General features: G+C 40.7%; 4 protein-coding genes and 6 long non-coding RNA genes across 14 annotated transcripts; 6 read left to right on the top strand and 4 right to left on the bottom strand.

The window, feature by feature from the left end:
• Positions 1 to 14,371: 14,371 nt before the first annotated feature.
• LOC121681872 lies at positions 14,372 to 15,668 on the bottom strand. 2 transcript variants are annotated; one of them, XR_006022332.1, is made up of 4 exons: positions 15,471 to 15,668; positions 15,331 to 15,399; positions 15,240 to 15,249; positions 14,372 to 15,107 (listed from the first exon to the last, which is right to left on the bottom strand). It is a non-coding gene; the product is annotated as an uncharacterized LOC121681872 (long non-coding RNA). The 2 variants fall into 2 exon arrangements; XR_006022331.1 differs by having other exon boundaries at positions 15,331 to 15,668.
• Positions 15,669 to 16,966: 1,298 nt separating this feature from the next.
• Positions 16,967 to 18,189, top strand: LOC121681490. Its single transcript, XM_042061247.1, has 7 exons — positions 16,967 to 17,170; positions 17,251 to 17,356; positions 17,489 to 17,583; positions 17,685 to 17,753; positions 17,866 to 17,910; positions 18,016 to 18,045; positions 18,128 to 18,189. Exons 1-7 carry the CDS (start codon positions 16,972 to 16,974, stop codon positions 18,187 to 18,189), a joined length of 606 nt encoding a protein of 201 aa, XP_041917181.1. The 5' UTR covers positions 16,967 to 16,971.
• A 6,675-nt stretch (positions 18,190 to 24,864) lies between these two features.
• On the bottom strand, positions 24,865 to 26,142 carry LOC121682107. Its single transcript, XR_006022430.1, has 3 exons — positions 26,069 to 26,142; positions 25,422 to 25,511; positions 24,865 to 25,164 (listed from the first exon to the last, which is right to left on the bottom strand). It is a non-coding gene; the product is annotated as an uncharacterized LOC121682107 (long non-coding RNA).
• A 33,634-nt stretch (positions 26,143 to 59,776) lies between these two features.
• Positions 59,777 to 285,612, bottom strand: LOC121681596 (two pore calcium channel protein 2-like). 4 transcript variants are annotated; one of them, XR_006022199.1, is made up of 27 exons: positions 285,364 to 285,610; positions 285,090 to 285,284; positions 253,224 to 253,288; positions 253,043 to 253,119; positions 238,747 to 238,924; positions 218,707 to 218,823; positions 217,771 to 217,877; positions 217,539 to 217,611; positions 190,552 to 190,651; positions 190,395 to 190,460; positions 184,767 to 184,831; positions 158,819 to 158,922; positions 157,537 to 157,618; positions 157,362 to 157,442; positions 148,091 to 148,210; positions 147,584 to 147,640; positions 147,367 to 147,495; positions 143,967 to 144,016; positions 143,780 to 143,876; positions 133,017 to 133,088; positions 116,253 to 116,326; positions 89,679 to 89,781; positions 89,431 to 89,513; positions 89,256 to 89,337; positions 83,080 to 83,171; positions 60,808 to 60,946; positions 59,777 to 60,670 (listed from the first exon to the last, which is right to left on the bottom strand). XR_006022199.1 is itself a non-coding variant. In XM_042061417.1 (26 exons), exons 2-26 carry the CDS (start codon positions 285,181 to 285,183, stop codon positions 60,868 to 60,870), a joined length of 2,247 nt encoding a protein of 748 aa, XP_041917351.1. In that variant the 5' UTR covers positions 285,184 to 285,256; positions 285,364 to 285,610; the 3' UTR covers positions 59,777 to 60,867. The 4 variants fall into 4 exon arrangements, 3 of the variants coding, with proteins under 3 accessions (XP_041917351.1, XP_041917350.1, XP_041917352.1); XM_042061417.1 differs by having other exon boundaries at positions 59,777 to 60,946; positions 285,090 to 285,256; XM_042061416.1 differs by having other exon boundaries at positions 59,777 to 60,946; positions 285,364 to 285,609.
• On the top strand, positions 77,050 to 79,825 carry LOC121681598. Its single transcript, XM_042061419.1, has 4 exons — positions 77,050 to 77,415; positions 77,640 to 77,834; positions 77,945 to 78,058; positions 78,493 to 79,825. The coding sequence occupies exons 1-4, from the start codon at positions 77,061 to 77,063 to the stop codon at positions 79,638 to 79,640; spliced, it is 1,812 nt and encodes a 603-aa protein (XP_041917353.1). The 5' UTR covers positions 77,050 to 77,060; the 3' UTR covers positions 79,641 to 79,825.
• LOC121681600 lies at positions 80,082 to 82,828 on the bottom strand. Its single transcript, XM_042061423.1, has 3 exons — positions 82,345 to 82,828; positions 81,265 to 81,826; positions 80,082 to 81,007 (listed from the first exon to the last, which is right to left on the bottom strand). The coding sequence occupies exons 1-3, from the start codon at positions 82,666 to 82,668 to the stop codon at positions 80,910 to 80,912; spliced, it is 984 nt and encodes a 327-aa protein (XP_041917357.1). The 5' UTR covers positions 82,669 to 82,828; the 3' UTR covers positions 80,082 to 80,909.
• On the top strand, positions 90,047 to 91,041 carry LOC121681607. Its single transcript, XR_006022208.1, has 2 exons — positions 90,047 to 90,499; positions 90,596 to 91,041. It is a non-coding gene; the product is annotated as an uncharacterized LOC121681607 (long non-coding RNA).
• On the top strand, positions 94,988 to 105,375 carry LOC121681609. The gene is made up of 3 exons (XR_006022210.1): positions 94,988 to 94,998; positions 98,600 to 98,601; positions 105,256 to 105,375. It is a non-coding gene; the product is annotated as an uncharacterized LOC121681609 (long non-coding RNA).
• Positions 108,691 to 125,795, top strand: LOC121681612. Its single transcript, XR_006022214.1, has 3 exons — positions 108,691 to 108,812; positions 124,736 to 124,740; positions 125,784 to 125,795. It is a non-coding gene; the product is annotated as an uncharacterized LOC121681612 (long non-coding RNA).
• LOC121681610 lies at positions 259,574 to 266,857 on the top strand. The gene is made up of 3 exons (XR_006022212.1): positions 259,574 to 259,584; positions 260,051 to 260,053; positions 266,773 to 266,857. It is a non-coding gene; the product is annotated as an uncharacterized LOC121681610 (long non-coding RNA).
• Positions 285,613 to 288,358: the final 2,746 nt, after the last annotated feature.

Here is a 288,358-nt window from a genome sequence, read left to right as displayed (position 1 = left end):
CTCGTAAAAAATGATTTTTATTTCTCTGGCTTTTGCAATTGATATCAGTGGTTAATATGAGTGCCCTCAGTAAACAGCGCAACAAAAAGACTGCAAACAGTTAGAAACAGTCACGCAATTGGCTTCTTAAGAGATCGCACGCACGCACGCACGTTCTCGCGATCAGCGATTGCACTGATACAGGTGACCGGACACCGGTAAAATTAACGGGAGACCGCGGTGGTCACGTCACGAAGCAGGATTAGAAACTGTGACGCTGGCACAGTGCTTCAAGTGCTTTACACAGCGACAACTCCATTGTGCTATGTGATGGCTGTTTAATGTAGTGCTCGGTGTTCTATCAATTATGACAGTCTCGTGACGCTGGCCGTAGCGTTTGTAAACCAAAGGCCCTCCTTCTGGTAAAAAAATATTTTTATTTCTCTGGCTGTTGCAATTGATATCAGTGGTTAATATGAGTGCCCGGTGTTCTATCAATTATGACAGTCTCGTGACGCTGGCCGTAGCGTTTGTAAACCAAAGGCCCTCCTTCTGGTAAAAAAATATTTTTATTTCTCTGGCTGTTGCAATTGATATCAGTGGTTAATATGAGTGCCCTCAGTAAACAGCGCAACAAAAAGACAGCAAACAGTTAGAAACAGTCACGCAATTGGCTTCTTAAGATATCGCACGCACGCACGCACGCACGTTCTAGCGATCAGCGATTGCACTGACACAGGCTACTGGACACCGGTCAAAATAACGGGAGACCGCGGTGGTCACGTCACGAAGCAGGATTGGAACCTGTGACTCTGGCACAATGCTTCAAGTGCTTTGCAAAGCGACTACTCCATTGTGCTATGGGATCGCTGTTTAATGTAGTGCTCGGTGTTCTATCAATTATGACAGTCTCGTGACGCTGGACGTAGCGTTTGTAAACCAAAGGCCCTCCTTCTCGTAAAAAATGATTTTTATTTCTCTGGCTTTTGCAATTGATATCAGTGGTTAATATGAGTGCCCTCATTAAACAGCGCAACAAAAAGACTGCAAACAGTTAGAAACAGTCACGCAATTGGCTTCTTAAGAGATCGCACGCACGCACGCACGCATGTTCTCGCGATCAGCGATTGCACTGACACAGACTACTGGACACCGTAAAATTAACGGGAAACCGCGGTGGTCACGTCACGAATCAGGATGAGAACCTGTGACGCTGGCACAATGCTTCAAGTGCTTTACACAGCGACTACTCCATTGTGCTATGTGATCGCTGTTTAATGTTGTGCTAGGTGTTCTATCAATTATGACAGTCTCGTGACGCTGGCCGTAGCATTTGTAAACCAAAGGCCCTCCTTCTCGTCAAAAATGATTTTTATTTCTCCTGCTGTTGCAATTGATATCAGTGGTTAATATGAGTGCCCTCAGTAAACAGCGCAACAAAAAGACAGCAAACAGTTAGAAACAGTCACGCAATTGGCTTCTTAAGAGATCGCACGCACGCACGCACGTTCTCGCGATCAGCGATTGCACTGATACAGGTGACCGGACACCGGTAAAATTAACGGGAGACCGCGGTGGTCACGTCACGAAGCAGGATTAGAAACTGTGACGCTGGCACAGTGCTTCAAGTGCTTTACACAGCGACAACTCCATTGTGCTATGTGATCGCTGTTTAATGTAGTGCTCGGTGTTCTATCAATTATGACAGTCTCGTGACGCTGGCCGTAGCGTTTGTAAACCAAAGGCCCTCCTTCTGGTAAACAAATATTTTTATTTCTCTGGCTGTTGCAATTGATATCAGTGGTTAATATGAGTGCCCTCAGTAAACAGCGCAACAAAAAGACAGCAAACAGTTAGAAACAGTCACGCAATTGGCTTCTTAAGAGATCGCACGCTCGCACGCACGCACGCACGCACGTTCTCGCGATCAGCGATTGCACTGACAAAGGCTACTGGACACCGGTCAAAATAACGGGAGACCGCGGTGGTCACGTCATGAAGCAGGATTAGAACCTGTGACGCTGGCACAATGCTTCAAGTGCTTTGCACAGCAACTACTCCATTGTGCTATGGGATCGCTGTTTAATGTAGTGCTCGGTGTTCTATGAATTATGACAGTCTCGTGACGCTGGACGTAGCGTTTGTAAACCAAAGGCCCTCCTTCTCGTAAAAAATGATTTTTATTTCTCTGGCTTTTGCAATTGATATCAGTGGTTAATATGAGAGCCCTCAGTAAACAGCGCAAAAAAAAGACAGCAAACAGTTAGAAACAGTCACGCAATTGGCTTCTTAAGAGATCGCACGCACGCACGCACGCACATTCTCGCGATCAGCGATTGCACTGATACAGGTGACCGGACACCGGTAAAATTAACGGGAGACCGCGGTGGTCACTCCACGAAGCAGGATTAGAAACTGTGACGCTGGCACAGTGCTTTAAGTGCTTTACACAGCGACTACTCCATTGTGCTATGTGATCGCTGTTTAATGTAGTGCTCGGTGTTCTATCAATTATGACAGTCTCCTGACGCTGGCCGTAGCATTTGTAAACCAAAGGCCCTCCTTCTCGTAAAAAATGATTTTTATTTCTCCTGCTGTTGCAATTGATATCAGTGGTTAATATGAGTGCCCTCAGTAAACAGCGCAACAAAAATACAGCAAACAGTTAGAAACAGTCACGCAATTGGCTTCTTAAGAGATCGCACGCAGGCACGTTCTCGCGATCAGCGATTGCACTGATACAGGTGACCGGACACCGGTAAAATTAACGGGAGACCGCGGTGGTCACTTCACGAAGCAGGATTAGAAACTGTGACGCTGGCACAGTGCTTCAAGTGCTTTACACAGCGACTACTCCATTGTGCTATGTGATCGCTGTTTAATGTAGTGCTCGGTGTTCTATCAATTATGACAGTCTCGTGACGCTGGCCGTAGCATTTGTAAACCAAAGGCCCTCCTTCTCGTAAAAAATGATTTTTATTTCTCCTGCTGTTGCAATTGATATCAGTGGTTAATATGAGTGCCCTCAGTAAACAGCGCAACAAAAAGACAGCAAACAGTTAGAAACAGTCACGCAATTGGCTTCTTAAGAGATCGCACGCACGCACGCACGTTCTCGCGATCAGCGATTGCACTGATACAGGTGACCGGACACCGGTAAAATTAACGGGAGACCGCGGTGGTCACTTCACGAAGCAGGATTAGAAACTGTGACGCTGGCACAGTGCTTCAAGTGCTTTACACAGCGACTACTCCATTGTGCTATGTGATCGCTGTTTAATGTAGTGCTCGGTGTTCTATCAATTATGACAGTCTCGTGACGCTGGCCGTAGCGTTTGTAAACCAAAGGCCCTCTTTCTCGTAAAAAATGATTTTTTTTTCTCTGGCTGCTGCAATTGATATCAGTGGTTAATATGAGTGCCCTCAGTAAACAGCGCAACAAAAAGACAGCAAACAGTTAGAAACAGTCACGCAATTGGCTTCTTAAGAGATCGCACGCTCGCACGCACGCACGCACGCACGTTCTCGCGATCAGCGATTGCACTGACAAAGGCTACTGGACACCGGTCAAAATAACGGGAGACCGCGGTGGTCACGTCATGAAGCAGGATTAGAAACTGTGACGCTGGCACAGTGCTTCAAGTGCTTTACACAGCGACAACTCCATTGTGCTATGTGATCGCTGTTTAATGTAGTGCTCTGTGTTCTATCAATTATGACAGTCTCGTGACGCTTGCCGTAGCATTTGTAAACCAAAGGCCCTCCTTCTGGTAAAAAAATATTTTTATTTCTCTGGCTGTTGCAATTGATATCAGTGGTTAATATGAGTGCCCGGTGTTCTATCAATTATGACAGTCTCGTGACGCTGGCCGTAGCGTTTGTAAACCAAAGGCCCTCCTTCTGGTAAAAAAATATTTTTATTTCTCTGGCTGTTGCAATTGATATCAGTGGTTAATATGAGTGCCCTCAGTAAACAGCGCAACAAAAAGACAGCAAACAGTTAGAAACAGTCACGCAATTGGCTTCTTAAGATATCGCACGCACGCACGCACGTTCTCGCGATCAGCGATTGCACTGACACAGGCTACTGGACACCGGTCAAAATAACGGGAAACCGCGGTGGTCACGTCACGAATCAGGATGAGAACCTGTGACGCTGGCACAATGCTTCAAGTGCTTTGCACAGCGACTACTCCATTGTGCTATGTGATCGCTGTTTAATGTAGTGCTCGGTGTTCTATCAATTATGACAGTCTCGTGACGCTGGCCGTAGCGTTTGTAAACCAAAGGCCCTCTTTCTCGTAAAAAATGATTTTTATTTCTCTGGCTGTTGCAATTGATATCAGTGGTTAATATGAGTGCCCTCAGTAAACAGCGCAAAAAAAAGACAGCAAACAGTTAGAAACAGTCACGCAATTGGCTTCTTAAGAGATCGCACGCACGCACGCACGCACATTCTCGCGATCAGCGATTGCACTGATACAGGTGACCGGACACCGGTAAAATTAACGGGAGACCGCGGTGGTCACTCCACGAAGCAGGATTAGAAACTGTGACGCTGGCACAGTGCTTTAAGTGCTTTACACAGCGACTACTCCATTGTGCTATGTGATCGCTGTTTAATGTAGTGCTCGGTGTTCTATCAATTATGACAGTCTCGTGACGCTGGCCGTAGCATTTGTAAACCAAAGGCCCTCCTTCTCGTAAAAAATGATTTTTATTTCTCTGGCTTTTGCAATTGATATCAGTGGTTAATATGAGTGCCCTCAGTAAACAGCGCAACAAAAAGACTGCAAACAGTTAGAAACAGTCACGCAATTGGCTTCTTAAGAGATCGCACGCACGCACGCACGTTCTCGCGATCAGCGATTGCACTGATACAGGTGACCGGACACCGGTAAAATTAACGGGAGACCGCGGTGGTCACGTCACGAAGCAGGATTAGAAACTGTGACGCTGGCACAGTGCTTCAAGTGCTTTACACAGCGACTACTCCATTGTGCTATGTGATCGCTGTTTAATGTAGTGCTCGGTGTTCTATCAATTATGACAGTCTCGTGACGCTGGCCGTAGCGTTTGTAAACCAAAGGCCCTCCTTCTGGTAAAAAAATATTTTTATTTCTCTGGCTGTTGCAATTGATATCAGTGGTTAATATGAGTGCCCGGTGTTCTATCAATTATGACAGTCTCGTGACGCTGGCCGTAGCGTTTGTAAACCAAAGGCCCTCCTTCTGGTAAAAAAATATTTTTATTTCTCTGGCTGTTGCAATTGATATCAGTGGTTAATATGAGTGCCCTCAGTAAACAGCGCAACAAAAAGACAGCAAACAGTTAGAAACAGTCACGCAATTGGCTTCTTAAGATATCGCACGCACGCACGCACGCACGTTCTAGCGATCAGCGATTGCACTGACACAGGCTACTGGACACCGGTCAAAATAACGGGAGACCGCGGTGGTCACGTCACGAAGCAGGATTGGAACCTGTGACTCTGGCACAATGCTTCAAGTGCTTTGCAAAGCGACTACTCCATTGTGCTATGGGATCGCTGTTTAATGTAGTGCTCGGTGTTCTATCAATTATGACAGTCTCGTGACGCTGGACGTAGCGTTTGTAAACCAAAGGCCCTCCTTCTCGTAAAAAATGATTTTTATTTCTCTGGCTTTTGCAATTGATATCAGTGGTTAATATGAGTGCCCTCAGTAAACAGCGCAACAAAAAGACTGCAAACAGTTAGAAACAGTCACGCAATTGGCTTCTTAAGAGATCGCACGCACGCACGCACGCATGTTCTCGCGATCAGCGATTGCACTGACACAGACTACTGGACACCGTAAAATTAACGGGAAACCGCGGTGGTCACGTCACGAATCAGGATGAGAACCTGTGACGCTGGCACAATGCTTCAAGTGCTTTACACAGCGACTACTCCATTGTGCTATGTGATCGCTGTTTAATGTTGTGCTAGGTGTTCTATCAATTATGACAGTCTCGTGACGCTGGCCGTAGCATTTGTAAACCAAAGGCCCTCCTTCTCGTCAAAAATGATTTTTATTTCTCCTGCTGTTGCAATTGATATCAGTGGTTAATATGAGTGCCCTCAGTAAACAGCGCAACAAAAAGACAGCAAACAGTTAGAAACAGTCACGCAATTGGCTTCTTAAGAGATCGCACGCACGCACGCACGTTCTCGCGATCAGCGATTGCACTGATACAGGTGACCGGACACCGGTAAAATTAACGGGAGACCGCGGTGGTCACGTCACGAAGCAGGATTAGAAACTGTGACGCTGGCACAGTGCTTCAAGTGCTTTACACAGCGACAACTCCATTGTGCTATGTGATCGCTGTTTAATGTAGTGCTCTGTGTTCTATCAATTATGACAGTCTCGTGACGCTGGCCGTAGCGTTTGTAAACCAAAGGCCCTCCTTCTGGTAAAAAAATATTTTTATTTCTCTGGCTGTTGCAATTGATATCAGTGGTTAATATGAGTGCCCGGTGTTCTATCAATTATGACAGTCTCGTGACGCTGGCCGTAGCGTTTGTAAACCAAAGGCCCTCCTTCTGGTAAAAAAATATTTTTATTTCTCTGGCTGTTGCAATTGATATCAGTGGTTAATATGAGTGCCCTCAGTAAACAGCGCAACAAAAAGACAGCAAACAGTTAGAAACAGTCACGCAATTGGCTTCTTAAGAGATCGCACGCACGCACGCACGCACATTCTCGCGATCAGCGATTGCACTGATACAGGTGACCGGACACCGGTAAAATTAACGGGAGACCGCGGTGGTCACTCCACGAAGCAGGATTAGAAACTGTGACGCTGGCACAGTGCTTTAAGTGCTTTACACAGCGACTACTCCATTGTGCTATGTGATCGCTGTTTAATGTAGTGCTCGGTGTTCTATCAATTATGACAGTCTCCTGACGCTGGCCGTAGCATTTGTAAACCAAAGGCCCTCCTTCTCGTAAAAAATGATTTTTATTTCTCCTGCTGTTGCAATTGATATCAGTGGTTAATATGAGTGCCCTCAGTAAACAGCGCAACAAAAATACAGCAAACAGTTAGAAACAGTCACGCAATTGGCTTCTTAAGAGATCGCACGCAGGCACGTTCTCGCGATCAGCGATTGCACTGATACAGGTGACCGGACACCGGTAAAATTAACGGGAGACCGCGGTGGTCACTTCACGAAGCAGGATTAGAAACTGTGACGCTGGCACAGTGCTTCAAGTGCTTTACACAGCGACTACTCCATTGTGCTATGTGATCGCTGTTTAATGTAGTGCTCGGTGTTCTATCAATTATGACAGTCTCGTGACGCTGGCCGTAGCATTTGTAAACCAAAGGCCCTCCTTCTCGTAAAAAATGATTTTTATTTCTCCTGCTGTTGCAATTGATATCAGTGGTTAATATGAGTGCCCTCAGTAAACAGCGCAACAAAAAGACAGCAAACAGTTAGAAACAGTCACGCAATTGGCTTCTTAAGAGATCGCACGCACGCACGCACGTTCTCGCGATCAGCGATTGCACTGATACAGGTGACCGGACACCGGTAAAATTAACGGGAGACCGCGGTGGTCACTTCACGAAGCAGGATTAGAAACTGTGACGCTGGCACAGTGCTTCAAGTGCTTTACACAGCGACTACTCCATTGTGCTATGTGATCGCTGTTTAATGTAGTGCTCGGTGTTCTATCAATTATGACAGTCTCGTGACGCTGGCCGTAGCGTTTGTAAACCAAAGGCCCTCTTTCTCGTAAAAAATGATTTTTTTTTCTCTGGCTGCTGCAATTGATATCAGTGGTTAATATGAGTGCCCTCAGTAAACAGCGCAACAAAAAGACAGCAAACAGTTAGAAACAGTCACGCAATTGGCTTCTTAAGAGATCGCACGCTCGCACGCACGCACGCACGCACGTTCTCGCGATCAGCGATTGCACTGACAAAGGCTACTGGACACCGGTCAAAATAACGGGAGACCGCGGTGGTCACGTCATGAAGCAGGATTAGAAACTGTGACGCTGGCACAGTGCTTCAAGTGCTTTACACAGCGACAACTCCATTGTGCTATGTGATCGCTGTTTAATGTAGTGCTCTGTGTTCTATCAATTATGACAGTCTCGTGACGCTTGCCGTAGCATTTGTAAACCAAAGGCCCTCCTTCTGGTAAAAAAATATTTTTATTTCTCTGGCTGTTGCAATTGATATCAGTGGTTAATATGAGTGCCCGGTGTTCTATCAATTATGACAGTCTCGTGACGCTGGCCGTAGCGTTTGTAAACCAAAGGCCCTCCTTCTGGTAAAAAAATATTTTTATTTCTCTGGCTGTTGCAATTGATATCAGTGGTTAATATGAGTGCCCTCAGTAAACAGCGCAACAAAAAGACAGCAAACAGTTAGAAACAGTCACGCAATTGGCTTCTTAAGATATCGCACGCACGCACGCACGTTCTCGCGATCAGCGATTGCACTGACACAGGCTACTGGACACCGGTCAAAATAACGGGAAACCGCGGTGGTCACGTCACGAATCAGGATGAGAACCTGTGACGCTGGCACAATGCTTCAAGTGCTTTGCACAGCGACTACTCCATTGTGCTATGTGATCGCTGTTTAATGTAGTGCTCGGTGTTCTATCAATTATGACAGTCTCGTGACGCTGGCCGTAGCGTTTGTAAACCAAAGGCCCTCTTTCTCGTAAAAAATGATTTTTATTTCTCTGGCTGTTGCAATTGATATCAGTGGTTAATATGAGTGCCCTCAGTAAACAGCGCAAAAAAAAGACAGCAAACAGTTAGAAACAGTCACGCAATTGGCTTCTTAAGAGATCGCACGCACGCACGCACGCACATTCTCGCGATCAGCGATTGCACTGATACAGGTGACCGGACACCGGTAAAATTAACGGGAGACCGCGGTGGTCACTCCACGAAGCAGGATTAGAAACTGTGACGCTGGCACAGTGCTTTAAGTGCTTTACACAGCGACTACTCCATTGTGCTATGTGATCGCTGTTTAATGTAGTGCTCGGTGTTCTATCAATTATGACAGTCTCGTGACGCTGGCCGTAGCATTTGTAAACCAAAGGCCCTCCTTCTCGTAAAAAATGATTTTTATTTCTCTGGCTTTTGCAATTGATATCAGTGGTTAATATGAGTGCCCTCAGTAAACAGCGCAACAAAAAGACTGCAAACAGTTAGAAACAGTCACGCAATTGGCTTCTTAAGAGATCGCACGCACGCACGCACGTTCTCGCGATCAGCGATTGCACTGATACAGGTGACCGGACACCGGTAAAATTAACGGGAGACCGCGGTGGTCACGTCACGAAGCAGGATTAGAAACTGTGACGCTGGCACAGTGCTTCAAGTGCTTTACACAGCGACAACTCCATTGTGCTATGTGATGGCTGTTTAATGTAGTGCTCGGTGTTCTATCAATTATGACAGTCTCGTGACGCTGGCCGTAGCGTTTGTAAACCAAAGGCCCTCCTTCTGGTAAAAAATATTTTTATTTCTCTGGCTGTTGCAATTGATATCAGTGGTTAATATGAGTGCCCGGTGTTCTATCAATTATGACAGTCTCGTGACGCTGGCCGTAGCGTTTGTAAACCAAAGGCCCTCCTTCTGGTAAAAAAATATTTTTATTTCTCTGGCTGTTGCAATTGATATCAGTGGTTAATATGAGTGCCCTCAGTAAACAGCGCAACAAAAAGACAGCAAACAGTTAGAAACAGTCACGCAATTGGCTTCTTAAGATATCGCACGCACGCACGCACGCACGTTCTAGCGATCAGCGATTGCACTGACACAGGCTACTGGACACCGGTCAAAATAACGGGAGACCGCGGTGGTCACGTCACGAAGCAGGATTGGAACCTGTGACTCTGGCACAATGCTTCAAGTGCTTTGCAAAGCGACTACTCCATTGTGCTATGGGATCGCTGTTTAATGTAGTGCTCGGTGTTCTATCAATTATGACAGTCTCGTGACGCTGGACGTAGCGTTTGTAAACCAAAGGCCCTCCTTCTCGTAAAAAATGATTTTTATTTCTCTGGCTTTTGCAATTGATATCAGTGGTTAATATGAGTGCCCTCAGTAAACAGCGCAACAAAAAGACTGCAAACAGTTAGAAACAGTCACGCAATTGGCTTCTTAAGAGATCGCACGCACGCACGCACGCATGTTCTCGCGATCAGCGATTGCACTGACACAGACTACTGGACACCGTAAAATTAACGGGAAACCGCGGTGGTCACGTCACGAATCAGGATGAGAACCTGTGACGCTGGCACAATGCTTCAAGTGCTTTACACAGCGACTACTCCATTGTGCTATGTGATCGCTGTTTAATGTTGTGCTAGGTGTTCTATCAATTATGACAGTCTCGTGACGCTGGCCGTAGCATTTGTAAACCAAAGGCCCTCCTTCTCGTCAAAAATGATTTTTATTTCTCCTGCTGTTGCAATTGATATCAGTGGTTAATATGAGTGCCCTCAGTAAACAGCGCAACAAAAAGACAGCAAACAGTTAGAAACAGTCACGCAATTGGCTTCTTAAGAGATCGCACGCACGCACGCACGTTCTCGCGATCAGCGATTGCACTGATACAGGTGACCGGACACCGGTAAAATTAACGGGAGACCGCGGTGGTCACGTCACGAAGCAGGATTAGAAACTGTGACGCTGGCACAGTGCTTCAAGTGCTTTACACAGCGACAACTCCATTGTGCTATGTGATCGCTGTTTAATGTAGTGCTCTGTGTTCTATCAATTATGACAGTCTCGTGACGCTGGCCGTAGCGTTTGTAAACCAAAGGCCCTCCTTCTGGTAAAAAAATATTTTTATTTCTCTGGCTGTTGCAATTGATATCAGTGGTTAATATGAGTGCCCGGTGTTCTATCAATTATGACAGTCTCGTGACGCTGGCCGTAGCGTTTGTAAACCAAAGGCCCTCCTTCTGGTAAAAAAATATTTTTATTTCTCTGGCTGTTGCAATTGATATCAGTGGTTAATATGAGTGCCCTCAGTAAACAGCGCAACAAAAAGACAGCAAACAGTTAGAAACAGTCACGCAATTGGCTTCTTAAGATATCGCACGCACGCACGCACGTTCTCGCGATCAGCGATTGCACTGACACAGGCTACTGGACACCGGTCAAAATAACGGGAAACCGCGGTGGTCACGTCACGAATCAGGATGAGAACCTGTGACGCTGGCACAATGCTTCAAGTGCTTTGCACAGCGACTACTCCATTGTGCTATGTGATCGCTGTTTAATGTAGTGCTCGGTGTTCTATCAATTATGACAGTCTCGTGACGCTGGCCGTAGCGTTTGTAAACCAAAGGCCCTCTTTCTCGTAAAAAATGATTTTTATTTCTCTGGCTGTTGCAATTGATATCAGTGGTTAATATGAGTGCCCTCAGTAAACAGCGCAAAAAAAAGACAGCAAACAGTTAGAAACAGTCACGCAATTGGCTTCTTAAGAGATCGCACGCACGCACGCACGCACATTCTCGCGATCAGCGATTGCACTGATACAGGTGACCGGACACCGGTAAAATTAACGGGAGACCGCGGTGGTCACTCCACGAAGCAGGATTAGAAACTGTGACGCTGGCACAGTGCTTTAAGTGCTTTACACAGCGACTACTCCATTGTGCTATGTGATCGCTGTTTAATGTAGTGCTCGGTGTTCTATCAATTATGACAGTCTCGTGACGCTGGCCGTAGCATTTGTAAACCAAAGGCCCTCCTTCTCGTAAAAAATGATTTTTATTTCTCCTGCTGTTGCAATTGATATCAGTGGTTAATATGAGTGCCCTCAGTAAACAGCGCAACAAAAAGACAGCAAACAGTTAGAAACAGTCACGCAATTGGCTTCTTAAGAGATCGCACGCACGCAAGCACGCACGTTCTCGCGATCAGCGATTGCACTGACACAGACTACTGGACACCGTAAAATTAACGGGAAACCGCGGTGGTCACGTCACGAATCAGGATGAGAACCTGTGACGCTGGCACAATGCTTCAAGTGCTTTGCACAGCGACTACTCCATTGTGCTATGTGATCGCTGTTTAATGTAGTGCTCGGTGTTCTATCAATTATGACAGTCTCGTGACGCTGGCCGTAGCGTTTGTAAACCAAAGGCCCTCCTTCTCGTAAAAAATGATTTTTATTTCTCCTGCTGTTGCAATTGATATCAGTGGTTAATATGAGTGCCCTCAGTAAACAGCGCAACAAAAAGACAGCAAACAGTTAGAAACAGTCACGCAATTGGCTTCTTAAGAGATCGCACGCACGCACGCACGCACGTTCTCGCGATCAGCGATAGCACTGACACAGACTACTGGACACCGTAAAATTAACGGGAAACCGCGGTGGTCACGTCACGAATCAGGATGAGAACCTGTGACGCTGGCACAATGCTTCAAGTGCTTTGCACAGCGACTACTCCATTGTGCTATGTGATCGCTGTTTAATGTAGTGCTCGGTGTTCTATCAATTATGACAGTCTCGTGACGCTGGCCGTAGCGTTTGTAAACCAAAGGCCCTCTTTCTCGTAAAAAATGATTTTTATTTCTCTGGCTGTTGCAATTGATATCAGTGGTTAATATGAGTGCCCTCAGTAAACAGCGCAAAAAAAAGACAGCAAACAGTTAGAAACAGTCACGCAATTGGCTTCTTAAGAGATCGCACGCACGCACGCACGCACATTCTCACGATCAGCGATTGCACTGATACAGGTGACCGGACACCGGTAAAATTAACGGGAGACCGCGGTGGTCACTCCACGAAGCAGGATTAGAAACTGTGACGCTGGCACAGTGCTTTAAGTGCTTTACACAGCGACTACTCCATTGTGCTATGTGATCGCTGTTTAATGTAGTGCTCGGTGTTCTATCAATTATGACAGTCTCGTGACGCTGGCCGTAGCATTTGTAAACCAAAGGCCCTCCTTCTCGTAAAAAATGATTTTTATTTCTCCTGCTGTTGCAATTGATATCAGTGGTTAATATGAGTGCCCTCAGTAAACAGCGCAACAAAAAGACAGCAAACAGTTAGAAACAGTCACGCAATTGGCTTCTTAAGAGATCGCACGCACGCACGTTCTCGCGATCAGCGATTGCACTGATACAGGTGACCGGACACCGGTAAAATTAACGGGAGACCGCGGTGGTCACGTCACGAAGCAGGATTAGAAACTGTGACGCTGGCACAGTGCTTCAAGTGCTTTACACAGCGACAACTCCATTGTGCTATGTGATCGCTGTTTAATGTAGTGCTCTGTGTTCTATCAATTATGACAGTCTCGTGACGCTGGCCGTAGCGTTTGTAAACCAAAGGCCCTCCTTCTGGTAAAAAAATATTTTTATTTCTCTGGCTGTTGCAATTGATATCAGTGGTTAATATGAGTGCCCGGTGTTCTATCAATTATGACAGTCTCGTGACGCTGGCCGTAGCGTTTGTAAACCAAAGGCCCTCCTTTTGGTAAAAAAATATTTTTATTTCTCTGGCTGTTGCAATTGATATCAGTGGTTAATATGAGTGCCCTCAGTAAACAGCGCAACAAAAAGACAGCAAACAGTTAGAAACAGTCACGCAATTGGCTTCTTAAGATATCGCACGCACGCACGCACGTTCTCGCGATCAGCGATTGCACTGACACAGGCTACTGGACACCGGTCAAAATAACGGGAAACCGCGGTGGTCACGTCACGAATCAGGATGAGAACCTGTGACGCTGGCACAATGCTTCAAGTGCTTTGCACAGCGACTACTCCATTGTGCTATGTGATCGCTGTTTAATGTAGTGCTCGGTGTTCTATCAATTATGACAGTCTCGTGACGCTGGCCGTAGCGTTTGTAAACCAAAGGCCCTCTTTCTCGTAAAAAATGATTTTTATTTCTCTGGCTGTTGCAATTGATATCAGTGGTTAATATGAGTGCCCTCAGTAAACAGCGCAACAAAAAGACAGCAAACAGTTAGAAACAGTCACGCAATTGGCTTCTTAAGATATCGCACGCACGCACATTCTCGCGATCAGCGATTGCACTGATACAGGTGACCGGACACCGGTAAAATTAACGGGAGACCGCGGTGGTCACTCCACGAAGCAGGATTAGAAACTGTGACGCTGGCACAGTGCTTCAAGTGCGATTGTGACCAGAGCAGTAAGGAGGGAAAGAGAGAGGCTATAAGCCACTCCCAGTAGCCCGACTACGCCACCCTGAGCTTAGTACCCTGGGACTTCTTTAAGAGAATTTGCTAAGGAAGGTTTGACACAGGTCCAAAAGCACCAAGCAGACAACGTGAATTCCAGTCAAATCATAAGTTTATTAAATAACCAAAGGGGGGGGGGGGGGGAGGAGTGTCCTGCAATAATACCTGAAACGAGTCAGAGGTTATGAAAGTACAAAAATATTTATTATTGTTCTTTTATTATGATACAATATGAACAGGTGATTTCTAAAGTGGGGCCAGGCTCCACTGGAGCTAAAAAGATACAGCAGATGGGGGCTTACCTGAGGGAGACAGACTAACTGGAGGTGTGTTCTAAGTTCCAGCCATCACACGTGCATACACACTGCAAGAAAGTGACTTACCAGTGACACAGCAGCCCACCGCAAGCAACAATGACACCACAAATGTGCAGCTACAGGGTCCCACCACCAGGTGACTAGCCTCCCTCAAAGAGGGCCCCACATCTGCCAAACAAACAAATAAAACAGCACCACAAGGGGGGGCAAAAATACAGTCAGCCAATACAGACGTTATGGTAGATAATGCAGGCACACCAGGACAAAAGAAATACAAACACACGCAAATGACAGCCAGCACCAGACAGAACCTAAGCAGTTACCAGGATGAAGCATATGCCACTTATGCCCCGTTCCTCTCTACTAATGCGGCAAGCAACATGCAGGCTGACATAAACGCCAAATAAACCCAAACACAGGCAGACGTAGACACTAAATTAATGCCCACAAAAAGAAAAACACAGAACGTACTTGAAAAACCGCACACAATTAGGCTACACCAAAATAAAATAACTACAGACAAGACAGCAGCACGACCCACGCTATGCACCCCGCGTAGATGGAAAAGGCCGCGCTACCTGGACAGGACAGAAAAGACATTGAACATAAAGCCTTCTACTGCCGCCTAAAAAGTTACCCATCAAAGCAAGCATCGTACATACCTATGTTCGTAACTACGATTAGTGCACAAAGCGCCGGGGAGCACTCACCCACGTTCAGCTACAGGCATACAAGAGAAAATGTTACGACTCAAAACAGAAAATAAACTACGAGAGATTTAAGACAAACATAGGTGCATACCTGTAGAATGAATAAGGGATGGTGTCTAACACACGGGCAGCAGGAGCAGACTAGCCGGTGACCACGAAGCTACAGGTGAAGACAAACATTGATTAAACCATGTTATTAGTCTGGCAGCAAACGGGAGTATTGCAACATACCTGATGACTAAATCCGACACGCTAGGGGGTTAAACAGGCAGAGCTTACAACGCTTCTTCGTACCTGGGTGGTTTTATACTGTCCGGCCAGTAATCAGTGCGAACGAACTCCGGTGTGTAACTAATCACCACGCCCCCTTAGTTAGCGGGAGCAGGCCAGTGTGGGACATGTAGGGAAAACAGGGAGACATGGGGAAAAGACAGAAACAAGGTGAACTGGCTACACTTTACACAGCGACAACTCCATTGTGCTATGTGATCGCTGTTTAATGTAGTGCTCTGTGTTCTATCAATTATGACAGTCTCGTGACGCTGGCCGTAGCGTTTGTAAACCAAAGGCCCTCCTTCTGGTAAAAAAATATTTTTATTTCTCTGGCTGTTGCAATTGATATCAGTGGTTAATATGAGTGCCCGGTGTTCTATCAATTATGACAGTCTCGTGACGCTGGCCGTAGCGTTTGTAAACCAAAGGCCCTCCTTCTGGTAAAAAAATATTTTTATTTCTCTGGCTGTTGCAATTGATATCAGTGGTTAATATGAGTGCCCTCAGTAAACAGCGCAACAAAAAGACAGCAAACAGTTAGAAACAGTCACGCAATTGGCTTCTTAAGAGATCGCACGCACGCACGCACGTTCTCGCGATCAGCGATTGCACTGATACAGGTGACCGGACACCGGTAAAATTAACGGGAGACCGCGGTGGTCACGTCACGAAGCAGGATTAGAAACTGTGACACTATAAAATAATTTATGTGTACATTTAGTGACCGTACACCAACAAAGATTCCCGGGACACTGAAAGACCGGGGTACACGAAACTTGGTGGGCATGTAACCCCACATGGATAGCATGGAACCATAGTTTTTCGTTTTGATCTGTAGCCCCCCGCTGTACTGGACCCCCCGAAAGGAGGGTAGGGCAGACACAGTTTTCTGTGAATATCTTGAGAACCGTAGGGCCTAGGATGAGTTATTGTTTCTGTATGTTTGCCTCCAGGGATCATGTTAACCCATTCCATGTGCACACATGTGCATAAACAGATACACACGCACACACATACATTCACAGTAATCATACGTATGACACATACTCACACAGTAGACATATGTACGCATGCATGCACATGCACAAACACACATACGCAGGCAAACACACAAGCACGCACACACACACACAGACACACACCCACACACATAAACATAAACGTGTACATGCACACATGCACACAATTCAAGAATTTCTCAGAATTATGAACAGGCAAGATGGGGGTGGGGTTGTATAAAATGAATTTTACATGTGAAATCTATGAACTAATCATGTTTTGGTACTTGTTGTCTAGCAGATACCAGTGAGAATTGAGTGTGGATAATGCAATTTAGTGAGACAGTTAGAATCATATAGGCCTTTCAGCGTGATTTATTTTTGTGAAAAAAATGTGCTGGACTGGACGGCGGTCATATTTTGTACCGCTCTGCGGTACATCTAGTTATCAGATGGCACAGATGTGGAAGGTGGTCGAGTTCACGGACAAAGGCGCTGCCGTAGTGCCATCCAGCTGGCTCGAGGAGGCTGGGGAAAGCTGGAGGTGTTACTGGCCTGGCTCCTATGACCACTGGCGGCTCCAAAAATCCGTTTTAAACCACCTTCCACCAGGTCAAAACTGGGATGTTTTTGATGACATGAGGGTCTTGGTAGGCTGTGGTAAGGAAACATATTGCATTAAAACATTTCTTTAAGATTCAACTTGTTACATTGCACTAACACATGTCATTCACTTTCAGCAACATATGGTAAGGCCAAAGACTATTTAGATAAGTGTTTGCAACCTGACTGTGCAACTACAGACATCCAGTCAGAGGCTGAGATTCCGGACAAGAGGAAAAGAAGGTAAAAAAAAAATCTGTCCTGTCTAAGCAAAACCGAAAAAAGCTCACAAAATATATACAAAAAAAAAGTTTGTTCAGTGTGTTCTGTTTATATTTCTGGTGTTGCTGACCCACTACCATGACTGTTCCAAAGGGCAAACCCACACTACAAGCAAGGTAGCAATCTTGAAAGAGCGGGCTCATCAGCTAGAGCCAGGAGTTGGAGCTTGCCACGAGAGGCTATTGGAGGTGCGGGTCTACAGCAATAACACATATTTCAGAATCAAACAAATATCTGATTGTCCATTTAGGCCAGTCTGAAATTCAACTGCCATTTCCTATGCTTCAAGGTGAGGACACTGATGAGGATGAGCCAACCCCTAGAAAAACGGCAAGGCCAACTATTGACTTTGGGCCAGGTAGGATAGGCTAAACATTTGTGTGTTTACGGTTTAATGCCATTTCCAGTAACACTCAAATGCTAACTATACCAATATCTTATTCTGTATTAAAGTGTTTTTTCCTTTGCAGACATCAATAGTGAGTGGCTATTTGGGTCATCAACCACCCAAAGAGGTAATTTAGGCCTAACCCTTCCTACCTGTCCACTACTGAAACATTGACACCCTACTTTGCCCTCTAACACTCTACTCTTTTTCTTTTCTCTCAAACACCATGCTGACTCACATCAAGAAGGGCATTTTACACAAGGTAAATATTACACAAACTCTTCCTTAGATACACCAATTTTGAAAAACATCTAATCGATGCATCTTGTGATTTTCAAATATAGATGCACGTCAGCCACACCAACAGCTGTTGCGTGGTATGTTAAGGAGACACAAACATTCATAGTCATATACAGACAAAACAGACAAATGAAAGAGGAAATCAGCAAGCTGGGGAGTGACAACCCCTGAAGCAGGCAACCCCTGAAGCTTCCCCGTCAAACATCAAACTGCCTCTCAACACAATGGAGGAGTTTGAACAGGCAGAAGCTCTCATCAAGGAAAACCCGCTTGAGAAGCAAAAAATAGTACTTAAATGAGCACTACCAAAAAACTTTAACTTACATTACATTACATCAATTTCAATTATTATGAACATACCTCTTCTTTCCAGCCATCCACTACACCACTCACAGTAATTGTAGGAATAATCCTTGAAAACAAAAGGAACACATTACTCATTATGTGACACAGATGAGTTCGCTAATATGGTACATAATTATTCATGCAATGTTTCTTTTCATCTGTTTGTTTGTTGGTTCATTATGTCTTGTCAGATCTCTACATTTACTCTTGTTGGTGGGCACACTGCTGAAGTGACCGTAAGGCAGATGCTGCAGAATGGCCTCACCAACAACCTGGCTAGCCTTTTCAACTGGGCAGGAAAAGGCCACAAGAAACCTTTTAAAGAAACGATGCTCAGTGATGTACTGTATGGTATGTTTGTCAAAAAATGTAATGTGTTGCTATTACAAGTTACCCTATCTAAAATGTAATAGTAGTGTAACTATTTCAATTACTTTAACAAAGTAAGGTAACTAAAAAGAAGTTGGGACAAGTCAAAATGTATACATCAAGAGATCATAGGCTTTCAGAAAATATGTAGTTTATAAGTATGTATTCTTGGTTCATTCTTGATTCAAAAGTCTTTAATATAGGGGACAGATTATGTGTTTTTGACTTTTAGCCTTGAGGGAAAACAGCAAAACTCTAAAGACTAGACCCAGGAAGAACCGGAGCACGGGATACTTTGCTTTATTTGGTGCAAATAACTGACGGTTTGGTGCACAGCGTCTTCCTCAGCGTCAAAAGCTCAGTACCCGGTGTGCCCCGGTTCTTCCTGGGTCTTTACAAGAAGCTCAACCTGTTGCAGCCGTCCTGCAACGAGAAGTCTAAATGCAAATTGTTGCTACAAGAAGGCCTATCTTTTCGTTATTGTTCCAAGGAACAAGCAGCGCATTGGCACCGCTGCATCACGTAAAGTAGGCTACTGTACACCGAGATACTTTGTATGAGATGGGGCCTTTTACATCAGAGTATCACTGGACGATTGTTGAAAAAAAAAATAAAGTTTATCATTTTGTGGTGTTGATCAAACTGTGTTTTTGCAATATGCTGAACCAATAATGAATGTGTATTGGTAAATATTTTATTTATATACTGTAACTACTAACACTTGTATCAGATTGTCCTCACCTTTCCATTCCTCTGAATCTCAAACGGCCATGGTCAGCTCTGTAAATATTCATTGCATTTTGCAAAGAATATAGAGGCACAACGGATCGAGGCCATGATGGTCATTCAGGTCAGCTCCTCAGGAACCTGGGTCATTCTTTTAATAACAAACATAATTTCCCTGCTGTTATTTCTTAATTTTGAATGAGCAGGTAGCACAAAGTAGCAAATGTCTCCAGTTTTATTTACCAGAGTTGTAAGATCACATATTAGGCTACATGGAAAGAAGGTAATAATCTCAATCAGATGTTAGCAGGATAGTTACAAGATTACATTAGACCTACTGACTGTACCTACTGTATTTTAAACAGTGATGTTTATAGGATTTTTGATTATTGTACTCTACTCCATTGTACTATGTAAATAAAATGATAAGTGTTTTTGAATTGACACAAATTGGCCTAGTAATATTTTCGTTGACCTCGTTTCACTTCAGCCATAGGCTACAAACTGCACAGAGCTCCTGCCCAGCTAACTGGACGTCCCATTGTAAGATCATACATTACTACATGGAAAGAAGGTAAAAATCTCGATAATCAGATGACTTAATCAGCAGGATAGTAGTTACACGAGTACATTAGACCTACTGACACAAACATATTTTCATTTACGCGAGCAGTAGGCTACTCATTTCACTTCAGCCATAACGTTATAGCCTACGAACTGCACAGAGCTCCTGTCCAGCTAACTGGACGTCCTGTTGTAAGATCATATATTACCACTACAATAATGTATGTAACTCCTAATCAGATGACCTTTTCAGCAGGAGAATATACTTACTGACTAAAATGAGTACTTTCCTTGCAAGCAGCACTCCTTTCACTACAGCATAGCCTGAACTGCCCACGACTGGCTACGAACTTTTCAGCTAGCTTCTAACTGGACATCTTGACAAAAATTGCATAAGAGTACAAGTTGTAAAACATTTGTTTGTGTGCAAATTAATAACTTCTGTTGCTTACAATGCTAAAAACGAACCTAATACAATGTTTAGCTTAGTCTACGACACTAACGTGCGAGTATTACAGCTAGCTAACTGGGCTACGTGTGGCAAACTCAAGTAAATGACAAAACTTACCACTCTGAAGTAGTCATTTCCAATCTATGGGCGACTGGTTGCTCGTCTATTTCAGATTCTTCCTCTGATTCAGGCTCAAATATGCTGTTCAACACCTATGTCTCCATAGCATTTCCACCTTGGCTGTTTCAGTGAGTGCTGTCGGCCATGTCTGCGTCTTTGCTCCGGAGCTTCGCTCGTTGTAAACCAACCAATCAGCACGCAGGTGATCTAAATATTCATGAGCATACCATAAAAGGAAGAAAACCTCTCGTTTCATTCTAAGGCTTTTAACCAGGCTTGCATTAGGGCGCATAGAACAGCACATATGCCATTTTCAGCCCAACCAATGTTACACACCCTATATTCAGAGACCTTAAGGACCAGCACAAAATACCCTATATCATCATTCTATCACCCCTTTAAGCATACAAACTGGCCCTATTAAGACTACACATCCTGTTCAACTGCTTCCTCTGCCAAAAACTGTTTCAAAATAAAAGTCCTCACTACAATATTTCACTGTTAAACAATTTAACCCTTTAAACTACTGAACTTTTTAACTGTTCAGCCATTGTAACTGTTACTTATCATCAACTATGACTCCTACCCACTGTAGCTAGTTAGCATGGTTAACATAGTTAGCATGTTAGCATTGCTAATAGTGTTAGCATTGTTAGCATTTTAAACAAAACTACTAAAAATGATTAGCTAAGTTAGCTAAGTAATATGGTTAGCATAGTTAGCATGCTAGCATGTTAGCAAGCTAGTTAGCATTTTTAACAAAACTGCTAAAAATGATTAGCTAAGTAACATAATTAGCATGCTAGCATGTTAGCATGCTAGTTAGAATTTTTAGCAAAACTGCTAAAAATGATTAGCTAAGTTAGCTAAGTAACATGGTTAACATGTTAGCATTCTAGTTAGCATTTTTAGCAAAAGTGCTAAAAATGATTAGCTAAGTTAGCTAAGTCACATGGTTAGCATACTTAACATTTTAACATTGTTAGCATGTTAGTTAGCATAGTAACTTGGTTAACATTATTATCTTTGTTAACATAGTTAGCATAACTGCTAGCAAACATTAGAGCCATTCCAAGTGTCAGTTATCGTCAACTATCTACCTAAATAATTTAACCATTTAAACTATCCACTTATTTAACTGTTCAGTCATTCCAACTATATTAAACCTCATCTACCTAGCAACCAATATAGTTTGTTTTTACTCTGTATGATATTTGACATCATATTTTTGCATTTTCATGCACTGTATTTCCTTCAGGAAATGCTTTTCTAGTTACAGTGCATGAAAATGCACTGTACTGTTCTTCCTAGGCTTCTTCTTATTAACTATTTGTTAAAAACTACTCAAAATTTCCCCATAGACTTAACATTAGGCTGATGACATCACAATGGACTAATTAACTTGATTTGCACCTGTATAAGTATAGTATACGTATATATACTTTTTTGATCGCGTGAGGGAAATTCGGTCTCTGCATTTAACCCAATCGGTGAATTAGTGAAACACAAACAGCACACAGTGTACACACAGTGAGGTGAAGCACACACTAATCCCGGCGCAGTGAGCTGCCTGCTACAATGGCGGCGCTCGGGGAGCAGTGAGGGGTTAGGTGCCTTGCTCAAGGGCACTTCAGCCGCAGCCCACTGGTCGGGGCTCGAACCAGCAACCCTCCGGTTACAAGTCCAGAGTGCTTACCAGTGGGCCACGGCGGCCCCCAAATCAACTTCCAGCTGCTCATCTAGGCCCCATCAAAGAATCAGTTCAACTGATTGCACCTGTATCAACTGCTTTCTGCTGAACTAGACCAACTCTCTCTGTGTTTCTCCATTCTACAAGGATATAAGACACATTTCATCCAACTTTCTATCCATTCATCCTCTTCAAACCATTCACTCATCCACCCATTAAACTATCCATCAACAGCCATTAAACAATCTGCCTATCAACATCCATTCAACTTTCTGTCTATCAACATCCATTACACTATCTACATTTTTTAAACTATATACTCTGTCTCAGGCTTTAAGCATACAATATGGCTCTGTTAAGACTGCCTTTAAGCAATTAGAATCCTAGGCCAGGTGGCCAGGCTATATTAAACCTCATCTATCTAGTTCAGTCATTCCAACTATTAAACCTCATCTACCTAGCATATAATTTAACCTTTTAAACTATCCACCTATTTAACTGTTCAGTCATTCCAACTATATTAAACCTTATCTACCTAGTTCAGTAATTCCAACTATATTAAACCTCATCTCCCAAATAGCAAAGGGGCGTTGAATCAACGTTGAATCAACCTCCACCGCTTCAACCAAACCGCGTTGAATCAACGTTGAAGCCGGTCGTCGATTCGACGGCAATTTGCTCATACTGTTCCACGTCGAATCAACGTTGAAAAGGGGGTGACTGGTGACAGCGAATCAACCCCCCTTCAACCTTTATTCAACTAGCGATTATGGTCGAATTTTGGTCGATTGATTCATTCAGTTTCACTTCCTGTTTTATCTACAACAGGACATCATGAAATTACTCTTCCAATAGGATAACAAAGACATTTTACTTAATCTCCTTAAAGGCAGAGTGCCAGATCTAGGCTACTAATGAACACACAGAACATCTTATCAAACACATTTTCGTTTATTTATGTTCCATCGGATCCATGTAGGTTTATTTTTGTTCCATGTCTTGTCATGAAGGCGCCTGAAAAGAAATAGAGGAATATTAACATTTGGTAGGCTACAAAATATGTCCCGCAATACGCCTAAATGAGATTTCTAAAAAGCTCGACTAGCTGATCTACCTGATCTTGCGCTGGCCTGCTTCACCTCCCTACGCCTCCATCTCTCTCCGGAGCGTACTTCAACCACTTCTTCACCGTGCCTTCATAAATCATTATAGTGCTCCCAGGCAGCTGTTTTTGGAGTGCAGCTGAAAGAAAGAAACAAGACAAGACAAACGTTAAAAGAAAGGAGGACATTCTGATATAAAACAATTTTGAACGACAAAACATGAACAGGAAATTATACGACTCGTTTTTGGATGGTCAACCCCGTCAAGAGTGATCAACGTGGTGCAGGTAAGCTGTAACATTTTAACCTCTACACATGTCAATCATTTAGTTTACAAAGAAACTTAATTTAATTAATTTAACTTAGAATAAAACCATACTAAAATGGGCACAATATCAGACTGCCTGGTGCAGCATTAGATGGCCGTGCCGATCAAGAAACTAATCCCTGAGCCAGGATTGGTCAGTACCCTAGCCATGAAGGCAGAAGGTTGAAGGAGTTTTGTAATAACACTCTAAAGGTAATACAATATATTATTGTTGGATGTAGTGGAGGTAGCAGTTTGGGATTAGACTATCTAGCCTAGAAGGAAGGTATTAACCATTTTCTGAAATAGCACCAAAATTTATCGTTATTTATTAATTTTAAGAATAGGCCTAGCCTACAGAAGGAGAATTGTTAGTTTTCTGGTCAAATTTGCTCGTAGGTGCGCAATCCGCCAAGTTCAACAGGTGTCAGAATGCTGTGTAGAGTCTAGTCAAATTTGGTTTTACTCATTTTGAGTAGGCCTAAACTGTTCGCCTAAGGCCATCATCTTGATAAAAACAAAAGTAGGCTCTTATTTAGCCTAGTCTACTGTGTGACTTCAACGAGGTGATCTTTAGTTTCGTTCTGCTTACAGTATCTCAATGCCACTTGCAGCCTTTGAATGCAGTCCGCTGCTCTGTTTACCGGCAATGCTACAGTGGACTTAAACTGCCACCTTGTGGCGATAAGTTGTAAGACATTTCATGCAGCTGCGTGTATCACGGAAAGCGCGAATGTGCTATGTGGCCGTTTCTAAATGGGACCCACTGTAGGCTATGTGGTAACACAGCCAATATATTTTTTCAAATGTGCTTCATAAACATACAATACTGCACTACAAAAACGCAAACATCTGAATTATACTTCTCCCTTCACCCAAATAATGAAGGTGAAAGGAAGTTATTAAGCCTTGGCTGTATATATTTAGCTATATTGGCTGTGTGGGATATTTATTTATATGTATTTATATTAGAATGTATATATTATATGTAGAAATGCACATTTGCAAAGGTGAGTTAGTATGTAGTCGTAAAAGTGGCTCTCTTTTTGATTTTGCACTGCCAATGTGGCTCTTGTGTATATTATAAAATAAATAGTACCAAAAAAATTGCTTTTCCACCCTGTTCTCGTTGCAGGCAATGAAGTGACTTGGCCTACAGGTCTTTTGTGAGCAGGAGCTGGGGTTTCCTTAGAAGAAGCGTTCGTGTCATGATCCCCTCGTGTGTGGTGCTACGCATATGGAGGGAGCTTCCGGATACTTCAGGGCAGTACGTTGGATTCAGACCCCTTTTCGACTGAACCGTGACGCATGTTCAGCAACAGCATCCTCCATGGAAGGTCTGTCAAGCTGAGCACACAAGTCCTGGGGCACAGGACGGCATCCCAATAAGGAAGAGGGTCTTTGATCTCGAAGAGGACAAGAAAGAGGACTTATATTGGATAATGTAATACAGTGCATTGTAGGCTGTACACTGTACAATAAACAAATTGTATGGCCCTGAACATTGTGCTTTGTTTACAGTACTGATGATGATTTCGACACCAGTAGCATCAGGTCTAAGACAGCCTTTTGTGTGTGAATCGATAAGTTCTTTTTAGTGCCTATACTGTTGCACATTTTGATTTGTTGTTTGTAATAAAAATATATATTTTATTAAACTTACAAATTGTTTGGCAAGTCTGTACATAGTTTCTCCTTGGCTGTCTTCCGTTGTGGGGCATTCTCATTGAAGTGCATGGCTGCAAGATAAAACCTAAACCAAACAACAGAAATGTTGTAACAAGTGAAAGTCACTTTTGCATGCACACACCAAGCTGTTAACTCACAGCAAAAGCATTTGCTAATATTCTAAGCCCCTCAAGATGCCACACTTGGAGCATGGCATGGCATGCTGCGTCTGTCATGTTGCCGTTCTTGTAATGTTATAAAATAAGAACGTGCAAATAAAGCCATTGTATCTAGACAACACGGTTTTCAACATATCGACTAGATATCATTTGAATTGATAACGTGAAGTTGTTTCCACTTCTGACGTCAAAAACGTATGTGTTATATGGGTATGGGTTATATTACAGCTAGCAAGCGAACTATCGTACTCAGCTTCAGTTAGCTATCTTGCTGAGAACATAACCTGTCAGAGATCTCGACAAACATGCATAGTAAAATGTAGGTTAACATGACAACACAGGTTTTATCCAAATGACACACAGGAAAATTAAATAGCCTTGCCAATGAACTAAATCACACATTCTACTTGCTAGATACACGTTAGCATGGCTAATAACCGCTTAGCGACAAAATAATACTTACAGCATGCGGTTGTGATGATGACCTTACGGTCGGAACAGCCCCTCGTTTCAGTAACAGCAGCTTAGCAAATCCTGCCTAACTCTCCAAGGTTTTGAAAACTGACTTCGGTGAAATGTGTTGCAAATTAATAACGGAGTGTCAAACTTTGCAGGGATCTTCTGGTAGAAAAACATTATCCATGCCCCTCGAACTTTTGAATCCTTGGGAAGACTATGGAAAGTCTCAGCTTTCTTTGTAGCCTAAGTTTCAGCCTGGAACACTGCATTTACGACCGTGGCTCATTTTCGATGTCCTTGAAGAACTGTCTGCTTTATAATTCCTGTGGAAGTAAACGAGCAGGCAGCTAACTAGTGTTTGTCTCATCTTCGCTCTCCATTCACGTTCCTGGGCTCAGAGCACCAGTGGGCTGGTCGGTATGTAAATTTTGAGGCGTGACAAATGTACAGGCCAGAGCCAAATAAGGTACCACCTGCGAGTTTGCGTAAACTCGCAGCTTCGTTTGGATTCGCCCGTTTTATGGCGGGAGTTTAGAATTGTGAGATTTGCATAGGAAGGAGGTGTCGGTGGGGTTTTGAAGTTCTCTGCATCTCCATTTCACCCACTGAACTATCGCTATTCATCTATGACAAAGTAAACTCGGTTTTGCATTCTATGACCCCTTTAAAGCCTGAGACTGGCAGTTGATCCAGCCCAGCAAACACATAACCTTTAGGGAACGTTCCCTAAAGGTAAAATATTTTGAACCTTTAAAGAACCTTTAGGGAACGTTCTCTAAAGGTTCTTTTTTACCTTCAGCTAACTATGAACGTTCCCTAAAGGTTCTCTTTGAGGATGCATAGGTAAATAGGGGATGTCTTAATTATAAGACTCTGAATAAGCAAAATCGATTGTGTGGAGGGAAGAGAAAAGCTATACATGTAATACAGACTACAGTATGCTTTTCTGTGTGCTTCTAGTGAGCTTGTTGCTCTGAGTGTGTGTCATGAGCTCTCTCTCTGCCTGGTAACACGTGCTGATTGAAGTCTGATGACCTCCACCTGTTCCTGCTCTGCTCTGCCTCACCCTCGTTAACCTACCAGCTGCACTGCATTCACCACTCATCATGTCCTGTATATAAAGCCTTGCTTTTCAGTCCACACTTGTCAGATCGTCTGCAACCAGCACCAGTTACCTGCCTGTTTTGGAAAACGCCTCTGACTCTTTGCCTGTGATCCCAGACCCGCTCGACTACTTCTGTGTTCTCCAGCCCCGGTAATCTTGACCTGCCTTCCGTCCCTCTTCTACGAATACCGCCTAGTCCTTGACTGTACTGCTGCTTCGTTTCAATTGCTGTTGTGTGTGTGCTTCCCCCAGGACTTCCCGGATCATCCAGCTCCTGCCATCGCTGTTCGGCTACTGGGGGAACACACACACGCAGACTCTTGGAACTCCTGTACCCCCCCCGGAACCCCCTTAACCCCCAACCCTTAAATAAACTTTTGAACGTGACGCTTTTGTGGTCCTCGTCCTGTTTGGTGTCTGACAGTGTGTGTGCCCCTGGATGGATAAAATGCAGAGATCTCCTACAGTCTAACTTAACTTAACAACCATGTTGGTCCAGTTTAGATGGCAGTCCAACACAAACGCATGCCAACACAATGCTAAAAACCATGTTGGCCTAGTTTAGATGGCACTCCTACACAAACATAAGCTAACAACACAATAACATTCTACTATGAAAAAAAGAATAAAGAGACACTGACACAAGTGTTAGGTTTACAAAAGGATTTTATTTGTATTTTCTATTTAGAACTGTCTTAACATGGTTAACAAAACTTCAATTTATTAAAAGCTTCAATTATATAACACAATTAAACTATACAAGACATTCAATGCATTTTACAACTATATTGACACCAGATCTGTGGTGTGTGCATTCCATCACAACTGTATCTAAGCTGACTAATGTTACCTGTAAATGGTTTACCTAATTGTTTTAATGCTGCGGCTGATCTTCTAGGTAAACATGGTATGGGATCACATCCGCGCATCTTCTAGGAGTCCTTGACAGAACTTACCCCACAGGCCTTCCTCCTCATGAAGACCTGTGAAGAAAACAGATCATACACACAATTAACTGGTTACCCCACCCCACACACACTCACTTCCACTCAATTTGTTTCACAGATATGGGCCAAACACCACTTGCCACTTTATTTTTTCTCTTCTATGTCCAAGGCTACTCATTCTTACTGTTGTTGAGTTATTGACAAACATTTCATTTAATTTCTAATGTTAACAAATACTGTATGTGCCTACATTATTATTATTACAGTATGTAGCCGATCCATATTACTATTTGTCTATGTGTACACTAGTGCTGTCAAAATAACACATTCATGTCAATGTATTAATTACAGAAACTAAATGTCTTCAAAAGTTTGTTGAAGGTGTTTACATTTATTTCAATTCCAATAGCATTACTTTTCTTTGTCTCGTTTTCCTACTGTTTAGTTTAATATTTTCTTGAACGGCTCTATTTCTTATCCTGGACTGCCACCTACTGGATAGTAAAGGCAACAGCCTAGTAATTATGTGAATAAAAATCTACAAGAGTATAATTAATTAGATTATTTGTTTAATCGATTGGCAGCCCTAGTGTATTATATTAGTACATGTTTATTTGTTGACTGTAGTATATCTAGTATAAATCTAGTGTTGTGAACATATAGCCTGTCTTATAAGGTGGCTAGAAGAATAAGTCGCCAATATTACATCTGGAAGTTAAGTATTACTATTATTATTATTATTATTATTATTATCATCGCCTATTATTATTATTATTACTAGTAGTAGTAGCCTAGTGCCCAATATTTGGTTCGCTAAAGGTTCCGGGAAGGTTCGCTGAAGGAACTGCAAACCTGCACTGACGGTTCGCTGAACGTTCGCGGAACTTTTAGGGAAGGTTCGGCGAACGTTCAGAAAACTTTCCTGCGCTACTGTGAGCGAACCTTCCGCGAACCTGCAGCGAACCTTCCCGGAACCTTCAGCGAACCTTCCCGGAACCTTTAGCGAACCAAAAATTGTTATGTGGGAGGTGGCCTGAACACCTGCCATAGGATTCTAATTGCTTAACGGCCGTATTGTGATGTCATAATCATAATGTTAAGTCTATGGGGAAATTTTGAGTAGTTTTTAATTAATAGTTTAAAAAGTATAAAAGTTACAAAGCTGAAAAATTCCTAGCACCCATTTCCTAAGTAAGACCTACGTAACATAGTTTGAATGAAGTTTCTACGTTAAACGGTTGAAGCTGCATTAAGTGCGTTAGAAGAAGAATAAGAACTAGAAATGCAATTCCAAGGAATTACCAGTGCATGAAAATGCTAAAGTTGTGATGTAAAATATCATGTATAGTTAAAACAGATAATACAGAGATGGTTACTACGGTGATGCTAGGATAGACATGGTGGTTGCATAGCTTAATAAAAGTTGATAGTTTAAAAGTAGACTGTTTAAAAGCTGAATGTAGATAGTTTAAAAGTTGTTGATAGACAGTAGATAGTTTAAACGTTGTTGATAGACAGCTAGTTTAATAGATAGTTTAATGATAGTTTAAATGTAGACCGTTTAAAAGTTGAAGGTAAATAGTTTAAAAGTTGTTGACAGACTGGAAGTTGAATGAATGTTGATATTCAAATAGTTTAATGGCTGTGTATAGGTAGATATTTGACGATAACTGAAAGTTGGAATGGCTCTAATGTTTGCTAGCAGTTATGCTAAGATTTGTAATTCTGCTAACCATGCCACTTAGCTAATGTTTTATAGTAGTGCTAGCAATGCTAACATGCTAACCATGCTACTTAGCTAACTTAACTAACATTTTCTAGCAGTTTTGCTAAACATGCTAACTATGCTAGCAATGTTAACATGCTAACTATGTTAACCATGTGACTTAATTAACCAAGCTTATCATTTTTAATAGTTATGCTAACTATGCTAACTAGCATGCTAACTATGTTAACCATGTTACTTAGCTAACCGAGCTAATCATTTTTAGCAGTTTTGCTAAAAATGTTAACTAGCATGTTAGCATGCTAACCATGTTACTTAGCTAACTTAGCTAATCATTTTTAGCAGTTATGCTAACTATGCTAACCATGTTACTTTAGCTAACCTAGCGAATCATTTTTAGCAGTTTTGCTAAAAATGCTAACTAGCATGGTAACATGCTAACTATGCTAACCATGCTAACTAGCTGCAGTGGGTAGGAGTCATAGTTGATGAAAAGTGTTGACATAGTTGATGACAAGTTAAAAGTTGTTGATAGACAGCTAGTGAATGTATGTAGTTTAAAAGTTTAAAAGTTGAATGTAGATAGTTTAAAAGTTGTTGATAGACAGCTAGTTTAATAGATAGATAGTTTTATGATAGTTTAAAAGTAGACCGTTTAAAAGTTGAATGTAAAAAGTTCAGTAGTTTAATGAGTTACATTGTTTAACAGTGGATTATTGTAGTGAGGACTTTTATTTTGAAACAGTTTTGGGCAGAGGAAACAGTTGAATAGGATGTGTAGTCTTAATTGACCCAGATTGTATGCTTAAAGCCTGAGGCTGCAGGTGGCCTGAACACCTGCCATAGGATTCTAATTGCTTAACGGCCGTATTATGATGTCACAATTTTAAAAAGTTTTTCTTTAATAGTTTAAAAAGTATAAAAGTTTCAAAGTTGAAAAGTCATACCAACCCGATCTGTTTGAAGACCTACGTTACAAAGTTTGAATGAAGTTTCTAAGTTAAACTGTTCAAGAGAAATAGCGTACGGAAAAAGTGGTAAGCGGAATAATAATAATAAGAAGAAGTTGCCTAGGAAGAACAGTACAGTGCATTTTCATGCACTGTAATAAGAAGAAGTTGCCTAGGAAGAACAGTACCGTGCATTTTCATGCACTGTAATAAGAAGAAGAAGTTGCCTAGGAAGAACAGTACAGTGCATTTTCATGCACTGTAATAAGCATAAGAAGCCTAGGAAGAACAGTACAGTGCATTTTCATGCACTGTAATTAGAAAACGCAATTCCAGGGAATTACCAGTGCATGAAAATGAAAAACATATGGTGTGAAATATATTGTTAAAACAGATGATGTGCTAATTGGCAACCAACATGATGAGGTTTAATATAGTTCACATGACTGAACTAGGTAGATGAGGTTTAATATAGTTGGAATGACTGAACTAGGTAGATGAGGTTTAATATAGTTGGAATGACTGAACGGTTAAATAGGTGGATAGTGTAAAAGGTTAAATTATTTGCTAGGTAGAAGAGGTTTAATATAGTTGGAATGACTGAACTAGGTAGATGAGGTTTAATATAGTGGGACTGACTGAACAGTCAAATAGGTGGATAGTTTAAAAGGCTAGCCTGAGAAACTGATAGGGTGCAGGTGGCCTGGCCACCTGGCCTAGGATTCTAATTGCTTAACGGCAGTCTTAATAGAGCCATATTGTATGCTTAAAGCCTGAGACAGAGTATATAGTTTAAAAGTTAAATGTAGATAGTGTAATGGATGTTGATAGACAGAAAGTTGAATGGATGTTGATAGGCAGATTGTTTAATGGATGTTGATGGATAGTTTAATGGGTGGATGAGTGAATGGTTTGAAGAGGATGAATGGATAGAAAGTTGGATGAAATGTGTCTTATATCCTTGTAGAATGGAGAAACACAGAGAGAGTTGGTCTAGTTCAGTAGAAAGCAGTTGATACAGGTGCAATCAGTTGAACTGATTCTTTGATGGGGCCTAGATGAGCAGCTGGAAGATGATACAGGTGCAAATCAAGTTAATTAGTCCATTGTGATGTCATCAGCCCATGTTAAGTCTATGGGGAAATTTTGAGTAGTTTTTAATTAATAGTTTAAAAAGTATAAAAGTTACAAAGCTGAAAAATACAAAGCCTACATGTCCTAAGTAAGACCTACGCAACATAGTTTGAATGAAGTTTCTACGTTAAACGGTTGAAGCTGCATTAACTGCGTTAGAAGAAGAAAAATAAGAAGAAGAAGAAGAAGAAGCCTAGGAAGAACAGTACAGTGCATTTTCATGCACTGTAATAAAATGCCTAGGAAGAACAGTACAGTGCATTTTCATGCACTGTAATAATAATAATAATAAGAAGCCTAGGAAGAACAGTACAGTGCATTTTCATGCACTGTAACTAGAAAAGCATTTCCTGAAGGAAATACAGTGCATGCAAAGTTGTTGCTGGGTTGGTTGCTAGGGTAATTATAGTGGTTGCTATGCTATAAAGTGGTTGCTAGGCTATTGCTAGGGTACTTAAGTGGTTGCTAGGTTGTTGCTAGGGTACTTAAGTGGTTGCTACACTGTTGCTAGGGTACTTAAGTGGTTGCTAGGTTGTTGCTATGCTATTTAAGGTGGTTGCTAGGCTGTTGTTAGGATAATGATAGTGGTTGCTATGCTATAAAAGTGGTTGCTACACTGTTGCTAGGGTAATTATAGTGGTTGCTATGCTATAAAAGTGGTTGCTAGGTTGTTGCTAGGGTACTTAAGGTGGTTGCTAGGCTGTTGCTACAGTGGGTCCCAGTTAAAAATTGACACTTCATTCACGATCATGGTGAATGGTGAAATGTAAGTACAACTGCAGCCGCTTGGGGGCAGCATAGTCCGCTGTGGAGTTCCACGGTCGAACCAGACGGCGCATTCGACAGCAAGGGCTGTGATTGGCCGAGTTTTCAGTGCGTTTCTCTGTGTTTTTAGCAGCCCCTGCAACATGCTAGTCCACTGTAGCCTAAGCCTTGTACATAATGTTAAACATAGTTTTGGATTCAGTGGCACAATTTCTTGATTGTACAGTGTCTGTCTCTCAGTAATGTTTTAAAATGAGAGCTTCGTCAGCTGGCAGTAGGCTACTTTGTCGGTAGTCATGAGAAGTTCGCTTGCTAACAGAACATAAATATGCTGCCCAGAAACCTTGTGAATAGTTCTGATTTTTTTTACTACACTAACGAGGTTGAAATATAGACTTTGCCTACAGCATCTCCTTAACAGTAATGTTAACAAAATGACAGCATTCATATGACAAAGAAAAACGAATTCGGTCACTCAAGACTGTGCCACAGCAACCAGTGTAGGCTACAGTCCTACCCAATAGGCCTACTCGAAGCAGATAGCGTTGTCTGATGGTCGAGTGGGTTAATGCACGTATTTCCAGAACAGGTCTGCAACTTTCAGGTAGTTCTGAGTTCAAATCTAGGCAGGAGCAGAGCCATATAAAGGCCTAGGCCTATTGTTATCATTTTTTGCAAGGTGTTGCTCCTGGCAATACTTGTTTATAAGACGTTTGGTGATTAATTGATAGCTGTTTTTGGGACACGTTAAACGTTCTTTATAATGAGCGCATCCAGGGAGTAAAACGACTGTTACGCGCTGTTACAACTGTAGGCTACAATGATTGCAATACAAAAATATGCGCGTGTTAGTTTAGTTAGTTTTGTGATGTTTTGCACTTTTGCCTCATGTGTTTTCAGGTTTGAGGGCTTTTTTGGCAAGATTGACCTTGGTTAGACTCTGCATATGTTATTTCTCCGTATGAAAAATAAAGTCAATTTTCGACACACGTCTGTTATTAGTTCAATAACAAGTGTTGCTTGTTAAAACATGTGACTAGTGAAACTCAAATGATTTTAGAAATATTTAGCCAAAGCCAAAAAGTGTTAGAGAGAAGGAGAGACGCCGGTGCAGCTCAGATGTCTTCTTAATTTTCTTTATTCTTTAGTAAAAGGTGCAGAACATTATTAAACTTTGACTAACGTTTCGATGTTCGTTAGTCAAAAACATCGACACATCGAAATGTTAGTCAAAGTTTAATAATGTTCTGCACCTTTTACTGAAGAATAAAGAAAATTAAGAAGACATCTGAGCTGCACCGGCGTCTCTCCTCTCTAAAATATCTGTCCTGGCCTGGTTGCAACGGATTGTGGCCAAACGACAGAAGCGCGGAGAACCCTCCTTTGTCTACCAAAAAGTGTTACTTTGTGCCCCACGCTCCCCCACTGCTTGTGAAAGAAGGGGATGGGGGAGGGGGGCTTAACGTGAAAAAGCTTAATGTCACAAAACGGCAACGAGTCGTTTTAGGCTACAGGCCTTCATAATGGTAGGCTACAGGAAGTGGGGGGAGGGTATGGGATGACCAGAGCCGTCATCTATCGTCTTTCCAGGCACACAGCTCGTTATATAGCCTATCGACTGCCTTAACAGATAGGCTTTGCTCTTGGGTTTGGCCTTACAGCGAACTCAATGCTCTTGTTGCTTGCAGTTTGTTAAATAAAGCGATGCAGATTACATCAAAGTCAAAGTCAGCTTTATTGTCAATTTCTTCACATGTTCCAGACATACAAAGAGATCGAAATTACGTTTCTCACTATCCCACGGTGAAGACAAGACATATTTTACCAATTTAAGTCCACAGACAAACATAACATTCAAGTAAACAAAAAAGTAAGTAAATAAGTAAATAAGAGGGCACATATAATAATGAAAAAATAAGAGCAGCAAAATTTGGTTGAAATTGTGCATGGACAGTCAATAAAATACTAGTGCAAAGTAAGGCCAATAAAAGGCTTGGGTAGTTCTGTTTGACCTAAGTAATAAAGAAAGTGGCATAGTGGTGCAAGTTATGTAAGAGCAGCAGAAGTGTTGTGTTTTCAGGACAACAACACCAAGTTGTAAAGTGTACAAGTGTGCAAGTGTGCAAGTGGAGTAGTGCAGGCGGCCATTGTGGGTCCAATGTCCAGGATGTTATGTAGCTGAGGGTGGAGGGGGGAGAGGAGGGAGAGAGTTCAGCATCCTTACAGCTTGGTGTATGAAGCTGTTGGTGAGTCTGGTAGTGCGGGAGCGCAGGCTTCTGTACCTCTTCCCAGAGGGCAGTAGATCAAACAGATTGTGAGCGGGGTGACTTGCATCACTCACAATGATTTATTTCTGATTAATTGCGTCTTTTGATGTATTTTGCAACATTTTCTTGTTAGGCTGGGCTACTGTCAATGTCCTGTACAGGTCAATGTTCAACAATTGCTGGTGTAGGCCTAGGCTATTAATCAATTAGGGACTGTTCGTTATTTATTTAATTAAGGGGCTACCGGAGGAGTTTTGGGAGCGTTAGTCAAAAAAGACGTGACCCTCCCTCGCCAGCAAGAATTTTTTCTATGACCCTCCAAAGTGATTGAGAAAAATCGCATGACCCTCCCCAGTCCCAACAATTTATTGATGCCTTAGGCTACTGGGTCAATTTGGGAGCTTGCATGCTACGACTCCTTCCTTGAAAGGAGTTTGCACAATTTCACAAATAATCACCGGGACCGAAACAAACCTGTCAACTTTTCCCGGGTTTATCGCGTATTTTAACTTTTTCCTCGCTGTCTTAGGAGGAGCTGCAGGGCCGTCGCAAGGGGATGCGAGGCCCTGTGCGAACTTGAGAGATGCAAGGCCCTTTTCACTTACGTGCATGAAATCATGCGATAGCTTACTTTACACATAGCCAAGACTACCGTCGGTGTATTTTAATAGTAGCCTAGTCTAATAAGCTACACCAGCTTGCCTTTAAGAGGGGAAATTCAATTGCATAGCCTATAACATTAGCTGAGTCACATATTTGGCCATATGGTGTTTATCATAGGCTACATCACGAAACCAAATAGTGTAACAAAGGCGAACACTTTAACAGGGGGAATTAATTGGGCATGAATCATTGTGCTGAACGGTATTTGTGAATGAGCAGAAACACACACGACATTCAAACTATTGATAAGATGTACTGGTCTGTATCTATAGGCTAACATTGGACAAATAAATTACACTGACTCGCCATATCCTGACTCAGGAAAAAAAACATTTTCTTGCTTTGCCGCAAACTCAGCAATGAAATCATAGGCCAGTTTGCAGGTAACCTAACGTCTTTTTCATAGAAGGGAGAGCCCAGTCTCTCCTGTGACATGGAGGTGCGCAAATAGTTTTTAATAGCCTGTTCAACTTCGAAAAGCTTCGTTCACCCGATGCCAGTCACTGATCGCAATTTCAAAGTTCGGAAAGCTTCATCTTTTTAAGTTTTAAGTGCAGTGGCCCATATCTGCCCCCTTTGGAATTATATCTCGAGCCTATTATAAGGTCCAGTGCGTTATGTCCTGGGATTCGGATGTGCTCAAAAAGAAAAGAAAAAACACTTTTTTATAGATGGTTATGAGGAGCAATGTGAGAGAGAAATTTGATGATCATTGATCGTTGTTTTGGGACGTTAAGCCTTTTCCATAGGCGTCAGTGAAGGAGATTGAAGAATGACCATTTTTTTATACGAAAATATTTCTGAACTACAAAAACTCAGTGTCATTCAGACTCAACCCTCTTGTTGTTTTATTAGCTTTTTCGTTGTCGTTTGAACGTTGGCAAGCAGGCATGTTGCGGTTGCAATTTAAGTGAAATTTCTACAGTAGGCCTACAACATGTTGTTAGGCTGGGCTACTGTCAATGTACTTGTACAGGTAAATGTTCAACAATTGCTGGTGTACAGGTTATATAATCAATTAGCTAAATCATTTGTCCAGCTGTTTAAACATTTTTTCGTGCTACATTCAAACGCAAAAGGTGCTTTGATATATTTTTCGTTTGAACGTCGGCAAGCAGGCATGCTTTGGTTGCAATGAATGAGGATAATTGCTTTTTTTTGCATTATTTTGAATATGACTCGCTCCAGTCTCAACAGCACGTACTTTTTCCACACGCTAAGTTCTAACACACATAGGCCTATCCCCTCTCGCTTTCTCTCTCTCCATCCCTGCACACGGTGCTTTCTTAAAGGAGCTGCACCATTTTACAACAATTCTGCCCTACAAAGGCAAAAGACCTTAACTCGCCAGAGTGTGAAACTGAGAAAAATGACTTTAAAGTTTTTTTGTTGTCCAGCCAATTGTATGATAGGTAGGACACTGAAAATTTGCCAAGTAATTGTCATAATGAATACATGTATCTACATGAAAAAAAAATCAGCTCAAACTTGACCTTTGACCCTTATTTGGAAGTTACTGTATTCTGCCTTTGCATTATCTGCAAAACAATAATGGGTCATACAAAGGCAAAATACCTTAACTTCTAATTTATTGACCATTTGGACTTTTATCACTCTATAGAAACATTTATATGATAACAATGATAGCCTTAAGATAACATTTAGTGAGTTTTGTCTAGTAAGGCTTAATATTAGGCCTCCATCAACAGAATATTACAAAATACAAAATAATGAGAAGGCTACACTGGAACATTTTAAAACTTTATCGTTGTACTTAATTTAAGTAAAATAACACTTTAAGAGCCAGAAAACCAAAAAACAGCCACAACATGATCCAAGCCAATGCCATTGGAAACATATGCAATTACAGGAATTTTGCTACTCATGGACACATAATAATTTACTGTCTGTGTCGTGCGGGCGGCGGAGGAGTCACACATTGATTGGATTTCTTTCTTGACAAATTAAAGGGACATCGACTTAAGGACATGCTGTGTAGTTTTGTTCGTATGGGAGTCAAATATTTTGCAACCAACACTGTCTAGCTTTAGCTAATAGCTTACTCATAGCGACACTTAAAATTGAATGACAACATCCGAACAACGTTGCACTTTGATAGATTTTAGGCTAGCTAGCCTGCACATAATTATATTGCGAATGGGCTTGCTGAAAACTTGTGATGGATTTAAACAATGGATTTGTCTTCTCAGTGGATGTTGTTTTCCATGGATTTTTTTAAAGGTAAGCTGCGATCTAAGTTCTATCTGCTGGGTTAGTTTGTGTGCGACATGTTCTCCTCGCCGGGGAGGGACGGGGAGGTGTATCGTGAGGCGTCCCCAACCCACTCGCTTTGTTTTCTGCCAGTGAGTGGACTTGCAGATTGGCAGGCAGCTTGCCACCCTGTATGGCACGAGAAAACGTGTACTAGGCTACTAGTTAATAGTATCCAGGCTTTGAGACATTTATGGTGTCTTACAGTTGCCTGGCACAACATCTATCATGTAGGCTATTTGTGGATCAGGAACAGTTAACTAGCTAACTAGGCTACATCCTAGCTGAATTTCATAGTTAATGCTAGATAGTAAAACAACCACTGCAACATTTTCTTTTCACTTTATTGAAGTGTGGCTGAAGTGCTTCAATTAGGCCTACATACAATACATAGGCATAAGACACTCTGCCTTTGTTTTACCCACCACCAATGTTAATATGGTTTGCTGCGCTGAAATTACGGTGCACTGTAACTTAATTCCAGCGTTCTATAGAGCCGCGAAACAAAGCTAAAGAACCACAACTGATGTTACGGGCTATGCCTTGGCTTACCCTCTGCTTTTTGAAGTTACGGCAAAAACAGCATCTTATTTTGATAAGAAAACAACAAAATTGACTCAAGATATTTGTCCACATGATAAAATTGATGCCCATTGTTCCAAAAATGACAAAAACTCATTTTTGATAAAATTGAAGTTACGGCCTTTTGCCTTTGCACGGCAGAATTGCATCTACATTTTCATATTAGAATGTTTTGTCAAGTGTAAGCTTAAACTACCGTGATCAATTTAAGTTCCCGTGCCCCCGCTGCGTCATGGAAGCAGTAAGTCAGTCGCATCAAAAATAGTAGTGGCACCCAAGTGACACCTTGTGGTTGTTTGTGTCAACTGCACTTTGTGCCATTTCTGCTGAGAAAATGGGGTGTGTGATTCATGAAGGAACCCGTCCAAACTTAACAGGGACCCACTGTAGGTACGAAAAAAATCAGACCAATGTTTTTTTTTCACTTTTTTTTCCATGGTTCATGCATTTCACATGTCTAGAAGTGAAATAAAAAATAATTTGGACAATATCTGACAGATTTTGAAATTTGTCAAAAAATCTGTCTCGTCCTGACTTCAAAAACTGAGAAAATCTGAAAATTACGAAAACAATCAGACCAATTTTTTTTCACTTTTTTTTCCATGGTTCATGCATTTCACATGTCTAGAAGTGAAATAAAAAATAATTTTGACAATATCTGACAGATTTTGAAATTTGTCAAAAAATCTGTGCCGGACCTTATGTGAAAACTAAGAAAATCTGAAAAGTACGAAAAAAATCAGACCAATCTTTTTCACTTTTTTTCCATGGTTCATGCATTTCACATGTCTAGAAGTGAAATAAAAAATAATTTGGACAATATCTGACAGATTTTGAAATTTGCCAAAAAATCTGTCTCTCGTCCCGACCGCGAAAACTGAGAAAATCTGAAAGGTACGAAAAAAATCAGACCACTTTTTTTTCCATGGTTCATGCATTTCACATGTCTAGAAGTGAAATAAAAAATAATATGGACAATATCTGACAGATTTTGAAATTTGTCAAAAAATCTGTGCCGGACCTTATGTGAAAACTAAGAAAAATCTGAAAAGTACGAAAAAATCAGACCAATTTTTTTCACTTTTTTTCCATGGTTCATGCATTTCACATGTCTAGAAGTGAAATAAAAAATAATTTGGACAATATCTGACAGATTTTGAAATTTGCCAAAAAATCAGTCTCTCGTCCTGACCGCGAAAACTGAGAAAATCTGAAAGGTACGAAAAAAATCAGACCACTTTTTTTTCCATGGTTCATGCATTTCACATGTCTAGAAGTGAAATAAAAAATAATATGGACAATATCTGACAGATTTTGAAATTTGTCAAAAAATCTGTGCCGGACCTTATGTGAAAAATAAGAAAATCTGAAAAGTACATAAAAATCAGACCAATTTTTTTTTAACTTTTTTTGCCATTGTTCATGCATTTCACATGTCTAGACGTGAAATAAAAAATAATTCGGACAATATCTGACAGATTTTGAAATTTGTCAAAAAATCTGTGCCGGACCTTATGTGAAAAATAAGAAAATCTGAAAAGTACGAAAAAATCAGACCAATTTCTTTTTCACTTTTTTTGCCATAGTTCATGCATTTCACATGTCTAGACGTGAAATAAAAATAATTTGGACAATATCTGACATATTTTGAAATTTGTCAAAAATCTGTCTTTTGTTCTGACCCCGGACCTTATGTGAAAACTAAGAAAATCTGAAAAGTACATAAAAATCAGACCAATTTTTTTTTACTTTTTTTGCCATTGTTCATGCATTTCACATGTCTAGACGTGAAATAAAAAATAATTCGGACAATATCTGACAGATTTTGAAATTTGTCAAAAAATCTTTCTCTCGTCCTGACCGCGAAAACTAAGAAAATCTGAAAAGTACGAAAAAATTAAGACAATTTTTTTTCACTTTCATTGCCATAGTTCATGCATTTCACATGTCTAGATATGAAATAAAAAATAATTTGGACAATAATTGAAAGATTTTGAAATTTGTCAAATATCTGTCTTTTTTCCTGACCCTATGTGAAAACTACGAAAATCTGAAAAGTACGAAAAAAATAAGACCAATTTTTTTTTCACTTTTTTTGCCATAGTTCATGCATTTCACATGTCTAGATGTGAAATAAAAATAATTTGGACAATATCTGACAGATTTTGAAATTTGTCAAAAATCTGTCTTTTTTCCTGACCCTGGACCTTATGTGAAAACAACAAAAATCTGAAAAGTACAAAAATTTCCCTTTTTTGCTATAGTTCATGCATTTCACATGTCTAGATGTGAAATAAAAATAATTTGGACAATATCTGACAGATTTTGAAATTTGTCAAAAATCTGTCTTTTTTCCTGACCCTGGACCTTATGTGAAAACAACGAAAATCTGAAAAGTAAAACAATTTCCCTTTTTTTGCTATAGTTCATGCATTTCACATGTCTAGATGTGACATAAAAATAATTTGGACAATATCTGACAGATTTTGAAATTTGTCAAAAATCTGTCTTTTTTCCTGACCTTATGTAAAAACTACGAAAATCTGAAAAGTAGAAAAAAAATCAGACCAATTTTTTTTCACTTTTTTTGCCCTAGTTCATGCATTTCACATGTCTAGATATGAAATAAAAAATTATTTGGACAATAATTGAAAGATTTTGAAATTTATCAAAAATCTGTCTTTTTTCCTGACCTTATGTGAAAACTAAGAAAATCTGAAAAGTACGAAAAAATTAAGACAATTTTTTTTCACTTTTATTGCCATAGTTCATGCATTTCACATGTCTAGATATGAAATGAAAAATAATTTGGACAATAATTGACAGATTTTGAAATTTGTCAAATATCTGTCTTTTTTCCTGACCCTATGTGAAAACTACGAAAATCTGAAAAGTACGAAAAAAATAAGACCAATTTTTTTTTTCACTTTTTTTGCCATAGTTCATGCATTTCACATGTCTAGATGTGAAATAAAAATAATTTGGACAATATCTGACAGATTTTGAAATTTGTCAAAAATCTGTCTTTTTTCCTGACCCTGGACCTTATGTGAAAACAACGAAAATCTGAAAAGTAAAACAATTTCCCTTTTTTTGCTATAGTTCATGCATTTCACATGTCTAGATGTGACATAAAAATAATTTGGACAATATCTGACAGATTTTGAAATTTGTCAAAAATCTGTCTTTTTTCCTGACCTTATGTAAAAACTACGAAAATCTGAAAAGTAGAAAAAAAATCAGACCAATTTTTTTTCACTTTTTTTGCCCTAGTTCATGCATTTCACATGTCTAGATATGAAATAAAAAATTATTTGGACAATAATTGAAAGATTTTGAAATTTATCAAAAATCTGTCTTTTTTCCTGACCTTATGTGAAAACTAAGAAAATCTGAAAAGTACGAAAAAATTAAGACAATTTTTTTTTCACTTTTATTGCCATAGTTCATGCATTTCACATGTCTAGATATGAAATGAAAAATAATTTGGACAATAATTGACAGATTTTGAAATTTGTCAAATATCTGTCTTTTTACCTGACCCTGGACCTTATGTGAAAACTACGAAAATCTGAAAAGTACAACAATTTCCCTTTTTTTGCTATAGTTCATGCATTTCACATGTCTAGATGTGAAATAAAAATAATTTGGACAATATCTGACAGATTTTGAAATTTGTCAAAAATCTGTCTTTTTACATGACCCTGGACCTTATGTGAAAACTACGAAAATCTGAAAAGTACAAAAATGTCCCTTTTTTTGCTATACTTCATGCATTTCACATGTCTAGATGTGAAATAAAAATAATTTGGACAATATCTGACAGATTTTGAAATTTGTCAAAAATCTGTCTTTTTTCCTGACCCTGGACCTTATGTGAAAACTAAGAAAATCTGAAAAGTACGAAAAAATTAAGACAATTTTTTTTCACTTTCGTTGCCACAGTTCATGCATTTCACATGTCTAGATATGAAATAAAAAATAATTTGGACAATAATTGACAGATTTTGAAATTTGTCAAAAATCTGTCTTTTTTCCTGACCCTATGTGAAAACTACGAAAATCTGAAAAGTACGAAAAAAATAAGACCAATTCTTTTTCACTTTTTTTGCCATAGTTCATGCATTTCACATGTCTACATATGAAATAAAAAATAATTTGGACAATATCTGACAGATTTTGAAATTTGTCAAAAATCTGTCTTTTTTCCTGACCCTGGACCTTATGTGAAAACCATGAAAATATGAAAAGTACAACAATTTCCCTTTTTTTTGCTATAGTTCATGCATTTCACATGTCTAGATGTGAAATAAAATTAATTTGGACAATATCTGACAGATTTTGAAATTTGTCAAAAATCTGTCTTTTTACATGACCCTGGACCTTATGTGAAAACTACGAAAATCTGAAAAGTACAAAAATTTCCCTTTTTTTGCTATACTTCATGCATTTCACATGTCTAGATGTGAAATAAAAAGAATTTGGACAATATCTGACAGATTTTGAAATTTGTCAAAAATCTGTATTTTTTCCTGACCCTGGACCTGATGTGAAAACAACGAAAATCTGAAAAGTACAACAATTTCCCTTTTTTTTTGCTATAGTTCATGCATTTCACATGTCTAGATGTGAAATAAAAATAATTTGGACAATATCTGACAGATTTTGAAATTTGTCAAAAATCTGTCTTTTTTCCTGACCCTGGACCTTATGTGAAAACTACGAAAATCTGAAAAGTACGAAAAAATTAAGACAATTTTTTTTCACTTTTATTGCCATAGTTCATGCATTTCACATGTCTACATATGAAATAAAAAATAATTTGGACAATATCTGACAGATTTTGAAATTTGTCAAAAATCTGTCTTTTTTCCTGACCCTGGACCTTATGTGAAAACTACGAAAATCTGAAAAGTACAAATAAATTAAGACAAATTTTTTTCACTTTTATTGCCCTAGTTCATGCATTTCACATGTCTAGATGTGAAATAAAAATAATTTGGACAATAATTGACAGATTTTGAAATTTGTCAAAAATCTGTCTTTTTTCCTGACCCTGGACCTTATGTGAAAACTATGAAAACTAAGAAAGTACAAAAAAAATCAGACCATTTTTTTTTTTCAAATGTTTTGCCCTAGGCATTTCACATATCTAGACATGAAATAAAAAATAATTTGGACAATATCTGACAGATTTTTAAATTTGTCAAAAAATCTGTCTTTCATCCTGACTGCGAAAACTATGAAAATCTGAAAAGTACTAAAAAATCAGACTAATTTTTTTTTTTTTTTCAATTTTTTTGCCCTATTTCATGCATTTCATGTCTAGACGTGAAATAAAAAAAATAATTCGGAAAATATCTGACAGATTTTGAAATTCGTCAAGAAAAGTACGAAAAAAATCTGAAAAGTACGAAAAAAATCAGACCAATTTTTTTTTCACATTTTTGCCCTAGTTCATGCATTTCAAATGTCTAGACGTCAAACAAAAATAATTTGGACAATATCTGACAGATTTTAAAATTTGTCAAAAATCTGTCATTGTCACGGACCTTATGTGAAAATTAAGAAACTGGCCTAATACTGGCACACATCTTGGATTGATGAGAATTAAACATATTTCCTGAACTAGGATTTCTTAGGACTTTTAGTATGTTGTTCTGGACACCTCATAGAAATGATCTATGCTGAAATTTTTTTTTTTACAATTAGATCCATTTTTTGCTCCAAAATGAGTTACTCTACCTGGACTACAACGGTTTCCTCTCATTGCAAATCTTTGGTGTGAATTGTGCTTCACACAGTGCTGCTTTAACCCTTAGAACCCGATTGATGCAAAGTGCGTCAAAAAACACACTCTTTCTTCTCTGTGACATTGCTCCAGAACTCTTCATCGAGATGAAACCTTTATTGCATGACAGAGCAGAAGTGGGGCTTTCCAACGAGACTACACACTTGTCTGTACGATCAAGTATGAAAATTTAAAAAAAATCATGAAATTAAATCAAATTGCATCATATTTACAGTCTATACGTCTCTGCGTTCACCTGCTCACCCATTACTCTCGTTTGAATTACTCGCGAACCCGTGATCGCATCGATATGGCAAGCATATCAGAGGGGACAGAGGGCTATCCATTGGTACAATGTTTATCGATCTTTCTCGCTTATAAAAACAGACGAAGTGACTGCAAAATAATAACGTCATGTACACAAACCAACGCTGCACACCCATTACTCTCGTTTGAATTACTCGCAGACCCGTGATCGGATAGATATGCCACGCATGTCAGATGAAAGAGGACACTCAGAGCTATCATTTGATATCAAGTACATCCTTCTGGGTTATAAAGTAGACGAAGTGACAGCAAAATAATAACTTCATATAGCTGGACTTACCCCTCATTTTTGTCTGTTCTTGTGGCATGTTTATAATCCAACGCTATCATGTGTTTCTCTATGGCAAACCATGTTCATAATCCGGTTTTGAGATCCTAGCAAATTCCTGCATGGCATCCAATTGGAGGCTCACATCCCAATTTGTTCAACAAAGAAACACCTTTTTGCCTTTACGTTGTTCATGGCAATGCAGTAAAAAGTTGAGAATCATTATGAGTGCATACACCTAGGCACGCACTGGCTAACGCAAACTTGGGTCAAGTCAGGTCAGATCAGTTCGTGTCACAGATATGGAGTGCAGAAAGGTCATTTTTCATTACTAAATAAAAAATTGCATTTATTTCCGTAAATCACACACCACACATTTCTGTAAATTGCTCAGCCCCAGAGTATCCCTCCAACATGGCAATTATATTGCCAGATTCAGGACAGTCTGCCCTACACACACATGAAATGCATGTAGAGCTATGAGCTTGATGTGGTGAGATACATGTCAAAATATAAGAATTTTTATAATACACTTTTTATATTTTAATTCTTTAAAAATCAAAATAAAATCAATGCTAGTACTAATACATGAAATGATGGCAGATCTGGATAGCCTAGACAATGGGTGTGTTCCAAACGGGAGACAGCTGCCTACTGCCTCCCTCCCTACATAGAGAGCTGTCTCACTAGACATGACTTTGGATTAAATGCATCTTTTAAAAATGAGCGTAGCAATCTAGAATCTTTGGTTAACACTACGGTATGACGTTAGCAAAGGCCTGACGTTAAACTAAATTATCTTACGTAAGCTAGCAGGCTAACGGTATAAATTAGTTTTACGGCTGGCAGATATATCAGACCAGACGCTATTAATGGTTACAACAATGGCATAATCAGATAGTAAATTGTTTATTTCTAATCTGTAATCTGCAAATCTAAGCAAAATAAGATCACACAAATTACATTTTAAACAGATTCAGCAGCCATTACCGATGTCATCTGCCATGTTTGTTTACCTTTCACAGCTGTTTCAGACGTTGCCGCAAGGGATTATGGGTAGGAGGCAGCATGAAGTGTGCATCGATGCTGCCTTCAAAAATGACCGTTATTTGGGAATTCTAAGATATCTTAAAAGGATTTAGACAAGAATTTGTTTTTTCGGTTTCGAACCGCACTTGCTGCCTTGCTCCCCAGTTAGATATCTTAAAAGGCAGCAACTTTACCCGTTTCGAACACACCCAATATATAATATGTGTGTGTGGCACTTACAATGACCAGAATAAATCCTTATGAATAAAGGCAGTGAAAATGCCCTAAAAACAGCTTAGGGTTCTAAGGGTTAAACAGATGATCTGACGGGTTTCAGAAAATGAAATACAACCTGAAATTTAAAAACAGACCAGGCCTCTTTTTGAGACCGGCCTTTAACCCAAACCTGTAGCCACGCCAGGAGTTTAAAAGAGCATCTATTTGGGACTCAGCTATTATTTGAAGTTTTATGGTAAGTTTGGTTTAGATGCATGAAAGAGTTCTTGAGATATGAGCTAACTTCCTGTTTGGTGGTTTCACCACCGATTTTAATTAGCCATCATAGACGAACGTTTTTGTCAATAGCTCCAGAAAGTAAAGTTTGGTAAGGCATGGTCTGAAGTGTCATCAAAGTGGGTCATTAGTCCATGTATTAACTTTGGTTATGATGCACGTAGGTGCTCCTATTGGTCAAAGGTCATCAAATGTATTGTTCTGCCTAAGGATAGGGACCAGACTCAAGTTTGGTTTCAATTGGTGAAAGTGTTGCTAAGTATAGCGCCCCCAGTGTTGAAAGGACACCATATTTATTGTGCATCCTCAGGATGTGGCCACAAGTCCACGTACAAAGTTTGGTTTCAATATGTAAAAGTGTCGCTAATTATAGGCCCCCTGGTCAAAGAACACCAAACGTATTATGCCTCATCAGAATTGGGTCCTGAGTCCATAGATATATAATAAAGGCTAGATGTCTTGTCCGCGCTGCTGTCCAATGGGGGTCGACGTCCGCACCTTGCGGCCATCTTGCCACAGTCAGCTCGCTAACTCATAACATTGTGTTTCAATGGTGCATACTTTTTAAATAGCCATAACTTGCTCAATTTTGTACCGATTTTGTAACGGTTTGGTTTGTTATAAACGTCAGAGATGCAGTTATGACACTGCATACTTATGAAAAATTATAACTTAAAAATGTTCAAGCATCCAGATTATAGCTATGTTAATAAAGTTTGTAAGGAACCAAACTATTTGTAAATCCGTCAAGATTTCAGCGAGATAAGAGTATTTGTGTTCGTGCAGATCACTCAGCTTACATCACCTTCTCGTCCTCTCAGGTCCCAGGTGAAAAACCTGTTAGTAAAACCTACTGTTAGAACTAAACATGGTGAAGCAGCTTTTAGCTGCTATGCGGCTCAGCTCTGGAACCAACTTTCGGATGACATCAAAAAGGTCCCAACTGTAGCGAGTTTTAAATCTAGACTTAATACCAAACTGTTCTCAGATGCTTTCTGCTAACTGCGCCGAGTTACAAATTCTAAATCTGCCTTGATAACTTTACCTTGTCTTTTATAACTTTTTTACTACTTTTGCCTTTGTGTTTTTGCTTACTAATTATTCTTTATTTTTAAATGATTTTACCTTGTGTTTTATGGTTTCTTTTTATTATGATTTTTACCTTTTGAACTATTCTTTGACTATATTGCCCTTTTATGCTTTTATTTGTTATTATTGTTTGTTTTTGTTTATGTAAAGCACATTGAATGACCTTTGTGTATGAAATGTGCTATATAAATAAACTTGACTTGACTTGACTATATCTATCTCTGAGTCCATGTACCGACTTTGATACGTGAAAGCCTTGCTGAGATATGAGTTCACTTCCTGTTTTGTGGCTTTTTTTTTACCCGTGACACCAAGACATACAAGACAGACAACAAACAAATTAATAAATAAAATAAATACAAATTAAAAATAAAATTAGTCCAATTTCCAACCGGCTGAAAATGTCCAAGGGCAATGATGACTCGCGTGAAACTGCGCACAGCTGTGTCTCCACAACCGATGCATGCAACGCCAACAAAGTTCTTTACACTCACTGACAGTCTGGAAGCATAACAGTCCGAAGTCACTGGAAGCATAACAGTCCGAAGTCATGGGCGATCTTGTAGATCAGCAACTCGGTGGACGTTTAACAGCGACCGTTTGTTGGTCCGTAATGCAGAGTTCTTCAACGTTAACGTTAACGTAGTCTGCTCAATCCAGACTCCAGGCAGTTGGCATGGCAGCTCACTGGTCAGAAACAGCTCGGCGGCCTCAGCAGATCTTTCTCAGAATTACGAATGTCTGAGAAACTCCATCGCTACCTTGTTCTAGCCGGTGCCTGGCATGTATGTGTATTTAAATGCATTAAAGCAATTCGTTACACTCGTTATACTTCCTGACACTGAGGCCACCTTGCCAAAAGTTGAAAGGGTGGTTTTTCCGCTCACCGGTGCTAGGGGGAAGCGAGACGGCCACCATTCAACCCGAAATAAGTCATATAACCATTTCAATGACTCCGAAGCTGCAAAAACCTGCATATTAACCCTTAGAATCCGATTGACGCAAAGTGCGTCAAAAAACACACCCTTTCTTCTCTGTTAAATTGCTCCGGATCTGTTCATCGCAGCGAGATGAAACCTTTATTGCATGACAGAGCAGAAGTGGGGCTTTCCAAAGAGACTACACCCTTGTCTGTACGATCAAGTATAAAAATAAAAAAAAAATCATGAAATTAAATCAAATTGCAACATATTTACAGTCTATACTTCTCTGCGTTCACCTGTGCACCCATTACTCTCGTTTGTATTACTCGCGAACCCGTGATCGCATAGATATGGCAAGCATATCAGATGAAAGAGGAGACACAGGGCTATCCATTGGTACCATGTATATCGATCCTTCTGGCTTATGAAAACAGACGAAGTGACTGCAAAATAATAATGCAATAATAACACAAACCAACGCTGCACACCCATTAAACGTCCCACATACTCGACGCACCCGACCAGTAGCGCGACAATGTGACGTCACAGAAGCGCCGTAACCATTTATACTCGCGCGTGGTGGTCGCAACACTAGTTGCAATATTCTCCTGAACAGAGGTGTCGCTGTTGTGAAAAGACTAACATTAACTACTTACACAGCAGAAGAAGCTGCAGTAAGAAACACCAGTAGCTAGCCTCTGTGATGGTACTTCAGACTTTGGTTGCTACTATTCACAACTACCATCATCATTATCATGTAGTTTCCAAGGTGTGTGCACAGGTAGATAGATAGATATATAGATGGATATATAGATAGGTACTTTAGTCATCCCGAGGGAAATTTTAATAATTTAAACAGTTTAGTTAGCTAGCTAGCTAGCTAGCAGCTGGCTGAGTTTGTGTAATTTCCTGAAGTGGAAAGAGATTTTGTTCAGGCCTTAATAGATATCCTTTGTTTGAAAATAAGTCGTTTCTATTCTTTCCTCTTAATTTCATGTGTTGCAACTCTCACTGGTAACTTTGTTAACTTATCCAGCAAACTATTAAAAATTCACGACTGTAACAAAACACTGCAACTCGCTTGCCCTCGAACTATTCCATCTTCCTGTTTCCGCCTTGTCGCGCTCGTCTGAAAAAAAATGAGTGGTGCGCTACCTCGCGCTACACGGCCAAAACCCTGGCGCGCCAGAGAGATCTACGTCATTTTGACGTCACATTGTCGCGCTACCGGTCGGGTGCGTCAGGTATGTAGAAGCCTTTACTCTCGTTTGAATTACTCGCGGACCCGTGATCGGATAGATATGGCACGCATGTCAGATGAAAGAGGAGACTCAGAGCTATCATTTGTACCAAGTACATCCTTCTGGGTTATAAAACAAACGAAGTGACAGCAAAATAATAACTTCATATTGCTGGACTTACCCCACGTTTTTGTCTGTTTTTGTGGCAAAGCATAATCCAACGCTATCTGTGTTTCTCTATAGCAAAGCATGTTCATAATCCGGTTTTGAGATCCTAGCAAATTCCTGCATGGCATCCAATTCAAGGCTCACATTGCATCCCAATTTGTTTAACAAAGAAACAGCTTTTTTTGCCTTTACTTTGTTCATGGCAATCCAGTAAAAGGTTGAGAATCATTATGAGTGCATACACTATAGACACACTGGCTAACACGCAACCTCGGGTCAAATCAGGTCAGACCAGTTTGTGTCACATATATGGAGCGCAGAAAGGTCATTTAAATCACTAAATAAAAAAATGGCATTTATTTCTGTAAATCACACACCACATATTTCTGTAAATTGCTCAGCCCCAGAGTATCCCTCCAACATGGCAATTATATTGCCCGTTTCAGGACAGTCTGCCCTACACACACATGAAATGCATGTAGAGCTATGAGCTTGCTGTGGTGAGATACATGTCGAAATATAAGAATTTTTATAATAAGCTTTTTATGTTTTAATTCTTTAAAAATCAAAATAAAATCAATGCTAGTACTAATACATGAAATGATTAGAGATCTGTATAGCCTAGACTCTGCTGAAAAAAACAATATATAATATGTGTGTGTGGCACTTACAATGACCAGAATAAATCCTTATGAATAAAGGTAGTGAAAATGCCCTAAAAACAGCTTAGGGTTCTAAGGGTTAAGCAAAAAAACCTGCCTTTAAATCCAATGTGGCGGAAAATCCAAAATGGTGGAAATTGACGTCATAAGGTGCGTTGAACTTTGAGCTCTTTTTGAGCATCTGTGTCTGTCTGTCTGTCTGTCTATCTAAGTGTCTGTTTGTCGGTCTGTCTGAGTGTCTGTCTGTCTGTCTGAGTGTCATTAAATGTATTGTGCTGCCCAAAGGATGGGGTCCCGATTCCACATGTCAAGTCTGGTTTCAATCGGTGAAAGTGTTGCTAAGTATAGCGCCCTATAGACACCAAATTTATTTTGCGCCATCAGGATGTTGTCACAAGTCCACATATCAAGTTTGGTTTCGATATGTGAAAGTGTTACTAATTACAGTGGGTATCAATTAAGTTTGGACGGTTTCCTGCATGAATCATAAACGAATCACGCACGAATCGCGTACCATACAAACTGCAGTTGACCCAAACAACCACCAGGTGGCTCTTAATAATAATAATAATAATAATAATAATAAAGCTTTATTTGTATAGCACCTTTCATACACAGAATGCAGCTCAAAGTGCTTTACATTTGAAGCATGTAACACAATAATAGTCAGTCAGTCATTATCAATCACTTTTCTTTGCTGTTTATGATCTACTCAGCAACATATCAAAAATATAGAAAATGACGTCATAAGACTGGCAGCCTTAACCCTCTTACCCCCCACAAGCACGCCATATGGCAACTGTGGCAAGGAAAAACTCCCATATTCCAGGAAGAAACCTTGAGCAGAACCTGACTTAATAGGGGGAGCCCATCTGCTTCTGGCTGGCTGCGCCCTCCAATAGTAGCAGATGTAGAATAATCTGAAAATGTAGTCTACAGGATAAGATGAGTTAACTAAAAGCTTTCCTGTACAGGTATGTTTTCAGATCTTTTTAAAAAATATTTACTGAACTCGCCTGCTTGATGTACAGAGGCAGGGTGTTCCATAGTTTGGGGGCATAATGGATAAACGCAGCTTCTCCACTTTGTTTGTGGAGCACTTTGGGTACGATTAAAAGATTAGAATTGGATGATCTAAGTTTCCTTTGTGGTTGATAAGATATTAAAAGCTCAGAGATATATGAAGGTGCTATGCCATTCAGAGCTTTGTAAGTAATTAACATAACCTTAAAATCAATTCTATAGGAAATAGGGAGCCAGTGCAGTTCAGCCAACACAGGGGTGATGTGTTCTCTCTTCTTAGTCTTAGTTAAAAGTCTAGCCGCAGAGTTCTGTATGAGTGCCAATTTCTTTAGATGTTTTTTGGGAAGACCAGTGAAAAGTGCATTGCAGTAGTCTAACCTGCTAGTGATAAAGGCGTGAATTAGTTTTTCTGCATCTTGTTGAGTTAAAAAGGGCCGCACTTTGGCAATGTTTCTCAAGTGGAAATAGGCTGTCTGAGTAACTTTACTGATATGGGGCTTAAAACTTAACTCTGCATCTAAGATGACACCGAGGCTTGTTACTTTTGGTTTGACCTGGTGTGCCAAGTTCCCCAGATTACTAAGAATAATATCTCGCTTTAGTTTTGGTCCAACCAGAAGTACCTCTGTTTTGTCATCATTTAGTTTCAAAAAGTTTTTGCTCATCCACTGATTAATGGAGGTTAGGCATGCAGTGAGGGAGCAAAGGCCATCTGGGTTAGTTGGCTCCACAGAAAGATACAATTGGGTATCATCTGCGTAGCTGTGGAAGTTTACATTATGCTGACTTATGACGTTTCCCAATGGAAGCATATATAGAGAAAATAGCAGGGGACCAAGGCAGCTCCCCTGGGCCACACCAAAAGGCAAGTCATGTTTTTCAGATACATGATCTCCTAGACTGATATAAAAATCTCTGCCAGTAATGTAGGTTTGAAACCAGTTTAGAGCATTATCAGAGAGACCCACCCACTTCGCAAGGCGGTGAATTAGGATGATATGATCAATGGTGTCAAATGCCGCACTCAAATCCAGAAGAATAAGGATTGAGACTTTGTTTGAGTCGGTAGCTAGTCTGAGATCATTGACTATCTTTACTAGAGCCGTTTCTGTGCTGTGATTTGATCTAAAACCTGATTGGAATTTTCCAAGGATACTGTTTTCGTTGAGGAAGGTATTTAACTGATTGCAAACAACTTTTTCAAGTACTTTGCTCAAAAACGATAGATTTGATATAGGCCTGTAGTTGCTCAGATTGGTATGGTCAAGATTTGACTTTTTAAGTAAAGGTTTCACAACAGCGGTTTTAAAAGCAGTTGGAAATATACCTGTTTCTAATGAGGTATTTATTACCTTGAGAAAAAAGGGAGCTAAGCCATCATATACTTTTTTGAGGAATGTAGTAGGGATTGGATCTAAAACACATGTTGAGGAGCCGGTTTGAGTTATAATTTTACCAAGCTCAGATTGAGTAATAGTGCTAAAGGACCTTAATTTTGGGGGGCTGTTTTTGGGTGTACTATCAAACATATTACTTGTGTTACCAATAGCCTCCCTTATAGAAATGACTTTGTTTTTGAAGAAGTCTGCAAATTCTTCGCATCTTAGAGAGGATGCCTGACTGAGTGTATCAAAAGGTGTTTGATGCAATAGCCTATCAATGGTAGAGAACAACACCCTAGAGTTTCCACTGTTTTCAGCAATTACCTTAGAGAAGTGGTTCCTCCTCTCATTCCGAATAGCTCTATTATAATTTGCAATTTTTTCTTTTAGAATGGCACGGTGAACCTGTAACTTAGTTTTTCTCCATGTTCTCTCAGCTTTCCTACATGATCTTTTTAGATCATGGATATTTTCGTTCATCCAAGGTGTCAGTTTGCTACAGGGCCTTTTTTTAGTCTTTAAGGGTGCCACTCTGTCAAGCAGAGCGCCTAATTCACGATTAAGAGCCTCTACCATTTGATCAATGGGATGATGTAAAATATCTAAATTTATGGAGTCTATAAGAGCTATGAACTGCTGTTCTGCTCTAATGTCCAAGAGTCGCGATTTGATTGCAATTTCGGGATGAATTTTTGGAGTATGTAGTACAATATTAAAAGATACACAATGATGATCAGACATATTTATATCATTTACTGATAAGTCTGTGACTTCTATCCCTCTGGAAATGACTAGATCGAGGGTGTTGCCAAGGTTGTGGGTGGGTCCTGTAACATGCTGCTTTAGCTCTAAACTGTCCAACACATTAAGGAACTTACTGGCTTTAGCATCAGTTGTCTTATTGACATGAATATTGAAGTCGCCATTTACAATTATCCGATCATAGCTAGTGATGATGAGCGACATAAGTTCAGAAAACTGGTCGAGAAAGCCAGTCCATAGTTTAGGAGGGCGGTATAAGGTTAATAGAAGTACAGCTGGGTCAGCTTTCAGAGTGAGGGCAATATACTCAAAGGAAGCGAATTCGCCAAAGTTGACTTGTGTGCAACTATATTTGTTTGAGAGAATGGAGGCAATTCCACCACCTCGTTTGCCTTGTCTAATTGAGAGGAAGAAATTATAATTTGGGGGACAAGTCTCAACAAGAACAGCTTCGCTGTCTGTGGTCAGCCAGGTTTCAACAAGAAACAGAAAATCCAATTTTTTTTCACTAATAAAATCATTGATTGCAAAGGTTTTGGTAGTAAGTGCACCTATATTTAGTAAACCCATGTTAGCTGAAAATGCCTCTGGCTTTTGAGGAATATGCTGAGGTATGGAAAGAATATTTGTTAGGTTTCTAGTTTTAAATTTGTCTTTTCTTTTTACTATACGTTGGGTAGAAATCAACGTTGGAATAGAACTATAAGCATAAGTCATGCTATTGCATGACACAGCTTGATCTATGGTAGTAGTATTGTATGTTACCCTGCAGAAAACATTCTCAGACTCATCCACATGTATAATGCCATTCGAATCAATACCTGGGGGGCGTGAATCTGTAATATTTTCTACAGAATGTCAATGTCTCAGTGTGGACGCTATGTTGTCAGAGAGTAGCCTGGCTCCATGTTGGTTTGGGTGGAGACCATCACGCTTCAGCATACTGGGCCTCTCCCAGAACAAGCCCCAGTTGTTGACATACAGTAGGGGATGCTTAGGGAAGCGCAGTAGCGTTTGAGCCAGGTGTGGAGATCGAACAGTCTGGACCATCTCTCAGCACCTTTTCTGTAGGTAGGGAGAGGCCCAGAGATGACAAAGCGTTTTTCTGTGCCCATCAGAGTGGTGATGAGAGTTTTGTAGTTTTCCTGCAGTGCTACTGACTGCTTATCTCTGATGTCATTCGTGCCCACGTGTACGATGATGTTGTTGACCTTGGTGTGGCGGGCCAGGATGCTTGGGAGTTTCTGCTGGATGTCAAGGACCTTGGCACCAGGGAAGCAGTAGACCTTGGAGGGACCGCTACATGATGGGGGAATGCAGAGGTCTCTAACCATGGAACTGCCGATGACCAGGGTGGAGGTTGATGAGGTCCGGGGAGGAGGGGGTCGGGGGGGCGCCGACTTTGAGGAGGGACCAGGATGGTTGTCTCGGGGCTGGAGGGGCTCCTCATCCTCGGTCAGAATGGCATAGCGATTTTCCAGTCGTATAGGTTGGACTGGGCCTGAGTGCCGTCCGGACCGTCTGCCGTGCTTGTGATGCTTGCTTCTACGCCATGGCTCAGGCTGGTGTGGAGTGGAGCTGGCCAGCAGAGCAGGCTTGGTTCTCAGCAGAGGCCGGGGAGAGGCAACAGGGACAGAAGTTGCATTAGTGCATGGCATGGTTAAAGTATTGGAGGACAGAGTGAAATCAGGGCATCTGGCATTTGTGTGTAAGAGAGGTAACGTTACTTACGGAGAGAATGGTGTCGAGGAACTGTTCATCCTTCTCAATCTGATGGAGGGTCGCTATTCTGGCTTCGAGTTCCACTATCTTTTCGCTGAGAAGGACGCATGAGTCGCAGCCTGGTGCACAGCTGAGGGGAGGCATCGTGTCGCGGCGAGGGCTCGCCGGTGTCAACTGTTTTTTAAACGTTTGTTTGCTAGTTGGCTAGCAACAGCGATATCGTGCAGTTCCTTGATAACTCGAACACAGGTAGCGGGTAAGTAATCTGAGAAGATCTCACTTTTATATTGAGTCACTAGTTTTGAGAGACGTTAGAAGGAATTTGATGCTTTCTTCTTCCAGATATCGTTTCCTTGGCCCGGTATTATTTGCAGCCCTTGATACTGGCTTAACGTTTAACGTTAACGTTTGACTTAACTTTTATCTTTTATCTCTTGGGATTTCTGCCACTACTATTTTTGTTGTGACTTGACTTACTGCTTCCATGACGCATCCAGATATACATCTTATCAGGGGCATTGCCAGCCGATTTTGCCGGGGCTTCAGCCCTGAATGTTTCGAGTGTAGCCCCGAATGTATTTTGCAAAGTTGACTAACAAATATGAAACCATTATTCGGATCATGCATTGGAACTGTGAGGTGAGATGGACCTATTTATCAAATATAAAAGCAGGACACAGGTTTCCTCTCACTCTCCTTCATGCAGCAGATCTAACTTGAACGTTACCTTACCTACCTTACCGTAATTTGGAACGTAGGGTGAGCGAGCGCGCGCACGGACGAGAGAGAGAGAGAGACAGAGAGTCAGTCAGTTCCAGGGTTGGGCATGTCATTGGATTTCCTATTTAGTATAAGAAAGTTATAAAGAAATCATAAAGGCAACAAGCCAAAAAAATATCAGGGTGTTAGCTATAGGCTACAAGCTAGGACTGCCACTGTTTTCAGTGTGAAGAAGAGCATCTAGTATAACTAATTACAGAAGGAACGCAACTCGCAAGCGCACTTCACTCAAAGCAGTTCAATATTTTGCAAGTTGTGTGGGCAGCAGCGCTTCCATAAAGATCTCTTTCAAAATGTCCTGTTACAATTGCAGCTGCTTCCGATTGTTGAATATTTAGAAAATAGTGTGTCAGATTTTTGGCTTCTGGTAGTAACTTGCTAATTAACTAAAGCAAGACTTGAGTGATATCACAAATTTGAAAGGAAAAATATGAAGGCAACAAGTGGCGGGCGAGGCTAGAGTTGGAGGGATATTGTGTCCTATTGTGTCCTGTTGCTGTAAAGGACGAGCCCAATCACCTATTTCTCAGTTGTGTAATAAAAGCAGTATCATCATGCAGTGGTCGAAGTTTGCCAGGGCGGATAAGTATATAGTTGTAAAGGGCATGAATAAAAAAGGCAAAAAATGTCCTTTGCCAAACCCAAAATTTAAATAAGAATGTTATCTTAACGAAACAACTCTAAATATCAGAGTGGGATAGGTTGGAATTAGGGCTGTCAATCGATTAAAAAAAATTATCGAATTAATTACATACTCTGTGATTTATTAATCTAAATTAATCGCATATATAATTTTTGCTGTGAAAGTATTTTAAATATTTAAATTCAAATTAATCATTGAATAATCAGCATTAGTGACATTAAAGTTCAAAAACTCTTTTATTATTATTTTCACTGTTCAAATAATGGCCATAATAATATACAATATGACCTAATATGCTGAGGAAATAAATTCAAAAGTGCTTCGGGAAGAAGTTTTTTTTTCACATACATTGCATTTCAGGCCACACAATGAAAATAAATTAACACTCCCCTCAATGTCAACACTATTTGCATTGATGTGCGACTTTAGAGTTGACAAAATCCGGTGATATGCAAATTCCTTGCTACAGACATTGCAGAGGACTTTATTTTCATCAACTCTTTATTTTTATCAACACCATCAGGCTTTTACGTTTTAAAAAAAATAAATGTTCCAATCAATGATCTAGGCAGTACATTTTCTTCTCTCTCCTTCATTTTACAGTCTAATGGTTACTGACTAAAACGGCTTAGGGTCAAAGGTCATACGGAATCGATTAATCTGCGCTATTTTTTTTAATCAGTTATTTTTTCTCAAATTAATTAATCGAAATGAATCAGTTATTTTGACAGCCCTAGTTGGAATATTGTAGAAATTTCACTTAAATTGCAACCGCAACATGCCTGCTTGCCGACGTTCAAACAACAACGAAAAAGATATCAAAGCACTTTTTGCGTTTGAAGGTAGCATGAAAAAATGTTTAAACAGTTGGACAAATGATTTAGCTAACTGATTATAACCTGTACACCAGCAATTGTTGAACATTTACCTGTGACATTGACAGTAGCCCAGCCTAACAAGCAGATGTTGCAAAAGACATCGAAAGACGCAATTAATCAGAAATAAATAATGTAATCTGCAGCGCTTTATTTAACAAACTGTAAGCAACAAGAGGGTTGAGTTCGCTGCGAGGCCAAACCCAGGAGCAGAGACAAACTGATCTCTGCAATAGTCATTTTGGAGGTACGAAATCTCGTTGCTCCTGCTTCCATTTTCCGTTGACTTGACATTTTTTTAATTGAATTTTTGCGACGTTATCTTAATGTGCCTTTTGCACGAAAAAGTAGGTACTCACCTGTTCTGCTACTAGGCCACTGAAAGGAACAACAGAAAATCTGTTTATGCAGGTGATGAGCTGTGCGTGCCTGGAAAGACGATAGAAGATATGCTTTCTGAATAGCAGAAATGTTCTTCCCAATCGTTTCCATAAAATAGGCAAAATACAGTCAAAGACAGAAAAGTAAGTCTTATAATGACATAATGGTATAGTCTGTTTTCCATTTAGGATGCACGGGTGAGGGATAAGGCTTTCGTGATGGACCACACACTTTTTCTTGTGTCAGGAACTCTGCACATAGGCTTAGTCCATAGGCCAGCTTAATGTCCCAAAACGGTCGTTTTACTTCCCGTATGCACTCAATATAAAGAAAGTTTAACGTGTCCCAAAAACAGCTATCAATTAATCACCAAACGTCTTATAAACAAGTCTTGCCAGGAGCAACACCTTGCAAAAAAAAGATAAAAATAGGCCTAGGCCTAATAATGGCTGGAATGGAAAGATGCAAGATATGTTTTAAAGGGACACCAGGCAACGTTTTCGTGTTAATTACTCATCTTCGTAAGTCGGTATATGGTTAAATGACTCGTTACAGGGCGAATGAAGACTCTCTCGCCCGCCCCTACTGCCTGTAGGAAGAATATCCCGCTTGCAAGTTCAGTGTATCCTACCCGCCGACCGAAGCAGGCAGGCTAACGACACGGGCCGGCGAAGAAGCAACGAAAACCCTTGACAGAAGATGCAAAGAAAAGGAAAAGAGCTTCAGACCGAGCGAGGGGGAGTTTCGTAGAGAAAAAGCATCAGGCTTGCCTGGTGTCCCTTTAAAAACAAATGCTCCTGTTACCCCGCAGAAGTTTCAAAGTAGCCTACACCCAGCCTAAACCTACTTCAGAACACCTCATCGACTGTCTGTAGTAGGCTACAACTTTGATTCAATAAAAAGATTTCTAAAGAAAAACGTCCCATCATTACTCCTGCCTGGATTCGAACTCAAGACTGCCTGAAAGAACAGATCTGTTATGGAAACGTGCATTAACCCAGTGTTTCTCAAACTTTTTCAGACCAAGGACCACTTAATCAGTAAAAAAAAGCCTCACGGACCACCTAGCTAAAAAAAAAAAAAAAGTCGACCTACTTCAACAGTAAATTACACAATAGGCCTACTCACTGAACCACCTTGATTGTCTTTGCACCTTTGCTTATTGTATCAGAGAATATATATGTTTTAAACTAGCATGGCTTACATAGGCACTAGGCAGTGTTGCAGAAATGTTTGGATTTATATACAAGTTGGTTCAATATTGCAAACAACTCATCTATATTATATTTTACCACGTCTGCTCACGGACCACTTGGGCTAGCTTGCGGACCACCAGTGGTCCCCGGACCACACTTTGAGAAACACTGCATTAACCCACTCAACCGTCAGACAACACTAGCTGCATTGAGGTAGCTAGCTAGCTGCATTGGGTACGACTGTACACTGGTTGCTGTGGCACAGCCTTGAGTGACCGAATTCATTTTCCTTTGTCAGATTAATGCTATTATTTTGCTAACATTACTGTTAAGGAGATGCTGTAGGCAAAGTCTATATTTTAACCTCGTTAGTGTAGTAAAAAAAAAACTGAACTATTCACAAGGTTTCTGGGCAGCATATTTATGTTCTGTTTTGATACTTGAAAGCTTTTACTTGGATTTTGCCTTTCCTTCAAAAATTGGGTTCCCGACATCAAAATAATTGAAAACATCACAAGAAGAGATAATTTGCAAAAAACAAATATTTAATGTATATTCCAGGTAATATCAGTCAAACTGAATTTGGTTGGTTTAAATTAAAGGTGCTCTAAGCGATGCTGGGACTTTCAAACAAAACAGAGAGCTAGCTTGCTACTTCCTCCCCCTCCCTCCCGTACTGCTCCCGTGCGATTGAAACTCTCCTAAACGCGCATCTCATCTGTCATTTGCTGGAACCGTTTGTTATGTTCTTATGGGCTAGGTTTGCCCAGGTTGTTTTTGTTGCCGTTTTTGGAGCCTGGGCTGTCCACAGAGATCGCGTTTTTTTTACAGTGTATTCAGGACACAGACAGCTAGCGGTTGGTTAGGTGATGTTTGCAGTAAGTGACATGTTTTAGCCTAAAAAACGTGTGGCATCGCTTAGAGCACCTTTAAGTACACATAAATCTAATCAAAAAACTTCAGTTTGATTGATATTACTTAAAATTCATAATTAAACAATTATTTATGAAATTACATTTAAATGGCACATATTTTGCAGATATCAGGTATCATTGGCCCTTTCTTTTTTATTTAAATAAGCTGTGTACATCACCTGCAACAACATTTTCAAGTTTATCCAATGGTCTACTCTCTCTGCTGAAGTAACAATAGTTCCATGATATCAGTAAAGCAAAATAATGAAGCATAATGAAAAAAATATGCATTTGGTTATATGAAATGCAATTCAGTTTATTTGGTACATGAACGTTGATTTTTAAAATAAATGTATGACATGCTCCCACCCTCAGCAAAACAAAAGACATTTAAAACTTTGTTTAAAACTTCCTAAAGAGTAAATATCATGTCAATCATGTCAATTCATATCACCAGACTCATAAGATTCATAAGGGTCTATACAAAGCACCCATTAATACAAATGCCCCAATGTCACACACATAACTCAAACTGTTTTGTATCAGACTATTGGGTTGTGGGTTGTGTTATCTGATATGCATATCCAATATCCAGATTCAGATTTTGCACTGGCACCTCTACCCTGAGTAGCTCCACAAAGCTAATTGATAGGGACCAGTTGAAATAACTTCAGAATGCCAATCACCATGAATAGTATGTTATATCACAAAGTAAGATGTAAATGAGGGTGCTGCTGAAGCGTGGCCATCAGCTGGTCCTCTGTGGGTTCCTGGACATGCTCTCTGTGGGATTGAGGAGAGACAAAAGACTTCACATTTAATCCATAACACATATTTATTTAAATACACAACCATGCAAAATGCATACTACACATTCAGCACCCTGTACAATTATTGGCATGGTAAAGTTGAGTAAAAAGAGGTATAAAAATCAGGCTTTGGTGATTTATCTTAGGACGCACTCACACTATGCCATCCATACCATGCCCAATTACGTTTGACCCCTAAAGTCCAGTTCATGTGACTAGTGTGTTCGCTCCTTACTGTACTCGTCCCGCTTGAAGAGGTGGACTCGGTTCATTTGGGCTCGGTATGCATCTAGTAAGTGAATTATGACGTAATAAATATAACTGCTTTGTTAACTGCTCACATGCAAGGTTGCATGGTAATAAAATACACTCTCAAGTAAAGACTCTAAAGTGCTTCGTCTCAACTGTGCTCTGGCACAGATTGATAAGTGCAGTGTGAGTGTAGGTCAGTGGGGGAGAGGAGAAGAAGGACAATCGTGCTCTGGCACAGTACAAGTGAACCATATGTAAGATTTCCTCCTTTGAATTCCATCCTGAAATTCCTTTGAGTGATATGATGCACAATCGTGTACCAAATGGTGTGTTCTTATTGTTCCTACTCTGGAATTCAGACAACCTGGGGCCAGGAAGAAATCGAGGTGTGAGAAACACTAAAATCGGTATGGGGAAAGCCTCTGATAACTATCTCATTCAATGTGTTATCTAATTATCATACAGAACCTTCAGGATGGACTTTCCAGGTGACTTTCCAGGTCCACTCTACAAGATCGATGCCTGGAAGTACATCCCACATGTTTTTTATTGGAATAAGGATTGAAGCTGCATTTATACCTAAAGACTGCAACGATTATGGCAGAAGCTTGATTTTGTGTTCAGTAAAACATTGTTTGTGTTGATTTTGACATTTCTTTTGGATCACTGACCACTGCCCACCTTGCCAAAAACCTCAATTTTCATTTTATCTATCCGTGGAGCATGAAATGAGTATCTCAATATATTACTGTAGAATAAAGTTATAATACAGAAATGTCAGTTTTCTGAGCCTTTAAACTCTTAGTCTGGTTCAGTAAACACAACCACAATCATCGGAAAGACTGCAGACTTGATAGTTGTCCAGAAGACACTTATGATGGCCGCCAGGCCTTGTCTGTAATGGTCTGCATGTGTCTCCGCAATTAGGACTGATGAAGTGGGCGGGGTCTAGATCGCGGCCTACTTCTGGGTCTCGGCTACACTGTTCGGTCGCTTTGCGCCTTGCTGCTTGCTTGCTTTACTTTATATTTCCTTTGATGTAACATGCAACATGCATATGCTACATCTCCTACACCCCACACACCTCCGCACCACACTACTGAAAACTGATTACTTCCTGCTTATACATTAGTCTAGTGTTTGTTATCGTCTATTTTCGTTGTGGTTTATAAAATAAACCGGTAACACTCCATAATTAGGTGCCATAATAAATAGCAAACTAGTAATTACCTAACCCTTTGTTAATATTTATTAATTGTTACTAAATTATCTATTTGCCACAAGTTAATCATTTTTTCATCATTAATTAAATATTAGTTGTTTGCATAAAATCTGGATGTTAATGTTTTAACAAATCTATTAAATAATATTGTATTAATATTTGTTAATAGTTAACTAAATGTATTTTTGGCACTAATTAACAGTTACATAATTTACTTACATAATTTAAATGTTAAATGTTTATTTACAAACTAAATGTTAACCCTTAGAACCCTAAGCTGTTTTTAGGGCATTTTCACTACCTTTATTCATAAGGATTTATTCTGGTCATTGTAAGTGCCACACACACATATTATATATTGTTTTTTTCAGCAGAGTCTAGGCTATCCAGATCATTTCATGTATAAGTACTAGCATTGATTTTATTTTGATTTTTAAAGAATTAAAATATAAAAAGTGTATTATAAAAATTCTTGTATTTCGACATGTATCTCACCACAGCAAGCTCATAGCTCTACATTTCATGTGTGTGTAGGGCAATACAATTGCCATGTTGGAGGGATACTATGGGGCTGAGCAATTTACAGAAATATGTGGTGAGTGATTTATAGAAATAAATGCCATTTTTTATTTAGTGATGAAAAATGACCTTTCTGCGCTCCATATCTGTGACACGAACTGATCTGACCTGACTTGACCCGAGGTTGCGTGTTAGCCTGCATGCCTATGGTGTATGCACTCATAATGATTCTCAACTTTTTACTGCATTGCCATGAACAAAGTAAAGGCAAAAAAGGTGTATTTTTGTTGAACAAATTGGGATGCAATGTGAGCCTGGGATTGGATGCCATGCAGGAATTTGCTAGGATCTCAAAACCAGATTATGAACATGCTTTGCCATAGAGAAACACACGATATTGGATTATAAACATGCTTTGCCACAAAAACAGACAAAAACGTGGGGTAAGTCTATATGAAGTTATTATTATGCTGTCACTTCGTCTGTTTTATAACCCAGGATGTACTTGGAATCAAATAATAGCTCTGAGTCTCCTCTTTCATCTGACATGTGTGGCATATCTATCCGATCACGGGTCCGCGAGTAATTCAAACAAGAGTAATGGGTGTGCAGTGTTGGTTTGTGTACATGATGTTATTATTTTGCAGTCACTTCGTCTGTTTTTATAAGCCAGAAGGATCGATATACATGGTATCATTGTATAGCCCTGTGTCTCCTCTTTCATCTGATATGCTTGCCATATCTATGTGATCACGGGTTCACGAGTAATTCAAACGAGAGTAATGGGTGCGCAGGTGAACGCAGAAAAGTATAGACTGTAAATATGATGCAATTTGATTTAATTTCATATTTTTTTTTAATTTTCATACTTGATCGTACAGACAAGTGTGTAGTCTCGTTGGAAAGCCCCACTTCTGCTCTGTCACGCAATAAAGGTCATCTCGCTGCGATGAAGAGTTCTGGAGCAATGTAACAGAGAAGAAAGGGTGTGTTTTTTGATGCACTTTGCGTCAATCCCTTATTGGTTCTAAGGGTCTAAAAGTTAATATTATTATTTATCTATTTGTTATTAAACTGTGCTTCTGCCTATCCCATTATGAACCACTCCTCATAGGACCCTTACAATAAAGTTGGTTGCTTAATTAATATATTAGTAATATATAGCTATCAGTGTGGGGCCCCTTATAATAAAGTTGGTTAAGCTTAATTAATATATTAGTAATATAGTAATATACACAGACAGATTATAATATTATATCTACACAGATTAGTAATATTGTGATGTCACGAGAGGCTGCGTCCTGGAGGGGCGCTACATTCCCCTGAGATGGCTGCAGTCACGGACAGCTTTGGCTCCATCTGCTGGTGGAGTTGGAAACTCCACCCCTCAACACACGAGATCCCAACACACCTGAGACCGATCAGGGCCTGATGAGCCGAAAGGCTTTTTAAGGCGCAGAGACACAGTTGGTGTCAGAGTGGGGTTTGGGAGACAAGCTCCAAGTTGTGCTCTCAGAGAAGCTACAGACTGTCGAAGTAGCACTTTCCACGTGAAGTACTTGAAGACTGGAATACTTACCGCTGGATTGGCCACGGGCTGCGGCGCTAACTAAAGTAAGGCTGAAGACCGGTTTCCAAGAAGATATTTTCCTTAGGGAATGGGACTATGATTTCATGTTTGAAGAGACATTAACCCTTTAGGCGCCAGAGGTTTTTTTCCGAAACGATCAATTTTGACATCTTCATCTCAAAAGGCTATATCTTAAAAGTGATAAGAGATAGAGACTTTCTGTAAATTAGAGAAATATTAAGGATGACCTAATACTAATACTAAGGTGTATGTAGAGATTAAATGTTTATATCTAATTTGCATATTATGATGTCATATGGTGGTGGCCATCTTGGATTATAGAATTTTCATGAAAAGTTGCATGTTTGAATGATAAAATGCACCACTTCTTTCCCCCCAAAATGTCCCTCACCTTCTGTATGCTATATTGCACAATACTGAATGCTCAGGTAAATAGTAAGTAGTGAACAAACTGTGTATATCATTACTAATAAATGGCAGAAACCAACCAAATGCATGTAGTGGTAGACTGGCCTTTTGCTGTAGAGATTTTCCATTTACTACATACTGTAGGCACTCTGATTCCATGTATGGGGCACATATATATTATTCAGATGACACACAAACACAAGTAGACAAGACCTGTTTAGTTCAAAAGCTCATTTGCCACAGCAAGGCACAGATCAGGAGTGAGATGACGAGACAAGACAAGAGGCAATGTTAGTATTTTTTTTCTTTTTGTTGTTTTTGTTGATGTTTTTTTGTTTTTTTTCTTAGCTGACAAAGACACACATCACAAGGACATGAACACACAAAAAGGAACACATAGTGTACTGTATGTCCTAAATGATCAGGGAAGTAGATAGCAAATCAACAGTGTAAATCATTACTAAATGGCTGACTTTTTTTTTTTTTTATGTAGCAGGCCTTTTGCTGTAGAGATAATGACTCCCTATCCCTATCCATACAGGGCCGGCATTCCCATCATCTTGTGATAGACTATGCATGACCTAATGTGTGTGTGTGTGTGTGTGTGTGTGTGTGTGTGTGGGAGAGGCAGAGAGCGTGTCACCACCTCCACCATGCGAGCAGCATGGCCAGATCTGCCTCGCGCGCGCCGAGTGGAGAGAATTTGCGCAGCTCGGACTAGGCCTACTGTCATTCTCATTGCGACTCCCCACACTGCCACTACGTTCCCCCCTAACTGTCCTATGAGCACTTCGACCTCGTCTAACATACCCAGTGGCATTAGACAAAGGCTCCACCACGTTACTGTCGCCGCGATTGTGGAGAGGCACACGTTCAGAAGACAGAAGCTAGCGCTATGGATATTAGGCTACCTCCAGCCTCGTTCGCCACACCACTAACACCCTGCTAACTTCCCGATGAACACTCCGAACCCGTGAAACATTATTCCCACCAGTGACATTGGGCAAACGATTCAACGTTTGTGCTTGGTGTAAGCTAAACTATGGAGTAAACTCTCACTTTGTCCAGCTGCATCATTGTAAGGCAGGGACGCATCTGAAGCCTCACTAAACGAATCACCGTCATTTTCTGAAGGCAGATATTCCCCTTCAGAATCAGGGTCCGCGAATAGAAGACCCAACACTTAATTTCAGGTAAACCTTTTTGATGCCATTAGACGATAATCTAATGCAAATACTCGCTGACGTTGACAATATCGCTCTGACAAAGTGGCTCACACGCACACTAGCTCCGGTATTTCATGCACTGATTCAATGCGCTGTAGCTAGAAACTTTTGTTTAAAGCGTGTCCTTTTTTCGACTCGGGGATGACGTATGACATGTCTGCCATCTAGTGGAGTGGAAGTCGAACGAAATATGACACCCTATTTGACTAAATCGGCCGTTTTATTCAGTACCGCATCTTGTCGACTATAGTCGCCTGTGGCGCCTAGAGGGTTAAGTTTTGACTGTTGAAAGATCAACCTTATCCTTAGTTACCCTTTTGAACTTGGCATACCTTTTTGTTAATTCCCAAGAACTTTATTAAAAACCTTCGTTGTGTTATAACCTTGTGTCCTTGCACTGCTGAACTGTCCCGCTGAGAGCCGTGTAGCCTCTCATGGTATCACATATGGTGGAGAATGTGGGCAGAGTTCAAGCGCTAATAGTGCATGTCAGAGGAGGACACTGAACAGTTGATATCCCAATTTTCCAAATTGGCCGTAGACCGCCCACAAAACAAAATGGAGGCCATTTTGAAAGTCCTGGTGGCTGGCCAGCAAGCCCAGACGCAAGTGAACGTGGCTCTCTTGGAGGAGCAAAAGAGAAACTGAACTGCAATTGCAGAGACAGTTGGCCATTCGTAATGTCCGCCCAATAAGGGCGAGTGATTTTATATCTAAGATGGGGGCCACAGATGACGTTGAGGCGTACCTGCACGCCTTTGAAGCTACAGCCACTAGGGAAGCGTGGCCCAAGGTACAGTGGGTTGGACTGTTAGCCCCCTTTCTGTCGGGGGAATCGCTGAATGCTGTCCGGGACCTGGCCTCTGACAGGGCGACTGACTATGATGCACTGAAGGCGGAGATCCTCAGCAGAAGTGGGCTTACCAAGTTTGGCATGGCCCAGCGTTTCCACAGCTGGACCTTTCAACCAGACCAGCCTCCTCGTGCTCAAATGCACGAACTTGTCTGGATCACGCGGAAATGGCTGGACCCGGAGAAGAGTACGGCAGCTGCAGTAGTGGAGGCCGTTGTGGTGGACAAGTATTTACGGGCCCTGCCTTATGAGGCGAAACGGCTCATCAGTCAACAGGCCTTGACGACAGCGGACCTAACCGTGGAAGCTGTGGAAAGGTACCAGGCCACAGCAGAGCTGCTTCGGGCTTCCAGAAAGGAGCCCCAGAGTGCGTCCCCGCCACAGACGGGAGGAGCCCATCCAAAGAACCCCAAGGTTTCCAACCCAGCCACTTAAGGAGCTGTCCAGGCTCCAGGGGGAGCCAGAGACCAGCCGGCACCAGGAAGAGGACACCGGGAGAGTGAAACCCGACAGTGTTACCGGTGTGGGGAGATGGGACACATCTCCTGGCAGTGTGGGAAACCGGCAGATGAGCCTATGCCCACTGCTGAGTCCTCCAGCTCACCACCCGCGCACCTTGGGAGTCGTAGATGGCGCCCAAGAACGACCCCCTACCTGCCCGGTGACTGTGAATCACCATGATGTGGAAGCTCTGCTAGATTCCGGTAGCCGGGTCACCCTGCTACGTAAGGATCTGGTGGATTCATCGTGTCTGACCCCAGGGAAAGTCCTCACGGTTTCCTGTGTCCATGGAGACACCAGAGACTACCCCACCACTGAACTCGCAATGACCACCACCAGGGAAACCATCCTCACGACGGCGGGGGTGGTTGATTCCCTACCTGTTCCTGTCCTAATTGGACGAGACTGCCCAGCCTTTCACCCACTGTGGAGGGAGACTCAGGAGAGGCTGACCCGAGTACCTCGGAAGCGGAGAGGTAAGACATATCCTGAGAATACGCAAGTACAACCCTCAGAACCACTCACTCCAGCCTATGCTCTTGCAGGGATGGCAGGTGCCCAGGCTGATTCAGAGACTGGTCCAGACACGGGGGAAGAGAACATGGTCCCAGGAAGTGCTCCAATCTCCTGCGAGGAAGACGTCCAAGGCACCAAAGAGCTTCCCCCTCTCACAGGCCAGTATGGTACAGCCCAGTTACAAGATCCCACTCTTACAAATGCTTTGAAAAATGTGCAGGTGATAGAAGGAGTGGTGCTAGGGGATAGGACAAGCCCTACCTACCCCCATTTTGCAGTAAACCGGGGGTTAGTGTATCAGGTGGTACGGAAAAATGGTGAGGTGCATGAACAGCTCCTCGTACCACAGCCCCACCGGGCCACCGTACTCAACCTAGCACACACCCACCCGCTAGGGGCTCACCTAGGGGTAGAAAAGACAAAAGAAAGAATCTTGCGACACTTCTTTTGGCCAGGAGATCGAGAACTACTGTCGTGGTTGCCCTGAGTGTCAGCGGGTGGCGCCAAAGCCCACATATAGAAACCCGCTCATTCCCTTGCCCATTATCGAGACCCCGTTTGAGAGGATTGGACTGGACATCGTTGGGCCCTTACCGAAGAGTTCCAGGGGACATCAGTACATTCTGGTCATCCTGGACTATGCAACCCGATATCCTGAGGCCATCCCGCTGAGGAAGGCTACATCCAAACAAATCGCCAAGGAGTTGTTCCTTCTGTCAACTAGTCTGGGGCTCCCGAAGGAGATATTGACAGACCAAGGGAGTCCATTGTTGTCCAAGGTGATGAAAGAACTCTGTGCTCTGCTGAAGATCAAACAGCTGAGAACGTCAGTCTACCACTCCCAGACAGACGGGCTAGTCGAACGTTTTAACAAAACCCTAAAATCCATGCTGCGGAAGGCGATCGGGGAAGATGGGCGCAACTGGGATCAGCTGCTACCGTACCTACTGTTTGTGGTGAGAGAAGTACCTCAGTCGTCTACGGGTTTTTCACCCTTTGAGCTCTTGCTTTCTTACAGACCCCGAGGACTGCTGGACATCGCCAAGGAGGCCTGGGAGGAGCAACCGTGCCGACAGCGGACCCTGATCGAGCATGTCGGGGCCATGAGCGAGAGAATGAAGGCTGTCTATCCCATGATGCGTGAACACATGGAGACTGCTCAACGGCAACAGCAAGCCTCCTACAATAGATCTGCTCAACCCAGAGAGTTTAAGCCCGGGGACCGAGTGCTGGTCCTGGTGCCAACCGTGGAGTGCAAATTCCTGGCAACCTGGCAAGGGCCATATGAGGTCATTGAACGTGTGGGAGAGGTAAACTACAAGGTGAGGCAACCTGATAAAAGAAAGCCTGAGCAGATTTACCATGTTAACCTTTTAAAAAAGTGGCACGCCAGGGAGGCGTTGTTCAGCTGTCTACCCCCCACAGAGACCAAGGAACCAGGGAGAGAAGAGGTCCAGGTGGGTCCAAGCCTGTCCCCACATCAACGGCAGATGGCCCTGGAGTTGGTGGATCGCAACCGAGATGTCTTCTCCTCCCTACCTGGGCACACGGAGGTGGTCCAACACGAGATCCGCACCATGCCTGGCAAAACAGTAAACCAGCGCCCTTACTGCGTGCCGGAGGCTCGTAAAGTGGTTATTCAGGAGGAGGTAAGATGCTGGAGCTGGGGGTGATCGAAGAGTCCCAAAGTGCCTGGGCAAGTCCCATTGTACTGGTCCCCAAACCAGACGGGTCAGCACGATTTTGTAATGACTATCGGAAGTTAAATGAAGTGTCTGAGTTTGATGCATACCCCATGCCTTGTGTTGATGACTTGATAGACTCCTTGGGGCATGCTCGCTTCCTAACCACTCTTGACCTCACCAAAGGCTACTGGCAGGTGCCCCTGACCCCGGTGTCGAAGGAGAAGACGGCCTTTGCCACACCAGGGGGGCTCTACAAGTATACCCGGCTCCCGTTTGATCTCCACGGAGCGCCTGCCACGTTCCAGCGCTTGATGGATCGCGTCCTCGCACCCCACAAGAGGTACGCAGCAGCATATTTGGACGATGTAGTCATACAAAGTCCCGATTGGGCCAGCCACTTACCCCGAGTACAGGCTGTGATTGATTCACTCGGGGAAGCAGGGCTCACGGCAAACCCAAAGAAGTGTAGGCTGGCCTTCAGCGAGACGAACTACCTGGGGTACACCATTGGGCGGGGGTTGGTCAAGCCCACATATAGAATCCCGCTCATTCCCTTGCCCATTATCGAGACCCCGTTTGAGAGGATTGGACTGGACCTCGTTGGGCCCTTACCGAAGAGTTCCAGGGGACATATACCATATATATATATATATATATATATATATATATATATATATATATATATATATATATATATATATATATAGACAGACTATACCAAGCCTCAGGAAGCCAAGTTGCGGGCCATACAGGACTGGCCATGGCCCATCACCAAAAAACAGGTGAGGTTGTTTTTGGGCCTAGCCGGCTACTACAGACGGTTTATTACGGATTTTGCTACCATTGCTGCACCTCTAACAGAGCTGACAACCAAACGCCACTCACAAATGGTGAGGTGGAATCCCGAGGCGGAGGCAGCCTTCGTCGACCTGAAGCAAGTCCTGTGTTCCAGTCCGATCCTGGTGGCGCCGGACTTCAAGAAGGACTTCATTGACCAGGCAGATGCTTCGGAGGTGGGTCTGGGTGCTGTACTCGCCCAGGCACATGACGGTGAGGAACATCCCGTTCTCTAAGCTACTTCCAAGGGAGAAGAACTATTCCACTGTGGAAAAGGAATGCCTCGCTGTAACCTGGGCCCTGGAATCCCTGCGGTTCTACCTCCTGGGACGACGGTTTACGGTAGTGTCTGATCATGCCCCTCTACAGTGGCTGGCCAGGAACCGGGAGACTGAGGGTTACCAGATGGGTTTTGAGCTTGCAAGCGTTTAACTTTTCTGTTGTTCACAGGGCTGGCAAGCGCCACGGCAATGCGGATGCCCTCTCCCGGCGCGACGCCTTTTTCGCCTCCTTCACCCCGACGAGGACGTCGGTCTTGGGGGGGATGTGTGATGTCACGAGAGGCTGCGTCCTGGAGGGGCGCTACATTCCCCTGAGATGGCTGCAGTCACGGACAGCTTTGGCTCCATCTGCTGGTGGAGTTGGAAACTCCACCCCTCAACACACGAGATCCCAACACACCTGAGACCGATCAGGGCCTGATGAGCCGAAGGGCTTTTTAAGGTGCAGAGATACAGTTGGTGTCAGAGTGGGGTTTGGGAGACAAGCTCCAAGTTGTGCTCTCAGAGAAGCTACAGACCGTCGAAGTAGCACTTTCCACGTGAAGTACTTGAAGACTGGAATACTTACCTGAAGACTGGAATACTTACCGCTGGATTGGCCACGGGCTGCGGCGCTGACTAAAGTAAGGCCGGTTTCCAAGAAGATATTTTCCTGAGGGAATGGGACTATGATGGGACGTTTGAAGAGACATTAAGTTTTGACTGTTGAAAGATCAACCTTATCCTTAGTTACCCTTTTGAACTTGGCATACCTTTTTGTTAATTCCCAAGAACTTTATTAAAAACCTTCGTTGTGTTATAACCTTGTGTCCTTGCACTGCTGAACTGTCCCGCTGAGAGCCGTGCAGCCTCTCATGGTATCACAATATACACACAGACAAAGCTAATGACGTGAACAATGTTGATACAGTAGCTTATGTCTCACAGTCTGAAAATCCTAGTACATCCGCATTCCGCACAGATGAGGTCTAGATTTGGTCGCATTCTCAAGCCAGTTGACCGACTGATTCAAACTATGTTACTACAACAAGATATTGTTCACACACATCCATCTATGCAGGCTATCTGCAGGTCAGTGTTTCAGGTGTTTCATGATTAGACATAGTTAGAGTTGAGGTCATACACACATTTGGTAACATGGTTATGTGGTCCAAGCTTTTCTGATTAGCTTTATGGAGAATTTATGGAATTTATTGTTTATGGTCTTGTGGGGGTACAAGGGACCCTACTGCCAGTGGTTGGTTGTGTGAGTTTGCGCACCTCTTCTTCCACTTCATCCTATTTGGATACCTTTGTGGTTGGCTGTCCTGTAATTGGTGACCCTCTGTCTAGTGTTTGAAAGTAGTGTACTTTTTGCCTTTGGAAGTATTATTTGGTTGCTGCTCAAATTTGGTGAAATTCAGGGGAGGTGGGTGTAACAGAGTTAGAAATGTAGTTTAGTGTTTGTATGTGATTTTTGCCGTAATTAAGCAGCTTTATTTAGATTGGTGTTTTGGAGCCCCCTTTGGAGAAACGGTATACTGCAACTCTGCTGCATTTTGTCCTTGTATTGTTGCCGTACCCGATCAGAAGCGGTATGCTTTGCATTGGGTAGGTTCACTGTACTAAGCACTCCCCGCTTTGTTTTAATTTTGTAACTGTAAAATGTTGTTTAAGTTAAACTTTGATATATCACCTGTATTATATTACTTTACATGTATTGTTACTATGATAAACTTACAGAAAGTTTATCAATGTTTTTTTTTTATCATGACCACGAGTCCATGCATTCAGTTCAGGGTAGTTTCCATGCATTCAGTGTAGGCTAGTTTAGTTTAGTGTGCATGGAAAGTGCAATTCAGTCTAGTAGGTAATGAATGTACATTTAGTTTAGCATTATGTTTATGCATTACCTCTGTATGGTCTACGTCTGTGAATGTTTAGTGAGTCAGAATATTGATTAACTGTCGTTCTGTGCACCTGAACATTCCATGTCGCATGTCTCCCTTGCTAGTAGGGCTGACAGTGATGGTATAGGAATAGCCACATGACTTGCGTATGGCACATGGGTCACATGCTATGTCCAAGAAGTGTCCATGTATTGTTGTGTTTCTGCATGTTTGGGGATTTTTGTGAAAGAACCTTGTGCTCATGTGATTTGTATTACTACGATGTAACTAACGTGTGTAAGATGGGGCCTCACCCTAGAGAACTTCGAGTAGGGTTACTGGAACATGCTGTTGCCAGTGACGTTGCTCCTGGTCTCGTGAATAAACCTGCAGTGGTTCCTCACACCGGAGTGTTGCCTGGATATTCCAATATATTATTAGCATACTAGCCATTTAGATAGATAGATATAATGAGGATCAATTCTAAGTCACTAATTCTGCAAGACCTTATTCTACCCTTACTAGACCCTTTATTAAGAATTTCCCCTATGTAAGCTCCTAATTACCCCCATAGTTATTAAATAAGTTGTTGCATATGAATTGTGACCTAAATATGCATGGCTCAGTATGGGGCTTGTAAGGTGGTAGTACCACAAGAACAGTTATTCACCCCTAATAATACTTATCAAAGATGGTCTATTAAAATGGAACTAGACACTAAACCACAAGTGCTAATAGTGTACAAATAACTCATATTTGTTGTTGAATTCAACTCAACTTTTGCTTTTGCATGACTCCCTTATTTTTAGTACAAGGCAGAGTACAGTATCTGACAAATAAGGGTTAAAGGTCAACTTTGAGCACAAGATTTTTTATATACGGGTCAGTGACAGATAAGGGTTGGTAAGATGAGAAAATTAAAAATATGTTTAAACCTTTAAAACAAAACATGCCTGAGGTTTGCTAAAGTGTATACTTTGTATTTCTGTTGTATTCATATTATTTAATATGACGTGTATGCTATTTTTTAACAAAAAATAGAACTAACAGCCTGTTAAATTGTCAAATGGTGTAACCACAAAAATGACAAATCTAATATTTCACACCTCCTAGAGTTCATGCAATTGCTCTCATGAAATTATTAGTTTATTTTGTAATATCCTATGAGAATATGTTTTATTATATTTATTTCTAAATTTAAATTATATGGGTTTTTCATTGTACTGAGCAAGGCCATATGCTGTAAACATCTTGTTTTCTGTCTATTCTTTGACCATTTGAGTAAAAATTGTTTAAACAACCATTATTACAGTAAAGTAGAGTATTAAATCATTATCCATATTCATTTTTTTGTACATTATTAGTATTTTAGACAAAATACTGGTTACACCAATTGACATAAATCGGTTACACCAATTGACCATGAAACATTTATAGCAATAGAACAAGAAATTGCCACAGAAAATAGGCATCAAGGTAAACTGAATTGGATATTTTGATATGTATTCATGTCATTCATCATATTCCATATCAAATATCATTTCATAACATCAATGAAGAAACTTGTGTTCTATTTGATTTCAATTCAGTTCTCATACAATTTCAGTCTATACCCATTATTTTCAAAGAGAGTGAGATAAAGGGCCCTATTTTCGCGATGCAAAACCTGGCGCAAAGCATATTATTATTCTGACGCAAAGTTTTTTCCTATCTTAGACTTCACTTTTATTAAATAATGCGCCCAGGGGTGAGGCAATTACCGATATAAGGTGTGATCTGGCACATGATCTAAAAATCGCTATCTTATACTGACTAAAAGCATTACGCCACTGACCAAGAAAAGCCTGGTCTATAGCGAAAGGCGCATATGAAACACAGCTGAAGACGCACTGTCACGAGATGTAAGCAGCAATTCCTCTGCAAAATAAATGTCCTTAGGTTGTTTATTCAGTCATTCGAACATTATAGGGGGAAGTTTTGCTTTTTTCAGGCTATGGTTTTGCTGGTAACCCATTGTCAGTCAATATTGAAAGTAATTAACTGTGTATAACTGTTTTGTCATTGACTATGACACCACAGTGAAGATAGTTTCACTTTGCCTATATGTTCAATTAATAGACAAGTGCAGATTTGTGTAGCCTATACTCTACTCGGTTTTAGTAAAGAATGGCTTAGTGGAATACCTGTTCCATACGGTCTTGCGTACAAGCAGATTCCTTCAAATACACTGCTGACTATCAAAATACTGATGCGCTGTTTGAAGTTGCTCTGCTTGCTGTTAAAGGGAATGACATATGTCCTCCTCATTGGTTTAAAGGATGTTAAGCCCAAAACACACCCATGACTGATTAAGAAACATAAGAGCCACCTTTTCGCCAGGCAACTGACGTTTGATAACAAAACCACCCCGAATGTGGACTGGACAAATTCCTAAATGAATTTACGCTATTTGCTAGTGACCATGCATTTTATATTGCTAAATTAGGGCCCAAAGTGTGTGTGAGAGAGAATAAGAGTGAGTGAAAGAGTGGGTATGATAATTTCTTAACAACCAACCAACAGCAGGGTCTGCGTTCACATGCACTCGGTGGCGAGACAAGTTTTTCTTGCTTGTAAGTGGCATCCATTGGGGGACAAGAGGTACATTTTATATATAATAAATGTATTTATTTATAATTTGAACATACTGTTTACATACATCATAATAAAATATAAAAAAATAATTATGGAAGTTTAAATTTAAAACGAAATGCTAAACAGTTAGTCACTATTTAAATTATAAAAATAACATAATTGGCACCTAAAATTACATACTCTTGGCCCTGAATCTGATCAAACTGGTCTCAAACAGAAAAGAGTCAAATGGTGTAACCGGTTACACCATTTGACATTTCTATTTAAAAGCAAAATTTGCAGGCATTATTATGGACAATTATGTACACACTTCACCTTTTATGTGAATATTCAAACACAGTTTTTACATTAAATTGAATATTTTATGATTATTATGATTTATCAACATTTTTAATAGGTCATACCATTTGACATGTAACCTAAGCTTGCCTGGCCATGGACTAAAAACACTATTATGTTACTTTAAGAGAGTTGCTAACCTTGACTCATAGCATTTGGGGTCTTGAAGGGTCCTTCTCTATGACATAATTTCCTGTCACATGATTCTCTGACATAATACATACAAAATTGCTCCTTAAATGGTGGTTACACCACTTGACATTTTAAGTGGTTGATGTGACAGACACGATTCCCCATATTAATTCAAACATTCAGAACAATGGGGTTTCATTACTTGTATTAAATATTGAAAAGTTCTTGTGCAAGATCATGCCAGATTATTTTAGAAGGGATTTTGGAGAGTATTTTACATTTTTTTCAGCAAGTGTAATTATTTGGTTCATGTTTTTGTGGTTACACCGTGTTGACAATTTTACCCAAATTCAGTTAATACTCTTTCAAAATTAAATAAATCCAAAACTTTAAGATTAGGGTTTGATGAAAATGATATTTGAAAATAATTTGTCAAATTATTTTCACATTTTAACAATTTTAAATGTATGTAACCCATATGTACACAAAAAAATGAGCGTCACGTCATTGACCCATACACACATTTCTTCATCAGGACAACAAGTCACCAGATTTTCATTGCTCTACCTATAATACAGTACATTTGTGTAGACAAAACAAAAAACTTTGAGGTCATTTTTCTCAGTTTGACAATCTGGTCAGTTACCACCTTTTGCCTTTGTAGGGCAGTATGGTTTTGGGAGTTACTGTGAACACAACCCTCTATTTTTTCGGAAAAAAACAGTCAAATTGAGTATAGATATTTATCCACATGATAAAGGAAGTCTTTAATATCCCAAAAATGACAATAACTCATTTTCGACCAAAAATGCAGTTACTGCCTTTTGCCTTTGTAGGGCAGAGTTTCTGAAGGAAGTGTGGAATATAGATAGTTCATCCTGTCAACCGTTATCAAAAACAATGGTTATGCAACTAAATATAAGTTCGATCATTTAAAGTGAAGTTAAATCTATATTTAAAGTTAAATCTAAATTTAAATCTGAATTTTTTTTTTTCTGTGTTTATAGGCCTTTATCACGGCAGCCCACAGGCAGCTGAAGCAGGGCTGTTCACTTTCCTGTTAGCAGGCAAACTACAGGTGTTCCTAAAAACATTAACGAGGCCTCTGGTTGAAGTAACTGTGGCCAAATCTGACACTTAATTAGAAACACCTGTGCTCACACAGGAACAGGGCTGTTCACTTCCTACTTCGGCTGCCGTGATAAAGGCCTATAAAGATCGCTAATGTGTCGTCATCATGACGTATTCCCAGTGGTGAACGCAAAGCATTTTGGGAATCCGCGGCACAAACAACAAGTAGGAAAACGCGCCAGACTTGATTGCTGGGAAGTGTTCAAGATGCCGTCTACCTGCTGTGTTATAAACTGTAATAGTCGTTCTCATGATAGAAGTGGAGTAAAGCTTAAGAACGGAATTTCCTATTATCGTTTTCCAGCGTGGAAAAATAATAGTACAAGCCATGTTTCAGAGGTGACAAAAAGGCGACGAATGGCATGGATAGCAGCAGTAAGGAGGCCCAAGATTACCTTCGATAACAGTCCGCCACACATGATGGTGTGTTCAAAGCATTTTCACAAAGGTAAGTTACTTATTCTCTGTAAATGTTATGTTGTGGGCAAATAACCAGCGTTTTTTTTTACTTAACCAGACCATTAGATTTGACATTAGGCCAATGTTAACTAGCATGAAATGGCTAGAAAATTAGCTTTCCAATGTGCTAGCGTAAAACGTAACCTTAACCTTAATCAGTTTTAAATGTTGTACATGTAGGTACATAGCAATTTATTTGGTGACTGTTTGCAGGCAAACCTGCTTATGAAATGATTGAGTGTGATCCTGACTGGGCCCCTTCCCTGTACCTCGGCCATACTGAGGTCAAAGTTACTAACACAGACCGGTTCAAGCGGCTTAGGAGAAGAGCGACGAGGTCACAACAACCGCAACCCCCCCACACTGGTCCTGAGGCTGAGTTCGATATTGCTGCACCTTTATACCCAGGTAAATCTTAAAATAATACAATATATGTTGTCCCCTGTGTATAGCTAATCTGGATTCCTTTGGAATAGTGGTTGTGATATGACAACATTTATTTTTATTGTTACTGTCAGACAACACTACATCTGCAACTGAGATGGAAGGTCTCGTGAATCCACCCCCATCTCTGGGCACTGTCCACACCGGTCCTGAGACTGAGCTGAATGAACCAGCACATTTGTTCCCAGGTAAATATTGGTAACAGACGCAAGTAGATTCAATATATTTTATGTCCAATGGTGTTTCTATCTAGACAACGGATTGAACCTAAGTGTAAGTACATTTCACACAGAGTTGTAGCTTTTCTGACTCAAAGGCCAATCATTCTAGGAGGTCATTAGGCATTTGGCATGCTAATGTAACAGTCTTGAAATACTCAGCAGCTATCAGTAACAAAAGTATGGTGTGAAAGTCACACCCCTGGGCCGTTCTTCAAAACTGTCATTTGGATCAAAGTAATCCAGATTCATAAATCCCATGTCTTGATGTGTGGAATCAATGATTTCTTTTAAACTGGTCCCTGATCACAGATGCAGAAACATGGAATTTTCAAATCGGGGCCCTGGGCATCAGGCAAGTACAGAGATTGACAATTTATTTTTCTTATTGTTATTACAATCAGACTACTCTGCACCTGTGGCTGAGATAGAAGGACAAGAGACTCAGCCCCTACCACCAGCCCCAGACAATGCATGCAGAGAGGAAGATATGGAGACTGAAACATCAGGGGATGCTGGTGCTCCAATGGGGAATGCAGATGAACAGCAAAAGTGCACCAAGTGTGCCCTTAGAACCAAAGAAATAATCCGTTTGCAGGAGGAGAATCGAAAACTGAAGGGAGAGCTCTCCAAAAAGGCCCTGGATGAGAATTTTCTCAAAAACAATGATTTAAAGGTGAAGTACTACACTGGCCTTCCATCTTTCAGTCTGTTGATGGGTGTGCTGATGCAAATCATTCCCAGTCTACCAAAAACAAAAGAAAGAAAACTCTCCCATTTTCAAATGCTCCTCCTGACCCTTATGCGCTTAAGACTTGATCTGCCTGTCGAACATGTTGCACACCTCTTCGACATTAGCCGACATACCGCATACAATCTGTTCTTTGAGACCATCAATGTACTGCATGCACACCTCAGTCCTTTGGTGTACTGGCCAAAGCGACATTGTATACAGGCAAGCATGCCACATCAGTATGTAGAAATGTTTGGGAATCGTGTTACTGTCATTATTGACTGCTTTGAGCTTTTCATTGAAAGGGCACAAAATTTACGTGCAAAGGCACAGACATATTCAAACTACAAAAGCAGGTACACAATGAAATATCTCATCGGCATAACACCACAAGGTACTATCTCTTTCATTTCCAAAGGGTGGGGGGGGCGTGCCAGTGATAAGCAGATCACCGAGAACAGTGGCTTTCTTCAGAAGCCCTCGTCTGGAGACCTTGTGTTAGCGGACCGTGGATTTGATATTAAAGAAAGTGTTGCCCTTGTGGGCGCTACACTGAAAATACCTGCCTTCACCAGGGGCCACAGCCAACTTAATGCAAAAGATGTGGAAGAGACCAGGAAGTTAGCTCATGTTAGGATCCACGTGGAGCGAGTGATAGGGTGTATGCGCTCTAAGTTCAACATATTAAATGACACAATACGCCTTGGATTTGTGGTGCCTTGTGAGGGGGAGGATAAGACTTTGTTGGATAAAATTGTGGTTGTGTGCTGTGCTTTGACCAATATGTGTCCAAGTATTGTTGTGAAGCCGTCATGTTAGAATTATACACCATGCTCACATCTTATGTAAATATGCACATGTAAATATGTACACATGTAAATATATATATATATATATATACATATATAAATATGTTTTGTTTTCCAAAAGATTTTGTAATGTCACTAAACATGTAATGATTTTTAGCCATCTCTGTAAATAAAATGCACAAAGACTGAATTGAATTCTGCCTCCTTTATCTGTATTAAGAAAGAATTGTGCTCAGTGTTCTTTGGTTGCAAACACAATTGCATAACTTAAAGTAGTAACAACCAACCAACTTGTGCAAGCATCGCATTGCCATGACTCTTCTCTGGCTGGTGCGCTGCTGAGTCCTACGCAACCTAAATTGAACCACTGTATAGGACAGTTCTGATTATCACAAGCAACCATGTCATCAAACTCTTCAGGCTGTCTGCAAAAGCACCACAAGATTCAAGATTCAATAATTTATTGGCATGAAACTCGAACACACAGGATCACCGTTGACATAGGCAGATTAAAAGGGGGACACTGCTCACAACATACCTGGATGACAGGTCAGGTTACCACAACACAGTCTTTTCACATGCCCTTCTTTTGGGCTGGGGGGTGTTACCTGGCTGCAGTGTGGCCAATGGTGTTTTGATTGTCTTTTTTCGTGCTCGTTTTTTGTTTTTGTCTGTGGGCTGTGAATCAACTAATGGCACAGGTAGGTCAGCTGAAGGCACAGGTAGGTCAGCTGAAGGGGGGGTGCTGGTAGGGGCTGGTGGGACAACCTTGTGCTTGGGTGTTTTACCTGGCTGTAATGTGGCCAATGTTTTTCTGACTGTGCTCTTCTGTGCTCGTTTTTTGGGTTTGTCTGTGGGCTGGGAATCGGCTGGAGGCACAGGTAGCTCAGCTGAAGGCACAGGGGGTGGGGGTTGAGTGTAGTGACGGGCTACAAGCTCAGGTAGGACAACCTTGTAAAAAAAAGTCTGTGCTGTTGGCAAAAGTGTCTCCCATAGTTCTACGTCAGGCATGACACGCACAGTTGCAAGGCTTTTGGTCGTCCAAACAACAAAGTCACAGAACTGTGACTCGGTGACAAAGATCTGAGTTTGTACCTGTTTGTAGTACTTGTGGGTCTGCTTCAACTCCATCCTTCCTTCTGTGAACTGCAGACAAAACTCCTTGTCAGTACATGCCTGTAGAATGTTATGGTCCTTGTGCTTAAAAGGGCATTTAATCTCCACACATCCTTTCCCGCAACATGCACAATGCACAAGTGCGTCAGGAGTTGCGCCTATTTCAGGGAAAGAAGGGTTGATTATAAATCCACAGTCTTCCACTTTCATGTCCCTGTGCCGCAGCTCCGTCTGTGTGATGTAGGAGACCCTTGCCGTAGCCTCTTTTTCTCTCCCCCATTTAATGGCCTCTGGGCCATTGTCAGTCTGTCTCAGTGAAGGTTTCTGTGGATAGCACACCTTTTGCACAGTTGACTTTGCTGGTCTGGTTATGGAGGTGGAGACAACAGCGTGTATGATGGAGGCGGTTATCCTTCCAGCCCGTGTGCTGTGCCATATGTCAGACTTGTGCTGCTGTCTTGTGTTCTTTTCCAGTGCAGCTGCCTCTGTGGCTGTCACTGCCACAAGGTGTGTCAGGCCCTCACAGTGTTGAAGCAGGACCGACAAGTCACAGCCATCCATTTGTGGGTCGCGAAGACGCAGCAGTGACTTGGGCAGGACACATGGCTGAATGGGGTCAACATAGAGGTGGCAGAATTCCTCCATTACAGAGCACAGTCCGGACCTGTGTGCATGCATGAGTTCTGTGAGGGGTTTTAAATCAGCAAGTGTCTTCTGCGGTAAACATGTGCCACCTGAGCGGGTCCGGATCTTGGGTGCTGTGCTGGTGTCTCCACACACTGACCGATCAAGTGCCTTTTTTCGGGCAGAGCTTGTTGTAAAGTCAATAGTATGGCCAGGCACTCCCTGCACTTTGGTTATATTGGAGGGCATCACCCAGTACGCTTCAACATCTGTTGGAGTCACATTTCCCCGCAGACGCACAGTTGTATCGATCTTGTACAGGAGGGCTGCCACATGTGCGCACTTCTCTGCCACACCAGCCATACAAGTGCAGTGAGCGCTCTCCACTTCCCCACATGCTGTAAGTATGACCCATGGCTGTAGGGGCTTCTGGCTGAGTCGCATGGAGTGATTCACCTAAGACCATAACATCATTATTAATAGCTTGTAGAGAAATACAAAGCAGTACTAGCAAGACACAAGAGCTAATTGATGCATGCAGCCAATCAGGGTACAATGTGGTTGAAAGTGGGCTGGGGATGGATGGGCTTACCTGCATACTACACTGTTTTGTCCACAACACCAGTAAACTCACTCCCTTCAACACACTGCCCCCAGCCCCCACATGTAAACCATTCATCACCTTTACATTATTCATCCCTCCCCTCTATCTTAATGCAGCCCATAATCATAATATCATAATCATACAGTCAGACACCCGCCAAAAGGCTCATGCACCAGTAGCTCCAACAACAGTGTTTTACTAGAAATCGCTTTTATTAAGAGCAGTAAACATTTTTTTCACAATTTACCATTTAACATATGCATGATGTGTTTGTCTTAGTAAGTTACGTTGGTTTGTTGAATTCTGACTGCATGCAGTTAGATGAGTGAGAACGAGGAGTGTGGTGCTTAAAACATTAGCATAAGCTTACCTTTGAACGGACGACAGTTTTCTGCCCCACTTTTACCATCTCCAGGTCCTGGACCCACCCATCTGTAAAAAAGACCTGGGCCTGCTGCAGCGACTTGAAGTTACTGAAAACTTTGTGCGTGTACGCACTAACACTTAATATCATGTAGTTGTATATATATGGGTGCTGGAAGTTGGGCAGCAGGTTGACGTTCCCTGACCAGTCGCTATGCTCATAAGGATCCAGTCCTTTGATTCCCTTTATTTTTTCGTCATACCTCGTCTTTGCATTATGATTTAGTTTAAGGCGGTATGGTCCGACAATGTTTTCTTTAGCCCGCTGCATTTTGTAGGATTGTATTCTGTTATCACGCTATTTTTTTTAAATTATTTTCATGCTACAACACTGGTCTGTTATGCTAGCCCATGTAAACGAGCCAAACATTCCCATAATTCTTTGCGTTCTGATGACGTTGCCGTCCATTTGGTCACATGTCTTAGCGATCTCTATTGTATGTCTATTTTTGGAACAGATTAATATTCCTTTTATTTGCTTTCTGTAAAAAATAACACTTGTTATTTGATAAAAAATATGTTTAATAATTTGATTTGAAATCAAATGTGTAATTACTTTCTATTACATTAGAAACATGGAAATAAATGCCATTAAAGATATCTGCACTTTATTTACTTTTTTAACACACTGCTATTCATTTGAACACAACTGTAGCTAGAAAACACATATGGCATGGCTAACCTGAACATGAGTTGGACTGAGGTCTGGTAGGCTGTTCGCTCTACATCCACAACAGTGAAGGCATGGCTGTGGTCCCAGCGGTAGGTGAAATTCTGTGTAACACAACGAAAGCAGTCAGTATTCATACATAATGACACATTTGATGGATCATCAGATTTGGCTGAACTTGCAAGGCACTCAGGCCCTCAGCAAAAGTATGTGAAATATGTCAGTCTATGTTGATTACTTCAATTACTAAATCCTAAAATGTATATATTACTTAGGATAAATGCAATTTCTATGTCTCAAGAACCACTGGTGCTACAGTTTTGAGGGATAGGGGGTGATTACCAGGAGCTGGGGGGGGGGAGGATGGGGTTGGCACCCATATAGATAAAATTACAGGGAAACCTACCACATCTGAAGTAAGTGTATCCTTTTAGGCACTGCTGCCTGACCATGCACATTCTATCGTAGCCTAGCCTAATGAAGATCCAAACCAACGTTGCCTCACAAGTCTCAGAAGTCTCCCTCTATACTAGGTCATCATTAAGAGTTTCCAGATAAAATCTAAAATCTTTTCATCTCTGATCTTGTCTTTTCTATTGGGTACAGGGCTGTAACAATGCATTATGTAATAACACCGCATTATGTAATAATCTGCCGCATTATGTATTAAACTGCTTAAACGCAATATGTAATACATTTTGCTGCATTATGTAAGTTATTACATATTGCGGTTATTATTACAAAATACGGGTGCAGCAAAAAAAAATGGACGAAAATGTAATAGTATGGTGCAGAAACATGAAAGACACATGAAAGAAAGCAGAGTGAACATTATCTTAAACCTCTTTTCAGCATTTGGCATTTCTCATTTTTCCGACAACATTTAAGCCCATTGCTCCAAAGCCTAATTAATCCGACCATTGCATTTTTGACAAGTGTCGGGAAGACTTAAAAGCCTAGCCAAAATTCCGTCTGTGCACACAAGGCTTAAAGCAACACCAAAGAGTTTTTTGCGCCTTAAAATAATGTTTCCAAAATCGTTTCAATGGTTCATCAGGGACTGCGTCCCTCTATCGGCTATAACCGCATATAGCACTGTCATGATGCCAACTTACAATTGTTTATTTTTATGACTGCGTCAGCAAGCTCGCTTTTAACTTAAGTTGCTAATAGGCCTAAACTGCTCGCTGGTTTGTTGAGAGACCACACCTTTCCATTAATATTATTTGCATAGTTACTTAAAGGGCAATCCATGTCAAAAGAAAATGCGCATCTGCGTGCGTTCCACTGTTGCGTTCGTCGTCAGGGCATCATTATTGCGAATTTGGGAACAGACCATTTCTATTTCTATTCCATATCCGAACCCACAACATAGCGTACCCAAACTTCAACCTCAACTGCTGCCTATATGGACGGGAATCCCAATGTCGCGTAGCCTACACAGTAGTCCTAGCCTACATGCATGTACAGAAAAATAACATATCTACATATAAGCAGCTTGAAAAATTCCAGTACAAGCACACCTATGTTAAATAAATGTATTACACGGCTCTTCACAATGCTAGTAGAATACTCCATCGACTTGAATGGGATTTCCCAAAGTTCTACGGTAAGATATATAGGCGGGTCAATATATGGAAAAAAAACACCTAACCTCAAAAAAATTGATACAAAAGGTTTTTCAACTGATTATGATACCTTTAGATGTACTTAATAACGTTATTAAAAATCTAGTAAAATCTGACCCCAGTAAAGGGGTCATTTTCAAGAAGGCCACCAGAAGCTAATTTGGGATATCTGAAGCATTAATCAGCCTAGGAAAGTGTTTTTCGTGTTTAATCAGATTTAGAGGTCACTGATTCATATATGTCACACTAAAGTATCAGTTCATAATGTTCAAAGACTTGTCATTTTCAAGATGGCATCCAAGATGGCCACCAGAAGCTAATTTTGGCTATGAAGCATTATTCAGCCTAGGAAAGTGTTTTTCGTGTTTAATCAGATTTAGCGGTCACTGAATCATATATGTCACACTAAAGTATCAGATCATCATTTTCAAAGACTTAGAATTTTCAAGATGGCGTCCAAGATGGCCACCAGAAGCTAATTTTGGCTATATCTGACGCATTATTCAGCCTAGGAAAGTGTTTTTCGTGTTTAATCAGATTTAGAGGTCACTGATTCATATACGTCAGACTAAAGTATCAGTTCATAATTTTCAAAGACTTGTCATTTTCAAGATGGCATCCAAGATGGCCACCAGAAGCTAATTTTGGCTATGAAGCATTATTCAGCCTAGGAAAGTGTTTTTCGTGTTTAATCAGATTTAGCGGTCACTGAATCATATATGTCACACTAAAGTATCAGATCATCATTTTCAAAGACTTAGAATTTTCAAGATGGCGTCCAAGATGGCCACCGGAAGCTAATTTTGGCTATATCTGATGCATTATTCAGCCTAGGAAAGTGTTTGTCGTGTTTAATCAGATTTAAAGGTCACTGATTCATATATGTCAGACTAAAGTATCAGTTCATCATTTTCAAAGACTTGTCATTTTCAAGATGGCGTCCAAGATGGCCACCAGAGGCTAATTTTGGCTATATCTGAAGCATTATTAAGCCTAGGAAAGTGTTTTTCATGTTTTATCAGATTAAGAGGTCACAGATGACTCTTCATCTCCACCTTTTTTAGTGTTCTTATAGTAGGACCTGAGGATGCATGATGTTTTCTCTCTCAGTGTCACCATGCCTTCAAAACCTTTCCCTTCTGTGAAACATATGTCATTCCCGTACCGCTCCCTCAGTTTAGCTTTCAGATACTGATTACAGAATGGAATGGAATCAACCTCAATCAAATACTCTTTCATGTTAGATCCAAGTACAGAGACAGTCAACTGTTCTTAATTGTGTGCATTTCTGCAAGACACGCTGTTCGTGTAGAAGATATGGATTACCTTGCACTGCTGCCTGTGGAACGTGTCAAAATGAACAATGTGATAATCCACACAAGTTCCTTTCAGAGGAGTCAGAGGATGATGATGAATAAATGATATAATAATTATTTCTGATCTACTTATGCATATAGTTTAAGATTCAGTTTAATTAGCTCCCCCCTAATGATAGATGCCAACAATTATTGATCTACACAAATATACAACGCATGCCTATACAGTACATGGGTCATGGTTCATTAAAGGCATAAAACAGCCACATACTCGCAAACTCTACTCTACATATTGTAGAAGCATATACCCTGTTCATGAAATATAACATTAATCAACAAAATAACATGTCCATCTTCTTCCTATTCATTCATATTCTGTATAGGCAAATATAGTGTAAAGCCGATACATTTTGGCATATACAGTCCAGGGAAAACAAATGAAACACCCTAAAATGCATATTTTCTGAAAGCATATAATCTGTAGGTAAGATATAGCGCCATTTAAAACATGTCTCATCTTCCTCCATGCCATGAACAATGCATTGCCCTCTATTCTGTACAGGCGAACGACGAGAAACGATCTACATAGCGCACCAGACCGCGATGTCTTCAAGGGTTGAATGAAGGGAGTTTGCAAAAATTAGTGTATTTTTCAAGTCAATAAACATTCTTAATTTTCGAATGTCTTTGTCAGGGAACATCTGACTTTTAAAAACCATAGGCCTGGTAGTCGCTCAGACAAGGAGTTATAAGTTAAAGGCAATACCATTTGTGTCACCTAATGCAGTTCAGTGAATTAGCAAGATACCATCAGAAGAACAATCATAAAGCACAGTGCGCGCGCACGCGCACTCTCTCCCCTGCGCATAAAGCTGTCTGGGTGTTGTAGGCTAGATTTGCGTGAGTTCTTTCTATCTGCTTACTTTTGTGAGTTGCGACCACCTAGGCTATGTTATAGACGTTCTATGAGGTACCAGTGTTTAGCTGTGTCACAAAACAATAAGCTTTGTCAGACTACTTTTAAAATGATATTCAGGGCTATATACATTTTAAACATTCGGGGCTGAAGACCCGACAAAGCCTTGCGTTAATTCTTCAGGTGGGAAGTGTCAGGAATTTTCATACGAGAGACGCTCTCATTGGTGGTTAGTATATGAAGTAGGGAATTGACAGCAACATATCCAATCACATTATGAGAGATGCTGAATTTAACATAAACTGCGATGTTTGATTTTAAATTAATGTAAATTTAGCCGGGACTGTAAGCTGTCACACGTGGGTGCTCGATGTTTTCAGTGGGTGCCAGAGAGACGGAGCATCCACGGTATCGGCGCCTATGACAAGCGTATCTCGCGGTTGCATCCATTACAAACAAACATGCAATGTGAACGTCTGGGATTGGGAAGAGCACTAAATGCTCTACTGAATAAGCACGAAGTCAAACCTTTAAATGAAAAACACTCTTTAATAATCAAAAAAATAAACCGCTAATGAAGTAAACTTGTGACCATCAAAAATCGTTTATTGCCTGTAACTCCGTGATAACAGGACGTAACAGGAAGGCATTTGGCTGAGCAACGGAGGTTAATATGCTCTATATTTTGTCCAAATGATGTCTGTCTATCATCGTTGCACTCGGAGAAAACCAGAATGTTTAATTTGTCCTGCGTTTCTTCTACGGCTGCAAACGGGATTCACTCGCAGTTAACCAAATATTTATTTATTAGGGCAGGGCAGGCATATTTCTGGCTATTAATTTATTTCTAAACCAGTCTGCTAAAGTTTGTAGTGAAGTCTGTGTAGGGTTTTCCAGGCTCCATTTCTTTTTACGAGACACCCTGCTCACTTGAGCCATCTACCGGTTGTTTGGGTTGTTGCAGCGTCACACTGGGAAAATACAAATTAAAGTCGCGTGATACCTCGTGATCCCACGCGCAGACCGCGAGTGAAGCTGGCCAAGTCGAAGCACTGCCCACTGTATATTGACGTTGAACTTTATATTGACCTGCCTAATATTCATGTAATTTCATGCGCATGCGTAATTCAAATTCATGCGCTTACGATACGTCTTTCATATCATTCCGCAAGTAGTGCCGTTCACTTATCCTAACGGAAAAGTTGAATGCCTTTGACGGCTCAGAGTCGTTTTAAAAACTAACGTTAAGGGTTGTTTTAGGACATGTTTGAGTAGCCTACTACAGTATGCCTGTTGGCAACCACTCTGAGTAGTCAAAGGCGATTCAAAACGAGCCAGAAAGGTCGAGACAGGACCAATCGTCAAAATTTCGGTGTCCACCACTCTAGTTCATCCAAAACAAACCAGAAAAGGGACTCAAAGTGCTAAATACCGGAATTTTCCTTTAAATCAGCAGAATCTACTCTGGAGACTATACTTTTTCATTTGTCTCACTTAGATTAATTTTGTACTGCACATACACACACACTCAAGTCAGAGTCCAGTCTCTAGTCCCTAGTGTTCAAGTCTGAGACCATTTTTAAAAAATCCAAGTCAAGTCCGTGTCAAGTCCTTACTGATCCCAAGTTGAGTCCAAGTCGAGTCCATCACAAAAAAGCTTTAAGCTGATACATTATGCAAAATACATTATGCAATCACACACAACCCCACAACCCACTCTCCATTTCACCCATAAGCGTACAGTGTATCACTGTAGCTACCTGGCAGCTCTGTTGGCTGCAGCAACTTGAGCTAGGTAGAACAGATTGCTTTCATTTGTTTTCGCACCAACAGTACTTGGTCACCTGAAGTATGTAAGAATGTAACCCATTCTAAGGTAGAAGGCATGAAAAGAGGATTCAATCAGTTTGGAACAGCACTTGTTGCCTCGTTCCCCTGTTAGATATCTTAAAATGCAGCAGTTTTTCCTATCTGGAACAGGGCCATTGTGTGAGAGCAGTAGCAATATCTTAAAAGCGGTGGTCACAGTCTGAGCAATGTGCACAGATGACATGGTCATCACCTGACAGGTTGACTGTTAAGTAATTACCAGTTAGTAGTCTGAAAATGTCTGCATATGGTCTCGTGGTGCTTGGCCTATATCTGTCATCATAACACTACTACAAGGTATTTATGCTTAGTGGCTGTAAAGCTTTTTGTCAACCCCCTTGGACTATGATGGTAGCCTTTTGAGACTGCAAACTTTGTGCCATTGTTGGCTTTGGGCTGATAACTCAAAGAATTAATAAGCAGGGCGGAAATCTAATTTTCTCCTTTTTTATCTCTTACCTCCAGTATTAGGGCGATAAACAGGTTAACCCACATTACAGAGGAGATCAACCACCAAGAGACAAAATAAACCTTTGACCATCTGAAAAGAAGAGATAAGACACATGCAGCTATTATATACAAAGTGGATGTTTGGACTTAATATGTTGGGAAAGTACAGTAACTGTTGGCTTACTCTGTGGTATATCGAGTGTAGGCATCTGTGAACACGTGCCAGTTATTCACTACCATGATATTGTACAGCAGGACCAGAGACGACTGACAAAAATTAAAACAAAACCTTTTGGTCAGATACATTTTGTGTTATAATAGCAGTAGGTCATATCTGACAGTTGACAGATGTCTGGATTTTAGGGAAATGCACTTACCAAACGTATACCAAAAAAGTAATTGTAGTAGCTGAGCAAAACTCAAAGAACTTACTGCAAAGTCATCAAAGTTGTTGGGCCAGTATTCCAGTTGTTCATATGTACCACATTCCATGCTGTAGTTTGCTGACACGATTTCCATGGTTGAATTGAAGATGCTAGAATGAAAGCATAATATCATCCCTTGCTCAAAACAAATGTTGACAGGTTTGTAAACAGTTTTAATCCCTAAGGTCATGAGGTAAATGATAATGGGGTATTTTGTGATGACTTAATGGGACTGTAGTAGTGTGGTAGCCAGCATGAAAAATCCGAATGCTTAATGATGAATCTTGGTGTGTGGCTAAGGCATACTGTCGGGCCATTGTCATTGGGATCGGGGTAGTTTATTGAAAGGGTGGCTGGGAGTGACATAAGGGGTGCTTAAGTTGTGTTTCATCATGATTGCTGTGTTGACAATATTATGTGCTTGATAGGACACCAGTAGTCTGTATTTGCTTGTGGGAGTGGATTTTGTGCTTGATGCCATTCACTTGTGTGATTACTATGTGCACTTGAAGTAATTGATTGCCCTATTGTCCTGACGCCCACTACAATGGTCTAGCCTATCCTATGTGAGAATCCCTTCAGTCTCAGCTGAACTGCATTGCCTGTCTCAGACCCTACCTCCCTGGACTAATTGAATAGACTATTTAAGACTGATGATATGAGGGTAAGGGAGTTCGGCGTGGAAGCATCGTTTGCAGCCCCGGGTCCCACGTCTGCAGAACAGAGGAGGAATTTACGCCAACTGGCCGATCCAGAGACGAACGCGCCGCCGGGGGTACAGCCTGACTGAATCGGATACGACGCGCGCTATCCTCCTTCTAAAGGAACGTGAGAATACCTGTATGTGTGTGTATACATGTGTGCTTATCCCGAGCTGATGGTGATGCTTCTGATCACCTCGTTGCCTGCTTCTCTACCCTTCAGCTGCAGCTGGATTCCCCCTTCCGCTTCGGGGCCGATCGCGAGTGAGCCCAGGTCTGGATGGAACGATTGAATACAGTTCAACGCTCTCTAAGTATAAACCTAAGGAACGTGAGCATTTGGGCCACATGTGTGGGAAGCATATTCTTGTCTTTTGTGTGCTCTGATCGCTGATTGTCTGCCTCTCTATTCCTCAGTCATCTCGCCCACTCGACGCGGCTTACTTCCGGTTTATTTGGGAGAGCGACAACAAAGGCGCGTTCGGGTGCCTCTGGAGCTGCGTCTTTGCGCCTTTGGCCGCGTTCCCTATCATCTGGACTGTTGCCCTACTGCATCTACGAACTATACAATGTGGTCTGATTGGACTGTTTAAACGTGATGTTTTATTGTAGTTTTAAACTTAATCTGTGCAAATTTTGATAAAAATAAAAGGTAATTTATTAAAATTAGTGACTGGTTGTTCTGTGTCCCTGGCATCCGAACCAAGGGGAAAATAGGTGTGCAAGGGTGGGGGCTCATTGCACTGGTTGTGCTACCCTTGACAATACCTCTCAACCCTCATGTATTTTAACTCCTTGAATGCCAAGCTGTTTTCGGGAGCTTTGTCCTAGAGTGCCAGCAATCTAGACCATTGTTGATTTTTGTACAGCCACAGCATATTCTGTGTTATAGCTATGAACACATACAATGGCTCGATTAAAAGGTGAGACTTTAAGCTCTCGGTGGGTGCAAACCGTGTATTTCTACACGCCTCTGTTCCTGAGAAATCCCAAGCTAAACAGTGGCTAGTTTTCATCAAAATCGCAGTTTTTTTTTTTTTTTTTTTTTTTTTCTCTAGAAATGGAGATATAACGTCTTTCATGAAATATGAAGTGTTGCCTGTTACTTGTGTAAACTTTCCGGGAAGTGATCAGCGAGACCTGGCGAGACTGCCACCTAGTGATAGACCCACGAAAATGGCCTGGTTTTGACCTGACGTGCATGTGTCACTGATTTGACCCAAAGCGGCAACCGAGTTATGATAAAATGTCCAGATTATGCGTTTTCATGAGTTTTCGATCGTCATATATTTCATTTCTATTCATCACAGAGTTCCCAAAATCACATGTAAGGTGTGTTGGAGTGTCTAGTTTCGAATAAAAAAAAAAAGCTGAAAACCTAATATTACGTTTTTGGCACTCAACGCATGGGAAGGAAAAACGTAATATTGGGTTTTTGGCACTCAATGAGTTAACTTTTGTCCCACTGACTTTAATATTTTTCTGTAAAATATCCTGTATTTTAATACCGTAAAACTTCAAATAATAGCCGAGTCCCAAATAGACTCCTGTCTTTTTTAAACGCCTGGTGTGGCTACAGGTTTGGGTTAAAGGCCGGTCTCAAATAGAGGCCTGGTCAGTTTTTTAGTTTCGGGTTGTATTTAATCTCCTAAAACCCGTCAGATCGTCTGTTTGAAGCCCAATTCACACCAGTATAAGTATATATACTCTTTTGATCCCGTGAGGGAAATTTAGTCTCTGCATTTATCCCAATCCGTGAATTAGTGAAACACACTCAGCACACACTAATGTGAAGCTGAGGTGAAGCACACACTAACCCTGGCACAGTGAGCTGCCTGCTACAGCGGCGCTCGGGGAGCAGTGAGGGGTTAGGTGCCTTGCTGTCTAGTCACAGTGCAAGGTTTTAGAATGTTGCATGAAGTGGCTGGTTTATAGAATGTTGCAGCTCATCTCGTTGCGAATCTTTGGTGTGAATTGGGCTTAAACTAATGTTATGATTAGATGGCATTAAAAGACTGCGGTGGGGAAAAGCTAGAGTTCCAAATTGTATAACTTTATTCAACATGAACTATGCCTATATGTCCAACTTCGAAATTGTTCAATTCATCCCTTTTGTTTAAAATTTGGGGATAGGCCGATGGTAAGCTTGCTGGCAACAAAACAAAAGGTTCGCAAAGTAGGCTATGATTGGAAATGTAAGCTGACTGTTGTCAAATTTGGCAAATAAAATACGGGAGAAATTATATGGTTCATGCTCTCTCATGCTGTTTCATTCGTGCCGAAAAGGACGGAGAATGAAACATTACGGACGTTCCACTTGTGCATAAATAATTTCTGAACAGTTTTGGTCAGGGCTGATAATGCAACCGTATTTGACAAAGGACCGATATAGGCTAGGCTGCTAGTGACAAATTATGAGCTTTCAGTGTGATACGATCTCGAACACTAAATGAATGATGATCCGTAATTGGCATCAGATAGCCTAGTCATATGGGTAGACATTCAGTGTGTTTGAAATAATTGATTTGATAATATTTTCCATCTTTGCAGAGGAAAAGTTTTGTGTAAAGGGAATTAAAGGCCTGTCTCATATAGACGCCTGTCTCTTATATTAGCCGGTGCAGTTTGGCGATTTGGGAAAATAAATGCCTGGGCTATTATTTTGAGTTTTACGGTACTCTCATAACATTAGTCCTACCACTGAACCTGTCAGTCTCTGTACTGTTGTCTTGTTGCTACCTCCTTGCGCCTCCAGCGAAACAGATGTTTTCAAATTGTTTTGCTTGCTTGAAGGCAACCTTAGAGTTATATTAGCCTATTTAAGATAACGCCGTGGTTGTTGTGAGAGCATGGTTTTAATAGCAATCTGTAAGCAAAGTCATGTTAGACCTAGCTCATCACACCACTGTGTGTGGCTGTGCAGTCACGAGTCCCTGGGGGCACTAGTATTGAGTGTTAGTGTGGAGGAGGTGACATTACCAATCTGGACTCCCTGTGGTCTACCTGTGAAAAAGTCCGGAACTGATTTTTAGGTCACAAATTCTCATGACAAGGCTGGATAATATCAATGGTGTTAATGAGCTGTAGTGAACAGCATGCACACATAGACATTTTTCTGGTCCAGATTGGAAAACACAGTGTGCAGTTGGAATGCTATTACATCATCTGTGGACCTATTTAACCTGCAAGCACTAGAGTGGGTCAAATGAGTTGAGTAGCCCCGGGAATGTGGACCCGCGAGTTACTGGGCAGGCATGGTATGTGATGGGGATGCACGATTCTGGATAAAATGATAATCAGAATTTTTTGCTTAGAATTGAGATCACAATTCTCTCACAATGTTATATTAGGGATTCAAGATTGCAAAATTCTGGGGAAATAACGATGTTTGACCAATAACTGATATCAATATCTTCTATTTTGGGGCAGTCGTGGCCCACTGGTTAGCACTCCGGACCTGTAACCGGAGGGTTCCCGGTTCAAGCCCCGACCAGTGGGAACAGCTGAAGTGCCCTTGAGCAAGGCACCTAACCCCTCACTGCTCCCCGATTGTAGCTGTTGTAGCAGGCAGCTCACTGCGCCAGGATTAGTGTGTGCTTCACCTCACTGTGTGTTCACTGTGTGCTGAGTGTGTTTCACTAATTCACGGATTGGGATAAATGCAGAGACCAAATTTCCCTCACGGGATCAAAAGAGTATATATACTTATACTTATATTTGTTTGTTTACTTGGTTTTTATAGTTAATTATACCAGTGGCAGGTAAACAAAAATATTAATTAAAAAAAGAACATAACCATTTGTCTACCCATAACATTTACTGATGTGACATAACACATAATGATTAGTAAATGTCAATACCAGTAAAAGTCCTATTTTTGTGCCTGTTTGGGTCCCATCCCTAATAATCACACTCATTTTACCTGATAGCATACAGAAAGAAATACAAGATGATGCCACTGGATATCTATAAGTACATAAACTTGCTTATGCAACAGCTTCACGAATCTGATACTGATCATAAAACAATATTTTTTCTCTGCATTTTCTATGCAAGATCATGACAGCGGTAGGTATACCTCTGTATGAGCCAAATCTGACATTTGAATTGATAGCAACTAGTGCTATGTTGACATGAGCAACATGAGCAAAAGGGGAAGCTTTTGGGAGAAGCCTGGGAGTTTTTTGTCTCAATTTTCTCTAAATCCTGAAATGAATTATCAGGGGAGCTACATGTAGGCTAGGGAGCATCCTACTGCAACAACACGTTAGAAATTGAGTGCATCAGACCAGCAGCTTTTCAATAACAATGCCGCTTGTTAAACCATGCGTTGCCATGCAGAGCTAGTGAGTGGAGCAGAGCGCGAGCGAGGAGCAGATGGAATTTTGTTGGAGCGCAGAGCGCTTTTTAATTCAGAGGCCAGAGCAACCGCTCTGGGGGTCGTTTCTAGAAAAGTTAGCAACAACGTTGCTCAACCACCATGGTACGACGCAACTTGCGACCAAACAACGACACTGATGACCTGTTTCCAGAAAGCATTGTACCTGTGTCGCAATTCGCTACCTCCAACGTTCGAACACCGTAGTTCCAACAACGTTGTTGATGATGCAGCGATACATATCATTGGTGGAAAGAGTGGCAACGTGTAATACCCCACCCCCTAGAAATGTTCTGTCACGGCCTATGTTGACATTTTTCTAATCTAAACCGAGTGATTAATGCTGGCATTGTCATTGCCATCAGCCAAAACCTAAACCTATTGCAAGTTAAAACAGTTAACTTAAGCAGACCAATATGAGTCATTATTTGTGTTAAATATCTATGTTGGAAAAAATATATAGCCTGGACAAATTTCTGGGTATCCCATAGCTTGTCAACTGTCTCGTGGCTCAACGGGAGCGCATCGGTGCACTGCGCGCTCGGCCAGAGTTCGCATCCTATCTCTTCTTTTCATCGCTGAGTAAGAGTAGGTCTACGAGACACAACAATAGGTTTTGACAATACATATTTATGTATATAGTTACTCTACATCGAGAGACCATAGGTACAATACATCAGTCAAAAACAATTGAATCTACGTGTCACACTAGTTCACCTGCAGGTAGCGAGAAGCAAGAGGACAATCTCACATCATAAGAAAATCGAACCGTTGGGATAATAAGTCATCTGCTTTAGCCACTACACCATTTAGCACTGCTGATGTAAGGGTCTGTGAAGATTATAATACTAAAAGCAAGGCAATACTTAAATTAACATAAATAGCAAGAATGACCCAAGTAGGGGAGTCAGTGTCTTAATCAAAATTAAGCTACAGGATAGATCAATCATTGAGTCACGAGATAAACATCCACTTCACAAATTTTGGTTAGGCGGTTGTGATTTTTGGTTAGGCGCTCCGGACACCAACAGGAACTACCAAGGAACGACACAAGTGCGACTGCCTAGGGGTAGTAGTTCAAACGACCAAACTTTGCGTCCTTGTTTGCGATTGAGAGTTCGAACTACCCTTTCTAGAAACACCAAATCCAAGAACGATGGAGCGAACTACCAAGGTTGCGACGCAAGTTAGCAAACGATGCTTTCTAGAAACGACCCCCTGTTCCGCTCCAATTTCACTCCGATACCACTCACACCACGACTCTGAGGCATGCCCAAATCCACCCAGAATTAATTTCTTCCTAATAAAGATGATACACAACTATACCTTTCTATAAAACCTGATGAATTAACCCCGCTAACCAAACTTGACACATGTATTCAGGTTGCCTAGTAACGGGGACGCTGGCCAGATGCGCCGCTCCGTTTGGCCTATTTTTGTTTGATTATTTTCTAATATTTACATAACTTGATTTACATATTTTTTTGATTTGTATATTTTATTCGTTAACATATTGACTCGTTCGTAGTTTTTGTTGTTTTTGTTGCGTTTTTTTCCCTTTCCGTGGTGTTTTTTTGTCTGTTTTTGCCTAAGAGACGGCATTCCATTGAAAGACCGTTATCTCCGTAACATTTGCTATCCAACTCATCAGCATACGGACTCAGTGGCTGTTTCAGTCGGTTGACTGTCAGTTGGGAGTAAGACTCCGTCTTCATTCATTCTATGAACTTCAATGGCTGATGTAGTCGGTTGACTCACAGCTGTGACATCGGTGGCTGATCTAGTCGGTGGACTGTCAGCTGGCCTAACGCAGGAGAAGGACACAGCTTGTGTATAGCTCTCTTTGGACTGTGTCAGTGTGAGCATGCCTTGCTGATGTTGGCCCTGCGATACACTGCCCTACAACTTTTGCAGTTGTCATCTTTCAACGCGGCTATCAGCGAAAATGAGCTACGGGGATATTATGCAGGAAACACTACATCCATCGAGGATCCGGTCGCACTGTCATCAAGCGGAAAACAGAGGATGGTATCCTCCTGTATCCCTGTGTCCCTTCACTCAGGTACAACTCCTCAACTCATCTTCCTGGTGCCTGTCAACAGCGATGGTCTGATGAGCGCGACTCACCAGAGCGTAGGCCAACTGGCTCTGTCGTGTCAACTACAAGTCATCTCATCTACATCTAAGTTCTGCCCCAGCGATTACACAGCGAAGTGCAAAGAAAAAGGAATCATCTGCGAAAATGGACATAAACAACAAAAAGGCACTTTTAAACATGCCAACTGACAGCGCACAAACTCTTGCTGGTGAGCGCTCATCTGATATTGGAGATCGTCTTTTGGGTATGCCTATATCGGACTTGTCACGACATTTTAAAACACGTAAAGGACTTGGTTTTGTTCACATAAATGCTAGGAGCCTTTTGCCAAAGATGGACATTTTAAAGTTGTGGGTTAATGACTCCAACCCTGACGTCATTGTCATTTCAGAAACTTGGTTGAATACCAATGTTAATGACTCAGATATTTCCCTTTATGGTTACAATATTTGCAGAGCTGATAGAGTTAAACGGGGTGGTGGTGTAGCTATTTATGTTGGAAACAGTTTGAGCTTCTCTATACGTGTATCCACCTCTGTCCCGGGTCAGTTTGATTTATTAGCCATTAACGTAAAACTCGGTGGCTGTTCTCTGGTTATTGTGGGTGTTTACCGTCCACCATCTGCCAATCCTGATGCTCTACATAGTCTCTCAGAGCAATTTACTTCTCTAGTTAATTCTGAAGCTGTCATTTTAGGGGACCTTAACCTAGATTGGATGTCTCCAGCAGCTGATGACTTAAAACATGTGTGTAATGAGTTAAATCTTACCCAAATAGTCACAGGACCCACACGACCTAATAAGAAAATTCCCAGTCGTTCATCCCTGTTAGATCTCATTCTTACAAATAAGCCTCATAATTATATGCATAGCTGTGTATTCCCAATGGATTTCAGTGATCATTGTCCCGTGGGCTGCATTAGAGATGGCAGAAGACAAAGGTCAGGGCCTTTGTATATAAATAAGAGATCTTTTAAAAAATTTGATGAGCAGGCATTTTTACAAGATCTACATGCCAGTGACCTTACTTCTTTAAATCTTATTCCAGATGCTGAACTTACATTGGAATACTTCCAAACTATTTTTAACACCTTAGCAGATAAACATGCCCCTTTTAAGAGATTTAGGATAAAAAAATAGATGTAACCCTTGGTTTAGTCATGATCTAGGTGAGATTATTTCCCAAAGAAACAAAGCTTGGGCATTGGCAAGATCCACTGGTAGTGATGGAGATTGGCAAACATTCAGACATCTTAGAAATACATGTACTTACCTTGTGAAAAGGGCTAAATGTACCTATTATTTGAACAATCTGTCTGACTGTGGTAGCAATCCAGCGAAATTCTGGAAAGTGATTAAGTCACTTATAAAGGTGTTTCTTCTACCACTATTCTAAAGTGGTAAATGAGAAAATGGAGATTTGTAATGCTTTTAATGATCACTTTATCAAATGTGGTACTCTATTTGATCAATTGAATAATGTGGATATGGCACCAGAGACACAAGTCCATTTCAGTGTCACTAGGCCTGAAGAAGAGAGGTTTTTATTTTCAAATAGGCCTAATGACTCTTCCTTCTCATTTAGACCAGTAAACCAATCTGAGGTTCTCTACTGTCTAATTCCAAGTGTATGAAAAGCTCTCTGGGTGCAGATCAGTTAGACCCACATCTCTTAAAGATTGCAGCCCCTGTCATTGCTGAACCTTTAACTCACATTTTTAATTTAACATTCTGCTCTGGTTCTATTCCAGAAGTCTGGAAATCAGCCCTAGTGACCCCTCTACATAAAGGAGGAGACCCAAGTGATTTGAATAACTATAGGCCAATCTCCAAGCTTCCATGTTTAGCTAAGATGTTAGAATCCTTTGTAAATGAACAGTTTCGTTCCTTTTTGTCATCATATTCTACAGTGGGCAGTGCTTCGACTTGGCCAGCTTCACTCGCGGTCCGCGCGTGGGATCACACGGTATCACGCGACTTTAATTTGTATTTTTCCAGTGAGACGCTGCAACAACCCAAACAACCGGTAGATGGCTCAAGTGAGCAGGGTGTCTCGTAAAAAGAAATGGAGCCTGGAAAACCCTACACAGACTTCACTACAGACTTTAGCAGACTGGTTTAGAAATAATGTAATAGCCAGAAATATGCCTGCCCTGCCCTAATAAAGAAATATTTGGTTAACTGCGAGTGAATCCCGTTTGCAGCCGTAGAGACGCAGGACAAATGAAACATTCTGGTTTTCTCCGAGTGCAACGATGATAGACAGACATCATTTGGAGTATTAACCTCCGTTGCTCAGCCAAATGCCTTCCTGTTACGTCCTGTTATCACGGAGTTACAGGCGATAAACGATTTTTGATGGTCACAAGTTTACTTCATTAGGGACTGTTCGTTATTTATTTAAGGGGCTACCGGAGGAGTTTTGGGAGCATTAGTCCAAAAAGACGTGACCCTCCCTCGCCAGCAATACATTTTTCTATGACCCTCCAAAGTGATTATGAAAAAATCACTGTCAACTTTTTCCGGGTTTATCGCCTACTGTATTTTAACGTTTTCACATATTTGGCCATAAGCCGTTTATCATAGGCTATCACGAAACCAAACTACAAAGGCTAACACTTTAACAGGGGGAATTAATTGGGCATGAATCATGCAGAACGCTATTTCGCTACCTTAGAATAATAAGGTTCTATCTGCGTTTTGAGTAGGTACAACCGGGACTATTGAAACGGGGACGAATGAAACATTCCGGTTTTCTCCGAGTGCAACGATGATAGACAGTCATCATTTGGACAAAACATGGAGCATATTAACCTCCGTTGCTCAGCCAAATGCCTTCCTGTTACGTCCTGGTATCACGGAGTTAAGAGCGATAAACGATTTTTGATGGTCACAAATTTACTTCATTAGCGGTTTATTTTTTTGGATTATTAAAGAGTGTTTTTCATTTAAAGGTTTGACTTTGTGCTTATTCAGCAGAGCATTTAGTGCTCTCCCCAATCCCAGACGTTCACATTGCATGTTTGTTTGTAATGGATGCAACCGCGAGATAGGCTATGCGTTTGACAATGAGTTGTAACAGAACCAAGACATATAGCCCAGCAGCAATCTAGGGACTGATCGTTATTTATTGAAGGGGCCACCGGAGGAATTTTGAGTGCTTCAGTTGGAAGTTGCATGACCCTCTCTTGCCTGCTAGAAATTGTTCAATGACCCTCCGACAGAATTGTTAAAAAAGACATGACCCTCCCCTGCCAATTGTCTTCCGCCCGCGCCACAGCCACACACTTTGTGATAACGTTCTTAAATCAATCTTTCCCGTGAGCTTGCATGCTACTAGTCCTTCCTTTTCAAATGTGTTGCGCCTGTTTGCACAATTTCACAAATAATCATATGTGATTAATAGTATGACAAATAATCCCTCTGCACGGGGACCGAAACAATGCATGCCAACTTTTTCCCGTTGTTGCCCTGTTGCTACCCCTTGCCCTTCCAACGAAACAGATGTCTTCAAATCATTGTTTTCCTTGCTTGAAGGCGAACTTAGAGTGATGTTAACCTATTTAAGTTTAACGGCGCGATTGTCGTGAGAGCACGATTCATTAGCGCTTGCATGTTCGGCCTTATGTCTACGTGCGCACCTGAGGCTACTCAGCTGCAAGAGAAATAATTTCCTCTGTTTGTATGTTCACTGCAAGTTGGCCTACCATAACTTACCAACTCTGCACTGTAGACTGGCTATTTATATTTTTCTGTGAAATAAGCAAATGTATTTGTTCAACTTTATGAAGCAGAATCACGCATAGGGTACTTGGAACATAATACATTTGACAAAGGACAGATGAATGTTGCTAGTGACAAAATATTAACTTTCAGTGTTTTACGATGTCTTTGTCATGGGGAAGTGTTTTTCCCCATGCATTTATTCTAGGTTACTGTCAGTGACTGCCGTGAGAGAAGCGGGTTCTGTGTTTCGTTCATGTCAGTGACTGACGCGAGAGAAGCGGGGTCTGTGTTGTGTTGTGTTGCGTTGCGTTAATTTATTTTCATTGGGCATACCGTGCCGTGCCGTCCACAGCTCTTCAGTTCTGACAAAGCCAAAATTACTCCTTTTGAAACAATGAGTGCAGGAAGGGGGGGGGGGTGTCCCAAGCAGCTTTCAGCCATAAGGCTACTTTGAGAACATTTCAATTCACCCGACACTAATATTCAAAATGTTGAAAACTATTTCTGCATAACCTATAAAGCAGTTTAATTAAATGGAATGTTAGTTGTAAACAAACGAGCTACTTGGTGAGGCTTGGCATCACAGATGCGCTCGTGCCTTAGATGGCAGGAAAAATCTTCACGATAGGCCTATTAACTAACCACCCGATTCACGTTGGCTGGGGGGAAGGGGGGCCATCAGACAATTGTGCCCAGTTAATCCGGCCCTTCCCCCAAAAAATCACACCTTCCCACCTCTGACAGCTTAAAAGAAGTCAAGAGGACTCCTTACTCACAGACCTATTCACAAACCTGCGGTTTTGAAATCCTATGCAGCTACAGGAGCTTCCAATCGCGAGGAAGCAATTTTGCATTGTAGGCATAACTAACATGCAATAACGCCGCCAACAACAACCAAAACTAGGCTAATCATTGTCAACATGTAAATTAAATGTAACATTATTGTGAATCAAATTAAAATGTTCTCTTTTGCAAACGTAGGCATAGTAACAGAATCATTTAATAATGTTACAAAGATACTACATCAATCCGTATGTTTCATTAGGCTACTAGGCTATTTGTTTTGCCTTGATTCATTTAGGCTAGGCCTTTTTATTCAGGGGCCATATTCACAAAGAATTTTAAGGCTAAAAGTAGCTCCTAACTGGCGAATTTAGGAGCAACTCCTAAAAATAATGGGCGTGTCACTCCTAACTTTAGGACTCCTAATTTTTTCACAAAAAGTAATTCACGAAGCATTTTAGACCTAAAAGTAGCACCTAAGTCTGGGACAGCTTAAGTCGAGAGGACTCCTAACTCACTAAGACCTATTCATAAACAGCTTTTTTGTGGCATTTTACGTTGCGATGTTTTGAAATAGCCTATGCGCAACAGGAGCTTCCAATCGCGAGGGAACAATTTTGCATTCATAAAAGGGATGCAATAACGCCACCAACAACAACCAAAACTACTCATTGTTAACATGTAAATGAAATGTAACGTTTCATTGTGAATCAAATTAAAATGTTCTCCTCTTTGCAAACGTAGCCTAGGGATATGACAGATTAATTTAATAATGTTGCAAAGGTAGGCTACTGCATCAATCCATAGGCCTATGTTTCATTAGGCTGCTAAGCTATTTGTTTTGCCTTACTCTTTATTCATTTAGGCTAGGCCTTTTTATTCAGTTATTAATCATCTTCCGTCCTTCGCACTACTTGTGTAGCGCACGCATTCTCCGACCTGTCACCTGTCAGTCATCATCGGAAGAGAGGTGTTTGGAATTCCCGCGTTACAATCGTCAGCCAATCAAGGTGGTCACTTCAGTCAAGCTCGTGCATGAGTAATGACGTCATCCATAGCCACGAAGACTCTGTGAAGGCTTTGTGAATAACTTCTAAGAGAAAACTCCAATCTAAAATCTTTAAGTGCGATTTAGGAGTAGCTTACTCCTAGTAGTAAGATAAAAGCCTTTGTGAATAGCCTACGGCCCCAGTTATTCATCATCTTCCGTCCTTGTGTAGCGCACGCATTCTGAGACCTGTCACTCATCATCGTAAGGGAGGTGTTTGGAATCATGCCCGCGTTACAATCATCAGCCAATCAGCCAATCAAGGTGGTCACGTTTGCCCATTTACCCAAATTAATGATCGAATATTACTGATGATCATTGTTATTTAAGAACATGCAGTGTGCGTAGGGTACCAAAAACATATTGCTCGTAAAAAAGCATCATAACGCACATTCTGGCGGGTCTGTTATTTACTGTAGGCTGCGCAAACCACATGCCTTTATTTTGGGCAAGCCTGCATTCATTCATTCATTCAACCTTTATTTATTCTCGGAGGGTCATTGAGGGAAACCCTCATTTTCAATGAAGCCGAAATTACAGAAGTGAAGCAAAGCGCTCCACAAACAAGACAACATTTGAGGCCTTCTGTTGAAGAATTTTACATAATATTGCAACAGATTCTGTGTTCTGGACTGTAGGTAACTTGTTAAGCCAGTGGTTATCAAACTTTTATTTCATTCCCCACTTTGATCAAGGGGCATGACTGATGATAGTGGAGATAACGTGTTATCCCGAGGCTTTTGCAAGTCAGCATCTTCGACGGTAGTCTATTAAAAATATAAGTTTTCGATCCCAAACGGAGAGCCATACTTTATTGTTTTTAACGATCTCTATGCTACTCACAAAAATGTAGGCATGGGGACATGATGAAGTAGGTTATCCAACTGTCGTGTGTTAAATTATTGTGATTACGAGCCAGTGGTTTTCAAACATTATGCGTGACTCGGACATCTAACTAAATGCAACAGGCTCATATCGTCCTCGCATTCGCAAAATGAGGACCAGTGTTTTGTCAAATTGCAAATAGCTATTCGTTTTAACTATTTTTTTATGATAGTAGCCTATACAAAAAGCACTTCATACTATCTTAATCTTGGAATATGGGGAGGGAAGTGGCGCGTCTGCAGTCAGCCAAATATGAATGTAATTCTGCGGCATAAAGCAGATGTAATTGTTTATTGTACAGAAAATTAATTTACGAAACCAAAACGTGGGTCATAGTTGTCTAAGCCTCTATTGCGTAGCCTGTTAAAAACGTCGCCAGATAGTATTAAATCGGCAACAACATTGTTTTCTGCAGAAGCCTACCCAAGGCTACAGATTAATTCTGAACAGTTATTTCTCTACTGGCTCAATTATCACACCACTGTTTTGATTTGCGTAGTTGCATTAACCCCAACACTGACAATAATGTAGACAGCAAATTTCGATTTCGATTTTTGTGTAGTCAAGCCTTAAGCCATACCCAAGTAGCCTAAATCGAGGTAATGTTTAATTATGCATGATTCATTTTGTTACTGAATTCGTAGGCTGGGATTACTCTCGGCAACAATTATGTAAGGGACGGCAGGCAGAGCGATGTACAGTGGCAGAGCGACGCACAGTGGCTGAAAGTGGTACTAAAGCTTAACGCAGCTTCACGCCGTGTAATGCGCGAATGAAGTGGTCATTTGAAAGCGATGCCCACTGTATGTTAAATCCTTATCAATCTGGTTTCAGAGCTGGCCACAGCACAATTACAGCAGCAACTGCTGTAGTAAATGATATAGCTACTGTTGTTGACAGTAAGAAACAGTGTGCAGCTTTGTTTACTGACTTGTGAAAGGCTTTTCACACTATAAATCACAGGTTACTTCTTGAAAAACTAACCTCTTTTGGTCTAGATGAAGTTTCCTTTAAATGGTTTAAAAACTACCTCTCTAATAGAACACAGTGGGTAGATGTGACAGGATCAACCTCAGAGCCATTGAGACTGAAAAATGGTGTTCCACAGGGCTCAATTTTGGGACCACTGTTGTTTACATTGTATATCAATGACATCTGTGCTTCAATAGAAAATTGTAAAGTGCATTTCTATGCAGATGACACAATCCTTTATGCCTATGCACAATCTGTAGAGCAAGCCGTGTCATATCTTCAACGTGCATTTGATTGTGTGCAGAAATCCTTGAAAGATCTTAAACTGGTTCTAAATGAAGCAAAAACAAAATATATCTTTACTAGACAGAGAAAGTGTGACCTTGATGCCTATAACATTTGTTCCCTAAATGGGGCACAAATTGAGCAAGTTTCTCAATACAAATATCTGGGCATTTGGCTAGATAACAAACTAACATTTAGAACACATGTGCTTGATCTCACAAAAAAGGTAAAAATTAAATTAGGTGCACTTTACAGGATTAGGTCTTGCTTCTCTTTAGAAAACAGAATGACCATTATTCAAGCAACTATAATGTCAGTCCTAGACTATGGTGACATTGTGTATATGCATGCAGCCCCTTCCACTCTGAAATCACTTGATGCAGTTTATCACAGTTCACTACGTTTTATAACTGGAGATGGGTTTAAAACTCATCACTGTAAATTATACCAAAATGTAGGATGGTCTTCCCTCTACGATAGGAGGGAAAGGCACTGCCTCCTTTTTGTTTATAAGGCATTACTGGGAAAGTTACCTTTATACCTAACTTCTCTTCTGAACATAAAATCAATCTGCCACAATACACGCTCACAGGGTTTTACATCTCTTCAAACTCCTCAAATTAAATCTGAATTTGGTAAATTAGCTTTTACATTTTTTGCATCAAATCAATGGAACAAATTGCAAGAGTTATTGAAATTAGATTTTAGATTAGATAGGTTTGTGTCACTAGACCAATTCAAGGGTATGATTGATGATATGGCTGTTGCACAATGTTCTTGCTTTGACTGATATTTTAGACCTTTTATATCATTATTATTATTTATACATTCCCCTTCTTTTCTTTCTATTTATCATTATTATTATTTTTATTTGATGTCATTGTTTTGTCATTTGTCAACATGTCATTGATGTCATTTATTTGATGTCATTTGATTATTGTTGTTGTTTTGTAACTCAGGGCATTGCTGTAAAAGAACTTGTTGCTCAGTCAATTTCTCCCTGAATAAAAAAAAAAAACGGAAAAAAACGGTATAAGAGCCATAAAGACATAGATGTCAAACAATTTCCTGGTTTTGAACTCAGATAAAACAGAAGTCATGGTTTTAGGCCCTAAAAAGATGAGGGATGTCCTATCCTCATCACAGGCTACTGTACATAGAGTGATCTTCCACTGACCTTATCCACAAGTGTTAAAAACCTAGGAGTTATAATTGACCATGACCTATCACTAAATAATCACATAAAACAAATCACCAAAACTTCATTTTACCATTTAAGGAACATTTCAAAGATAAGGAAGTCCTTATCCAGACGCAGATAAATTAATCCATGCTTTTGTCACCTCAAGGATAGACTATTGCAATGCTCTACATGCGGGCTGCAATAATACCTGTCTAAAGAGCTTACAGCTTATACAAAATGCAGCTGCTCACACACTCACTAGGACTAAAAAAAATGAACATATTTCCCCTATCCTAGCATCTCTACATTGGTTGCCTGTTAAAAGTCGCATTGACTTAAAATATTACTTCTAACATACAAAGCCATAAATGGCCGGGCACCAGAATATATTAAAGATTTCCTAGTCCCATATAGCCCACCCAGACCGCTACGATCACAGAATACTGGCTTTCTTGTAATCCCAAGAATCTCAAAAACTACTGCTACCGCGCACCCCTCCTTTGGAATAATCTCCCTCCCTCAATTTGATTGGCAGACACCCTCCCTATTTTCAAAGGGATATTCCACCATTTGGGGAATTACACTAATTTTCCACCTCCCCTTGAGTTAAACAATTGATCTTTACCTTTCTCCAGTTCATCCAGCTGTTCTCCGAGTCTGGCGATACCAGTTTTAGCTCCAGCCTAGCATAGATCATTGAATCTGACTAGACCATTAGCTTCTTGCCTGCTAGCATCACGTTTAAAGGTGATTAAGATTTCCAGAAATTTTCCTATTTAAACTTGTCTCCTCTCAAGTTATTGAGACACACACAAATACACACACACACACACACAGATATACACTCACACACACAGATATACACACTCAGACATACACACACACACACATATATATATATATATATATATATATGTGTGTGTGTATCTGCAGGTGGGTGTGTGAGAGCAGCACGCAAAGTGCATGTTGCGTGCAATGTGTCCCCTTGAGTGTGTATGTCTGTGTGTGTGTATGTGTGTGTGTGTGTGTGAGTGTGTATATCTGTGTGTGTGAGTGTATATCTGTGTGTGTGTGTGTGTGTATTTGTGTGTGTGTGAGTGTGTATCTGTGTGTGTAAGTGTGTATATCGGTGTGTGTGAGTGTGTATGTCTGTGTGTGTGTGTTTGTGTCTGTGTGTGTGTGAGTGTGTATATCTGTGTATGTGAGTGTATATCTGTGTGTGTGTATGTGTGTATGTGTGTGTGTGTGTGTGTGTGTGTGTGTGTGAGAGAGTGTGTATATGTGTGAGTGTGTATGTCTGTGTGTATCTGTGTGTGTGAGTGTGTATATTTGTGTGAGTGTGAGTGTGTATATGAGTGTGTGTGTATGTCTGTGTGTGTGAATATATGTATGTGTGTGTGTGTGTATGTGTGTGTTTGTGAATATGTGTATGTGTGTGTGTGTGAGAATATATGTGTGTGTGTGTGTGTGTGTGTGTGTGTGTGTGTGTGTGTGTGTGTGTGTGTGTGTCTGTGAGTGTGTGTGTGTGTGTGTGTGAATGTGTGTGAGTGTATGTCTGTGTGAGTGTGTATATCTGTGTGTATGTGCGTGTGAGTATGTATGTGTGTGTGTATCTGTGTGTGAGTGTGTGTATGTGTATACTCTGTATGTGTGTATGTATGAGTATGTGTGAGTGTGTGTGTGTGTGTGTGTAGGTGTAGAAGTATGTGTGCATCTAGATACAACATTCTAACCCACTGGTCACTATTGTGACCGTTAACATGTTTACTCATTCTGCAAACACACCAAAGACATTTGAATAATTATACATATCATAACTAGACACCTTAAAGACAATGTGTACAAAAAATATTTGTCTTTTTGTCTGTTTATTTTAACATACTTTAAAAACCTTTTATTTGGGAGCTGTGAGGCCGTCATCCTCTTCTCAAGGTGCAACCAGGAAGTAAACAGCTCTGGTCATGTGACAATTTACTCAAAACATTTGACACTGCACACATTTCATTGAAACACTCTATTGTTTCAATATTTACTGAAAGAGTATTGGGATATTCCCCAGTTACAGTTTTAGAGGCTTATAAGTACATTTTTTTTTTCCGGTCACAATTGTGACCAATGGGGTGAAATGGGTTAATTGATAGCTGTTTTGGAACACATTAAACTTTCTTTATAATGAGCGCATAAAACGACTTGTTGCTATTTTGGGACATTAAGCTACATTCAGCTTTTTCACGTTAAGGATTTTATGTCCTTAATTTATTTATATATTTAGGCTACTTGTGCAAACCCTGGATACTTTTATTGGCACACAACAATATTGGTGGTATTTGTTACATTAGCTTCAAAAAGCACTGCTTCAGAAAGCTGCACTGCTTGTGAAAGAAGGGGATAGGGGAGGGGAGCTTGCAGCCAAGTGTCGGAAAAATGCATGCAACACAGAACCCGCTTCTCGCATCAGTCACTGACAGTAGGCTACAATAGGCCTACAGCATATGCATCGGGAAAAACACTTCGAGGATAAGCACAGCAGCAGTTTGTGACGTTGTTTAGTGTAACCTCATATATGAAAACTAGTATTGCCGTGGCAATACTGGTGACGGCGGCCACGAGACAGTAGAATGTAGGCCTAGAATGTTCATTATTTAAATAAACACATTTTCTCTGACTTCGCCTTTCTATGAGAATATTATGGAGATAGGGTAGAAAACTGGATTTAACTAAACAAATGTAACTAAGTAAACTGATTGTTCAGCCTACTCTACAATAGGCTATGTTGTCCCTCTCAGGCTGTACAGTAGGCCTATTGAAAGTAGGCCTAGGCTAATGAGCTTAATAGACACATTAACGCTTCCAGAATGACTTTCACACATGATGTGAATGATTTACAGTAGGCCTAGACACATTAGCGCTCCACGTGTAGATACTGTGCAGAATACAATGTCTGAATGGTGCTCAATGAGTACAGTTTTACTGTACATGTTTTCAGCCTTTATTGGTTAAAGACCATTTTTATTACGAAAATATTACGAAACTTCAAAAACTCAGTGTTTAAAACTCGGTGTCATTCAGACTCAACCCTCTTGTTGCTTGCTTGGTTCTTTGATGTCTTTTTCGTTGTCATTTGAACGTCGGCAAGCAGGCATGTTTTGCGGTTGCAATTGAAGTGAAATTTCTACTGTACAATATCCCAACCTATCCCACTCTGATATTTAGAGTTGTTCCGTTAAGATAAAATTCTTATTTAAATTTTGGGTTCGGCAAAGGATGTTTTTTGCCCTTTTTATTCATGCCCATTACAATTATGCTTATCCGCCCTGGCAAAATTTGTGCATTATGAATCGATCAGGAATCTAACCCTGCTTGCCATCGTCGCAGTCCCCTGCTCTACCATTAGTCTATCAACTGTATGTGAACGAAGGTGACAAATAGTGTATAAAACATATATATACACTCACGTTATTGTATTGTGTTTGGTAATGGCTCAACTGTCTCTGAAAAGGCATTTTTGGCATTCTGAAATGAAAAGGCTTTTTTTTTTGTAAAAAACGTTTTTTTATTTGGATTTCGATTCAAATCAACGAGTTGGCTGAAAAAGGCGGTAAGTGTTATTGTGTAGTCTAGGCCTACAACAGAATAATAGGTTGCTGTACAGTAGCCTACTGTACCTCTACGTAAGGTCAGCACCCTTGCTTAACTAACCCATGACTTGTGCCTTATCTCTAATACAGGCAGCTGTTACAAAGCTGATTCTGGGCGATCATGAGGACAGGGTGCCACAACTGGAAAGCCGTCTGGCCGACAGAACAGCGCAGCTTGCAGCAGAGAAAGCTCGAGTAGCCGAGAGAGACGCCGAGATTGATTGGTTGAAAGCGGAGGTCAACAACCTCAAACGAGAGCTTCAACAACTCCGAGAGACCAGCCACTTGGAGAGCCACAGAGACATTTTACAGGAGATGAGAGCTGGAATCGGATAACTTCTTGCAGATGTCTCCATTGGCCCTCTCCGTCACACTCAACGACAGCATCCAAGTTCCTAGTCAACACGCAGACGTGACCTTGCGTGAGACCACATAAGATTCACCAACAGAGCTACGGCCAAGGGGGCAGATACTTGGACTTGGTAGAAAACTGGATTTAACTAAACAAATGTAACTAAGTAAACTGATTGACACTACAGTAGGCTATGTTGTCCCTCTCAGGCTGTACAGTAGGCTAATTATAAGTAGGCTAATGAGCTCAATAGACACATTAGCGCTTCCATAATGACTTTCACAACTGATTGTTTAGCCTAGGCCTACTCTACAGTAGCCTAGGCTATAGGTTATGTTCCCCCTCTCAGGCTGTACAGTAGGCCTATTGAAAGTAGACTAATGAGCTTAGACACATTAGTGCTTCCAGCCTACTGTAATGACTTTCACACATGATTTGAATGATTTACAGTAGACACATTAGCGGTCCACGTGTAGAGACTGTGCAGAATAGGCTACAATGTGTGAATGGTGTTTAATGATTTGCCAATATAATAGTCTTCTACAGGGTTGCATGTAGCTACATGCTTTCAGCCTTAATTGGTTAAATGACCATTTTTATTATGAAAATATTTTTAAAACATCAAAAACTCGTGTCGTTCAGACTCAAACCTCTTGTTGCTTGCAGTTTGTTAAATAAAGCGCTGCAGATTACATTATTTATTTCTGATTAATTGCGCCTTTCAATGTATTTTGCAACATGCTTGTTAGGCTGGGCTACTGTCAATGTACTTGTACAGGTAAATGTTCAACAATTGCTGGTGTACAGGCTATAATCAATTAGCTAAATCATTTGTCCAGCTGTTTAAACATTTTTTTGTGCTACATTCAAACGCAAAAGGTGCTTTGATATCTTCTTCGTTTGAACGTCAAACGAAATGCAAGCAGGCATGCTGTGGTTGCAATGAATGAGGATATTGGTTTTATCTGCGGATTTATTTTTGCATTATTTTGAATATTCGCTCCAGTCTCAACAGCACGTCTACTTTTTCCACACGCAAGTTCTAACACACATATCCCCTCTCGCTTTCTCTCTCTCCATCCATGCGCACGGTGCTCTCTTAAAGGAGCTGCACCATTTTACAACAATTGCATCTACATTTTCATATTAGAATGTTTTGTCAAGTGTAAGCTTAAACTACCGTGATCAATTTATGTTCCCATGCCCCCGCTGAAAGTCTCATGCGCTTATCGTTACACTATCAAATCTATAAGTAACCGTGACAAATAGGGTATAAGATATATAAACTGATGCTATTGTTTGGTAATGGCTCAACTGTCTCTGATTGTTCTACTGACTTGGACTGACTTGGAAACTGCGTCATGGAAGCAGTTAGTCAAGTCGCATCAAAAATAGTAGTGGCAGAATTCCCAAGTGACACCTTGTGGTTGTTTGTGTCAACTGCAGTTTGTGCCATTTCTGCCGAGAAAATGGGGTGAGTGATTCATGCAGGAACCCGTCCAAACTTAACTGATACCCACTGTACTTCTCTGCGTTCACCTGCGCATTAGCCTACTCTTGTTTGAATTACTCACGAACCCGTGCTCGCATTGATATGGCAAGCATCAGATGAAAGAGACACAGGGCTATCTATCCATTGGTACCATGTATATCGATCTTTCTGGGTTATAAAAAAAGACGAAGTGACTGCAAAATAATGTCATGTACAAAAAGCAAATTCCTACATTGCATCACAATTTGTTGGACAAAGAAACACTTTTTTGCCTTTACTTTGTTCATGGCAATGCAGTAAAAAGTTGTCCAATATGGTCAATCTATAATCTCAATGTTTCATGTGACGCGCCAAAGCTACATTCATGCATTGTTTTGCTACGGTCGAAAATGTTTCTGTGTAATTTGTCAGCTGTGATCAAATGCGTTCAATAACTTCCAACTGTCATAAATATAACATGCTTATGATTAATGTTTGTATGGTGTATCTAATCTAGGCCTCTCTTATGTTCAATCAAATGAGCTTTGCCCACCCGTTTTTTTCTGTGCCCACCCTTTTGAACATTTCTGGCTACGCCACTGATGCCAACAATGCAAAATAGTTTCCTTGCGATTGGAAACTCCTGTAGCCGCATAGGATTTCAAAACATCGCGACGTGAAATGCCACAAAAAGCAGTTTGTGAATAGGTCTTAGTGAGTTAGGAGTCCTCTCGACTTCTTTTAAGCTGTCCCATACTTAGGTGCTACTTTTAGGTCTAAAATGCTTCGTGAATTACTTTTAGTGAAAAAAAAAAGTTAGGAGTGACACGCCCATTATTTTTAGGAGTTGCTCCTAAATTCATCAGGTACTTTTAGCTTTTTTTTTTCTTTGTGAATACGGCCTCAGAGGTGGAAAGGTGCTATTTGTTGGGGACAGGGCCAGATTAACAATTCATAGACCCCTGGGCACAAATGTCTGATGGGCCCCCCTGCCCCCACCTAACATGAATCGGGTGGTCAGTTAATAGGCCTATAAAGTGAAGATTTTCTTTGCCATCTAAGGCACGAGCGCATCTGTGAGGCCAAGCCTCAACAAGTAGCCCGTTTGTTGAATGAAAATTACATGAATTACATTACATGAATTAAATGAAAATTACATTTAATTAAACTGCGAAAGCAAGAGAAAGCATGCTCTGGGAACAGAGCACAGTTGCCTGTCTAGTATAACCATGGGTATGTCTACAAGGAAAATGTGCGCTAGTTAGTGCACTTCGGGGGTGGCTGCACCCCCACTTCCAACTGCCTGATAGGTGAAGAGAACAAGAAATGGAGAAACATCAACGCAATGCCTTGGTAGGCCTAATGTTATTAGATTGGATTTTGTAGTTAGGCTACTGCAAATGTAACACCCTCGTTTCTATGAAACTGGAAACAATTGAACCAGGAGACTTTGGGTGTGTTCGAAACGGGTGACAGCTCCCTACTGCCTCCCTCCCTACATAGAGAGCTGTCTCACTAGACATGACTTTAAATGCATCTTTTAAAAATGAGCGTAGCACTCTAGAATCTTTGGTTAACACTACGATATGACGTTAGCAAAGGCCTGACGTTAAACTAAATTAGCTTACGTAAGCTAGCAGGCTAACGGTATAAATTAGTTTTACGGCCGGCAGATATATCAGACCAGACGCTATTAATGGTTACAACAATGGCATAATCAGATAGTAAATTGTTTATTTCTAATCTGTAATCTACAAATCTAAGCAAAATAAGGTCACACAAATGACATTTTAAACAGATTCAGCAGCCATTACCAATGTCATCCGCCATGTTTGTTTACCTTTCACAGCTGTTTCAGACGTTGCCGCAAGGGATTATGGGTAGGAGGGAGCATGAAGTGTGCATCGATGCTGACTTCAAAAAAAACGTTATTTGGGAATTCTAAGATATCTTAAAAGGCAGCAGAATTAGTTTTTTCGGTTTCGAACCGCACTTGCTGCCTTGCTCCCCAGTTAGATATCTTAAAAGGCAGCAACTTTACCCATTTCGAACACAACCTTTGTCACAAGACAAAACAGATGTCTTAAAGCCCATTAGATTAACATGAACCTACTGTGGTTTAGATTTGTATGGCAGAAGCCTAAGACAAATATTTGGTTAGACTAGGCTAGCTAACTTTAAACTGACACAACGTAACATAATGTTCATCTGGATATCAACATGAAATCCAAAACTTCTCACCCCTGTTACCCATTGGCCTTCTTGTCTTTTCTCTGATTGTCTAACACTCTGTAAAGCGCCATGAGACATATGTAATGTTTTGGCGCTCTATAAATAAAATAAAATTGAAATTGAAATTGAAAATTAAATTTGTTGATGGGGATGGAGTTTGTTAAATATTTTAGAAAGGAAACTGATAAGTCATACAAGTGTATACCTACTATTCCTTCAAAACTACTAGATACTAACAATGTAGAGCAAGAACAACCCTGTGGTGACACTGTTATAGTGAGTAATCTAAGAAGACACATTTCGCGGAAACATAAGAGTGTGCTATGGCAAAGAAAAATGTGATCAATTTGAATATGCTTCATATCAAGTAATCAAGTGCTTCATGTAAGTAATTAACTGGTACACTTAATAGGTTTATTCCACTGTATCAAAAAAGTAACAAGGTTGTAGCAGCACAGCTGTTACATGTAGACTATAGACAATGAGGCTTCTGGATAAGAATGGTTTGTATATCAAATCTATCATGACCAGATTTACCCCATCCAGTGGGTATCAGATCAGCTCTTTGCCTCTGATGAAAATTTAGGCAAATTGGCAAAGTTTTGTAAAAGCACTCAGTATTACAATGTAACAACTATATGCAGGTACCCACAAATACATAATGCAAACAATTATAGTACCTGATAGTACATGTTGTTACACAGGTTGTACCACTGTACCTAATTAGGTAGGTACACTGTAACAGCGACACATTAAAATAAAGTGTTACCCATTATTCAATTAAATCACCTCAGACACACACTAACTTCAATAAAGTGTATACAGTAGCCTACATGTTTTGCAGTGCTTGCTTTTTGTTAGATTGATGGCTTTGAAACGTAGCCTAGCCTAAATGCCAAGATCAAGGAATGACATGCCGGTGCATTAACGATAGGCTAATCTTGATAGCCTAGCCTAACTCAAAAGCCTAAACTCAACAACATATTCAGTAACAAGTGGTGCATTAGAGCATGGCTTGTAGGCTAGGATATCTTAATTCACATCACAGCCCGTAATACAAGGCTACATGTCAACTGGAAAAAAAATGTTTCTCATATATGCTAGCTCTTGCTTGCAAATGATAGTCATTGACTGAAAACTATGCGAGTTTGTTGGAGCCGCAATGACACACCTTCCACACACACACCAGCAGCAGGAATGTAGTAATTTAGAGCCTACCTTTTGTTGAACCCTGGTTAAAATCCATACCAAACAACCGACGAGAAAGAAAATCCATTAAATCTGCCACGAGTTTTTAAAACTTGCTGCCGGCTAGTCAAAACTCCCAAGTTGTTACAGGCTGTCGATTCTAGTATCAATGCAATCCTAAAGTTTAGTGTAGCTGCGGGTTAGTGGGGAAATTAAAGCTAGTTGCAAAGCAGGCAGCTTTAAATTGCAGTAATATAAAATGACAAAATAAAGGCAACCAAGCACATCCTAATCTACCTAATTTGTGTGGGAGAACTTTGTTTTATCATCTGCATTTGGTTAAGTTTCCATTCTATCCAGGAAAATGTATAGGCCTACAGTGTTTAATCATAATTTTTGAAAAGACCTACACACATCATCAAAATGTATTCCTGATTTCATGATAATAATGCAAATACTGTAAGTAAAATCCCAAGAAAAATGAATTCCTATGTTTTCACTGAAACTTTTCAGCAGACATTAAGATGCTACAATGGGATGATTCTGAAATATTTTTGCTGTTCTAGGCTGGTTATCGAAATAAACAAGCCAATGAGTCTAAATTAGTGCCTCATATCCAAACAGAAAAATATGCTTTATATATATTAAAACATCAAAACACTCTCATTCATCATTTTCATATGATGTTGATAAATATGAAGCCATTTTATCATAGTGAGTCCAATAGGGTTAATATTGCTTAAATTTTAAGTGAAAGTTATCATTGTTATCATAACACTGTGCTATAAAATAGAAGTTAAGGTATTTTGCCTTAGTATGACAGATTGTCATTTTGTGGGCAATACTAAGGCAGAATACAGTAACTTCCAAAAAAGGGTCAAAGGTCAAATTTGAGTTCAATTTTTTTGTAGATAGATTAATACAGGTATACACTACAAAATGTGTAAATTACAAAATTATACCTATTACTCAATTGTCAGGACATTAAGATAACTTTAAAGTAATTTTTCTCAGTTTCACACTCTGGTGAGTTATGGTCTTTTGCCTTAGTAGAGCAGTACTCTGGGAACCACTTAACGAGCGCAGCTGGTTCTATTATGATGTCACAGACCTCCATTTAAGTCTATGCATCCCCTCTAAAGAGATTTTTTGATATTAATATAATATTAATAACACTTGGTTAGATTCTAATTTTTGGTTATTTAAATTCTGGAAGGTGGAGTCAAGGACAGATTTACAGTAATTTCCTGTGTATTGTGTATAAGCCGCAGGACAGCTAAAATAAACAAAACCATATTAATACCATTTTACAGTAACTACCCCCGTGTATTAATCTCATAGCTGAAGACATTTTGCAAAATCAATGTATAAGCCGTGGCTAATAGTTGGGAAATTACGGTACATGAGAAATGAGATAAACAAAAAAGACACATAAGTAAAGTGAGAAGGTGCAGAAGGTGATGATTTGTTTTCAAAATTATCCACTCAATATTTTCGTCATAATGACCCGCAAGTAACTGAAACCGTGGCTCCTGAGTCCGCGAGTATGGGGTTCCACTGTACTTTACACTTGAATTAACATAACTTTGACTAAATTCAATCAAAGCCATGTCTCCATATACTCATCAGACATTAAAGTACCTGTCATTGGCGGGTGGAGATATAGCCCCTTGGAACAGCCAAATCCCAAGAACAGCATAAACATAGTAAACCACCTACAAGAGAAAGGAGAAGCAACCAGTTAACAGGAAAATGTCAACACTTTTTGATTACAGATGAAATTGGACTCACTTAAGGCCAATTTTTAGTCCTGGTGAAGTGTCGCTCAATAAATTATGCCGTAAAAGTGACAATTTCTGTCTGTTGGTGTGTTGCGAAGCTTGTCGTGTACATAATAAAATTTGAAACAGCGCAGATGTTGTCGCATACTCTGACTGGGTACCAACTCAGTTCTACTGGAGTTTCAGTTCTATTGTGTGTTGCCTTTGTCACGGTGTTTGTCTGTTTACTTTTGTTTTGCAGTGACATGTAACATTAAAGCCCAAGTTGTTACACTGCAAAACTGCTTATCTAACAAAACGTTTTATTAATCTTATATCAAGATCAAAAAACTTACCTAGTGCTTTCTCGTAAATCATTTGAGTTAATTTAAGAAGAGTTTGACTTATTTTAAGACGTCTCATCCTGAAAACAAGCACATTTGTCCTAAAAACAAGCACATTTGGCCGCCAGTGTGTTTTTGTGCAAATTTGTCTCAATAAAGTCTTCTTAAATTAAGTCAAAATAATATTTCAAGAGAGGGCTAGGTAAGTCTCTTTATCCTAAAAACAATACCTAATGGAATTTTTGATATTAATATAAGATTAATAACACAGTGTAAAGAAACTAACAGACTAGCAGACGTTCTATTCAACAATTTGTCACTGGCACAGGGCTCAGTTCCCCGAAAGCATCTTAAGCCTAAGAGCGTCGTAAATTCCCTCTTACAAACGTCTTCAAGGGGAACTTGACAACTATTTCAACGTAATAAACCCGTTTAGAAATCATTTGGATTGTTAAATGACCTGTTCCGGTGAAAATGGTGACTTTTCCCGCTGCCCCTAGCGTCCCCAGGCGGAAAACCAACCTTGCAACATTGAGACTACCGTCCCGGAAAGTGAAGTGAGAAACAAGAAACTCGTTTTAAATCGTGTTTCTTACCTTGTAACATCCACATTGTCTGCCGAACTTATGCTAACCGTTTTGCTAGCTTGTAAACAAATCCATGTGCTTTATCGTTACCTTTTTCCACAGTTTGAAATAGCATAATGCACAATTTCTCCAGCAGAGGGGGATATCCTGCAAATCCTGCTTTACCTGTGATTAATCAGATTTTAGCGTGCAAATTAAATAGCATAGCCTACATTTAATGGTTATAATAATGTGATGAAAAGCGGACTAAAATGCAATCAAGTTATGAAATGAGACGTTGCCAGAATAGTTTGCCATTATCTTTGCTAAGTTAAGGCTATATTTTATTAGGCCTATGAGGTAAAAAGCAGAGAAAGCAACATGTGGTTTAGTCTGTACTGCATCAAATCTAAGCCTACACATTTCCTCACTTTCTTACTCGACTTCTTTCTTATCTTCAAACGTGTTCTTAAGTGACACCGCGAAAAAATATTGCATGGTGCAACAATCTAATCTTAAATAATTACAATTATTTATGTCTGTGTGTGGTATATAATCTACTTGGAATGCTTACATGCAGATGTCAACGTGTTTCTATTTTTGTATTGATGTGAATAATTAAGTTTAAGTTTAAACGGTAGGCCTATAGCTGTGACGTGCAGTCACCTGACATCACCATCAAATTAGAGGATATTTCAGAACTATTAACGTGGACAGCTCCCCTTAAGAGCATCTTAAGAGCTGTTCACGCTACGAGCATGTTCGGGAAACAGTCCGAAAAACCAAACAAACGATCGTAAGATGAATCGTAGAAAACCCTCTTAAGAGCGTGTCTCCGTCGTTATCGGGAAACTGGGCCCAGGACTATGAAAGCCTGCACACACAACAAAATCAGGGAAGGAAATTAAATATTTTGTCCACCTGCCACTGTGGCTGGTGGATTCCAAAATCTACCAACCACTCAACCTTTTCACCAGCCACCAGAGATACAGTATGAAAATGTGATATCATGATTAAAGTAACCTACACGATCACGGTTATCAGCATTATTGCGATATGATTAAAATGGAGGCGGGAGGGACCAGGGGGAGGGACTCTCGGCTAACCCCCATAGAAGCCCATTCATTTAAGGATTTTTTTGAAATACCATAACTTCATATAACATATATAATGTGCCGACATTGTAGCTTCTGTATTATCTACATAAACAATACAAGGCAAAACAGACTCGACTACCCGTAAGAATGTTGGTTTTCGATGGATTGACCGTAGGTTGGAAAAGTGGAAAGAAGATTAGCTTCTAGACTATAACTTTTTTGTTTTGTTTTACCATGACTGTGTTTGAAGATGATCATGCTTCATCAGGTTCCCTCTTAATCTCCACATGCCACCGACAGGTGATATAGGTGATTCACCAGGTCACATGACCATACCAATTAGCACAAGGTACCACCCAATTCACAACCTGGTCTTCCATACAATCCAGTCCAAAGTCCTCATAACCAAGCCCACATACATCACAGTACATCCATAGTCCATACATTACCCACAACAATGCCCAAAACCTAAATATATATACATTTGGAATTTACATTGCTATGCATTCAACAATATTCAATTTCATTTCTATCAAAGTCTTTGGTATTTGCACATTGCATTTTTGCACATTAGTATTTGCACATTGCATTTTCAGGCTAATTGGTATGGTCATGTGACCTGGTGGAGATTAAGAGTGAACCTGATGAAGCATAGGCGAAACGCGTTGTTCACTACTAAATAAAATCAGCAAAGAAATCCCACCAGTGTGCGGTGATCCTTCACTCTCCTGAGTTACAAGATTCAGTTCGATGGCTAACGTCACAAAGTTAAGTGCGAGTTTGCACAGTACGATGGGGACCCAACTGAAAAAAAAGTTCAATTTGCATCAGTGCCCTCCCATTGAAAACGACGGAGTCTGTTTGCTACCAACAGCTTTTTCAATAGTGGTGCTTCGGCATCGGGCTAGCCATGCAAATAAATCACTGTTTTACACCCATTTACGAGGCTCAATGTATCTCCACACTTCATTGGTAGACTTCCGAGGGCCCTGACATTTAAAACCAGACATTGAGAACTTTGAAAAGCACTGGTAGTTTACTTACAAGACAATTTATACAGACAGTATCTTCACGAAGTTTAGCGTTTGCAGCCATCTTGAATTTAGTCACGATAAATCGAGCAACGAGTAAGAATGAACAGCTATGATAAGGGATCAGATTCCAAAAATAATTCAGTGGAAATGCATGGATTCCAGTTTCTTCCAGTAGCAGCAACTGGAATCCATGCATTTCCACTGAATTATTTTTGAAAACTTGTTAGTTACAAAACTAACAAGTCAAAATCTTTCTGGGACGGGATCATAGAAGAGATATGGTGTCTCGAAATGTTCATTTCTATGAGTATGGAAATGCACCATAGTTTATCTTTTATTTCTTTGCATTGTGCAGGCTACATTCACAAATACATTATCCTACATAAACAGAATATAGGAACAGAAGAATGTCTCGGATCCATAGTTTATTGCGACTGCAAGATTGGCAGCCCTATTAACAGTCAGTAATGGTGACTTCTATTCTTTGCTATTGCGACTGTCCGTGCGGCACATCCTTATTCAACATGACTTCTAACTTTGTTTAAAAGATTACAGAAGCTAGGTTTAGCTGTGACAATATCCTGGGTAATATCCTAACAGCTAATGTTATTTTACACAGTAAAATCCGCATTTGAAAGCCTGGTCGCCAGTTGCCAGTTTGTATGGCTAGTTATTTTGCCTACTTAGTACTCTCTGCATAATGAAAAAGCTTTGTACAGTGGGCAGTGCTTCGACTTGGCCAGCTTCCCTCACGGTCCGCGCGCGGGATCACGCGACTTTAATTTGTATTTTTCCAGTGACGCTGCAACGACGCTGCAACAACCGGCAGAGGTCTCAAGTGAGCAGGGTGTCTCGTAAAAAGAAATGGAGCTGGAAAACCATAATTTGTAATGGATGCAACCGCGAGATACGCTTGTCATAGGCGCCGATACCGTGGGTGCTCCGTCTCTCGGGCACCCACTGAAAACATCGAGCACCCACGTGTGCCAGCTTACAGTCCCGGCTAAATTTACATTCATTTAAAATCAAACATAGCAGTTTATGTTAAATTCAACATCTCTCATAATGTGATTGGATATGTTGCTGTCAATTCCCTACTTCATATACTAACCACCAATGACAGCGTCTCTCGTATGAAAATTCCTGACACTTCCCACCTGAAGAATTAACGCAAGGCTTTGTCGGGTCTTCAGCCCCGAATGTTTAAAATGTATATAGCCCTGAATATCACTTTAAAAGTAGTCTGACAAAGCTTATTGTTTTGTGACACAGCTAAACACTGGTACCTCATAGAACGTCTATAACATAGCCTAGGTGGTCGCAACTCACAAAAGTAAAGTAGATAGAAAGAACTCATGCAAATCTTGCCTACAACACGCAGACAGCTTTATGCGCAGGGGAGAGAGCACGCACGCGCACTGTGCTTTATGATTGTTGCCTTCTGATGGTATCTTGCTAATTCACTGAACTGCATTAGGTGACACAAATGGTATTGCCTTTATCTTATAACTCCTTGTCTGAGCGACTACCAGGCCTATGGTTTTTAAAAGTCAGATGTTCCCTGACAAAGACATTCGAAAATTAAGAATGTTTATTGACTTGAAAAATACACACATTTTTGCAAACTCCCTTCATTCAACCCTTGAAGACATCGCGGTCTGGTGCGCTATGTAGATCGTTTCTCGTACCATTTAATTTCTCAGAATTTAGGTCTACTAGGCCTACAATAACGTCATCACCAAATACATCTTTTATTTTTAGTTGATCAACCACAAAGAGTAGCATAGGCCTACTGTGCACAGTGCACTGACGACTGTAGCAGCCCAAGGTAACCAGTGGTTGTAGATGAGAGGCAACCCCTTGTTTCAGATAGCCTGGACAACATGTTACCTGGGTGTTGCCTACGTTATTAATTAATGGTAGCCTACAATAGTTAATTGATTCGCGTAACATATTAGTTGGCTCAAAGAGTAGGGAATCAGGATAGAGAGAGTCACGCGTGTGTTGCTTTTGCGGGATCGAATCCAGTTTAATGCTAGTTTTCAAAACATATTTTTTACATGTCTTTGGTCCGAGTAGCTGTAATGTCGCCGAGCGCTCATGGCGTATGAAAAGCGACTTCAAACCGCCTAAAACAACTTGTTTGTGAATGTCTGACAACTGCTGCAGCGCATGCACGCGCAAGGAAACTAGTAGGTGGAGAAACTAGAAGGCACACAACACCGGAACGATTTTAAGGCTATTTCGCATAGGGTACTCAATGCTATTTCACACGCATTATAGCGACCCCCACTCACCGGGGTTAGGTGGAAGGTGTTAATAGACGATTGGCATAGCCTACAGTGGACTAGGGCTGTCAAAATTGCTAAAAAATGACGTTCGAATATCCCCTCTAAAATAAACACATGTATTCGAATATATTGGAATATCTAGGCTATATTATTTGCGCATTATGTCAGTGACTGTTCTATCAGATCTGTTTTTAACTTTTTGTATGGTTATTGCTTGACAGGGGGGATCCCAAGCAGCTTTTAGCCATAAGGCATTTCCTAATTCACCCAACACTGATATTCAAAATGTTGAAACTATTTCGGCATAGCCTATAAGCTGTTCAATTAAATGTAATGTTAGTTGTAAACAAACGGGCTACTTGGTGAGGCTTGGCCTCACAGATGCGCTCGTGCCTTAAATGGCAATACAAATCTTCACGATAGGCCTATTAACTGACCGCCCGATTCACGTTGGCTGGGGGGCAGGAGGGGGCCATCAGACATTTGTTCCCAAGGGTCTATGAATTGTTAATCCGGCCCTGCCCCCAACGAACGCAACTTTCCACCTCTGAGACAGCTGAAAAGAAGTCTAGAGGACTCCTAACTCACTAAGACCTACTTACTGTAGGCTGCGCAAACCACAGGCCTTTTCTTGGGCAAGCCTGCACTCGCGGCAGGCCTTCTGTTGAAGAATTTGATATAAATCCTGCGCTAACAGTAATCCTCCTACCCCCCGCTACCACAGCTGTGGATAGTGTGGCATGCTCACGCTTTATGTCTCCTTCGTGCAAACTAGGCCTATAGCCCAACCATTTATGTCTTCAAAAAATAAAAACTTGCCAGATATGCCTTCATATCTTTGGGCTTCATTCAGCATTTTGTTCTTCCACTGGAAATGACTATTCTACATTTGCTGCCTGCTGCATCCTTTCTGTTTGTATTGTTTAGAAAATGTTTGACGTCTTGAGTTAATGCATTAAACATTGTCATAGTTGTCTAAGCCTCTGCTGTGAGGCCAAACCCATGAACAAAGACGCATTGATATCTGCAGTAGTTTTTTTTTTGGCGAAACAAGCTCACAGCCGAACGAGTCATAGCACTGAAGGGAGAGGCAACTGGCATGTGATCTCCCCACGGGCCAATGGATGTACAAGTTTTCTCCTGTGCCTACGATATTCAATCCAGTGTTTTGTCAAGTTGCAAAATGCTATTCGTTTTAACAAATTTTTATGATTAAGTACTTTTTGTATAGGGTACTATCTTAATTGCTTTATACTCAATACTTGACCAATGGCTATTGCATCTGTCTATTGAAAGTGGCATGTGATCTACTGTGTAGGCTTCATAAACTAAAATAAACAGATTGCTAATGGCCTACAAGCTGATCTAGGGTGTGTTTCCCGTACAACTATGGAGGTTAGCTTTTTACTAACAGGATGCATCGTTCAACTAACCAACATGTAAGTTACGACTGTTTCCCAAAACTGTCGTACTTACATAGTACTGTAAGTTTTGACCATGATAGTTTCCAAACTTCAGTAGTCTGGACTAAGGTGGTTAATGACGTTTAGTAGCACGTGAACGGGCACCTGCACATACTTCTGTGGCGCATTGCGTTAAGGCCAGCAGATGACAGCCACCGTTGCATAGCAGTTACCAGTCCCCTGTCCAAGAGTTCGAATCTGGGTTAAGATTTTGACAACAATATTGACATCGTTGTTTACCTAAGTTTATCTTTTGTGCAGATCATATTATCAAAATCAGAATCAGCCTTCTTGGCTTGGTTTGCGTAAACTAACAAGGACCCCCCCCCCCCCCCCCCCCCTCCATGAAAATCAAAGGCTACGTGCACATGGCTGCAAATTGACTTTTAATGCCTTGGGCATTTTAAAATATGGATGTATGGTGGTTAGAAGTGTAAATGTCAATTAGAAACCTAAATATATTTATAATTATTAATTTGCAAACAAATAACTGGCATCAGTGACGTCTTTGACATGAAGATCCCTGGAACTATGCTTCTACTAGCATTCTACCACAGGTTGAGAGGTGTAGTTGTAACTACACAACTTTACGATAGTGGTTGCGAACGTTCGTTGCTACTATGGTTTTGGGAAACACTAACGTAGTGGAACGATGCATTGGACTATGTAAGTTCCAAATATGAATGTAATTCTGCGGCATAAAGCAGATGTATTTGTTTATTGTACAGAAAAATAAAAATGACACGTCAAGCAGTCAATTGACTACATTGCAGTCAAGAAGTAGGGCAAATTAATTTACGAAACCAAAACGTGGGTCATAGTTGTCTAAGCCTCTATAGCGTAGCCTGTTAAAAACGTCGCAGAAGCCTACCCAAGGCTACAGATTAATTCTGAACAGTTATTTCTCTACTGGCTCAATTATCACACCACTGTTTTGATTTGCGTAGTTGCGTTAACCCAACACTGACAATAATGTAGACAGCCAATTTCGATTTCGATTTTCGTTACCAGTAGTCAAGCCTTAAGCCATACCCAAGTAGCCTAAATCGAGGTAAATCGAGCTTTTTCAGAAGGGGCGGCAGGCAGAGCGATGTACAGTGGCAGAGCGACGCACAGTGGCTGAAAGTGGTACTAAAGCTTCACGCAGCTTCACGCCTCGTAATGCGCGACTGAAGTGGCCATTTGAAAGCGATGCCCACTGTATGTCCCCTTTTTTCTTCTTGGGTGGCATAACTCATCTACAAACCACAAACAGGGGCAAACATGTACATGCTGAAGGGCAAAGGGAATTTGGCCTTTTATGGGGTATGTATTGGCAGACAGCCCTGGTAACTTACCGTTGTCGTTGACACATCTGCTCGCTTGACTGCCAGTGCAAATTAGCCTGTGCTTTGACACTCTCTGTGCGTGTAGCGTGCGTGTCAGATAACCCTTTCCCCTCGTTTTTTTAGCCAATCAAATGACGATGTTTCTCGTACTGTCGTGCTGGCTGTCGGAATGATCAGCAGCACATATAAGTTCGCTAAAAGATTGGTGGGGACAATTTTGTCATCTTAAAATTTTGATTAGGACTTGTCCTTAGCGTCCCACCCTAAATCTACGCCCATGAGTATAAATATAAGTATAAGTAGATATACTCTTTTGATCCACACTCAGCACACAGTGAACACACAGTGAAGCACACACTGATCCCGACGCAGTGAACTGCCTGCTACAGTGGCGCTCGGGGAGCAGAAAGGGGTTAGGTGCCTTGCTCAAGGGCACTTCAGCCGTTCCTACTGGTCGGGGTTCGAACCGGCAACCCTCCGGTTACAAGTCAAAAGCGCTAACCAGTAGGCCATGGCTGCCCCAATAAATAAAGCATATTGATAAAGAGAAAATCAACATTAAATCAATATTTGCCAGGGGTATGAATAATTTTGTTGTTAATAAATCCATGTGCCCTTCTTTGAATTTGAGCCCCTGCCCCTCAAAAGGTCTCTGCACAGCCCTGCTTAGTTTGTAAAAGGGAATTCTGTGAAGTAGTTGCCCTGTTACTATAACAGAATAGACAGATCGGGCATAGTCAGAGTGTAACACCTTGTTCTTTATGGCTTGAGAGTTACAGCTCTACGAGGTTTCTCTGAAACTCTGAGTGTTATTAATGTTAATAGTCTGAGAGCCAGATGCATACACATTTGCGAACACAGTGTTATCAGCACCATGGCCAACCCACAGAAACCGCATACTATGACACTTATGTCAACGTTATATTTATCAAACCTGCAGTTCATCGGGTAAACAGCGCCTTTCTCTGCCCCCTACCACAATTTACGGACGTTAACAACTGAATGACATACTTCAATCACAAGCGCAGTTGAATGAAGTTAACTAAGATAGATAGATAGATAGATAAATAGATAGATACTTTATTGATCCCCAAGGGGAAATTCAAGGTCTCAGTAGCATACAGACATCACACACAACATTCACTAACAGCAGAAAAAGTAATTAAAAGTATAATATAAAAAAAACACAACTAAGCAATAAGGACAGTAGAAGATAAAGCATATACTAAAATACAAATTATACTAAATAACACTAAATCTAAATCAAGTCTAAAACAGTATCCACATAGTGGGTGATTAAGCATGAGGCGCTTGCAATGACTGAGGCAGGGACTGAGCCTGTGATGCTCTGTGCATAGTAAGGTAAGGTGCTCTGTGAGAGTGAGTGTCATGGTGATGGTGCAAATGAGTAACTCCAACAGTGCGACAGTGCAAGAATAAAGTCTAGAGACCAGCATAAAATAAATATGGACGTATAAGAGAGTAGGCATGGTAATATAAAAAAAAACTATAGAAAAACTATATATGTACATATATACTGTATATATATAACTATATTAAGTAAAGGTATAAGTGTGGCCACAATCTGGCTGTGGGAAGGAGGGAGGGGTTATGCAAATGTGCTAATATAGCACGCAAACAGTGAAGCAGTAAGACAGTGGTAAAAAGTGGCTAGTGGATAGACAGTACACAAACATGGAGAGGGTGGAGAGGCAGACAGACTATGTGGAGAAGTCTATCTCTCCACTTCCCTTAAGTGAAGCATTGAACAGTTCAATGGCCCTAGGGACAAAAGTCAGATATTGTCCTTTTGTCAGATATTGAAGTGATGCACTCCAGTTCAGCTCCCACTACAGAGCCAGCTTTCCTTACCAGCCTGTCAAGTCGCCCAGCATCCTTATCCTTTGTGCTTCCTCCCAGCATACCACTGCATAGAAGAGGACGCTGGCAACAACAGACTGGTAGAACATCCTGAGGAGCTTGCTGCACACATTGAAGGACCGCAGCCTCCTCAGGAAGTACAGCCTGCTCTGCCCTTTCTTCTGCGTCAGTGTTGGCTGACCAGTCCAGTTCATTGTCCAGGTGGAGACCTGTAGATACTTGTAGGTGCTTAACACCTCCACATTGACCCCATGAATGGAGACTGGTAGCAGAGCGGGCTTGGACCTGCGGAAATCCACCACCATCTCCTTGGTCTTTGAAGTGTTGAGTTGAAGGTGATTGAGTTTGCATCATTGCACAAAGTCCTCCACCAGGCTCCTGTACTCCTCCTCCTGCTCGTCCCTGATACACCCCACAATTGCAGTATCATCAGAAAACGTCTGCATGTGGCATCACTCGGTGTTGTAGCAGAAGTCAGATGTGTACAGGGTGAAAAGGACTGGAGAGAGCACAGTTCCCTGTGGCGCTCCGATGCTGCTGATCATAGTGTCAGAGAGACAGTTCTTCAGTCTGACGAACTGTGGTTGCTCGGTCAGGTAATCTGTAATCCAGGTTACCAGGTAAGCGTCCACACCCATCTGCAAGAGCTTGTCTCCCAGTCTGAGGGGTTGGATGGTGTTAAAAGCACTTGAGAAATCAAAAAACATGATTCTCACAGCACTTTTCCCCTTGTATACTGTAGGTGAGAATGTGTCCTGTGTAGAAGATAAGAGATGACAACTTTTTCACGGAACCAATCTGCCCAAGCAGAATTCTCAGGAATGCTGGAAATGTCTGGGAAACATTACCACTGCCTGAAGTCCAACACGGAGAGAATGCGGAAAAGTTTTTACCCCCAGGCTATCAGGATTCTAAATGAGGATTGTAGCTGGAGCACCAGCATAGCCTAAACACTTTGCACTTTCTTTCTTTTTCTTCTCCCTTTTTTATATATCCTTTGCACAGTCTTGGAGTCAGTGGAACAAGCATTTCACTGCATTTATAGGCTACCTGTATGTGACAAATAAACATTTGATTTGATTTGATTTGATTTGATTTGATTTGATTTTAAATGAAATAGTGGCATTTTCAGAAATTCAGTAGGGTGTGTCTATCCATAAATAAGAGGCATATCTCAGGAACCAAATAAGATAACGTTTTCTTTCTATAATTGTAAACAGTTTAGTTTATTTTCCTTTAAAACCTACTTGTTGTTATTCAAAATGATTTTAAATGAGTTCATTAAAATGACGATCAAACTTTGAAACCGTATTCTACTGTAATTTAATCACGGCTCTACCCATAGGTTAAAACACATAAGGGCCGTCTAAGAAAGTAATTCAACAATGTTAATATATACTGTCCATACAGATGTATATTATTGTAACAAACTGCACAGTTGTCTTAGAATGGTCTTTATTGGTTACGCACCAAAACACACGAACGCATAATGCCGGGCCAAACCTGGCCCTTATGCTCCAGCACTAAACATCTATGTGAGGCTGTATCTACAACACACACTAGATAGACCCGGTTATGAAAACTGTAATCAACTATAAACATAAACACGACAGCCAGGACGCACAACATTGGTAACTTGCATGGTTAACATTAACATTCAACTTAACACATCAACCGAACAGCATCATGGGAGCACAGTCATGAACAGCTAGGCTCAGATCATTACACAGCCCCCCGAGACTTAGTCCATGTCCCCTTGACTCAAGTCTTACCCTACGTCAGTCCATGAGCCTGGCTGGGACGCGTCGCTGGCATTGTGGGCGCTGTCGCGGCAGTGACTTCCGGTGAAGGCTGCGCGGTGACCGGTGTTAGAGCCACAGCTCCATTGTCACCAAGTTCCACAGAGTCAGTGTCAAAGTCTCCACGACCCTCAGCTGAGGCCAGGGGTCGATACGGGGCCAGTCGATCACGGTGGAGAGCCACAACTCTCCGACGCTTAATCAGTCTTACACGATAGACCACATCAGACAGCTTCTCTAAGACATCGCACGGTCCGACCCAATGGCTAGTGAGTTTCGGGGAAATGCCTTTCTTTCTCTCCGGGCAGTACACCCAAACTTTATTGCCAGGCTGGAACTCCTGGCCGCGACAACGCGTATCGTAAGCTCGCTTTTGACGTATTCCAGCTTCACTCGTAGCCTGTCTGGCCAACTCGTGTACTCCTTTCAGTCTCTCGCGTAGCTGCTTGTAGTATTCCAGCCCTGGCTTACCTCCAATCTCCGCTTCCGGAGGCGAACCGAACACCAAGTCCACTGGCGTGCGTAGCTCTCGCCCGAACATCAGAGCTGCCGGTGTGCATTTCGTTGACTCTTGCACCGCAGTGCGATATGCCCAGAGCACCAGGGGCAAGTGTAAGTCCCAGTCCTTTTGTCGGCGGTCGGCCAATATGGCGAGCTGCACTGCTAGAGTCCGATTAAACTGTTCCACCAGCCCGTTGCTTTGTGGATGCAGAGGTGTCGTTCTTGTTTTCCGGATGCCCATGCGCTGGCAAACCTCAGCAAACACCTCTGCCTCGAAATTCTGCCCTTGGTCGCTGTGGAGCTCTTCCGGTGCCCCGAACCGGCAGAACATCTCAGTGACCAGCCTGTCCGCTGTCGTGTGGGCGCTCTGATCTGGCACCGCATACGCCTCCGGCCACTTAGTGAAATAGTCCATGGCCACGAGCACGTAGCGATTTCCCCGCTCTGTGACTGGCAGTGGGCCCATGACATCGACGGCTACCTGCTCCATTGGAGCCCCGACTGCGTATTGCTGCAGTGGGGCCCTTCACAGCAATGAACATGCAGTTCAACGTCCAGCCTGCATCCCGGCCAATAGAAGTGGCCTCTCAGCCGACGAAGAGTCTTTGCAATGCCGAAATGAGCCGCCCCCACTGCCCCATGCACATGTTCCAGTACACAGGCTCGTAATCCAGCAGGAACCAGCAACTGGAAAATGTCAGATTGCCTATCGGGAGCTCGCCAGTGTCTATACAACAGTCCTTGACGTGCTACTATTCCCGGCCACTGTGAATAAATCGCTTTGGTCTCTGGATCGAGTGCTGATACGTTAGTCCATGGCGGTCGCTAACCGGCTTCGATCCATGACCACACTCGGCCGAGCGTGGCGTCTTCCGATTGCACCTTCCGGATCTCCTCCCTCGACATCACGTCCACCGGCGACTGCGCGTCCGTGGCCCCAGCTGCCGCTCTGCAGTGATGCGTTGTGGCGTTGGGCTGCGGTGCGTTGTCTCCGGTCTCTCGATCACTGTAGCTGGTAGCGGAAGGCGGCGAGACGACCTCGGGGTGCTGTTGGCGAGCGTTGACTCTCTCGCTGCCGTGAAGCTAGCGAGCGGTGGCTCTCTTGATGGCGCGGCGCTGGCGAGCATTGAGTCTCGTTGCGTTGAAAACAGTGACTCTCTCTCTCTCTGCCAGCGGTGATGCAGCCTGTAGCCGGCGAGCGGGCTCCGGTTGAGCCGGGGCCAGGCTCCTCTCCTCCCTCCGGTGGCAGTGTTGGCACTGGTCTGCTGCACACGGACGCCTGGATAGGGCGTCCGCGTTGCCGTGAAGGCGACCCGCCCGGTGTCGAATCTCCATGTCGTAGTCCTGGAGCGCCTCCAACCAGCGAGCCAGCTGGCCCTCTGGTTCTTTGAAGTTCAGCAGCCAGGTGAGCGACGCGTGGTCCGTTCTCAGCAGGAACCGTTTGCCGTAGAGGTAGGTTCGGAAATGGCGCACTGCCACCACCACAGCCAACAGTTCTCTGCGTGTCACTCAGTAATTCTTCTCCGCTCGGTCCAGTGAGCGGCTGAAGTATGCGACCACTTGCTCGCCCTGCTCGCCTGCTTGTGAGAGGATGGCGCCGACGCCCACGCCGCTGGCGTCGGTGTCCAGGATAAACGGCAGTCGAGGGTCAGGGAAGGCGAGCACCGGGGCCTCGCATAGCGTCCTCCGCAGCCGCCGGAATGCCACGTCGCACTCTCGTGTCCACTCGAAGAGCTGGCCTTTGTGCGTCAATCGATGCAGCGGGCTGGCGACTGTAGCAAAGTCCCGAATGAAGCGCCGGTAATATGACGCCAGGCCCAGGAAGCTCCGCAGCTCAGCACCGTCATGTGGAACAGGCCAACATCTCACCGTCTCCACCTTAGCTGGGTCGGTGGCCACTCCGGCAGCCCCCACGACATGGCCCAGGAACCCGGTTTGCCTCCGGAACAGGTGGCACTTTTTCGGGTGCAGTTTGAGCCCAGCACCTCGTATGGCGTCGAACACCTTCTCCAAATGTCCTATGGCACCGGTGAAGTCTGTTGCATGACACAGGATGTCGTCCAGGTAAACCACGCAGCATGTTCGTGGAATGCCTGCCAGGACACGCTCCATCAGCCGCTCAAAGTTCGCTGGCCCGTTGCATAGGCCGAACGGAAGTACCCGGAACTGCCACAGCCCTTGCCCGATGGTAAACGCTGTCTTCGGCCGAGCTTCCGGGGCTAACTCAATCTGCCAGTAGCCACTGCGTAAGTCCAGCGAGCTAAACCAGCAGGAGCCGGCAATGCTGTCCAGCGTATCGCCAATGCGGGGGAGCGGGTAGGAGTCTTTCCGGGTTACCTGGTTGAGGCGCCTGTAGTCAACACAGAACCGCCACGAGCCGTCCTTCTTCCAGACGAGTACAGCCAGCGCAGCCCAGGGACTACTGCTTGGCTCTATCACTCCTGCCGCGGCCATTTCCTTGATCTTTTCTTCAGCTGCTTGTCGTTTGGCGAACGGTAAGCGATGAGGCTGAAGTCGAATGGGCCGGGCATTTCCGGTGTCGATATCGTGTTGGACCAGGCTCGTTCGGGTGCAGTCCTCATCTCTTGCGGCGAAGATGTCGGTGTACGCTGCTAGTAGTCTCCGCACCTGGCTGCCCTGTGCTTCACTCAGCCCCTCACAGCTACGAGTGCAGAGTTCATTTACGGCTTGCCTTGTCTCTCAGAGGGCCGCGCTCTCTGAGCGGAGAGTGGTGTTTGCTCAACCCGCTTGCTTGGCTCCTCAATGGTGGGCGTGAGCTGAGCAGTGGCGGCCTCAGCGAGCGGACCTGGATGAGACCTGTTGTTTTCGCGGGCTTGAGTTTCGCGGGCTTGTGTGGGGAGGGGCGGAGACTCAGCAAGCGGACCTGGATGAGACCTGTTGTTTTCGCGGGCTTGAGTTTCGCGGGCTTGTGTGGGCAGGGGCGGAGTCCTGGATGGCGAGCACTCTTTGCGAGTTTTCTTCCTGCGAAATGTCCACCACAGCCCCCCATTTCTCTAGCACGTCCAGGCCGAGAATGCAATCATCCTGAATGCTAGCCAACCAAAGCCGGCGGCTCACCGTCTCACCATTGATGCACACGCACACCACTTTTTGTCCATACAGTTCTGTTCGCTCTCCGGTAACTGTTGTGATGCGTGTTTTTGTCTCTTCCCAGCCTCTGGGTCTGGCTACCAGCGTGCCGGGTAAGAGACCGGGGCGCACCAGCGAGATGGTGGAGCCAGTATCGATCAAGGCACGACACTGAGTCCCGTCTAGCGTACAGTCCACATAGAGTCCTCTTGTTTGGCCGAGCCGGCCCAGTCGTATGCAGTCCATAGCCAGGGAGGTAGTGAAACTTGAAGGTGGCATCCCTCCCGCCGTGCCACCCCCCTCTAGTTTGACTGGGGTGCGCGCATGAGGGGTGCTGTGGCGGGACAGTACCTCGCGATGTGACCCAGTTCGCCACACCGGTAGCATCCGTCTCCGCTGGCCGGCCTCTTCCACTTGCGTGGGCGGCGTTGTGGTGGCTGTGCTGTGGTCTGTCGCGTCGTCTCCAACTCCTCCCTGTCTTCCTCCATCGATGTCTGGCGTCGACTCGACTCGACCTCGACTCCGTTGTGTGGAAGATGTTTTCCACCCGTTCGGCCTCCGCGAGTGCCACGGCCAGCGAGCTGGGGGCGCTCAGGCGAAGGTGTTCTCTCAGCCGCTCCGGGTGGATGCCTCGCACAAACGCTTCCAGTGCCATGTCTTCATGTAGACTCTAGCTGTACGTTGGGTAGACTCTAGCTCCGTCTGCTGGGCCCAGCAGGTGGCCATGGGCGAGCGCACTGTCGAAGAGCCGTCTTGGCAGGAAACTCATCATCGCCGGGGTATCGGTCGCAACTTCCTCCTCCCGTCCAGTAGGGGTCGGCATCCCACTTCTGACACCAATGTAACAAACTGCACAGCTGTCTTAGAATGGTCTTTATTGGTTACGCACCAAAACACGAACGCATAATGCCGGGCCAGACCTGGCCCTTATGCTCCAGCACTAAACATCTATGTGAGGCTGTATCTACAACACACACTAGTTAGACCCGGTTATGAACACTGTAATCAACTATAAACATAAACACGACAGCCAGGACGCACAACATTGGTAACTTGCATGGTTAACATTAACATTCAACATAACACATCAACCGAACAGCATCATGGGAGCACAGTCATGAACAGCTAGGCTCAGATCATTACATTATAATCAACCAATAATTATTGGTCATACTTAATCTTTTTTCTGTAGTTCTAATTAAGGAAGATAACCTGTCAAAACATGGAAATAGGACAATTCAATTTACTCACCACAAGGATTCCTGCAAAAGCCCGTAGATTTTTCACCAAGTCAACTAAAGTACTTGCCACCAAAGCCATTAACTGTAAAAAAAAACATTGTGATGGATCTAATAAATATAATGTTACAGATAAAAATGGTAGGAGATTACAGAGCAGTTCTATAGCTTAGTCCACACATATATATATATATAGTGTGATGTCACGAGAGGCTGCGTTCTGGAGGGGCGCTACATTCCCCTGAGATGGCTGCAGTCACGGGAAACTCCACCCCTCAAACACACGCTACACGGGGAAACTCCACCCCTCAAACACACGATACACGGGGAAACTCCACCCCTCAAACACACGATATCCCAACACACCTGAGACCGATCAGGGCCCACTTCCCCGAAAGCATCTTAAGCCTAAGAGCGTCGTAAAGTCCCTCTTACGAACGTCTTAAGATTTGCCGACTGTTTCCCGAAACCATCGTAGCTTAAGAGCATCGTGAAAACACTCGTAGATCTACGAGTGCTCCAGAGTACTCGTTACCGGCTAAGAGCGTCTTAACAGTACTTCTCATTGAGGTCACCAACAGGACATACAGAGGAATTAGAACTTAGAATACATAATCCAATTTACGTTCCCATTCTTTATTGTGTTTACCTGTGATGAATCAGATTTCAGCGTGCAAAATAGCCTACATTTAATGGTCATAATAATGTGATGAAAAGCGGACAAAAATGCAATCATGTTATGAAACGAGACGTTGCCAGAATAGTTTGACATTATCTTTGCTAAGTGAATATTTTATTAGGCCTATGAGGTAAAAAGCAGAGAAAGCAACATGTGGTTTAGTCTGTAGCCTACTGCATCAAAATCTAAGTGTACACATTTCCTCTCTTTTTTACTCGACTTCTTTCTTATCTTCAAACGTGTTCTTAAGTGGCACCGCGGAAAATTATTGCATGGTGCACTTCCCCGATAACGACGGAGACACGCTCTTAAGAGGGTTTTCTACGATTCATCTTACGATCGTTCGTTTGGTTTTTCCGACTGTTTCCCGAACATGCTCGTAGCGTGAACGCGCATGCACTGCTCTTAAGATGCTCTTAAGGGGAGCTGTCCACGTTAATAGTTCTGAAATATCCTCTGATTTGACGGTGATGTCAGGTGACTGCATGTCACAGCTATAGGCCTACCATTTAAACTTCGGATCTACACATTAATTCACATCAATACGAAAATAGAAACACTTTGACATCTGCATGTAAGCATCCCAAGTAGGTTATATACTACACAGAGACATACATAATTGTAATTATTTTAAGATTAGATTGTTGCACCATGCAATAATTTCTCGCGGTGTCAAGAACACGTTTGAAGATAAGAAAGAAGTCGATTAAGAAAGAGAGGAAATGTGTAGGCTTAGATTTTGATGCAGTAGGCTACAGACTAAACCACATGTTGCTTTCTCTGCTTTTTACCTCATAGGCCTAATAAAATATAGCCTTCACTTAGCAAAGATAATGTCAAACTATTCTGGCAACGTCTCGTTTAATAACTTGATTGCATTTTTGTCCGCTTTTCATCACATTATTATGACCATTAAATGTAGGCTATTTTGCACACTAAAATCTGATTCATCACATGTAAACACAATAAAGAATGGGCTCATTCTTGCTATTTATGTTAAAGTATCGCCTTGCTTTTAGTATTATAATATTCACAGTCCCTAACAACAGCAGTGTTAAATGGTGTAGTGGCTAAAGCAGATGACTTATTATCCCAACGTTGTAGGTTCGATTTTCTTATGATGTGAGATTGTCCTCTTGCTTCTCGCTACCTGCAGGTGAACTAGTGTGACACGTAGATTCAATTGTTTTTGACTGATGTATTGTACCTATGGTCTCTCGATGTAGAGTAACTATATACATAAATATGTATGGTCAAAACCTATTGTTGTGTCTCGTAGGCCTACTCTTACTCAGAGATGAAAAGAAGAGATAGGATGCGAACTTCGGCCGAGCGCGCAGTGCACCAATGCACTGCCGTTAAGCCACGAGACAGTTGATAACCTATGGGATACCCAGATATTTGTCCAGGCTATATATTTTTTTCTAACACATAGATATTTAACACAAATAATGACTCATATTGGTCTGCTTAAGTTTACTGTTTTATATGCTTGCAATAGGTTTAGGTTTTGGCTGATGGCAATGACAATACCAGCATTAATCACTCAGTTTAAATTAGAAACATGTCGACATTCATTTTTGGCAGTAATATACCAGGATGGTAATGAAAATGAAATGGCAAATAGACGTTTTCAATTTATTTTTATTTTTGTCACAAATGTATCGTGTTTATCAGGAAAATTAAAAGGCAAATGTATATATTTCATTTTATTTTTAAATTTGGCAGGATAATTGCACTGACACTTTGAAAATTAAATGGCAAAACAAGTTTTTCATTTTAATTTCACTGTTTTCATTTTAATTTTATTAATGGCAGGAAAAACCCCCCATTCAACATGACTCATTATGTCTGTAACGTTAACTGTATAAAACACTTACTTTCATAAAGGACTCACACTAGGGGTGTAAAGATTAACCGATACGTATCGGTATCCATTTTTAACGTGTAAGATACAGCTACATCGATACGTGAAGCCCCGTATCGGAAAAAAACTGAAATGAACCGGTCGTTATATCGATTTACTTGTTATGAATCGGTGCACAACCTTTTCTGCTCGCTCAGACTCATTTACGTTCCAAGCAGCGCGTTCATCCCACTTGGCACGGAATTGTGGGTAATGCAGTTCGTTTTTGGTTACATTCATTGCCCAAAGTTGTCAAATGACCTCATTACCCATACATCTATTGCAACCTAACCATGTGACAACTTGCACTCGGTCGGCTTTTGTTTTTCGAAATCCAGCGCAAAATTAAGCACTTATAGCATTAACGATAGTCTGTAGAGTAGCCTTACCTTTGATGAAGGGATTTCCTTAATGTTAAATAATAATTTGGCCCTTGCTGCTAAAACTATGCATAAATTATTAGCCAATGATTTTGTTCATATTCACTCAGACTTGTGGCATTTTAGGTTTCTGCATTAGGTCTACTGTTGGAACAAAATAAGCCCAGAGAGTTCATTGATTTGGAGGCCTATTTTATTCTTGTAGGGTAGGCTAGGCCTATATGAGAAAAGGCCAAGAGTGTCTTGTTGAGTCCACTGTTTTATTTTATTTCGGTATTGTCTTACCTCAACAAGGCTACAGCTCCATGAAAACAATCAGATATAACTCTATAAAATCTGTAAAGTCTATAAAAATGTATTTTTATGTTGTATTTGGCTGCTGTGCTTGACTGAAATGTAGACTATTCTTTTTTCATTTCAATACAGTATATGAAACAAACCTCAGTTTAGATAATCATATTCACACATTTTGTTGCCTAATTGACAACCATGACCATGATAATTGATCATATAAAATGAATGTGCACCTTGAGCAAATTATAAAAAATCTTTCAGAATGCTTTCCATTCTTGAACTGCATCGAATTGCATCGAATCGCATCGCATCGCATCGAATCGTACTGAATTGTTTTTTATAAACATGTATCTTTTCTTTTATCGAATCGTGCCCATGTATCTAGATGCGAATCGTATTGTCTTTTACATGAGAGATTCACACCCCTAACTCACACCATCCAGCACATGGAAACCGATATTTTAGGTTCTTGGCCACAAACTCAAAACGTGTCTCTCTGAAGCCCTGTTCTAGAATCTTTGCTCTGAAGGCTGTGTTGCTAGGCAACATCAAATAAACGAAATGATAGTCTTTCAGTATTAAATGTGTGCGTGTGATTCCAAATGGATGTGTGTGGTTTGCAATTAGAATAAACAAGAAATAACATTTCCAATAATTTCCCATGATAAATTACATAATATTTGCACCTTCCTTACTTGTGAATCTCACACCGTATTTCAAGTAGGCTACACTAGTGAAATGTAATACAACGTTGCCACCTAGTGTTCAGATGTCGTTCTAGGCTATTTAACATTAACGTGACATTGCTTGTTTATTCTTTCGTCAACTCCATGCTTTTAGGAAAACAATCTTTTTATCATAGTTCCCTCTTCAATGAGCGATTACCAGCTCGTTTTTGTAACAGAGATAGCTGTTTATTGTCCCTAGGTTTACAGAAACACCTATTCATATTAATACGTAGCCTATGGAGTGCTGCCGACCACTGTTCATTATGGCCCAGAATGCCTTGCATGTCTTTACAACAAAACAACACAGTAAAACCTAAATGCCCGTAAACATATGCATTTGCATACTTGTAACATTTTTAATAATACTCTCCCATCATGATATTTAACAATAATGAAAAATTTAATTTGAATACCGTCAATGTGAAAACATGGCAGAGCAAGGATTTCACGATTGGGCAAGGTTGCCCGGAGACATTGAGCATACTTGGAAGGCATTGTGATAGAAGGTGAATGGTGCAAAGGTGAATGGTGAGGGTTACCAAATACCTGTGGGTGGTTTGCCAAATGATGGAAACTTTTGGAATATTTCTTTTTTTTTTTTTAGCTTATGCACCCTCACACTGGAGTCCCCAGTTCATATACAAAATTTGGTATCGATATGTGACAGTGTTACTGTGATATGGACGACTTCCTGTTTCGGAGATTCGCCGCCGATTTCGTTTGGCTGTGACGGGCAAACACTTCTGAAAATCAAAAATCTTTTCTGTAACTTTTGTGAGGCTTGGTCCAAGGATCATGTACGTCAAGTTTCGTGAAGTTCTGACCAAATTTGTGACCTGTGAAACTTTAGTTTAGCTTCCTATTCAATCCAATATGGCGGAAGAATGACGAGGGTCAGTGACGTCATTTTCAATTTCCACACTACACCGATTCCGGCCGGACGTCCCAGAGTTGGATCGGTGGTGATATCTCAAAAGGTCTAGGAGCAGGAGCTGGCCCAAAATCGGGCTTACAGGAATAATAATAATAAGAAAACTTAAGAAGAACAATTAGTGTGCTGCTTTGCAAGCACACTTAAAAAACTTAAGAAGAACAATAAGATGTTAAAAAGATGTCAACAAGCAGGGAGATAATGAAGATCAGTAGTTCTACTCAAACTACTTGTGCGTAGGCTATGTTCTCCTTGCTATTTCAGTTCGTAAGTCCATACCATCCCATGGCAGAGCAATACTTTCCTACTTGCTAGATTGATTGGTCAAATCTAGGAAGTAGGAAAGTTTAAGTGAATGACATGAAAGTGAAAGTAAGACATTCGAAAGGCCAACGAAAGTTAACCTGTTGAGGAGTACGATCACAACAATATGTGATCAGATGCAGCAGGGCCCCTGGGAGTACGATCACAAATATGTGATTAGATCATTTTCGAAAAAGGTTCTATAACATGACGCAACAATTACCCTCAGGGACTTTTCTGCCATTAAACAATTTTAAGAACACTGAAACTATAGAATGTTCGCGTAGAATTCTAGAAGGAGCCAGGAAAATAATTCACTCTCACTCCTCAACAGGTTAAGGTTGCTTTTGATAGTACAAAATGGATTTACTGGCTACTGAACAAACTGTTGTATAAACTGTTGTTGCTTGAGGCTTTGGATTATCGGACTCTATAACCTTGATCGCCAAAATTTTCTGTCAAACGTTAACGTGAAACGTTAAGCCAGCATCAAGGGCTGCAAATAATACCGGGCCAAGGAAACGCTATCTGGAAGAAGAAAGCATCAAAATCCTTCTAACGTCTCTCAAAACTAGTGACTCAATATAAAAGTGAGATTTTCTCAGATTACTCACCCGCTACCTGTGTTCAAGTTATCAAGGAACTGCATGATATCGTTGTTGCTAGCCAACTAGCAAACTAGCAAACAAACGTTTAAAAGAAAGCTGACACCGACAAGCCGTCGCCGCGACACAATGCCTCCCCTCAGCTGTGCACCAGGCTGCGACTCATGCGTCCTTCTCAGCAAAAAGATAGTGGAACTCGAAGCCAGAATAGCGACCCTCCATCAGATTGAGAAGGATGAACAGTTCCTCGACACCATTCTCTCTGTAAGTACCTCTCTTACACACACTAATGCCAGATGCCCTGATTTCACTCTGCCCTCCAATACTTTAACCATGCCATGCACTAATGCAACTTCTGTCCCTGTTGCCTCTCCCCGGCCTCTGCTGAGAACCAAGCCTGCTCTGCTGGCCAGCTCCACTCCACACCAGCCGCTCATGGCGTAGAAGCAAGCATCACAAGCACGGCAGACGGTCCGGACGGCACTCAGGCCCAGCCCAACCTATACGACTGGAAAATCGCTACGCCATTCTGACCGAGGATGAGGAGCCCCTCCTGCCCCAAGACAACCATCCTGGTCCCTCCTCAAAATGTCGGCGCCCCCCCCCCGACCCCCTCCTCCCCGGACCTCATCAACCTCCACCCTGGTCATCGGCAGTTCCATGGTTAGAGACCTCTGCATTCCCCCATCATGTAGCGGTCCCTCCCAGGTCTACTACTAGAGATAAGCAGTCAGTAGCACTGCAGGAAAACTACAAAACTCTCATCACCACCCTGATGGGCACAGAAAAACGCTTTGTCATCTCTGGGCCTCTCCCTACCTACAGAAAAGGTGCTGAGAGATGGTCCAGACTGTTCGATCTCCACACCTGGCTCAAACGCTACTGCGCTTCCCTAAGCATCCCCTATGTCAACAACTGGGGCTTGTTCTAGGAGAGGCCCAGTATGCTGATGCGTGATGGTCTCCACCCAAACCAACATGGAGCCAGGCTACTCTCTGACAACATAGCGTCCACACTGAGGCATTGACATTCTGTAGAAAATATTACAGATTCACGCCCCCCAGGTATTGATTCGAATGGCATTATACATGTGGATGGGTCTGAGAATGTTTTCTGCAAGGTAACATACAATACTACTACCATAGATCAAGCTGCTTCATGCAATAGCATGACTTATGCTTATAGTTCTATTCGTTGATGATTTCTACCCAACGTATAGTAAAAACAAAAGACAAATTTAAAACTAGAAACCTAACAAATATTCTTTCCATACCTCAGCATATTCCTCAAAAGCCAGAGGCATTTTCAGCTAACATGGGCTTACTAAATATAGGTGCACTTACTACCAAAACCTTTGCAATCAATGATTTTATTAGTAATTAGTTGGATTTTTGGTTTCTTGTTGAAACCTGGCTGACTTCAGACAGCGAAGCTGTTCTTGTTGAAACCTGTCCCCCAAATTATAATTTATTCTACTCAATTAGACAAGGCAAACGAGGTGGTGGAATTGCCTCCATTCTCTCAAAAAAATATAGCTGCACTAGAGTCAACTTTGGCAAATTCGCTTCCTTTGAGTATATTGCCCTCACTCTGAAGGCTGACCCAGCTGTACTTCTATTAACCTTATACCGCCCTCCTAAACTATGGACTGGCTTTCTCGACCAGTTTTCTGAACTTATGTCGCTCATCATCACTAGCTATGATCGGATAATTGTAAATGGTGACTTTAATATTCATGTTAATAAGACAACTGATGCTAAAGCCAGTAAGTTCCTTAATGTGTTGGACAGTTTAGAGCTAAAGCAGCATGTTACAGGACCCACCCACAACCTTGGCAACACCCTCAATCTAGTCATTTCTAGAGGGATAGAAGTCACAGACTTATCAGTAAATGATATAAATATGTCTTTTAATCATTATTGTGTATCTTTTAATATAGTAATACATACTCCAAAAATTCATCCCGAAATTGCAATCAAATCATGACTCTTGGACATTAGAGCAGAACAGCAGTTCATAGCTCTTATAGACTCCATAAATTTAGATATTTTACATCATCCCATTGATCAAATGGTAGAGGCTCTCAATCATGAATTAGGCACCCTGCTTGACAGAGTGGCACCCTTAAAGACTAAAAAAAGGCCCTGTAGCAAACTGACACCTTGGATGAACGTAAATATTCATGATCTAAAAAGATAATGTAGAAAAGCTGAGAGAACATGGTGAAAAACTAAGTTACAGGTTCACCGTGCCATTCTAAAAGAAAGAATATCAAATTATAATAGAGCTATTCGGAATGAGAGAAGGAACCACTTCTCTGCTGAAAACAGTGGAAACTCTAGGGTGTTGTTCTCCACCATTGATAGGCTATTGCATCAAACACCTTTTGATACACTCAGTCAGGCATCCTCTCTAAGATGCGAAGAATTTCGCAGACTTCTTCAAAAACAAAGTCATTTCTATAAGGGAAGCTATTGGTAACACAAGAAATATGTTTGATAGTACACCCAAAAACAGCCCCCCAAAATTAAGGTTCTTTAGCACTATTACTCAATCTGAGCTTGGTAAAATTATAACTCAAACCGGCTCCTCAACATGTGTTTTGGATCCAATCCCTACTAGATTCCTCAAAAATGTATATGATAGCTTAGCTCCCTTTATTCTCAAGGTAATAAATACCTCATTAGAAACAGGTATATTTCCAACTGCTTCCAACTGCTTTTAAAACCGCCGTTCCTGAGCAAATTACTTGAAAAAGTCGTTTGTAATCAGTTAAATACCTTCCTCCACGAAAACAGTATCCTTGAAAAATTCCAATCAGGTTTTAGATCAAATCACAGCACAGAAACGGCTCTAGTAAAAATAGTCAATGATCTTAGACTGGCTACTGACTCAAACAAAGTCTCAATCCTTATTCTTCTGGATTTGAGTGCGGCATTTGACACCATTGATCATAGCATCCTAATTCACCACCTTGTGAAGTGGGTGGGTCTCTCTGATAATGCTCTAAACTGGTTTCAAACCTACATTACTGGCAGATATTTTTATATCTGTCTAGGAGATCATGTGTCTGAAAAACATGACTTGCCTTTTGGTGTGGCCCAGGGGAGCTGCCTTGGTCCCCTGCTATTTTCCCTATATATGCTTCCGTTGGGAAACGTCATAAGTCAGCATAATGTAAACTTCCATAGCTACGCAGATGATACCCAATTGTATATTTCTGTGGAGCCAACTAACCCAGATGGCCTTTGCTCCCTCACTGCATGCCTAACTTCCATTAATCAGTGGATGAGCAAAAAAAATTTGAAACTAAATGATGACAAAACAGAGGTACTTTTAGTTGGACCAAAACTAAAGCGAGACATTGTTCTTAGTAATCTGGGGAACTTGGCGCACCAGGTCAAACCAAAAGTAACAAGCCTCGGTGTCATCTTAGATGCAGAGAGAGATGCGGAGTCGGACATAGCATAGGCATAGTTCATATCGAAAAAAGTTTAAACAATTTGGAACTGCGGTCTTTATTAATGTCATCTAATGATAACGCTAGCACAATCTGCATCATAGAACTGGTTTAAACAGGTGACATAGCGGATTTTAGGAGATTAAATGCAACCCGAAACTAAAAAACAGACCAGGCCTTTATTTGAGACCAGCCTTTATTTATCCAAACTTGTAGCAACACCAGGCATGTAAAAGAGACAGGCATCTATTTTGGACTTGGCTTTTAGTGGAAGTTTTACGTTAAGCCTATAATTATATAACTTTGATTTAAGGCTATATGTTTTGCCTATTGAATAACTTAATGATATAGATAATTTAAAAACAGTTTTTATGCAGCATAAGTGACATCTCGCTCTGTCTGCAACTGATTGTTGTCTGTAGATGTGTGATATTCTGAAATGTCCTTAAATTTGGGACCATTAGCCTATTGCTCTTTGCAATTTGGGACCTTGCAGTCAGAATTGTCATTTGTTTATTCAAAGTCTCAAATCCAAAGAAGCATGGGCTATTCAAAGTGTCAGTGAATTGCACATAATTTTTATGTCATTTTAAATAGCCACTGCATACCCGTGTTTGTTGGCGTGTTGTTGCAAAATACGCGGAAACATTTTATGCAAGCAAACTGCATACAAGGAGTCTTTACTGTTGAGATCAGAGATGATAATCATCCAAACATCTTGCATCTTGATCCGTTCTGTGATTAAGCACTGCCAAAACTCCACTTACCCTCTCTGTCTCTTGTCCTGCGGTGTGCTGTGTGAGAGGGGGAGTGGCTACAGTAGACCGGAGAAAGCCAACATGTGCTTCTTTTACCCATATACTTAGATATCTTTTGCATTACTTATCCAAACAACGTCAAACTTGGCACTGCACTCGTGCCCGTAGCAAGACACCTGCCAAGTTTGAAATCGAACGGATCCGATTCAATGAACTATGCTAGGCTGGAGCTGAAAGTGGTATCGCCAGACTCACAGAACGGCTGGATGAACTGGAGAAAGGTAAAATCAATTGTTTAACTCGAGGAGAGGTGGAAAATGAGCGTAACAGCTTTAAAGCTACACTGGGCAAACATTTGCCACTTTTGAAGCATGTTTTATGAACACATAAAGTTTGGTATTTAGCAGATGCTTCTATCCAAAGTGACATGGACTTCAGGCAGACTTATTGTGAGGCGGCCATATTATCACTTCTCCACCATGCCCGCATTACAATTAATTTTGGTACAATCTTCAATTAATTTTGATAGTATATGGCCATGCAAATGTTGAAAAATGTTGTCCCTGATTGATTCAAGTCAGTGCAAACAAACATTAATTGATCAGGGGTGGAAGAGCATGGCTTTTGCAGTTGGATTGATAACTCCCAATCATTAGTTCAATTAGTGAAGCCCTCTATCAAATTTCTTGTAATGAATATTTTGTTTGAGTATGATTGTGTGTCATGGCTTACCTTTATGTCAGAAATTATCCTTAGAAAACGGAAAACAATAAGCATGTTGATCAGACGAACCATCTCCCACAGAGACATGAGGCCATGCTTTTCTTTCCTATGGAAGAACAAATCTATCAACAAAGATATCTCAATAATGGAATACATTATTGAATTACTCCGCAAAATGTTTAGAAGCAACACCTACCGGTGAAAAAATGGAAGCTTGTATGTGGCAAATATTGAAATCTGAAGCATCTAATACATGACCGGAAAAAAAAAACTGTTAAATTTTCACTGGAGTGTAGAGATGCTCCAAGATAAAAAATATATTTTCTACATCATACAGTGGGCATTACTTTCAAATGGCCACTTCAGTCGCGCATTACGTGCCGTGAAGCTGCGTGAAACTTTAGTACCACTTTCAGCCACTGTGCGTCGCTCTGCCACTGTACATCACTCTGTCATTAGCCTGCCTGCCGCCCCTTCTGAAAAAGCAGGAAGCTACCTTTAAACATAATTGTTGCCGAGAGGAATCCCAGCCTACTAATTCAATAACAAAATACATCATGCATAATTAAACATTACCTCGATTTAGGCTACTAGGGTATGACTTAAAGCTTGGCTGCACAGTGGTGCGCTACACAAGGACGGAAGATGATGAATAACTGAATAAAAAGGCCTAGCCTAAATTAATCAAGAGTAAGGCTAAACAAATAGCCTAGTAGCCTAATGAAACATACGTATTGATGTAGTATCTTTGTAACATTATTAAATTAATCTGTCACTATGCCTATGCCTACGTTTGCAAAGAGGAGAACATTTTAATTTGATTCACAATAACATTAATTTACATGTTGACAATGAGTAGTCTAGTTTTGGTTGTTGTTGGTGGCGTTATTGCATGTTAGTTATGCCTACAATGCAAAATTGCTTCCTCCTGTAGCCGCATAGGATTTCAAATCATCGCTTTGAAAATAGGTTTGTGAATAGGTCTTAGTGAGTTAGAAGTCCTCTCGACTTCTTTTAAGCTGTCCCAGAGGTGGAAAGTTGCGTTCGTTGGGGGCAGGGTCGGATTAACAATTCATAGACCCTTGGGCACACATGTCTGATGGCCCCCTCCCCCCCAGCCAACGTGAATCGGGCGGTCAGTTAATAGGCCTATATCGATTTTTCTTGCCATCTAAGGCACGAGCGCATCTGTGAGGCCAAGCCTCACCAAGTAGTCCGTTTGTTTACAACTAACATTACATTTAATTAAACTGCTTATAGGCTATGCCGAAATAGTTTTCAACATGTTGATTATCAGTGTCGGGTGAATTAGGAAATGTTCTCAAAGTAGCCTTATGGCTGAAAGCTGCTTGGGATCCCCCCTGTCAAGCAATATAACCATACAAACGCGCGTCCTGATCACTCATTGTTTCAAAAGGAGTAATTTCGGCTTTGTCGGAACTGGCCATTGTAGGCTACTTAAAAATAAACTTCTAAAACTAACGAAAAATATTTATCTCCTTTCAGTTAATTCAAAAGTTTCCAAAAAAGTTAAAAATAGATGACATGATGCGCGTCACTGACATAATGCGTAAATAGCCTAGATATTCCAATATATTCGAATACATGTGTTTATTTTAGAGGGAAAATTCCAACGTCATTTTTGAGCAATTTTGACAGCCCTAGTCCACTGTAGGCTACGCCAATTGTCTATTAACACCTTCCACCTAACCCCGGTGAGTGGGGGTCGCTATAATGTGTGTAAAATAGCACCATTGAGTAGCCTATGCGAAATAGCCTTAAAATCGTTCCGGTGCCACTCTATTGACAGGCTATGGACAACAGACTGGTTGAAACAATAGCAAAGTATGCATATGTTGCACATAATTTACAATTTACTTTTGCGCATGGTAGGACTAGGCAGCCACGTTGATAGGAGCTCAACACATTGGAGAGTTAAGCCCAGACATGAAATGTCCTATGTAAGAGGGGATTCAGGGGTTTCTCCCCCGAGAAATGTTTAAAAGTTGGTCACACAACTCCTAGGCCTACCCAAAATGGACAGGATGTGGACAGGAAGGAAATGAAAGACTGTGTTGACAAAATCAACGAATTACTGCGTACAACACGCAAGACTTCCCAATCCCAAGGATTCTCTCTGCTGTAAATGTAAGAGCCTTTAGCCTTATGGACATTTTATTATTGTCGTCGACACTTTATTATTGCCATTTATTGCCATTTGTACTTTTGCATTGTTTATTGACACTTTTGTAGGCTACTTTTGTATTGTTTACTGGACCAAATAAAAGTCCTCTTCTTTTTCACACCAACCTCTGCTTCATCCTTTGCTTAAAATAGACCACCAGTCACGGTTACCCTTTAAACCTGAGAGAGGAGGAAAAGGGCTTGCACAGGTAGGCCCGAAACATTAGGAAATAGATTAAAAATAGGATTTCGGTCCCTTCCAGTAAAAAAGTAATCCAATGCAGATGTAAATTAGGTAAATAATGCAACCTTAACGAAACCGAACTCTGGGATTTATTTGAACGTTTATTTTGAAGTGTTTCAGTTGATTTGATGTCAGATTTACATGATTCAAACGTCCCTACCAAGGCAGGCTACTTGCTGTAGGGTTTAATATTTTTATTCAGAATGTTCTTTCTATCCAAGTCTTTCTTCAGTGAATTAGCAAGATACCATCAGAAGCCAACAATCATAAAGCACCTGTGCGCGCGCTCTTTCTCCCTGCACATGAAGCTGTCTGCATGTTGTAGGCTAGATTTGCGTGAGTTCTTTCTATCTGCTTTAATTTTGCGAGTTGCGATCACCTAGGCTATGTTATAGATGTTCTATGAGGCACCAGTGTTTAGCTGTGTCACAAAACAATAAGCTTTGTCAGACTACTTTTAAAATGATATTCAGGGCTATATACATTTTAAACATTGTTTACAAGGCCTTGTGTTAATTCTTTAGGTGGGAAGTGTCAGGAATTTTCATAGGAGAGACGCTCTCATTGGTGGTTAGTATATGGAGTAGGGGATTGACAGCAACATAGCCAATCACATTATGAGAGATGCTGAATTTAACATCAACGGCGATGTTTGATTTTAAATTAATGTAAATTTAGCCGGGACTGTAAGCTGGCACACGTGGGTGCTCGATATTTTCCGTGGGTGCTCACGGTATCGGCGCCTATGAGCATAGGGGATAACCTGGATGAATTAAACACTTTTTAATTAAATGTAATTTACAAAGACATTGTAAAACAGTGAAAGTTAATATTTTGTCACTAGCAACAACCTTCTACGGCTGCAAACGGATTCACTCGCAGTTAACCTTTATATTTCTTTATTAGGGCAGGGCAGGCATATTTCTGGCTATTAAATTATGTCTAAACCAGTCTGCTAAAGTCTGTAGTGAAATCTGTGTAGGGTTTTCCAGGCTCCATTTCTTTTTACGAGACACCCTGCTCACAAGAGACATCTGCCGGTTGTTTGGGTTGTTGCAGCGTCGTTGCAGCGTCACTGGACGCGCGCAGACTGCGAGGGAAGCTGGCCAAATCGAAGTAATGCCCACTGTATGTATCAGACTGTAGCTAAACGTGGCCTTCTGCATACCAAGAGTAAAATGGTGAGCATCCCATCAAAGATATTACTTTTGTAGGACAGGTAACCTCTCCAACCAAGAGCAATATTTTTTAGTGCCATCTCCAAAAGGTAAAATAAAATAAATACACAATTGATGACCTGCAAAGAAAAGGTCACAATGTTAGACTTGGAGATGATAATATTGAGCACAACGGAACTTTAATATGAATTGGGTGTTGGTCAATACCTCTAAATAATCATCACGCTCTGTAACTGTTTTTTCAGAGTCCAGAACTAAAACAGTCTGTAAAGCAATAGAAATACATCACAAAGGTGGAAGAATTACATAAAGCAAATATTAGTAATTTAAATGATTTGTCAATGTCATCACAATAACAATAACTGAACATTACTTTAATATTCTCAAATTCAATAGCATTTGTATGTATTCACATGTACAGTATAGAATTTAAATCTAGCACAAGAACAAGCAATTTATCATTATTATGGTAAAATATGTCTTGTCTTCACCGTGGGATAGTGAGAAACGTAATTTCGATCTCTTTGTATGTCTGGAACATGTGAAGAAATTGACAATAAAGCTGACTTTGACTTTGACTTTGACTTTGATATTCAGTCCTAAAACATCTCATATGGAATGCTCTGCTTGAAAATGGTAAATATTGTAAGGTATTCTTTCAATTACAATGATTCAATGCCAGTTCAACCACATATGAGTAAATGAAATACTCACACATATGCAGATGACATTAGCCAGAGCCAGGGCATTGCCCAACACAGTGACAGAATAGTGACAGACTACACTTTGTAGCCGCTGTAAGTACAGCTGATGGTATTCTGGTTTCGGAGGATGCTGAACAGAAGGTATGAAAACAGTCAACTGATTAGGAGGAATGATAGAAGATATACAATGTGTACACACACAAACACACCCACACCCACACACACATATTCCTTAATGATTTTAATAGCTCTAGTCCTTCATCAGTTAATCTGTCATGCTGGGAGGGGAGAGCCATCCTTGACATGCACTGAGCTGAGTGCACCACAGTCTACAGGGCTTTGCAATCCTTTATAGAGCTATTTGGGTAGTCTCTGAGATAATGGTCTCACACATGTTTTCCTCACCTCTTACGATCATTACTACCTATGTAATGCCTCAATGTTAGATGACACAGATTACCCTGTGAGTGACAAAAGCACAATACATAACTGTGCTCTCACATGCTTCCACTGAATGCGTTGACAGAGACATTTCTTATTCACTTTACATGGGCTTACGTTATCTGTTACTGAAGTGTATTGTGGTTGTGTTGCATTACTCCTGTCACCTCCATTAAACAGTTGAAAAATGTTTTTTTTGCTGCGCCAATGCTGAGCAATGCAGGTGTGAGCCAATCACATTGCATTTATACAAATGAGCAAAGACGGCTCTCAATATCAACAAAGATGGTGCACGGAGTTCAGTAGAGCTTTTTTGAGAGAGTTTGTTTGGCTTTTTAATGCTTAGATTTTGTAAAAGTTAAAGTTGTAGTTAGACACTCTACATTCTTAAAAAGCCCTTATTGTAATCCCAAAACACAGCTGAAATGTTGTGTAAGCCAACTATTTAATGTCAGCAAGCTAACTATCCTCCACTGCCAGCTGACAGTGGTGATTGGTTGTTGACCTGTCAATCTCGCTTCAATGCATATGCACCATACTTACCAGCAAGTGTTAATGCAACGCAAGCATCAGAATTTTAGTTTTTAGTTTTAGTTTTTAGTTTTAGTTTTAGTTTTAGTTTTTAGTTTTGTTAGTTTTCTTATCTGTCTTATCTTCTACTGTCTTTATTGTACGGTGGAGTTTAGTTATATGTTTATACTTACACTTATGTTTACCACTTCTGCTGTAAGTGCATGTTGTGTGTTATGTCTGTATGCTACCGAGACCCTTGAAGTATCTATCTATCTATCTATCTATTCTGGATCTGTTGTTTCTGAAAGTTTTTTTTTCATGCATGTTTACCACAAAACAGACTGCTGTTTTCATATGCAAGAATCCCAAAACAATCGCTCTTAAAGGTTCACTACGCAGGTTTAGGTATTTTTGGCAACTTTAGAGCTCCCTGTAGAGTCGCAATATATTTATATTTTACTCTGCTGTTGTAAATAGCAAACTTCTCATGACTTATCCCCCCTGTACACAATAAAAATGCTTTTGTTGTGGAGGTGAACGATTAACAACAGGCAAAAACTACCGTGGCATGAAAAAATATTTGGAAATTGATTTTAATGCCTTAATTAAAAAATGAAGAAAAATCCAACCTTTAAGAACACCAATTTTCTTTGTAAATAAATAATGTTTCGTAAATAAATAAATGTTCTTCCTTAAAATACAGGGGAAATAAGTATACATCACCCTGCTGTCCCAGCCCCACGCTCTCTAGCATCTCCAAATCCCAAGTCCCCGTGCTCTCTAGCGCCTCCAAGTCCCGAGTCCCACGCTCTCTAGCGCCTCCAAGTCCCGAGTCCCACGCTCTCTAGCGTCTCCAAATCCCAAGTCCCCGTGCTCTCTAGCGCCTCCAAGTCCCGAGTCCCACGCTCTCTAGCGCCTCCAAGTCCCGAGTCCCACGCTCTCTAGCGTCTCCAAATCCCAAGTCCCCGTGCGCTCTAGCGTCTCCGAGTTCCGGGTCCCCATGCTCTCTAACGCCTCCGAGTCCCAGTCCCGAGTCCCCACGCTCTCTAGCACCTCCGACTCCCTGTGCTCTCTAGCGCCTCCGAGTTCCAGTCCCCAGTTCCCGTGCTCTCTAGTGCCTCCGAGGCCCGTTCCCGAGTCTCCACGGTCTCTCACGCCTCCGAAGCTTGGTCCTGAGTCCCCAGCTGCCCCGTCGGTCCGCCCTGTGACGTGGCCACCCTCCCGACCCACCTCGACGTCTGCCCTGCGGCGTGTTGCTTTCAGATTTGCCATTCTGCCATTACTATATCAACATTACCATATGTATTTTACATAATTTCATAGAACTTATTCTTCTGATTACCAATGGTATGTAATCAAGAAATAAGTAGTATAGTAAGCTCATCCAGTACCAAAAATGAAATGTTCGACATGGGCTCAAAAGGGTTAACCCTATGAGCCCTAACCTTTTTTCAGGGCATTCTCACTACCTTAAGTTATAAGTATTTATCCTGGTCATTGTAAGTGCCAGTCACATATGCTATATATTGACTTTTTCAGCAGGAGTCTATGCTACCCAGATCTGCCACCAGTTCATGTATTAATACTTGCAATTTGATTTTGATTTTTAAATAATAAAAAGACAAAAAGCGTATTATAAAATTCTTACATTTTGATATGTATCTCTGCCAGCTGTACATGACTTCCATGCATGTGTAGGCTAGACTGTCCTGAATCTGGCAATATAAGAACCATGGTGGAGGGAGACTCTGGGGCTGAGCAATGTACAGAAATATGTGGTGTGTGCCTTACAGAAATAAATGCCATTTTTTTTATTTAGTGATGAAAAATTACCTTTCTGCGCTCCACATCTGTGACACAAACTGATCTGACCTGACTTGACCTGAGTTTGCACGTTAGCCTGTGTGTGCACTCATGACGGTTCTCTACAACACCTTTTTACTGCAATGAACAAAGCAAAGGCAAAAACGTGTTTCTTTGTCGAACTTTTTCGAACAATTGGGATGCCTGGTGAGCCTTTTGGAATTGGATACCATGAGGGATTTGCTAGGATCTCAAAACCGGATTATGAACATGCTTTGCCATAGAGGAACATAGCCTGGCTAACGTCAGACCTCATCTCATTGAGATGGGGTCTGGGCACTAGACATTAATTTTCTCGTATTTGAAACGTGGTTTACGAATGCCCAGAGCCGTTTATTGGGTCGCTACGAATGTCTGTCAAATGCGTCTGTACATAGCTCATAATGGCTTCGGCATGTCGTCATCGTCTTGCTGCCCTCCCTCCGTTCTGTGATTGGTTCCTTCGTTGAGGTTAAAACGAAGTCCATAAAATCCAGGCTGCCTAGCAGCATGAATAAAATTGCGCGCGTAAGGCAGCATGGGAAAACCCAGGCTAAGAGGAACACATGATAGCGTCGGATTATGAACATGCTTTGCCATAGAGAAACACACGAAAATGTGGGGTAGGTTGAGCTGTATGAAGTTAGTCTTATGCCGTCACTTTGTCTGTTTTTGTAACGTGATCCCTTTGACTCAGAAGAATGTGCTTGGTATCAATGGATAGCTCTGTGTGTGACATGAGTGCCATATCTATGCGATCACGAGTTTGCGACTAATTCAAACGGGAGTAAAGGGTGCGCAGGTGAACGCAGAGCAGTATAGACTGTAAATATGATCCAATTTCATTTAATTTCAGGATTTTCCTGCTCTGTCACCCAATAAAGGTTTCACGCTGCGACGAACAGTTCCGGGGCAATTTAACAAAGAAGAATGGGTGTTTTTTGACGCACTTTGCATCAATAGGGCTCTAAGGGTTAAGGAAAAATATATAAGGCAATAGATCCATCAAAAATCTGAAAAAGTAGTTTTTGTTAGCAGTTCTATAGATGGTGTATGCCTGGTTTCATGAAATGCGGATGTTTGGTCTTGGACGATTTTGTTTTATTTCACTTTCAAGTCTTTTTGAAAATGACAGGACCATTTCAGTGAAAATCCAGAAGACTTTAGAGATTATGATAACGAAAGAATTTTGACTGTAGGCCAATCCATTTTGAAGATAACTGCCGAAAACATTAACCCAATTATTACAGCGGCACCTTGAGGCCAGTGCCATTTCATGTTCCTAAGTAGCAGTTGAGGTGTCCAACCCACTCTCCAATTTTGGTGCATTAAATATTACATTCAGTTTCAACCTTATTGAGATAAATAAATTCATTATTCATTCATTCATTGCAAATATGCTATTCAGATCGGGTCTTTCAATACATTTCCTCAAGTTGTGCAATTCAAATTCAAAAATCTGTCTCAACAATTGATGTTTTCTTTGCATGGTTTTCAAATAATTAAAGGATTTGTGTGATTTGCAAATTATTGCATTATGTATTTATTTACATTTTACTTTAATGGAAATTGGTATTTGCAGCTACCTGCAAAACACATTGTAGAGGACCAACACTTAAAGCTTGGGGCAGCCGTGGCCTACTGGTTAGGGCTTCGGGCTTGTAACCGAAGGGAAAAGAGGAAAGTAGGAAAAATGTGGGCAGGGAAAGTGGTTGAGCACTGCTCTCCTCTGCCCACAACTAAGGCTGAAGTGTCCTTGAGCAAGGCACCTAACCCCTACCTGCTCCCCAAGCGCCGCTCTAGCAGGCAGCTCACTGCTCCAGGTTAGTGTGTGCTTCACCTCACTGTGTGTTCACTGTGTGCTATGTGTTTCACTAATTCACTGATTTGGATAAATGCAGAGACCAAATTTTTCACAGGATCAAAAGAGTATATCGTAAACGTGCTAATTACCATCCATTTCGTTCAAAAATTCTTAAAACAACAATGTTTTTTAATACTTCAAAATAACATTTGCTAAATGAACCTTACATTTTTCAGTAGCCATATGTGTGTAGATTTGTGTAGAACAAAATCTAGTTCGGTTCTTACCGGGGCTTTTACTGCCTGAAATATCCGATTTTATTTCATTCCATGAAATCGGTGCCTTTTCAACTTTAAAAATGTGAAAAATATAATTGTTTCAAACTGATTTTTTTCAATGCCCATTTAATTAACACATCTTAACATGACAAGAAATTGTGTTGGGCCATCTCAAGCTATGCATTTATTATGACCGCCGCGCAGCGAAGCGGCGGTCATATTGGTTTAGTCAGATTTTTTTTTTTTTTCTTCTTCTTTTTCGTTTTGATCTGTAGCCCCCCCGCTGAATTGGACCCCCCGAAAGGAGGGTAGGGCAGACACAGTTTTCTGTGAATATCTCGAAAACCGCAGGGTTTAGGAGGACCATTTTTTTTTTGTATGTTGATCTCAAGGGGCCATGTCAACCCATTCCATAACCACTCATTTCATGTATAGCGCCACCTAGTTAAACACAAAAAAGTAAAAATGAGGTGGTGTAATTGAAGGTATCTGTGACCTAACATAGTCAAAACTGCACGAAATTGGAAGTGTAGGATCATTATGACACCCTCTGTATGCACGCCAAGTTTTGTGGAATTCCGTTCATGGGGGGCCACACAATAAATTAATTTATGTTACTATACACCAACTGGCCTGTAGGTGGCCGGAGACAGTTTTCTGTGAATATCTCGAGAACCGTAGCGCCTAGGAGGTCCACCTTTTTTTTGTATGTTGGTCTTAAGGGGACATGTCAACCCATCCCATTACCACTTATTTCATGTATAGCGCCACCTAGTTAAAAATTAAAAAGCAAAAAATTAGGTGTTTTCATCTCAATATCTCTGGCTGACAAGGTCAAAACTGCACGAAATTAAAAGTGTAGGATCATTATGACACCCTCTGAATGCATGCCAAGTTTTGTGTACTTTCGTTCATGGGGGGCCTTACAATAAAATAATTTATGTGTACATTTAGTGATGTACACCAACAAGGATTCATGGGACACTGAAAGACCGGGGTACACAAAACTTGGTGGGCATGTACCCCCACATGGATAGCATGGAACCGTCATTTTTCGTTTTCATCTGCAGAGCCCCCCCCGCTGGACTGGACCCCCCGAAAGGAGGGTAGGGCAGACACAGTTCTCTGTGAATCTTTTATGGTATGTTGGTCTCAAGGGCCCACATCAACCTGGCTCATAATCACTCATTTGTGATTTGCCCCCCGGTAAAAAATGAAAATCAGTAGGATTAAAAGAAAGCCAAAATAAATATTCATCATCATCATCATCATGGCTGCATTTTCAGTATTGGCGAGAAGTAGTCGTTTGTCCACTAGATGGCGCATCGTTGCAGTGAGACGTAATTTTGTTGGAAGTTAAAAGTGGGTTGGAAAAAACAATGGACGCTTCATACAAGGACTGTAATTTACCGCAGCGAACATCTAATAAGGATAGGACGATGTTCACATGAAGTGTAATTCCCATTTCTTCTTGAAGCCGAAATAAATCTGAGGATGTTTATCGGACATGCTTGGTTTTTACTGCAGGTACGTCAATCTTGTAATATCAATAAGGACCTAGGTAATGTTACCGTTAGCGTTGGTTGAGTGATGGAGGCATTTGATTTATTGCATTTGTAGAAAACTATAAATGCGGTTATACCAAGCAAATGTATAGCAGCACTGTTTGTATCTTTCGACTGTCATTTATTGCACGTGCTACAAAATCATTCTGTGCAATGGAAGATTTACCAACGTTACACCGGTCTGATACAGTTTTGCCTATACATGCGTGAGACTGAGACGCCTGTTTATTTTGTTTTAAGTGCGTGCAGGGTGTGAGAGGGGAATCGATGTGCTTTGATTACAGCTTGGTAATTGTAGTCTGTGAAATTAAAAAGCACGTGTGTGTGAAGTATCCAAACAATGACACCTTCATTTCATTATGGCTGCTTTAGCAAAACACCTTAAGCTACTGTGTAGTGGGTCCATTTAGAAGTGGCTATTTCATTCGCGCTTTCCTTGACTCATGGAGCTGCGTGAATGTTATTACAACTTTTCGCCATGATATGACAAGTCCGCTTGATACTGTAAGGCGTAAGCCATTGGTTTCCAAAGGAGATTTTATTTGTGTCGCCAGCATAGCCTATTGACAATTTATGTTGTAAATAGGCCTACCTTATAATCCTACCTGTAGTTTAGGGAAGCTAACAGCTTTCTATTAGGATCTAGTTTGTTAGTTACCGTTTTGTCATAACTTCCTGATGCATTTTTGCATTTAGAATAGCCAGAGCGTGTATATCTCAATCGGACAATTAAACAATATCGGGTGCCTATGGACTAGGCTGGGTGAACCCAGCCTGATCTGCCCGCTATTTATTTTTTGATTTCTTAAAAGATTGAGCTTGGTCTGATGAAAGCCAGACTAGCCATGGACCTCAGTTAAACAATGCAAGGGATCATGAATCAGCCTATATTTGCACTAACAATAACGGACAAAAGCTCTTCAACTTTGGCCCGTTAAAATGTGTATGAACAGTCTAGCGACGCATTTCATCAAGGCCCATTTGGACATGTCAGTTATTTGCACCACTGGTTAGATGTAAAACAGCATTTCGTTTCAGACTAGGCTACTGTTACTTAATTTGTGCATTAACAATAACGTTTCAGACTACTGTTACTTAATTTGTGCATTGACAATAAAGTATTACATGAACTAAAGATGACTAAAATCTTATGTAAGAAGAAGAAACATTCACAAAAAATCCATCCATCCAAAAATGACCTTTGTTTTTGATAGCTGTTGAAAACGGCATGGAACTGACAGAGATGTTTTTGTTTAAAAATACATAAAAAATAAATAAATAAATAAATAAATAACATTATGCTGATACCTTTTGCTTTTCCCAAATACAATGTAGCCTACAGGTGTAAGTGACCTTTCATCAATCCAGTTGCAATGGATGAACTGTGATGAACTGCCCTACTTGTGATTGTTTAGAGATTTTAAAGGTTTTATAACAATTCTACATCTTCTTTGGCTATTCTACAATCTATTCACCTTTTCAGCACCAGTAGGGTACTTTCTGTGCAGCCGCACACACTCAGGCATGCCAAACAAGCATACACAAACGTTTCAAGAGTGGGGGATGGAGTAAAATATGGAGACAAATTGAAGTGTGATTTATTTTCGCGGAACGGATGTACAGGACTGAGCGGCGGTCATATTTTGTACCGCTATGCGGTACATCTAGTTTTTTACCATTCACTTATTACATAGAATATTGTAGGATAGTAACAGGACTGATGGTAACAGGACTGATGATTTCATGGTAAATTGCTCCTTTCTAGCTAACAGGTCAAGGTTAGGGAGGCACATGGTATGTAATCTGAAAGGTTATTACTTCTAGATATAGGTAATATCAGTATTGATAAATAATTGTTTATATATACACTTTAAAAAATGGTAACAGGACTGATGTTGTATGCTCGCCCCTCTCTCACAACCCTGATAAAACATGAAAAATAGGACATTTAAGAAGAGAGAAAGTTACCCTTTCTTACACTGTGGAATCTGCTTCTTCTAAATGATGTCACTTCCTTGAAATTATGTCACTTCTAGTTTGTACCATTATTTTATAAGGGGTTTTAGTGAAAGTAACAGGACTGAGATGAAATTAAGGGACAATGATAAATTACTTATATTTTCTAAGAAAACATATCTATTTATGTCAAAATCATTGCTTAACAATGAGATTACACTTAAGACAATATAAAACTGTGAAAATTGTATAATTTTACCAACATTTTACAACTGAGAAGTGCTGTTGAAAAAGAAAAAACATACTGTAGCGTGGGACAAGCCAAAATCAACCAAAATCCTTACCCATAGCAAATATTTATGTGATTTTAATCATTTTAACTTGTATTTTATTGGGTTTACTTGGTCTTATATTTATGCATATGATCTATAGTAACATTAAGTTTTTTAAATTACACATGTATTTGTTGTTAAAGCAACTTTAGAACTGATTATATGTTGTGGGACGCAAAAGGCACCGATTCGGTGGAATGACTTTGATTTTAGTGCTGGGCTGGTCGGTACTTATTCCCAATCTTTCTCACGGCACATCAACGGTTAGCCCGAGAATTCTCGTAGCAATTCAAAATTCCACTGGAGCTCCAAGCGGATTTGCACACGCAGCCTTACAACACTGTTTACAGCTCTTCGAGTCATGGTAAAATGTCATTTTTGGTACATAGCTAATTTAGATAAACTTATGGTGTGGGTGCTTGCGTTTCTTTAGGAATCTGCCATCTTGGTTTGTATAGAAATGAATATTAAGTGACACATACACGTAAGAGGTTGGACATACGTGATGATGGGTTATATGTGACGTTCTGATGCTTATACTCAGCTTCACCTCTTTTATCTGATCCTTGTCCAGCTCTTCAAACAATCTCTGGAAGGCCTCCCCTGTCATGCAGCTATCAGCAGGTATTTTCTGAGAGGACAATGACAAACATCATGGGGAAATCCAGCACATTATAACTAGATAAACATCATATTTTGCTCTATATTTACAGTTCACTGTTTACCTTAATGATGGCCTGTCTATAGTAAGATTTCATCTGCACCCGCTGTATCACCTCTAACACAGCTGCCACTTGAACTTGCTCACTAAAAAGAGACAGGAATTATGTTCATTCAAATCATACACACACAATATGTAAACATTTTTTAGATATATTAAAACTACTCTGTAGTTTATTTATATGTCAGTAGTAGTAAGAGATAACATACAGTTGAAACCAGAAGTTTACATACCATATACATACACATGCTAAAGTTGACTAAAAAGAGAAATAAAAAATCTTCTTTTGGAAATTGATCTTAATGCCTTAATTTAAAGAAATAGGAAATATCCAACATTTAATGACACCAACTTTCTTTGTGAATGAATAATGTATTGTAAATAAATAAATGTTCTTCCTTAAAATCTTCCTGCCAATCGTGAGATATGGGGAAGGGTATGTGATGATGTGGGGCTATTTTAATTCCAAAGGCCAGGGGAACTTTATCAGGATGCATAGTATCCTGGATCTATGAAATAACTGGCCTTTAAAAATGAAAATCTGCCTGACTATGGAATTTAACATAGGGGTATGTATTTTAAGGAAGAACATTTATTTATTTATGATACATTATTCATTCACAAAGAAAATTGGTGTCTTTAAAGGTTGGATTTTTCCTTTTTCCTAGGCATTAAGATCAATCCCAAAAGATGTTTTTTACACCTCTTTTTAGTCAACTTTAGCATGTGTATGTACAGGGTATGTAAACTTATGAGCACAACTGTATTTACATGATCCGTACAAAAACGTACAGACACAATCAAAAGCCATCACTAACTTATACATACCAAAGCACTTAGTGCACCTAACCGTTTGTTTGTCTTTCATTTCCATTTATTTTGCATATTGAACATTCTCTAACCATTGCTGTTCCTGTTGGCATTATAGTGAGTGCTGCTCTATGCTGGTTTTGCCCCCTTAGTTGGATGTGCATTTTTTGTGCATGGAAATGTATGCAACCAAGCAACCTCTTGGGTTGTTTATAGCATAGGACTAAGGCTTTGCAGTAAAGATTATCCACAGTTCATAACTACAGATGCCCTCCTCTATGGCTTCACAGGTGTACAGTACTATATGTGTACATATATGTATCTATTTGAGCGTTCAGAGTGTAATATATAGTTGGCTGTATTATTATACATCTCATCAGGAACTCACACATGTGCAGAAGACATTACAGTGCAAAATGTGAATATCATCACCAATTTAGAGCAATTTTGGTGTCATGACCTAAACGTAGTCTTACTGTTGCTCTCCTGTTAGTCTTTTGGTGTGACCATGGCAGCAAAGGACCACAAAAGCTGCCTGAATACCCAAACGCCTCCTATGAATGGATGTCTGGATAGACATCTGCAGGAGAAAAAAAAGAGTTCTCAACTCAAGCAGGGATGCAATTCTCAACAGAAATAAGTGTAATTGGAAAGTTCAAACAGCACAATTGTTCATTTCTACACTGATGTTCAGCTTTACATCTTTTAATAATTAGTCTTGTATTTTTTTAATTATTATTACCATTTCACACTGGCAATGTTGGCTTTACTTTTATATTAGTAAACTATGACTTGTTTGAATAAATTGCAATACCAGTTAAAAGTTTGGGGTCACTTACAAATGTCCATTCCACTCCATTAGAGACAGAATACCAGCTGAGATCAGTTGCATTCTTTTTTTTTTTTTAATCAGGGCAGCAGTTTTCAGATGTTTCAGATTAGTAAACAGAATGTGCCTTTGGAACATTGGATGAATGGTTGCTGATAATGGGTGTAGAAATTACATTTAAGATCAGCCATTTCTTTCTACAACAGTCAAGAACACTTTTGGGATTATGTAAGCATATAATGTAATCTTGAATTTCTTGAATTTCCCCTTGAGGATCAATAAAGTATCTATCTATCTATCTATCTATCTAATCTGAAAACTGCTGCCCTAATTAAAAAAAACAATGCAACTGATCTCAGCTGGTGTTATGTCTATATTGGAGAGGAATGGAAATTTGTAAGTGATCCCAAACTTTTGACGGTAGTGTATCTCAAGAGAGAACACAGACAATGCAAAATAGATGCCTTTTCAATTTATATTTTCCCACAGCTCACGTATATGCGCTCAGCCTCTCATTCACATTCAATCCATAGAAAACAATAGGAACATGAATCAGTTAATGTCCTCACACGCACACAACACATGTTACAAGTGCAAATCTTTCCGCGCAAAGGGACGATCAAAAATGCAAGTCTTTAAAATCTCTTAATAATCCAACTGAAAGTGCAAAAATATAATCCCCAACTGTAGTAGCAAAAAAAAAAAAAGAAAATAACCATGGTTTTTAATTAACAGAAAAAAAATCAACTCACAAAAAGTAAAGGATCCATCTCAGTGGTTTTAAGAACAGGAATTTGACACCGGGTCAAGTTTGGTCTCTCCAGTCTCCATATGCTATTTTTATCTAATTCAACATTCATGGAGTGTGCTGTGTGCTTCCTCGCGTGATGTACAAATATCATCAGAATAGTGTTGTACACCAACTTTGTGCACATAAAGGGATACGCCTGAGTAAAAACAACCTGTGAGGTCTATTTATATTATGCTAATTGGAGGAGTTTTGAGCTAGACCGTTGTTTGCATTAGCAAGAAAATGGTTTATAGTGTGTTGCAGCGTGCATTCAGCCATGTCAAAATAAATCACTATTTTCAAACCACTGACAAAGTTCAAAATAGCCTTACACTTCGGTGGTAGTGTCCATGGGTATCCTACAGATAAACCGAAGTATGGCAAACTTTTAAAGTGAACGGTAATAAAATCCTATTTTTCACGGAGGCCTGTAAGTTACCCCTGATTATATCATCTGGCTACACAGCTTCACTAATTACTCTGTTAGAATCAAGTGATTTGTTTACCGTCACTAAAACAGAAGTAATGGTGACAAGTTTTACAGGTTGTGAAAACAAGCGCTAGTAAACTTTTTTGGATGAAAGAGCTGTGGGCCTGGAAACAGCATGTGACGTAAGACTTAACCAAATACAATGACACTTCGGCAGATTTATCTCAGTCAAACTTAGCATGTCAGCTGATCGGTAACTGACAGGTCAACTACATCAACTGACTTTGACAATCATCTAATTCCGCTGACAAGCAGGGGTGAGAGTAGGCTGGTACAGTCGGATACTGCATACCACCATAAGATTCAGTGCTGGTACACCGTACTGAAAGAAAAGGAGAGCAGCTGCCTACCAAAAACAGCTGGACTCGGGCAGATGAGCGCTTTCACAGGCAGCTTTCGTACATACAGGAGAATACATAATGAGGCACATTTTACGCACCATAATCACATTCCAATGGAGCAATATCAGACTCAAATTCTGACCAGAATTGAGTATGGCTACATCAGGCTAACTTTTCCCGACCCTCCCATAAATGCAAATGTATGACACGGAGAAGCGTATCTTGCCATTCTCTGCTCCTTCCACAGGCAGTCTGCGGTTTTAACTAAGTGCGGCCTTTTTGTACAAACGCGTTAGTAAATCTACCCCTCTGTTCCAAAACGAATGCACAAAAGCACAATTAACACATTTCCCTCCCCACTCATGCCTTTCTCGCACTTTTCATCTATGCAAGTTCAAGTTCAAGTTTATTGTCATGTACTCATAAAAGGATTTATCAGTAATAAAATATCTTGTGCTCAAGAGCCAGCTGACCTTTAAAGAATAAATTAAATAGACTGTCATCATTAAAAAACAAGGTACATGATAACAGTTTATCCTGAAGAGTTAGGAGAGGCAGAGGGGACCCTCCAAAGAAGGCAGGGAAAGAAGAAGAGAGAGTGAGAAGTGAGCCAAATAACAGGTCTTAAAACAGCTCTTAAAAATAGGTGAAAATAAATTAGGTGTGTTTGACGTGCGCTCTGCCGGCACCCTTTTCCCTATGAGAAGTTTTTGTACAACCCCAAATAAAAACAGAATGTGATCATATACACATCTCGTAAACTCATATATAGCTGCAAAAAGGTAACAGACAACATAGCTCGATTTACCTCGATTTAGGCTACTTTGGTATGGCTTAAGGCTTGACTACTGGTAACGAAAATCGAAATCGAAATTTGCTGTCTACATTATTGTCAGTGTTGGGGTAATTGAGCCAGTAGAGAAATAACTGTTCAGAATTAATCTGTAGCCTTGGGTAGGCTTCTGCGACGTTTTTAACAGGCTACGCTATAGAGGCTTAGACAACTATGACCCACGTTTTGGTTTCGTAAATTAATTTCCCCTACTTTTTGACTGCAATGTAGTCAATTGACTGCTTGACATGTCATTTTTATTTTTCTGTACAATAAACAAATACATCTGCTTTATGCCGCAGAATTACATTAATATTTGGAACTTACATAGGCCTAGTCCAATACATCGTTACACTACGTTAGTGTTTCCCAAAACCATAGTAGCAACGAACGTTCACAACCACTATCGTAAAGTTGTGTAGTTACAACTACACCTCTCAACCTGTGGTAGAATGCTAGTAGAAGCATAGTTCCAGGGATCTTCATGTCAAAGACGACACTGACGCCAGTTATTTGTTTGCAAATTAATAATTATAAATATATTTAGGTTTCTAATTGATATTTACACTTCTAACCACCATACATCCATTTTTAAAATGCCCAAGGCATTAAAAGTCAATTTGCAACCATGTGCACGTAGGTAAAAGTCACACACCTGCAGATAATAATAAGGTGGTGCACACTTTTTGACGAGTCAGCTGAGAATATGTAGCCTTTGATTTTCATGGAGGGGGGGGGGGGGTCCTTGTTAGTTTACGCAAACCAAGCCAAGAAGAATATGATCTGCACAAAAGATAAACTTAGGTAAACAACAATGTCAATATTGTTGTCAAAATCTTAACCCAGATTCGAACTCTTGGACAGGGAACTGGTAACTGCTGTGGAACGGTGGCTGTCATCTGCCGGCCTTAACGCAATGCGCCACAGAAGTATGTGCAGGTGCCCGTTCACGTACTACTAAACGTCATTAACCACCTTAGTCCAGACTACTGAAGTTTGGAAACTATCATGGTCCAAACTTACAGTACTATGTAAGTGCGACAGTTTTGGGAAACAGTCGTAACTTACATGTTGGTTAGTTGAACGATGCATCCTGTTAGTAAAAAGCTAACCTCCGTAGTTGTACGGAAAACGCACCCCCTAATGTAGGCCATTAGCAATCTGTTTATTTTATTTTATGAAGCCTACACAGTAGAACACATGCCACATTCTCACTTTCAATAGACAGATGCAATAGCCATTGGTCAAGTATTGAGTATAAAGCAATTAAGATAGTACCCTATACAAAAAGTACTTCATACTATCATAAAAATGTGTTAAAACGAATAGCATTTTGCAACTTGACACTTGATTAAATATCGTAGGCACAGGAGAAAACTTGTACATCCATTGGCCCGTGGGGAAATCACATGCCAGTTGCCTCCCCCTTCAGTGCTATGACTCGTTTGGCTGTGAGCTTGTTTCGCCCAAAAAAAACTCTATTGCAGATATCAATGCGTCTTTGTTCATGGGTTTGGCCTGACAGCAGAGGCTTAGACAACTATGACCCACATTTTGGTTTCGTAATTTGCCCTACTTATTGACTGCAATGTAGTCAACTGACTGCTTGACAGGTTATTTTTATTTTTCTGTACAATAAACAAATACATCTGCTTTATGCCACAGAATTACGCACTTGGCCAGCCTATAGAACGGGCACATTTTGGAGAGAATAGAGAATGTATGCAAGCAAGAATCTGTAGGCTATTTGTGGCTGGTTACCTGCGAACAATGTTTAATGCATCAACTCAAGACATCAAACCTTTTCTAAACAATAAAAACAGAAAGGATGCAGCAGGCAGCAAACATAGAAGAGTAATTTGCAGTGGAAGAACAAAATGCTGAATGAAGCCCAAAGATATGAAAGCATATCTGGCAAGTTGTTATTTTTTGAAGACGTAAATGGGCCTAGTTTGCAAGAAGGAGACATAAAGAGTGAGCATGCCACACTATCCACAGCTGTGGTAGCGGGGGGTAGGAGGATTACTGTTAGCGCAGGATTTATATAAAATTCTTCAACAGAAGGCCTGCCTCGAATGCAGGCTTGCCCAAAAAAAAGGCCTGTGGTTTGCGCAGCCTACAGTAAGTAGGTCAGTGAGTTAGGAGTCCTCTAGACTTTCTTTTAAGCTTTCTCAGAGGTGGAAAGTTGCGTTCGTTGGGGGCAGGGCCGGATTAACAATTCATAGACCCTTGGGAACAAATGTCTGATGGCCCCCCTGCCCCACAGCCAACGTGAATCGGGTGGTCAGTTAATAGGCCTATCTGTGAGGCCAAGCCTCACCAAGTAGCCCGTTTGTTTACAACTAACATTACATTTAATTAAACTGCTTATAGGCTATGACGAAATAGTTTCAACATTTTGAATATCAGTGTCGGGTGCCTATCAAATGCCTTATGGCTGAAAGCCATACAAAAAGTTAAAAACAGATGACATGATGCGCGTCACTGACATAATGCGCAAATAATATAGCCTAGATATTCCAGTATATTCGAATACATGTGTTTATTTAAGAGGGGATATTCGAACGTCATTTTTGAGCAATTTTGACAGCCCTAGTCCACTGTAGGCTACGCCAATCGTCTATTAACACCTTCCACCTAACCCCGGTGAGTGGGGGTCGCTATAATGCGTGTGAAATAGCTCCATTGAGTAGCCTATGCGAAATAGTCTTAAAATCGTTCCGGTGTTGTGTGCCTTCTGGTTTCTCCACCTACTGGTTTCCTTGCGCGTGCATGCGCTGCAGCAGTTGTCAGACATTCACAAACAAGTTGTTTTAGGCGGTTTGAAGTCGCTTTTCATACGCCATGAGCGATCGGCTACATTACAGCCACTCGGACAAAAGACATGTAAAAAAATATGTTTTGAAAACTAGCATTAAACTGGATTCGATCCCGCAAAAGCAACACACGCGTGACTCTCTCCATCCTGATTCCCTACTCTTTGAGCCAACTAATATGTTACACGAATCAATTAACTATTGCAGGCTACCATTAATTAATAACTTAGGCAACACCCAGGTAACATGTTGTCCAGGCTATCTGAAACAAGGGTTTGCCTCTCATCTACAACAAGGTTACCTTGGGCTGCTACAGTCGTCAGTGCACTGTGCACAGCAGTTTGCGGGCGGGTCAGTTAAAATTAATTAAATATATATTTTATATACGTTTTGACCAGCAATGTATCTCTCTTGCCTATACCTTGCCTCACTATTTCTGTTTTCGAAAGAAAGATGTATGTCCATGGCCTTCAAATCTTATCCTAGTGTTCTAATCCTTGGTGGTTGCGTGCGTGCTTGCGCTCTTATTCTCATTCTCTCTCCTGCGCAAACATTATGTCCTGCATGCCTACTGCGTGTAGTTCTACTGCATAAGTTTCGCAAATAAATTAGTTTGTTTTACAGAAATGGCCTACTGTCACACTGCATGCAGGCTATAACCAAAAGCACACATTTTGTAAATAAGCGGGTCGGATCGCGGGTCGGGTATAATTTTGTCCTAATTAATATTCGCGGTCCGAGTTGCGGTCGGATTGATTAAAACCGCGGGCCGCTTGTGACCAAATCCGCGCAACACTGATAGCGCACCAGACCGTGATGTCTTCAAGGGTTGAATGAAGGAAGTTTGCAAAAATTAGTGTATTTTTCAAGTCAATAAACATTCTTAATTTTCGAATGTCTTTGTCAGGGAACATCTGACTAAACCATAGGCCTGGTAGTAGCTCAGACAAGGAGTTATACGATAAAGGCAATACCATTTGTGTCACCTAATGCAGTTCAGTGAATTAGCAAGATACCATCAGAAGCCAACAATCATAAAGCACCTGTGCGCGCGTTCTCTCCCCTGCGCATGAAGCTGTCTGCGTGTTATAGGCTAGATTTGCGTGAGTTCTTTCTATCTGCTTTACTTTTGTGAGTTGTGACCACCTAGGCTATGTTATAGACATTCGATGAGGTACCAGTGTTTAGCTGTGTCACAAAACAATAAGCTTTGTCAGACTACTTTTAAAATGATATTCAGGGCTATATACATTTTAAACATTCGGGGCTGAAGACCCGACAAAGCCTTGCGTTAATTCTTTAGGTGGGAAGTGTCAGGCATTTTCATACGAGAGACGCTCTCATTGGTGGTTAGTATATGGAGTAGGGAATTGACAGCAACATATCCAATCACATTATGAGAAATGCTGAATTTAACATAAACTGCGATGTTTGATTTTATATTAATATAAATTTAGCCGGGACTGTAAGCTGGCACACGTGGGTGCTCGATGTTTTCAGTGGGTGCCCGAGAGACGGAGCACCCACGGCATCGGCGCCTATGACAAGCGTATCTCGCGGTTGCATCCATATAAACAAACATGCAATGTGAACGTCTGGGATTGGGGAGAGCACTGAATGCTCTTCTGAATAAGCACGAAGTCATGCCTTTAAATGAAAAACACTCTTTAATAATCAAAAAAATAAACGCTAATGAAGTAAACTTGTGACCATCAAAAATCACTGACGTCAGGTTCACTTAAAGGAGCCACACATACTGTAGGGCTAGGCTACTGTTATGTTGTTGACTGCCTTACTATTGAGGACTATTATGAGTTCTGTCCATCATTTGGTGGTAGGTAAAATTACTGTAATAAAATTATGCTTATTAAATGCTTTCCCCAAATCACTTTTCAAATTTTTTTTTCAAGAGTAATATTATCGGTTATTGTATCGGTATCGGCCACAACAAACCAATAAATATCGGTTATCGTTATCGGCCCTAAAATTCCATATCGGTGCATCTCTAGAAATAATTTAATAGCCAGAAATATTCCTGCCCTGCCCTAATAAAGAAATATTTGGTTAACGGCGAGTGAATCCAGTTTGCAGCCGTAGAAGAAATGCAGGACAAATTAAACATTCTTGTTTTCTCCGAGTGCAACGATGATAGACAGACATCATTTGGACAAAATATAGAGCATATTAACCTCCGTTGTTCAGCCAAATGCCTTCCTGTTACGTCCTGTTATCACGGAGTTACAGGCGATAAACGATTTTTGATGGTCACAAGTTTACTTCATTAGCGTTTATTTTTTTGATTATTAAAGAGTGTTTTTCATTTAAAGGCATGACATTGGCGAAACACCTAAATGAAAACGATTCAAACTCTCTAGCCAGAATTCTGTTATCGGACCGATAATAATATTTTCATTTTTTCACTTATCGGCTAATAATATATCGGCCGCCGATATATCGTGCATCCCTAATTACTTCTAAACCAGTCTGCTAAAGTCTGTAGTGAAGTCTGTGTAGGGTTTTCCAGCTCCATTTCTTTTTACGAGACACCCGGCTCACTTGAGACCTCTGCCGGTTGTTGCAGCGTCGTTGCAGCGTCACTGGAAAAATACAAATTAATGTTGCGTGATGCCGCACGGACCGCAAGGGAAGCTGGCCAAGTCAAAGCACTGCCCACTGTACTTCAGAAAGTAACTAATGTGTTACTTTCAAGTACATTTTTAAATACTCAAATGTGTGACCCCACCTCCACCCCTCTTTAACGGAACTTAAAATACAAGCGCATGTTCAATAGGATAAATCTGAATATTATAATGTAATGGACACTTAATATAATACATTATTAACAGAAACAATGTACACAAATCTAAACTATTTTAATGTTGCTGTGGGAAAAAGTGAGACTAGCCTCCAATCAAATGCCATATATGTACAGTACCCTCTAGAATTATTGGCACCTCTGCTAAAGTTGACTTTTGGTAAAATGATCTTAGAGATTGGCATGGTTTTATTTCAGTTAGCCTATTAGCTGTTTTGATGCTCATTGAGCTCAATGCAAATCAAACCAGCTAATAGGCTAACTGAAATAAAACCATGTCAATCTCTACATGTGGGGCTATTTTAATTCCAAAGGCCAAGGGAACTTTATCAGGATGCATAGTATCCTGGATCCATGAAATAACTGGCCTTTAAAAATAAAAATCTGCCTGCCTCTATTGGAATTTAACATTGGGGTGCCAATACTTATGAACCCTGTATTTTAAGGAACATTTATTTATTTATTTATGATATATTATTCATTCACAAAGAAAATTGGTGTTTTGGTATTTTACTTCCCATATTTAAGAAAGAATGAGTTTCCTAATATCTTGAAAATGAAAAGGATGCCAAATAAATCAAATTATGTACCAGAAATTATATTTTAACCATTGACCTAGAATAGGCCTTAACTTGGGATACCCTTTCATTATTCATTCATTGGTGGCTATGAAGACAGACTCCAACGCAACAATATTTGGGTATACAGGCTGAATGCACCACTTACAGTACCAGTGTTCTTATCAACCACACCTGTGCTGGATCATATAAGTGCTAAACGCTGCAGAGGCCAATTTTTTTGCACTCTTCTGCATTTTTTTGCTACAAGCCATTGGTGGCACTGTTAAGCGTCTAGCTGCCAGGGCTAGCCTCCAGAGTCCAGAGGAAGTTCTTCTTCATCCCAAAGGAGTTCACCTGAGGGGGCGCTAGAATCTATTGTTTATTGTAAATGTTTATGTTGGTGTTCTCAAAACACCTGTAACTACATGCATTTATTCTGTAAATGGGACTTGGTACAATATTGGTAGTTTACACATTAAATATCCATATACTTAGCTATTTCCACATAGATTTTTATGGTCCTAGCTACCCCACATACCATTTCAGTTGCTTGAAAATGAAAATACTAACACACCTTTTTTATCCTTATTATTGTCATGGTCATTTGATGTGGCTTCAAATTGTGGGAAAACATTAATAAAATTATGTATTTGAAGAGGAAATAGTGACTGATACCAAATGAAAAACAAAACTGTTTTTAATACCCTCAATATCACACTTAATGCACATTTTTCCAAAATCTAGGGCCCTTTCGAAAGTCAGGATACATTTAGTACAGACTTCAAATTGTTTACACATGCTTTTTATGAGTTGGTCTTCCAGCCTAGAAAATTTGAGGAGTCCAGGGGAAATATTTGTCAAGATATTAATGCCCAAACATGTTTTTCAAGCTGTAAACATGAAAGCATTTCAAGGCCTGAGATATGAAGACAGAAGATTTGCACAGAACTATTTCACAGGCCTTTAGGACCCATTGATGATATAGACAAGGTTTGAACAAAATCTGAGACGGTGCAGCAAGAACCATGACAGGCAGTGAGAGGGGGTTTGAGGAGTTTGTCCACAGTCCTGAATAGGGTTTTTGGCCTGGACATGGAGGAAGTTATGAGTGCTGAGTAATAGTTTGAATAAGTTCGGTGTAGAGCATGGAATGAATTGTAAGGCCAGTTTTCTTATATAGCCGTTCAAGACGGTCTTTGACAGTCAGATTTGAGCGGTATACTACAGCCAATCTGCCCCCTCCCCCTAGGTTTGGATAAGTAGCAAGGATAAGTAGCCAGGGGGGTCAACATGTCTAAATGAAGTCACCGGGTTGTTTTTGTCTCTGAGAGACAAAACACATTTTTTGTCAAGGATGAGATTGTTTACGTGGCCAATGTTAACGTTCCAACGTGACGACGAGGCAGGAGCAGGCAGTATAGACGGGGGCGACAAAGGTTGTCAAAGTGCGTACAGTTGGAATTTGAGCATTGTGTCCGTAGATGAGTCGGTCCTCTTTTGAAGCGATGAGAAAAACCTGATAAAATCAGACCCTATACATATATTAATGTGAACGACGAGTAATTCCAAGCAAGCAACAGATACAGCTTCGGGTTGGGGGGGCTTGGCAGCGAAAAAGTTTGAGAGCAGCAGGGGTGTAAAAAGGCTCCATTGCCAAATTATAAAAAGCACACAGGCACAGCGTAAAGCGAGCTGAGAGGACTTTAATCCAGTTGCCAGCGGAAAACATGATACCATCACAGTAAAGTTGTCACAAGCGACAAAGCCACACCACGCTAAAGCTACATGTTAGCCAACCAGGCTCAAAACACAACCTAGTCCGAAATGTAATCAGTGCAGTTTAGTACGCCGACCGACCATAGAACAGACCGGGGACAACAACAAGGCAAGAGGGTAGAAACACACTAATTTAAGTAATTTTAAAATTATTTAATTTATCTTCAGTGTGTATTGGCCAATCAGATTTGTCTTGACACGATTGCAATTCAGCATAGCACTCTTGCACACTCACAGCCACACACAAATTCAAATTTCAGTAACTTGCTACAGTGACTGAAGAACTGTAACGTCCATTCCGTCGTTACTCACATATCTCTCATATATTGACTTATTGTTTCCATAGCAGCAGTGATTGCTTATTTAAAATATAGATTAGCCTAGATAGGCCTACATTATTTCATTGTAGAGATGTGATAGTGTTCATTTTGTCACCTATTTTTAATTTAGTCTTAGTCTTGTGACGAAATGTCCTTTTTAGTCTTTGTCATATTTGTAGTGTTAATTTAGTCAGACGAGACGAGAGGAAATATGTTCGTCAACGACTTTTTTGTTCATGACTAAGACGAGACAATGACGAGACGGCAGTAATGTCCTGAAACACTGACTAAGACTATCTTAAGATGTATTATTGTTGACGAAAAAAGACTATCAAATATCATTTTTGTTAGTCACGTTTTAGTCGACTAAAAGTCTCGTCATTTTTTTAGTCTAGTTTTAGTCAAAAGAAAACTAAAGGTATCTTAGACTTAGTCAGATTTAGTCAACACATTTTAGTCTTTTTTTTTTATAAAAAATTATTACCATTTGAGTCAAATAGTGTTTCACACATCTCAATTTTCCAACAATATTGTGTCCACAGGGCTACTCGTCTGTTATAATTACTCATTCTGATTTTTTGTCAGTTAGTATATTGACATGCACAGGTAAGTCGAGCTACAGTTATAGCTCGGCTGGGATTTGACCATAGACAGTAAAAGATTTGACTGGACCACGGTCATATTCGTAGACCAGTGTTTCTCAAAGTGTGGTCCGGGGATCACTGGTGGTCCGCAAGCTATCCCAAGTGGTCCGCTAGCAGACGTGGTAAAATATAATATTCAGTAAGTAGGCCTATTGTGTAGACTAATTATAGGCTACTTTTTTTTTTTTAGCTGTTAGTTAAGTGGTCCTGAAACTGAAAAAGTTTGAGACACACTGTCGTAGGCCAAAGTATTAATGTTTTACTCCGCCTCGCTAGATGGCGATATGCGCCCAAACACAACACATTCCCCAAACAGACTCTCCATCTTAGCCATAGCTAACTTGCTAGCAAACTTTCCATATTAGCTTACTTGCTAGCAAACTTTGCATCATCAGTCTAACTAGTTAAATAGTTGACATTACATGATGAACATTTTCGAATGGACATTCTGGGGGATGTTAATATGTATTGTGGCATAAAGCTTAGGTAGTTAGCTTGAAATCTCCAGTGTTCTTGTTCCATTTAGTTTTGTGTTGCAGCCACAGGGTTGCAGCAACAGCACGTAGACTAGATAGATAGATATATACTTTATTGATCCCCAGGAGAAATTCAAGGAATAGCCTACAGGAAAGCTGTTGCGTATTCCTCATTCAGAATATTTTGAAAACGTAACAGCTAGATATTCTGTCTTCTCATTTTGTAGACGAAAATGAAGAGAGATTTTATCTTATTTTTTCGTCAACAATAATGCAAGTTATAGTGCTGGCCTGATGGGTTGCCTATTTACGCCGTTTCAACAGCACATGAACAGTTAGACCGAGAATTCTCGTCATGAAATTAAAATGCCACTGGAGTTCCAAGCGGTTGTGTACACGCAGCCTTACAACACTGTTTACAGCTTTTCGAGTCACGGTGAAGAAGGTAGGGAGAAGGTATTGGGAGAAGGTATTGCTAGTCTTTTTGTGCTTTGTGAGCTCATTGAGAGTACAATGTAACATGTTTATAGAACTTGTTAAATAAACATTGTCCCAGCCTCTACTTTAGAACAAGGGACCATATTTTGAATGAACAATGTATGCACTAGCAATGTATTAAGGGTAAAGAATGTCTGTATTGACCAGGAGTTATAGTCTAGACTGTTCCCATCATATAATTCTTAATAATAATAATGCCTGACTTTAGAATATGGAACCAATTCATGACTAATAAGTACATTCTGCAGAGGTATTACTGATGATAATGTGCTTGCTACCAAGGAACCAGTTTCCACTTTAGAATGGGAGCCAATCTCCCAGTTATTAAGTGCTATTTCACACAGCAACCTGGGCAGTGAAATGCAGCAATGAGGTTGAGCCATACACTTGCTTATTCTACAACTGTTCTCCTACTATTTGGGATTTATTCAGACAGTATATAAGTAGGTTATGCATATTCTATTTTGGTACTTACTACTAATTAGTATGTAGAGATCAAGGCTTACAAGGTCATTATTAAAATGATATCAATAATAAAGGCCTAATTCGTCATGAACAAGAAATTTGTGAATACACACCTAACAAATGGTTAATGTTGCCTAACACATGCCTTACAAGTCACTAATACAGGTATTAATTAGGTATGTATTGGTGGCTAACATGTGAACCTTAAAATAAAGTGTTACCAAGACGTTATATCTCCATTTCTAGAAAAAAACAGCGATTTTGATAAAAACTAGCCACTGTTTAGCTTGGGATTTCTCAGGAACAGAGGCGTGTAGAAATACACGGTTTGCACCCACTGAGAGCTTAAAGTCTCACCTTTTAAACGAGCCATTGTATGTGTTCATAGCTATAACACAGAATATTCCCCTTCCATGTTTTTACGCTAAACTGCCACTTTCCCCTTGACCCTCCCATGAATGCTTATGCATGACACGGAAATTTGCAATTTGCCATTTTCAGCTCCCGCGACAGGCAGTCTGCACTTTTTCATCCTGTTTGTACTTGGGCGCAAAAGCGTTAGTACATCTGGCCCTGTGTGTCCTTCGCGAGAGTGAGCTTGTTGGCTACGTTTTGCCTGCATGCGTGCATGTGTGCATGTGGGGGGGGGGGGGGGGGGCATTCCGATTTTGTGCCCAGGGCCCATGGTGCCTCTGGGGGTAAATTGACAGAGAAGGAGTCCAGCGATAGCTAGGAAGGAGAAACACCCAGTGAGCAGCGGCAGACACACACGCACAACGTTCAGTCAACCGGAAGGAGACAGGATGACTGATGGTGACTGAAAGGGGTTTCTAAGACATTTACCAAAGTTAGTCAGAGTTGAAGAGAAGTAAAGAATGTGAGTGAGTAAGATTGTAAGATTGTGGCCAAAACTGGTACTGCAATCACTTTCAAATTACTGTAGAGCGGTGTATCCCCTCCCCCTCCCCCCTGACTCGAGGTTGCCAACCCGGATTCCGAAACACTACTGACTTTGTGATTAGTAGATAGGTGGAGGGTGGCGCATCAGGCCAAAACACAACATGACATGACAAAACACAACATCAACATCAGTTGAGGGCTGCAACTTCACTTTTTAAATTACAATATCCTGGCCGGACTACTGTTGTCAGTGATATAAGTATTTGAAATTAACATGATTTCTTAATGTCTAGTGACATATCAAGGCCATTTTATGATTAATTGAAATACATTTCTTACATACGGTTCCTGATTTAGTTATTTAGTTAACATGGGTTTATTTGTTTTTCGGGATAGGCTACCTCCAACTGCCCATTATTTAGGTTGTATGTTTTATAGGGTAATAAAACAACCACCTACAGTGACATTTCACCTTACGTCTCCATGAAATGTCATTACCCGTAGGAACCCTGTCAAAAAACAGCTTATCCTGGGGCCTGTACTACGAAGGGAGCTTAACCCACCCAGATGTAACCCATGGTTACTTTGTTTAACCGGGGTTGACAAAACCTGGTTATCTTAAGTGGTGTTAATCGATACTACGACGCTGATTATGAAGTTTATTTGTTGAGCCGGGGTTAACCTAATTGGAGTTTAAAAGGGGCGTGTTGCAGCGTAAGTCACCACTTTTAATGATGACGCGATCACCTTTTACGGATGAGGAATGCACACTTATTATGCCAAGTTATGAGGAATTAAAACCCACTCTACGACAAAAATCAAATAGCCTACGTCGGCAGTGAACAAAGCAAGGCTGTTGGCAATGTATTGCAGATTGGGTATCCTTAATGCCTAAAAGTAAAGTTTTATTTCCACATGTTCTTCAAATATGTGTTACGGAGGATTAGCTTGCGGAATGTCTGAAATGAGTTGAAATAATTAAATTGCATATTTTGAGTTCATAGAAATGCCTACAGATGCAACACAATTTAGAAGTGGGCATATAGATTACAGTAATAGGATAATTGAATGTTTAAGTAGCCCCCATTGACTGATTTAGTGTATGCCTAATCCTGTTAACATTTCAGATGCAACACCATTGCCAAACGCACATGGCAGCAGGTGAAATTGTAACACAAACACATTATTCAGAATAGTAGGTTTATATAGTTATAGCTTGCATTAATATTTATTAATTATGAAAACATGTAGGCCTAGTATGCTTATAGCCTTCACTTGGCCTCTGTTTTACAGCTAACAAGAAAAATGTGTCTTTGAACACTAGCCTACTGTAAGGAGTGTTTTACAGTAGCAGAGGAATTGGCCATCGCAAATAATAGTGGAAGGCCAATTGTGGAAGGGGTTGAGGGAGGCATTCGGTCGGATTCTGGTGCTGTGGAAATGTGTAGTCTTTATGTGCAGGGTACAGTAATATGACATTCAATTCAACAAGTTTGTTAAAATGGTGATTTTTATTTATTAGGCCTACTGTAGACTATTCTTGCTCAGATGTTCAGCATACTGTAGGCCTATGTCCGATTTATTTTCGGACATACAGTATTCTTGCATCACCGATTAAATACATGATTGTCCACGTACGGGCATTGCTATGAGACGTCTTCCTAGATCATCTGACAAAGATAACGAATTCCCTCGGCTGACAATCTGTATCTTCATAGAGAATATCGTCCGGGTAGTCTATATATATATTCTGGCGGTCTCTAAAACCCCTCGCCCTGCGAAGAGAGTCCCTCACGATTTGCGCTCCAATGTCGTATGGATCATCCAGGTACGCCGACATGTCTCGGGAGAAATTGTTAGTGGAGGGGTGGTACTTATAAAGGGTGTGGTTAACGGAAACCTCGGGTTAACCAAGAACATAACCTGGTCGGAGCAGGTTTGAGATGCAGGGTAAATTGCCATGGCAGCATACCTAGGTTAAAACATATACACCTAGTACGAGTTAATCGGGAAGTTATGCCACACGTGATCAGGTTACTCTCAAAGTTACCCAGATAAGCCAGTAACCCCGCTTCGTAGTACAGGCCCCAGGCCATCTCCCTGTATACACAAAAACTTCTACAAACACACATCTTTAAAACAGGGTCAAAGATACTAGCCCCTTTCACAGTGAGATCACACAAAAGGGGAGACGTATTTTTGCCGCATCAAAAGAGGTGAAAATTTGCCAGCCTGCAGATCTGTTCACATGATCCGGCATTTTGGGGAGCCAGGAGGCAGGACCAGCTAACAAATTAACCCTCTAACCGCCCATGTCGCAATATTGCGACAAGCGTCATTACTGAATAAAACAGACGATAGACGCGAGTACAGTGTAAAATCTCATTTGTACTCTTGACCACTAGTTGGCAGACACCAAGAGCTTCGATTCAAGCTCAACCTTTCTTCAGGAAGTTCGCGAAAACACGCGAGAAACACACGAAGAAGACGTGCATTTCCTCCATAACACGGAAGCGATGCGGGCCTTAGTTTTGCACAAATTGAAGCAGAAATACACCAAATGTTGAAAAAAAAATTCACGTGTGATGAAGTCTTGGGTCTGTTATTCACCTATTCTGATTCTGAAGGAGAATATCTGCCTTTTGGAGAATATGACCGATCGTCTATTGACTGATAGTCACGGAGCGAGAGGGAGTTAAGTCATTTAGAGACGAATGACCGCGTCGCAGGAAGTGCATCATAACAAAGGGACGCCAGACCCTCTTGTAACAGCTGTACTCAGTGATACTGCAGACGCGTAAAAGTAGTTAGAAAATAAGGCAGAAAAACGACAAGTTTCCTCATGCTGCTTCCTTGGATGTTGGAATGTTGGAATGTGCAAAAATGTACAAACAATCAAGAGGATGCCTTCTTGTATGTGATTTCTGCAACAGTGATACTGCAAACGTGTTGATAGCCTATTGTTGATTTATATGCTGTAGCCTAAAGCATGTAGCCTAGCCTACAGAAAACACTTAATTGATGTGATATAATGATAACTTGTATGCCTACAATGGTTTATTAAACATCATAGTCATTTATAAGTCAGTCATCATGTTCATGTTAATGAATAGGAAGGACACCTAAACGATAGCCATAAACCAAAATTTCGCGCAGTATCTGCCGTGAGTCCCTATGCGTGAATCACGAGCTCCTTCCAGCTGACTGGCAGATCTCGTGGACAGTCAGTCGCGATCGATTATTTAATAAACAAATGTGAATTACGAACAATAATAAAAAGCTTCTACCTAATGTGACTATTTTTTCCATGAACTGTAAAAGAAAACACGTTTTTTTCCAGCTGTATTCTCCATAAAGAGTAAAGTAAATTATGTACTTATTTCCGGAATTGACGTCACTTCCTGGACTCGTCTGAGGCTGGTCTAATGGGTCTGAGGTCTCTCAATGACTTAACCCCTACTGCACGGAGCGTCTGTGAATGGAGGTGCGTCTTTTTCGACAGTGCCATACCATGCTTATTTCGACCCTCTGCCCAACATAGCTGGAGGTGCCAGTGACAAGTAGTGATGATAGTGTCTGTAATCGACGTGGTATAGACAGCAGGGGTTGTAAAAATAGGGCTCTGAAGAACTTCAAAGTCACCCGCGATATGGAACTGATTTGACCAGGCTACTTTATTGTATAGTAGCATAGGGTTTGTGATTATAGTAATAGTTTACTATTGTTGGTTTACATGTGGGTCATTCTGTGTCAAATCACCCAGTTGCTGGCAGGTCACCCTCTCCCAAAAAATCTGAAAAAAATCACAGGTGTTTGTAGACCAAACCTCTGCAAAGCTCTGAAAATGGCTATAAATTCATTATGTGAAAAAACATCACCACCTTTGAGGGCTTGTCATTCAAAAAGTATGTGACACAAATTCATCAGATTTTTTTCCCACTCATGTATGGATTATAAGGTCATGTCCATGCATTAACTTTGGTTGTTAACATTATCATATTGTCAGAGCATTTTTATTAAATTGGGCTTGATTTTCAAAAAGCCCATTTTCATCTTCTCATTTCACCACGTGGACAGTTAACAGGATTTTTTTTAAATTTTACCATATATCATTCTGTATGTGAGGATCATCTGCCCAAAATTTGGGCTTGTTGCTGAGTTTCTTCATTGAGATAAGATTTTTTACAAATATTGTCTATAAATCCACTGAATTTGTACTTTATCTGCAGTACCACTTTGCACCACATGTGGTGCTCTTTTAATACAATGGAAGTCAATGGAAAAGTAAGAGAGTCACTTGTTTGCTGCACATATCCAATCTAAACACACAGTTTATGGTTCATATGGTTCAAGTAAAAAGGGGTTTCAGTGCATTGTCAGATGCAGAAAAATCAAAACTAAAGATTTATCATCTTTTTACAAATGCCTATTGGATCCACGAGTCCTCAAACCTTGTTAGGAACAGGGCTGTAGTACTCGAGTCCGGTCTTGGACTCGAGTCCGGACTCGAGACCGTTTTTCTACGGTCTCGGACTTGTCTCGGACTCGCTAGTATTTGGACTTGGTCTTGTCTCGGTCTCGGCCACTGGTCTTGCCAAATATGGCTTTTGGTCTCGACCGAGTCCAGGTGTCTTTAGGGCCATCAAAATTAACGTGTTAATCGCCGCGATTCATTTTGAAATACATAATGCGTTACAAAACACTCAATAGTGTTTACCTTTGTGGGGGGCTGATGTCACGTAACGGAAGCCGCAAAACCTAAAACCGCAAGCCTGAGAGTTTATTTTACTGTCTGTGGAGTTAGCTGAAGATAAAGAGGAACCAACATTTAGCCAAATAGTAGCTTTACTGCAAACTGCTTTTCACTCTTGTTAGATAACGTTTACAATGTCAAAATGCACCAACAGCAACAGTTACATAAAGACGATACTTTTCGGGTCCTCTCCATTAAGATCCAACTTGAACGTACTCCATTTAATTGAGAGCGCGTCTGAGCGCACACGAGAAGGAGAGAAAACGATTGGCAGGCTCCAGCTGGCTTGGCGTTGTTGATGATAATTGATATCTCCTTTTTAATATAAGAAACTTATAAAAGGAAGGCAACAAAGACGAGGTTAGAGGAGATTGCGGATTTATCCGATTTCCACTACTGACCAGTTATAAACATGTATGACATGTAGGCTGCACTCACTGTGATTTGAAAAATGGACAAAAATATGAAGAGTTGTCTTTGCCTTTGTGTAATGGAACTGGTGAGTCTTGAAGTTTTCAATAATTTGTTTACATGAAGCACATATTATGCCGATTGAAACACATTCCATTCAGATAGCTAGGTGACTGGCTCAGGCTCATCATTCACTTTTAATTGCAAACAGAAAATGTCTAGCTAGCATCATGTCATTACATGCTTCTATTTCCAAAGGAATGAAAACTGTTTATACCAACTTAATATCATGCTTATCATTGTTAATATTGTACAATACATGTGGCACAAACAATATTAGAGCTTGTGGACTAGCTATAGGCTATATTTCAATGGAGCTGGTAAAAAAAAGATCATTATGAGAACGTGGCCACAATGGGCTTAAAGTGACAGCGCACCATTTACAAATGAGTTAAACAGCATCAAATGTGTAGTATTTCTTAAGAAATTAATACTTTAAAACACAATTACTGTGTCAGTATTATCATTTAAATAATATAAAAGTGTTTTACTTTTACCTTTGTGGTTACTCATTAATTTTGTGATTTATGTTGTATTTAATATGCCATTTAAGAAGCTTTAGTCTAGAACTTTTTAATTGCGGTTAATCGAGATTAATTCATTTCAAAATATATATTTTGAATCGTTTGACAGCCCTATAATAATATTGGAGAAGGGGAATGGCTACACTTACAAATCCTGGGTGTGTTCACACTGTTTTTGCTTTTAGATAATAATAATAATAATAACCCAAAATGATTGTCTTGATACTGTCATGCATAAGACTTTTTTTCCTATCCTGGACTCGGTCTTGACTCGGACTCGAACCTTTTTGGACTCGGTCTTGTCTTGGACTCGAACCTCTTTGGACTCGGTCTTGACTTGGTCTCGACTAGTCCTGGTCTTGGACTTGTCTTGGACTCGACAAAGGTGGTCTTGACTACAGCCCTGGTTAGGAATACTTGTGATGGAAACACACATGGTCATCTTCATCAAGTGAAATACCTTGATGAACTGAATTTTAGAAACCCATTGTTTCTTGAATATGTTCCAACTTCTTTCCCAGATCACATGGAGACAAAGCACTGATCTCCATCTTGATGCTCTTTGTCTATGTATCACAGAGGACTGCATCCCAAGCATATGAGGATATAGACTTTGCCTAACCAGCTGGCTAGAAATTATTAAAGTGCTCACATAGGCACTGATAGGTTGAAGCTGGTGTAGAAAACTCATTACAAAGATGGTAATTATGCTAAATCCTCTTGCTGCATGTATGATGATGACCAGTCAGTCTTATGTGTGTATAATTTACTTGATCAGTTTATTTTCTCTAAATAAGATTTATGTATGAGTAGTATGTTGTTCATGTTGCAATAATTATTTGGACCAATTCAACCAGGGCTGTAGTCAAGACCACCTTTGTCGAGTCCAAGACAAGTCCAAGACCAGGACTAGTCGAGACCAAGTCAAGACCGAGTCCAAAGAGGTTCGAGTCCAAGACAAGACCGAGTCCAAAAAGGTTCGAGTCCGAGTCAAGACCGAGTCCAGGATAGGAAAAAAAGTCTTATGCATGACAGTATCAAGACAATCATTTTGGGTTATTATTATTATTATTATCTAAAAGCAAAAACAGTGTGAACACACCCAGGATTTGTAAGTGTAGCCATTCCCCTTCTCCAATATTATTATAGGGCTGTCAAACGATTCAAAATATATATTTTGAAATGAATTAATCTCGATTAACCGCAATTAAAAAGTTCTAGACTAAAGCTTCTTAAATGGCATATTAAATACAACATAAATCACAAAATTAATGAGTAACCACAAAGGTAAAAGTAAAACACTTTTATATTATTTAAATGATAATACTGACACAGTAATTGTGTTTTAAAGTATTAATTTCTTAAGAAATACTACACATTTGATGCTGTTTAACTCATTTGTAAATGGTGCGCTGTCACTTTAAGCCCATTGTGGCCACGTTCTCATAATGATCTTTTTTTTACCAGCTCCACTGAAATATAGCCTATAGCTAGTCCACAAGCTCTAATATTGTTTGTGCCACATGTATTGTACAATATTAACAATGATAAGCATGATATTAAGTTGGTATAAACAGTTTTCATTCCTTTGGAAATAGAAGCATGTAATGACATGATGCTAGCTAGACATTTTCTGTTTGCAATTAAAAGTGAATGATGAGCCTGAGCCAGTCACCTAGCTATCTGAATGGAATGTGTTTCAATCGGCATAATATGTGCTTCATGTAAACAAATTATTGAAAACTTCAAGACTCACCAGTTCCATTACACAAAGGCAAAGACAACTCTTCATATTTTTGTCCATTTTTCAAATCACAGTGAGTGCAGCCTACATGTCATACATGTTTATAACTGGTCAGTAGCGGAAATCGGATAAATCCGCAATCTCCTCTAACCTCGTCTTTGTTGCCTTCCTTTTATAAGTTTCTTATATTAAAAAGGAGATATCAATTATCATCAACAACGCCAAGCCAGCTGGAGCCTGCCAATCGTTTTCTCTCCTTCTCGTGTGCGCTCAGACGCGCTCTCAATTAAATGGAGTACGTTCAAGTTGGATCTTAATGGAGAGGACCCGAAAAGTATCGTCTTTATGTAACTGTTGCTGTTGGTGCATTTTGACATTGTAAACGTTATCTAACAAGAGTGAAAAGCAGTTTGCAGTAAAGCTACTATTTGGCTAAATGTTGGTTCCTCTTTATCTTCAGCTAACTCCACAGACAGTAAAATAAACTCTCAGGCTTGCGGTTTTAGGTTTTGCGGCTTCCGTTACGTGACATCAGCCCCCCACAAAGGTAAACACTATTGAGTGTTTTGTAACGCATTATGTATTTCAAAATGAATCGCGGCGATTAACACGTTAATTTTGATGGCCCTAAAGACACCTGGACTCGGTCGAGACCAAAAGCCATATTTGGCAAGACCAGTGGCCGAGACCGAGACAAGACCAAGTCCAAATACTAGCGAGTCCGAGACAAGTCCGAGACCGTAGAAAAACGGTCTCGAGTCCGGACTCGAGTCCAAGACCGGACTCGAGTACTACAGCCCTGAATTCAACTATGAACCATAAACTGTGTGTTTAGATTGGATATGTGCAGCAAACAAGTGACTCTCTTACTCTTCCATTGACTTCCATTGTATTAAAAGAGCACCACATGTGGTGCAAAGTGGTACTGCAGATCCAATACAAATTCAGTGGATTTATAGACAATATTTTAAAAAAATCTTATCTCAATGAAGAAACTCAGCAACAAGCCCAACTTTTGGGCAGATGATCCTCACATACAGAATGATATATGGTAAAATGTAAAAAAATCCTGTTAACTGTCCACGTGGTGAAATGAGAAGATGAAAACAGGCTTTTTGAAAATCAAGCCCAATTTTAAAAAAATGCTCTGAAAATATTAAAATTATAACAACCAAAGTTAATGCATGGACAGGACCTTATAATACATACATGAGTAGGAAAGAAATCTGATGAATTTGTGTCACATACTTTTTGAATGAGAAGCCCTCAAAGGTGATGATGTCTTTTCACATTATGAATTTATAGCCATTTTCAGAGCTTTCCAGAGGGGAAAGTACACAAGATACGTCTGATCCGATTGGATTTTTTAATTCAACAGGAAAATGTACTTCTATTCACATAGTTTCACTAATGTGTGGGAAATACCAAAAGAGCCAATAATGCTGGAAGTTGAACAAAAAGGATTGTTCACCACAATGCTTAAAATGACTTGAAGTTTCAAAGGGCTGTAGTTTTGCAACAATTAGTTATACAGATATACTATTTAAGATCTATACATGGATTTGGTCTACAAACACCTGTGATTTTTTTCAGATTTTTTCGGAGAGGGTCACCTGCCAAATTGCGCTGAAATTGGGTGATTTCACACGGAATGACCCATGTGACTGTTTTCCTGTTCATTTGTTATGTCGGTGAAATCACAAAAAAAGAAAGTAAAACTGCTCAAATATGTTCAACATCTAGTATTTACTGAAATGTGCATAATCCACGGTGGTTGCCATCCAGTGACATCATAATATGCAAATTAGATGAGTAAATGTACCCCCTTCATAAACTTCTGGTCATACTCAATGATTTTCACATTTACAGTAGGACTTTATCTCTGACCACTTGCAAGCCATGGCCTTTTGAAATTTTGATGTAAAAATCCAATTTATATTTTTTAAACCCTGGCGACAAAAGGGTTAAAACGTGACGTGCAACAGGAGGCGTGTAGAGTGATAGTCGTAGGCCTTATTATGGAGGAGTATCTCGCTGCAGCCTGTGGGAAGGCAGGGTTTGAGATCAAGCCCAGCCCACATCTAAGTCAGCCAGGTTTTTTTTTAATACATCACGCAGTTTAAAACCGCTGGCCGCGAGAGGGAGGCAGAGAGAGAGCCAGGACTCGTGACGAGAGCGAGCTGCAACATTCTATTAACCAGCAACTTACTGCAAAACACGTTCTACTGTGTATTCAACACATAAACTGTGGATTCAAACCAGTGCAACAACTCGCAACAGCACCAACATTTCCATAAGAACGCCGGTGTCACAATACTCGTTTGTCAGATATGAACTAGCTAGCTGGCTAGCTAGCCAGCAAAGTTAACCACCCAGATAGCAAGAGGCTGGCGGCAGCCGGCAGACCAGTTACACCGGTTACATAGTTCGCTGTCCGCTGAGTTTTTGCACATCGGTTCTACTGTGGTCCGCTGGGCTAACGAGCCGCAGCTTTCACAACCTAATCTTTATTCATTTATACGGCAGACCGATATCTGCTTGCTATCTGGGCAGTAGCCTATATTTGAGATTAGGATATGTCTAGTTTGATCTAACCGGTTACACAACATTTGGTTGTAATGGAGACTGTTAAACAGTTAAACTGTTGCTGTTAAACTGATAGTCTATCATAATGAAACAAGACACCATTCTATTTTTGAGGGCTAAATTAAATGAAATATGGCTCGTTTTCTCGTTTAAACACATCAATATTTAAAATAACCAAATTTTTGAATTTGCATATTGTTTCAAAACTGGAAATCAAATAAACGAAAAAGTACATGGACTCAATTACAGTAACTAGCATACATGAAAACTTTACTGTTGCTGCATGAACTGTCGTTTGTCTTTAGCCTACATCATCAGTTTCCATAATCTAATATGAAACAAGATGCTATATTATCTTCGTTACCAGGCTGTCTTGGTCTGTTCGAGCGTATGTGGAGTGACGTAGATAAAAGATGATTGAGTTGGATGTGGGCGGGGCTTGATGTACTGCAGCGAGATGTACTTGTTATTACAGTGGGCAGTGCTTCGACTTGGCCAGCTTCACTTTTCCTGCAACAACCCAAACAACCGGTAGATGGCTCAATTGAGCAGAGTGTCTCATAAACAGAAATGGAGCCTGAAAAACCCTACACAGACTTCACTACAGACTACAGCATTTAATATTTGCTTAACTGCGAGTGAATCCCGTTTGCAGCCGTAGAAGAAATGCAGGACAAATTAAACATTCTGGTTTTCTCCGAGTGCAACGATGATAAATATAGAGCATATTAACCTCCGTTGCTCAGCCAAATGCCTTCCTGTTACGTCCTGTTATCACGGAGTTACAGGCGATAAACGATTTTTGATGGTCACAAGTTTACTTCATTAGCGGTTTATTTTTTTGATTATTAAAGAGTGTTTTTCATTTAAAGGTTTGACTCGTGCTTATTCAGTAGAGCATTTAGTGCTTTTCCCAATCCCAGACGTTCACATTGCATGTTTGTTTGTAATGGATGCAACCGCGAGATAGGCTACGCATTTTGACGGCAATGAGTTGTTAACAGACATGAACCAAGACATATAGCCCAGCAGCAATCTAGGGACTGTTCGTTATTTATTGAAGGGGCCACCGGAGGAATTTTGAGTGCTTCAGTCAAAAGTTGCATGACCCTCCCTTGCCTGCTAGAAATTGTTCAATGACCCTCCGACAGAATTGTTAAAAAAGACATAACCCTCCCCTACTGCTAGCAACTGGAATCCATGCATTTCCACAGAATTATTTTTGGAATCTGATCCCCTGAATATCACACCTGTTCATTCTTACTCGTCGCTCGACTTATCGTGACTAAATTCAAGATTGCTGCAAACGCTAAACTTCATGAAGATACTGTCTGTATAAATCGTCTTGTAAGTAAACTACCAGTGCTTTTTCAAAGTTCTCAATGTCTCATTTTAAATGTCAGGGCCCTCGGAAGTCTACCAATGAAGTGTGGAGATACATTGAGCCTCGTAAATGGTGTAAAACAGTGATTTATTTGCATGGCTAGCCCGATGCCGAAGCACCACCATTGAAAAAGCTGTTGGTAGCATCGGCTAACTAGCGCCAGATTTTGGAGTGCAGGGGACAAGCCGAGATGGGCTATGAGACATACTTTCACACTCGGTATCATGTTTCAACACACTTTAGGTCAATATCACACCAGAATTCTCCTTTAAGATGCAGTCCTGATAGTAAGGCCATTCTTAGGTCATGCAGACAATAAACAAATTACAATCTCTGTAAATGCCGGTCTGCTAAGCACTATAAATAAACCGAATTATGGAACAGAGGCAGAGATCCATGTCAGTACTTACCAGCAGGTACCCCCTAAACTGGTTGTATATTATGGCAGTGAGTAAGTTCATCAGAAAATATGTTCCTGGTGGAAGAAAAACATATCACACATAATTAAAATTTAGCTTTCATTACAAAACCCGCCATAGCAAGAATCAAGAACTGTATTTGTCACATACATAAATGAAAAGTACAACAGCATGATTCTAAGATGGCACTGCAGATGGAAACAACTGTACTGTGCTGTCTAGTATTTTCTTTGTTATTGCTTATTCTCCATCATCACGTTTTCATGCCGGGAATAACGGTTTTCAGTTAATTGCCCAAATTCCATTTATGTCAATATTCCGTTTAACCTGTTTACAAGCAAGTAGAAGGTCACGTTTTGAACATAATTCCTGTTTACACAGCAATCAACATTATTCCGAATAAGTCAATGACGCGGCCTACAAATAGTCTCCCAACGGCATGATGTAAATCTTTGACTGAACAGGAACTCCATGACATTTAAGTCTTTACAAGGATACAAGGATACAAGGAAGTTTATTGTCACATGCATATAGTTACTGGAAGTAAGAAATGCAGTGAAATTATGTCTGGTGTCAGCCTATTTGTGCATTAATGGGGGGGGGGGGGGGTAAAAAGTGCAGTAGAAGAGGGGTTTAGTAGATTAAGTGGCAAGGGCTGCATACAAAAGGTGGGGGAGGATTGGGATTGGGTGGGGGGCACCAACAAGGAGCACCCAAGAGCAACAGGGGCAAGGAAAAACTCCCTTACCAAGGAAGAAACCTTGGGCAGATCCACGGCTCAAGGGGCTAACCCAACTGCCAGGGGTCTTGGTGTGTGTGTTGGGGGGATGACAGGGGAGATGGGATAGTGTGCTGTGTATGTGGGGAGAGGGCAGTGTGCAATATGTGTGTTGGGGAAGCTTCCTCATGAGACAATGTGCTGTGTATTGGGGGGGGGGGGGGGGGCAGTGTGCTGTAAGTATGTTGGGGATGTGTGTTGGAGAAGCTTCCTGATGAAATAATGTGCTGTGTATGTAGGGGGGGCAGGGACTTACTATTGCAAGCAGAGTACTGTATGTATGATGTATGTGAGTGATGACAGTGAAGATGTGTGTGTGTGGGCGGGAGGGGAGCAGTGACTATGTGTGTGTGTGTAGTGTGTGTGTGGGCAGTGTGCTGTAAGTATGTTGGGGATGTGTGTTGGAGAAGCTTCCTGATGAAATAATGTGCTGTGTATGTAGGGGGGGGGGGGCAGGGACTTGCTATTGCAAGCAGAGTACTGTATGTATGATGTATGAGAAAGGCTAGGCAATCAAGGACATGGGTAGATGGAGGAGAAATCAAAAATAATAAATAAAAAGTTCTATGGAGATGTGCAAAAGTTGGAGAAAGTCAGATATGTGTGTGTGTGTGTGTTTTGACGTGTGATGAAATAAGAAAATAAATAAAAGGTCTGTAGCATAGGGAGAGGGATGTAAAAGTGCTAAAAGTCTTGTAGGTGTGTGTGTGTGTGTGTGTGGGGGGGGGGGGGGGGGGGGGGGTCATGAGTGCTGAGTAGTGAATGAGTGCAAAGTCAGTATAGTGTGAGTTCAGAGTTGGGAAATGTTTGAGAGTGCTGAGGAGTGAATGTGTGCAAAGTCAGTATAGTGTGTCTTTGATGCAAGACATAAGTTGATTGCAAGACATAAGTTTGTCTCCTCGTGTTTCCAAAAGTGTGCGCGTTGTTTCGCCATGATTAGGAAAGAGAGAGACAATTGGTTCATTTTATCCTAATTCTGTGCGAATTGAGCATGCGCAGGTCTACAACACTCTTCTTTCTGTGAGCATATTCCGTTTAAGGTGTTTTCATGACCCAATATTCCGTTTAGAACAGGCATATGCTAGGGTGTGCAAACGGTTTATTAGTAAACCGAATATGGCCTTTTTCGGTTTATTTCAATCAGAATAAGGTGTTTACAAGACACATGCATAGTTGGTTTATTCCCAATAATCTGATTCGAAGCTATTTATTAGTAGGAGATTTGGTGGATGAAAGAATGAGGAGCATGACGAAATCCATCCTCAGTAACAGGAGCCACCCGCTGCATGACACTGTGGTCGCCCAGCAAAGCAGCCGCAGTGACCGACTCCTCTCCATGAGCTGCAGGACTGAGAGGTTCGGGAGGTCATTTATTCCGGCCACCATAAGACTACATAACGGACCTGCTTGAAGTTTATTAATTATTTACATGTACTACTAATGATAGTAGCTTGTTTTGGGCCTCTTTAATTTTATTTTATTAACTGTTGTCATCAGGGTTTTATGAGTGTATCGCAGTGTGAATGCTTGTTGGTAGACAACACATGACTGCTGGACATCTGAATTTCCCCTGCGGGGATGAATAAAAGTATCTATCTATCTATTGGCTGCATGAAAATGTAGTGATTGTTTGGTCGCGCAAATCCAATAAATTTCAAGAGAGAACTGATAAATATCAGGCAGTTCACTCCAGACAGCCTGCCACCATATATTCCAAACCCAGGAAATTTTCTGGACATTTTAGTTGGAAGAACTGTAGCGAAGGAGACCGGTAAATTCAGGTCTGATTCCATTGATTCACCTGGCTAGTCTTCACTCCTTGCCAATAAAATGGATGAGTTGCATTTCAAATCAGTGAATCCACCCCCAACAAGAGATCACATATGCAATTTCCAACAACACTACATAGATTGCATAATGGCTGATTAAGCAAATACTGCATAATGGATTGAGAAAATACTGCAACTAAAGTGTACATTCATTATTAGTCCTCCATGGATATTAAACTAAGGCTGTCAAAATAACGTGTTAATTTTGATTAATTAATTACAGAAAAAATAACATGTTAATAAATTAACACTTATTAATCACATTTCGTAGTGACCTTTGACCCAGTGCAGTTCTGGCTACAGTGACTGAAGGAGGCTGACGAGAAAGCGCTGTTTTGTCCAGTGAATAGAACATTTAACCTACATTTAAAAAAACACCCAGGTGGAACTGTTGACAGGAGCATGTTCTCTGTGATTTCTGCAGTAAGGAATTTCTGTAACAACTCAATGCAAGCAAAACGGAAGGTACAGGTTTGCACACCCCTTGATAATAATAAATAATGCTAGCCGTCAGCCTTGTCAACGTTAACTTCGCAAACTTATTGGTTAGGCTACTTACTATAGGCTACATATCACCGACTAACTAACTAACTGATGAATTACCTTGGTGTTAGGGTACTGCAAACGTCAACAGTGAGTTGAAACTTTAGTCATTTGCATTTACCATGCTAAAAAACATCTTGTGAGAATCGTGAAACACTTTATCAGTAGATATAGCTCTTTGGAAATAGTTTTTGCCTGTTGTTAGTCCTTTTCCTCCACAACAAAAGCATTTTCATTGTGTACAGAGGGAACAAGTCATGAGAAGTAGGCTATTTACACAATGGCAAAGTAAAATAGAAATATATCGCGACTCTAGGGGGAGCTCTAGAGAAATATATTGTGAGAAATATATCGCGACTCTAGGTACACTTTGCCAGATTTTCACCTTAATATAACCTTTCAGAAGGTAAACAAACTTATAATAGGTGAATTGTTCACCTAGCATAGCGATACAGCATAGACGTAGCGAGTCGCTACCGAGAAAACCACCAAAGCAATTTTTAAGAACGGCGGCCCGCCAAATCTCGCAGGAATCGTGAAACATTACCTTGTCAGTAGATATAGCTCTTTGGAGATAGTTTTTACCTATTGATAGTCTTTCACCTCTACAACAAAAGCATTTTTATTGTGTACAGGGGGGACAAGTCACAAAAACTTTGCTAAATAACGACAGGGTAAAATATAAATATCCTGCAACTCTAGAGGGAGCTCTACAGTTGCCAAAATACCTAAACCTGTATAGTGTACCTTTAAAGTCTATAATGTTGGTTTAGCTTTCCATTGATTTACTCATCTGGCAACATTTTATTGAAATATTTTTAAAATTCATTCATAGCAAAATGGATGCATGTGATTCATTTCAATTAATTCATTACAGAGTATGTAATTACTTAGATTTTGTTTTAATCGGTTGACAGCCCTAATAATAACATGGACCTACTGGACCACCTGTACACAGTTCTAAAAGATTCACTAAAAGACAACGGTGTGTATTGAAGAAAACAGAAACTCTTGCATAGTTGTAGGGGTTTCTATCTGGGCCAAGGTAGTGTAGTGGATAAGGAGCTGGACTAGCATGCAGTAGCCTGAAAAGTTGGGGGTTCGATTCCCGGCTTTCACTGTTATGTCAATGGCCTTCAATTTAATTGACATGTGTACGTCGCTTGTCTGCTAAATGAATGAATGTGAATGTAATCTTTACAACTCATTTGAAAATGTGTTGCAAGGCATAGAAAGTTCTCACTTTAGATAAGCTCACAAAATATCATTAACTAACCACTTGTAATCCCTGAGTTAATCATGAATTATAGTATTAGGAAGTGGTTTATAAAATGTGTATCATCACCCTAACTAATCATTAGTGCATGTGTATATTGCATAATTTATTAAGTATTAACAATAATTCATAAACATATTTTAGATATAGGCTTATTTACTATGAATAAACCATTTATAACTGTGTGTACAAATATTTTATTTATGAGAATTAACATAGGAACAACGGTTTACAAATGATGAACAAAGCATTTTGTAATAGTTTGCAACTGGTTTATAATAAGAAAATGATTTCATTATAAGTAGTTGTTTCATTACTTATTAAGTATAAATCATGTACTTACAAACATGTTTTTTGGATAGGCTTATTTACTATGAACAAACCATTTATAATTGTTTGAACAAATGCTTTACTGATGATAAATTATGTATGAACAAGAAATTACTATTGATGAACAAACCATTAACTAATAAGTAACAAAGGCTTAATAAATGATGAATTGTGTGTAGTTATTATAAAGTGTTACCGGTTATTCAGAATAAAATCTGCTTGTTTGCTAAATATTTGATGATTTTTTTTGTGTCCCATGGTTTGACTTACCACCCCGTTAATTAACAGTACTTACCGTGCCACTATTTGGTTCCTTAATGCTCAGACACCTTGCAGAGACCTTTACTAAATACACCTTTATCAAATGCACTTTATAGACTGCACAAGACACTTCATATACTATATGAAGTTGAATTAGCAAAAGGTCTTTTTACTGGTTTGAATGATTGTCTGTTTGATTCTTTTATGTATTTTATGTATTGTATGTTCCTGAGTATGTATTGCCTTTTTAACTGGATTGGCACCGAGACAAATTCCAATCAACTGTGTTGACATGGCAATAAAGTATTGAATTGGAATTGGAATTTGAACTTGTTTTGTCTGTAAATAGCATAATGTTACTTGAAATGAAATCACAAAGACAATTTTTAATAATGCCTGTAGAACACTTAGAAACTAAGCAGGAAAATTCTGACATTCTTTTACATTGTTTATTTGTTGTTTTTTCATTATGATTGTATGTTAAGTCAATAACTTGACCGTACCAGCACTGATAATAACACTGGCAGTGTGCACTGAGATTTTATGCAAGATTGCTTTACCTATGACAATAGGTCAAGGATTTCTGTTGAGTTCATACTAACCAAATACACTGAAGAGAATGAAGAAGATGGAATATCCTCTGTTTAGAGAGTATGCTGGAATCATAACTGTTGGAGCAAAATAAAAAAGCTCAGTTCAGAACAGAGGACTGAAGAAAGTGAGGCATTCTTGGATGAGAAGTGGGTAAAGTGACTGTACCATCTGGATTGTTTGCAGTAGTGAGTAGCACAAGTAATGAAGAGAGAGACGTTGGCAGGTCTCTGAAGTAGCTTTCCCACTCTCCATTGTACTCTGGATTCTGTACAGTGAATATATAGATAAGGTTGAACACATATACTTTAACACTTGAAATAACTAGTGATTTGTGCCTAGAGAATATCTTAATGCATTTGACATGTACTCTGTTCCAAACCGCATACTTCTGTTCACTAGTTCGCCCTTCGGTATGTTTGCTTAAGCTAGACTAGACCGTATGGGAGAAGTGCGTGTTTGGCAAGGTAGCTGGCCGTGGTCCTGGAGTGCCTGGAGCGGAGATCGCGATAGAGCGATGTCCGCTTGCACCCCCCTGTGTAAGGAGGATGAGTAACAGGGCAATTGGTGAAACGGAGGAGTAGGGGGAGGAGGGGGGATGATTTTGTGAACGCCGGAGCGTGTGACATATGGCAAAGGAGGTCGGCTTAAATACCCTGCGGCGGCAGTGGGTGAGTTAATTGCTGTCAATCATCCCGAAGGCTCCTCCCGAACTTTGTTTAAGAAAAACATCATTTAGTACATTTCGATGCAGTGCACTATGTGCACCACAGCCGTACAGAGACGGAGGGGCAGGTGCTCAAATTTAAAAAGGGGTACATGGAATACCATTTTTAAACAGTATATGCCAACATTATTCACAGTTCAAACAGGAAGGGGCAAAGTAGACGACAGCTGTAGCCTATAGGATTATTTGTTATTCTTATAATATTTGTAATTTCTTATACATGTTTAGTCGGCTCTTCCACGTGACAGAACAACTCTATATCGGTTAGGGATGTCACGCATGAAACAATGCTGCAGAAACACGAAAATACGACTTAGTAGGCTATCATTTCAGTTCCTGTTTATCTATTGCACCTTGCAGTCTTGCATAAAATAAATATATTACTTCGTTTTTTTTTATTAAAGCATGTATAGGTTGGTAGATTCACAACAATTTAATCTTCAATAAAAAATCAGTTCACCTGAAATTGCAAAATCATAGTCTGTGACTTAAAACTCTACTACTTGTCTTTAGATGTGAGAGGGTCTAAGACTGTAGTCTTTCAAAAATCTTTTCCAAATCTTTGCAAATCTTTCCAAAGTCTGTCAGTGTAAGGAGGGCTTTAAGATTCCTTTAAATTATTACCTATCGTGCAATATATAAACAGGAACTGAAATGATAGCATACTAAACTCAAAGTTGTATTTTCGTGTTTCTGCAGCATTGTTTCATGCGTGACATCCCTAACCGATATAGAGTCGTTCTGTCAAGTGGAAGAGCCGACTAAATATGTATAAGAAATAACAAATATTATAAGAATAACAAATAATCATATAGGCTACAGCTGTCGCCTACTTTGCACCTTCCTGTTTGGTGTTGGAGAGAGGTCACTATTGGTTTTTATAGTTCATGTCACTATTTGCATGAGCCACGACTAGAAAGACTTGCGATAATATGTTTGATATTGTCGTAACGGCAAAACTAGAAAAGGACTGACTCCGACTGACTTAAAACCGCTAAGATTGGCACCTTACACTTAACGATCTAGTTGACGGGAGCGCGCCGCGATTCCAGTACAACTCCCATGATTTCTGTCCGACTTTGGAAATTTAGTCGCCAACTGTGAAAACAGACCAAAATCGTACAATGTAAGGCCGCCATTAGGTGCCTTTCTTTTCATGATTTTGTCCCCTGTCTTTATGAAGCATTGTTGCACTGCAAAATTCAATATCATTATTTGGTAACACTTTATAATAACTACACACAATTCATCATTTATTAAGCCTTTGTTACTTATTAGTTAATGGTTTGTTCATCATTAGTAATTTCTTGTTCATACATAATTTATCATCAGTAAAGCATTTGTTCACACAATTATAAATGGTTTGTTCATAGTAAATAAGCCTATCCAAAAATATGTTTGGAAGTACATGATTTATACTTAATAAGTAATGAAACAACCATTTATAATGAAATCATTTTCTTATTAAAAACAAGTTGCAAACTATTACAAAATGCTTTGTTCATCATTTGTAAAGCATTGTTCCTATGGTAATTCTCATAAATAAAGTATTTGTACACACAGTTATAAATGGTTTGTTCATAGTAAATAAGCCTATATCTAAAATATGTTTATGTATTATTGTTAATACTTAATACATTATGCAATATACACAGCATACAGCATTTAATAATAGTTTACAGATGTTTAATAACAGTGTGTAGTAGAAGAAAACAGAAACTCGTTGTAGGGGTTTCTATCTGGGCTAAGGTAGTGTAGTGGTTAAGGAGCTGGGCTAGCGTGCAGTAGCCTGAAAGTTGTCGGTTCAATTCCCGGCTTCCACCGTTGTGCCCTTGAGCAAGGCACTTAACCCCAAGTTGCTCTGGGGACAATGTGATCCCTTGTAATATAGCTGACATATGTAAGTCACTTTGGTCAAAAAGTGTCTGCTAAATGTAATGTAATGTAAACATATTTAAGATATAGGCTTATTAACTATGTATAACTGTGTGAAGAAATGCTTTACTGATGATAAATTAGAAATTACTAATGATGAACAAACCATTAACTAATAAGTAACAAAGGCTTAATAAATGATGAATTGTGTGTAGTTATTATAAAGTGTTACCCATAAGAAAACATGATACACACAATGTAAGTGTGTGAACAGCAACCTGAATTGACATTAATCTAGCTTTTAGTCAGCTTTCTATAGCTGTTGGCTTTGTGGCTGATGCTTAAACATGCTTTAATAAAAAACTAAATAATTTCTATAAGGGAGGCTATTGGAACGCGCTGTTACAACTGTAGGCTATAATGATTGCAATACAAATATGCGCGTGTTAGTTTAGTTAGTTTTGTGATGTTTTGCACTTTTGCCTCATGTGTTTTCAGGTTTGAGGGCTTTTCTTGGCAAGATTGACCTTGGGAAGACTCTGCATATGTTATTTCTCCGTATGAAAAATAAAGTCAATTTTCGACACACGTCTGTTATATAGCTAGTTCAATAACAAGTGTTGCTTGTTAAAACATATGACTAGTGAAACTCAAATGATTTTAGAAATAGTTAGCCAAAGCCAAAAAGTGTTAGGCTACTTTGTGCCCCGCGCTCCCCTACTGCTTGTGAAAGAAGGGGATGGGGGAGGGGGGCTTAACGTGAAAAATCTTAATGTCCCAAAACGGTAACAAGTCGTTTTGCTCCCCGCAGGTCTTCATAATGGTAGGCTACAGGAAGTGGGGGGAGGGTATGGGATGACCAGAGCCGTCTTCGCTGGAGCTGGGCTATGAACAGACTAAGCCTATGTGCAGAATTCCTGACACAAGAAAAAGTGCGTGGTCCACCATGAAAGCCTTATCCCTCACCCGCGCATCCTAAATAGAAAAAAGATTATACCATTATGTCATTATAAGACTTAGTTTTCTGTCTTTGACTTAGCCTATTTTATGGAAACGATTGGGAAGAACATTTGTGCTATTCAGAAAGCATCTTCTTTCGTCTTTCCAGGCGCACACAGCTCGTTACCATATAATAACGTAATTTCGATCTCTTTGTATGTCTGGAACATGTGAAGAAATTGACAATAAAGCTGACTTTGACTTTGACTTTGATATAGCCTATCGACAGATAGGCTCTGCTCTTGGGTTTGGCCTCACAGCGAACTCAACCCTTGTTGCTTGCAGTTTGTTAAATAAAGCGATGCAGATTACATTATTTATTTCTGATTAATTGCGTCTTTTGATGTCTTTTGCAACATCTGCTTGTTAGGCTGGGCTACTGTCAATGTCCTGTATAGGTAAAGGCCTGCAGGCTATAATCAATTAGCTAATTCATTTGTCCAGCTGTTTAAACATTTTTTCGTGCTACATTCAAACGCAAAAAGTTCTTTGATATATTTTTCATTGTCGTTTGAACGGCAATCAGGCATGTTGCGGTTGCAATTTAAGTGAAATGTATACAACCTATCCCACTCTGATATTTAGAGTTGTTTCGTTAAGACAATATTCTTATTTAAATGTTGGGTTCGGCAAAGGACGTTTTTTGCAACTACAGTGGGCAGTGCTTCGACTTGGCCAGCTTCCCTCGCGGTCCGCGCGCAGTATCACGCAAATTTAATTTGTATTTTTCCAGTGACGCTACAATGGCGCTGCAACAACTCAAACAACCGGCAGATGTCACAATTGAGCAGGGTGTCTCGTAAAAAGAAATGGAGCCTGGAAACCCCTACACAGACTTAACTACAGACTTTAGCAGACTGGTTTAGAAATAATTTAATAGCCAGAAATATGCCTGCCTTGCCCTAATAAAGAAATATTTGGTTAAATGCGAGTGAATCCTGTTTGCAGCAGTAGAAGAAACGCAGGACAAATTAAACATTCTGTTTTTCTCTGAGTGCAACGATGATAGACAGACATCATTTGGACAAAATATAGAGCATATTAACCTCCGTTGCTCAGCCTAATGCCTTCATGTTACGTCCTGTTATCACGGAGTTACAGGCGATAAACTATTTTTGATGGTCACAAGTTTATTTCATTAGCGGTTTATTTTTTTGATTATTAAACAGTGTTTTTCATTTAAAGGTTTGACTTTGTGCTTATTCAGTAGAGCATTTAGTGCTCTCCCCAATCCCAGACGTTCACATTGCATGTTTGTTTGTAATGGATGCAACCGCGAGATACGCGTTTGACGGCAATGAGTTGTTAACAGACATGAACCAAGACATATAGCCCAGCAGCAACCTAGGGACTGTTCGTTATTTATTGAAGGGGCCACCAGAGGAATTTTGAGTGCTTCAGTCAAAAGTTGCATGACCCTCCCTTGCCTGCTAGAAATTGACAAATAATCCCTGTGCACGGGGACCGATTTTTTGTTTTTTGATTTTTTGTTTCTGTTTTCCCGTAGAATATCCCATATTTTAAAACTCTCATAACATTACAGTGGGCATCGCTTTCAAATGGCCACTTCAGTCGCGCATTACGAGGCGTGAAGCTGCGTGAAGCTTTAGTACCACTTTCAGCCACTGTGCGTCGCTCTGCCACTGTACATCGCTCTGCCTGCCACCCCTTCTGAAAAAGCTTGATTTACCTTTATTTAGGCTACTTGGGTATGGCTTAAGGTTTGACTACACGGTGGTAACGGAAATTGAAATTTGCCGTCTACATTATTGTCAGTGTTAGGTTAATGCAACTACGCAAATAAAAACAGTGGTGTGATAATTGAGCCAGTAGAGAAATAACTGTTCAGAATTAATCTGTAGCCTTGGGTAGGCTTCTGCGACGTTTTTAACAGGCTACGCTATAGAGGCTTAGACAACTATGACCCACGTTTTGGTTTCGTAAATGAATTTGCCCTATACTTCTTGACTGCAATGTAGTCAATTGACTGCTTGACATGTCATTTTTATTTTTCTGTACAATAAACAAATACATCTGCTTTATGCTGCAGAATTACATTCATATTTGGAACTTACATAGTCCAATGCATCGTTACACTACGTTAGTGTTTCCCAAAACCATAGTAGCAACGAACGTTCGCAACCACAATCATAAAGTGTAGTTACAACTACACCTCTCGACCTGTGGTAGAATGCTAGTAGAAGCATAGTTCCAGGGATCTTCATGTCAAAGACGTCACTGACGCCAGTTATTTGTTTGCAAATTAATAATTATAAATATATTTAGGTTTCTAATTGATATTTACACTTCTAACCACCATACATCCATATTTTAAAATGCCCAAGGCAGAAAATACATAAATATAATTTCACTGCATTTCTTACTTCCAGTAACTATATGCATGTGACAATAAACTTCCTTGTATCCTTGTAATTAAAAGTCAATTTGCAGCCATCTTAACCTAGATTCGAACTCTTGGACAGGGGACTGGTAACTGCTGTGCAACGGCGGCTGTCATCTGCCGGCCTAAACGCAATGCGCCACAGAAGTATGTGCAGGAGCCCGTTCACGTGCTACTAAACGTCATTAACCACCAGACTACTGATGTTTGGAAACTATCATGGTCCAAACTTACAGTACTATGTAAGTACGACAGGTTTGGGAAACAGTTGTAACTTACATGTTGGTTAGTTGAACAATGCATCCTGTTAGTAAAAAGCTAACCTCCGTAGTTGTACGGGAAACGCACCCCAGATCAGCTTTTAGGCCATTAGCAATCTGTTTATTTTATTTTATGAAGCTTACACAGTAGAACACATGCCACATTCTCACTTTCAATAGACAGATGCAATAGCCATTGGTCAAGTATTGAGTATAAAGCAATTAAGATAGTACCCTATACAAAAAGTACTTCATCATAAAAATGTGTTAAAACGAATAGCATTTTGCAACTTGACAAAACACTGGATTAAATATCGTAGGCACAGGAGACTTGAAACTTGTACATCCATTGGCCCGTGGGGAGATCACATGCCAGTTGCCTCTCCCTTCAGTGCTATGACTCGTTCGGCTGCGAGCTGGTTTCGTCAAAAAAAAAACTATTGCATATATCAATGCGTCTTTGTTCATGGGTTTGGCCTCACAGCAGAGGCTTAGACAACTATGACCCACGTTTTGGTTTCGCAATTTGCCCTACTTATTGACTGCAATGTAGTCAATTGACTGCTTGACAGGTTATTTTTATTTTTCTGTACAATAAACAAATACATCTGCTTTATGCCGCAGAATTACGCACTTGGCCAGCCTATAGAACGGGCACATTTTGGAGAGAATAGAGAATGTACACACGCAAGAATCTGTAGGCTATTTGTGGCTGGTTACCAGCAAACAATGTTTAATGCATTAACTCAAGACGTTAAACATTTTCTAAACCATCTACGTTATTTAAGTTAAAAACAGATGACATGATGCGCGTCACTGACATAATGCGCAAATAATATAGCCTAGATATTCCAATATATTCTAATACATGTGTTTATTTTAGAGGGGATATTCGAACGTCATTTTTGAGCAATTTTGACAGCCCTAGTCCACTGTAGGCTATGCCAATCGTCTATATTAACACCTTCCACCTAACCCCGGTGAGTGGGGGTCGCTATAATGCGTGTGAAATAGCACCATTGAGTAGCCTAAGCGAAATAGCCTTAAAATCGTTCCGGTGTTGTGTGCCTTCTGGTTTCTCCACCTACTGGTTTCCTTGCTCGTGCATACGCTGCAGCAGTTGTCAGACATTCACAAACAAGTTTGAAGTCGCTTTTCATACGCCATGAGCGCTCGGCTACATTACAGCCACTCGAACAAAAGACATGTAAAAAAATATATGTTTTGAAAACTAGCATTAAACTGGATTCGATCCCGCAAAAGCAACACGCGCGTGACTCTCTCCATCCTGATTCCCTACTCTTTGAGCCAACTAATATGTTACGCGAATCAATTAACTATTGTAGGCTACCATTAATTAATAACGTAGACAACACCCAGGTAACATGTTGTCCAGGCTATCTGAAACAAGGGGTTGCCTCTCATCTACAACAACTGGTTACCTTGGGCTGCTACAGTCGTCAGTGCACTGTGCACAGTAGGCCTGTGCTACTCTTTGTGGTTGATCAACTAAAAATAAAAGATGTATTTGGTGATGACGTTATTGTAGGCCTAGTAGACCTAAATTCTGAGAAATTAAATGGTACGAGAAACGATCTACATAGCGCACCAGACCGCGATGTCTTCAAGGGTTGAATGAAGGGAGTTTGCAAAAATTAGTGTATTTTTCAAGTCAATAAACATTCTTAATTTTCGAATGTCTTTGTCAGGAAACATCTGACTTTTAAATACCATAGGCCTGGTAGTCGCTCAGACAAGGAGTTATAAGATAAAGGTGATACCATTTGTGTCACCTAATACAGTTCAGTGAATTAGCAAGATACCATCAGATACCATCCCCTGCACATGAAGCTGTCTGCGTGTTGTAGGCTAGATGTCTTTATATCTGCTTTACTTTTGTGAGTTGCGACCACCTAGGCTATGTTATAGACATTCTATGAGGTACCAGTGTTTAGCTGTGTCACAAAACAATAAGCTTTGTCAGACTACTTTTAAAATGATATTCAGGGCTATACATTTTAAACATTCGGGGCTGAAGACCCGACAAAGCCTTGCGTTAATTCTTCAGGTGGGAAGTGTCAGGAATTTTCATACAAGAGACGCTCTCATTGGTGGTTAGTATATGGAGTAGGGAATTGACAGCAACATATCCAATCACATTATGAGAGATGCTGAATTTAACATAAACTGCGATGTTTGATTTTAAATGAATGTAAATTTAGCTGGGACTGTAAGCTGGCACACGTGGGTGCTCGATGTTTTCAGTGGGTGCCCGAGAGACGGAGCACCCACGGTATCGGCGCCTATGACAAGCGTATCTTGCGGTTGCATCCATTACAAACAAACATGCAATGTGAACGTCTGGGATTGGGGAGAGCACTAAATGCTCTTCTGAATACGCACGAAGTCAAGCCTTTAAATGAAAAACACTCTTTAATAATCAAAAAAATAAACGCTAATGAAGTAAACTTGTGACCATCAAAAATAGTTTATCGCCTGTAACTCTGTGATAACAGGACGTAACAGGAAGGCATTTGGCTAAGCAACAGAGGTTAATATGCTCTATATTTTGTCCAAATGATGTCTGTCTATCATCGTTGCACTCGGAGAAAACCAGAATGTTTAATTTGTCCTGCGTTTCTTCTACGGCTGCAAACGGGATTCACTCGCCGTTAACCAAATATTTCTTTATTAGGGCAGGGCAGGCATATTTCTGGCTATTAAATTATTTCTAAACCAGTCTGTGTTGTGTTGCATTGCGTTGCGTTAATTTATTTTTATTGGGCATGCTCTGACGTGCCGTCCACAGCTCTTCAGTTCCGACAAAGCCGAAATTACTCCTTTTGAAACAATGAGTGCCGCGCGTTTGTATGGTTATATTGCTTGACAGGGGGGGATCCCAAGCAGCTTTCAGCCATAGGGCTACTTTGAGAACATTTCCTAATTCACCCGACACTAATATTCAAAATGTTGAAAACTATTTTGGTATAGCCTATAAGCAGTTTAATTAAATGTAATGTTAGTTGTAAACAAACGGGCTACTTGGTGAGGTTTGGCCTCACAGATGCACTCGTGCCTTAGATGGCAAGACAAATCTTTACGATATAGGCCTATTAAATGACCACCCGATTCACGTTGGCTGGGGGGCAATCAGACAAAAAATCCCCCAAAAAATCACACCTTCCCACCAGCTGTGACAGCTTAAAACAAGTTTTGCATTGTAGGCATAACTAACATGCAATAACGCCACCAACAACAACCAAAACTAGGCTACTGATTGTCAACATGTAAATTAAATGTAACATTATTGTGAATCAAATTAAAATGTTCTCTTTTGCAAACGTAGGCATAGGCATAGTAATAGATTAGCCTAATTTAATAATGTTACAAAGATACTACATCCGATTTGTCTAGTTAAATGATTTCTCTCTTTATTTACGTTATTTTTGATAGTTTTCGATAGTTCTTCTCTTAGTCCTTTTTACTACTTTCAAGTCGGCTGATGTTGTTAACGTCTGTCCATTGGGAGCTTGCTATGGCTAGCTTTTGCCCTGGGCCTCTTACATCCTTCCCATCCATCTGTGAGCCGGTGCTGCACTTCGCTGTCTGGTCGAGGGGATTTCTCGGGACAGCAGCTGGAGCTACACTACTCTGCGAAAGATCTGCCGAGGCCGCCGAGCTGTTTCTGACCTGTGAGCTGCCATGCCAACTACCTGGAGTCTGGATTGAGCAGACTAACGTTAACGTTGAAGAACTCTGCATTACGGACCAACAAACTCGCTGTTATAAGTCCACCGAGTTGCTGATCTACAAGATCGCCCACGACTTTCGGACTGGTATGCTTCCAGTGATCTCCAGACTAACAAGGCCTAACGTTCACATTATCTCCAGACTGCCAGTGAGTGCAAAGAACTTTGTTGGCGTTGCATCGGTTGTGGAGACACAGCTGTGCGCAGTTTCACGCGAGTCATTATTGCCCTTGGACATTTTCAGCCGGTTGGAAATTGGACTAATTTTATTTTTATTTATTTTATTTATTAATTTGTTTGTTGTCTGTCTTGTATGTCTTGGTGTCACGGGTACGCTGGAGACTACGCCACTCTGTTCGTCTTTGTTAGTCTATGTGTCAATGACAATGTCTTATATGTGGAGCGCTTTGGGTTGCACTCTGTGCATGTTAAATGCGCTATACAAATAAAACTGACTTGACATCAATCCGTATGTTTCATTAGGCTACTAGGCTATTTGTTTTGCCTTACTCTTGATTAATTTAGGCTAGGCCTTTTTATTCAGTTATTCATCATCTTCCGTCCTTGTGTAGCGCACGCATTCTCAGACTTCTGTCACCTGCCACTCATTGTAAGGGAGGTGTTTGGAATCATTCCCGCGTTACAATCATCAGCCAATCAAGGTGGTCACTTCAGTCAAGCTAGTGCATGAGTAATAACGTCATCCATAGCAACGAAGACTCCTGCCCCCGATACCACAGCCAGAGAGGGTTCAAGCGGAGCGAGAGGCGCAAACGTTCGACAATTTCCGCGTTCGATTATTGCAAGGGGGAGGGGGGAAAATCCCCCTTTATGCAGACCAGAGTAAGCCCTTGCTGCACTAATGTCAATGGAGACTTGTGGAATTTGACCAATAAATTGGTCATTTTGTCTTTCTGGATTTGTTGAGGGGTTTTTGGAAAATTGTGTCATAATCTGTAAGTGTTTGGGATCATTTCAAGCCTAATAGTGTAATTTTTTAGTGTTCGGATTTGTAATAAAATAACTTAATATTAGACCATGCTGCTGCCAGTTACTGTCTGGTTGTTATCATGCTAGCTAGCCTCTTAGCTAAGGTAACATTTTAAACGGAGAAGTGTAATTTCTTTGAAATGACAACTAGCTGAATAACACTACTGACATTAGTTAAAGTGGATAGTTTATACTCAAGCGAATTTGCAACAGTATATTAAGTTTAAGCGAAGTCCTTCAACTACTAGTCACTTGTTAGCGCATAGCTGTATTGCCATAGCTACTACCATCCACTTGTATAGCATTTTAAGCTAGCGTTAGCTAGCTAGCTAGCTCGGTTCACATGACTAATTAAATTATTCATATCATGTCCTTAAGAATGATTCATTGGTATCATACATGATTATGGACAATAATACTGTGAACACAATTATGTTTATCTGTTGTTATTGCTTATTAAGAGAGAAAGTTTATTTAGTGACGTAGGGTGACACTCCCACTTATGCAGACCGGAACTGTCCCGTTTTGCTCCCATAGTAACGAATTACGTTGCTCTATCTTGCTAGTAATCAAGGATCTTTGCCACAGCTGTGGATAGTGTGGAATGTTCAAGTAATAACACAATCCAATGTGTGTCTCAATTGACCTTTCGCGAAGTCCCGCCCCCCTTAGTTACTGTTGCTAAGTCCGACAGCTAAGACCGGAGTTGACTAGAACTTCAATGGTACCTGTAAGCCTGTCTGTAAAAGTTACAACCTAAGAGGCTCTTTTACAGAGTCACGGACTTGATTTCATTTAGAATCCGTTGAACAACTCCAGTATGCCATGGAGACACATGTATAAAAATTAATATCTAGGTTTGTTGGGTGACAAACTTAGACGGGGGGTGAGTGGGACTCACTGATATTAATAGCTAGCTGTGCTAGATAGACTTGCATGCATATTGCTAGGGCACCAGGTCATGTCATGTAAGGAACATGGTACTGCAAATAAACGGAAACATAGTCTACATTGCAGAGCGACTTCAACTTTATTAATTTATGGTGAATAAATGTTATACTACTGTGCACAGCCCCATGCTTTTCTGACGAGGCGATGCTAGCACGTTAGCAGCGGTTAGCTAACTATGCTAACCTTAGTTGTCTACGAGTCTCCTCTAAGTGACAATCATTTTATACATAATGCTGGCAGTGCTGAGAACAATAAACAATCTTGTTTATCTTACTTACATTGAGTTAACTGTTTGGCTTAATCCATAGATGTGGTGGAGCACTGTTTCATTGTGGTTTGCTAAGGAGTAAGCTTAACCCTTTGCTTAAAATAGGGGAGAGCTGGGAGGATATCATTTAATCTAATTTAACATAATAACAAAAAAGCATAATCAAGATTGAAAGCCATTATTCTGTGTATCGGTGTTGCGTTAATCCCACACATGTCGTTTGGCCATCCCTTTTCTATTTACATCACTATACAATCCCATAAAACCGGAAAAAAAATCACGGCTTCCCATGCATTTCTATGGAGCCGTAAGGTGAAGCTGTCGGACTTTATCTACATGTGCGGAGCTACTGGACTGCCATTGGCTCATCCGCGTTCGATGGGCGGGGCTTGTGATAGGTCAATTGTCCCCCGCTGACCACCTCACACATTTCTCTAGATTTTGCAACGACCTTACATGACACAATGCCATAAAATGCCAGTTTTTAGGACACAGAATAATGTTTGTAATGATAACAGTTAGGCCTACGTTTAACAGTAACATAAGTGTAATGAGATATTCATTGTCGAAGGTGCATGGTGAAGTGAAATTCTTACTTTGGAAAACAAACAATTGCCGATATCATTGGATAGGGCTTAATTGATTTTTTTTTTTTACGTAGCCTACAATGGCCAGTTCAGACAAAGCCGAAATTACTCATTTTGAAACATTTGTATGGTTATATTGCTTGACTTAAATCCCAGAGAGTAGGCTACCGCACCCCACAGTGATGGGCCTAGCGGTCTTACGCGTTCAGTGTGGGGTATAAACAAGCTGAGAATTTAGCGCTGTCACGTCTGCCTGTCACAGACGTGGGGAGCTGAAGCTTGGGATACAGTTACAGTAACAGTATTTTATTTTACTTCTTATGGAATATTATTATTTTTTTCACTTTTATAAAGGCTTTGTTTGAATGCTGTTGGAATAAATAGTAGTTGATTATAAAGGCAACTTTCTGTTGCAATATTCTGTGTGTTCTGGACTGCAGGTAACTTGTTAAGCCAGTGGTTCTCAAACTTTTTCTTTCATTCCCCACTTTGATCAAGGGGGCATTGACTGATGATAGTGGAGATAACGTGTTATCCCGAGGCCTTTGCAAGTCAGCATCTCCGACAGTAGTCTACCCTATTAAAAATATAAGTTTTCGATGTCCCAAACGGAGAGCCATACTTTATTGTTTTAACGATCTTAAATTATTGTGATTACGAGCCAGTGGTTTTCAAACATTATGCGTGACTCAGACATCTAACGAAATGCAACAGACTCATATTGTCCTCGCATTCGCAAAATGAGGACACACAGACTGCTCAGATAACAGGTGTACCTCCAGTTATGCACGGTTTTAGTCAAGTCATTTAAATGTGCTGGTAAAACAGTTGTGTACTCTATTGTATTTATTTTTCTAGTTAAAGGTCTCATTCACTGAGAAACCGTTTAATACTTGTTACTTTCGAAATACTATAGCTCACTTCAAGTTGCATATGCATGCTGCACGTGAAAATTATCTTCTACCCCCATTGCCCGCATTAGCCAATGAAAGAAAATACACGGAAAAACAAGCGAATCAGAAAGAGCCCTTCCCAATGAAGCCGAAGGGAAACTGTGTGAAGTCCTACAGACTTTTGTGCCTGCCATGTAGTACCTGCCCACAAGATGTCGCCATTCTGCCTTTGTGTGTTTTGTTTACTTGCTCCCCTTTCTTTGGTTAATGGAAACCCTTCTGTGATTGGAGGATTGGATAATTGGGGTTGATGTACCAGCCTATTTAAGATCCTGGGTTTTCTTAGTCTTTGCTGAGTTTTCCTGAGAGACACAGTGTGAGTACCCGTTCTTTGTCTGTGCTACTAATTCTTGAGCTCTTGTTTTTTGATTTTGACTTCTGCCTGCATTTTTGAGAATTTGAAAAGCCTATTTTTTGTGCTGAAATACCTTTTGTTGGAACTTTGATTTTTGACTGAAGACTTTTTGTTGTCATTGGACTGCTGGCTGTGAACTTTTGTTTTCGGGACGCTGGGAGCTTCCACTGAACTGAACTGAACGGAAGAACTGCATTTGTTGTATCCTGTGTTTTTTGAAAGTAAAGACTTATCATAACTCATTGCTTCTCTGCATGTCTGTCCAAGATCCACCACCCCACAAAGTTCGTGACAAACTGATTATTCATGGCCTCGCCCACCTTGGCTTGTGACCGCATACAGGACGACTGGAAGATTTTGCAGCTAGGGGATTGTCTCTGCAGCTAGTAGGAGCTAACAGCAAGTTGCTAACATGGCGGAAAAAAATCCTGCCTGTGTTATTTGTGGCAATAACACATCAATGTTGCATGTCTTGCCTTAGAAACAAGAGTTGAGGAAGAAATGGTTCGGATTTATCATTGGAAAACCACCACCGAAGTAGTGCAACATTAGTTCTGTCAGAGCGCGTCTACGGAGAGCCTTGCCACTCCGTATTAAGTCCCATTGTACCGAATTTTGGATGCAGTTCTACCAGAGTTCCACTGGGGGCGATCGCCATGAGTGCAGAATGAATGGGAGTCAATGGAGCTAGATGGCTAAAATTGTCTCTCACCTGATTGTCGTTGACAAATCTCAGATTTGATTGTAGTTTGTATAACTTCAACATGGGTTATAGGTCAAAAGTTGAATGAACGAGTACTTATGTCCTTTTGATTTCTTACAGGTTGGGTCGTTGTTGCACATAACACGCTAGCATTGTGCTAATGAATGACGTCATTGACACATTTGAAAGGCTTTTAAGAACAATTAAGTGACTTTAAAAATATAATACTCAACCAAGTGTATTTTCTTTGCCTCCCCTTTCGAATACAATACTCAAATTACTTGAAAAAAAGCCTACAGTTAGAAAGTGGTTTTGCATCGATGTTCTGAAAACCTGGTTCTGTACCGTCATGACGATCGACCACCAGCTCACAGGCTGTAAGTACAAACAAACTTTTCCACCTAACGTCTGTTACAAAATAGCATGTTCATATTCTTCACGTTAGCATGCATGAAAAGGGTACAAGCTAGGCTTAGGCAGCCTATATTACAGGAAGCTACACCAGGCACGTAACTGAAGTGTTCTGTTCTCGATGTGTAAAATCAGAGAATGTCTAGGAAGGGCTCTGGTAAAATCCATTAGAGGAATGGTCTATTTTCCCGAACGTAGCCTACAGGCCACTAACACGCCAGGTGTAGCTACTTCCATTGATTAGGCCTATTGGTAGCTAATTGATGCAGTACATAACGCGAACGGAATGCTTCAGTTACGTGCCTGGTGTAGCTAACGTTACACTCATAAGAAACTGACCACACTACCCAGAGAATTAGCTTGTTGAACCTATAATCTTCTAACCTAAGCGTTACACCACAAATAATAATGTTAGCAACAATATCTTATGCTCAACTAAGTATGGGTATTGTTCTAGTCTAAACAGGGAATCAAAAACACAATACCCGTGCACTATTAAGCTAAGTTGCTATCACTAGAGCCCAGGTTTTTACACTTTAGTCTATTTTATGTCTTCTTGCCATTAATACATTGACCTTTGTAGGCCTACAATGATGTTTTGTTTGATTACTTGCTGTTTACTTTAGTGTTTTGTATGTCTTCCAGAGCACATCCTCATGTTGGGCTACACAGCTTTCTAGCCTACATTAGGTCATCACGTTAGAAGCAAAGGTTTGTGATCTAACTTTTATTGTTGTGCTAGTTAGAACTAGTTTCTAGAAGTCTTTTTCTAGTAGGCTAATACAGGTTCTTATGTGCTCGTCAATGTTTGGTAAAGTCAATTCATGGGTTTCTTCAGGTCACTTTCCACAGGTTTATAAAATCAAGCTTCTCGATTATGAATGCAGACTGCATGGTGCTTGATTAATACACCGGTGTAAATGGACCTGATGACACCCATGAATTGCATAACAGATAGAATTGATATTACCGAATGTCTTCTTGTGGGTGTGCTACTTAGTACATCATAGACCTTACCACAGTCACTAAAATATTTTTGTTTCCATTGTGCCAGTACAGTTTTGTGTGATAGTGAATGTCCTGTGTACTATTAGTATCTTGTAACTTGACAGTAATACACATTTATTTACTTTAGGTACCCAAACAGAATACTTCATGAAAAGTATATTGATACAAGCACTTCGGATACACCATGGGCATGGGGGCCTGCTACCTCTACTGCCATCAAGCCTGTTCATCCAAGGCCAACTAGAAGACCTCGGGTTGATCAAGAGGAGGAGGATGAAAGCGACATCTCCACAATAACACCTGATGGCTCCACCTATGGCCCAGCGCAATCAAAGAGCAATGTAATAGAATCATCACAGCCAACGAATGTGTTTTGTGTGTTGTCCCTTCGGATCCCCAGGACAATACAAGCCGAAACAACAACTCAGACCTTTTCCCCTAAATAATCCCAGCACCATCTTACAAAGGATCTGTAGGCCAGATGTCTGCATCGTCTGGCAAAAAGAGGACATTGTTAATTCTGTGCATAGTTTGGATGTTCTTGTTTTGTGTTTGCATTATTTTAATAGACTGCAATATTACTATTTGTCAGTGTTTCACGGACCACCTAGCAAAAAAAAAAAAACAGTAGACCTACTTCAACAGTGTATTACACAATAGGCCTTCTCACTGAACCACCTTGCTTATTGTCTTTGCACCCTGCTTATGGTGTCAGAGGATTCATATGATTTAAACTGGCATAGGTTACATCAGTGTTGCAGAACTGTTTGGATTTACATACAAGTTGGTTCAATATTGCAAACAACTCATCTATTATATTTTACCACATCTACTTGTGGAACACTTGAGATAGCTTGCGGACCACACTTTGAGTACCACTGCTGTATGTAAATATAATAAAGTTATTTATTGAAACTTGACCTGTTTTGTATATTTGTTTTAGGAGTTTCATCAGTTTTTGTCCCTTTTAAGCTAAAGGTTTATCTTACCTTTCATATCTTCTCTCACAGAGGGCCATAGTCGTCATAGTCGAATGTTTAGTGCATTTTGAAGGGAGTACATTATGCTAAGGCAGACTGGTTCTAATCCTGGGTACAGGGTCATACAGACAACAGGGGTACTGGTGTTGCCCATTTTTCTAACCACATGAGCAATCCCCTTACGAAAAAGTAGTATAGGAATCTTATAGTATTTGGAACAAAATATTATTGTAATCTTATAGGAATAATTATTATAGGAATAATTGGGACATACTGTAGAAGTACTACTAATAACTATATCCTGTAACTGCTATAGTTTTTCTATAGTAGTCTTATAGTACCTATAGTATGTCCAAATACTATAGTATTCCTATAAGATTACTGTAATATTTAGTCCCAAAATACTATAAGATTCCTATAGTAGGCATACGTGACAACTTGAGTAGGCTAACCTCTGCTAATGTCAGGCTATCAAAGCCATAGTTCTCATTAAGAAGTCTTGCAGCACACATTCTCTGCTTCTGTAGGCATTCTGGTACAATTCCAGCAAAATATAGCTAGGTAGGTGTGTTTGCATTTAGATCTATATATATATATTGGGCTATGACCAAGTGGTCTTTCAATGATAGTTACTGTATGGTTGAATTCCATGATACTATCTATTCCGATAGCATTAGCAGGCTAGGTCAGTGGCTGAACTGCATTTAGGGTGCTTAACTGTGTTGTGAAGTAAAACATCTACTAGGAAGATTGCAAAGACTTTTGACTGTATAAAGAAATATGTCTTTTGTTTATTACTTGAAAGCAAGACGACGATTGTCACAAACGTTTACCTCTTTTAGGAGAAATTTTAAGCTGACAGGCAATTGTCACCATTCTATTAAACCAACGTTCACCGACAAACGATCAGGAAGCAGTTCTTCTTCCTACTCGGATACTAGGATCAAACACATGAAGTTGTATCTCCAAAGACATTTTGTGCAACAGTTTTGACTCGAGTTTTAGCCAGGCTTTAGCACTGTAAAGTTTAATATGGAGCATAGCACAGGCAGAATCGGATGAGGACGCACTGGAGGAAGCGTCACAGTACTGTTAGCCAATCAGAGGTGAATTCATTAGCATGTCATTTATATTCATGACTAGAGGCGAAATCCAGTCGTTCCTCCCCGCCCACCTTCCCCACCAAACTAGAACAGCATGAAACAGACGCAGGACAGCATTTTTTTCACCAAAACCGGCTCACAGGGCATTCATCAATACTACAGACCACTGCAAAATTAATGAAAAAACGATGAGATGAGACCTTTAAATGTAATCACTCTTTATTTATGTTATTTTCGATCGTTTTTGTGTTATTCTTAGTCCTTTTTTCTGATGAACAAACTCGGCTGACACCATCAACGTCAAGTTAACGTTAGCTTCCATTGGGCTGATGAGCGCCTTGGCTAGCCTGCCTTATGTCTCTGAAGTCCCTCATCCATCCGTGACGCTGCACATCCAATGTCTGGACGGAGGGATTGCTCAGCAAGGGTGCCTACTGCCTAACGTCAATCTGCAAGAGATCTGCAGCTGCCACGACCACCGAGCTGCGGCTGACATGCGAGCTGCCATGCTAGCATCTACCGGTGCTTGGAGTCTGGATTGAGTGCTAAGAAACTGATGACAGCGTCAACCATGAAACAACAAACAACAAATGGTCACTGTCTAGGACCACCGAGCTGATAATCAGCAGGGTCGCCCATCACAAATTCGGACTGTGTCCTTCCAGTGCTCTCCAGACTGCCAGTGAATTCTCCGGGTTGGTCAGTTATATAGAACTTTGTTGGTGTTGCATCGTGAAGACACAGCTGTGCGCAGTTTTCACGCTGGTCATCTTTGCCCTTGGACATTTTCAGCCGGTTGGAAATTGGACTAATTTTATTTTTAATTTGTATCTATTTTATTTATTAATTTGTTTGTTGTATGTCTGTGTCACGGGTACGCTGGCGACTACGCCGCTCCGTCCGGCATCTATTGTCTTTGTTAGTCTGTGTCAATAACAATGTTTTTATTGTACAGCACTTTGTAACTTTGTTTTGAAAAGTGCTATATAAATAAAGATTATTATTATTATTATTATTATTATTATTATTATTATTATTATTATTATTATTATTATTATTGTTATTTATCCCCTATTCACCCACGCCGTCAATTCTGTGGCGCAGTGCGTTAAGGCCGGCTGATGACAGCCGCCGTTACGCAGCAGTTATCAGTCCCCTGTCCAAGGTTTCGAATCTGGGTTAAGCCCATATTTTGAGAAATGCTGAACAGACCACAACCAATTTTAATTCTTCAACACGGACTAAAAGGGGAAAAAAATAAATATTTGGGTCGGTTCTAAATTGACAGGGTCGGTCGGGTTACGGCAAACTAAAATATTTTTAAAGATGGCCTGGCAGTGGTTTTTTGCGCGTCTGCAGAAGTCAGCCAAATATGAATGTAATTCTGCTGCATAAAGCAGATGTATTTGTTTATTGTACAGAAAAATAAAAATGACATGTCAAGCAGTCAACTGACTACATTGCAGTCAAGAAGTAGGGCAAATTAATTTACGAAACCAAAACGTGGGTCATAGTTGTCTCTATTGCGTAGCCTGTTAAAAATGTCACCAGATAGTATTAAATCGGCAACAACATTGTTTTCTGCAGAAGCCTACCCAAGGCTACAGATTAATTCTGAACAGTTATTTCTCTACTGGCTCAATTATCACTAAAAGACACTGTTTTGATTTGCGTAGTTGCGTTACCCCCAACACTGACAATAATGTAGACAGCCAATTTCGATTTTGATTTGCGTTACCACTGTGTAGTCAAGCCTTAAGCCATACCCAAGTAGCCTAAATCGAGGTAATGTTTAATTATGCATGATTTATTTTGTTATTGAATTCCTAGGCTGGGATTACTCTCGGCAACAATTATGTTTAATGGCAGCATCCTGCTTTTTCAGAAGGGGCTGCAGGCAGAGAGATGTACAGTGGCAGAGCGACGCACAGTGGCTGAAAGTGGTACTAAAGCTTCACGCAGCTTCACGCCTCGTAATGCGCGACTGAAGTGATCATTTGAAAGCGATGCCCACTGTATGTTTATCCACCCTGGCAAACTTCGACCACTGCATGATGATACAGCTTTTCTGTAATTAATTATACTAGATGCTCTTCTTCTCACTGAAAACAGTGGCAGTCCTAGCTTGTAGCCTATAGCCTAACATATTTTTTGGAATCAATTCATGGTGTGATTGACATCAGACTAGTCATTAGCTAGTTAGTTGTGCACTGTTTCCCACTCAGTAGTAAGGTAACAAACAGCCTACTCCGTTGAATTCAATTTTTTTTTTGCCAATATTCTTGTCACCCTCCCAGAATTCTGAATATCTTTGCTCGCACACTGTAGGAACTGTAACATGATTAATGACACGTTACACCCAAGTCTGCTCAGCTATGACTAGAGAAAGAATCTCCCGTGTGTAAGTTCATTCCAAGTTGGCCTACCCCATAAACTGCATGGCAGTAGGCTATTTATATTTATCTATATAATTACCACATGCGTTTGTTCAACTTTATGAAGCAGAATTACGCAGGCTATTTGCACACATTTTGTTTGCGCAAGAAAGAGAAAATACAGCGCATGCGATTTTGGGCTGCACTTTGAAACTCGTTCCGGCGCCCCTGCCTTGTTGCCTTTATGATTTCCTTAAAACTTTTTTATACTAAATAGGAAATGCAAACAATGACATGCCCAACCCTGGAACTGACTGACTCATAGACTGTATATATAGAACTGACTCTCTGTCTCTCTCTCGTGCGTGCGTGCGCTCCAAGCAGCCTACGTTTCAAATTATGGTAGCCTAAGGTAACGTTCAAGTTAGATCTGCTGCATGAAGGAGAGTGAGAGGAAACCCGTGTCCTGCTTTTATATTTCACAAATACTGTAGGTCCACCTCTTCTCACAGTTCCAATGCATGATCCGAATAATGGTATATTTGTTAGTCAACTTTGCAAAATACATTCGAGGCTACACTCGAAACATTCGGGGCTGAAGCCCCAGCAAAATCGGCTGGCAACGCCCCTGATAAAATATATAAACTCACGCTATTGTATTATCATATATGTTTGGTAATGGCTCAACTGTCTCTGATTGTTCTACTGACTTGGACTGACTTGGAAACTGCGTAAGTCAAGTCGCATCAAAAATAGTAGTGGCAGAACTCCCAAGTGACACCTTGTGGTTGTTTGTGTCAACTGCAGTTTGTGCCATTTCTGCCGAGAAAATGGGGTGAGTGATTCATGAAGGAACCCGTCCAAACTTAACTGGTACCCACTGTACAAAGCTTTGAATGGCATAGCACCTTCATATATCTCTGAGTTTTTAATATCTTATCAACCACAAAGGAAATGTAGATCTTCCAATTATAATATTTTAATTGTACCCAAAGTGCTCCACAAGCAAAGTGGAGAAGCTGCTTTTATCCATTATGCCCCTCTGTACATCAAGCAGGCGAGTTCAGTTAATATTTTTTTAAAAGACCTGAAAACATACCATTATAAGAGAGCCTTTAGTTAACTCATCTTCTTTGTGACTTGTAAGGCATATGTTAGGCAACATTAATCATTTGTTAGGCGTGTATTCACAAATGTCTTGTTCATGACGAATTAGGCCTTTATTCTTGATATAATCTTAATAATGACCTATAGTAAGCCTTGATCTCTACTTACTAATTAGTAGTAAGTACCAAAAGAGAATTTGTATAACCCACTAGTATACTGTCTGAATAAATCCCGAATAGTGGGAGAACAGTTGTAGACTAAGCAAGTATATGTCTCAACCTCATTGCTATTTCACTGCCCAGGTTGCTGTGTCAAACAGCACTTAGCAACTGATTGGCTCCCATACTAAAGTGGAAACTGTGTTCCTTAGCAGCAAGCACATCATCATCAGTAATGTCTGTGTAGGGTTTTCCAGGCTCCATTTCTTTTTACGAGACACCCTGCTCACTTGAGCCATCTACCGGTTGTTTGGGTTGTTGCAGCGTCTCACTGGAAAAATACAAATTAAAGTCGCGTGATACCGCGTGATCCCACGCGCGGACCACGAGTGAAGCTGGCCAAGTCGAAGCACTGCCCACTGTAGGTCCACCTCTTCTCACAGTTCCAATGCATGATCCGAATAATGGTATATTTGTTAGTCAACTTTGCAAAATACATTCGAGGCTACACTCGAAACATTCGGGGCTGAAGCCCCAGCAAAATCGGCTGGCAACGCCCCTGATAAAATATATAAACTCACGCTATTGTATTATCATATATGTTTGGTAATGGCTCAACTGTCTCTGATTGTTCTACTGACTTGGACTGACTTGGAAACTGCGTAAGTCAAGTCGCATCAAAAATAGTAGTGGCAGAACTCCCAAGTGACACCTTGTGGTTGTTTGTGTCAACTGCAGTTTGTGCCATTTCTGCCGAGAAAATGGGGTGAGTGATTCATGAAGGAACCCGTCCAAACTTAACTGGTACCCACTGTACAAAGCTTTGAATGGCATAGCACCTTCATATATCTCTGAGTTTTTAATATCTTATCAACCACAAAGGAAATGTAGATCTTCCAATTATAATATTTTAATTGTACCCAAAGTGCTCCACAAGCAAAGTGGAGAAGCTGCTTTTATCCATTATGCCCCTCTGTACATCAAGCAGGCGAGTTCAGTTAATATTTTTTTTAAAAGACCTGAAAACATACCATTATAAGAGAGCCTTTAGTTAACTCATCTTCTTTGTGACTTGTAAGGCATATGTTAGGCAACATTAATCATTTGTTAGGCGTGTATTCACAAATGTCTTGTTCATGACGAATTAGGCCTTTATTCTTGATATAATCTTAATAATGACCTATAGTAAGCCTTGATCTCTACTTACTAATTAGTAGTAAGTACCAAAAGAGAATTTGTATAACCCACTAGTATACTGTCTGAATAAATCCCGAATAGTGGGAGAACAGTTGTAGACTAAGCAAGTATATGTCTCAACCTCATTGCTATTTCACTGCCCAGGTTGCTGTGTCAAACAGCACTTAGCAACTGATTGGCTCCCATACTAAAGTGGAAACTGTGTTCCTTAGCAGCAAGCACATCATCATCAGTAATGTCTGTGTAGGGTTTTCCAGGCTCCATTTCTTTTTACGAGACACCCTGCTCACTTGAGCCATCTACCGGTTGTTTGGGTTGTTGCAGCGTCTCACTGGAAAAATACAAATTAAAGTCGCGTGATACCGCGTGATCCCACGCGCGGACCACGAGTGAAGCTGGCCAAGTCGAAGCACTGCCCACTGTAGGTCCACCTCTTCTCACAGTTCCAATGCATGATCCGAATAATGGTATATTTGTTAGTCAACTTTGCAAAATACATTCGAGGCTACACTCGAAACATTCGGGGTTGAAGCCCCAGCAAAATCGGCTGGCAACGCCCCGATAAGATATATAAACTCACGCTATTGTATTATCATATATGTTTGGTAATGGCTCAACTGTCTCTGATTGTTCTACTGACTTGGACTGACTTGGAAACTGCGTAAGTCAAGTCGCATCAAAAATAGTAGTGGCTGAACTCCCAAGTGACACCTTGTGGTTGTTTGTGTCAACTGCAGTTTGTGCCATTTCTACCGAGAAAATGGGGTGAGTGATTTATGAAGGAACCCGTCCAAACTTAACTGGTACCCACTGTACAAAGCTTTGAATGGCATAGCACCTCCATATATCTCTGAGTTTTTAATATCTTATCAACCACAAAGTAAATGTAGATCTTCCAATTATAATATTTTAATTGTACCCAAAGTGCTCCACAAGCAAAGTGGAGAAGCTGCTTTTATCCATTATGCCCCTCTGTACATCAAGCAGGCGAGTTCAGTTAATATTTTTTAAAAAGACCTGAAAACATACCTTTATAAGAGAGCCTTTAGTTAACTCATGCCTTACAAGTCACAAAGAAGATATGTTAGGCAACATTAATCATTTGTTAGGCGTGTATTCACAAATGTCTTGTTCATGACGAATTAGGCCTTTATTCTTGATATAATCTTAATAATGACCTAGTAAGCCTTGATCTCTACTTACTAATTAGTAGTAAATACCAAAAGAGAATTTGTATAACCCACTAGTATACTGTCTGAATAAATCCCGAATAGTGGGAGAACAGTTGTAGACTAAGCAAGTATATGTCTCAACCTCATTGCTATTTCACTGCCCAGGTTGCTGTGTCAAACAGCACTTAGCAACTGATTGGCTCCCATACTAAAGTGGAAACTGTGTTCCTTAGCAGCAAGCACATTATCATCAGTAATATCTATGCAATAGGTACTAGTCATGAATTGGTTCCATATTGTAAAGTCAGGCATTACTCTCCCTTTAAGCACGTCTTCTTAAATTAAGACATAAAAACAAGTAAATGTATCTGCCAAATGGCAAATCTTAATTTAAGACGATTTTGACTTATTTTAAGTCAAATAATCTTACAAGAAAGCTCAATGAAGTTTATACTAAAAACATTTTTTTTTATCTTAATATAAGATTATACCACATAAGACATAAGACATAATTTTTTGCAGTGTGGTACTATGTCAGAATAAAATACATACCAAAAGCTGCACTCAAACTTGTCAAACATTCATAATCAGTCATAATTTTTGGCTACCTGACAAGTAACCACGTTTTAGTCTGTTGCTCACATCTAGCTGAGGCTGTGTGGAACAAACAATGCCCAATGGAAAACTCACTCAATTTGACTTCACCTCCCTCCATGCAAGTCCTCTGGAGTGGCTCTGTCCATTTCTTTTACTGTCTATGAGTGTTCAATACTCAACTTTTTGACCATTATGAGTGTACCATCTGGGGACTTGCAGTGCACTTGGAGTTGACATAATTATCAGTGTGAACACACTTATGTATGCGGATTGGAACAGAGCCATGGACTTTAAAGCAAAGCAAAAACAGCAGGCTGAAACCATAAGGTGTTTCAGCTGTGTTGCGAAAAATGAATACAATAAAATGTGTTGTCAAAGACATTGAATGGGCTAAGCTTGAATTAGATAAATTAATTAGCAAAATATTTTGTTAAAAATGTGGTGGTATACCCTCCTGAGACCCAGAAGAAAAAAAGTTTTAATATTAAGATTTTTTCAAGATTATTTAAGTATTATGGTTGAAGGGAACATATTGCAAAAAAAATAAATAAATTTGTCTTTATTTCTGTATCATATGTCCCTTCCAGTGGACATCGGGTCATCATTCTTCAGAAAATATATGTATTTAACGTAATGTTATTGCATTGAGTTACAATGGGATCTTACAGTATTTGCAACATTAAATGAAAATAAATGTGCCAAGGAAGGAGAGCTTTCAGCTCTGGTCACGTCCTGAGCAGCTCAAAAGATATTGGACTTTTGTGCTGCATTTAGTTATTCCAATATAAGGAATTAGAAAACTAAAGAACATTTCACAGGTGATAGCCAGCAGCCAGACCAATGGATACCTTGTCTTAGCTGAATTACTGAAGCTAAGCAGGTGTGGGCCTGGTTAGTACTTGGATGGGAGACCTCCTTGGAAAACTAGGTTGCTGCTGGAAGTGGTGTTGGTGGGTGGCCAGTAGGTGGCACTCTTCCCTCTGGCCAAAAAAAAAGAAGATCAATCCCAATGCCCCAGTGCCGTGACGGGGACACTGCACTGTAGGAGATGCCGTCCTTCGGATGAGACGTTAAACCGAGGTCCTGACTCACTGTGGTCATTAAAAATCCCATGGCACTTATCGCAAAGAGTAGGGGTTTCACCGGTGTCCTGGCTAAATTCCCAACCTGGCTCATTTAATCTGGCCCCCTAATCATCCTCCACTGTAATTGGCTCATTCACTCCCTCACTCTCCACCTCAAGCTGGTGTGTGGTGAGCGTTCTGGCGCATAATGGCTGCCGTGCTACACATTGGTGGTGGTTACTAGTGAGGTCCCCCCATCCATGTGATGCGCTTTGAGTATCGAGAAAAGCGCTATATAAATGTAATGTGTTGTTATTTATGTAGAACAGGCCAACTGCGTATTATATTTATTTTCCTCCACGTAAACAGAATTTAATAATCCATTTTTACATGTACTTTATCTACCTTAAAATATAAAACAACATCCATGGCTAGCGGTTGAGCAAATAAGTCCCTTCAAGACAAAGCAAAACCCCTCCCTCCGCTGTTCGTCCTGTAGGGACTTATTTTCCGATAATGACTGGCGCACAATACATTATCCCTTACGTAGCACTGAGGAACACAACCAATGGCTGTGCTGATGGTGTCAAAATTAAACAAAACTGATGTGTCCCTGCTTTAGAATCTGCAACTGCATTTAAAACCTTTGTTTAAAAGAAAGATGTCTTTGCTGTACTTCCAAAAAGTTACGGTGAGAGTGTAATGTACTCATTTAATTTGATAGGCCCCTTGGAAATTAGAAGTTTCTAATTGAGAATATTTTGGGAATCAGTCTGGTGTTAGCCAGGCTACCATTGTCTCCTAACAGACTCCAATTAATGGAATCATCTACCTGGAAGACTGTAAGCAAGAGGAATTGTCCAGAAAACCCGGATTATAAGATACAACAGTGTGACTCTGGACATCTGGACACTCAACAGTGTGAATCTGGACATCTGGATGTTAATATTATTACTTTAGACCTGATGTACATGATTAATCATGTGGGAGGTTAAGGGCCATGCCTCTGCTGTCAGGGTGGAATGTACTAGCATGTACAGTTTAGACTAACCGCCTAATCTTGAGAGGCCAATACCACCTGCCTGGGCAAAAAATGACTATCCCTGAGCTTCTATTGCCAAAGTAGGTGCCTATGTATTTTTGTAATAAACACTGTATACATTACCTCTGTTTTGGCGAAGAGCAACATACCAAACATTGTAAAAAGGCACAGGTGAAGAGCCAATAGCAGGATCACACTATATATACATAAAATGTTGGGAAAAGATGGATTATTGCCAATTAAATCTACAATCTACATATTACAGTGTATGAGATATAACAGTTCTCAATATGACAGCACTCAATACCAATGCAGTCCCTTTCAGAGTACCCATTTAAATGTTTGATGTCATTACCTTGCCATTTCTGGAAGTGTTCTTTTGAGGCACTTCAAGGTTTTTTTCATCAAGGAGGAATTTTGCAGTAGGAAGAATGGACGGAGAAGTCTCCGAATTCGCAAGGTCTACAGTTAAGAACAGGAGATTTCAGTATGTCACATGTCATTGCGTAGAAAGTGTTTTTTACTTTTTTACTGCAATGTTCCTCACTGTAGGTTTTCTATTCCCTCAAAATAGTTTTGTGTTCCCTCACAATAGTTGTGCGTTTCTTCATCAAGTCATAAATATTCAACATAAAAAGAGGGAACACAAAACAATTGTTTTTGCAAAGAGAATGCCAAACTATTGCAAGGGAATGAAAAATCAATGAGAGGTTTGGAAAAAAATCCATATAGTATAACTTATATAGTGAAAGGTAAAATCAACAAATTTGAGGAGATATGGTACCCATTCCTATCCTTTCTGGAAGAGGGTGGAGGTAATGGGATGTCAGATGTGAGTAATACTAATACCGACTGAGAAGCTTTTTATTTTTACTTTTATCTTTATTTTAGGTTTTGTTTTTTCTGTTATATTATTGTTATTTTAATTTGGTGTATGTTTGGATTGTATGGTATTTTATTGTGCTGTACTGTCCTTCAATTTCTGTGTTTAATGTGTAATTGTATGAAAGTTAAAATCTAATAAAAATATTTGGGGAAAAAAAATGAAATGAGAGGGCAAACAGGACTATTGTGAGGGAATAAAAGTTGATAAAAATTAAATTCTCAAAACAGAAACATTATTAGCATGACCCCTAATAATCTGTGTTCATTAACTGGTTAAAAGACTAATCATCTTCAATATATCTATATAAATATCTATATAAATCTGCATACCACATTGGAGAACAGTGCTGTACAAATGTAGTCAATTTAGCATTTTTATAATAATAAAAACTGGATCAATTCTCACCTCCTCACACAGCATGCTTAGCGACAAAGTCCAGTCAATGATTGAAGCTGCGATGGCTAAGATGTAGCCAATAAGCCACTTGGTCTTCCGAAACTCATCCCAACCAATAAGGTAACTCTGGAAAATGTAGACCTTGATCATTACACAAAGCAAAATTGTTTCAAACCATATTAAACAATTTTGTGTTGGCAATGATGATCAAAACATGTGAGGTGAATTGATTGAATTATTCAATTAGGATGTTGAGAAACTGTTTGGAGGCAGTGGTGAGAAACATTAATTGTTCTGTGATTCAAGCTTAGTGTAATGTTGCCTAACCATTTGTACTGTACCTGCATCTGAGGTGCACATGGCGTATAATCATCTAAATAATAGCAGGCACAAACCCCGAGTTGTCTGGGGAGAATGCCCCTTTGAATGTAATTGACATATGTACGTCGCTTTGGATAAAAGCATCTGCTAAATTAATAAATGTAGTAATAGTAATACCAACTATTTGAACAACTCTACATACTTGACTGTCATTAACGTTTTTAAATAGGAACTATGTTTCAGACTCATCTTAAAATAGCGAGAACAAGATTTTTTTGTCTTCAAATTTTCATGATCCATCTTTAGTGTTTTCATCTGTATGTTTTAAAATAAGTGATTATATCTAGTCCGAAAAGTGATTTTCACATTTACTTCTAATTTTTTCACAATTAATTCCACTTTTTGTACACAAAACCCCAGATAATGTAGAAAGGTTGTTGGTTCTAAAACAATATCCGTAGTTTTCAAACTCTGAGTGTCTGAAAAGTGTAAAAACACCTCCTCCCTTGTTGCCTATGTCAAAAAACGGTTTCTTAATCTTTGCTTTTCTTGATGCTTTCCTTGACTTGCCATGTCATTCTATTGTCTACCTTAAGAGAAATTTGTCACAGCCTGAACTAATACAAAAAAACATATAAATCAAGGGAAAACATTGGTCAGATACTATGGCTACCCTCGACGGGTCTCCAACTCATCGCTCTTTCTTCCCCCTTACTGTACCTCACTTGTGAGGTATATCATCACCAGTCATCAACCATCCGTGTGCTTGGCCCTCCTCTCACCCATCTCAAGTCCCATCTTCGACTGCCCTATTACTGTCCCCCTATCTGGATTCCTGGCCCATACAGCCTAGTGACCCATCACCTGCCTATGACAACTCTGCCCGGATTCCTGGCCCGTCTGCCGACCCACCACATGCCCCTTGACAACTCCCTTCCCCTGGACAATTCCAACGCTGGACTATTTGAACTTTCTGTCACTAAATCAGGATTAATGCATTATCATACCGGATACGTAATCATCCCACCTCTTGTAAATTTTGATTGCCTACATTCTGTATAGCGCCATGATACATGTGTAATGTTTTGGCGCTCTATAAGCACAATAAATTGAATTGAATTGAAATACTAAACCATGTGCATTTGCTCTATTTAAAAGCAACGGGTTATCCACAGACAACAGGCCGGGCGTGCAAGAGAAGTAATGAAGTCTTAGAATAAAGAATAAAGCCATGTTCTTCCAACCACAAGCACCCATGCGCCAAACAATTCAAATGACCGGCATTGTTCTCCCAGAGAAGAAGCTACGTATATGATCACCACCCACAGGTGGGCATGTGCGCCAGCGCTGCAGGTCAGCCTTTCCACATACACCCCTGGCTTTAAAGTTCACCGTTCTGGTAGCATACCTATCTACTGCCAAGGCCTGAAGGGGACACGGGAAACATTTACTTCTGCTACACTGGTAGAGAACTCATGGGAGGGCGGAAGGGGTTTGAATGCTGTCCGGCAGTATTATGAGTGGAACGTCGGAGGGATAGAACCGGATCAGGGTTCAGACCCAACTCCTCCAGGGGGCGCACGATTGGAAAATCTTCACTTGCTGATATGCTTGGGGCCAGCTCTGGTTCTTCCAAAGTGTCTGTGCTAAATGGTGCCGCTGCCGGGTGGCTGGCGCTCTTTGTGGGGGGTTGGACATCTGGTACGCCCTCAAAATGAGCCTGGGACAAATGGTCAAGGCTAAGGTTAACACCATCTTGGTTACTGTGATGCTAAGCACTAGTCCCGGTGTGGACTATGGCTACCCTCAACGGGTCTCCAACTGCAGGGTTACCGAGGCCTGGCTCCCTCCCGATACCCCCATGAGGCTGTGGAGCAGCCAGTGCTGGTGGGATAGATGAATCTTGACCGGTGGGAACATGTTCTTATAGTGTGTGCCAATTCCATCCAGGCACTCCATAATTTCATACTTGGTGGACTGAAAATGGTTCTTGCAAAAGAATGTACATTACATTTAGCAGACACTTCTTGACCAAAGTTACTTACATACTATATGTCAGCTGTATATTACACGGGATCACATTGTCCCCGGAGTAACTTGGGGTTAAGTGCCTTGCTCAAGGGCATAACAGTGGAAGCCAGGAATTGAACCTACAACTTTCAGGCTACTGCACGCTAGCCCAGCTCCTTAACCACTACACTACCACCACCCACTAGAAAAAGACTAAAGTGTCAGGTGGTAATATGGGCACGGTGTCAGGTCAACCATGCCTACGATATGCCGCAGGCTCTTCTAGCACTAGCATAGACAGAAGCCAGGTACTCTTGATGTTGCAATGTTGCACCACCCAATCAGTCGGTGGACTGTCCCTGTGGTCACCTCCAGTATTTCCAAGTAGGTGGTCGACTGGTAACTGTGGCTTCTGACCAAACATCAGCTCGTATGGGGAGTGCTGTGTGGACTGGTACACGGTGGTATTATAGGCGAACATGAGCTGAGGGAGCAACTGGGGCCATTTACACTTCTTTTCAGGGGGTAAGGTCCTGAGCAAGTCATGAAGTGTCCTGTTGAAACGTTCACATTGACCGCTTGCCTCTTGATGATAAGCGGTGGTTCTACTCCTTGTTATGCTGTACTGTAGATGTCACACAGGTGCTTCAATAGCTCCCCCTCAAAGCTGCACCCCTGCGCTTCTTGGCATGCCATACACATGGAACCATCTCTCAGTTAGAATCTTAGCTATGGTGGAAGCTCTCTGATCAGGGGTGGGAAGGCCTGGGTAAACTTTGAGAAAACATTTGTGACTACCAGAACATTCTCTTGTCCTGTGTACGGTGTTCATTTTAGGACATCCTCAGACTCAGGTGTCAGACTCAGAAAAACATCGGTCATCTTCAGACAAAACTGCCTCAGCATCAGAAAAACCTCTGTCATCTTCAGACAAAACTGCCTCAGCGTCAGAAAAACCAGACTCAGGTGTCAGACTCAGAAAAACATCTGTCATTTTCAGACAAAACTGCCTCAGCTTCAGAAAAACTTCTGTCATCTTCAGACAAAACTGCCTCAGCGTAAGAAAAACCTCTGTCATCCTCAGATAAAACTGCTTCAAACCAAACTGCCTCAGAAAAACATCTCTAAGGAGTCAGGTCTCAGAAAAAACGCTGTCAGAAAAAGTGGAGTCAGGTCTCAGAAAAAACGCTGTCAGAAAAAGTGGAGTCAGGTCTCAGAAAATCAGGTCTCAGAAAAGTATTAAGTATTAAATAAAGACAAATGTGCTATGCCATGATGTAATACCATATAATACCATTATAAAACGTTAGCAGTTGTCATTGTCATTGCACAACAATAATAGACAGACATAAAGATAGACAGGTACTTGAAATGTAATCCCCAGGGGACAATAACTGCAGCGTTGTTGAATTCATTTGATATGAGATGTTATCTTAACTTATTTAGAGAAATGTGCCTTGTTGTTGGTACCTGCTATTTCATGTATTATCATAATGGTATTATATGGTATTACATCATGACATAGCACATTTGTCTTTATGGGGGTTTGGGAATAATGATGTGATGATAATGATGCAGGTTTCTTACTGGTAGGTAGTGTACAACTGGGAAACGGTTAGCAAAAGTAAGAAATAATGGTCCAGGTGTCGTTCTGGACTTTCGTGGTGGAAAAATGTTTAACCCACTTTTCCCTAGCTCATTGAATGTACCGTAATCCTACGAAAAACAAATTATTTTGCTGTATGTAGTACGTAGCTTACTCCGGAATGTGCCTTACAGCAGCTGCTAATGTTACTAGCGAAGTGAGGTTAGCTAAGTTACATCCATGGATTTCCTACAATGTGTATACCATTGGATCACTTTCTACCTTTACCATTGGATCACTTTCTACCTAATTTCTACATCTAACCAAGCACCAAATATAACATGCCAGTGACCAGGCTTGGAATTTCACCATTCTGGGGGCAAGGCCACTTGGCCTTCAGTTGGGCATATTTGGTGGGGGGCACAAAGGCCACATGGGCACCAAGGCCAAAGTTAACTATACAGTAGTAGGCTATAAAAATGATCAAAGTTGTATTTAGCCTATTCACTGCAGTAGACCTGCATCATTGTATGAAACATAACAAAAACATGAAACATGACATATTACATATAACTGTAAATCATCTGATCATCTAATAAAAACAGATATCTAGGCTATATATAACATTTATTTTATATTTGGCCTGCTATGAAATCATGTGTTGAACAATTTAAATTTAAGCACAGCTCATCTTTAAGAAACTCAAATAGCCTAGATGCATGCTTAGCATTTTGTGATCAGGCTACTTTCATAAACTCTTAGTCAGCTGTCCTCTGATTTACCAATATCTAGGCGATATTTGTAACATTTATTTTGTATTTGGCCCGTTATGAAATCGTGTGGAACAATTTAAACACATTGTAAAACTTAAAGCCCAAATTTGGAGACATCAATGCATGTCGAAATTTACTGCAAATTCAAAACTGGATTACTCTGGAACGGCTAACTGTACAGGGGACTGCTTTACACCTTTATGTTCGGTAAGGTCTGCTGTTTATTCTGATATGTGGTTTGTCATGTGTTAAAAGAAGGGTTCGTAAAGTATTCCACCGAGATGAATGGGTAGGGAGATCATGGACGCAAAACCTTCAGTAGAATATGATTAAATTGAATTATATTATTTACTTTTCTCGCGAACCGTTCAACACAGCAATTATCGGCTAACATCGTTTAAAAGCTGAGAAAAAGCTCTTTCATGTGACATCACTTGTGATGTCTGTGTGATGAATAGGCTACTTCGCGAGTAGTTCAACTGAGAAGAATGGGTGAATTTGGACGCACTTTCTTGCGATGTCACTTTCTCCACTGCGTAAAAGACAAAATTCATTTGCGCTGTGAATGCTAAGATTATTTTGACAGGCCGCAGGCTAAATAAAAATCGCTATTAGTAGGACACAAAGCAGAATATTGAAAGAAGGGGGCACCAAGGCCACCGTGGCCTGTAAACCTATGATTTTCAAAGGGGCTTCACGGCCAACGCAAGGGGCTACCACGGCCGTCGTGGCCGCCGTGAAATTCCTACCCTGCCAGTGACAGAATAACGTATTAAGCATAATATTAAACTCACCGTTCTGTATCCTTCGTCTTCTTCTGTCCCCACAATAACTTTTCATTTGAGACTTTTTCGTCTGACTCTGTTTTTTCTGACAGCGTTTTTTCTGAGACCTGATTTTCTGAGACCTGACTCCACTTTTTCTGACAGCGTTTTTTCTGAGACCTGACTCCACTTTTTCTGAGGCAGTTTGGTTTGAAGCAGTTTTATCTGAGGATGACAGAGGTTTTTCTTACGCTGAGGCAGTTTTGTCTGAAGATGACAGAAGTTTTTCTGAAGCTGAGGGAGTTTTGTCTGAAAATGACAGATGTTTTTCTGAGTCTGATACCTAAGTCTGGTTTTTCTGACGCTGAGGCAGTTTTGTCTGAAGATGACAGAAGTTTTTCTGATGCTGATGCAGTTTTGTCTGAAGATGACAGAGGTTTTTCTGACGCTGAGGCTGTTTTGTCTGAAGATGACCGATGTTTTTCTGAGTCTGACACCTGAGTCTGAGGATGTCCTAAAATGAACACCGTACCTGTGCTAGAGTAAAGTCAATGGAGATTATCTATAAAGGCTTAGTGGCAAACAACATTTCCCAAGAAGGTTCTGGCTTGGGTTGTCTTGCTTTAGCAACAGTGTTCACATTCAGAACACCACTTTTGCCACATCTGGGGCCTGTAGCACCTCTGGCGTATCAGATCTGTGGTCCTGTCCACCCCCAGATGGCCATGGTTGTTGTGTAGGCTAGTGAGCACTTCGACTCGCAACGCCTTGGGCAGTAAAAGCTGCAGCACTGGATCCCTGAAAGGAGGAGCCTGGATCGCTCGGTACAAGGTCCCATCCACTTCCTGTATCTGGGACCACTGCTTTATCAGTAGGTTGTCATCCCTGTCCCGAAAACCAAAGAAATCTGGAAATACAGGGATCAGTCCCTTGCAGGACTTTCAGGTCTCTTCTGGTTCGACCATACAAGATTCTGTCACCCAAGAGTCTTGGATAGGTGCACTCAGGGATGGATGGATAGATAGATAGATAGATAGATAGATACAGTGGGCAGTGCTTAGACTTGGCCAGCTTCACTCGCGGTCCGCGTGTGGGATCACGCGCTATCACGTGACTTTAATTTGTATTTTTCCAGTGAGATGCTGCAACAACCCAAACAACTGGTAGATGGCTCAAGTGAGAAGGGTGTCTCGTAAAAAGAAATGGAGCCTGGAAAACCCTACACAGACTTCACTACAGACTTTAGCAGACTGGTTTAGAAATAATTTAATAGCCAGAAATATGCCTGCCCTGCCCTAATAAAGAAATATTTGGTTAACTGTGAGTGAATCCCGTTTGCAGCCGTAGAAGAAACACAGGACAAATTAAACATTTTGGTTTTCTCCGAGTGCAACGATGATAGACAGACATCATTTGGACAAAATATAGAGCATAATAACCTCCCTTGCTCAGCCAAATGCCTTCCTGTTACGTCCTGTTATCACGGAGTTACAGGCGATAAACGGTTACGGTTTATTTTTATTTTTTTGATTATTAAAGAGTGTTTTTCATTTAAAGGTTTGACTTCGTGCTTATTCAGTAGAGCATTTAGTGCTCTCCCCAATCCCAGACGTTCACATTGCATGTTTGTTTGTAATGGATGCAACCGCGAGATAGGCTATGCGTTTGACGGCAATGAGTTGTTAACAGACATGAACCAAGACATATAGCCCAGCAGCAATCTAGGGACTGTTCGTTATTTATTGAAGGGGCCACCGGAGGATGGCATGACCCTCTCTTTCCTGCTAGAAATTGTTCAATGACCCTCCGACAGAATTGTTAAAAAAGACATGACCCTCCCCTGCCAATTGTCGCTGTCTTCCGCCCGCGCTGCTTTGCAAATCAATCTGTCCCGTGAGCTTGCATGCTACCAGTCCTTCCTTTTCAAATCTGTTGCGCCTGTTTGCACAATTTCACAAATAATCATATGTGATTAATAATGACAAATAATTCCTCTGCACGGGGACCGAAACAATGCATGCCAACTTTTTCCGTGTGTATCACGTATTTTAACTTTCCCCCGCTGTCTTGCCGTTTTAATGTTTTCCCGTAGAATATCCCATATTTTAATACTCAGCCCTGTCATCGGGCCTGTCTCTGTGTTGCCCTGTTGCTACCCCTTGCCCTTCCAACGAAACAGATGTCTTCAAATCATCGTTTTCCTTGCTTGAAGGCGAACTTAGAGTGATGTTAACCTATTTAAGTTTAACGGCGTGATTGTCGTGAAAGCACGCTTCATTGGCGCTTGCATGTTCGGCCTTATGTCTACGTGCGCACCTGAGGCTACTCAGCTACAAGAGAAAGAATTTCCCCTGTTTGTATGTTCACTGCAAGTTGGCCTACCATAACTTACCAACTCTGCACTGTAGACCCTAACTGGCTATTTATATTTTTCTGTGAAATAAGCAAATGTATTTGTTCAACTTTATGAAGCAGAATTACTCATAGGCTACTTGGAACATAATACATTTGACAAAGGACAGATGTAGGCTATGTTGCTAGTGACAAAATATTAACTTTCAGTGTTTTACGATGTCTTTGTCATGGGGAAGTGTTTTTCCCCATGCATTTATTCTAGGTTACTGTCAGTGACTGCCGTGAGAGAAGCGGGTTCTGTGTTAAGTTCATGTCAGTGATTGACACGAGAGAAGCAGGGTCTGTGTTGTGTTGCGTTAATTTATTTTAATTTGGCATACCATGCCGTGCCGTCCACAGCTCTTCAGTTCTGACAAAGCCAAAATTACTCCTTTTGAAACAATGAGTGCAGGAAGCGCGTTTGTATGGTTATATTGCTTGACGGGGGGGATCCCAAGCAGATTTCAGCCATAAGGCTACTTTAAGGCTTCAATTCACCCGACACTAATATTCAAAATGTTGAAAACTATTTCGGCATAGCCTATAAAGCAGTTTAATTAAATGGAATGTTAGTTGTAAACAAACAAGCTACTTGGTGAGGCTTGGCCTCACAGATGCGCTCGTGCCTTAGATGGCAGGAAAAATCTTCACGATAGGCCTATTAACTAACCACCCGATTCACGTTGGCTGAGGGGAAGGGGGGCCATCAGACATTTGTGCCCAGTTAATCCGTCCCTGCCCCCAACAAATCACACCTTCCCACCTCTGACAGCTTAAAAGAAGTCAAGAGGACTCCTTACTCACAGACCTATTCACAAACCTGCGGCATTTTGCAGTGTTTTGAAATCCTATGCAGCTACAGGAGCTTCCAATCGTGAGGAAGCAATTTTGCATTGTAGGCATAACTAACATGCAATAACGTCGCCAACAACAACCAAAACTAGGCTAATCATTGTCAACATGTAAATTAAATGTAACATTATTGTGAATCAAATTAAAATGTTCTCTTTTGCCAACGTAGGCGATAAGAGAACATTTTAATTTGATTCACAATAATAACAGAATTCTTAGTAACAGAATAATTTAATAATGTTACAAAGATACTACATCAATCCGTATGTTTCATTAGGCTACTAGGCTATTTGTTTTGCCTTAATTCATTTAGGCTAGGCCTTTTTATTCAGGGGCCGTATTCACAAAGAATTTTAAGGCTAAAAGTAGCTCCTAACTGGCGAATTTAGGAGCAACTCCTAAAAATAATGGGCGTGTCTCTCCTAACTTTAGGACTCCTAATTTTTTCACAAAAAGTAATTCACGAAGCATTCTAGACCTAAAAGTAGCACCTAAGTCTGAGACAGCTTAAGTCGAGAGGACTCCTAACTCACTAAGACCTATTCATAAACAGCTTTTTTGTGGCATTTTACGTTGCGATGTTTTGAAATGCGTAGCCAATTGCGAGGGAACTATTTTTTAATATTTTTTTAATTTTGGGCAAGCCTGCATTCATTTATTCATTCATTCATTCAACCTTTATTTATTCTCGGAGGGTCATTGAGGGAAGCCCTCATTTTCAATGAAGCCGAGATTACAGAAGCGAAGCAAAGCGCTCCACAAACAAGACAACATTCGAGGCCTTCTGTTGAAGAATTGTATATAAAGCCTGCGCTAACAGTAATCCTCCTGCCCCCAATAGACCTACCACAGCTGTGGATAGTGGAATGTTCAAGTAATAACACAATCCAATGTGTGTCTCAATTGTCCCCCGCTGACCACCTCACACATTTCTCTAGATTTTGCAACGAACTTACATGACACAATGCCATAAAATATGCCAGTTTTTAGGACACAAAATAATGTTTGTAATGATACCAGGTAGGCCTACGTTTAACAGTAACAAGTATAATGAGCTATTCATTTTCGAAGGTGCATGGTGAAGTGAAATTCTTACTTTGGAAAACAAACATTTGCCGATATCATCACTGATCATCAGAATATTGCAACAGATTCTGTGTTCTGGACTGCAGGTAACTTGTTGAGCCAGTGGTTCTCAAACTTTTATTTCATTCCCCACTTTGATCAAGGGGCATGACTGATGATAGTGGAGATAACGTGTTATCCCGAGGCTTTTGCAAGTCAGCATCTTCGACGGTAGTCTATTAAAAATATAAGTTTTCGATGTCCCAAACGGAGAGCCATACTTTATTGTTTTTAACGATCTCTATGCTACTCACAAAAATGTAGGCATGGGGACATGATGAAGTAGGTTATCCAACTGTCGTGTGTTAAATTACTGTGATTACGAGCCAGTGGTTTTCAAACATTATGCATGACTCGGACATCTAACTAAATGCAACAGGCTCATATCGTCCTCGCATTCGCAAAATGAGGACAGTGTTTTGTCAAATTGCAAATAGCTATTCGTTTTAACGAATTTTTTATGATAGCCTATACAAAAAGCACTTCATACTATCTTAATCTTGGAATATGGGGAGGGAAGTGGCGCGTCTGCAGTCAGCCAAATATGAATGTAATTCTGCGGCATAAAGCAGATGTATTTGTTTATTGTACAGAAAAATAAAAATGACATGTCAAGCAGTCAATTGACTACATTGCAGTCAAGAAGTAGGGCAAATTAAGACACTGTTTTGATTTGCGTAGTTGCATTACCCCCAACACTGACAATAACATAGACAGCAAATTAAGATATTTTAGCGTTTTGTGGAGCGGCACCGGTAGGCTATCAAAAGCAGATTTCGATTTTCGCTACCACCGTGTAGTCAAGCCTTAAGCCATACCCAAGTAGCCTTAATCGAGGTAATGTTTAATTACGATTTATTTTGTTATTGAATTCGTAGGCTGGGATTCCTCTCGGTAACAATTACGTTTAAAGGTAGCCTAGCCTCCTGCTTTTTCAGAAGGGGCGGCAGTCAGGCTACTGACAGAGCGATGTACATTGGCAGAGCGACGCACAATGGCTGAAAGTGGTACTAAAGCTTCACGCCTCGTAATGCGCGACTGAAGTGGCCATTTGAAAGCGATGCCCACTGTAGGTAGATAGGTAGATAGATAGATAGGTAGGTAGGTAGGTAGATAGATAGATAGATAGATAGATAGATAGATAGATAGATAGATAGATAGATAGATAGATAGATAGATAGATAGATAGATACTTTATTGATCCCCAAGGGGAAATTCAAGGTCTCAGTAGCATACAGACATCACACACAACATGCACTTACAGCAGAAAAAGTAATATACAAAAAAAACTCCACTGTACAATAGAGACAGTAGAAGATAAACATGATACTGAAATACTAAATATACTATATAAACTAATCAAATAACAAATATCAACATAGTGTGCTTAATTCAGTGCAGCTGAGGATGATCGCTTCCTTGTTGTCCCTGTCAAGGATGCCATGGTCGTGGACCCCTCAACAGACACAAGCAAGATGCAATAAACAGTTGAAAGGGTGGGGATAATAATTTGGACATATAAGAGAATAATGTATAATGTAGACAAGATAATATAACAAAACTATGTCAATGCAAGAATAGGTTGAGGTAAAAGGGTTACAGCCATTGGTCAAGTATTGATAATTAAGCATCAAGTACGGCCACAGTCCAGGTGGGAGGGAGGGGTTGTGCAAATGTGCTAATATAGCATGTAAACAGACTATGCAGAGAAGTCTAGGCTTGCATGTTGGCTATGACAATCGGCAGGGGGACGTCCAGGCCGTGTGACACAAATCGCAAAGTGTTAGTGGGGCTTGTGGGAAGCCTACAGTGCAACATAAATTGTCACTAGGCTATACTGGCGACCCAAATAAAATCTCCTTTGGGAACCAATGGCTTACAGTATCAAGCAGACTTAAGCTGCCACCTCTTGGCGAAAAGTTATTAGTTTTACATATCAGCAGTAATAGGCTACATTTCACGCAGCTGCGTGAATCACGGAAAGCGCGAATGAAGTGGGCACTTCTAAATGGGACCTACTGTACAGTAGCTGAAGGTCTGTGGCTAAAGCAGCCATAATGAAAGTGTTATCATTGTTTGGATACTTCACACACACGTTTTTTTTAATCGCATAAAACAAATCACTTCAAACAAACAAAAAGCGTCTCAGTCTCACGGTATAGCCATAGGCAAAACTGTATCGGACCGGTGTAATGTTGGTAAATCATCCATCGCACAGAAGGATTTTTGTAGCACGTGCAACAAATATGTGTAGGTACAGCCCTGTCCTGGATACATCTCTCAAAGTGCGCTCTAAAACATTTAAATGGAGATGTAGATCATCACGGGTGCGTTAATAAATCTACATCGCGCCAAGTTGACACAAATTATTCACTTTGACGAATTTATGTATTTATGTCGAAACATACAATTACAGTGCTGTTATCAATTTGCTTGGTAGCCTATAACCGCATTTATGGTTTTCTATAAATACATCAATAATCAAAGTGGCCTCCATCACTAAACCAATGCTAAATGGTAACATTATTTTACCTACGTCCAAGGCTATTGAGACTGACGTACCTGCAGTAAAAACCAAGCATGTCCGATAAACATTCTGAGATTTATTTCGGCTTCAAGAAGAAATGGGAATTACATTTCATGTGGAAATTATCCTACCCTTATTAGACTCTCTCTGCGGTAAACTACAGTGTTGTCCTTGTAGAAAGTGTCTATTGTTTTTCCAACCCGCTTTAGATTCTCATGCAGTAGCCTATAAGGGTAAATTGCGCTGATTTGAAGTTACTTATAATAACTACCAGTGAGCCGCAGTCTATGCGCAGCATGGCGCAGCGCTTCAGCTTCACTTCACTACAAGGCATATGAAGTGCGTCTAAATACACCCATTCTTCTCTGTTGAACTCCTCGAGAAGTAGGCTACTCATCACATGTGTCACATGAAAGAGCCTTTTCTCAGCTTTTAAACGGTACTAGCTAGCCACTATTTGCTGTAATAAATAGTGATGGGACAACCGACTCTTTTACGCAAATCGGGTCAACCGGACAGTCGTTGGTTGGCCTACCGAGTTAATAGATTCGGTCACCGGTTTGCGCGCCCGGGAGGGGGGTATATATCGCGCATTACTTCCCCCGCCATAGTCGCTCCAAGACATGTAGCCTCAAGCTGCAAATGTCCTGCTCTCCATGTCTCTGAAATTAGCTGACATATTGACTCATATTGACCGACACTACTCAAGCACTGGCCACGGTTACAGTACATTCGGTCTTGTTCAGTAGTCAGCTGTGCACGGTCTCCTTGTGAGCTTACCTACCAATAGCCTATTCACTTCTAACATTTAACTTAACTACCAAGATAACATAGCCTATGTCATATAATATTTCCCCCTTTGTAATTTAGCCTATGAATTTCCATGAACAATTCTAAGATGCACGAAACATAAAGGCTTTTGGGATCAGTTACTCAACTTAACTCAACTTACCGAGAACCTACTGTAGACACCCATTTGATTACTCATGCATTAGCACGGTTACGGTCTCCTGGTGCACAGTCTCCTCGTGAAAGCCTACTGTGGTGGATTTCTATTACTTAAAGGATGCATGTATGTTTTTTTATAAACTTTGATATTACTGCAATTATTATGAGACTTCAAGGCCTGTACACATCTTAAGCAGACCAGACCAGGTGTCAAAGAGTGGGGTGAATGAGTGCACAGTGACACTGGGCCTAGACGGTCAAGAGCAAGAGGATGAGGTAATGGTAACTGGAAAAAAACAGAATCAGACAGTTTTGCATATAATTTTTATGCATGATATGACAAGGGGTCCCACCAATATCCGTAACCTTGGTGGATGCTGATAGGCCAACTGGTGTTTTTTGAGGGAGGCGAGAAGGCCCAACTTCAAGGTTAAGGAGTATAAAAGATAGGCCGCAGCCATTTTGATTTCAGATCTCATCGGGGGTGCCAGCTGATGACCTCTCACATCACCCTATTGCTTGACACCTGGTCTGGACATCGTTTAGGCTGGACTATCACTGCAATACGGTGAATAAAGATCAACAGTCTTCAGAGATCTCCTGTCTGCATTGTCTCCTTCGGACGCTTTGTTCCAGAGTGCTAATTAGTAAGTAGTTAAGTGATAAATTGTTCAGTGGATTCGGAAGTGGACCGGTTTTTCCACGACACTACCTACCAACAAACATTTCATTTAACATAACTACAAAGATAACATGACGTTTATTTGTATTTGTATTTTATATCTATCGGTAATGTAGCCTATGAATGTCTATGTAGGCTACACAATCACCTAAGATGCACGAAAAATAAATAGGTTTCTGCGATCGGTTGATAACTCAAACTTGCGATAACACCTGTTTGATTAGACTCATACTCTCGGTTACGGTCTCGTTCAGTAGCCTGGTGCGCGGTCACTTTGTGAACCTACTATGAAGCCAGCAACATTCACCTCTCTAACATTTAACTTTATAACTACAAAGATAACATGACGTGTTATGTAGGCTATGTGATGAACTTCCCCATCGATATGTGAATGGCCATGAACACAATCATCTATGATGCACTGAAAACAAGTCGTAGGAGATTTTATTTGGGTCGCCAGTACAATTTATGTTGTGTTATAGGCCTACACCATTTGTCAGTTTCCTATTAGGATGTAGTTTGCTAACTACCACAGTCACGGTTTTGTCATAAAAGCTCATGAAACTGACGCATGAAACTGGAGGACGAACGCATCGCAGAGGGGGTGCCAGAGCATGGATATCTACCTCTCAAAATGAAACCGTTCTGTGGGGGCGCCTGCCATGTACCTCGCAGTTGCAAACTACAAGGGACATGAATCCGCCTATTTGCACTAACATTAACAGATACCAGCTCCTCAACTTTACCGATTAAAATCTAGTGACCGTGCTGTCAACTAAAGCAGACATCCATAGACCGGACATAAGGCCATTCAATTTGCATGTAGATAGTTTCGATTGTAGATGCAATCTTTAAAGTTAATAGCAACCTCCTCACATTCTTATTTCTGATTTAAAATGCACAACAGTGCATTATATTAGGCTACAATTTAAATGGATATTTTAAACAGCGGTTGCACGGTTACATTCGGTCTCACTCAGTCTCCTTGTGACAGCCTGCAGCCTACAGTCATTCACTTCTAAGCATTTATTTAACGTAACTACCAAGATAACATTAGGCCTATGTGTATTTGTAGGTAGGCCTATGTGATATAATACTTTCCCATCGATAACATTTCAATGAACATAATCATCTAGTTTGCACTAGAAAGGCTTATGTGATCGGTTGATTACTGGATTACCGAGAACCTAGCGAACGGTTTGACTCGTGTGGCAGCCACGGTTACGAGGCCCGGAGAATCTAGCGAACTGTTTGACTCGTTTGGCAGCCACGGTTATGAGTCCCAGAGCCATACAGGCTCATCATAGTTTGACTGATTATACTACCACTCCAGTAGAGGCGCTAATACGCGATAAGATGAAAGAGTAGCGACGAGAACACTCGAGCACAGCCAATCAAGCCAGTGTTGCTCTGTATGTGAAAACGAATGATGTTAGTAACACTGAGTCGGTTTATTGACGTTGGCACTCGATTCTCCCGGCTCAGTGACACGAACCAGGTTAATTAACCGACACATCGGTCAGTTCATCAACACTAGTAATAAACAGTTCGCGAGAAAAAATAACTTCAAGAGATTTAATAATTATTCTCTGCACCCATCTCCACATCCATTTGTCTCGGTGGGGGGGGGGGGGTAGTGGGTAGTGTCCCCACCAAAGCTCAGACCAAACCTACGCCCTTGCTTCCAACAAAGTTACGTCTAACTGCAACGTGTGCCATCTAGTGGACAAACTATGTAACGCCAATACTGGAAATGCAGCCTAAATGATGATGAATATTCGGTTTTCCTTTAATCCTACTGATAATCATACCGATAGTATGTGTGTGCCTGTGTGTGTATGCGTGTGTATGTGTGCGTGCATGTGTGTGTTTGTGTGTGTGCGTATCTGTGTGTATGTGGATGTGTGTGTGTGCATGTGTGTGTTTCTGTCTGTGTGTGTATGTGTGCGTGTGTACATGTGTGTGTGTGTGTGTGTGTGTGTGTGTGTGTGTTTGAGTGTGTTTGTGTATGTGGATGCGTGTGTCTGTGCCTGTGGATGTGTGTGTGCATGCGTGTGTGTGTGTATGTGTGCATGTTGTCTGTTGTCTGTTGGACTACTGTTGGACTACTTTTTGCACCTTCACCATGACACTCACTCTCTTGAGCACCTTACCATGCACACAGAACTACAGGACAACTGTTGGACTACTTTTTGCACCTTCACCATGACACTCACTCTCTTGAGCACCTCAGAACTACAGGCCAGTCCCGGCTCTGTCACTGCAAGCGTCTCATGCTTGATCACCCTCAAGCACACTGTGGATTTTTTAATTTAATTTATATAGTATATTTAGTATTTAGTCTTGTTAGTTTTTCTTATATTCTACTGTCTCTATTGTACAGTGGAGTTTTGTTATATGTTTATACTTATATTTACTATTTCTGCTGCAAGTGCATGTTGTGTGTGATGTCTGTATGCTACTGAGACCTTGAATTTCCCCTTGGGGATCAATAAAGTATCTATCTATCTATCTATCTATCTATCTATCTATCTATCTATCTATGTGTATGTGCGTGTGTGTGTTGATGTATGTATGTTTGTGAGAAAGAGTGCGTGTCTTCCAGCAACCCTTCGCTCAACACCACCATCTACAGGCCAATGAGTGTACAGTCACTAAATGTACACAACTTAAATTTTTTTTAGACCCCCCCCCCCATGGATGAAATTCTACGAAACTTGGCATACCCCCAGATAATGTCAGGTTAATCATACACATAAAATTTGGTTCTGAACATCTTAACTGAAGATAGGGGCGATAAAAGCAGAATGATATTGCATTTTCATTTTATACCGGGGGGGGGTGCAAATCACAAATGAGGGATTATGGGCTAGGTTGATGTGGGCCCTTGAGACCAACATACCACCACCTCGGTGCCACGGTTCAGGTAGTTATTTCGAAAAAAACTGCATTTTTTGGGTTTTGGGGGTCCCAGCGCGGGGGGGGTGGGGCATGGGCGGTGGTTGGTTGGCATGTGCAAATACATGTAAAAACTTGCCTGACAATCTGACTTAGACTGACAATTGTGATAAAGCCTTTATAGATCTACAACAAGCATTAGTGTCAGCTTCAGCTCGTGGGTTGCCTAACTATGACTTAATATTCCATTTGTTTTATGTGTGAAAAAGCAGGGTACATGTCAGGGGTGTTAACAGCATGGTGGTCAGCACAGACCAGTGGCTTATGTATCTAAGCAATTAGACCCCCTTGGGGATCAATAAAGTATCTATCTAGCTCTACCTAGATCCAGTAGTGAAAGGAATGATGTGGCAGCAGCTGCAAGTGTTAGCTTTCAGCTTAGCTGACATTGTGTTTTTACATCCACTCATTGTACATGTCCCACATGAAGTACACTCACTGCTTCTACAAGCAAAAACATAACATCTTACACCTGCCCGTCTCCTGTCATATCAGCATGTGTTATTAAGTCTTACTCATGTAATCCTTGCACGTTGTACAACACTTAACCCATCTACTCTACTGCCAACAGCAGATGATGGTGATTCACATGATTGCTGTGAAACCTCACCCAGACATTTCTGAAACACCTTTGTCAAATCATGACCTAATATTGTTTGTTGATGGCTCAGCTAAGCGTTTGGGGTCCGGAGAGGTATGAAGTGGCTTACTGTATCACTGAATCAATTTGATTAGGTTGAATCTCACTCCCTCCCAGGTACTTTTTCTGCCCAAGCAGCTGAATTGGTAGCCCTATATATAGAGCATGTATTTTGGTTTATGATTTATTATAAATCCAAATACATACATAATTATCATCTGATGCTGTGATAGACCTTGGTATCAATTTAAAGGGACACCAGGCAAGCCTGATGCTTTTTCTCTACGAAACTCCCCCTCGCTCGGTCTGAAGCTCTTTTCCTTTTCTTTGCGTCTTCCGTCAGTGGTTTTCGCTGCTTCTTCGCCGGCTCTGCCATTATACACACGTTTGCAACAATCTCTAGCGTTTCGTTAGCCTACCGCTGTGCTGTAAACTGATCCTGCTTCGGTCGGCGGGTAGGATACACCGAACTTGCAAGTGGGATATTCTTTCTACAGGCAGTAGGGGCGGGCGAGAGAGCCTTCATTCGCCCCGTAATGAGTCATTTAACCATATACCGACTTACGAAGATGATTAATTAACATGAAAACGTTGCCTGGTGTCCCTTTAAGTTATTTTGAATATATCAACTTTTCAACTTTTTTGCTATTTAACACATATAAGCCTAATTGACCTGACACAACTCAGTGGGGTAAAGATTCTATTGAGGAAAGGTTCCTGTGGTGGCCGTCATAGAAACAAAGGTGAGGGTGAGAGTATGTTTGTGTGTGTGTGTGTGTGTGTATTTGTGACAATGTACACAAGCACATACACTGTCCTTCTGATCAATGGGTGTGTGCCTGGACTACATTTATACACTTACCATAGTCTCACCCATTCATTTCTAATGGATGGTCATTTTTGATTGGGAAGGTGCACAAAATGTTATGGGGGTGCACCCAAAATGTTATGAAAATGATCAACATTTACTTCATGTATTCAGATGTCCTGTGTGAGCAAAGTCATGGTGACTCATGACAGATTAAATTAACAATATTTTTAATAAAAACAAAATTGTAAATCGGTCAAATTTTAACACAACAAGAGGGTTAAAAGTGCTTTCCACTGGGGGGTGCTGTGGCGCAGCAGGCTACAGCACCTGTACCATATATGGGTCCGAGTGCCCACGGGGACCCAGGTTTGAATCCGACCTGCGGTCATTTCCCGATCCCACCCCATTTCTCCCTCCCACTTGCTTCCTGTCACTCTCCACTGTCCTGTCCAAATAAAGGCAAAAAAGCCCAAAAAATATACTTAAAAAAAAAAGTGCTTTCCACTGTTTTCACATGCATGCCTTACAAGCAAACCATCAGGCTGCAAGCTGAATTGTTTGCACTGCAATCCCAGTGTACCATATCCAATGTATCATTGATTGGATGGAAGACTCCAGATGGGGATCTGGGTATTGAGTGGACGCGAGGCAACCAAAGCCAGCCCCAGAGGGCTACCTACCACAGGGACCCAGGTTCGAGTCGGACCCTGGTCATTTCCCAATCCCACCCCATCTCTCTCTCCCATTCGCTTCCTTACACTCTCTTCACTGTCCTATCAGATTAAAAGCATAAAAAACCCAATATTTTGAAAAAAGGATTTTCAGTCCACAGTTGAAGGCAATGTAGAAATTTGCTGCAATTTCCAAACTCAAGAACGGCTAGTTGTACAGAGGAATGCTTTATATCTGTGTATTCACTAAAGTCCGCTGTTTATTTTGATATATGGTTTGTTGTGTTGACTGAACAGTTTGTGAGATACTCCTCCGAGAAGAATGGGTGTGGAGACAGAGACAGGCTGTCTGTAGAATGAAAATATTATTAATTATTATTTCATGTAAACTCAAAGTATTTTTTTTCCGTGTGACTTTATCCACTAGCACTGTTTGAAAGATGACATTGCACAGTTTTAAATGATGTGCGATAGCTGCGTGATGAATGCTCTGTGAGCAATTCAACAGAGAAGAATAGGTGTGAATTTGGATGCACTTTGATTTATATTTTCCATTGATTAACATTTTCTTCCTAAAATATTACTCTCTGATTTATGAAATCTTAAAAATAGATGTAAAAAAATGTTGAACCAGGCTTTATCCAATGTTCAGATTTCTGTTGTGAAAAACTGGCAAATAGTTAGATTATACCTCATTTGCACATGTAACCATAACATATTTGTGCAATACAAAAAAATGTCTGAGTAAATAATCAACAGTTTTTTTGTAATAATCTATTAATTAAAATGCTACCCTATTCATCTGTCTTCATGGACTTATCTGAACTATAATGGTTAAAAAAGTCAAAGCAAGTCTGGACAGGTTATCATATAAAAATGTTTTCATATATTAAACATATATTAAACATTATTATGTCATATATTTCATACATTCACTCTATTAACTGGTTATATTCTGGTACCATAAATACTAAATATTTGGAATTACCTTCACAGCAAAATCCACAACAAAGATGCAGAGGCACACCATCTCTATGCTCTCAGTCAGGCCACAAGCTGGCTCCCAAGGTGAGGGCCGATGTCGTGGATCAGATGTATGGGACCAGGAAGAGGGCCTCTCAAAAAAGGCCAGACCAAGGATGACTGCTATGGTGGTACCTAGACCCCTTCACAGCATTAACACAGACAAATGCTAAGTTTGAAAAAAGCAAAGTATGCTGCTTTAACATTTAAATGATACAGTGGGTCCCCGTTAAGTTTGGACGGGTTCCTTCATGAATCACGCACCCCATTTTCTCAGCAGAAATGGCACAAACTGCAGTTGACACAAACAACCACAAGGTGTCACTTGGGTGCCACTACTATTTTTGATGCGACTGACTTACTGCTTCCATGACGCAGCGGGGGCACGGGAACTTTAATTGATCACGGTAGTTTAAGCTTACACTTGACAAAACATTCTAATATGAAAATGTAAATGCAATTGTTGTAAAATGGTGCAGCTCCTTTAAGAGAGCACCGTGTGCAGGGATGGAGAGAGAGAAAGCGAGAGGGGATAGGCCTACAGTATGTGCGTTAGAACTTAGTGTGTGGAAAAAGTACGTGCTGTTGAGACTGGAGCGAGTCATATTCAAAATAATGCAAAAAAAAGCAATTATCCTCATTCATTGCAACCAAATGAAGGCACTTAAAACTTAAAAAGATGAAGCTTTCCGAACTTTTTCTGAAATTGCGATCAGTGACTGGCATCGGGTGAACGAAGCTTTTCGAAGTTGAACAGGCTATTAAAAACTATTTGCGCACCTCCATGTCACAGGAGAGACTGGGCTCTCCCTTCTATGAAAAAGACGTTAGGCTACCTGCAAACTGGCCTATGATTTCATTGCTGAGTTTGCGGCAAAGCAAGAAAATGTTTTTTTTCCTGAGTCAGGATATGGCGAGTCAGTGTCATTTATTTGTCCAATGTTAGCCTATAGATACAGACCAGTACATCTTATCAATAGTTTGAATGTCGTGTGTGTTTCTGCTCATTGACAAATACCGTTCAGCACAATGATTCATGCCCAATTAATTCCCCCTGTGTGTAAAGTAAGCTATCGCATGATTTCATGCACGTAAGTGAAAAGGGCCTTGCATCTGTCAAGTTCGCACAGGGCCTCGCATCCCCTTGCGACGGCCCTGCAGCTCCTCCTAAGACAGCGAGGAAAAAGTTAAAATACGCGATAAACCCGGGAAAAGTGGACAGGTTTGTTTCGGTCCCGGTGATTATTTGTGAAATTGTGCAAACGACAGCCTTTTCAAGGCATTTCAAAGAAGGAGTCGTAGCATGCAAGCTCCCAAATTGACCCAGTAGCCTAAGGCATCAATAAATTGTTGGGACTGGGGAGGGTCATGCGTTTTTTCTCAATCACTTTGGAGGGTCATAGAAAAAATTCTTGCTGGCGAGGGAGGGTCACGTCTTTTTTGACTAACGCTCCCAAAACTCCTCCGGTGGTCCCCTAATTAAATAAATAACGAACAGTCCCTAATTGATTAATAGCCTAGGCCTACACCAGCAATTGTTGAACATTGACCTGTACAGGACATTGACAGTAGCCCAGCCTAACAAGCAAATGTTGCAAAATACATCAAAAGACGCAATTAATCAGAAATAAATAATGTAATCTGCATCGCTTTATTTAACAAACTGCAAGCAACAAGAGCATTGAGTTCGTCCCAAAAACAGCTATCGATTAATCACCAAACGTCTTATAAACAAGTATTGCCAGGAGCAACACCTTGCAAAAAATGATAACAATAGGCCTAGGCCTTTATATGGCTCTGCTCCTGCCTAGATTCGAACTCAGAACTGCCTGAAAGTTGCAGACCTGTTCTGGAAATACGTGCATTAACCCAGTGTTTCTCAAAGTGTGGTCCGGGGACCACTGGTGGTCCGCAAGCTATCCCAAGTGGTCCGCGAGCAGACGTGGTAAAATATGATATAGATGAGTTGTTTGCAATATTGAACCAACTTGTATGTAAATCCAAACAGTTCTGCAACACTGTCTATGTAAGATATGCCAGTTTAAATCATATGAATCCTCTGACACAATAAGCAAAGTGAAAATACAATAAGCAAGGTGGTTCAGTGAGTAGGCCTATTGTGCTGATATACTGTTGAAGTAGGTCTAATCTATTTTTTTTTAGCTAGGTGGTCCATGCATTTTTTATTGGTTAAGTGGTCCTCCATCTGAAAAAGTTTGAGAAACACTGCATTAACCCACTCGACCGTCAGACAACGCTATCTGCTTCGAGTAGGCCTATTGGGTAGGACTGTAGCCTACACTGGTTGCTGTTGCTGCAAGCGGCTGCAGTTGTACTTACATTTCACCATTCACCATGATCGTGAATGAAGTGTCAATTTTTAACTGGGACCCACTGTAAGCTACAATGCACTGTGTGTGTGTGTGTGTGTGTGTGTGTGTGTGTGTGTGTGTGTGTGTGCACTGCACTGTTGTGATTTTTGTCAGAGTCATTGAACAATGTGATGATTATATTAAGCAATATGGCACGAGTGAGAGCGGCGTTGGTAGCAAATATCACATTATTACACAAATATCATATTCTCCGCACTTTGCGAAGAGATGGTAGCTGACCAAAAGGCTGTACTGTTTCACAGTGAGGCAAGGTGGCTTTCCCGAGGTAAAGTGCTGTTGCGCGTGTTTGAGCTCCGAGTCGCCTCTTCTTGGAGGAAGAGCGCATGCTTGAATCTGCAAGCACGTTCACTAATGAACATTTCTTGACGAAGCTGATAAATAAGATTACCACCAAAAAAACTTGAGTATGGGACAGGCGCCTCGATCGCGACAGTATTATGCCTTTGAGATTTCTGAGCGAAATCAAGGAATGAGGAAACGTCTGATTGGGAGGCACTCTTGTGATCCCATGTATTAAACAGTAGGCCTACATCACATCCCTGCAAAGTTTATTTCAAAAATATTTCCCAACCAGCAGTGCTCAGTATGACTGGATTATGGATCCATTTAATGCAGCATGTTGGCATTTCATTGAATATATTGTACAATGCTGTACAATGGCCTATGCTTCCTAATATGTTGCTGGGAAACAGAAATATGTGTGTTATGTATTTATTTATTATTATATCTGCAGCACCAGCTGATTTTAACTCTGTTGAAGAGGATATATTTAGAACTTTCATTATTTCCATAAATTTGACAATTTTAAGCTTGACCTACAACTTTCTTAGAGCGATGAGGGACAGGTGGGGCTCGAGAATGCCCCCTTGATCAAAGTGGGGAATGAAAGAAAAAGTTTGAGAACCACTGATCTAGTTTGTTAACTACCACAGTCACGAGTTGGGTCGCGATAGTCTGTCATTTTTAAAAAGTGGGTCCCCAGAAAAAAAGTTTGAGAAACACTGCTGTATGTCTACCCCTCCCAGTGCTATTGCGCCATACATTGAATAAACACTGTTTATTCGCTTGGAAAATCGCCACATTTCATGTTGTGTGACCGTAGACATTTTTATCAACTACTCGTGCAACTGTATTTAAGTCGGGAAAACGTGGATGTTTTTGATTACTTCTACGTCTGGCTACGTCTGAGCCCGCTAGCATAGCAACATGCTAACACAGTCGCGCCGCACACCAGAGCGTTTGAGTGCACATACCGACACGGGAGAGGTATGACTCAACTCGTGAAAGTTAAGGTAAGAACATATATTACTACTGACATTGGGTGGCATGTTCCTTCAAACTTCTAATACAAACTGTTTTACTTTTCACGTAGACTTTTATTGTGTAAAGTTCTATTGTGGTAGGAGTAAAGGAAAAAATTAAGCCTATAAAGGAAAAAATTAAGCCTATGCAGGTATATTTTGGATAGCCTATATTCGATTAGTGTATAGCTCATTTGCATATTCAAATTCATTTTTAAAGAAACTTGTAATACAAAACAATGTACTTTTCATGGATACTTTCATTGTATAAAGTTTTATTTTGATAGACATAAAGGGGGAAAATAGTCCCATAGGGGTGTATTGTTGCCTGGCCTTATACTGGCACACATCTTGGATTGATGAGAATTAAACATATTTCCATATTTTACTAGGATTTCTTAGGACTTTTAGTTACCATGTTGGGTAACACTTTATTTTAATGTGTCGCTGTTACAGTGTACCTACCTAATTAGGTACAGTGGTACAACCTGTGTAACAACATGTACTATCAGGTACTATCATTGTACTTGCATTATGTATTTGTGGGTACCTACATATAGTTGTTACATTGTAATACTGAGTGCTTTTTCAAAACTTTTTGCCAATTTGCCTACATTTTCAGAGGCAAAGAGCTGACCTGAGACCTGCTGGATGGGGTAAATCTGGTTATGATAAATTTGATATCCAAACCATTCTTAGCTCCAGTCAAGGTCTCATTGTCTTCAGTGTACATGTAATAGCTGTGCTGCTACAACCTTGTTACTCTTTGATACAGTGGAATAAACCTATTAAGTGTACCAGTTAATTACTTGTAATCACATGTAAGTACTTAACTGGTACACTTCATTTTAATGGGTTTATACCACTGTATCAAAGAGTAATAAGTGTGTAGCAACCAGTGTTGGGAGTAATGCGTTACAAAGTAACACGTTACTGTAATTCCACTACTTTTAGTGGTAACGAGCATGTAACAAAGTATTTTTGTAAATCAAGTAATGCAATTACAACTAGACTGCATTTACAGCGGGAACTGCGAAAGTGTAGCCTAGAAATCTAGACGCGCCCCTAGCGGCAGGAAATTACATTTGCTGCCAGGGCTAGTCTAGCAACTCTCCATTGGCTTGTGAGCTCCAGAAATCGAAACTTAATCAGGCCAATGAAATCGTGTATTTATAGTCGTTAGGTGGGCTTAACGTAATGATTGATGGCAGAGTTGCAACGGTTTGGCTTGAATTCCCTGCTACTTGAAAACAAATAAGATGGATGTTGCTGCTGGCGAACAGTGTGACACGAGTTAAGTTTTTATTAAGTTGGCAAACGTTTGAACTAGCCAACTAGCTCTGCTGGTGGGAAATGCATGGGACTCATAGCGCTGCCGTTGTCCTATTGCGTGCAGAGGGAATTTGAAAGACAACTGATTATCCCACCCCTCGGACTGAGCACTGCGAACGGTGAGTGCCCAGACCCTACATTTTAATGTGGGTCTGGCTCGTCAAGCTAGCGAAAGTGTGCTTGCCCGGTCCGGTCACCAACGTGAGCAGACAGTGGCATACGCTATGCTGAACCTGGCTTGATCCAGGCATTGTAACACTGCCTTTCAGTGTTGGAGCAGTGGTAATATCTCAAAAGCTCTGCCTTCGAATTTAGCTTCTATGACTGAGATCAAATCACAGCAGTGATTGGCTGCAAAAATAAATAATAAATATATTAATAATTAAAATTAAAAATTAAATAAAAAATAAAAAATAAATAATAATTCTTGAATTTCCCCTGGGGATCAATAAAGTATCTATCTATCTATCTATCTATCTATCTAATGTCACGCGTCTTGCACCTCTCAAACTGGGCTATCAGGTAACCTACAGAAGAACTGAAATTATGAAATATGACCAAGGCATTAAAAAGCTGCTTGTTTGTCAGGATACTTTTTCACTGATTTATTTAAAAAAATATGAGCTATGAGTGTGAATGTTATATATTCCATCCCACAAATTATGTTTTACTGGTTTATTTGACAAATAATTTATATGGATTTGCTCTATAAAGACCTTATGTCTGTTTCGGATTGTTTTTTGAGCCTGGGGTTGTTTTGAGAGCCTATTGATGTAGCCTATCTCAGATGTATCTCAGAATAAAGGACACCTGTTGATCTGTAAATCAACTGTATACTACTGTCTACATTGCACTATATTTCTTGACCTGTCTCTGTATATTTCATCACCTTTCTATACTTTGCCTCACATTGCATGTATGCAACACAGCTCAGATCTTTGGTTATTTTACTTAGCCCACTTCCATACAGTGGGTCCCATTAAGAAGTGGCCACTTCATTCGCGCTTACCGTGATTCACACAGCAACATTATTAAATTAATCTGTCACCATATGCCTATGCCTACGTTTGCAAAGAAAACATTTTAATTTGATTCACAATAACGTTACATTTAATGTACATGTTGACAATGAGTAGGCTAGTTTTGGTTGTTTGGTTGGTGGTGTTATTGCATCCCTTAGTTATGCCTACAATGCAAAATTGTTCCCTCTCCATTGGAAGCTCCTGTAGACCATAGTAGACGCATTTCAAAACATCGCGTTAGGAGTCCTCGCGACTTCTTTTAAGCTGTCACAGACTTAGGTGCTACTTTTAGGGCTAAAGTGCTTCGTGAATTACTGTTAGTAAAAACAAATAGCAGTCCTAAAGTTACAAGTGACGAAGTTACGAGTGCAAGCATCTCATATCAAATGACCATGGCATTACGCTAAACAACATAAATCCCAATTAGCAACATACATCTCCTCCCTATAGCTAGCCACACAAGAAATTAAAGATACTAAATCTCTGCTTAGCATGCTTCTCCGCTTAGCATAATAACAGAAGGGGCACATTTATGTTGACCACTACAACATGACTCATTATGTCTGTAACTCTATAAAACACTTACTTTCATAAAGGAAGCACACCATCCAGCACATACACATGGAAACCGATATTTCGGGCACTTTTTTGGCCACAAACTCGTCACTCTGAAACTGGACTACTCTGCCCTACTAAGGCAAAAGACCTTAACTCACCAGAGTGTGAAACTGAGAAAAATGACTTTAAAGTTATCTTAATGTCCTGACAATTGAGTAATAGGTATAATATTGTAATTTTCACATTTTGTAGTGAATACCTGTATTAATCTACAAAAAATGTAACTCAAATTTGACCTTTGACCCTTTTTTGGAAGTTACTGTATTCTGTCTTAGTATTGCCCACAAAATGACAATCGGTCATACTAAGGCAAAATACCTTAACTTCTATTTTATAGCACAATGTTATGATAACAATGATAACTTTCACTTAAAATGTAAGCAATATTAACCCTATTGGACTCACTATGATAAAATGGCATCATTTGATATTTTATTGATTTTTTCTGTATTTCATACTCATTCTACCACACAGACAGTCATTGATATGTCAGAATTAAGAATGAGAGTGTTTTGATGTTTGGATATGAGGCACTAATTTAGACTCATTGGCTTATTTATTTCGATAACCAGCCTAGAACAGCAAAAATATTTCAGAATCATCCCATTGTAGCATCTTAATGTCTGCTGAAAAGTGAAAACATAGGAATTAATATTTCTTGGGATTTTACTTGCAGTATTTGCATTATTATCATGAAATCAGGAATACATTTTGATGATTTGATGATTTTGATGACATTCACACAGAGCACCTTAGAGCACCTTACCATACCTTACTATGCACAGAGAATCACAGGCTCAGTCCCTGCCTCAGTCATTGCAAGCGCCTCTGATTGATTAATCACCACTATGTGGATACTGTTTTTAGAATTGATTTAGATTAAGTGTTAGTTAGTATAATTTGTATTTTAGTATATTTAGCATATTCTTTATCTTCTACTGTCCTTATTGCTTAGTTGTGTTTTTATATTATACACTTTAATTACTCTTTCTGCTGTTAAAGAATGTGTTTGTGTTGTCTGTATGCTGCTGAGACCTTGAATTTCCCCTGGGGATCAATAAAGTATCTATCTATCTATCTATCTATCTATCTATCTATCTGATGTGTGTAGGTCTTATTATGATTATGATTAACCTAAACACTGTAGGCCTATACATTTTCCTGAATAGAATGGAAACTTAACCAAATGCAGATGATGAAACAAAGTTCTCCCACACAAATTAGGTAGATTAGGATGTGATTGGTTCCCCTTATTTGGTCATTTTATAGTACTGCAATTTAAAGCTGCCTGCTTTGTGACTAGACTAGCTTTAATTTCCCCACTAACCCGCAGCTACACTAAACTTTAGGCTTGCATTGATAGAATTGACAGCCTGTAACAACTTGGGAGTTTTGACTAGCCAGCAGCAAGTTTTAAAAACTCGTGGCAGATTTAATGTATTTGCTTTCTCGTTGGTTGTTTGGTATGGATTTTAACAAGGGTTCAACCAGTGGCGATTCTAGACATTTTTAACAAGGGTGGCCCTAGTGGGGCACTGATTAATTCAAGGGTGGCATGAGGCAAAACATCCAGATAAATAGAAACAGGCTCAAGATGTTAAATTAGCACAAATACATTAGGAAAACCATGCACCAAACACCATACTCATCAATTGAAGGAAACAGACCATACTCTCACATACTGTAAAATGTCTTTGTATTTGAATACAATGCAAATACAAATAAACAAACATATTAAATCTAAGTTGTCTATCAATGGGTTATGCTGAGCTAAAACAAATTCCATCATGTGGACATTAAAATATATTTTATTATATTATATGGCTATCTAAGGTCATCTATTTTTGTAGCTGTTAAAATAATTTGACCTGCTTTTTTTGTCTAAGCTGGCAAAGAGCTATAACAAAGTAATCCAAAATCAACAAACACCTCTCAACTAAATGCCTAACAGCATAACTCTAACTACCATCAAATGTTGGACCTCTATAGAAAGCTTCTTTGTTGCCATCGGAAACTGTACCTCAACACCAATCTTGGGGCCACAATTATTTCAACCTCTATATGCTCCCACTTGGACACATTATTAAAAATAATTTGATTTCATATCATAGCTATGCAGATGACACACAAATTTACTTAGCTCTATCACCAAACGCCTATGGTCCTCTTAAATCTATGTGTCAGTGTATAGAACAATCAACACCTGAATGTCTCAAAATGTTCTTCAGCTGAACAAAGAAAAAACTGAAGTAATTATATTTGGTAAAAAGGAGGAAAGACTTAGGGTTGCCACTCTCCTTGACACAAAAGGGTTGAAGGCAAAGGATACTGTCAGCTTTTTTTTGTTGTTGACTAAATCAGCTTTTTACCACCTCAAAAATATTGCCAAACTCAGAGGGCTGATGTCAAAACATGACTTAGAAAAACTCATTCATGCATTTATCTCCAGCAGGGTTGATTACTGCAATGGACTGTTCACAGGCCTTCCTAAAAAGACTATTAAACAGCTTCAGGTGATACAAAATGCAGCAGCTAGGATTCAAAAACTAAAAGAACTAAAAGAACTGACCACATTACTCCAATTCTTAAGTCCTTGCTAACCTGCTAGTAAAGCCTACAGTTATAACTAAACATGGTGAAGCAGCTTTTAGCTGCTATGCGGCTCAGCTGTGGAACCAACTTTCGGATGACATCAAAAAGGCCCCAACTGTAGCCAGTTTTAAATCTAGACTTAAGACCAAACTGTTCTCAGATGCTTTCTGCTAACTGTGCCGAGTTACAAATTCTGAATCTGCCTTGATAATTATTCTACCTTTTCTTTTATTACTTTTTTTTACTACTTTTGCCTTTGTTTTTGCTTACTAATTATTCTTTATTGGGGGCCAAGCAGCGAAGCTGCGAGGCAACCCATAGTGATTGGGGGCCAAGCAGCGAAGCTGCGAGGCAACCCATAGTGATTCTATGTGTTCTTCTTCTTATTATTATAACGAAACGCTCATTTGCCATTGAACCATGAAATGAATTTCCCACAAAAGTTGGGAAATTTGGCACATTGATTCGGTATAGTCATATGATTAGTTTCACTAAGTTTCATGTCAAGTGCTCTAGCACCCCCAATGTGTCAGATTTTGCATTACATCTATGCGCTTAAAGTTTCAACCATACAAATTGAGGAATCCTTGGATGAGACCGAACTCAACACACCCCATGATGTCAATTTCCGCCACGTTGGATCTTCCGCCATATTGGATTTAATCAAAAACACTTAAAAGGAATCAAAGGTCATAAAGTTTGTCCGATTTTGACGAAACTTGGCGCAGATGATCGTCAGACCATGACTCACAAACACATTGCTTTTTGGAGCCATATTCAAAACCTGTCGCCTGTCACGACCAATCAAGTTTGGCGGCAAAGCCGCCAAACAGGAAGTGAAGTAATATTTCAGTAAAGCTTTAATGTATCAAAACCAAACTCAGTACATGGGCTCAAGACCCAATAAGGAGGAGGCTCAAAAAATTTGATGACTTTTGACCTATAGGTGGCGCTATAATGAGCAAAATTACATTTTGGTCTGTTACGGGTAATGTGTTTGAAATTAAAACTTGCTATTGGTGTCTGTTAATGTTAATGTACTAGTGGTGTCTGTGGGATATCATAAGACCGACAGATGTGAATTTGTGATGTCGACGTAATTGATCCGGAATTTCCGCCACGTTGGATCTTCCGCCATATTGGATTTAATCAAAAACACTTAAAAGGAATCAAAGGTCACAAAGTTTATCCGATTTTCACGAAACTTGACGCAGATGATCGTCAGACCATGACTCATAAACGCATTCCTTTTTGGAGCCATATTCAAAACCTGTCGCCCGTCACGACCAATCAAGTTTGGCGGCTTTGCCGCCAAACAGGAAGTGAAGTGATATCTCAGCAAGGCTTTCGCGTATCAACACCAAACTCAGTACATGGTCTCAGGACCCAATTAGGAGAAGGCTCAAGAAATTTGGTGCATTTTGACCACTGTGTGGTGCTATAATCACAGGAAGTATTGTCATATTTCAGCAACGCTTTGACATATAAAAACCAAAGTCTGTACATGGGGTTAGGACCCAATAAGGATGAGGCTCAATAAATGTAATGACCTTTGACCACTAGGGCGACGCTATAATCACAGGAAGTGGGCTCATATTTAAGCAATGCTTTCACGTATCGAAACCAAACTTAGTATATGGACTCAGGACCACATCCTAAGGAGACATAATAATTTTAGCAACCTACCACTAGGGGTGCTATAATTTGCAACACTTTCTCGTATCAACACCAAACTTGGTATGTGGACTCTAGACTACAACCTGAGGACGCACAATAAATTTGGTGACTTTTGACCACTAGGGGTGCTATAATTATCAACACTTTCTCGTATCGACACCAAACTTGGTATGTGGACTCGTGACTGCAACCTGACTACGCACAATACATTTGGTGATGTTTGAGGTATGCATATGTGTGGGGGGTTATTGGGATGTGTGGGAGAGGAGGTTTATGTGTGTGTGTGGGATGGGGGGTTAATTGGGTGTGTGTATAATGTAACAACATTAGGTTGCCATGACAACTCCTGCTCAACTGCTTGGCCCCCACATTGCTGCTTGCAGCTATATTTATTATTTAACATCTTTCCTCCGCCATTGGAGTCTATGGCAGCCCATAGAACCGTCTGGTAAAAAGTTGTGAAATTTGGCACACCGATTGGGGACAGTCCCATGATTAATTTCACCAAGTTTCATGTCAGCACCTCGAGGGCTCTAGCGCCACCAACAGGCCAAAGTTGGACGTGCGTTCACGCACGTAACTTTTGACCTGTTGACCAGATTTTGAAAAATAACATACCGTTGGAATCCTTGGACCAAGCCGAGTTCAACGCACCCCATGACGTCATTTTCTGCCATGATGGATTTTCCGCCATATTGGATTTTAGTGAAAGTGAAACTAATTCTTCACAGGTCACAAATTTTGTCCGATCGACACCAATCTTCACAGATATCATCGACAGACCATGCCTCATTAATGCATTGCTTTTTGTCTTCGGAACTAAAACCGTTCGTGCGTAACAGCCAATCGAAGTTTGCGGCGAAGCCCCCAAACAGGAAATGAGCTCATATCTCAGCAACCCATTCATCTATCATAACCAAACTTAGTACATGGACTCAGGACCCAATCAGGGGGACGCTCAAGAAATCTGGTGACCTTTGACCTCTAGGGGGCGCTGTAATTAAGAAACATGCCTTTTGGCCTGTAGCAGCAGTTGTGCTTAGAATTAAAACGCACTAGTGGTGTCTGGTACTACTGTTGAAGGTCCTTAGGCCGTCCCAAGCCAACTTGTGATGTCATCATAATTGATTCGGCCGCCATATTGGATTTAATCAAAAACACGTACAAGTTTTCGCAGGTCACAAATGTCAGCGGATCCTCACCAAAATTGGCAGAGACCATCTTCAGACCATGCCTTATCAGTGCATTGCTTTCTGGAACAATTGACAGAAGCATTCGGCTGTAACAGCCAATCGAAATTTGCGGCGAAGCCGCCAAACAGGAAATTAGCTCATATCTCAGCAACCCTTGCATGTATCAAAGCCAAACTGGGTGCATGGACTCAGGACCCAATCAGGGGGACACTCAATAAATCTGGTGACCTTTGGCCTCTAGGGGGCACTGTAATTAAGAAACATGCCTTTTGGCTGTAGCTGCTGTTGTGTTTGGAATTAAAATGTACTAGTGGTGTCTGGTAATACTGTTGGAGGTCCTTAGGCCGACCCAGGCCAACTTCTGATGTCATCGTAATTGATTCGGCCGCCATATTGGATTTAATCAAAACACGTACAAGTTTTCACAGGTCACAAATTTCAGCGGATCCTCACCAAAATTGGCAGAGACCATCTTCAGTCCTTGCGTTATCAGTGCACTGATATAGTCTAGAGCAGGGGTCTCAAACCCAAATGAGCTGGGGGCCACTGCTGCCAACGTCATCTGATTGGAGGGCCACGTCAGTGTTCAAGAATAATACATCACACCAAATAAAAATATTTTCCTCTCATAACTTATTTAAACCTGGCAAATGTAGGTGCCAGGGTTTAAAAAAGCAACACCATTGGATTTTTACATCAAAATTTCAAAAGGCCATGGCTTGAAAGTGGTCAGAGATAAAGTCCTACCGTAAATGTGAAAATCTTTGAGTATAAACAAAAGTTTATGAAGAGGGTAAATTTACCCATCTAGTTTGCATATTATGATGCCACTGGATGGCAAGCACCTCAAATTATGCACCTTTCAGTAAATACTGGACGCTGAACATATTTGAGCAAGTTTACTTTCTTTTCTTTTGTCATATTATCCACATAACAAATTAACAGGAAAACAGTAGGCCTAAAATGTAAACCAACAATAGTAAACTATTACTATAACCACAAACCCTATGCTACTATACAATAAAGTAGCCTGGTCAAATCAGTTCCTATTGCGGGTGACTTTGTAATTCTTCAGAGCCCTATTTTTACTATCCCTGCTGTCTGTACCACGTCCATTATGGACACCATCATCACGATTACCAATGGCATCTCCGGCTATGTTGGGCAGAGGGTCGAAATAAGCATGGTATGCGTATACACGCAAAGACGCACCTCCATGTTTTTCTTTGCATGCAGACACCAAAGACGGAGCTGTATTTTGCATATGTCCCTTGCTGGCCACCGTTATTTTAAAATGACGCACGTACATGGAGACCTCAGCTATGTATATGTAAATGAGGATTTCTAAGCCAATAGGTATGCTTCGAATTACTGGTGGTGGTAATTAAACATAAATGGGGCCACATTCTGAATGGGGAATGTTGATTTTGTTAACAAACAACTGAAAACGTTACACAGTGGACCTTTAAACCGAATCAAGGATCGTGACACCTCTATGACACCCCTATAGTAAAGCACAAATAGATAGGCTACTTGAATTTTGTTTACTTGAAATACAGGAATTTTGAGCTCTTTTTCTACAGACTCTCTTTCTACAGACTGCTGTCTGTGCATTCCATATATATTGTATCTGAGTTATGTTTATAGTTTGTTACAAAGATGCACATTTATTATATTAATAAGTTAATTTATTATTGTGCTTCTCAACTGTAGGGGTACCCCGAGTGTAACAGAGGACGTAGTTCGTCCGCCGCTCACGGCCCTCGAACCCACTCACGCCGCTCACGGCCCTAAATCCTCACTCCAATGATCCGGGTCACGGCACCACTGTAACAGAGGTCGTAATTAGTCCGCCGCTCGCAGCCCTCGAACCCGCCACCTAAACACACACCGGCATGGGAGTCGAACGCTCTAACCACTGAGCTAAAAGCCCAGGCTTCCAACCCAGCGGTTAGAAGCGTTCTTAAGGTTAGGGGTGTGAGGATTTACACGCGCAACTAGCATGCTAGCTCAGTTCGCCTCTGTTACACAAGAACAAATCTTCTTTAGTGCTGCATTAACAAAATCGTAGTTGGCCATTTAGTTAACTAGTCATCTTGCACCTGACAAAAAATATATTTTAAATTAACTCACCACTGGCAGAGCCTTGAATAGTACCATCTGTATAAATGCAGTGAACGAGAATCCACACGATGGTTGATTGAGCGATACTATAGCACAGAAACAGAAGGCAAATAACATGATAAAGAATAAAAACTTATATTAGGTCATCAGTATTAGTACCAATACCAAATCAAATATTTTTTTTTTTCACCTGTATAGCATCTTCAAGGAATATGACAGCTTGTTGTATGTAGACATCATCATCATCAGCATCATCTTGGATATGATGGATAAGATAAAGGGTTAAATGTTAATGATTGACATCCAGAGAATAGGTGTACATATACACTGATTTTCAGGTCTGGTTCATAAGCTGTGGACAATACAAACACTATACGTTAACATCAGTTGGAATGAACTAGTTAGGTAACCATATTTATATTTTCTTAGGCTTAAATCCCTATTTAGATGTAAGACCCCAAATGCTAAAACAAAATTTCAAAACAAAAAAAAACATTCAAAGTAAAAAAGAAGGTCCGCACACTTGCTCTCAGTTTGCTTTGATTTATTCAATCCTTAAAGTCACGTTTCAAGCACGTCGGCTCTTCTTTAGACTTGTACAAACAAAGACCATCACCATTTTAAATAGGTCATAGGTCACCTGTCCTGTATACACAGGGGTTCACTATACATTGATACATAGATATAAATATTTAGAAAAATACATTATATATATAAACAAAATATAACATGTATGACAATACGCTGTAAAAAAAATATTAAATAAATGTAACTAGAAAATGTAATTCCGGGGAAGTACCAGTGCATGAAAATGGCTGAACAGTTAAATAGTTGAATAGTTTAAATGGTTAAATTATTTAATAGTGAATTATTGTAGTGAGGACTTTTATTTTAAAACAGTTGTGGGCAGAGGAAATAGTTGAACAGGATCTGTAGTCTTAAGAGAGCCAGATTGTGTGCTTAAAGCCTAAGACAGAGTAGATAGTTGAATGTAGTAACTATAAAATGTAACTATAAAAGTTGAATGTAGATACAGTGTTTCCCATACGTTGACTAATCTGTGGCGGGGCGCCATGAAATCAACACACATTAATGTTCTATGTTGTACTATTTAAATTAAAGATAAGATAAAATCCTTTCATTGAGCTGCGTTTTTTATGCACGCAGCCTTTCCTTGCCCCATCCCGCTCTCTTTCGTAAGGAGCCCGCTGCCCCTCCTCTGCATGTGCATTTAACAAAACATTAACGATTGGTGAAGGATTGTTGTTGCCACATAGAAGCATTGCGGGCGGGCTAAATTGCTATTAAATCCGCTTAGCATCGTGACAATGCTGCACAAATTTGTTCAAAACCGTGAAAAAGTGTTTTCCAAGACTCAAAAGTGCTTGTCCCAAAGAGAAGTACGAACCTTTATTTTAACTAACTACATAGAAAATGTTATGAATTGCATCCACACATCAGCAGCCTTTTAACTGTGTTACAATTGCAAGGGTTCCCTCACAAACGTCTTAAAGTGACATGCACTCAATTAGACATATACACTACCAAGACAATCTTAGACCCCCCTTGGATGTTGATAGATAGTTTAATGAGTGAATGGTTTGAAGACGGATTGATAAAAAAATTTAATGGAATGTGCCTTATATCCTTGTAGAATGGAAAGACGAAAGAGAGAGAGTTGGCCTAGTTGGGCAGAAAACAGTTGATACAGGTGCAATCAGTTTAATTAGCCCTTTATGATGTCATAGTGCCAATGCAAAGTCTATGGGGAAAACTAAGTTGGGTTTTTTTATATCTCAAAAAGTATAAAGTTTAAAAAACGAAAAATGCATTGCTTAAGTGTCTTTTTCAAGACCTACGTTACAAGTTTGAACAAAGATTCTACGTTAAATGGTTGAAGCTGAAATTGGACACAGATATTTTGGTTAGAAGAATAATAAAAAGAAGAAGACTCCGGAGAACAGAACACAGCATTTTCATGCACTGTAATAAACCTAGCAACCACCTTATTAACCAATATGATAACCCTAGCAACCAACATAGCAACCATCTCAAGTACCCTAGCAACCAACATAGCAATCACTTTTTATATAATACTTCTCATTATGATTGCCCTAGCAATACCCTAGTAACCATTTCATGTGAAAATTTAGCAACCACTTCTGGTTGGGTCGCCAGACAAAAAGTTTAAGAACCACTGCATTATTGAAACCTAGCAACCACCTTAGCAACCAACATGATTACCCTAGCAACCAACATAGCGACCACTTTTAAATACATAGTAACCAGTGTTGCGCGGGTTTGGTCACAAGCGGCCTGCGGTCGCCCGATATTTTAATCAACCCGACCGCAACTCGGACCGCGAATATTAATTAGAACAAAATTATACCCGCTTATTTACAAAATGTGTGCTTTTGGTTATAGCCTACCATGCAGTGTGACAGTAGGCCATTTCTGCGAAACGTTATGCAGTAGAACTACACATATGCAGGACATAATGTTTGCGCAGGAGAGAGAATGCTGTCCTGAGAATTTTCGGTTTCTGTAGTAGCACCCCCCCACCTCCACAACGCTGCATAGGTGCACTGGAACAATCTTTCTAAAACGCATTAAACTTTCGTTTACAATGACGTGAAACTTACCGAGTGGTCAGGGGCTGATATGCTCACACAAAAATCGCTGCAAAAGATGCTTTCCAACAGGTGTTTTACCATTCGTTGAAAAACTGTGGAGCTATTTTTCCAAACGCCTCACACACGTACATTCTTCCGTTGCAACCACCACAACTTACCTAGCAACAGCCTAGCAACCACCTCAAGTACCCTAGCAACAGCATAGCAACCACCATAACTACCCTAGCAACAGCCTAGCAACCACCTCAAGTACCCTAGCAACAGCCTAGCAACCATGTCAAATATCCTAACAACAGCCTAACAACCACTTCCACAGTTACAACCTAGCAACCAACATAGAAACCAATGAGTTTAACCTAGCAACCAGCATAGCAACCACCACAACTAACATAGCAACAGCCTAGTAACCACCTCAAGTACCCTAGCAACAGCCTAGCAACCATGTCAAATACCCTAGCAACAGCCTAGCAACCACCACAATGCCAACCTAGCAACCACCATAGCAACCAACAGGATTACCCAAGCAACCAGCATAGTAACCACTTCATTTGACATAACAACCAACATATGTACCCTAGCAACTAGTGTTGTCACGATACCAAAATTATTGTTTCGATGCCAATACCAGGTCAAGAATTGCGATTTCGATACTTTTTTAATACTTTTCTAAAAATGTATTCGATTTGGAGGCTCCCACCCACGTCATCAGTAATATTGAATATTGTGATAACCACACCAGTGGCCATCCTAGATTCTGCTTGACTCTCCACACACACACAAACACATACGGAAAATGATGGCTTATGTCATATGTTTCTATTTGATATATTTTGGAATTTATATAACGTTATTTTGTTAATAATGTATAGTATTTTATAATCTGCATAATTATCAGTGGCTAATTTTTTTTTTATTTGTTTACTTCATATTGATTTTTAAAGTATTACACTTAAGCATATCTTTATTGTGGTGTGTAGGGCTAATTGAGTGCATATTGGTTGTGTATTCTGTAGGTGTAATTGAGTGCCTGTCACTTTAAGAAATATGTGAGAGTAGCCTTCAGCCTCACGGCTTTAGGCTAGTGAATAATAGTTGCGCATAGTGCGTTTGGATATGTGGATGCAATTCATTATTTTCTATTTCATTAGATAAAATAAATGTTCAAAAAACCAACAAGTCGAAGAAAATCTTTCTGGGATCATAGAAGAGCTAAGTGTCTTGCAATGTTCATTAATGATTTTAGTGATCACTCCACGAATGACACACATGACCTGAGCTAGCGGGATAGTTAGCAAGGAGCTCTCGCCAGATGTAAAAGTTTGCCATGGTTGCGTTGCCTATTTCTAAATGACGTTAAATCCCCCAAATCCAATAGCCTAGGTAGGTTAGCAACACAAACTTGAAAGATGCAAGTGAGCAAATCAACTTGATATTAGCCTATTATTATGTGTTGCAACAGCACTTAAACTAGCAGCAATGTCTCACTGTGACAGCTGCGCATACGTGTGTGAGGAGAAATGACGCACAGGCTAGGGAGGAGGCACTAAAAGCATGCTTTGAGCACACGCATGTTAGTTCAAAAGAACATGGTCATTCTTAAAAGTATCGATACTAATAAAATTAGGTATCGCGATACTTTTGTAGTATCGGTGCACCGTGCAACACTACTAGCAACACTATTGTAACTATATTTGCATTGTTTGTTTTTACTCTGTATGATATTTTACATCATGTTTTTTGCATTTTCATGCACTGGTAATTCCTTGGGAATTGCATTTCTAGTTATTATTCTTCCCACCAAATTTCTCTGTCTTATTCAGCTTTAACCGTTTAATGTATAAACTCCATTCAAACTTTGTAACGTAGGTCTTGAAAAGGACATAAATCAAGCTTATTTTTCCCCATAGACTTTGCATTGGCACTATGATCAACTGACAGCTGCTCAACTAGGCCCCCTCACAGAGCTAATTAATGACTTTAATAAATGCTTATGAATTAATAACTCTAATGAATGCTATCAACTGCACCTGTGCTCTCTCACTGACTGCAGCAACTTCAATGGAACCTCTTCTCTGTGTCTCTCCATTGAACTGGATAGCTCACTTTTCTCTTCCCCACTTTCTTTCACTTCTTTGTCTTCACTTCATCCATTAACACAGCACACACTTTGCTGTCCAGATGTGGAGCTTTTGCACTTGCACTTGAGACCTCGGTATCTCCCAAGGGAATTCGGTAGTGTGTGTTGTATACGTTCCTCCGAATGGGAATGCGGCAAGAGCAGATAGTCACATTGCGGACTGTGTACACAATGAATTACAGTGTTCTTCAGCAGCACCTGTGTTCGTTATGGGCGACTTTAACCATTGCAAATTAGAACTTGCACTCCCTGGGTTCGAACAGTACATCAAGTGCAGCACACGCAACAAAATAACTCTCGATAAATGCTATAGTAACATCAGCAATGCATACGTTGCCAAACCCAAACCTCCCCTGGCCAACTCAGACCATAACGTTGTTCACCTAATACCAACATACAAAACCATGCTCAAACGCAGCAAACCCTAAGTGAAAACTGTAACTATTTGGAATGAGGAGGGGATAGAATCTCTTAAAGGCTGTTTCCTGTGCACCGACTGGGATGTTTTTTATGATACAGACATTGATGTGACCACAGATACGATCACAGCATACATCAACTACTGCGTAGACAGCGTTCTTAATAAAAGAGAAATTGTGGTCTATCCAAACAATAAGCCCTACATAACTAAAGACATTAAAGACTGCATCAATATGATTTGAGGGGCAGCCGTGGCCCACTGGTTAGCACTTTGGACTTGTAACCGAAGGGTCGCCGGTTCGAGCCCCGACCAGTGGGCCACGGCTGAAGTGCCCTTGAGCAAGGCACCTCACCCCTCACTGCTCCCCGAGCGCCGCTGTTGTTGCAGGCAGCTCACTGCCTAGGGATTAGTGTGTGCTTCACCTCACTGTGTGTTCACTGTGTGCTGTGTGTGTTTCACTAATTCACGGATTGGGTTAAATGCAGAGACCAAATTTCCCTCACGGGATCAAAAGAGTTTATATTATATACTATACTAATAGGAAAAAGGCAGCATTCAGAAATAAAGATAGGGCTGGATTGAAAGCTGTGCAAAAGGAACTCAATCAGCTACTCAGGAAAGCCAGAAGTCGTCAAAGGGACCAAATGGAGAGTCACCTTTCAAACATGGACTCTAAAAAACTCTGGGAATCAATGAAGTCAATTGCAAATATGATACCAAGTAAAGTGGATATAGTTACCCCTGATGATCATCAGAGGGCTAATGAACTAAATGACTTCTTTCTTAGATTTGAAAGCCAGGATTTTTCTGATAAATGCATGTCAGTTTTAGACTCACTAGGTGGTGATATCATACATGAAGTAGACTGGTTGAAGGTACAGTCATTATTCCAGCAGGTTTGCATACGGAAGGCTATGGGGCCAGATGGGATCTCTGCCCACCTCTTAAAAACATGTGCGGAGGAGCTTGTCCCAGCCTGGTGTCTTATTTTTCAGTGGTCATTAGATTCCCATACTGTTCCAGCCCTCTAGAAAAAAACAGCCATCACCCTAGTCCCTAAAAAGCCCTGTCCTGCAGAAAATAATGATTTTAGACCAATAGGTTTGACTTCAATAGTTAGGAAATGTTTGAGAAATATATGGTTTGTCTTTTAAAAACTCAGCTAGGCCAAAAACTCGACCCCTGGCAGTCTGCCTACAAATGCCACAGAAGCACAGGTGATGCTATAAGCAGCATCACCCACCTGGTCCTTAAACATCTTGAGGACACAAAGGCCTATGCACGTCTTCTTTTTATCAATTTTTGTTCAGCGTTTAATACAATACAGCCCTTTTACTTCTAGAAACTCTAAAGAAAATGGGTGTTAGCCCCTTCATTATTAAATGGTACTACTCATTATTAACAAATAGGGTGCAGTATGTAAGAGTCCATAAAGAAGTCTCACAACTAAAGCCTATAAGCACAGGGGCCCCCCAGGGGTGTGTGAGTTCCCCAGTCCTCTTTACCATCTACACAAATGATTGTGTGAGTAAACACCCACACAACTACATTGTTAAATTTTCAGATGACACTGCCATCTTGAGCCTAATATATAGGGATCAAGACACAGCATCTTACCATTCAGAAATCAAGCAGTTTGTAGATTGGTGTGATGCTCACCATCTAGTTGTGAAATTTAAAGAAGACTGAGGAAATTATCTTTGACCCTAGTGCAGTTTCTAAATCAAGTCCAGTGTGCATCCATAACACTACCATACGTCAGGTCTCTTCATATAAATACCTTGGTGTTTTTATGGACTGCTCACTCACATGGCATGTCCATATAGAAAGTCTCTGTTCTAAGCTCCAGCAGAGGATGTATTTTCTGAGAAGATTGAGGCTGTATGGTGTCAGTAGTGGGCTCTTGTTTTTATTTTTCCAGATGATCTTAGAGAGTGTGATACAGTATGGCATGCAGACCTGGTATGGCAATCTGACAGTTCAGTCCAAGTTGGGGCGTCTGGTCAAAACTGCACTGAAAATTGTAGGTCATCCAGACCAGGGCTACATGCAGGCACTCGATGAAAAGTCAGTCCTCGGGGAGGCGCTGAAAATTGTAGAAGACCCCACACACATCCTGTACGAGGAGTTTGCCCTCCTACCCTCAGGTAGACGCTTTAGAGTACTAAACTGCAGATTAAATAAATACAAAAACTCCTTTATTCCAACTGCCATAAAGATGATAGGTAGCTGGCTACCTATATGCTATCCAGTGTGCAGCTCTGACTGAGTTGTCTTTTGTTGTAACTGTGGTGGTGTGGGGCTGTATGTGTAACTGTTGTTTTTTAATTGCCTATGTATGAGCTGTGTATGCAGTGATCGTGAAGCCCAAGACAAATTTCCCCTTGGGGACAATAAAGTATACTTTACTTAAACTATCTGTCTATCAACATCCATTAAACTATCTACCTACTGTATGCACATCTATTAATTCAAACAATTTAGCTATTTAAACTACTCAACTATTAAACTGTTCAGCCATTGCAACTGTCAGTTGTCATCAACTATGACTCCCGCCAAATGTTTTCTCTGCCTAAACTGTTTAAAAATAAAAGTCCTTACTACAATAATTCCCTATTAAATAATTTAACAATTTAAACTACCCAACTGTTTAACTCAGTGGTCCCCAAACTTTTTCTTCCTGAGGGCCAGCTCACTATGCCTGGTTTTAAGAGAGGGCCAGAGACTTAGTAACCATAAATAGCTTAGTGTTGCTCACCAAGTCTAAAAAGACACAACATATTTTTCCAGTTTTGAAATCTCTGCAATGGTTACCAGTGAAATTTAGAGTAGATTACAAAATTCTTCTTTTTGTCTTTAAAGCTTTAAAGAATCCCTATGCAGGTCTGGTTATTCCTTCGCTGTTTCTGGGTTTTCGCCTGATTTGGGCTCGCATTTTTCACGACATAGCTCCCCCTGCAGCTTCGGTAGCCAGTGACTGCTACACTAAACCCCCACTAGCTAGCGAGCTAGCCATCAAGAAACCAAGCTAAACACATACAGGGCTCACAATAAAACGGTCGAGCAAACACATTGTTCAAGAGACTATCAAACCACATTACAAAAACGAAGTTCACCCAAGGGTACGCTACTTACAATTTCAACAGCAACAAAGCCAAGTTGGAGTCCTTTTTGTAGTCTTCTTAGAAACTACAATCTGACTACATTTTCGAGGCGCGATTAGATACTTCCTCTGAGTTACATCCGGATTTGTTCGGACCGTGACCAGAAAGTTGCATATTCGTTTTTTCAGCGGAGAAGCACTAGGGGGAGACGAAGGACCCACCAAACGACCCAAAAAGTGTTGTAGAACCATCAGAACGACTCTCAACCTGCATAATTAAGGTCATTTTTGCTAAAATTGTTGCATAGGGCTTCTTTAAATGGACAAGCTCCCCAATACCTAAGTGAGCTTGTACACTTTCACTGCCCTCCCAGAACTCTGAGGTCATCAGATAAACTAGGTGACCGTGCTTTTTCAGTAGCTGGGCCCAAGTTGTGGAACAACCTCCCTTTTCACATTAGATCTACACCAACTATTGGTGCTTTTAAAGCCAAGTTAAAAGAACATATGCTATTAATGGCTTTTAAATGAATTGTGGAATGTAATTATATAGGCTATATATATGAACATATTATTTTAGTTTTATTTTCCTGTTGTGCTTTTTTTGTGTGTCTTGATTCATTTTGTCTTCTATTATCTATTTATGTATCTGTTTTTATTTTTTTTGAGCACTTTGGTCAACCACAGGTTGTTTTAAATTGTGCTATATAAATAAATGTGACTATGACTATAAAACCCCGTGAGCGTGTATTGTGGCAGATTGATTTCATGTTTAGAAGAGAACAGAAAGATAACTTTCCCAGTAATGCCTTATAAACTAAAAGAAGGCAGTGCCTTTCCCTCCTATCATAAAGGGAAGACCATCCTACATTTTGGTACAGTTTACAGTGATTCTAGAGTTCTAAACCCAGTTATAAAATGTAGCGAACTGTGGTATACTGTATCAAGTGATTTCAGAGTGAAAGGGGTTGCATGCATATACACAATGTCACCATAGTCTAGGACTGACATTATAGTTGCTTGAATAATAGTCATTCTGCTGTCTAAAGAGAAGCAAGACCTGATCCTGTACAGTGCACCTAATTTAATGTTTACCTTTTTTGTGAGATCAAACACATGTGTTCTATGTGTTCTAATAGTTTGTTATCTAGCCAAATGCCCAGATACTGTATTTGTATTGAGAAACTTGCTCAATTTGTGTCCCATTTAGGGAACAACAATTATAGGCATCAAGGTCACACTTTCTCGATCTAGTAAAGATCATACATTTAGTTGATCAAATTAAATTAAAAGTACAAATTGATGCTGTTTACAAAGAAGAGCCACTCATGATTCTAATGAAGCGAGGCATCAGAATGCAGACAATTGCAGTCAAAATACAGAACTTTTCTAGCCTGGCTAGCGCCACCACTTCTCAATGAGACGTGGTCTGGGAACCAAACGTTCATTTTCTCGTATTAGAAAAAAATGCCCAGATCCGTTTATTGGGTGCCACGGATGTCTATCAAATGCGTCTGTGCATAGCTCATCATCGTCTTGCTTTCCCCCCTGTTCTGTGATTGGTTCCCTATCTCAGGCGAAAATTTGCTCCATGGTCTCCAGGCTGCCTTAGCAGCGTGAATCAAATCGCGCGCAAGGCAGCATGGGAACACCCAGGCTAGAACTTTTCCTGTGCAAATTTCACAAACATCTTTTATAAAACCAATATAAAAAGTAGTGTAACTTACAATAATTATACTTTTGCTCAAGCCCAGGTATATGACACAGTATTCAAGTAAATCTAATAGGAAATATAAATATCTCCACTAATATGCTTACTAACTCCACTAATATATCAGAAACATGCCGTATTGTGTGTAGTGTGTAACATAACGTTAGTGGTAGACTAATGTTAACAGAATTTATGTGGATGTCTTGTTAGCCTACCATGAACTTCCCTTACCTAAGGAGAAGCCTTAACGGTCATACTTAAGGGGAAAAACATAAGGTGTTTTGTGCAACCGGCCCCAGAGCACCACTGTTAACCCTCACCATGCCTGGCAGTTGCACCATGCGTGTTTAGAAGCACAACACTGTCGCGCAGTGCAGCGTTCCGAACGTTGTGTAATCAAATACACCGGTATGGGGGTATATTAAAAATTCATACCATAACGAAAATATACACCGGTATTCGGTGTGAACCAGTATACACCCTAGCACTAAGTTTGTTGCTAGCGTAATTAAGATGCTCCTTAGGGCGTTGTTAGAGTACATATGGTGGTTGCTATGCTAAATAATGTGGTTGCTATGCTGGATTTAAGGGAATCATGTTGGTTGCTTTGTTGGTTGCTAGGTTGACATTATAGTGGTGGTTGCTAGGTTGTTGCTAAGTTAATGAAGATGGTTGCTAAGTTGTTGCTAGGGTAATTAAGATAGTTTCTAGGGCGTTGCTAGGGTAATTAAGGGTAATTGCTAGGGCACATAGCAATGTGCCCTAGCAATTACCTATGCTATACCTTTGCTATACCTTTAGCATTTTGCTATGCTAAATAATGTGGTTGCTATGGTGGTTGCTAGGCTAATCATGTTGGTTGCTAAAGAGGTTGCTAGGTTGACATCATAGTGGTGGTTGCTAGGTTGTTGCTAGTGTAATTAAGATAATAATAATAATAATAATAATAATAATAAACTTAATTTGTATAGCACCTTTCATACACAGAATGCAGCTCAAAGAACTTTAGATACAATAATAAAAAAAAAGTGTCAGTCATTATCAGTCATTCCTCTTCATTGCTGTGGCTGTTTATGATCCAATCAGCAACATATCAAAAATATAGATAAGAACATGTAACACAATAATAGAGAACAATCAGTCATTCCCTCTTCGTTGCTGTGGCCGTTTATGATCCAATCAGCAACATATCAGAAATACTTAGCAGTATGTATCCATATGCTTTGCTAACAAATGCTTAGGCTAACAAATGCTTAGGCCCCGTTGATGTGGACTCTAAGCGGTTTGCCTTAGTATGTTCTTAGTATGTGTTGTGATTATATGACTTTACAGACGTTTAAGGAACACAACGACTGGAAGACTGGCAGCCTTAACCCTTAACCCCCTCCATGCATGCCATATGGCAACTGTGGCAAGGAAAAACTCCCATATTCCAGGAAGAAACCTTGAGCAGAACCTGACGGGGGCAGCCGTGGCCTACTGGTTAGGACATCAGACCTGTAACCGGAGGGTTGCCGGTTCGAACCCCGACCAGTAGGCACGGCTGAGGTGCCCTTGAGCAAGGCACCTAACCCCTCACTGCTCCCCGAGCACCGCTGTTGATGCAGGCAGCTCACTGTGCCGGGATTAGTGTGTGCTTCACCTCACTGTGTGTACACTGTGTGCTGTGTGTGTTTTACTAATTCACGGACTGGGATAAATGCAGAGACCAAATTTCCCTCACGGGATCAAAAGAGTATATATACTTAATAGGGGGAGCCCATCCAGGGCTCGAAATTAACTTTTTTTCTCAGTGTCCCGCAGCTGTCCCGAATTCTACTTGCCACTGTCCCGGACTTAAACACCAGTGTCCCAAATTCAAGTTCTTGTTTTTAATAAACAGCATAATAATCAGTAACTTGCATCACTTAATTAACTCGTTCTGGTCCACCATGTCAGTTCTGAACAATTTATTAAACACCATTTCATTAATCATCTGCTGTTTCACACAACACTCATTTTCAGAGATTGCGCTTTTGGCTCTTTTTTGAGGTTGCACTAAACATTCATTGTCTATCGTTTTGACGGACAGGGTTAACATTCCGTCAATAATCTATTTCCACGTGTCTTTAATTTCAATGTCAGTTTGGTATGATGTCATGGCCACAGATCTCAGTGAAAACAATAAGTAGCCTAGCGTGGGAAATTACCACAAAGCTGTCAGATAGGCTAGCCTACTCTCCTGCCACGCTGTCACCCTCAAATGCGTTCCCAATTAAATGAATTAGCAAAACGTAGTTAGAATATGTATCTCGATGTAACAAGCTGTTTTGACATTGTAAACGTTCTCTAAGAAGAGTGTAAAGCAGTTTGCAGTACCCTAAAGTTAACCACAACGTCGTCTATTGCTGGAAAAAATAGCGAGCGGCCTATTTTAATAATTTGATAAACTAATAAATGCTCGGCGGGCCGGATTAAAGTGCATGGCCGCAGTTTGGACACCCCTTAGAACTGCCACAGCGAAATGTCAAATGCTAACTTAAATAACTGTTTTCATTGTTATAGGCTACCTTGCAACACTATCGTTTTGTCAAATCGCAGTTGCAGTAGGCTATTTAGCTCAGCATGATATTGGTGACGTTTGTCTGTCAATGACAGAAAACACGTACCGTTTTAATCAGAGAGGACTGTCATCTCGTTTTTTTTAGAACACCAGTGTAACCTTAGGCCTACACTATCAGTCAAAAATGTTCACAATGTCATGAAAACAAATGCCATTTACCTGCCTGCTAGTTAGGTAAGTTAACCTCTATATCGGAAAGTGACCCATTAGGCCTACCGCCCTTGCCCTATTTTTGTGTCGGCCTGTAAGTCACAATATTCATTTAACCAATACGGCAGATTCCTAAGGAAACGCAAGCACCCAGCCCATTTGGGTATCTTACTATATTTGTACCAAAAATAACATTGTAGCCTACAGTGATTTGAAGAGCAGTAGCCTAAACAGTGTTGTAAGGCTGCGTGTACAAAACCGCTTTACAGATTTCTTTACAGATCAGCTGGCTAACGCTGCTTTTGCCAGCTGCCCGTCACGCCAGGTCAAATTTTGTATAGGCCAGATTCTGTATTTTATTCAGACAAGAAAGATACGTTTAGATTCCCATGTGAACAGTTTAGGGAAAAAGTACCTATTTTGAAATTTGCTTTGCCATTTTGTCTACTGTCCCAGAGTTGTCCCAGACATCATTCTATTGTGTCCCGGAAGCATTTTTTATGGTCCCCGGGACGTCGGGACATCGTTAATTTCGAGCCCTGAGCCCATCTGCTTCTGGCTGGCTGCAGCTCTAATGACAGCAGTCAAATGTAGAATAATCTGAAAAAGTAGTCTACACTGTGATAAGATGAGTTAACTAAAACTATGTTTTCAGGTCTTTTTTTAAAGATATTCACTGAACTTGCCTGTTTGATGTACAGAGGCAGGGTGTTCCAGAGCTTTGGGGCATAATGAATAAAAGCAGATTTTTTTGGATACACTTTGGATACAATTAATACATTAGCATCAGAATATCTAAGTTTCCTTTGTGGTTGATAAGATATTAAAAGCTCAGAGATATATGAAGGTGCTATGCCATTCAGAGCTTTTTAAGTAATTAACATAATCTTAAAATCAATTATATAGGAAACAGGGAGCCAGTGCAGTTCAGCTAACACAGGGGTGATGTGTTCACTTTTCTTGGTCTTAGTTAAAAGTCTAGCAGCAGAGTTCTGTATGAGTTCCAATTTCTTTATATGTTTTTTGGGGAGACCAGTAAAAAGTGCATTGCTGTAGTCTAACCTGCTAATGGCATGGATTAGTTTTTCTGCATCTTGAGTTAAAAAGGGCCACACTTTGGCAATGTTTCTCAGGTGGAAATAGGCTATCTGAGTAACTTTACAGATATGGGGCTTGAAGCTTAATTCCGCATCTAAGATGACACCTAGGCTTGTTACTTTTGGTTTGTCCTGGTGTGCCGGGTTCCCAAGATTACTAAGAACAATGACTGGCTTTGGTTTTGGTCTAACCAAAAGTACCCCTGTTTGTCATCATTTAGTTTTTTTTTTTTTTTTAATTGCTCATCCACTGATTAATGGCGGCTCAACATGTGATAAGTGAGCAAAGGCCATCTGGGTTAGTTGGCTCCACAGAAATATACAATTGGGTATCATCTGCATAGGTGTGGGAGTTTACATTATGCTGTTTACTAATGAAAGCATATATAGGGAAAAGAGCAGGGGAACAAGGCCACACCAAAAGGCAAGTCATGTTTTAAAGACACATACTAACATAACAATCTCTGCCAGTAATGTAGGTTTGAAACCAGTTTAGAACATTATCAGAGAGACCCGTGAGGCCGTTTCTATGCTGTGATTTGATCTAAAACCACATTGGAATTTTTCAAGGATACTGTTTTCGTTGAGGAAGGTATTTAGCTGATTAGAAAACAACTTTTTCAAGTACTTTGCTCAGGAAAGGAAGGTACTGTATGATATAGGCATGTAGTTACTCAGGATAGTAAGGTCAAGATTTGACTTTTAAGCAGGGCTCCGAACCGGTTCAAGGAACGAAAACGAAAACCGAAAACGAACGGAATTTTACGGAATTTTACGAGGAGCAGAAACGGAAACGAAAACAAAATGGTCTTCAACTGTTCCGGAACAGAAACGTTATTCTGAAATCCACAAAACCGGTTAATAACGTTTTTTTTTCGTTCTCTATATATTTTATAAAATTTCACAAAAGCATATCCTATGTCAGGGAGACTATTTCCGGTTGTGCGAAAAACAAGCCCGCATCTACACTGTTAATGTGAGCCAACTAGGCCTACCTATCCGTCTGCCACTTCGGATCTTAGGCCAGCTCGTAGCGTAGGCTACTGAAACTTATTTGGAAATTGTTTGTAGCCTATGCGTAATAGCCTATTTTGCCTGTCCACGCCTTGTCGTTTTAAAGTCGGGATTTGAAATGTTTGCGCAATTATAGCCTATTCTATGTAGAAGAGTTAAACGGAAAATTTGAGATAGGCCTTGTCAGCAACAGACAGGTTGGAAATTATAGCGCAAGCCTTTGAAGAAATCCATATGGATAAAACCAGGTAAGGAGTTTAGCACGTATCCAGAAATATTTTTGATAAGAAATTATTTATAGGCATAGGTTAGGCTTACAGTAAGTCTGTAGGCTATGGGATGGATAGCCCATCTGAATGTTTTTGGATGCCGCCTGTGATTTATTATTTTTGGGCATAGCTACGGTATAGGCTAAATCAAGGGGAAATAATGAGTACGTCTATTCTAAGGTAAAGTTCGCAAAAATAGACTTGATAGGCCCGCCAAACACTGCCGGAACTTTAAGAACGAACGATATTTTGCGTTCCGAACCGGTTCAGGACCGATATGTTGGTGGCGGAACGCATGCAAGAACGAAAACGTTAAACATAGGCCTACCTGAACCGTTCGGAACGGAACGTTTGAAAAATAATTTCGTTTTCAAGCCCTGCTTTTAAGTAAATATTTCACAACAGCGGTTTTAAAAGCAGTCGGAAATATACCTGTTTCTAATTATGTATTTATTTTCTTGAAAATGAAATCTAGTAGGGATTGGATCTAAAGCACATGTTGAGGAGCCTGTCTGAGTTTTAATTTTGCTAAGCTCAGATTGAGTAATAGTGCTAAAGAATCTTAATTACCTATGTTACCAATAGCCTCCCTTATAGAAACTACTTTGTTTCTGAAGAAGTCTGCAAATTCTTCGCATCTTAGAGAAGATGCCTGACTGAGTGTGTCAAAAGGTGTTTGATGCAGTAGCCTATCAATGGTGAAGAACAACATCCTAGAGTTTTCACTATTTTCAGCAATTACCTTAGAGAAGCGGATCCTTCTCTAATTCCGAATAGCTCTATTATAATTAGCTATTTTTTCTTTTAGAATGGCACAGTGAAACGTTTTTCTCCATGTTCTCTCAGCTTTTCTACAGGATCTTTTTAGGTTATGGATATTTTCATTCATCCAGTCAGTTTGCTACAGGGCCTTTTTTAGTCTTTAAGGGTGCAACTCTGTCAAGCAGGACACCGAGTTCAGTACCTTTTTCCTTTTCTTTGCATCTTCCGTCAAGGGTTTTCGCTGCTTCTTCGCCGGCTCTGCCATTATACTGTACACACGTTTGCAACAATCGCTAGCCGGGTTTCGTTAGCCTCTGTGCTGGGGATGCAGGATGTAAACTGATCCTGTTTCTCACGATGAGACTTTGTGAGACTGAAGGTCGCGGGTAGGATACACCGAACTTGCACGCAGTAGGGACGGGTGAGAGTCTTTATTCACCCTGTAATGAGTCATTTAACCATATACCGACTTACAAAGATGATTAATTAACACAAAAATGTTGCCTGGTGTCCCTTTAAAGTCGCCATTTACAATTATCCAATCATAGCTAGTGATGATGAGCGACATAAGTTCAGAAAAGCCAGTCCAAGAAGCCAGTCCATAGTTTAGGAGGGCGGTATAACATCAATAGGAGTATAGCTGGGTCAGCCTTTAGAGTGAGGGCAATATACTGGAACGAAGCGAAATCGCCAAAATTGACTCTAGTGCAACTATATTTGTTTTAGAGAATGGTGGCAATTCCATCCCCTTGTTTACCCTGTCTAGTTGAGTGGAAGAAATTATAATTTGGGGACAGGTTTCACAGCTTTGCTGTCTGAAGTTAGCCAGGTTTCAACAAGAAACAGAAGTTCCAATTTTTTTTTCACTGATAAAATCACTGATTGCAAAGATTTTAGTAGTGAGTGTGCCTATATTTAGTAAGCCCATGTTAGCTGAAAATGCATAAAAAATGCCTCCGGGACACAATAGAATGATGTCTGGGACCACTCTGGGACAGTAGAAAAATGGCAAAGCAAATTTCAAAATAGGTATTTTTTTCCTAACCTGTTCACATGGGAATCTAAACGTATCTTTCTTGTTTGAATAAAATTATACAAAATTTGACCTGGCGTAATTTGACCTGGCGTTTGACCGGGCAGCTGGGAAAAGCAGCGTTAGCCAGCTGATCTATAAGAAGCGGTTTTATACACGCAGCCCAACACTGTTTACTGCTCTTCGAATCACTGTAGGCTACAATGTCATTTTTGGTATAAATACAATATAAGATATCCAAATGGGATGGGTGCTTGCGTTTCCTTAGGAATCCGCCATCTTGGTTTTGTATAAAATAAATATTAAATGACACATATGCTGACACAAACATAGGGCACGGGCGGTAGGCCTATTAACTTAACTATCACTTTCCGATATAGAGGTTAACAGACCTAACTAGCAGGCAGGTAGGCTAGGAAATGCCATTTGTTTTCACGACATTGCAAACATTTTTGACTGATAGTGTAGGCCTGAGGTTACACTGGTGTTATAAAAAAAACGAGATGACAGTCCTCTGACTAAAACGCTGCGTGTTTTCTGTCAGTGACAGACGAAACGTCACCAATACCATGCTGAGCTAAATAGCCTAGGCCTACTGCAACTGCGATTTGACAAAACGATAGTTTCATAGTGAAAACAGTTATTTAAGTTAGCATTTGACATTTCATTGTGGCAGTTCTAAGTTATAGGCTAGGCTATTGAGAAAATAAACGAATACCGGAGAGTAGCCTATCTGACAGCTTCACTTCAGTAGCCTAAAGTTAGACAGAAATTAGCCAGCTTTGTGGTAATTTCCCACCCTACTTGTTGTTTTCACTTAGATCTGTGGCCATGACATCATACCAAACTGACATTGAAATTAAAGACACGTGAAAATAGACTATTGACGGAATGTTTTACAAACCTGTCCGTCAAAGCGACGGACAATGAGAACGTCTAGTGCAACCTCAAAAAAGAGTCGAAAGCGCAACCTCTGAAAATCAGTGTTGTGTGAAACAGCAGATGATTAATGTTAATAAAATGGTGTTTAATAAATTAAGTGTTCAGACCAGAATGGTGGACCAGAATGAGTTAATTAAGTGGTGCAAGTTGCTGATTATTATGCTGTTTATTACGTACAATGGGAAAAAACAAGAACTTGAATTTGGGACACTGGTGGTTAAGTCGGGGACAGTGCCAAGTAGAATTCGGGACAGCTGCGGGACACTGAGAAAAAAAGATTTCGAGCCCTGTGGTTGCTATATAAAATAACAAGGTTGTTATGCTGATTGTTAGGGTAATCATGTTAGTTACTATGTTGGTTGCTAGTGTAACATTATTATTGAAGTGGTTGCTACAGTAGGTTCAGTGTTTCCCATTCATTGACTTATTTGTGGCGGCCCACCACAATATCAACATTGACCACCACACAATGATTTTCCTGGTTGTACTAAATTGTGCTTAAATCTGGTTAGAATCATAACCGTGCTGCACTAATTTGTTAAAAACTGTTGCATTCAAGTTAATTCTGCAAACCTACCACCACAAATAGAATTCAATTCTGTCGGAAACACTGAGGTTGTTGCTAGTGTAATTTAGATGGTTGCTAGGGCGTTTCTAGGGTTATTACGATGGTTGCTATGGTGTTCCTAGGGTGACTAAAATGGTTGCTAGAGTGTAAATGATTATGGTTATGGGATTTGGCAGACACTTTTGTCCAAAGCGACATACAAATACAAAAACAATATAATATATTCAGTACCCTCGGGAATTATTGGCACTTTTGGTAAAGTTCACTAAAAACAGGTATAAAAAATAATCCGTTGGTGGTTTATGTAGTCTCACAATGAAAACAATGAGGAAAAATCCACCCTTGAATGGAGTATTCTGAGAAAAAGGAAAATGTCATAAAGAAATAAATATTTTTAAAAAAAAAACACGTTGCTCACAAATATTGGCACCCCTAGAAAAATCTTATACACAAAAAACAGAAGCATTTTCCTATCTAATTTCAACTTATTTAAGTTAATCAGAGTGTCTTTGAGCTTTCAGAAGTAGTTCATGACTTTCTTTTTCACTAAGGTATGAAAATATATAGTGACACAGAGGCTAAATCCTCTAGTCATTTTTCAACATTGGAAAGACAAGAGAATACAACAAAGCATGTTGACATTTGTAAGTCAGGGGATGTCTATAAAAACTAGGTACTTTGTTGAAATGCCTATATTTACAGGTAAAACAATGATTAACAGGTTGTAATCAACTGGAAATGTGACAAACATGCTTGGACAAAGACCCATGGTTATCTCGCCCCCACGCAAGAAAAAGGTATCATCTTGGGGTCACCAAGTCCCCCAAAAAATCTTCAAAAGTGACCTCACTGCTAATAGATTATTTAGAGGGCATGCCAGGTAAAGGCCTGTCCAGTCATTTAATTACCAATGTAAATGGCAGGAGTTACTGAATGGTACAGTGACTTTGTCTGGAAGTGTGGTCTATTGTCAGATGAGATGAAAATTGCGCTCTTTAGCTAGAAACACTTTAGGTGTGTTTAGCGTACATAGACGAACGGCTATACTGAAAAGAACCCCATACCTAATGAGAATTATGGTGGAGAGGCTGTGCTATTGTGAGGCTGTTTTTATTCCCAAAGGCCTTAGGAACCTAATTACAGCGCATGGTATCATGAACACCAAGAAAAACCTGAACATTTTGAAAGGAAATCTGTCAATCTCTGCCAAGACATTAAAAGTTGGTCATGATTGGATCAATGAACCAAAGCAAACTTCCAGATCAAAACAAATATGGTTTACTGAACACAAAATCAAGCTTCGGCCATTGCCATCTCAGTCCCCTGATCTAAACTCCATAGAAAAACAGTGGGGTGAGTCAAAGAGTCTAGCAACCACTTCCAAAATGTCAACCTAGCAACCACTTTAGCAACCGACATGATTACCCTAGTAACCAACATAGCAACCACTTTCTATATCATAGTAACCACTATAATTACCTTAGCAACAGCCTAACAACAATCTCAAGTACCCTAGCAACCACCTTAGCAACCAACATGATTACCCTAGCAACCAACCTAGCAACTACTTTTGTTGTAGTAACCACTATAATTACCCTAGTAACACCCTAGCAACCATCTCAAGTGGACTTCTTTTCATGACCAGCAATGGCTGAATCCAAACGCATCAGACCGGCTCCAACACAGGGGCGATTGTGTGACATTGTGTCATGTAAGTTCGTTGCAAAATCTAGAGAAATGTGTGAGGTGGTCAGCGGGGGACAATTGAGACACACATTGGATTGTGTTATTACTTGAACATTCCACACTATCCACAGCTGTGGTAGGCCTATCAGGGGCAGGAGGATTACTGTCAGCGCAGGCTTTATATAAAATTCTTCAACAGAAGGCCTCGAATGTTGTCTTGTTTGTGGGGCGCTTTGCTTCGCTTCTGTAATTTCGGCTTCATTGAAAATGAGGGCTTCCCTCAATGACCCTCCGAGAATAAATAAAGGTTGAATGAATGAATGAATGCAGGCTTGCCCAAAATAAAGGCATGTGGTTTGCGCAGCCTACAGTAAATAACAGACCCGCCAGAATGTGCGTTATGATGCTTTTTTACGAGCAAGATGTTTTTGGTACCCTACGCACACTGCATGTTCTTAAATAACAATGATCATCAGTAATATTCGACCATTAATTTGGGTAAATGGGCAAGCGTGACCACCTTGATTGGCTGATTGGCTGATGATTGTAACGCGGGCTGGCGGGCATGATTCCAAACACCTCCCTTACGATGATGAGTGACAGGTCTCAGAATGCGTGCGCTACACAAGGACGGAAGATGATGAATAACTGGGGCCGTAGGCTATTCACAAAGGCTTTTATCTTACTACTAGGAGTAGGCTACTCCTAAATCGCACTTACAGATTTTAGATTGGAGTTTTCTCTTAAAAGTTATTCACAAAGCCTTTCAGACAACTCCTAAACTAGGAGTGAGTCTTCGTGGCTATGGATGATGTCATTTCTCATGCACGAGCTTGACTGAAGTGACCACCTTGATTGGCTGACGATTGTAACGCGGGAATTCCAAACACCTCTCTTCCGATGATGACTGACAGGTGACAGGTCGGAGAATGCGTGCGCTACACAAGTAGTGCGAAGGACGGAAGATGATTAATAACTGAATAAAAAGGCCTAGCCTAAATGAATAAAGAGTAAGGCAAAACAGATAGCTTAGTAGCCTAATGAAACATAGGCCTATGGATTGATGCAGTAGCCTACCTTTGCAACATTATTAAATTAATCTGTCACCATATCCCTAGGCTACGTTTGCAAAGAGGAGAACATTTTAATTTGATTCACAATGAAACGTTACATTTCATTTACATGTTAACAATGAGTAGTTTTGGTTGTTGTTGGTGGCGTTATTGCATCCCTTTTATGAATGCAAAATTGTTCCCTCGCGATTGGAAGCTCCTGTTGTGCATAGGCTATTTCAAAACATCGCAACGTAAAATGCCACAAAAAAGCTGTTTATGAATAGGTCTTAGTGAGTTAGGAGTCCTCTCGACTTAAGCTGTCCCAGACTTAGGTGCTACTTTTAGGTCTAAAATGCTTCGTGAATTACTTTTTGTGAAAAGATTAGGAGTCCTAAAGTTAGGAGTGACACGCCCATTATTTTTAGGAGTTGCTCCTAAATTCGCCAGTTAGGAGCTACTTTTAGCCTTAAAATTCTTTGTGAATACGGCCCCTGAATAAAAAGGCCTAGCCTAAATGAATCAAGGCAAAACAAATAGCCTAGTAGCCCAATGAAACATACGGATTGATGTAGTATCTTTGTAACATTATTAAATTATTCTGTTACTATGCCTACGTTTGTAAAAGAGAACATTTTAATTTGATTCACAATAATGTTACATTTAATTTACATGTTGACAATGATTAGCCTAGTTTTGGTTGTTGTTGGCGGCGTTATTGCATGTTAGTTATGCCTACAATGCAAAATTGCTTCCTCACGATTGGAAGCTCCTGTAGCTGCATAGGATTTCAAAACACGGCAAAATGCCGCAGGTTTGTGAATAGGTCTGTGAGTAAGGAGTCCTCTTGACTTCTTTCAAGCTGTCAGAGGTGGGAAGGTGTGATTTGTTGGGGGCAGGGCCGGATTAACTGGGCACAAATGTCTGATGGCCCCCCTTCCCCCCAGCCAACGTGAATCGGGTGGTTAGTTAATAGGCCTATCGTGAAGTTTTTTCTGCCATCTAAGGCACGAGCGCATCTGTGAGGCCAAGCCTCACCAAGTAGCTTGTTTGTTTACAACTAACATTCCATTTAATTAAACTGCTTTATAGGTTATGCCGAAATAGTTTTCAACATTTTGAATATTAGTGTCGGGTGAATTGAAATGTTCTCAAAGTAGCCTTATGGCTGAAAGCTGCTTGGGATCCCCCCCGCCAAGCAATATAACCATACAAACGCGCTTCCTGCACTCATTGTTTCAAAAGGAGTCATTTTGGCTTTGTCAGAACTGAAGAGCTGTGGACGGCACGGCACGGTATGCCCAATTAAAATAAATTAACGCAACACAACACAGACCCCGCTTCTCTCGTGTCAGTCACTGACATGAACGAAACACAGAACCCGCTTCTCTCACGGCAGTCACTGACAGTAACCTAGAATAAATGCATGGGGAAAAACACTTCCCCATGACAAAGACATCGTAAAACACTGAAAGTTAATATTTTGTCACTAGCAACATACATCTGTCCTTTGTCAAATGTGTTATGTTCCAAGTAGCCTATGCATATTTCTGCTTCATAAAGTTGAACAAATACATTTGCTTATTTCACAGAAAAATATAAATAGCCAGTTAGGGTCTACAGTGCAGAGTTGGTAAGTTATGGTAGGCCAACTTGCAGTGAACATACAAACAGGGGAAATTCTTTCTCTTGTAGCTGAGTAGCTTCAGGTGCGCACGTAGACAAAAGGCCGAACATGCAAGCGCCAATGAATCGTGCTCTCACGACAATAACGCCGTTAAACTTAAATAGGTTAACATCACTCTGAGTTCGCCTTCAAGCAAGGAAAACTATGATTTGAAGACATCTGTTTCGTTGGAAGGGCAAGGGGTAGCAACAGGGCAACACAGAGACAGGCCCGATGGCAGGGCTGTTATGAGAGTATTAAAATATGGGATATTCTACGGGAAAACATTAAAACGGCAAGACAGCGGGGGAAAGTTAAAATACGTGATAAACACGGAAAAAGTTGGCATGCATTGTTTCGGTCCCCGTGCACAGGGATTATTTGTCATATTATTAATCACATATGATTATTTGTGAAATTGTGCAAACAGGCGCAACACATTTGAAAAGGAAGGACTGATAGCATGCAAGCTCACGAGAAAGATGGATTTAAGAACGTTATCGCAGTGTGTAGCTGTGGCGCGGGCGGAAGACAGCGACAATTGGCAGGGGAGGGTCATGTCTTTTTTAACAATTCTGTCGGAGGGTCATTGAACAATTTCTAGCAGGCAAGAGAGGGTCATGCAACTTGCAACTGAAGCACTCAAAATTCCTCCGGTGGCCCCTTCAATACACGAACAGTCCCTAGATTGCTGCTGGGCTATATGTCTTGGTTCATGTCTGTTAACAACTCATTGCCGTCAAACGCATAGCCTATCTCGCGGTTGCATCCATTACAAACAAACATGCAATGTGAATGTCTGGGATTGGGGAGAGCACTAAATGCTCTACTGAATAAGCACGAAGTCAAACCTTTAAATGAAAAACACTCTTTAATAATCAAAAAAATAAAAATAAACCGCTGATGAAGTAAACTTGTGACCGTCAAAAATCGTTTATCGCCTGTAGGCTAACTCCATGATAACAGGACGTAACAGGAAGGCATTTGGCTGAGCAACGGAGGTTAATGTGCTCTATATTTTGTCCAAATTATGTCTGTCTATCATCGTTGCACTCGGAGAAAACCAGAATGTTTAATTTGTCCTGCGTTTCTTCTACGGCTGCAAACGGGATTCACTCGCAGTTAACCAAATATTTCTTTATTAGTGCAGGGCAGGCATATTTCTGGCTATTAAATTATTTCTAAACCAGTCTGCTAAAGTCTGTAGTGAAGTCTGTGTAGGGTTTTCCAGGCTCCATTTCTTTTCACGAGACACCCTGCTCACTTGAGCCATCTACCGGTTGTTTGGGTTTTTGCAGGTCTCACTGGAAAAATACAAATTAAAGTTGTGTGATACCGCGTGATCCCACGCGCGGACCGCGAGTGAAGCTGGCCAAGTCGAAGCACTGCCCACTGTATGTGGAGCGCTTTGGGTTGCACTCTGTTCATGTTAAATGCGCTATACAAATAAAACTGACTTGACTTGCAGGGTAACATGGGAAAGCTGTGTGGTTACTTGGTGTTCTCTAAAGACATGGAGTTGGACAGTGCATTGCCTCAGCTTTACAAACTGTTGTCATTAGTGGCAATAATTTGAGCTACATCTACAGGTGTAGAAAGGAGCTTCTCAGCTCAAGTCCTACACCCACTCTGCTGGCCATTGAGAGGACATTGGTCAAGTCACTGGAAAAGACGCCTACAGTAGTTGATATGACAGGGTCACAGAGGAACATAGGGCAGAATTTATGTATAAATAAATAGACAATTTTTATGATGTAGGCCCGAAAATGAGATTTCCCTCTTTGAAAGACCAGCAGCCGCCACTGCTCCCACAGTATAAGCTGAAGTATGGACTAATTTGGGCTTTCACATGATGGTGTCTTCATTATAATGTCATAGCTTTTCTAAAATTAGACTTACAAAAATCACTATAAATCGCCCTATGCACAATATCAAAATATTATTGTGATATATGTATTGTATCACCAGGTTCTTGCCAATACACAGCCCTTTTATTTTTTTTATATAAAATTCAGCATTTTTTAAAATAGGCCTATACTATGCACATTGCAATATAAAGTCAAATTCTATTACAATGTTATGTATTTATGTATCCAGAAGACTTCTAAGTGATTACATTTAACCAAAATGATTAATAACCCTTAACCCTTAAAGGGGTAGGTTTTTGAACATTCTAAGTTCCGCAACAATTGAAGGTTCTAAAATTCTATGTTGAATTCAATGAACCCAGATATTCAATGAACCCAGATATTCTTTAGAATGTTAATTTCCCAACATTCCCGTCACACAATTCTTGAATTTAAACATGAAATAGGCTTCTTGAATGTGCTTGATATGCATATTATGCTAGCCTAGAAATCTAGACGCGCCCCTAGCGGCTAGTCTAGCAACTCTCCGTTGGCTTGTGAGCTCCAGAAATCGAAACTCAATCAGGCCAATGAAATCGTGTATAGAGTCGTTAGGTGGGCTTAACATAATGATTGATGGCAGAGTTGCAACGGTTTGGCTTGAATTCCCTGCTACTTGAAAACAAATAAGATGGATGTTGCTGTTGGCGAACAGTGTGACACGAGTTAAGCTTTTATTAAGTTGGCAAACGTTTGAACTAGCCAACTAGCTCCGCTGGTGGGAAACGCATGGGACTCATAGCGCTGCCACTGTCCTATTGCGTGCAGAGGGAATTTGAAAGACAACTGATTATCCCGCCCCTCGGACTGAACACTGCAAACGGTGAGTGTCCAGTGGCCAGTTGCACAAAGCACCTTAAGTTAAGTTTTTCCCTTAAAATCTGACTTAAGGGTCCCTTAAAATAAAAACGGTTGCACAAACACCCTTAAGTTTTCTCCTTAAGATTTTCCCTTAAGTATTTAAGGGTTTGTCCTTATCTTGGTCTTATACTTAAGTAATCCCTTAAAGTTCGTCAAAACCGTTGCACAAAAGCCCTTAACGAGAAAACTAAGGGAAATATTTAAGGTACTTTCAGCGCTCCCTTTAACCGTTATCGAAATATGGCTGAGTTCATGATTGTAAACCATAATCAACATGTTCCGAGATGTGTTTTCCGCGACCGAGAAAACCCGCTGGATACATTAACTGATGGGAAGTTATTGCTAGATTACAAATTTGACCGGCGGTCAATTTGTGAGTTGTCTGACCGTCTGGAGTTGGATCACCCTACTTTCCGCAGCTGTGCGCTACCAGCGGTACCGCAATTAATGATCGCTCTGCGATTTTCAGGGTTCGTACACCTATTCCAAGATCAAATTCAAGCACTTTTAAGATCAATTTTTTAAGCTTTTACAGCGGTGGCAAATGACATTATACGAATATACTAACTCAAAATGATTTTCACTTTTTTATCATTTAAAGATGGTTTTAACAGACAAAATTGTGTTTCTTAATAGCAGGAAAAGAAATTAAAGGAAAACTTAAAAATGTGTCACCTGTCTGGAAGTAGACTTTGCTTGCTATCTAACTGGCTGAGTCAATATACCAAAAAAAATCTTTGCTGAATATGTGAACTCAAACTAATGTTAAGGCTGCTCTTTCATGAGTCAAGACTGATTATGTCTCTTTCTTGCCTACAACGGCATGCAGACAGGCCTACATTTGTTATCATGAGCTACCAACCAGTAGGCTAGCAATGTGGAGATGTGACGTTGGGTGATGTAAAGATGACTGAGTTGTCATATAATTGGATAAATTTAACTTCTTGCCAAAAGGCACGATATGCACATATGCATGGTGTTTTAATGTCTTTCCACTTGTAGAGCCTATAAGCATTAAACCACAAAACTGAGCTAAAGTTTGACATGACCAAGCCAGGATTCAAATACCGAGGTCATGGGTGTTGATAGAAATGTTGCCCCCCGCGAAATACTATGGGGGTCCGGGGGCATGCCCCCAAGGAAGAAAAAAATTAAAAATAACCCCTTAAATGATGACTTATGGTGAATATTGCGGAAACTAATAGATACATTTACATAAATATAATTTATACATTATAGCATAAATCACACTTAGAAATACAGCCTATTAGGCATATGGTACATTTATAAAAGAGCAAAGTAGCCTATATATGCCTATGAAAGACTTAGCCTTTACATTACAGCCCTCTATGGTTATCATGATCATTTTGCCGTATGACGTAGAAACATTTGTTCAGTTTATAACATGTTTTGTTTATAACTTAAACCAACACACTTTTCCACAATATTCTACTTTTTTAGATGCACCTGTATATTTCAAGAGCATTTTCTCCCATTGGTTTTGAAGATATTTATACTGATCTCTGCTCCATCTTTATTTAAGAATGCTCTGCTTCTCCTCATCATAGTGAATGTTGCATTTATAAATTGCAGGGTCATAGGCTGCGGAGCTTGTACCTTCTGACACAGTGAGTGTCACATCTTGTCTCTCACTCACTTGTGAGGGCCCTTTGCCTATTATTTCCCTCCCTTCTCCTAACTCTTTCTCCTCATTTCCACCTTTCTGCCTGATTTCCCTTCTCCCGTCTCCTGTGTAAATAACTGACCGATAATCAATATCATGCTTAGATAATATCCATATAAATATCTACTATTATCTACTATCTAGGCTACTATCTATATGCTACTATTGGTCCAGACTCTGATATCTAATTGTCAGTGCAGGTTAGCTAGCTGCAACTCCACTGAATTTCAGCATAACATTTTGAGTAGGCCTTGAAGTCAGCCTTTGTTCAGGTCTGACGATTATTTATTTTGGACAATGGATTTGTGGGTATTGAAGTTTATTTGAGCTGCGTGAGACACTGTGTTGCGTCGTTAGTTAGGACATAGCTCCGCGACAGCAGTCAACTCTACTTTCATTTTGACATGTCAGAGGTATATCTACAACTACGTGTTGCGTGACGCTGCGTTGATGCAAGGATAATTGTCTTGTCGGCTATTTTTAGTTAATGAATAAAACGAAATTTGAAGAAAGAAAGGTGACCTCTATCAGATACGGCCATAGACATGACTGGTCCGGTTTTGCATTCACATGCCATAAAGTTTCGTCTCCCTCTTCAACCTAACTTTTTCCTTGTCTTCCAATGATTGGAGCTAAGTAGCTTATTCAATAATATGTTAGCTTTAATGGCGACCTAGCTAGCAATGCACCTGTAAGACCCTAGGCCTACATGATTTCTGTTCAGCAGTCCAAAATAGCTGTTTTCTAACCAACGCTCATTGAAACGGCAACCTCACTTCATGTTGATGGTCATCTCCGACTGTGTGCAGGGGGGCGTTGTCACGCATGAAAACAGACTGGCAGATCAGTCACATAGCCTACGCAGATCGGTGCGCAACCGAGGACCATGGCGGAGAAGTTTTAATTTTAAACTCTCCGACGTTCTGCATCTAATAAGCTAACTATTCCGTCAGATAGCTATTTGTGTCAAAAGAAATACACTTACAATTTTAAGCATTTTCAAGCACTTTATCCGAAAGGCAAGCACTTTTCAAACCTTGAAAACGCAACATTAAAATTCAAGCATTTTCAAGGATTTCAAGCACCCGTACGAACACTGGATTTTATGCTACTGGGACTTTACAGTCTGTGGTAGCGGACGTCTTTCACGTACACAGATCGACAGTCTGCCGCGTAATCCATCACGTTTCAAATGCCCTTTCTAGGCTCCTTAACACCGAGGTGAAATTTCCATCAAAACCGGAGGAGGACGAAATAGCAGCACATTTCTTCGACGTTGCCGGCTTCCCACGAGTGTGTGGGGTGATAGATGGGACCCACATCAGGATCCAAGCGCCTGTACAGTATGAAGACCAATTTGTAAATAGAAAAAAATACCATTCAATAAATGTACAGTTAGTTTGTAATCATGAAAGCAAAATAATCAACATCGTGGCACAGTGGCCTGGAAGCACGCATGATGCGCTCATTCTCGAAGAAAGCAACCTTGCACGGGAGTTTGAGGAGGGTAGACACAAGGGCATCCTTCTGGGTGACAGTGGCTACCCATGTCGTTCCTGGCTGATGCCACCTTTTAGGAATCCGAGAAACAGACCTCAGGCCTGTTGTCTAAATTGTAGCCAGGCCTGATAGGCAGTTTGACCTAAATATGTATCCTAATTAGTTGTGACTGATGCCATTATGTTCATCTCCAATCCCATACAACAGGAGAACTACAACGCCAGTCTGTGCAAAACCCGTTCAATTATTGAATGTGTCAACATGGTGAGCTATGCGTGGAACCGGGCAGGGCATGCAAAATAATTCTTGCATGTGCAGTGTTATTTAACCTGTCAAAGGACTTCGCAGGAGTTGAGGAAGACCTACCTGAGGCCATTGAACAGGTCGAAGAGGATGGGGAGGGAGGAGTTGAACTTAGTGGGAACATTGTAAGGGAAACCATGGTCAACAATTTCTTTAGCTAAATTAGGCTACAACAATGAATAAATAACTATTATGAATCACAGTCAGTCTAACTCATTTGATTACATGGAATGAAATGGTGATACACATTTAATTATTAATATATGATTTATTGATTGCGTAACTGGACTTATTCTTCAGTCAAGGTTAATGTTATTGATTCCCCAGCCAATTTGCTTAATTTATGCTGCAGCAAAACACTTTGCATTGTCAAATAATTTTTTTCAATTTCAAATTTTTCTATTTCTAATTGTAATTTATTTTTCTGAAGAAGCAAAACTTCTTTTTGCAGGGCCAATACGTCGTCCGAGGTTTCTTCGTTGTTTCTGTAATGAAAAGAAAAGAACAAAAGTAGCCTAATTAGGTCTGGTGGTTACATAGGCTAAACGTCAGCTTTTTGCTGCAATAAGACAGGCCTTGCCTAAATTGCATAGGCAGTTATATAGAACATCTGTATTTTATAAGACTACCATGTTTAGGATTGTAACACCATCTGTAACATTTGAATATGGAAACATCAAAGTGTCATCAATAACTTACTTTTCCGCTGTCCGTCTCTTTTGCGCTTGGGCTGGCACAGGGATCACCTCATGCAGGACAACGGGGACATCGCGTTCACCCCTTGTTTCTTTATCTGGCTCACTGCAGAAGGTTTTGATGGTTAACTATACAATCATGCCATTAAAGATAGGATAATGTCATTAGGCTAATTAAGCTCAAACTAAAGAATATTATCAGGCTATCTACCTTTCCAATATGACACCGCTCTCCTGTCCACCAGCAATCCCCATTACTGTGGGTGAGTCCCTACCAATGATGTCGGCAACCATTGCAGCATCGCTTGAAATTGGTTTTGGAGCTGATCCACCACCTAAAAAATTATATTTGTATGGAAATAAACTTCGTTAGTAACATCAGGTAACATGAATTACGTTATAGGCAGTCAAGGCCAATGTTAAACGGACGCATGCTAACGTTAGTTAGCTAACTAGCTAAGTTAACAGCGGATGATGTACAGTCTAGTTTATAATTAATATTCATAACTTGTAGCATAATGAAAGCAATCACAGATTAATAGTTCGTTAGAGGGAAATATAATTGTTATTATGAACGACACCAGAACAGAAATATCAATGTCAATGACCATCAGTGACAAATTAATAACGGTTCTAACGTTAGACTAACTGGGCCAAGTTAACGAAAAGTTAGGCCTAGCCGTTGACTTGATTTATCTTGAGTCTGCAGTTAAAACATATCTTAAAAGTTATTCTTAACTTACCAGTTCCATTGGACTCCCTCCTAAAGCAGGACATCTCCTTCTTGGCCATCACAGTTAGATTCTCTTGTATTTCTGGTACACTCCTCTTCACCGTACTTCTCGCATTAATTTTAGCAGTGATTTCTTCCCAATTTTTGTTTTTTGTTTGCTGTTATTGTCGGGTCGAATTTACTTTTTAGTATAGTTTCTCGTTTACTGTATTCTTCAAGAAGAATAACTTTTTCGTCCTCTGTCCAATTTGGCTTCCTTGCCTTCTTTTCCTCCATTTTGAGTTGATAGTTGTAGTGTTTGTCTAACGTTATCGCAGGCAACGTTACCGTTACAGGTAGGCCTAGCCTACACAGGTGCGAGCGAGGTCTCCATGGAAACTAGAATTTTCGTGTCGGAAAATCTCTTTCAATGCAGTAAATCCCTTAACGATTTTCTTAACTAAGGAAACAATTTAAGGCATTCTGTGCAACACCCTTAAGTAAATCCCTTACCTAAGGAGAATTTAAGCTTTAAGGGTCATACTTAAGGGAAAAAACTTAAGGTGCTTTGTGCAACCGGCCACAGACCCTACATTTTAATGTGGGTCTGGCTCGTCAGGCTAATATTATGCAAGTTATGAAGGTAAACTTGGTTTTCCATTGGATGTCTGCTCATTCTGGCTGATACATTTATTACTGCCTTAATTGCCAAGTGTCACTTACAATGAAAGTTCGAAATGACTTTGGCGCAAACATGGCAAGAAATCTGATTAAAAATGCAAAGCAGCTCTTTGTGTGGCTCTCTTTTCATTTTAAAACAATCTGATGCAAAAGCTGATGTTGCTGTGTTGCCTAGACCTGCATTCACCACATTCCATGTTTAACATTGCTGTTGTGCAACAGTTTTGCTAAAGTTAAAGAAGAAATCTTTGTAACAGAGACTTGAAACTACCACGTTACTCAAACAACAACCAGCTTGCAAGTAGCCTACGATGAAAGTGATAATATGCCATGTCATAATGACATAATAAAATAATGTAAAAATGCTATGGCTGATACACTTTTTACTTTGGGCCACCTGAAAACCCATAGGCACAACTACATGAATATCTCTGCTTTTAAGTTGGGCCCTTTTATTATAGAGCTTGACTACAGGAACCAATCTGCGTGGGTAACAGCAAGCAAGGCAAGTACAGTATGAGCGCAACACATTCATCAATTTTTTGCCACTTTTAAAAGTAGCTTAGTCTGTGGCTATAGGCCACTAATTTTGGTAACGAAAAGTTATCATCTGCCAATTCAACCATCATCTGATGTTTTACAGTCATATAAGGGACAGAAGACACCTGTCGTTCCCACCAGCAACCCACTAGCCTAGGCTATAGGTCTGCAAATAATGTCAAACTTGACACAGCGCAAGTTTACTTAATTTAACCTATCAGTGCTCTCCGGTCAGGTTTACGCAGTCTCTGCCATGCAGCCTAGGCTACAAAGTTTCATACGTTTATAAAAACGATAGAAGGCCATAAGGGCAACATAGTCGCTTACTGTTTAATGACCCATGGTTTCCATCTTCAAAGTGCGAGCCATAATCTATAGGGCCCTGGTTAATGCTTTCCGTCAAAAGTGGTTGAGTTTCCATGTGATCCGCGATTAGTAGGCTAACTCCTTGTTTGTTGAGTATGATTCCTTCCTGGGATAGATGGGTCACTGATCTTCGTTTTCACGACAATAAAGAAAAGACTGAAAAATAAGACCACATGCTTGATTACGGAAGTCACGTTTTATGACGATTGAAATTGGAATGCAAGTAGCTTTTTACCTGTAAATGAGCGCGAAGCCTGACAACTTCTGAACTTGTGGCCGATCTTCCGCTCACTGCATGAAGTTATTTGAGGAACCGCGAGTGTAAAGCTGACAGCTCCTCCCATATGTCATTTTCTGTTACAGGAGCCTGTAAACACCTTTATAAAACGCGCTGCTTTCTGTCACCTCAACCGCCGTCTCAGAGGCGGACTATTTGCTATTCAGGCGATTTCGTTTTCCTACCGCATGTTTGGCCTGTAGACCGTATTGCAGAAGTTAAGTTTACTGTGCTGGTTGAACGTTGCTGCTACATTTAGACAGGTAGCCTACATTGACACTGAAAATGTGACTGGACTCTTCTGAGATTTCGAAGTAGCCTAACTGCAGCACTAGGCTAGGTCACTGACAAAAGTCTGAAGTGAAGTGAATACTGTCAAACTGACACTTAAGTCTTGTCACCCTTCACAAAAAGTGTCTTTTGCCCTGATAAAAGCACACCTTTCATTGTTAAAATTCAGTGCTATGGTTATGGGTAGTCAGATGTCAGCTGTTGTAGCATTCCTGAGAAATATCAGTCCATTTCTAATGGACAATAGACACATGTTTACTCACTTTACATTTCTATTGGTTTCTATGGACAGTATGATGTTATGTTATTATTTGCAGATCTTATACACAGATCTTATACACTAATCCTGGCGCAGTGAGCTGCCTGCAACAACAGCAGCACTCAGGGAGCAGTGAGGGGTTAGGTGCCTTGCTCAAGGGCACTTCAGCCGTGCCTACTGGTCGGGGTTCGAACCGGCCACCCTCCAGTTACAAGTCCGAAGCGCTAACCAGTAGGCCACGGCTGCCCCACATGAAGCACATGATATGTCGATTGAAATGCATTCCACTCAGACAGGTGGCTACCAGGCTCGTAATTCACTTCTAATTGCAAACAGAAAATGTCTAGATAGCATCATGTTATGCTTCCATTTCCAAAGCAATGCAAGCTGTTTATACCAACTTAATATTATGCATATCATTGTTAATATTGTGCTATAAATGTAGCACAAACAATGCTATTGTTTGTTTATCAACCATAGTCTATATTTGAATGGAGCTGGCAAAAAGGTCTATGTAGACTCAATGCCCTTAAAGTGACAGTGCACCATTTATACTAGTACTTCAAACTAGTCATATTTTAATAGTAGCCTAGTATTTTTCTTAAGAAATTCATAGTTTAAACAAAAATACTTTGTGTGTGTGTGGGGGGGGGCACCACAAAGCAGTTCTGCTTAGGGCACCCAAATGGCCAGCAGCGGCACTGCGCAGGTGTTGCTGCTTCTGTTTATCACAATAAGTTTCATCTTCCCCTCTTATCACTGAATGGCCTGACATTTTTCTTGTCTGAGGGAAACGGTTATGAACAATGGGTTTCCAGACTAAATAAAACAACTTTAAGAGAGCGTTCTTGGAATGTTTGTTGAAGGTTACACAAAATTAAAACCTTTAGAGGATGTTCTGGGAAGGTTTCATTTTGAGTAAACTTCAGCGAACCTGACAAAAAAATTGAATTTCCATGACCTACTTTATAATGAAGGGTACAATATACCGACCAAAGATTTCAGAACAGCTGCATAGCGCTCAAGAATCTTTTACTTTTTTTCAGAGCGGGAGATGAATAAATGGGTATTGAATGAGCAAAGTTGGGCTAACCACAACTACTCAAGCAAGCAATAAAGCTAATAACCTGTGTAGCGTTGTGAGGGGTTTTCTGAGTTCTGAGGCTGTGTGGGCAATATTAGGACAAGAACAAACTGTGTTAACAGAAGATTGGAGCTTTTATTTTGCTGTAATTCACTCTTTAGAGTAACTCAGGAAGGTGTTGACATTCATTTAAAGGAATATGCCACCCCTAGGTGAAATTGAGTCACTCCCCGCAGTCCCTAGAGTTGGATGAGTGAGCCAAAGCGTTTTATAGCCGACCCAGCCATTGTCCTAATCTAGAAACGGCCCGGTTAGCTTTAGCTTAGCGTAGTCGCTGTAATCCGGCGATATCAGCTAGCATGTCGTTGCAAAAGTGAATCAAATAACTCAGATTTTTTATAATTATTTCTCGTAAACTGTACATTCACATCGAGTACAAATATCAATGCAAATTGACACGAAGGGATTTACTAGACCAATTTAGATTTGGAACTATTTTCGGGCATAGCACTGGCATAGCACCGCTGCCAGGCACAAAGACATCACGCAGCATCTGTAAACCCTCAACTTCCGGCAATACACCAGCGTGACTACCAAGTTCTCTGCTACTAGGCTGACACTAACAGGTGGGCTTTCTCTAAGAGTTCTAATGGCGATGAATATGGAAGATTACACGATAGACGAAGATGATGACTTCGACTACCAAGATCCAAGACCCTACCTTTTCGAACCTGAGTTCACTTAATAGGAGTTGCGAGCTTTGGATCTGGGAAGAGAGGACGTTGCGACTAGTCAAGGCGAGTCGGATGAGAGAACGAGAGCAAACACGAACTGGTGGTGTGAGTGTGGAGTGTGCCAACCCATGCCGACTGAAATGGAGTGTTTATGCTGTGCAGAGTGGGATAAAATACTGCCATCGATGGTGGGCAACGCTCCCGAAGAGGAGCTTGACCGCACTTGTGTCACTGCTACCGACGACTTCTCAGCAATGATCCATCCTGCAGTCCTCAGTTTTTTTCCACACTCCACACTCCACACTCACACCACCAGTTCGTGTCTGCTCTCGTGATATCGCCGGATTACAGCGACTACGCTAAGCTAAAGCTAACCGGGCCGTTTCTAGATTAGGACAATGGCTGGGTCGGCTATAAAACGCTTTGGCTCACTCATCACACTCTAGGGACTGCGGGGAGTGACCCAATTTCACTTAGAGGTGGTGTATTCCTTTAAGTCCTCCAGATAAATCCAAACTCAAAAGTCCAAAGTCCAAAACTCAAGTTCCAGCTTTCCCGTCCACAAACGTATCTTTCTTGGAGCAG

This window comes from Alosa sapidissima, chromosome 14 (assembly GCF_018492685.1).
Source record: "Alosa sapidissima isolate fAloSap1 chromosome 14, fAloSap1.pri, whole genome shotgun sequence".
In the NCBI taxonomy this organism is placed as follows: Eukaryota; Metazoa; Chordata; class Actinopteri; order Clupeiformes; family Clupeidae; genus Alosa; species Alosa sapidissima.
Note: the sequence above shows the minus strand (reverse complement) of the source record. Positions and strands in the feature narration are given on the sequence as shown.

Excerpts from the sequence above, each read along its gene's own strand:
- LOC121681490 (XM_042061247.1), top strand. The coding sequence starts at position 16,972 with ATGTGGAAGGTGGTCGAGTTCACGGACAAAGGCGCTGCCGTAGTGCCA. Across the intron at positions 17,357-17,488 it reads CCGGACAAGAGGAAAAGAAG|GGCAAACCCACACTACAAGC; the intron begins GTAAAAAAAAAA and ends ACTGTTCCAAAG. Across the intron at positions 18,046-18,127 it reads AGAAGGGCATTTTACACAAG|ATGCACGTCAGCCACACCAA; the intron begins GTAAATATTACA and ends TTTCAAATATAG.
- LOC121681598 (XM_042061419.1), top strand. The coding sequence starts at position 77,061 with ATGTGTCGTCATCATGACGTATTCCCAGTGGTGAACGCAAAGCATTTT. Across the intron at positions 77,416-77,639 it reads TTCAAAGCATTTTCACAAAG|GCAAACCTGCTTATGAAATG; the intron begins GTAAGTTACTTA and ends GACTGTTTGCAG. Across the intron at positions 78,059-78,492 it reads ACCAGCACATTTGTTCCCAG|ACTACTCTGCACCTGTGGCT; the intron begins GTAAATATTGGT and ends TATTACAATCAG.
- LOC121681596 (XM_042061417.1), bottom strand. The coding sequence starts at position 285,183 with ATGGAAACTCAACCACTTTTGACGGAAAGCATTAACCAGGGCCCTATA. Across the intron at positions 217,612-217,770 it reads ACACTTCCAGAAATGGCAAG|TGTGATCCTGCTATTGGCTC; the intron begins GTAATGACATCA and ends ATGTATATATAG. Across the intron at positions 60,947-83,079 it reads TCAGTCCAACTCATGTTCAG|AGAGCATGTCCAGGAACCCA; the intron begins GTTAGCCATGCC and ends TCAATCCCACAG.
- LOC121681600 (XM_042061423.1), bottom strand. The coding sequence starts at position 82,668 with ATGCAGCGGGCTAAAGAAAACATTGTCGGACCATACCGCCTTAAACTA. Across the intron at positions 81,827-82,344 it reads AAACTGTCGTCCGTTCAAAG|GTGAATCACTCCATGCGACT; the intron begins GTAAGCTTATGC and ends TTATGGTCTTAG. Across the intron at positions 81,008-81,264 it reads CCTGCTTCAACACTGTGAGG|GCTACGGCAAGGGTCTCCTA; the intron begins GCCTGACACACC and ends AGAGAAAAAGAG.